We start from the raw sequence: 288358 nt of genomic DNA on the forward strand, positions 1-288358 counted from the left end.
TGTATAGTGCACCCTAAGGTTTGTGGCAATCACACTGCACAAGAACAGTAAAATTAGCTTTATAAACAGCTTTATTAGATGATGGACAGTGAGAGGACATGGTCCTGACATTGCTACTGGCTTGCTGAGTGATCCTGAACTTAATTACTTTATTTCTCTGTGGCAGTTTCCCCCTCACTCTCTACATTTTGTGAATCTTTACAGGAAGGATGACCTCTTGCTGTGTATCGGCATCGTGTTGGTCTTAACTGCTCTCTTACCTGTGGTCTCCCAGTGCTGCTATAGTCTCTTAATTCCTCATATTCACAGCAATCCTGCTACCGTGGAGTGCAAAACTGTATCATTATGTTACTGCTAATAGATCATTCACACCATTGTTTTTCTGGGTTCCTGAAAATTTTTGTGTGAAGCAGTAAATAGGAGCAGGGAGCTACTGAAACTTCTCTAGATCATCTGGAGATGTGAAGGAAGTAAACATAAATCATGGAACAATAAAATCTTAATTTTTAATGCTTTTCCTTTTCCTGCTTTAGTGATGGATTTTATTCCTTCTCCTTAAAGTTCTAGTGGCAGTCGGCTATTACACACAGCCTCCATTAGGAGAACATACTTTGTTGCTATAGCAATTCTTCTCACAGATATTTTATTGCACTTAGATGCTGCTGGGAAAAAAAAAAGGCAGCAAAAAGTAAAAAGGCGAAAAGGCAAAACCAAGGCACAACAAAAAAAAGCACCACTGACCTCACAAATGGTCAGCCTACTTGATCTCTTATTTCTGAGCAACTTTTAACTGTATCTCACAGCAATCTATATTCTGGTAAACACTTTGTGTGAGGCACTATCTGGGAAGGTTGATCGTTGTTTTATAAGTGGCATACGGCACACAGCAGGACACACTGCAGCACGGTGTCTGACACAGCAGCTGTAGATTACTGGGAAGATAAATTCATCCTTTCTGGTGTGAGCATTTCACCAGCTCCAATTTGAAGTCTTGATATCACCCTGTCAACCAAAGGGGATGTTTTTAAGGGAAGAGTTATCAAAGGTTTGCTCAAAGTTCCTTTTAGAATGGCTTCTCCAGGAGTACAGATATATATTCATTCTGGGTGAATGTAGGGCTCATCAAAATTGCTGGACTAAAATCCCTATAGACATAAGGCCTCTGTTCAGCACCAGATACTGAACAGCAGCTTCAAGTATTTTCTCTTCTGTCAAAACCAGATGCCTAACCGTTCAACTAATGAGGTAACAAAGGTCATTAATTCTGTCTTCTGCTGACTGCAGGTGGCTGCGCTCTCCACCCAGAACGCCGCCATCCTCCTCCTGGGAATAGCCATTCGTATGTAGCCAGTGCTGCCTGCAGTCCCCTGGCCATGTAATCCAGACTGGGAGCCAGGGAGAGGGAAACTCAGTGGGAGTGAAATGGAGAGCACCTAAAGTCAGCATTCTTCTTCCATCCCCCCCAGCTCTGAAGGGAACATCGTTCTGATGGATAAGGCACTGCCTAGAGATAGTTGTGGCCAGCATCTTGGGTTGTGTGGCCAGCACATCCCCTCTGCCAAAGGAAGGACAGAGTACAAGGTGAGTGGAGGTGGAAGATGCTGCTCCCCTTCCCTTAGCTGCCTGGGTGGGCAAAGGAAATAGGATGGGAGGGAGCAGGAGTAGTGACTCCACAGGTAGAGCACTGTCCTCACCAGGGCCTTGAGACTTCTGCCTCCAGCTAGCAGCATTCAGAACATCAAAAAGAGGTGGCTGCACCCGGTGTGAACCATCTCCTGGTTTTCTCCTTCTTTCATGGGTCCTTGTGTTACTCTGAGGTTTGAGTGGGACTGGACATGGCCTCCTCTGCATTGCTGCTGGGAAACATTTCCCTCAGAATGGACAGGACAGCAAGCACAGCTCTCACCAACACTGGCACAGCCTCTTGTCTCCTTCTCTTCACCTGCATCTCAGCTCATCAAGGAGGCAAAAACGAAAAAAGAGCTATTTCACAGTCCAGCGGCCGTGAGACTCTGTGTTGCCAGAGGGCGAGGCGGGAGGGTGTGATGGGGGAGGGCAGCATGCAAGGTCGGCTGCTGCGAGTCTGAAAGGCAAGGAGGAAAGCCCGGAGGGGCAGTCAGTGCCGCCCGTGCCTTGCACCGTGCTCTCACTGCACGCAGCTCTGTCTCGCCAGGCACCTGCTGTGCATCCCCGAGCAGAGCCCAGGCGCGGGATAACGCGTTTGGAGGGAATCGGGGGCAAAAGTGGTGGGATTGCACAACAGCACTGTGGAGGGTATTCCAGAGGAGCTCTGCAGGCTTTCAAATGGAGCCCTTGGTGCTGGCACAGCCACCTCTGTGCTGGGCATCACTGTGCTTTTGGAAATAGACTAGGGCTTACTGTTTCATTGCATGAGGAGCAACTCGGAAGCATTCAACAGCAAACCAAAGGTAAGACAAGGTTTGCAGCTTGTCTAGATTTGAGTCATGCATCTGCATGTGGCGAGTTCTCGTCACCCAGGTCCATTAAATCAAAGTGTTCGAATTCTACCTTCTATTTTCAGCCTGAGGTTTTAGTTGTCTTCATTTTGTCAGTGTACATATATTTACAAAAGCAGAATTTGTGAATACTCCTAACTCCGTTTACTTGATGTTCATAGCGCAGGCAGGTGTAGGTTGCATCATTGCCACAACAAAGCCCTTATCATTAAGGTGATTACAATTTTGGCAAATACATGCAGGCTGAAATTTTGCATGCTTGGGCTCAGTCCACAGGCAGAGCTTCTGGAAGCTGGAAGTAAATGATCTTTGAATTGTATGTGCTTCAATGACATACATCCCCCTCAAAACACAGCATGTTGTTGTTCTTGAAGTAACATGAGAATGGGTGAGCTGAGTCACTTAAACGGTCTTGTTTCATAAATCTTATATTTACAAATAGAACTAAAAGTGGTGCAATTTCGAAATAAACTGCTTGCCACGCTAAAACAACACATCTATTCCCAGATTTTTCCCTCACACATACATAGGAGAGTAAGGTGCTTGACTCAGTGCCTTAAAATATCTGGACTTTGGTGATGTGATGTCCTATTATTTGTTTGAAATTGCAAAAATTATTGGCGTTACCTTGCTAGCAGCCATACAGCTCCTTAGGAGACTTTTTCCCAAAGAAAACAAGCATCTGTGTTGTTGGGTTCCCTGTTTTAGGAGCTCTTCCTTCCCAGCAGGTTTGTCTGGCACTTGCCATTCAAGACGATGCTGGGTGTTAAAGCTTTGAGGGGAGGGGGTTCTAACGAAGCTGCAGCTTGTTCAATCTTTTCCAGCTGGTAAAAAGAGTTGAACTCCTGCTACTTTTTATTATTCATAAGGGTGGATCACAGTCTCCCATCGAACAAGCCCTACAGGAGCTCAGAAGGCACCAGCCAAGTTGTGCTTTTGGCTCACCAGCACAATTGAAGGGAAGAACAAGCAACCATGGCCCCAGAGCAGAGGTCTGCTCCCATCTCCCACTCTGGTTGGCTTCCACAAACATTTCTTCTTGCCTAGGATGGTGCATCTCAAGTTTTATCCACTTCCTCATGCAAAGTAAGTAAATAGAATTATTTCTGCTTTACAGAGGGCAATTGCAGCTTGCCCAAGACCCCCTTGCCAAAAGGGAAGGGAGAGTGGGAAGGACTAGGGCTGAGCTTTCAGCCCTCATTCAGGTTATTTGATTTCACAGCATTAGTGTTGGCTTTTTGCTTCACTCTGCAAAGAATTGCAGCTATTTTTTTTTTTTTTCAGGTAAATTCTAACTGAAATCTGTAGGGAAAGTTAACTCCCCACCAAGATTTTAGATGGCTGCTATGTTAAACAACAATACTGCCTGCCAGGAAAGGATGTCTCCTATAATCTGCTGGGTAAGGATTGTGAGAGTTGTATTTCTTTGAGCAGCTCAAAATATGGACTTTTAAATTCAATTTTTTTCGTTTACGAGTTTATTTACATACCTTCTTAGAATTGCCAGAAAACGTATTGTTGTGAATTGTCATGGGGGATTTCACTAAAAAACCCAAACAAATGAGTTTGTTTAAAACAATCTGTGATACCAAACCAAAAGCTCTGCAGTTTTAATTTCATACGTTTCTTGTCCAGCAGGGGCATACCAATTAGTGAATACTAATGACTGCCCACCTCCAGCTGTGTTACCATCTATGATGTTAAAGTTCTCTGGACATACACATTGCTCACCTGTGGTCAGTATCTAACTGGGTTTCTTCACTGCTACACTCAGAGCAAGGCACCTCTCTAAAGCACATCACCGTCCCCAGGCCTTTCCAGTCTGATTCCGTGTCACGTGCCAGGATTTGTTAACGGTCAGGGGTGTTATCCTACATGCAAGTCCTCTGGCTTTGTTCACACCAAAAGAACATACCATCCTTGGAACCTTTCTGCTTGCAATCTTCCATCAGGTGTGCTCTAGGAGGAAACAGAACGAGGTCCAGGGAGGTCCATTTGTACGAAAAATAAAAATAAAATAAAATAAAATCAGCCATTAGATAAATTAATTAATTAGCCATTACATTGGATAAAAGGGGGAAAAAGTTCAAGGGGGTAACATAAATTGCAACAAACACTAAGACAATGCTCCTTAATAAATGACATGCCGTAACTGCAAAACAGCAAGTGCCCAGCTGCCAATGGGTTTCATGCTAGATAATGTAGAGTTGATAAACTGATCTTAATGCCTAAGTGATTAACAGTCAATTATTTTAATATGACAACTAAAGCTGAGCCATGCCTACTGCTGCAGCACGAACAGCTGAGGAGCTGCATCATTATCTGTGTCTTTGCCTTTGTAATCTTTTAAGTGGGAAATGTCTTTAGTTTGTTGAAATGGCTCTGAAGGGGCAAAGGAGTCAGAAGATATAAAATTTCCACAAGCTTACGGAATGTGGGCTTCCTTTCATCCGTGGTGGGGCAGGATGAACAATGGCCCGTTATCAATTGCTTGAGGTAAGTTATGTGCTGCAGTTTTTCACAGTCTGTTCCAGAAACAACAACTGTATCTATGTCCAAACCCTAGAATATCGCTCTGCAGGAAAAGCAGGAAGAAATAACAGGGAGTGTTTAATCTTTTGGCATAGAGCAGCCTGATATAATGGGTATATGGAGAGTGCTTTGAAATGATGCTTTCTTGATATGAGGCTGTGTTTACATCGGAGTACAGTCCCGTTAAAAAGCTGTGTCTCTGTTCAGGAAACATGATTTTAGCTGAGTATTTAGAAGATAGCTCCTTAAGACTACATTTATGTTCTTAAATCTTGTGAAGAAAAGGCAAGTGAAAGGCATAGTTTCAAGTTTTGAAAGGATATATTAATTTAATATATCCTGCACTCAAATCATTACATGTTAAACTTTCAGGGGCATCAATATGCAGAAATTCAGGGAATATCACGCAGTAACACACAATGATGTAGTTGCTCTGGACTACCATTCATGCTGCTGAGTTGTTATCTATGATGTTACAAACCATCAGTTTCCATCAGAACACAAATACCTGGTGCTGCAGCAACAAAGGAGCCAAGTGGATTATGTTCCTCTGTTGCAATGTTTTTCTTGTTTTCTGGGGATTTGGAGCACAGTTTGTCTTGGTTTAATTTTTATGAGGGCTTTGGGGCTTTTGTCTCACTTGGCACAGTGAGGTATAGCAAGATTTCATTTATGATTGTATACCCTATGTTTTTAGAGAAAATATAGCAGAAATAAAAATACTATTTTATGATGGGCTCCCTTTCTGCATGTGCAGCACATAAACTGAGGTTCCCTGAACACTGCACTCAGAGGCTTGGCTCAAACCCTGTTTAATTTCTGGGAGCTGCAAAAACTGATGGCTAGAAGATCTGTGGTTTGACCTCCTCAGGGCCATGAATTACTTACCTGTGTAGTCATAAGTTTGTAAGGAGTAAATATAGGTGTTGGAGGTGTCAAATTTTCCATATGCATCAAGCAGAAGGCAGTAGGATTTGGATGAGACTCCGCTTAGCTGTAGTAGCTGGGTAGCTGCATAGGTCCAACACAGGAGATTGTAGAGGTACTAATGCAGGACTGTAGGAACTTCATATGCCCATCCTCTGTTTATCTGGCACAGATGCCTGACCCCTCATTTGTTAAACAAAAATGTTCTACTTCCATTCTGGTGTTGAAAACTACTTTTCCAGTGATGCTCATATGTCCAGTCACTGCAATCTGCCCTAGCTCTTGGACTAAAGAATGTACAAAAGGTGGAAGCCAAAGAGGCTCTTCTTCCCTTTACAACTTTTCATCCACGGGATTGAGATGGGCATAAAATATATTGTGAATTGACTCTCATATCTGCTGTGATCTTGTCTCCCATAGTAAACTTTGCAGAATTCCTTGTTCAAAACATGTTCGTTCATTGTATAAATACATCTTCAAATATAGATGATAAAAACTAGGAGCAATACTAAAGTTATTGAGATTCCTGAAGGCAAAAATAGCAGACAGGGAGAGAAGTGAGAAAGAAAATTGAGAGACGTTGGAGTGATGCCTGTGAACATTTAGCTGATCTGTAGCTGGGCCATGTATTGGAAAATACATGGTTTGAGCAATCAGTATTCTACTTCAGGGGATGAAATGAAGCCTTTGCTCTGAAACTAACGTGTGAAATTGTTTTCTTATGTCAAATCCTGTTTAGTATGTAAATTTTGAAAAATTAGCTCTGTTTGTAGTGGTTTTCCTAGGCTCTTCCTGTGATTGCCCTTCATTGCTACCACCAAAGGAGAATCATTGTTGTGTCTCTGCTGGCCCTTTCATTGGAGATTACAGGCATACCTGCAGTAGTCACCTGTTTTCTCATCCAAGACAAGAGACAGAATGTGGCCTTTGAGATATCAAAAGCTTTGTTTCAGTGGGCAGCTCCCGATTGCTGTGGTCATGCTGGAGGTGATCAGTGCTTATGAATAGCAGGGCCAAGCTGTCTGAGATGTGACACCAAAGAGCTGAGGCAACAGAAATGAAAAGCAATACTGGAAATCTGTGCCTAATTAATTTTCATGAAAGCAAAGCTCATTGTAGAGGTATGATATACTCTGCATGCTCCTGATAATATTTTTGAACGTGACCTACATTTTCTGTTACATTCCTGTACCTAGTGCTTCCTCTTTGTTTTGTGTTATGAATGTGTGCCTGAGAAAATGTTCCTTACCTTTGCAATTCCTACAGCAGCATGATATGTAAAGAGACAGAAAATGGCTTGAAAAAAGCTGAATTCACAGTTAGTCAATGAGAAACAAATCCTGTCTGGAGTTGCTGTCTCATAGGCTTTTTGTCCCATTTGCAATCTGCATGTCATTTCTGTGAAAGGAAATCCTACAACAGAGGATGGCTCTGACAGGTCTCCTGTCCTGGTAATTTGTTGTCTTGATGCCCTGCATGACCATCTGGAGACCATATCCAATATCCAGTGCTGAGATGGGCTCTCACTGAGCTTATTGCAAACTGCGGGAGCCTGAGTGGGAGCTCACCAGGATCACTTAGCCCTTTGCTGGTTTGAAATTTGGGTGGTTTTAAGCTTAAAAGCAAACAAAAAAGGCAGGAATCCCAAGGACAAGTGTTTCCCTGGAATCAGAAAGTTTTCCAGTGCGATGAGCTTAATTAAAACTAACAGAACATTTTAGTTGTGTTGTAGTCTTTTTCTCTAATGTGTTGCCCTTGTAACCTGCCTCAAAGAAAGCCATGTGGTGCATTTTGGAGTCCAATTTGAGCTGGCCTGCAGGCAGTGGTGCATGACTATCAAATGGATGTTTGACACACTGCTGCAAGCCAGAGAAGAGAGAACAGCTATTGCCTGCTGTTGCTGCCCCTGTATGGGGTAATCCATTTCTTAGGAGCAGTATGATACACCTCTGCATGGGCTCAGCAGAAAGCTACAGGTGCTATTGGACCTCCTCACCTTGCCCAGGCCAGTGAAGGGCCCCAAACTTCCCTCATCCATCACTGTGATCTCCAGGAAGGAACTGCTTCGGTCTTCAGGGGGCATGGGCTATTTCCCTTGCTCACAGGTGCTCTGTGTAATGCTGGCTCTGTGATGTTTACACCTCTGAGCACTTTGCTCAGCAAATGACAGAGCTCTGTGTGTTTCCTGCTGGCAGCCAGGACTTGCCACCATGGATAGAGTATTTGATAAGCAGTGTGCCCAGATGCCTTTCACCCAGAGCTGCTGCACAGACTTTGAACTGAATGTGCTCACTCTAATCTTCTCAGAGAGGTACATGGTACATAACTGGATTTAGACCAACAGCATGCCATTTTTAGTGAGTCATTTACTCTGCAAGCAAGCCAATTAAAACATAAAGTATTTACAGCTTCCACCATGTCAGTGCTGAACCTGATATCCTGGGATGCACTCTTCCTACTTCATCTCATGCTCTTGAGCATCCCAGCAGGCTCAGTGTTCCATCCGTTCTTTTTCTTGCCTATAGCTCAGCACATGCCTCGAAGTCGGGCTGACTCTGCTGATTGACAAAGAGCGTCAGATGTTTTTTTGACATTAGATGTCACACTGTGAGTGGAGCTATGCAAAACAGGTCCTTCTACAGTTGTCTGACAGCCACTGTGAATGCTGCTGTCAGCTTGCTGGGCCGGGTGCTGTGTCCTAGCACAGGTCTTGGCACCGAGAATTTTCCCCTTGCTCTTGATAGTCCTGTCACCAGATTTGCAGAATGCATGGGTAGAAGCCATTAGTGCTATTATTCAGCTCCTTGGTGAACTAGGGGGTTAATCTGAGTTTTATGAGGGCAGACTCTTCCTCCCAAGTGGAGGAAGAGATAGATAGGGGACTTATCTCTGTGTCACCTGATCTTAGCACTAAATTGAGAAATAGAGGTGAAAGGGCTTGGCAGATTATCCTTCTCCTGTATTTTGCTTTCAGTATAAGTTCTGGGTTTTATTCTGTTGACAAGATAAAAAGCAAATGATTTGAAATAACTTCTTGAATCTGCCTTTCACTGTCTTCTTTGGATGCACTGAGAGGTGAACGATACCATCGCCAAGGGCTGGAAATCCTGCCTGGATAACTGCAGTCCTGTGCATAGCTCCTGGCAGAGCAGGCTGTAGCTTTTCCACAGGGAGAGGGATAACAAACCAGTCAGAGGGAAGTGGTTGTAATGAACCTAATCCCATTAAGCAAAGTATTAGCGGGACTGGAGATGCTGTTGATTGCTAGCACCTGCCTGGTGGCCTTCCCAGGAGACACCCCTGGGCTCTTTAAATTCCCTGGGAAAGGGTAGGGGCCTTTCTGCTGCTTGTCTCCTCTGAGGTAGGTGCAAAGTCATGAGTACTCTCCTCTTATTAAAATGCAGAGTATGTTTTTGTGTCCTGGTACTTGCTCTCTGACAGGTTCTCAGCAGACCTCAAGCTTGCTTCTGTAGGAGTTGTTGTGATTTGTAAGTTTACTTCCATAGTGTGATTTCTTTTGTTGTGTTTGGTCCCCAGGTGCGGGTTTTCAGTGAAAAGATTTAATTGTGTGTCTGGAGACTGTCCTCTTGCTCTAACAAAAATGCACAATTGTAACTTTCTGCTGGTCCAACCTTAAGTAGCTCAGATTTGTCAGATACTGCTGCTCTTGTTCCAGCATTTTTTCATGCTTTACCTGCCCTATTACACTTGGTTTGTGCCTATGGTGAGTGATTGCATCGTAGAAACCATAAACTCTGGAGGGAAGGTGTGGTCCCTGTAAAGACTCTCTGTACAGAGCCTTGGTTGTTTGCCCCAAAGCCCCCAAAGAGATTGTCTCCCCTAATGATAAAAATGAGGTCAAATATGCATTTCACTTGTGAATGGACTATTGGAAAATGCTTAAATACCTGCTTGGTAGCAATCTGTGATGAATGCGTGGCAGAGAGCATGGCAGGCTAGGTATGGAAAAGGTGCAGTGTTTTGTGATGGCTTTTCCTGGCAGGAGGTGGGAGTCCTGCCTGCCTCCTTTAGTCCTTGCACCCGTCCTCCTATGCCCTGACCTGAGATAGCAGGGAGGGAGTTTGTCCTGGATTAAAAAGTGATTAAGTTTTTACTTCTCCAAAGCCCTATACCCAACACACAGCTCTCCAGTGTGATTTGGGCAGTAAGGCGTTTCCATGTGCATTATTTTGGCTGGCAGGTACCTGGTTTGAATTGTTTTTTATACAGGCTTGTCAGTATAGTTTTTTTCTAGCAAGCTCTCACCCAGTGGAAAAATCTTGTAATAAAATAATATTTATTTAGTTGAAAAAATTTGAAAATGCTGTTGCTGAAATAAATGTCCCCTGTTGCTTTTCCATATATGTATATATTCAAATGGAGATGTGACCTTGGAGTTTCAAAGCTGATGCATCTCTGTGCAGCTAATAGAGCACACTTTTCTTCCACTGGGCAGGTATCTGTAAAAGAAGAGTTTTATGACAGTGTTTGAGCTTTGGGCACTAAACCCTTTTCCCTGTGTGTTAGTGAGCAGCTGCTGGTAAGTCGGCCAGCAGATGTGAGTCAAACCTGGAAGGTTCTCTGTGGGGTACAGGGCCTTCACTGCAAAATTCCACTTCTGTTACTGTCTGGGATAAGCTGCTCCTGCTGTGTCCCCCAGGTGATACTGAAATGGGTCTGCAACAAGCAGAGATGAGGAAGAGAAGGCAGACTCTGGCACCAAAGGTGGTTTCACAGCAGTTATTTGGTCTTGGGAAATTTTTCGGGGGGCCATTGGGGTTTTATATCTTGAGCTAAGGGGCCCTGCTATAAAAAAAGGAAGCTCTTTGTAATGTGGGCAGAGGGCAGAAGTAAAATCCCCTGCTTGGGTTTACTCTGTGTGGCAAACCTAGTCTTATTTTTCTTTTATCCACTCTGATCCCTGCCAGCTAGCCAGGAAGCTACCTGCTGCTGCTTCTAGTCAGCTCATGCTGGGATGATTGTTGGCTTAGCAGGATGCACATTAAGTGGCACTAAAAATAAATAGAAAATTGGGTTTTCTGGCTCTCTTTTTTGATTTTCCTCCTTTAAATGAAAGAAATTGTTAAGCTCTCAGGATTGTTAGAACAGAAACAAAACAAAGAAGCCCCTGCATTGCGAACACCTTCTGAAAGCAGGGCTACATGAGGAGGAGATGCCATCCCTGGTGGGTGCTGCAGTACAGGCATCTCCCAGATGAGCCATTACACTCCCACAAGGAGCTTGACAAAGTGCTGCCTCTTCCCCATGCAGAGACCATGAAGCTGCTCTTACAAGCACCTTCAGAAATAACATCTTTCCACTGAGGCTTCCCAAAGCCTAGGGTGGAACACACGAGTCAATTCTGAATGATCTATTGGAAGGAGACAAATGAGACCATCCTGAGTCCCTCTTTTCTTCCCCCAAATGTTGTAGCAGTATAGCAGTTGTGCCAGACTAAATGCTGACAGTCTTTAACATAATTTGTCTGTACTAAAGTTAATGCTGCACTTCATGTACTATATTTATACCCATCTATTCCCTTTCATGTCAGATAAGTTCTAGTGTGTGGGATGCATAAAGAGATTGACTGAAAAATAATTTTTAACCCTGTGAGTTCTACAGCTTCCTGCAAGTAGGGACGGTTGAGGTTATTTTCCTATCAGATGGTTATGGTGTGCTTTACTCTTTTTTACTTGACTCTTTATTGTGTTGTGCTATTATAAAACTATGGTGTGGAAGTTGCAAAAACCTTGGTTGTGAGGTTTATATGCCACGCAGCAATGCAAAACTTAGAATATTGTGAGGGCTGCCTGGAACTTCGCTTAAGAAGTGACTTGGGAAACCCTCCCAGCTGTGAAGGAGGTTTACCCCTAGGCTGTAGCACTTAACTGCTGTGTCCCTCTTACTAAAAGGAGGCTCCTACTAAACCTTCCCTGAGAGGAAGCCTGGAGTCTTGGTGTGATTGAAGTCCAGGAGACATTCCTATCCATCCTTGGGAGGTAGGAGCTGGATGAAGTTTTTCTTCTCTGGTGGGTGAATTATAGTGTGGAGGTGCCTCTTCAAGAGTTCCCTTTCCTGCCTGTATAGAGAAGCTGGTGTGAAGACTCAGCATTGTCCTAGCTTCTCCTATGAAAGGTGTTTGTCATCGTCTCTTTTCAGAGGGTGAGACAAATGCTAAACACCTCTACAATTTTATTTATATGTGTATGTATTCATGTTGTTGTCAGGTGTTTCTTTAGCTTTATGCTATATACAGTAAAGGGCAGCAGGAGAGTCAGGATTGACAGGGTTTATATCTATAGATCTGCTCTCAAGCAGACAAGGACCAGATTTGAGTCATTGCCTGGCTTTAATTTCTCCAGACCAAGTTCTACTTTAACGTCCCCCTGAACCTAAAGCAAATCCCTTCTCATTTGCCTGCCTTGGTAAGTGCTGAGCACAGACGCTCAGCTGCTGTAAATAATGTTGGCTCTGACGTCAGGGCTGTTACAACAATTGACATCAGCTGAAGACATGTCTGTGCCTAAGCATAACCTACAGGTATTACAGCATGATTTACAGAGGCTCTTAGCAGTGTAAACCATATGTTTTATAGCTGCTGAGAAGGAGAAGAAAGTATTTGACAACAAGCAAAGGCATATTTAGTAGCATTTTTATTTAGATGAAATTGCCCAGTTAGGGGTTTTTAGGAAATACATTTGCTGTGCTACACAGCACCACATAGTTCAAGCACATAGTACCCCAGGCATTCAATTTATCGTAATCTATCATGTTAACTTGGCTAATTTGACACTGAGTCCTGCAGAAATGCTCTCAGACAGTTCTGCATTGTCTGCTAATCTCCATGACATGCGAGCCTGTGGGAAGGACCCTAAAGAAAAGCAGACTTTGGTGCTTTGGATTTGAGGGAAGGGAAAAGAATAGATCTCAGTCATTCATAGAATCATAGAATATTCGGAGTTGAAAGGGACCCACAAGGATCATCAAGGTCCAGCTCCTGGCCCTTCACACGACAGCCCCAAGAGTACTGTCCAAACACTTTTTGAGTTCTGTCAGGCTTGGTGCTGTGACCACTGCTGTGGGGAACCTGTTCCAGTGCCCATCCACCCTCTGGGTGAAGAACCTTTTCCTGATATCCAACCTAAACCTCCCCTGCCACAGCTTCATACCATTCTCTCAGGTCCTGTCACTGGCCACCAGAGAGAAGAGTATTCATTATATTCATTATGCTGTAATATGATATAAATAATAAGTACAATATAGCGTATTATTATTATATTAATTCATTAGTATTTCTTGTAATTCACTTAATCTTTGGAAACAGCTGTACTGAAATACTGTTCCTCCCATGGTGTGAGTAAATGACAGCAAATTTCAACTAAATGTGCCTTGAAGGAGGGGTGACTCTCTGAAGTCTTGCTGTGGAAGAGCTGGATAATGAACTGAAATGTGACTGAGAGGCACCAAGGACAGAGAAGGGGGTATCTCCTGGAGAGAAAGGATTCTGCTTAAAGGTCTGAAGCCCCTCTCTGTGCAGCTCCTTGCTGAGCAGAAACAGGCAACTGAAGCAATGCTGTTGAGTCTCTTGCAGCCCCCAGCAGTGACTTCAACATTTCCCAGTACTTGAGAACTGATCTGGAGACTGTGTTAGTGCTAGGAAGCCAGGGGAAATGCTGCCTGCCCAAACTGCTAATCCTGCACATGCAACCAGGCTGACCTTGGCTTGTGTCAGCAGGGTTCCTGCATCCTCTTGAGTTGCAATTCCTCATAGTTTGTTTAAAAGAGAGTGCTAACCCAGCCTGGACTGTGCAGGGGCAGATCTGGGAAAGAGAAAATGAGAAAATAGAGAGGTGCCATCAGAATGGGTGTCTTTCCTGTGGTACAGCAGCCACGAGTCGAGGTATAGATGCTGATCAAGAAGGAATATCATCTCCAGCACAGCGAGGGCTGTGTGTCCTGGTCTCTCCCTGAACTGGAGTTGCTTTTGTCATTAGGTAACCCCTGACAATATATTGTGACAGTGCAGAAGTGAAAGGGGATGTGTAGTTAGGCTTTACCTTTGTAAGTCTCAATTGTTGATCTCTATGAGCTAAACATTCAAGGACAGAAAGGTACGTAAGGAAAAGAATCCTCTTTAATTAGACTGCTCGAGCTTGGATATCTTCATTGTTAAACATTTGCTAAGACAGCTGAGGAGCCAAAGGGGATTATTTTGTCTATTATTAACTAGCTGCTGAACATTTCCTAATTGATACTATATTGTCTCTTTCGTTAATAAACATTACCAGAGTTTATGCAAAATTAGCACTTGCAAGTATTGCCTGTTTAAATGGACTCCTAAGTACAGATTATTGCCAATTTGCTTTTGGAAGTTTAAGTAGTAAACCTGGAGTGTCTTACAGCCACTGACTTCTGGCAAACAAATTGATGTCACCTTGTTTCTCTTGGATGGTCTATCCACAACAAAATCCAATATGTAGTCATGTCCATTTGGTATATTAAAACACAAATGGTTTTACAGTGACATGGAAAACTTCTGACAAAACCCAGGGTTGTAACATCCAGATCTGTACTTAGAAGGGTGTCTTTGAGGCAGAATTTGTGGGACCTTTTATTTCTAAAATTTCACTTGTGAATATGCACAAAAATCCAAAAAACCCACTTTTTATTTGTAAAAGAGCCAGTGTTTCATGACTGGATGTGAGATCTAAGCAGAAAAGTGAATGGAGCCAGGGATAAATACTGAAGCAATGATACTGGAGGCATGTGTCCCTGTAAGAAATCCCTCTCTGCGCTGGATGTACGTGCAGAAGCTGTGCAATGCCCTGGTTTTACATTGCCTGTGATAACAGAGCAAACAAAATTTGTCATAATCAGCAGGTGACTCGTACCTGGCAACTTCACATCAGGGCTTGCTCACAATTTACCTCGTCAGAAGCACAGGTCTGCTGATGCATCCCTGCTCTCCTGCCTGGAGGTCAGGCTAAAGGATCCAGGGACCATAGCCTGCTTTTGGGGCAGTTTCTGTCCCTGTTTCAGGTGATGTTGGCAAGGAAAGCAGAACAATTACTTGGAGCACAGCAGAATTACTCCTTGGTTGACAATAGAGTGAGTTATTTGGCTGGGGGTCCATTTATAGAGCTGGATTGAGGGGCAGTGCCAAGGAAATTGGAGCGTGCCTTCTGGGGTGTGTTTTCAGCCTGTAAACTAATGGGTTTGTTTATATGGTTGAAATACAAGGTTCCCAGGTAAGCATCTTCGGGGACAGAGGTGTGCAATTTGAATCATGTAGACATAGCAGAAAGGTTGTGTGACACTGTGTGTTTGAAAAACAACCAAACACCCAAATTCACCCACACAGGTTCCAGGTGTATGTCATAATTCTAGGTATTTTATTAAAAGTGTCTAATATTTTCTCCTGCATTTAAGACAGTGTATATATAAACAGACAAAAAGAAACAAAACTAAGGTTGCACTGATGAAGCCAATTCTGGAATTTCCTTGCTTTTGAGACCTCAGCTACCTGAACACTAGGTGTGTTGCTTTGGGTTTGGTTTTATTGTGAAGTTTTAGAGGCTTCTGGAAACACAAACACAATATATCTTGTAGAAACTGTTCTGTTTCTTGTGATGTTCCTAAGTGTGGAAGATATACTGCGGGAGGCTGTCATGTGAGCCACCTGTGGCAGGGTGCCATAGATGTCAGCCAGCCACCAGATCAGAATGAAACATTGATTTACTATTTCTCTCCTGCCAGAAAATAATAGTCCCCGTTGTGACCTCAGGCGCCTGTTGCACTGAAGTTGTAGACTTTTACGCTCTCACCTTCCTGCTTATTCTTGCTCTTTCTGCAGTCAGCTCCTGGTTCCAGCTGATATTCCCACAGACACTCAGCTCTTGTTTCTAACATCCCCACATCTGCATAGGGACCTGCGTTGAGGAGAATGTGCAGAATATTCTCCCTGTTCTGAATCAAGTCCCCCTCCAGCACACAGGAGCAGTGCTTGCAGGATAAATCGTGCTCGTCCCTGGAATCTTGTCTTGGGGAAGGTTGTTTGTGTGCAGCAGGGGTGGCACAGAGGAGTGATGTGCAAGGGGAGCAGGGTCAGCCCGGCTGGCAGATCCCTGCCACCACTGAGCTCCACCAGGCTTTCAGCTTTCTCTCAAAGTCTACTGGTTTCTCAGTGGATGACTAAAATGCGCTTTGGTTTTCTTCATGTGGGCATCAGATTCTTTCTGTAAACTCACACTGAGGAATCTCTGTGATTTCTGCTGCTGTCTTCAAAAATAGAAATTCAGAGCAAGCCAGAATAGCTGACAATATTCTTTCATGCTGCTAGATGGTCTGGCCAGACCCGACTCGAATCCTGTATCCTGTTGTCTCACCACACACTCCGCTGTCTCTCACCCTTGAAATAACTTCAAATTCGGAAGTGGCACCTGAGTTCCCACTTCAGAGAGTGGGCAGTGACTAGTTTTGAAGCAAAACAGGTGAGAGGTGCTGCATGGTCTGTCAGGGTGAAACCAGTCAAGAAGAAAAAATAGTGGATAAAAAAAGTGGGAAGAGGTGTGCAGGCTTTCAGAAAGATCAGCAGATAACTTGAGTATGTTTTGCATTATTTAAGATATCATCTGGCAATTGTAGTTTGCCCTTAGAACAGCCCATTAAACAAGAGGTTTTTATTTTTGTAGTATACCACAAAGGTAAAACTTGTGTGGAAACCTTGTTGACATATATTTAGAATAAAGAACTTCTGTCTTAGTGCCAAATGAAATCATTGGGAGATTAAATTTCTTCTTTACTGTAGAGAAATACATCTTGCATACACCTGTTAGTGGCAAATTTTGGCAGCTGTTGTCTAATAAGTAAATTTATCTGCTGCTGTTCTATTTTGAGACTTGTTAATTTAGAAAAATGTTGAAAAGGAAGGTGTGAGGAATGCTGCCTTCCTCTGAGACACAAATATGCATGGCTAAATTGAAGACAAGTTCATGTAAAATGCCTCTGTTATCCAAATGCCACATTTAGGTTATTATACTTTTACAAATATTGCAGTGGCAGAACAGCTGTAAGAAAGTGATACAGGGAGAATGCTAAACAAGAGAAATGATGTCTGTACCCTGCAGTTGCTGTGCATTGGGAAAACAGATGTATGTGCCAGGGGAGCACCCAGGAGCTGGAGGCAGCTCCAAGGAAAGGCTGCCCTGAGAGAAACCAAAGCTACTGCTGGGCCCCTGTGAGGACTTTGAAGATGGAATATATTTATATTGTAGGTAGAGGTGAAATCTGCATTCCACAGAGTTCAGCCGTGAAACTTATGCTAGATCAGTGGCACCAAAAAGGGGAGGAAGTAAGTTCTTCCACAACTTGAATCTCCCAACAGTGGCCTGGCAGGATTTTAAAATAGAAATAAAGGAATTAAAGGCAGACTTGCAAGGATCAAGGAAACTCTCTGCTTTGCAAATAGTACCTGGTGGTGGAACAGGAGCAGGAACCAAGGCAGGGAAAGAGCAGAGCAACTTTGTTAACATCAGAAAGAAAATAATGGCTTCTGAATGCAAATCCTAAGGACCAAAGTTCTGTGGTCCACCCCCTTGACCAGATGATGTATTGTAATAAAATAATGGCTCTGCCAGCAGATGATGCAAGTTAAGCAACATTTCCAATGCCAGCAATCTATGTAAAGAGAAATTATTCAAATGCAGGAGAAGAGTGAAAATTAAATAGCTGGAGATGGAGCAGTCAGAGTGCACCAAGGATGGAGAACAGCTAAAGATAATTAAATTACATAGAAATAAATTAGTTACCATAATGGTCAGATTAGGAAATAAAACACAGAAGGATAATCCTGCCAAGCTTTTGAGTAGAGCAGCAGAACTGGAACTTAACTGAACTGACAAATGAGATTTATAGCTCTTGCCTAAATTTACAAACAGCTATGAGTATTCAAATTTTGCTGTCACATCTGAAAGCAATCAAAACTCATCCTGCCTGGACCTTGTTAAAATCCTAAATTTAGTTATTTTCTATAAGGTTTTGAGGCAATCTTAGTTGATGACTTTGACTGAAATTGTTGGACCTGATGGATTTTGGAATCCACTTTGCATCTCAGGCAAATTTACACTCAAAAGTTAGTGCTATGAATATGAGAAATAAAAACTTACTTATCACAACACCTGTGAGCCAGATTGGTGTTACTTGCATGGCTTCAGTAACAAGGTCTTATACAGTGCCATGGCTGTGACCTAATTTGGCTACTTTGTGCCTGTAAACAAACCACAAACAAAGCAGCAGCGAGATAAACAGCAGAGAGATTATCTTCTTTTAGCACTTGCTGAAATCACCTGAATGAATGAACTGCTGCAATTCATCTTCCAGTGGTCATTTGTCCGTGCCCCTTCCCTTGGAGGCGTTTTTGCCGTGGCCAGAGGGGATGGCTGTGCCTGCTGAAGGGCAGCTAGGCTGAAGCAGCTCAGCAGGTGTCTGGTGTGCCCTGTGAATGTCGTGCAGTGCTGCTACCAGGGCGTGGACTGGCACCCAAGGGTGCCTGTTCCATCGTGGTTCCTGCAGCCACGCGGCTCACAGTGGGGAGGAGGGGCAGGGTGCTCCCTTTTTGTGGAGCTGGAGGGATCCCTGTTTCCCGGGCACAGAGGAGGGCTGGGACTGTCCTGCCTGCTTGGGGCAGAGGATAAGCTGTGGTCACCCCAGGCTTTGCTCAGCCTGTAGCCCTGCTCTAGACCATCCCATGGGAGTGGGTGGCTCTGGGAGAGCTCCCATGGGGTGATCTGTAGTGGATCATTGTCATCTCCAGCTTTTCATAGGTGGCAGTGCTGAATTGCTTGCCAGATAAATGTGGGGGAGGCTGAATTAGCAGGGCGATGAGGGGATAGACAGGGTCCTCAGAGCATGCAGGACTAGGGTACCTGCACCCCTCCGGCAGCAGCACCCCCAGCTGGGATGTGCAATGTGGCACAGGAGCCTGCTGAGTTATAGTTCAGCTCCTCAGATGGACATGAACACCTAAGAAAGCATAGAGCAGGTTCTTTCTCTTTTACTAATTTAATTTCAGAACTGTATTGACCTTTCAGTGTGGTTCTATTAGCATCCCTGCTCCTACAGTTTGAAGCTCCTTTCTAGGCTGCTCCATGTGCTGATCAGTCTGTCTTTCATGGTGACTTTGAGCTGACTGGAAGCAAATCATTCTTTTCTTTTTTTTCTTATTTTATTTTTAATAGTAAGACTCTGTGAGCTACATTTTGACCTTGCAGGGGAGAAAGTACGAAGCAGTAGTAGCAACTGATGTATGGGAAAAATCTGGATATTAATAAATACATCAGTCCCAATGAGGCTAGAGCAACACAAAGAGATTGATGTTTTTTCTCAGGTCACAGTTTTGCCTCTGGCAGTATTAGCATGGATGCCATTTATTCATCAGTGTGATTTTGTTTACAAAGGCAGATGTATTCCTACCTTCTTTATTATGTTTTGAGCTTTTTTTTTTTTTTTTCTCTCAGCTTAGAACTTGAGGGCTGATAATTGTACAGTGAGGCTGCTGGTACTTGTTCATTTTCCAGGGGGGATCAAGAAATGAAGACCCTTTGATTTTCACAGTAATGAAGTAGGATGGCCCAAAATGGTACAAGTATAGAAAGGATTAGCTTGGCCTTTTCGGCCATTCATGCTTGGCATCATAGAAACACTGCACAACTATTCATGATTTTCTGTATGCTTTCTATTTTCCTTGTTGTCATGAATCAAGTGAGAATGAATGCCCTGCATTCATTATGAAAATCATTTTGATGGTTAGGGTAATGGGGATGCTCAATGTTATGAGGTAACAGTCTTTTTAGAATACTTTAAATAACATATTTAAGCAAACAGTTGGGCAGTCAGCACCTCCCACAGATATGAAATTATTTCTGGCTTCCAAGAGGGGAGAAAGTTTAATAATTTTACTTCTTTCATGATTTGTATTTATTGAAGTAGTTAACATTTGTCTTCTCATTGAAATTACTGACTTTTTTAAGACTCTGGCTTTAAAAAAAAATGACAAAAAGAACAAAACCAACCAAGGCTCAGAATATGTTCTGCTGACAGAAAAAAGAATGGTGTGAAAGAAAGTCTTTTAAATCACTTTTCAATAAATGCAAAATAAAGGCCAATTTTACCGAGCTAGGACATAAATGACAGTTGAAGCAAGCCAAGACATTGGCTGTAATGACATCTCCACTGCAGCTGGCCCATCATCACAAATGGTTTTAGTGGGCTGTGTTTCCAGCTTTGGAGCTCTCAATTCACCCGAGCTGATGCTGCCTGTGCATATGTTAAGGAAACAGTGTTGATGTTTCAGCATTCACCCTCCAGATAGGCTTCCCATGATCCATCTTCGCGAGGGCTTGGTCCTTCCTAGGCAGCTTCTGGATCCTCCTCACCGTTGGTGGGTGCACACCACTTCCAGGTTAATTTTGCAGCCTTTGTGATGCATTCTCCTTTCCCAGCCATGCAATCCTCAGGTAACAAGAGGTTGGATGCACCTGCAGCCCCTCCATGTGCTGCACCGGAGCCGCTGCTGTGCCAGGAGCAGCATGCATCGTGGCAGATGGGTTGCAGCAAGTGAGTCAGAGCTGTTGCATAAGCTGCAAGGGGGTAAACTTGGCCTACCAGGAACATTCCCAAATCAGAAGTGTTTCCCCCCCCCGGCTCCAAAAATCCTAAGCAGAAAAGATCCAAAGATTGCACACGTCTCGGGTTGGTTTTGGTATTTTGGGATGCACATAGTTTGCAGTTCCAGGATGATCCATAATCTCCAGGGCCAGGAATGCAATTAAAAGGAAAGATGTGTTTGTATGTGTGGGTGGGCGTGTAATATTCTCAGGCTTGTGGCCTTGAGAGGAAACAGTAAATAGCATATGAAACTCCATAAAATGGTAAGCGTTGGCAGCTTTGTTCCTCAAGGATTATGCACCAGCCTAAAGTAAAACTGTGTTACCTAATAGGATAGACAGGATCTTGGCAAAGATGAGACTGGCAGGTATTATGCATGGGCAGAGCGTGGTCAACCTCATGTTTGGTATGATTAAAGCTTTTTGCTAGAAAATGTGTGATGAGACGTTTTCAGCAGGGAATTCTCTTTGTTATTTGCAGGGATTATAAAAAAATGGAAGCTGTTTTCCAAAACCACTAAGGAGCAAATACTACTTTTCTTCAACTGCACAAGCTCTGCCCTCCCACAAGGTAGTAGATAAACTGGAGTTGAATATATAAATCTACTCTACTCAGGAACCAGCTACACCAATAAATCAGTATTTTCTTGCTACGCATGTAATATATAAATGGCACATTCACAGATGTCAAATAAGTTTCCCTAACTAAGGAAACTGTTCAACGCACTTCAGATCTTCGTAGCAACGCTTAAAGTACCACCCTAATAGCATCAGTGGAGTAGAAACTGTTTAGCAGAATAGCACAGACTTTATATAGGGTCTTCCGTAGGCTGATATTTTTAGTCTTCAGACTTCAGTTATTCTAGCTGAATTAGTAGAGCCTTTCAGAATATCTGTTTTATTTGAAACCTGCAATCTTGATAGCAGCTTTTCAGCTAGTTCTTTGTCTTATTGTAAACCTTACCTGTTTCCTTCATACAGCAAATACAGAGGGAAGATAAAACATACAGGTTTTGGCCACGCTCTCATAAATTCACGAAACATGGGATTTCTTGCTGTGAGAAAAACAGCTAAATGATTGCTGCTTTATCTAGTAAAAAGAATGTGTCCTTCCCAACAGAGATGATAATTCTTACTGACCTGAATGCTTATAGATTTTACCCCTAAATATCTGACTTTCAGTAAAGCTCAGATCATACTTCAGCATTTAAATGAAACTCTCATGGCTTCCAGCTGCTCTTTCCAAGGACTAGATGCCCAGATGACTATACCACACACACATACCTTGGTGTCTAAATTGGGATATTTAGGTGCTGGGCTCATTCAAAGATGAAGATCTTTGAAAGAATAGTGCTAAGTTGCACTTGGAGAGTTGCTGGAAAGCCTGATGCTAACTATAAAATGAAGTGGCAGCTTTTTAATGCTGCCATTTTAGAGAGTGAGTATCTACAATTAGCCCCTGAAATTCTTATTTGGATACTCTGCTTTAAATCACATGCATATAGCTGCAGATGGAGATACCACACTCTCACATGCCCATTTTAGATTAACATGGTATAAAAGCCAGCATGGCTAATACCAGCTATCACTAAGTAATAAGCTATTTCCTCTAAATTGCTGCAGAACTGCTGCATTGAGAGGTGGATATGAGCACTGGGAGAGAATGCACTGATTCTTTTGCGCTATTAAGTGAATGATAAAAAAATTATTTGAAAAACCAAATCCTGGTGCACCAGGTTTTTGGTGTAAAAACTCTCCTTTTGATGGAAATGACAAGATCTTGAGCGGTAAAGGCACAGCTGGTGCTCACATCTGGGCTAGGAAAAAATGGCCAGTGATGAAGGGTTGCAACAGAAATTGAGGGTCTTCCAAGGAGAAAAGGTAGAATATTTAGTGTTGTGGAAAGCCTCTTGTATGTATAATTGGGCCTCTTCACTGTGGAGGAAGAGTAGAAAATAAGGGGACATTAGGATGGTACGCAGCAGCTCTGTTGTTCTGTAAGCATCGAGGACAGGGATATAAACCTTTTAGCATGGGACCTCCTGGCTTAAATGGAGAGCTTTTTAACAGACTCCGTGCTCTTGTGTAACTGCCTGTGAGGATTTTTGCCTAAAGGGGCTGGTTTTGGTCAGTGCTGAGGACAAGGTAGCTGACTGCATGACTCCTGCTCCCAGACATGTTAGCAGCTTGTGTGGTCACTCTGTGGCCCTGACTGTCAAATAATCAAGTAGGGACTCAGTGTGAGATCTCTTCAGCTTAGCCCTTCACTTCTGCTTCTGAAAAGAGCTGAGCTCCAGGTCAGCACTGAAAAAATCTGGAGTAGATAAAAGTCAGTGAGTAAGAGTGAAAAGAAAGAGAAAATGGCTATTTATAATAGTCTAATAGCTTTGTTGATTTTTTGGGGTATGTCTAAAGACCTATTTGGATCTTTTGTGATGAGACATGTGCTTAGCTTGGAGAAGGAGGCAATTATACTGTGAGAAAACTCAGCAGAGCATATATGTTTGATGTGATCTGCATAATAACATAAATCTAGTGTCTATGTGAAGATGATTTCAGCTGTCTCATACAGAAAGGCAGCTGGATTTTGGGACGAGGCTACCCACTGCCAGGAGAAAAATGCTTGAATGTTCAATACCTTTGATTCACGGGCTTTAGGAGGTGAGAATCATACTGTCACAGCATGTGCCTGGGAAGCATGTTAAATTTCCTACGCCTTGTCCTCTCCCCCTCTCTCACAGTCTGCTTCTAAATTGAACTTTCTGCAGATGAAACTTTAACTTTGTTTCTGATACATCTACATAAATCCCGTTTTCCATTTTGACAGGAATTTTACTGAAGAAAGGAGGAAAAAAAAAAAAGGGGGGGGTTTTTTCCCCCCTTGTCTCTGCAGCGCTGACGGTTTTGTGCTTGTCCTTTCTTGAAATATCTAAGTTAATTTTATAGCTATTGAGGAGCACAGTGTAAACGCAGCTTTATAACCCTTAACCACAACACAACACCCTCCTCCCTGGAATCTCCGCCTCCTGTACCTATTCTTGCAAACCGCCTGGAGCAACGTTTCTGCCTCGTAAATCTGAGCCTTTAAGAGGGGCAGCATTGCATGCACTGCTCTTGCTGAAGTAGTCTATCTGGCTGATTTTTCTGATAATGCCTTTTTGATGTGTTGCTGGTAAATGGCTTTATTTGTAAGAGATTACGATCACGGCAAAAAACCCTGATAGTAACAAAAATAACCAATACGGGCAATGCTGGATTTTCCACTCATTTGTAGTTTACCTTTAGCCTCCAGTTAAGCTTGTTGCCAATTATTTTTTTGGCACCTTCTATACACAGACCACAGAGGGTTTTGTTCTTCCTCTGTCTAAAGTCCCACACCATCAATTAGTACAGGAATACGAGTTCCTCCATGGCATTTGAATCCAAGCAAACCTAAACCAAGCAATGTTTTGCTAATCTTTACATGCACCTGCAGAGGAACAGAGGCTGCACCTGTGGGGGAAAAAAGTTACCAGTAGCTTTTCATGTGCAAAGCTCTTAAATGTAGCAATTACACAAGGCAAATTATGAGGGGGTGTGGTTTATTGGTGACTGCTTTTATTGTACCTTATCATATGCAGAAAATGAATCATCTGATACAGAAATGGCTCTTTAGGGATCCACATATGCACCTGAGCCTAGATCTGCATTTAAAAGACAGGAAAGAGATCTCTTGGAATGTAGCTGGAGGAATAATATTGCAAATCTATGCAGTTTTGACAGGTAATTAATTAAAAAAAAAAAATCCATATTTAGGTACTTAGGTGCTAGGCACCAAGAAAGAATTCTGCCTTTTCTGTATAGTAACTCTTAGAGCTGTACATTTTTAACACATCTAAAAATCAGGCTGCTGATGTTGATGCCTGTGTTTATTTCCAGAGTCTGTGTAGTTGGACGTGCTGTAGCATAATGGTGGAAGCCCTTTCCCTTCAGAGAAAGAAACAGCAGTTGTGCAGTGGCAACAGCAATGGGCAGGTCTGTGCTGGCACATGGATTCACGTTGTCACGTGTGTGTGGCAAAAATGCTGTCAGAACCTTTGAGAAGTCCTGATCCAGCTGAAAACTGGAGGCCCAGCTGTGTCCCTGTGTGTTTAATGCACAATTTCAGAGTTTTCTGGCACAGAGAAGCTTGCTTTTCAAAGTAGGCTAATTAATCACAGCCACAAGAGAGCAGAAATGGCCATTTGGGGTTAATGAGAGTGTGACAGCAGTGAAGTTGTGCAAGTGTGTTGGTGCAAACTGGCCCTAGGAGGGGTGCTGTGATTGTAAAAATCCCTCACTATGCATATTGCATAATTGTATGAACAGAATATTGCCTGGTGTGTCCCTTTAATTTCACACTGGGGAAAAACAGGGTTTTTTAATCAGTACTTTTGGAATATTAGTATCATCAACAGTTTATTTTTCCCTTTCAATCATGGTACCAGTTATTCATGACTCTGTCCTTTAGCTCGTCATTCTCCTGTATAACCTGTTGCTCAGGATTATAGCATTTTTTTCGCTGCCCATGAGATGCTCTCTCGTGTCAGTGTGTGCACAGCGCCAGCGTAGCTGTGCTCATCAGTCAGCTCGGAAGTTTTGGCAGCAGAGTTTAATGACAAGCACGATGCTCACATCTAAAGGGATGGTGGTTGTCTTAGAGATAGCTGCAGCTCATTTTGAAACAGGAACAGTGGCTTCTGTCTGCCTGCATAGGAGATCCTGGAATTCCAGGCATGAGAAGACACCGTTTGGAGAACACTTTCCTCTGCTTGCCTCCACATTTTCCTGAATTATTTTCACCCAGTTCAGGGGAGGTTCTCATTTAGAAAGTTTTGTGGCATTGATCTGTGGCTGCTCTGTTGTCTTCTATACAGTCTGCCTTTGCCACACTGACAGTGTACTCACACATTGACTTTCATCTCCAGCCAAGCCAAACTGAAAGATTAGGACTTGAAAATGCTTTGTGCCATGTCGCTGGGCTTTATTAAGAGCATGAATGAGGTTAGGATAAGGTTCTGCTCCACTCTTGCTGACTTGTCTCCTTAAGATATATCCAGACTTCCAACTGAGCTGTGTGTTTTCACGTCTCCTTGCTCTGTGCTGTGCTCTATCTCTGTCATTAACAGCTCCATTTCTGCTGCATTTCACAATGTTTGAACAGAGGTGACATCCAAACCTCTTACTCCCATCCTTGCTAGAAGATGACAGGAGACCAGAAAGAAAAACAGTTGAGAGGGAAAATATCCCAAATTATACTCCTGTTCATAGTGTTGGAGTGTGAGAAGGAAAGGCAGAGAATGCAGCACAGTCATCTACAAATCATTTTGTCACTCAGAGATTGAATAACTTAATGACAAAGTTATTCCTGCCAAGTTCTGATGGCTTCTTACCTTCATAACATCTGCACTAATTAGTAACTTCACTTGGAAGCTGCTTGTGCAGGGTATTGTTCTGCCGTCAGTCATCAGACGGTGATACCTTGCTGGATGAGAGAAGGAGCCTCCTGCTCTGCAGTTTGTTCAGTGATCGAGTTAAATGTGTGTCTGTGGTGCTTGGTACACAGATCAGGCACATCAGTTATGAGTCCTTTGGGTGGCCACGGGATTGTCATGCACTCATAGCACTGAGCAAGTGCCATAAAGACAAATGTGACTGGAAGATGTGTCAGGAGAAGCATTTCCAACCCGCAGTATCTGGAGTATCATGTGAAGCTTGTTAGGAGTGTTCGTTAAAAATGCATTCATGATGCAAAAGATAAGAAGAGCTTGTGGGAATGGAGAACCTTTAGTAGGAGAGTAAAAATGCTTTCCCTGTTTCACACAGCAAAGCAAGACCTGAGGAGCAGCATGAGTGGGAGAAGGAACACTTATTTAAGGAAAATTCTGTCTCAAACCCTGTGGGACAGCCTGCAGCTGGATTAGTAAAGGGGGGGAAAAAAGCTGAAGTCTCTGTAAGAAAACTGATGGATTCATTCAAGTGTTTGCATGACGTGGTGCCTGCAATGATATAACTTTGATCTCAGTAACCTGGGAGGTTGTTTCTAGTCCCATCTTGTTCTGACTGCCCACAAAGCAGTGCAGGGGTCACCAGTATGGTGGTATTACGCAGTTCTTTTTTCCAGCTAACATCTAGATGAAAAAGAGAGTTGTTACTTTAGTGTTTTGTTTGGCATCATTTTTCTTTTTTTTTTTTTTTTTTTTTCCCCTCCTTCTGTCATTCATAACTTTCCTGTTCACTGCTGGTTTTTGTCCCCACTTCCCCTTTATTATCCAGTGTAGCCATAGAACCTCACTGGGCTACTTTGTCTGGTAATTCCAAATTTTTAACAGCAATTTTAACATATTATAGTTAGTCTTAGATTGACACTTGCTACCCGATTTGAAAATTTTGTTTAGTTAATTTCTGTTGGGTTTTTTTACTCATGACTTCTTCTACAGTTTTTTGGGATATTTAAGACTAACAAACAACATAACACCAAGACCACCCAGGTCCAGATGCCCAAAAAGAATGCCACCAACCCTTTCCCCCTTTAAGTACAGATCTTAAAACCCCAAACAAGATAACCATTCTTCATTGTTTCCTTCTTTGCATTATTTTATTATTCTGCTTTAGAAAACATTTATGCTAAAGAAAAATGTGAGAGAGCAAATGGGATTATGGACCTCTTTTAAAAGTTTTTGCATTTTTTCATAAGAAATTAAGTTTATAGCAGCCTTCTTCCCCTTGGTATTGTAGAATTTGGACAGCCCACAGGAGTGTTCCAGGGAAATCGGACACTTTCACAGAGCTGCTAAATACAAAAGGAACCTTCCTGTGAATGAAGTTCCCTGAGTAGCATTGTCGTAGTCTTTTCCTTATGCATCTTCCTTTTCTGAATGTTACTAGTTTGTATATCCTTCTTATAGTTTCCACAAACCCCTCCTTTCTGTCAATAGCGGTGATAACAGATCTCATGACAACTTGCTTAACCTATTGAAGGTACAGAGTTTGTAGGAAATTCACCAGCAATTCACCAGAGGGGAGCAGGGATTTAGGAAGAATAAAATCTGGCGAAGGAGGTAAATTGAACGGGTCTGGGAAGCAGGGGCATTCCATAGTGGTTTTATTGTGTTCCTTGTGTGTTATTTGGCCAGCTTAGGGAAACTGAGAAGTGATTTGGAGAGCACCGTGTGTCTGAGGTAAGGCACAGCTGAAGGTTATCAGTACATCACTGCAGACAGGGTTTGGGTGGAAGAAGACAAATCTCTCTAGTTTCACACTAACTGGTAAAGACTTTGTGGCTGACAATGAGCCCAGTGCTGTCTCTGTTAATATTGACAGTGTCCTGAATGATCACTTTCTCAGGATGCTTTCCTTCTTATTGAATGTATTTGTAAATTCTAGAATATTTGCTCAAGACTGAATGCTGTCATATATTTAGATAACCAAATGATCTAAAGCAAGTCATGTCACTGACTAATCCAGATGTTCCGTGTGCAGGATTTTTTGCAGCCATTAGCTCAGACTATATTCTCTTTTTCTCTTTTAATTTTATGCTCTCTGAAGCCATACTTTTTTACTGTTTTGTCATCTGAGTCACTACTACCAGCACACAATTCACAAATCTTCTTTTAAATAATTGAATACTGATGATCAACTAATACATCAAAGAATGCTGATGTAAAGTTTTTTCTGTAATTTCCGCTATGCCAGCGGCAAGTGTGGTGAATCAACTGTTTTATCCATCTTCCTCTTTACTATCAGGCATATTGAATTTTATAGACTGAAATAAAAATAAATGACAAGGAAAACCACTTTATGTTGCTGAAAATGTGTACTGAGTGGATTTCAGAACTTTGTGATAATTCATAACTTCGTGTGCAGAACAGCAAAGTATTGACATTACAAGTGAAAAAGGAATGATTTCTATTACATTCAAAAATCATGGTGGATCCAGGTTGATAAATGTAACAGTAATTCCTGTGGACTTCACAATTATGCAACAAAACCTTCATATTCAGGGCTTGGATTCCTTTTTTTTTTTTAATCTCATGCACAGGGAGCTGAGTAATTCAGTGTCGCTGTTGCACCGAGAAATGGCAAGAATCACGACACAAGTCCAAGGGAAAATGGAATGATTTTATTAATTACAAGCTGGGTTATATAACTTGGTCCACAAGAGAGCATGATACAATTGGTCCCTTGACCAACCACCCTCTAGAATGATAGGTGAAGGTTCCACAATGCCCATTCAAAATATTTTCTCCAGCGTACCAAAACAGTAGTTGGAAGACAAGTTTGCACCTGTGAGATAAAGCCTTGGTTTACAAAAACCTCAAACTCCTTCTCAGCTAGCTGCACGAGAGAGGAAAAACTTCCCAGGATGCTGCAGCAGCTGGAAAATTCCTCTGCTCCTAGCTTTTTAGTATCCACAATTCAGAGTATAATTAAGAAGAAATTCAGTTTTTGCATGAAATATGTACAATATTGTCAACATGTCTGTATAGGTTTTTCCATATGTGAAGACAAAACACAGAAAAGTTTACCATATATCAGTATTGTATCAGGCATCTCTTGTGCTCCTTGAAATAAGTTGCCTTTTGATGTTCTAATTATATACATTTGAACTAAATTTACCTCCTGAAGTATTTTCCTTAAAGAGAAGTTGCCCGATGAGGTGTTCACACATCAGTTGCCTCACACACAGGGTTTACAGTTCAATAGCTTTGAAAACAGTGACAGTGAAATTGCATTAGTGGACCTTTTTCCTTTGTAAGTGCTTAAAGATCAGTCAGACAACTTAAGAAGGGCATTTCTGGAGAAGGAAGAAATGTTGCATACGCTAACAAAAGAACTACTGTCAAGGTATTTTTAATGTGTTGATAAGCCATCAAGTGCTCTGATGATCGAGCATCAGTGATGAGCAAGGCTCAGTTATTCCAGCAAAACCTACCCAGACCCTTTCAATCACAGTTGCTTCTTCTTCTTTTATACTTTATTTTTAAGTATCCCAGATTGACAGAAGAGAGGAAAATTAGTGCTCAAAAATGTCCATTGAAAATATTTGCACTGAGCAAAAAAAAAGGATCTAAAACATTAGGACTTGGAGTGCCACCAGTATTCTGATTATTCTGGAACACATTCACAAGCTCTGGCTACTAATTTTCCACCCCTCAAAGTGAGGGTGAACACAATAATAATAAATATTAAAATATTAATAATATTAAAATTTAATATTAAAATAATAGAGCTGTCCTTTCAAATGATGTTTGTTTTGTTACCCTTCATGCTGTTTATATTCCAGACATCACTATCTTCTTCCTGGTCTAAATTTCCTTCCACAGATTTTAAGCTTTTCAGTTAGGTGGGTCCTCCAGCTGCTCAGCAGAACAGCCTTGCTGGACGCTGGTGAGCTAAACCCAAGTGTTAGTCCTCCTTTAAGATCAAACCCAAATAGTGGTCAGGCCTCCCCTTTTTGTTTGGTAACACTAGCAGAAGAGGTGCCTTTTTCCCCAGAAGAAGGTCAAGCCTTTCTGTGCATGCATCGTGCATGTGCAGGAAGCCCAGAGCTACACACAGAACTAGAAGAACCTCTCCAGAACCACCTCGTCCTTGAGTCCTTTTTGTCTTTCTGCCATTCCTGGTGTTTTCAAATAGTGTTTTGTGAAAACTCAGTATGCCCAAAACAAAATTCAGTGGCTGTACTTAAAGTCACTTAGGCTGCTTGTACTGTGAAAAGATGTCAGTATGAGTGAGGCAGAATGTTGTCAGAAATATTTTTTTTTTTTTTAAATCATCTGTTGCTGAAGTTGGGTCTTAGATTATTAAAGACCCTTGCAGGTGGTATAGGTGAGAGGGTCAGTGCACAGCAGTGCTCACTTCTAGAGAGATATATTAATACATTGAACTTTTCATTCTCTTTAAGCCTAGCTGGTAAACCATACATTGCCTCTTGCTTGTCTATTTTCTAAAAAGACAGGAACAATATGGCTGTCACAATAGGATATTCCACAGCAAGGAAACTAATCTCCTGTGTAGCCAAACTCTCTCAGCAACTTGAGAGATATACAAGGCCACTTTTGAGGGGAAAAAAGGGACATTTTTGTCCTTGGATATGTACAGATGGTATTGAGTGAAGAGCTTGGAAACCAAGGCACTTCTCTGTAGCAGGAATAGTTGAGATTTGTGGAAGATTATGGCTAGAAAAGAAAAAGCAGTTTCTTTTTTCCCACCCCTTTATAATTGGTGCAACTATGGGGCAGTGGGGAAGCATGAGCAAATATACAACAATTTGTACTATGCAGGAGGGTCATAAATGAAAAAAAGAGGAAGAAACGGAGGGAGGAGGAGCTAGCTGTTATTGTTCTCCTTAAACGAGCAGACAAAGTCCTTTCCTTCCCTTTAAAAGTCCTCCTTCTACCAGCACATTGCTGGGCAGCAACATAGGGAGGAGGAGGGAAAAGAGGATTTTTCCTATTATATCCCATTCTGGTTTTTTCTGCCCTGCTGAAGCAATCTATTTTTGTAAGCAAACCCCCCAAAAGATGCAGTTTCCAAGAAAGAGCAGGGCCTCTGGGTCCCCTGTGGAGCAAGCAGCTCTAAGTTAAACCCTGGATGTCTGGAACACCTGCCACCACTGACAGTGGATCTCAGTCCTTAGGAAAGCAGCTTGCACAGACCAAAAATTTGGTCATTGTGAAGTTGACCACTTCCTGTGAATTGGGTAATTACCAACAGAAATATTTAATCTTAACTCTCTAGTGGAAAATGGGATTTATGTGAGATTTAGTATGTATCCTAAATAAGACATCTGTGTGTTTCTAGATGCTTGTCATAAACTGATGTGTAGGACTATTAACAAAAGAAAAATCTTTTCCCTCAACCAAGTAAGAAATAAAACAGCAATAGCTGAAAATGTAAGTGCTATTGGCAGGAATGTGCTTTTTTTAGGAGATGGGTTTGTGTGCATATGTGTATGCCCTGGATAGCCCAAGCTGCAGTTTTCTGAAGAACCTTGAACTCTGATACAGCTGACAGTGATCCTGGTTACCAAGGGTAACACAAAGTGTGGGTTTAAAGACATTTCTGTTGGTATTGCAAACAATTTACATTTTCTCTCCATTGACACTAGATGACATACTGTTTGCACTATCCCCTTTTTTGGGACTCTCTCATTAAAGGAAGTAGGAATTAGTTAACTGGGCATCTTTGAACATCAGGAGCAGCTCATAAGAAATTTATACCACCACATTTCCTGGGGCGTCTCTCCAATGTTAACACAAGTTTAAAATAAACAAAGCAAGCCTGTAATATTATAGCCCATAGCTTCTGATAGCTGGTACCTGGGCTAATATGATAACTGCAGAGCTTGAACTAAGATGTCTCTAAGGACGAGCTGAAAGATTGCCTCATCTTAATATTGCTGAAAGCAAGTGAGTAATGTTTTTAAAGCTTTCTATTGAGAAATTTCTTCACCCCAGTACAGGGCAATATCTTCATTACCGTTTTCGCACATTTGGGCTGAATTTTTGTATAGATGGTGTTTTTTGGTTATTACGTATAAATTACGGTATACAGAACTGGTTATACATATTTCTGCAACACAGGCATCACTGGTGCACACTGGTTTTTGTGGCATGTTACTGTTTTGAATGAATTGAGATTACCTTCTGTGGAAGGTCAGCAATTTCAATGTCTTTCTCATGACAGGAGCTAGACAGTATTATCAGTTGTAATTTTCAGCTCATAAAGTAAACTGCTGCACAACATAACATGCTCCTGTGGGTTCCACCTTAGGTGGCTGAGTAGCTGAGTGTTATTCATTTGTTAAATGATCCTTAGGTGTAGTCTGAGCATTTTCTTCTGACAGCTTCTGATTCACAGAGCACACGTGCACTTGTTTGACTGGAGATGCTGGCAGAGAAGGCTGCTCAGCTCTCTTGGGATCAAGCACTGGAATAGGGACAAAGGTTGTCATTTGGGGTGTCTTGGAAGTGCCTCATCCCTTATTCTTGGCTGAGTCATTCCTACTGGATATTTCTGTGTACTTTCCTGTGTAGTGCAAAAGGTTGTTTGGTTTTTGTTTTGTTTTTTTTAAGTCATCACCTGCCGAGACCTTCACGTTATTTGCCGTGTATGCAGTCACTCAGTATTTGTCTTGGGGTTGCACTCTTGGAACTGAGTGTCATAATAAACCACCCAGGCCTAAGATGCTTCCTTGGAAGAGAAGAAAGATTTTGAGATAAGGAAGCAAAAGTCCTTCTCTATGTACTCTATAAAACTCCAGCTTGGGCATTTGGCTCTGTCTGCCAGTATGCAATCTGGTGAAGGCTGTCATAAGTCCAAAACAGGGATTTTGCTCAGAATGAATGGAAAGATACAGTGCACACATCTTGGGGCACAAGAATAAGAACTCTGTCACTTCCTGTGTAAACCCTAGTGTGCCCAAAATGCAAGAAGCAGGGCATTTGGAGGGTGTCTGTAAGAAAATAGTCCACTGAGCAGGTAGAATAGGTAAACTTCTACTACATTTGCTAAAGCTCCAGCTGGGTACTGTGACTGTTCATAAGCGAGCTTTAATATTCTGCCTTTCTCAGCTGTGTATGACAATCCCTGTTTTATTCCTCAGTAGTTCATAGAAAGCCAATACTCTGTAAGCTTCCAACATATGCAGAGGGTTGGCCCTGTGCGTGACCTCTCTCACCTCTCGAACTATGCTGCAAAACTGCAGACCTGGATCCACAGCCATGTGGGCTTCTGATGCTGTCATCTGTGTTTATTGTCAGGGGAAAAAAAGATAAGAGGGAAATGGATGTTCAGAGAGCAGAGTGTCAGTGTGGGATCAAATGCAAGAAATAATGCATGGGCAGGTTTGTAAAAGAGATGTTTGCTGTGGCTTCTGTAGTAAACAATGTTCTTCTCCAGCCCTAATGAGGTCCACAGACCAGCAAGTAAAGGGCACAACATCAGCGTTAATTTACTTGAATCTCGCAGCAGAGGACCAATATGAAATATTAATCCCTATGAGAGAGAAATTACTAATGTGACCTTTGACCATGTCAGAAGTGTGCCCACATGTAGGACTCCTCTGGTGGTTTGTTGACAATTTGGAGTCCAGGCAGTACAGTCCCTAAAGCTGTGAAGTCAGTCTGCATCTTCATCAGAGAAGCTCTTTTCCTTTTTTTTTTTCTTCCCCAATGGTATTATTGCTATGGGTTTTTTCAGCTTCTCAATGGCAGCTGGTCAGGCAGAGAGCATGGAGACCATGAGCTACATCTTGAACTAGGCAACTTCAGAAGTTTGCTGCAAATGTGATTTGTACCAATGAATACCTGGAGAGAAAGGATGAACAAAGAGAGGATGCTCATGAGCAAGTGGGATGCAGTGTTCCTGACAAAGTCCAGCAGAGGAGCAGTGGGGAAAGTGACACAAAAGGGACAAATGCAATGTTTAGCAACCATCATTTGCCTGCTCAGGGTGCCGTGTGATTTATATGACTAACCAAGTCAGCAAGCGGTGAGTGTGGATAATTAATGGTGTGCCAATGATTTATGGATCAAGGACTACTTGCTCTAAGCATAGCCTCATAATTCTAAATAATAAATAAACTAATAATTTATTCGTTTTGGGAGTAGCTCTTCAGCAGCAAAAGGGACAAGAGTACTTCTTGTTGTTATTTGACGGCTATTCTTTGCTCAGGTGTGTTTAGTTGCTTACACACTATCCTGGCAGGGGGAAGAAGAACCTTGTGTATGGGATAGTGAAAATAACGTTTTTGTTGGTCTGTCTGAATGCTTAAAGATTGATGAAGTCCTTCATCCGTTTTAATGGGGCTATCGGTGTTCCCCTAACTACTGATTTCCTGGCAGGTTTCCAAAACATGGACTTTTAATCTGAGAAAGAAGTAGGAGAAAAATCCTGTCACGTTTTATGCAGATTTCCTGGTCAAAGCAGGTGCAATTGGATGCTGACTGCGCAGCCAATACCAGCCACACTTCAGCATGCCCCAGAAACCTGAGGGAGGAGAAAAAACCCAAAACATAACAGATGCTACCATCATTGTCCTTTTAATCACTGCCAAATTTGCTACCTGTGGGCTTCATTTGTAATGTGGGCTGTATGAATCAGTGTGACTAGAGACTAGAAGATAAAAGATTTCATAAATTGTAGATAACCAGGAAAATGGCAGTGGCTGCTTTTTCCTCACCATCACCTGAACCCTTCTGCAAGCCTGTCAGCCCTGGGAGGGCAGAGGCTATCAAGCACTGCTTTTATTTGTACAGTTCCTGATATAATGAGACTTTAAACCTGACCGAGGTTTCAAAGTGTGACTAAATATTGTATAATAAATAATACAAAGGCTTAAAATATGCAAATTCATGCAGCTACAGCACATGCCTTCATATTACCCCAGTGAATTAGGAGAGGGCAATGTGGTGGGAGTAGAGAGGTGTAGTTCATTCAGCAGTTGCCCAAACAAGGAAGTTTTGCTCTTGTTTTAAAATATTATTATCATTATTACTCTCTGTGGGTTTTCTTTGTTATTCCTTGTCATTCTCTCATTTGTTGCTGAATGTAGGAGGTCCACTTGTCCAGTCTGCTGTCTACCTGCACTTCTCCAGGTAGCACAGACAGTGGTTAGGCTGCACTTTCCTTCTACCCATCACCTGTGGGTATTTTGGCTCGTTGATAAGCGGTGGTTTTACTGTGGTTCATCTGTGACAGACACTAAAAATATTTCAGGATTTATGTTGCTTTAGTGGTGACATTATGCCAGCACTGTCACCTAGGTAATGGAACTAATTGCCATAGCAACAAGGCTTTATCATTCAGCAGCCCCAACATTTTTGACATATGGGAGAAACTAAAGATTTGAAGTAGGACACAAATGAAACGTATCTGATTGGGCTAAGTCACATTAATAGTCATGACCAGGAATCTTCTGTGCAGAGTAAATCAAATCAGAGTAAATGATACATCTTTTAGAGGCCCATTTACTTCAAACTAAATTGTTTAATGTAAAAAAACTTTCTTCCTCCGGGAAAAAATAGAGGCATTTAATTAAGACAAGCAGATAATAAACCTGATTGTTTAAGTGTTATTGTAAAGCCCCTGGGTACTGCTCCCATTCTAGGCATCGTATGAGACCCAGGAAATGACAAAGTACCTCTAAAAAATTTTCAGCTAAGCATTCTCTCACTTCAGGGTTAGTCACATACCTTGCCAAAATGCGATTGCAGTGAGAGTGTTGGAACCGGTGGCAAAGTTCCCTGAGCCGTGCCCTGGGGAGCTCCAATTTGCTTGCCTATTTTCAGCAGTGCTGGCTCTGCCCCAGCCTTTTTTTTGGGAAGGGCAAAACCTCCAGATACACCTGGAACAGTCTAATGCAGCTAGAATTAGGCCCAAAATTATAAAAAGCCAGAGTGAAATTTTCCCTCACTCAAGTCAATGCAACTTTTGCTGTAGAATCAGTAGCCGGAAGACATTTTTGACTGCATGATGGAGAAAGTGGTTGGAAATACCAAGCCTTAGGCCCCATCTAGAGTACTGCACCCAAAGTGGGGACTGCCAGGCATCAGTGAACTGGAGAAGGTTTAGGGGAGGAGATCAATGTGGTTGGGGCAGGATCATTTGCCCTATAAAGGTGGACAAACTCTGCAAGGGGCTGCACAGAGAGGTCACAGTGACTCCATTCTTGGAGGCTTTGAAGCCCTGACTGGACAAAGCCCTGAGAAACCTGTTCTGAATTCAGTGTTGATCCTGCTTTGAGCAAGAGTTTAGGCTAGAGATGTTCCAGCTCTCTTCCAGCTGGAGTTATTCTGTGACTTTGTGGTTTTACCGGAAGATACAATTCCTCTTTATTCCTCCTAATCTTCCTACCTATATCTAATCTCTTAAAGCTGTGTCCCTATGGTGTCCTGTGAAGCAACAACAACAAAGATATTGGAGCATTTCTTTTCTACAAAATAGGGGAATGTATCACATTTAGATTAAAAGTATCTAATCACAGGATATAGTCTTTAATTTAGTGTGTGTTATACTTGCCTGTACTGAGGTAAGCGTTACCATTTTAATCAACACAACTATTTTGGTTCAGGCTGAAGCAGTGAACAAATTCTCAGCTAAAGAACAGTGACTCACTCACTTTCTGCCTCCAACATAAATATTAGCTGCTCTTCAGTAAATGCAACTCATCTGTGCTTAGAAATGCATTACTCTGCTGATAAAATGCTCCTTCTTCCAATTATTTACCCATATTATACAGGCTCAGCATTAACTTAAGCTTTTCCCTCTTGTGGAATTAGACACAATAATTATTTTTAACACATTGTCTGACTGCTTTCTTTATCGGGAGTTCAGGTTTGCGTTCCCACCTTTAGTCTCAAACCCTGTCTAATAAAAGAAGAGAATTTGGGCAGTTAGGCTGTAGGGTCAAAATAATTCTGACAATTACTTTTCATTCTAATCGAGACTGTAAACACTAAGAATTTCTCTCTGCATCTTGTAAGTTTTTCTCATCATCACTCTTCCAGGCACACTTAGAAATAGATGATTTGTGGTTTATGTTCTATAACCTCAACGGCTTTGGGGTCTTGAAAGTCAATGTTAAAGGCTCAGAAAAATCACAGCAAAACAGCTGCTTGGTTTTATGAAATATAAATGGTATCATTGAAAACGCACAGATGGCTTCTTGGTGATGCATTTCACAAGCATGCTTAGATGTTGTTCAAAATATGAATTTGAATAAATCTGTGATTAATAATTTTCTAGTTGGTGACAGCAGATACTGGGGTGAGAGCAGGTAGTCAGATACCATAGGCTTTTTTTTTTTTTTTTTTTTGCATTTGTTGAGATTAAAATCGCTTTCTAGCTTTTAATTAAAATTCAGTTTCAGGCATGATTTTACTTTGGCTTTGAACAGTGTGGAAACATGGGATGGAGGATTACTATTGGTAGAAACAAAAGTGTAGATTCACTGCAGCTTGAACCTCTGCATTCTGTGTATGAAGAGAGTGTGTTTATGTGGGCTTTGTCTTGCTACACTGTGCTGCACTCACATGAAAAGAAAAAAAAGGAAGAGATGTTACCCCCTTCACAATATGTGCAGAATAATTTTGAGTCTGACATATGAGTGAACAATACCCAGTATTTTATAATACACTTGGACAATAATTACCTTAAGAAGTGAAGAAAAGAACCTTCATTGAGTGCTGGTAGGGATTTCTTCTGTGATTTAAGCAGTCACTGAAAGGAGGTTGTTTATTTTGGCTACGCTACATGTCAAGAACGGTTTGAAAGAAGCAATCGAATGCTTTTCCTTGCATACTGATCATTCATTATATAGCTATCAATAACTGCCTAATAAAACTAGTCCAAAATAAATCATGCTTTCTTAACTGTTTGGTAAACGTTGGACAACACTTCAAGGCACTTCTCAGTACAGTAGCACTTTACAAAAGCAATCTATACTCTAAGCACCCATTACTGTTACCAGTTCATTAAAATGTTAAGTTAATGTATTCAGGCCCCTTCATTGGAAAGTGAAAGCCAGTAACAAAGCCAAAAAAGATGCATGTGTCTGATTACACTATGCCAGCAGTAAATAATAGAGCGTTATTCAATTCATAGCACAAGTAATGGATTTTGGATAGCAGCACGCATCCATTTGAAAAATGATGGACATGTCAAAATGAAGTATGCCATAGGCACAAAGTACAAACTCCTAAAATAGATGATGAGTTCAAGACCTGTGCCTGAAATTTTGAGTCTCAAATAATTCTTATTTGCTTCTTTAAAAAAACCCAAACTTTAACTGGCTGGCAATCACATTTTATTTAATTAAAATGTACAGCTTTAGTGAAATGTTCACAGGATTTTTCAGCATTTGCCTTGTATCTGTAAAACTTAGAACAATTGGAGGCATGTACTGGAAGTGAGGCAGTACTGACAGGAAAGCACACATGTTTAAAACACTTTGTATTAATTAGAAGTATTCAACTTGGCACTGAAGCTTCAGGTGTGTTTGGGATAGATTTTACTGAAAATAACACATAATTACTAAAATTCAGTGCTTCTAAACATTCAAGCCTGGCAATCTCAGTATGGGCATCTGAAATCAATGAATGAAAACTCTGTATGGAAGTGTTGGTCCTGAAATCCAGTACAGAAGCCCATATTCACCTAACAGTGTTTTGGCTGTAGTAAAACCTGGACACAAAGGTTTCACTACATTAGCCTAGTAAATTTGCTTGATAAACAAAGTGCATGGAGTTTGTCCTGTTCCTTTGCAGAGATGAGGATGGGATAGCCTGCATTTGAGTATCATGAGTAGGTCTGAGCCTTTGCTCATTGGAGAGCTGCATTTGTCGGGCAGATCCACAGCAGCTTCAGCCAGTGCTGTGGAGTTAAGAGCTTTTGCTGCCCCTTTTATGGGTAGCAGTGGACTTTGCTTTACAAAGAATGACTGTGCATGACTTAGTCAAGGGAGCCCTCTGGGGTCTAAATTATTTGTCTGCTGCCTCACCATCACCTCTTGTGTGTGGAGGGTAAAGAAAGTGGAGCAGGATCCAGTGGAACAGAGCTTCATCTCTGTTAGAGGGCTGCATCTCTGTGTACCTGTGGCATTGAGGGACATGGTTTAGAGGGGGACTCATCAGTGTTAGGTTTGCAGCTGGACTTGATCCTAAAGTTCTTTTCCAGCCACAATGGAGTGAAAGTCAGGAAGTCAAGCAATCCATCTCCTTACCAGCCAGACCCAATCACAGCCCTGTGGCTCAAAGTCTTTAACCCAGCCTGGGGGGAAATTCTGGTGGACTGCTGATGATTTAGAGGTGCCAGGTGTTGCTTGGCATGTCCTAATTGGTCAAACATGTCCCAGGGACTGGATCATCCCTTGTCAATTAGATGGCAAACACAAACAGCTTGTATGGAGGTGAAAAAAGATGTAGAGGCCTGCTAAAGCAAGGGGGTTAACATAGCATGAGGGAAAATGTGGTGCACTTAAAATCTGCTGACAGGGTTACAATAGATGGGTAAAGGAAAGGATGCTGGTGTGAATTGCTGGAGGAAGGAGCTGTGGAAGTGTGGCAGAACTTCCATCAGGGAGAGGAGCTGCACGTGTGGGGAATCTAATGGGCACTGAGGGAAGGAGTCTGGAGTAAGAAAGTATAAGAGAGGAAAAGTAGTTTTTATCTTCTATGGGTAAATTGGAGTTTTTAATGGACAACTTATCTGAATCTGTTACTAAAGATCTTCTGAGATGGAATTTCGAAAAATTCCATAGGCACTTAATTATCTTTACTGCTGAAAGCATTTCCTAATATCTACTCTTTCTGTAGTTGAAGTTCATTAGCTTTTAACTGTCTTCCTTCGTCACGGGTAAGAGCTTTTTACAGTGTTCTTTTGCATAGATGAACACTGTTATATGCAGCCTCTTAGCATTTTCCCTAAATCAAACTAGCCCAAAATTTTGCAGAAAACTGGGATCTTTTTGTCACTCTGTACTTCTCCCCAGGTGTTCCACACCTGCCTAGAAACATGCTGGCCAAACCTGAATACACTGTTGTCGCAGAGGCCTTGTGAGCCCCAAGGGAAAGGGAAGGATTATCTTATGCAATGACTTTGCTAACGTAAAACTTTGCATTTTTCTCTTATCTAATATGTTTGCAGACCTGTCAGTTTAACACACATCCTATATTTTGTCATCTGGGTCAGCAACGAATCATGAAGAGACTACGTACCTCCACAGAGAGGTGTTGCATGGAACTGTACTCTGGCAGAGTATGCTCTCTGGATATTTTTCAGGACACTTGGTTTTCCATCCTGTAGTTTCATTTATACCATGTTTCTTAGGTTTCTTACAAGGATATTATAGGAGGTAAGTCAGAAACCTTACCCGTGTCAAGATATCTGGTATTTATTGCAACTTCTCTCTAAATACAAGCTGTTTACCCTGCCAAGGAAAGCAACTAAATTGGTCTTCAGCATTTGTTCCTAGTGACTGCTTATTGGCTGTTTCTGGTCTTTCTTATTTTTATTTTAATTGCTTATACGTTCTTCAACTGTTTTGTTTTTTTTTTTTCACTATTTCGCCAAGAGCTAAAATTGTGTGGTCTATAATATTCTCTTTTCTGCCTTATGGTGGAAGTACACTGTTTTTATCCCTCTGCAGCCTTTTGGGTCTCCACTTATTTTCCAGAAATTCTCACAGATAACCACTAGGAAATCTGAGACTACTTCAGCCAGTTCCACAAAAGTATTTTATGAGAAATTTAATCAGACCCAGCCACTTGGAAAACATCTCCTTATCTTTATCTAAGTGTTCATGGCACTGCTCTGAAAGATCATTCATCCTTATCTATAGGTGTTTAAATAAGTAAGCACCTTAATTACAGCTGACCTTTTTAATAAAGAATGAAATGAAAAAGGCATTGATGTTGAGATTAAGTTCACCATCTTAGCTTTCTCTGTTACTTCTTGTTTTAGAGCCTACATTATGCTAACAATTGCCTTGTCCATAAAACAAAGAGGAAGAAAGGACCTCAGAAACTTTCCAGACTCCCTGAAACCATAGCAATTAAAAACCCATCCTATCACAGTTTGGATCAAATTTTACTGGAGGCATAACAAGTATGGCTGGGATGCATTCAAGGACTTTGTATTACTTTGAGTCATCCTAGACAGGAAGGGTAAAAGGGGAGTATGGGATTATTTGCAAAGTGTCAGCTGTGTCCCTAGTGGTTACAGGTAACATGAGATTGGCACCAGACTCCAAAGTCTCAACTGCAAATGGCTCTAAAAAACCTGATAGTCTACCTTGAACAAAAAAAGTAATCTCTTTTTTATGCCATCTTTTTAAAGGTTTTTCATGTCATGCTCTGACATAAGCGAACATTAGCTACAATAAAGAATATCAGTAAGCCTGAGTCATGGATAGGAATATGATAGGAGTGTAAAACAAGACTCCATAAATCTTAAATGTTTTGGCAAATGAAAATCAACACTCACAAACTCTGTAGTTCACTGGATGAACAGCATAATACAAGGGCTTGTTCTCATGCACTTGCAATGCCAAACCCATTATTTTTCTCTCTCACATCCACACTACTCTCCAAACACAGATTTTGATAAAAGACTAGAGGAGTGTGAATTCTACCACTTACAGAAAGGCCAAGAAATGCAACAGTTTTGATCTGACTCATGCATGGATATGCCTTTTATTGCCAAGGGTAAGGTATGTGGTCATCAGGTCAAATGGGAAAAATCTCAAAGGATTTGTGTAATACCAGAGGAAAACAGCACAAAGGACAAGAATTAGCTCTGACATTTCTTTAAAAAAAAAAGCTGCAAAGGCCTTTAATATGACTTTATCATCTTGAATGGCTCCTATGGGAGTCTGGACTTCTTAGGAGGCTGCAAAAAAGCTGCAAGCACTGAAGGAATTGACAGCAATGTAGCAGTTGGGACTTTACTGCATTTGTGCTGAACCAATAATTTTCAAGAGTAATATTTTTGGAATTGCTACTGTGCACAATAAGAAAGATGCTTAAAAAACACATATGTGTATGCATGGGGAGAAATCCTGTTTCTGCTGACCTCCTTAATCTCTTGTCCTTTCTGGAAAAATTATTTTAGGGAAGAAATATTCAAGGGCATCTTCTTGTAGTGATGTCTGTTGTCATCCTGCCAGGGAGAAGGAAAAAGGACAAGATTTCCCTCTCAATCTCATGATGTAGGATGTTGAGAAGGCTGAATTTCAAACCTAGTGGATGCCCTGAATCTCTGGTTGCCCAGAGAACAGTGATGTTTTGGTCTTCTCAGCCTCCTGCTCCCAAGCTGCTGCTTTGTCCTGGTGACATAACTCTGACACTTCCATCGGATTGAAGGCTACTCAGCCCTGGCTCACTTCTCCCCATTTCTAAGGCATGGAATAGGTGAGGGGGAGGGAAGAAAAAGTTCATGTGTAAGCAGTTTTCCAGGCTCCTGTAAAATGCCTAGTGTTGTGTCAGATGGGAAAATATTAGTTAAACTTACAGTAACTTAATTAAATTAAGATGAACTTACGAAAATTATGAAGTAATAGTGAAAGGTGGCCCAGAAGAAACTGGCAAAAGGCCATGCTGAAGGGGGAACTCTTAGAAAGTGTCTAGCAAAGTACAATTATCAGATTATGACATAATAATCCAATAAATAAATAATCATAATAATGATTTAATATTTTCATCAACATCTTCAATACCAAAAAGTAGGAGAGAATTAATGATTTTTTTTTTTTTTTCAGGTGGTGCAGATGTGGGACATAGTAACAATAAAAATGTGAATTACCATGTTATATAGAAATAATTAGATGACCTTGAGATCAGGAACCATTTAAATGTGGTGGAACATTATAGTACAAAATGCAAAGATATGCACTTTGGGACCAGGAACAAGAATTTCAGGCATTAACTGGTGCTTGAGCTGGGAGCAGAGAGGGGAGCTAGGTCACGTGTTTTAGTCAGCTGCAGATGTAGTTATGGAAAAGCTCGTTGGGGTCATCAGTTACTCAATTCTTCCTTTAGTGTAGTGACTTACAAGGCTCCAGCCTGCATCTGAAATACTGTGTGCATCTCTTTGTATAATCTCACAAAAATTAATTTAAGATGGAAGGAGTGAGACATGGTCTTAGCAGGCGATCTTATGAAAGGAAATCAAAAGTGTGGTTTCTTCAGGTGAGAAAAAGCAAAAGCTGAGAGAGGACATGGCTGATATCTACAGATTTACCAGAGGAGGAGACACTAAAGGAGGGAGGAGGAGAGGAAAAAAAGCTCATTGAGCAGAAATGACAGCATTAACACAACACCACTTTCATATGTAAAAACAGGCAGAGCATTTAGGTGTTTTCCCATAGGACAAGTGGCATGATTCCTTCAACTTGTTTTTAGGATAGGAATTGATGAATTTTAATTAAGAGTTTATGACACCCTATTACCTAGGACAGTACAAGGCTGCAGGCAGATGTCCATCTCACTCCTGTGGTCGAAGCTTCATTGTGGAGATCCCCATTCTCTACACTCCTCTGCTCCCCCTCTCTTTTTGCTCCTTCCTGCCTGCTCCAGTCTGCAGAGCTGCCCAGATATATTTTATTTATTTGCATCACTTATTTTGCTCATGGTTTGATGACTTTTTTCTAAGATAAATTTGCACTTCTCTCAGCCCTGTAGAGACATGTAAGAGATGCACTCACTGTGTCTCCTGCTCTTCTGATAGAAAAGAAATTCTCCTTCACACTGGATCTGGCTTTTCAGATCACAGAGAAGAGGAGGGAGATGCACTGAATGTTTGAAGAAGAATTTAGAAATCATACTACTCAATTACTAGGAACTCTGATGTTTCTGCCTAACATCAGAGAAAAGCTCCTTTTTTTAACATTCAGATAGGTCCATAAAGTAGTTATTGTTTTCCTGACCATACAGAGTATGCTGCCATATGTTCACAGTCAGAAATGGCATGAGGTACTAGTCATAATGGCTTTTATTTATGACAGTTTCTGGGATCCAGGGCTCTAGCTATAATGGCTCAGCAGGTTTCCACAGCTCAGCTGTGAGTAGACCTAATTCTGATTCATTCAGACTGTTCCTGCAGTCAAAGGCAGCAGCAAATAGAAAAGATACTGCTGATAAATTGCAGATAGAAAAAATTTAAAATCAATATTACAATTATAGTTGATCCAATCAGAAACAAGTAGAGAAATTAAGAGAAGTTCAAGAAAGAACAAGGGGATAAAATCCACCGTGATTAGTACTAAGTGTGTCATGCTTATCACAAGATTCAGATACTTTGATATTATGCATCAGGTCAAAAGAATACAGAAAAAATGTTTCCAAGGAGGAAACTACATACACTCAAGGATAAGTGTTTTGCAGAGACAGGAGCGGTTTAAAAAAATACCACCCATGGCATCCCATTCAGCTCTGCCTTGCACCACTTTTCCCTTTTCCACTGTTGCTCCTGTGGGATTTTTTTCGGTCAATTGCCAGCTCAGTAGTCAATAAATTGCCAACTCAGTAGTTAAAAAGATAGAGATTACTAAGAGGTCTTGCTCTTCCCAAAAGGAGCATCTCCTGCATGCTTGCCAGGTTACAGAATGCAAGGAAACCCATTCAGTGCTGTGCTGGAATGGCTGTCAGCCCTTGCTGCTTTCACGATCTCTGCATGGGGCAAAAGATTATTTGTTGTTCCAGCCAAGGACTTAGCAAGTCCTGTTTAAGATTTACTGTTACTTTGCAGGAAGACATGCAGCCTCTCAGGAGTTATAGGTAGGGGAAATGAGGAGCTCTGTTGCACCATGTGAAGGCATCCCCATCAGCAGGGCAAAGGCTTGAGAGATGGTGGGAGAAAATTAAGCTAAAAGGGAAGAACATGTTGCCTCTTGAATGCTTGTTCAGCTCTTTGGAAAGATTAAGAACCCAACATGTTGGTAATATGTTTAACATGACCTTACCCATGTTCAACCCTTTTTGACTGTGTAGTTGTGTTTACTTGAAAAATCTTTTACCTAGCAGAGGAGAAATCACAGCTCACCAGCAGCAATCTGCTCAGAAGCCCTGTGAACTTGCTGGGATCCGTAGGAACTAAGAAGTTAAAATGGTTCCCAGGAATATGCTGCCCGCATCTCAGCCCATGTCCTGTCTCTTCTGTTCCTTGTTCCTGGTTGGTTCCTGTCTGTCAGAAGGAAGGATCAGCCCTTGCCTAGCACTAGCCTGAGGCCTCTTGGCAAAATCGCAGGGTACTTCTGGGCTGAACCCCAAGTGCCCAGGGTTGGTGATGAACCAGGGTGTAGCTCCCAGGTGCACTTACCTGTGCAGGTGAAGTCATGAGGTGGGAGCAGCTGAACTCAAATGCTATCTTAGCATTCAGGTGGATGCAGACCTTTGTACTCCCACTCCAGCCTAAATGAAAACACTCAATTTAGGGTGTGTCCTCCAGGACTCTGATCCACGGGAAGCCACAGACCTGATGGAAGTTACAGTAGGTCGCTTGCTCCCTACATTGTGTAAACTGGGATCCAGTCACACACCTTCGATATGGCTTGACTCCTTTCTGGGGCAAGACCTGGGTGTGCGGCATCCCTTTCCCACAGTGACTTCTAAGGTGGGGAAAAAAAAAATCTGTACAAGTGCAGAGAGTCAGAGTGCACTCTACAGGTCCCAAACAGCTCCTCTGAGTTTAGGAGTGGCTGTTGACAGCACTTGACTGCTGGACACTGGCTGTTAATACTGTAATTTGAGTAGAAGTAGTAAGCAGGTAGATATTCATCCCTTCTTCTCTCACTGACGTGTGCTGTAGATGGTTTGACACTGACAGTTTTCCCTGCTGGTCACCCTGGAGGGTAATTAATAGCCAGGATGCCAGTTTGACTCCTGATCTACTGCAGTGCTTGCTTAAGTAATAAATTGTCCCTTCCTTGGATTTTGCAAAAAGGCCAGAATTCAACAATTGCTCTTGAATATGAAATACTGTATCTTTTCAATGGACACTTGAATTTAGCTGAGCTCACCCTGACGTGGCACTTTACTGTAATCCAGTCACGATAGCCCGGATTGAATTTTTTCTGTGCTGCCTGCCATGTAAAAGTAAACTTTGACAAGTCACAGATGCCTCATTCTATAAATTCATCACTGAATTTGTGTGAGACCTGAAGTGATGGAAACAAAACAGAAATATTTATGGCCACCTGAAGTCTGTGTGATGGACTGGGATCTGCAGAGTCATTGCTTCCCTGTAGGAAATGTCCCGTTCCCATTATCAGCAGCTAAGTGTAGTTGAATGTGATTTGTGTAAGAAAGAAAAAAAACCAATCATCTGTAGGACACATGCAGCTGTTTTGGCTGAATTCTGATGGAATATTACTGTGGCTTTTTTTTCTGCAGGCTGCTGTGGAGAGGCTTATACTCTCTAATTTCAAGAGCAGAACTAGGTCTCATGGGAGCCTGCATCTTTATTGCCATGTAACTCATGTTGTGGGCTCTTCTGCCAATCTACCAACACAAACAATAAGATTATTAAATGTAGTGTGTGTTTTGCTGCCTCTTGAAAATAGTTGAAATAAGGATTAGCTTTAGTAGCTAATATAGCAAAATGGAGAAAAAAATCGTCTCACGTCTAAAACTCTAGTAGTTCATAGTTTGTACTTAAATTCACAGAACTAAGTGACACACACCCTGGACTGGGTTATTCCTCACAGGAAGACAGCTGGTGCCATTTCCATGTATTCTTCAGGCACTACTCCTTGAATTTTGGATGAGTGAAATGAGGGATTCCTCTTCATCCGCCTCCGGGTGTCAGCTCCTCCAAGAGGGAAGAGGTAGAAAAGCAGTGGTGGGGACTTGGCTCCCGATGCTTGCCAAGCACGGAGAAAGGAGCGGGATGCTCCCCCTTTGCTCCAGGAAAAACTGGCTGGCAGGGCTGCCTTCAGACAGCAGCTGTACCAGGACTCCCCCAGGACCAAAGAGTTTTTTGGTTTGGTTTTTTTGGTTCTTTTTTTCTTGGTCCCACACTGTGGGCTGCAATGTGAAAGCTATACCCAGGGCTCAATCTGCTTGCTTCAAATATCCAATATCCTCACTTCTTTGCCAGAGAGGATTATACATTTTTCACAAAGTGAGCAAGTATGCTTTCAGAGAAAAAATATTTCCATGGCTACAGATCCTTCTCATGCCATAGAATTGCTTATGCAACTCAGCTAGCACAGAGCTAATGAAATGAGAGGAAGTAATTAAATGAAATGATGGCTGGGTGTTTGATGTCAAATTTCTGTTTTACACCTGAGACCCTTGGGAACTGTCTCAGGTGGCCAGGGATGCTGTCCAAGTTTGTATTTTGCATGAAGATTACACTCCATTTTTGATCCTGTGGGTTTTTGCTGCTGCATTGTGCACAGAAGTGGCCCTTGTGCAGTTTTGTAATTGCAGTTAGTCCATATGCTGTTGTGCACTCATCTCACATGTAAGGAAACATACCTGTTATGCAAACAGAAGTTTGACTCACACTGCTGGTATGGGTATGAAAGTGTAAAATCATAGAGGATCTGAAGAGCACTAAAATATCAAAAGATGTTTATTTCCTTCTGCAATACTTTTGCCATGTGAAGTACTGGAATTAAAATCTCCCTGGCATCAACAGAAGATGATGGTGCAGAGAATATCTGACAGATAGTTTTTGCCTGTAGGGCCCTTCCTCTTGATGCCTAGACTTTCATATTTTCTCTGAGATTTTCTGCAATATGGATCATAAGAGCAACATAAAATTTCCTTTTCTCTTCCTAAGCGAAATTGTAGTTTATTAATAGGTAAAGTATACCAATTCAATATAAAGGACTATGTAAGTAGGCTCTAAGTGTCAAATTCTTGTTGTTCTTCGTTTATCTTTAATCACTTTTTTAATCACTTTCATAGCCATGCAGACTAGGTAAGCAGGAGGAAGTACTCAGAATTTCTGTTCATCTTTAAAGCCCTGTCAAATACTTTTTAAATACCTCTGATGATTTCCCTTAATCCTGCCATTGTAATGAAGCTAAGATGGTTCTCCATTTAATTTAATGAGGTGAAGGCATTTCTTAAGGGTTAGATAGATATTAGTGTCACATATATTTGTAACTTTAAAAATATCTGGCAAGCTAGAAAGAAATTCTGTGTTAACTGAAGGACAGCTTTGGTAAAGATAAAATGAAAGACTCCTCCTAATGGTGTACGTATGCACCAAAACAGACGGAAGAGACATTTCATCAACATCTTCTAAGTACAAGTAAGTAAATGTGACAATATTAATTTGAGGGAAAGGACATGACTAGTACCCTTTGACTTTTTTTTTGTGGCAGCTGAATATAATGTATCCTATTTATACGACTGTGAAGAGCTTCCAGTCACATTGTAAAGATTTCCAGGGGCCAATTTGAAAGAGATTGCACTATGAGTGTCAAGTTGACAGGCTCACATCCTTTCCTTGATGTGAAGTGCTAAGTTCATGAAGATGTCAATGTGTTGCCTTGCCAAGTCTCCCAGCTGGAGAGTAATACTGCATAATAGTCTTGAGATTTCAGATCCAACATTATCAGTTCAACCATTGCAGGGTTTCACAGGGAAAACCATAGCACAAGAAAGTAATTTTCAGATAAGTTACATTCAATGGCATTATCGGAATTGATTTCACATTGCTGGGCAGATGCACAAAATTCACGCTTGCTCTTTCAAGTCAAATAATGTTCCTGGTAACATTCAGTGGAAGCTCTGCCTGGGTTGGCAAAAGAATCATGAACTCAAAGCAATTTCAGGCTGTTTCAGGAGATGTGCATACATTAGCACATATGAGTAGCATACCTATCTACATCGCAGTTCTAACGTTCTCCTGGTTTTCTTGCAATGTTAGTCTGAGCTGTGATCAGCAGGGGTTATCTGAATTGGAACCTCCTTGATTAAAATGAGTGAGGAAATATTGGCCTGGCACTGCTGTAATTCAAAGCTCTTGACACCTGGTCTGAAAGTGCCTCCTCTCTTCTTCGTCTGAGTAAAACATTGTCTGAGCCAGAGCACATTGTGAAGTCAAGGCACACGATGGGATTCAGTCTTTTCCCTCAAAAGAGCCCCTGAAATTAGTAGGACAGTATGGAAGTGACAATTGAAAGGGTATGGAGCATATGTGATTGGATTTAATTGTGATGGGATGTCTTTAATTTGGATGGCTGCTTTCAAGATGTGCTCTGAAGCTGTGTTGAGTGTGCCTATCCTTGTGGATAGAAGCCCTCAACCCTCCTAATAGCACTTCTATACATCTAATGAATCAATCAGTCAATATCAGCTAAAAGAGCTGTGCTTCTGAATGCTAACCTGTTGGGGGGGTTTTTTGCTTCACAGTGAGGGTGTTTTCTGTATGAAACTTTTGCCAGTGTTTTTGATTTGTACTTGCTACAATACATATTCTTTTGAAGTGCATACCTTACAAAAGACAGCTGGAAAGCTGTCACCAGGCTCGCCTCTCTCTGAGACGCTGTCTTGTAAGCAGAGGAAATTGTCCAGCGTGTCAATGCCAAGGTAATGAAACAAAGTAGGTAAAGTCCAGAGTGTGACTTTTGTCTCCCTTGGGTAGTGACCTTAAATTGTTTGATCTGTTTCATGTCATATTCACGTCTAGAAAGGAGGCTTTGACTGCTGCACTGTAGCTCTGTCTTATCCTTTATCCAAAAATGAATATAGGGATGGCTTTTTCCGTGCTGATCAGGCCAACAAGAGTCATTCTCAGATCTTCTGGGGTAACCATTGCAAAGGCTGTGCTAGATGTGGTCCAAAGGCTCTCTCCTTTGCTCTTCTTCAAAGGAGAGAGCCAAGCACCCACCAACACCCTTGTGCTCTGTGAGAACTCATAAAAATCTTCTACCACTTCTCAGTCCTGTCTTTTGGGACATAAAGGGAGAAATATGGGGATTCTTTGAGTAGAGTAGTGTCCTGTTAGCCAATGAATAATCTCATTCTTCTCTTGAATTCTCACATTTCAGCTTCTTGCTTTTGCAATCAGCAGCCCTTGCAAACCATAGCACCTGGTTTCCCCTCAATGTTGGATGTAGACGTCTTTGTAATATGTCTGGGTGGGAAAGAAGTGTTGGCTCCACACAAGGGTCGAAACAGTGATACTCAAGGCTTCAAAGCCTAAATAATTGGTGTCCACAACCTTCCATGCAGCAGTACTCCTTGTGTACTGGCATTCTATCAATGAGAGGTCCTTATGCTAGAAATTATGGGCTAACTAAGAATACCAAAACACCTTAGCAGTCAGATGAAGACTTTCCTGGTTGCCTTGTAGCTCTGAGAGGCCTGAGGCATTGAAACATGTAATGCTTTGTATTTGTACTTTAACCAAGCAACCATCCAGCCTCTCCTGGATACAGCAAGGAATTTACTCTGGTCAAGGCCTTTGAGAAGTTCTGTAGCAGGAATATCCACTCTTAACTTTTCTAATGTACCAGGAGACATCCTTTCATGAGAGTTTCCCCTCACTCTAGTCCAGTTTGTCTCCTGTGTAGCTTTTGGGCTTTTGCTGGAGCATAGAAAGCGGGTAACATGATCTTTGACACAACTCCAATAACACATCAAAGATTCTTGTCTAATTTGCTGGAGACATATTAAAAAACAAGGAATAAGTGTCAGTGATTAAGTAAAATGCATGACTGTCCTCACGCAGACCTCAAATTAAAATACTGAACATTATTTCACTTGAATGTGTTTCCCTTTGTTTATTTGTAAAACATTCCATGCGAATAAATTTGATAAGCTGTACTCAGGGTTGGTGAGTTATGAGAATGAAATTTTCATTGCTGTCCTTGTCCCAAAAGACAGTATCTTTATTACCTTTTTAGTTCAGATTCTGGGCATAATATTATGTTTAAAAACATAGATCAAGCAGAAGGCAATAGTTTTTATGTAAAGCATGCTGCTTTTAAAAGATGTAGGAAACCGAGCTGTTTTTCTTCATATGGATAAGAAAACCCATTAGAAAAATTGGAATGATTCACTTTCTGTGCATTAAACCCTCGCTGCACCTTGTTATGACACTTCATGCTAAAAGACTCATGTTTATGTGACCCATAAGTTTTCTAAACCACCTACATTGGAGTAGTTATTCTCACCAACACCCAGGGTCTCAATTTTTGTGTTCTCATGAGCAGCACCCAGGGTGGCAGGGAGAAGCCCATTAGCCAGCCCCTAAGCAGGCATGATGAATCCCCTCCCTCCTGAAATACCCACAACCCCACCTCAGAGCCATTTGGGAGAGCACCAGATGAATACACGCACGCTAAATCCGTCTGCACCTTATGAGGCATTGACTGCCTAATGGAAACGGTTTTCTAATGTGAGCAAAGGCTAATCCATACCTGACATACTCAGGAAAATCAATCAATAAACACGCCTGTGACAATGGGATTTTTGACAAGAAGCACTGCAAAATCTTATTTACCTCCTCTGCACAGCCAGCAAATATACACCAGGGAAACTGTTACTTTTGATGTAGACATATAACTTAAATAATGCTCAGATGACTGGCGCAGGCATTGGCTACAGAGGACAAAAAAGAAAGCTGGATTAACTAAGAATAGTTGTATTAAAAATCAGTGTATTTTCTTCCTTGAGGAGAAGAGGGAAAAAAAAATCAACCCACAACTCTAATCTTGGACTAGACGACTACAGGTAGAAAAGTTCAGGTCTTGCCCTTCTCATTTTTGAAAGACACTTTTCTAGTTCAAAGGGGCTTTGGTTTAGCTTCAGGGGAAATATCAAGGATTATAATTGGAAGACTTTTCTAGTTTTTCCTAGCTGGATCTCAGAAATACGGTATGTACTTAACAAAGCCACACACAGAAAAAAAGAACAGAGCAACTTTGAAATAAACCTTTCATTCCTCCTGCTGCCGTGCAGTCTATACTGTCACCCTGCATTTTCCCTGAGAGGAAGGAGTATGGAACGAGGGATGAAAGGTATTGGGAAAGGGAGAAGTGCAAGATTAAAAATAAATCAAAAAAGGGAAGGCATGTCAAGAAAGGTGGATTTAAGCCAGCTACTAAATTTTCCTCTTAAATGGGTACCTCTGGAAAGATTTGTCTATATTTAATGGGATGTTTCTGCAATTAATTGCAATACAATTAATTAGGAATCTTTGTGGAGATCATGAGAGGATGGACACCAGAAACAGCTAATTTTAACAGCCTTCCAGCTTTTGCTGTGCTCTGATCCTGTCCTCACTGAAAGCCCTGGGAAATGAAACGCCGGCCCTACTGCAGTCAGGGGAGAGGTGTGGCTGACTTTGGGGATAGCAGTGGCAGAGTTTCACCCTGGGAAACACAGTTTTGACCTTAGTGACTGTCTAAACATTTGTGCCTGTGCTTTCAGTTCGAGGTGGGGAGCTGCTAACTTTTGTCCTTTTCTTTTTTTTTTTTTTTTTTTTTAAGCAAATAATATATTTTCTTGCTCCTGTCTTTTCTTGTTGCATACTTTGCTCATGTTTTGATTAAGTATGGTCTTCTGGGTACAGGAGCATCAAATATTGAGAATTAATCATTTCATCAATTATGTAATTAAGGTATATTAAAACAATAAAGAACACACCTTCTTTATATTACTCCCTAGGCCAGAATCTCTTATTTTGAAAACAGCATTTTGAATGGTGTAGGTTGCAGTAAATTAACCACTTTACATATTAAGAATCAGAAATTTTTGTGCTTAGATAATTTAAGATCTTCTAACAAAGAAGACTCTTAGTATTTTTCTAAATTGTTTCTGGATTGCAACATAGCTGAAGACACACAAATCACTGTAGTCTTAAAAATGTCTGAAAAGGTTAATAACTACTACCAATGATCACCCAGAACCACTTATTCACACTTTACTAGTTGCTAGGAAAATGTTTTCTTAAATATATTTTCATCTGTTTGCTGTTCAGAGTTAAAAAATTAGTCTTTCAAACCCATGATCCAAGACTTGACAGTATTCTTGAGTTGTCAGGAAGGAGGGAAGTGATCAGCTGGTCCATCCATTCAGGTTTGCTGTTAAAGATGTATCAGCCAGAGACCTCAACTATTTCACAGCTGGTCACTTCTGTCTACCCTCCAACTCCAGTGGTGTTTCTTCTGCCGAAAAATTTTAACATTTTAGTGGCACAAACCTTATTTTTGGTGCTAAACCCTGGATCACCTGACAGTTCGATTCCACCTTTATGTTCTTCTGTGAGACCACTTAGTGTCAGAGGTTTGTGAATTGTTGCGATCTTGTCATTCAAAAGGGTTTCGATGATGACATCCAAACAAAAGCAGCTTTAATGTTTGAGAATCAGTTTATCTGATGTTAAGGGTAGTGGGATTTGGGGCTTTGTGGGTTTTATTCCCTGATCTACCACTGATTTTTGTTATTGCTGAAGACACAGAGTACCTTGTTGACAAGGTTCAGGATGTTTCTTGATTTGTTCTGAAAAAGCTGGTTCCCACAGTCACTTTACAGGGTATCTCAGCTTGCCATTGTTAACAAGAGAAGAAGAAAGAAAGGAGCCAATTTCTATTCAGCTTGCTGGGAAGAGTCAGGAAAAGTAACTTATGAAAGTAACTTACTCTTGCTTTAAGGGTGTTTTTAAAATATCAAAATAATTGTTTCTAACTCCAAAACCAATGCTGGATCCAAGCATGACTACTGCATGCTGTCAAATTCTGGATTCTGGCTTAAGCTCAGACCTTTCTGTACTAGCTAAATTCAAAGCAGTGTTTGGTTTTATCTTCCACCGCTTCAGGAAGTGTTCTCTTGTAGACTCCTGGCAATATTCTGGATATTAAAATTTATTAATGATAGAAGTCTTCACACTGACAGTGCTGACAGTGCTTAGAGGAAACTTGTGCTGCCTTCATTCTCCTTTTCCTTTCTTTTGAGATTTGAAAACTATTGTTATACCCAAGAACATAGAAAAAGATCTCATGGTCAGTCTCTGTTACCAGTTTCCCAGCGAGAACTACAAGAAGTCAGTGCTGCTATTCTCCAGAAAACAAGATGCAATGGTCAATTCCACGGTGTGGCCAGTGTCTGTAATTATGCGGCTCTGGTTTGAAGGGAAAAACATGGTTAGAACTGATGGACACAAACTTGTAAAGGCAATAAATGAGAGGATGCTTTATAATATGATTATACTGGAAATCCCTATGGGAATGTGACCAGAGTGGCTTTTCTTCTCTTCTGCCTTTTCTGGACTAAAACCTTTTTTTCATAAGCTCATTCTAAACTGATAGTACAGCCTATAGTGAAATTTCAGACACTGGCCACTTGCTCTTTATGCTCATTCCTATTGTATAAGGAATTCCTGATGTGTGGAGCATGATGAGCAGGTCTTTTCTATTCATGGGCGATGTATCTGTGAGCATCATGGTTATCTCACACTATCTGTAATGAAAGAAATTATACATTTGGAAATAATGTATCATAAATCTAGGTAGAAATTATATAGTTAGAGGTTATAAGATGTAAAAAAGGCAAAACAAACCAGAAAGTAACAAACAAAAGAACACCTACCCACCAGCTGTACATCTACTTTGTGCTTTTCTAACAATGACCAATTTTTAGCTGTATTTCTCTCCCAGAACAACATCCCAAATCCTGAATACATAGGTAAGAGGTGACTGTGAAAAAAAAAGGCTGCTTCCACCCCAAAACAGTGAGAAAAATGTATGTCTGAGGGAGAAAGAAAGCTTTAAATCCCTGTCAGACCAAGGAGATGACTGAGCTGAGGTAGCCACGGGGTGCAGTTCAGCCATTCTGCACAGCCTGGGATGGAGGGAATGTTATCCCCACGGTGGGCTGTATATTTTAAAAGTCCTGTTAGGTCTAGTTTTTACGAAGCCCAGAGAACAGGCACACAGCAAGCCTTGGCTGTTCCTAGGCCTTGGGGGACCAGGGCCATGGCAATATTTTGTGAAGGCCTTCAAAACTGAGAGTGAAGGTGAGCTCCTCAGCTCATATCCAGTCCAAGATTTTCCTGGGTATGTGCCTGGAAATAAAAATTCAAAAACATATAGTGACCAATGGCCTTGGATATTTACAGGTTTGTGCAGGGGCTGGTTCAGGAAATCCTCAAAATTGTCATATTGTGAGAAAAAGTTCAGAGGAATCTGACTGAATTACTTTTAGTTGTTATTATTGATTATGCTGCAGAGCCTGGCTCTCATTCACGCTACACTTTTCCACCTCCCAGGAAAACACAGGCTGTCTGTAGGGCTGGAGCTGTGCAAAGAGGCCTCTGTTGGCTCTTCTAGTTCAGATCCTGATTATAGATAAGTCTGACACCAAGTCTCTGAGTTATTCCTCATCTTAGCTTGACAAAGTAGGGAAGATTGGAGGTGGGGAGTGCATTTGATAGAATTAAGGGGAACAAAAGGGCAGCTTTGATATCATAGCTTTTGACAAGGAGAAGAACTAAAGAGAATTACGGTGACCTCAAGTTGCCACAGAGTCTGCTTTAGCTTGGATTTTGTTTGGCAGGCTGGCTGGGAAAAAAATATATCAATATTCTATTCTAGGTGGCAAATATATGGTTTTTTTCCTTATCTGTGATTTCTAAGGCATGAAATCAGCATCTAATAACACAACCTCTGTATTGAAAACAGAAATTTTTGAAGAAAGTTCATCTCTTGTGAAGGAAAGGGAGAAAAGTCTATTTCCCTTCTAGTTTCCTATTATTGCTCTCCCCTCCCTTCCCTTCCAGGTTTTGAAAGATTCCACCAGACAGGAATGGCTTTTACTATTCAGTTAATTTGCCTGGTGATTGTAATGCTCTCTGACTTTTTCCATAACTGTTCTATTGGAGAGGATGCCTCAGCACCCTCCCAAGGCACTACTGGGGAAGGAAGGTGGGAGGAACAGCAAAGGTTGAGCTGACTTCAGGACTGATGTGATCTTGCAGTTGACGGTGGGAGGCTTTTTTGCTCCTTTGCAATAACATTTGCTGCTATAGGAACTGTCAGTAAAGTGGGAAAAAGCAATTAATATTTTTGCCTCTGTCTCTCACAAAACCCTTACTTTTCTGCAAGCAAAGCTCTTGAAAGAAATCATAGTTCACCTTGAGGAGCGACAGGAGAAAAAAGAACTATAAGAACTCTCTAAGTGTCCTTTGCTCATTAGCAACGACAGACTGTGGAGGAAAGATATCCCACAGCACAAGTTTTGTAAATACAATTCCAATAAAATTTAATTTCAGGACAAATAAAAATCAGAAAAGGAAGTTAATTGGACATTTCTTTCGAAAGCTGCTTTTTCTTCAACTTTTTGTATTAACAAGTTCAGGCAAAATTTTTTGACAGCCTAAAAGAGCAACACACAGAAAAATTATTATACATTTTGCCCATTAGGTGGAATGTTTTTAACTAAATATACCTGCCCCTTTTGTAGAATTTGCTGAGGAAGGTGGAAATCTGCCCCTGTGAGTGACTCACCGAAGTCCCACTAGCAGTGCATTTATTCTGTTGTGTGCATCACTGATAACCCGAGCCAAAAGGGAAGCAGCAGGAAACCATGACCTGTGCTCTGAGCAGTCAGACCGAATCAGGCAGTTTGATTTTCACAAGGTGATGAGCTGCTTTGGCTCCCACTGGAATCCCAAGCTGCCTTTCTCTAGGGCATTGGCGATCCAAGTAGACAGGAGACTGCTGCCCTCAGCAAAATCCCTCTCTGGATGTCCTGGGAACAAACGCTCTCCCAAGAACCTACTGATCCCAAGTCTCACTTGGAGCTGGGGTTGCTTTGCTGGTTGATCCTGAAAAGCTTTTAGAACTCACCAAGATATTTGTAGGGGTTTGCTTTTAATTTTCCTCTTCAGTGGAATTGCAAAGAGTAAAACTCACACTGATGTAACCACATTTAATGTTTCATTCCTGTTCTTGAAACCTTCAATGTCTACTGCATTAAATCTACTTTAAATCTGAAATATTTGTCAATGTAAATAATTAAAGCACATAAAGGGCAGTGCCTGAAAAGCCAAGCTGTGTTCATGATCCGATTTTCCTAAGCATTAAGTAGGTACCTAATGAAAATCCAGCTCTCCTTGGGTGGTGTAGGTGCTCAGTAAGACTCCCTGAATTCATTACAGATGATGCACAATTCTTGATTCATTTACAAGACTGCTAAAGTTTCTATGTAAACATCCTTGAAATGAGAGTGTGCCTTAAAAATTTTTAAGTCCTTGGGATGGTTCATAAGCAGCAAATGTCTTTGAGACGCAAATATTTCCTTTTTTCAGTGAAAGACCAGATGTACCCAAAAAGTCTGTGCGTGGGATGGATAATGGTGCTTAAAAGCTTCAACAGAGTGTTAATAAAAGGAAAGAATTTTCTGGGTCTTGCAGGTTTTGTACAGTATCTGCAACCAAGTCCAGCCTGTGTAAAGCCTGACCTTAGAAATGAATCTTCAGCCACATCAGGCACAAATGGGTGGAACAACCAGGTTTAGGGGAGCCAGAGGGTTTTATCCCAGAAAATATTGGTGTGTAGATGAGTAACAGATATATCTAATTTTTTCCTCAAAACCCTATTTAAAAAAAAAATTAAGGGTTAATAAATTTTTCTGACAAGAATTTTTAGGGCGTTTGATAAAGCAAAAAAAGGATAATTATTTAAAAGTAGGAGAAAATTTCTGAAAACCCAATTGCTTGTCTGTTGCTGAGAAATTCCTTGATAATTTGTAGGGAAATGAGTTATGGCAAGGAACTGAAGAAAGACAGCTTGCCTTTTTTATCTGGCTCTAATCAAAATTCTGCTCAGATGTTTTTCATGAGTTCCTCAGTCTGCCAAACTTGCAGATTTCAAAGAAGAGAGAAGGGCTGTGGGAGGTTTAATCTGGTTTCTGTTTTCCCATTGAATTATTACACTTTAACTACTCCTTGCAGCACCTGCTCTTTGTTTCCTGCTGTTTGATTACAAACCTGTGTGCAGGTGAAGCTCTTCACTCCGTGCTGCCCCTCCAGCACGCCCGGGGCTGGGGGTGCCGGGCAGTGCAGCTCCTGTGGGACAGACTCTGCTCAGCAGTGGGGCTCAGTGGGGCTCCTGCCCCTCCTTCCTGAGCCACCCAGGGGCAGGAGGAAGCTTCCCTGGGCTGCTGGTGAATGCCAGAGCTGTATTGCTGTGCACAAGAGCCTGGAGGAAGCATGGAAGGAATTGTAATTTGGACAGGTTTGCTGGCAGCACAGATTAAACCTCTGCTCTGGGCTATGCCTGAGCAGTAGCTGTCTTTTCTTTCCATCAGAGAGCAAAGCTTTTGTATAATACCTGTTTTAATTGAATTATGGATCTCTTGCTTGCTGCACTCCCTGTTATAAAATCTGTGATCGTGCTGGTATCACACACAAATACTGAAGGAGGGTTGTTTTGCTCAATATTCAGCATTTATGGTTACATATGGGGGTTTTACAGGTATAGCTCAAAAGAAGCTACTGACTTCACTGACTTTTTCTTGCCTAAGTAAGGAAGTCTCTGTGTGAGTTGTGCAGACTGGATGTGAGTTTTCTTCTACTTCTACATTGTGTAAATTTGAACCTGAGACCTACAGACCTGTATTCAATGAGAACCTACCTTATTTGTCACTAGACAACTCAGTTCTGTCATTTTCACCACTAATGGGATTTTGTGACCTTGTTAATATAGCAATATGTTGCCTGTCATATCACCAGTAATGGTGCTCCAAATAATAAAAGAAGGGGTAAAATGCCACCCAAAAAAATGGTGGAGAAAAAAAATTACATTAGTTTCTTTATATTCTTTTCCAGGAAAGAAAAAAAGCCTCCATTATCTTAAAAGAATTATATTGCTTTAGAATCCTACTTAATGTGATGAAATAGTCAAAGCACTGCTCTTCTCTAGTACAATTTGACAAAATAGCTCTTTAAAGATCTTCTTAGGGAAAGGAGGACATAAATATGGAGTGGATCTTTACAGCATAGCAAAGCCCATCATTAGATTGGGAGAATATTATGACACCAGATACCAAGAGAAAAATTTTTGTGAATGGACTTCATGATGTATGACAGCTTTATTTCAAATGTTTATCTTCTAACATTAAATACTTCAGTATATTTTACCATCTTAATGATAAGTATTGTTCTTACTGAAGTAATACCGAGTCTGACTATTTTATATATGTAAAGCTGATACGCATAGTACATAGTTAGGAGTGACCTGATGACTTCATGTACTGAATAAATAATGGAAGGTAGGTATAGGAAAATGAAGTGGCAATCAAGTCTCCTCAGTCCTTGTCCAGTGCTACACTTACCAGACCACACTGCCTCTTGATTTACGACTAAAATCCCTACGGAGAGTTTATATTGCTGCCTGTCAGAAGGATATATGAAATGAGGCTGGAATCGCATTCATCACCACTCCATGCCTGACACAGCAAAGGAGGAAGTGAAGATCTGTGGGTCTGGGCACGATCATATAGGCAGAACTGAAAAGAAGGACTTGAAGATTCTTCTAATTATCACTCCCTTGTAACAAGCCAAGAGCAACACCTTCAAAAAACCAATAGGTTAGTTCAAAGGCAGGCTTTTCAGGAGAGGAGGTGAAAGGGTTTCTGAGATTAGTGGCCTGTGGGGAAATGTCAGGGTCAATGAGCAAGTCTCCACTGCTCAGTGAACCATCATGGTGCTCACTCAAGCTGGAGCTTTCCTCTGCTGAGCCTGCCCGGTGTCACGGTGCAGTGTCCCACTGAGGCCCATCTCTGATCAAAGAGCAGCACAGCAGCACTGCTGTCTGGCAAAGAAGTTACCAGCACAGGAGTCTGCTCTGTGCTGCTTCCTGCACCATGGGCATGTCAGCAAAAAATAAATTTTGTTACTCTCAGAGTAGTACTTTCTGTTGGATTCCAAACCCCTTGTGATGTCAGAGCCTTTTTCTGGCCTATGGAGGTGTAGTGTATCTTATCAGACCCAAAGGTGATGTCCTGAGGATTTTTACATTATTGGGCATTTTCTAAAGTGATGAAGTTTGAATCCTAGCTAAGTTCCTCTCTGATATGAGAATATCCTGCCCAGTTGGTTCACCTTGAATTTTCTGCTGGATGTAATACTTAAAGCTGTTTACACATAATTAGCAACAAGTCAAGGAAGGACTAAGTTTTGATAGCATTTATTACTGTACCACCTTTTACATGGGCTGGAAATTCTTCTGCAGGAATTCATAACACGCTATATTCTACTCATCAATATCCATGAAACTCTGGGACAAGCATTAAAAATAATAGCCAAACAAGTAGCAGGCACTGAGCTTTTGATGAATCCTTGTTGCATCACATATTAATTGTCTTGAAGAGCAAATAGTCTTTAAAGACGCACTGGAGCACATGCCTAGGGAGTCTGTGGAGCCTCCATCCTTGGAGGTGTTCAAAACCTGACAGCTGTAGCTGGCTTTGCTATGAGCAGGAGGGGTGGAACAGATGATTTCCAGAGGTGGAAATTTCTCAGCCATTCTATGACTCTAAGCATATTCAAGATTTCATCCTCCATGGAAAAGGGCAGATGTGAAATAAGGAAACAAAAAATAGCTCAGTATATTGACTCCTTCTCTGGGCAAGACACAGTCCAATCAAATATGCTTAAATTTAGGCAGGCATGTTGTGTAGCCCATCAAGCAGGCTTGCCATTTTGCCTTTAAGTAAATGGGGTATTCTTATGCTTGAGTCTATCATCCTTAATTGCTTTGTTGAAATCCAAGAAAGAAAATAAGAAATCCTTTTTAGAAAACATACAAGTCTTAGACTAAATTTATGCAGAAGCTACTATTACATTACTAATTTGGGGGGTTTTTACTAAAAAGAAAATTGAGGAAGGAAAATCTAGTCTGCCTTTATCTTTCAGCTTTTACTAGCCTGAACTCCTGGATTTCCATAAACAAGATTTAAAAATTAGTCTTTACAGGCTAAGTCTTAATAAAATCTGGAGCTTCTAAAGGTTTTGTTGGGGGTGGGGGGTATGTGGAAGGGAGGTTATTTCTTTATCTTTTTTCTTAAATCAAAATAGTTCATGATAAACAACTTCTACTGTCAGCCATCCTTTGAGCCAGGGATTGGTGTCAAACGGGGTTGTTTAATGCACAGGGCCTGCCAAGTATGCATCTTTCATAGTAGACAGCTCTAATTCTTCATGGTCCACCAACTCTACCTTTATGAGTTCTTTTGATTGGTAATTGAGAGAATAAATCTTTGAAGAACTTACATAAATGCAAAAAAGAAACCCCATTAAGATTCGAGCAGTAAAATGCCTACTGGCATATTTTATATGGTACTTTCTCAGTCTTCTGCCATTTAAATTCATTTTGCCAGACAAGCAGTTGAGATTGGCATCCAGTTATGGATTTTGTTTTCTTATGCATTGTCATCTGCACCCTCTATATTTTAACTTTTAATACAAGCACAGGGAGTGAACTGTTCTGAGAGCTGCATTGTTCTGAAGCATTTTGCAGTACTGAAGACACAGCAGAATAAAGAATTCAGTGTGTTGAGGCACTTTATCCTCCCTGTCCCTATTTAAGATAGGGACATTAAGACATTTTCAACTTTTCAGTCAAGTGACCACAAGATCCTGGGCAAAAGGTGACTCAACAAAGGGGAAATCGCAACTGAAAGCCCTTGAAGTTATATTGACTGTTTTCAAAGACAAGCATTTCTCTGAAGTCTGTAGTGCACAGCTCAGCCCCTATAGGTTTGCTTACTTGCCCTGTGGGTAGGAAGAATTATTTCAACATGGCTTGTGAGGTTAAATGTGACCTCATACAGAGCATAATAAAGGTTAAATTTAAAGACCTCTTGCCTTTGTGCTGCTTTAGTTACCAATTTATAACTCCTCCTCCTCTGTGTTTCTGTTATAAGAGGAGCACGATCACATACCAAAGAGGAAAATTGAGAATTCTTAGTGGAGAAATGTAAGGGATTCATCAAAAAACTGGACCATTTGTATTGTTTATATATTTGGGTAGCAGTTCTAAAAGCAGTACTGTAGCAATGTGCCCGTGATATTGCATATTTAAAAGGCTGTATCACAAGAGATACCCCAAATACAGACAAAGATTATCATTTCATAGCAGATACGCTGCTCCTCCTGTGGGATCATGGCTGTAGAACTTGGACAAACTCTGTATTGGCTTTGCAAAGAGATACATTTCATTTTTATAGGCTAATTGACTCAGTCTTCTTCCAAGGTTAGCTACAACTTCTATGGAAACAGGTGTGCTTGTTTGTGATGTACAGTCCATTGTGTATTGTCTTTAATATTGAATAGGTTATAACCTGTTTGTAGGGTGAGTGAAACAGGAGTAGAAAGCCTTGTTTTTATCTGCTGGTCCTGTCGGTAGTGTTGAACAATATGCAGATGCAGCCCCTGTGACAAGACTGTCATGTTCCAAACCTAAGCTCCTTAAAAAAATAAAATAAAATTTCAAAGCTGAAACTTAGAAGGGGAAATACTTGTTCCTAATTCTCTGCGTGAAAGTCCAGGCATGGACCAGGAAGAAAAATTTGTGATAAATACTTCAGAAATTAGATAAGCAATCATTGCTAGCTTAAACTCTTTTGTCAAAAACCCATGATGAGTTCACAGAACTTGGGTGTTCAGTGCTTCATAAATCAAAATCCAAAAAAGAAAGTCTTGCTTTAAACTTTCATTCATAGAAAACCATGCTGCCAAACCAAATATGTCTTTCTATTGATACAGTTTGGGAAGAAGGGAGGACAGAGAAGTACTTTTATTTCTCTTTCTCGTGGAATTTAATACTCATGAAGTTGTCACATTGGTATTCTCAAAGACCAAAAGTTTCTGTCCAGCCAAATTCAGCTTATGCAGCACTAGTTCAAATATTGCTGTGCTGCCACATCCACGCCTGCTTCTCTGCACAGAGAGGGAGAGCATCAGGGGGTGTTTGCAGGATGTGACCTGGCCATCAGGCTGACATGGCATGTTCTCTCTCATGGACAAAAGCTGCAGCCAGGAGGGATTTGGGGAGATGGAATTGGCTTTAAGGAGAGGGCCTTCCCAAATCCTAAATATTACAAAAACAAGATGACAGCCAAAGCCTTTACTCAATCCTCTGTGTTAGTAAAAATTTTCTTCTAAATGAATGTTGTTTGACCATATTTGACTTACGTAAACTTTTCTATTATTTCTCATGCTGGAATACCGTTCTACTCCCTGCCTCGTTATTTTTCTATGCAATATCAGATGTTTAAGTAAACTTCCAAGTAAGGAAAAATCATGCAAGGCCTGGGGTATAACCCCTCTGTACATTGCTTCATCTGCCCACACTGACAGTAGTCATAAGATGACTGTTCTTCTTCCAGTAGTCTTAACTCACCTCCAGTGCTTTGTAGAGCACCTCTGAATCCAAAATTGACCTGCAGACCCTACTAAAAACCTCACACATGTCATCAAAGCCTACTTCCTTCTGTCCATACCAAGATTTTGTAGACAATAAGGACACCGTGAGATGAAATTAATCAGAAAACTGTGGTGGTATTCTGAATAGGAGCTGTAGTGGGCTTTTGAATATCTTTATGTCTAGCTTCCCAGTGCTCTATAAAAATTTGCCTGAAGATGATCTTTTTGGAAAGCACCAGTGTTAGCTATATTTAACAGTACAATTAGAATTTTTTTTAATAATTAATATTGTTATTTCACTTTGCTTAATCTCCATGTCTGCCCTGATTTCACATTCCTATCCCCTTTCACTTTTTCTTCCCCTTCAGCCTGGATGTTTCCTTGCTTTTCTGTCTCAACCATGACTCCTTCTCTTCCCTGCCATTCCTGTTTCCCCTGGAAATGTGCAGCTACACTGTTTTTTCCTTCTCCATTAGCCTGCTGCTGTCTAGATGTGACATGGGTGATTCCAATTCTTGTTTCCTTAACTTGTGGCAGCCTTCCCTAACAGAGGCAGCTGTAATGGCTCTTCCATTTTGTATTAAATTCTCTTTTAATGAGGGCAGTTTTGCTGGTAAGCTTTGTTCTGCACAGGAATGTATGCACAGTTAACACAATATATTTCAGATAAATCTTCAGATTGTCATTAGAGACATGACAGACTCACAGTAGCTGTCCCTACTGTCCCTAAACAGGGACTGAAAAGATGAGCAGCTTTTTAAGAAATTCCTTTCTACTGCAGGGCAATATTCCTCAGATTGCTATGTATTTAAAATTTATACATTTTGTATTAGAAGTTAAATTATAGATAAGTGCAGCAGCATCAGCACTGCATTTATTTCTGGGTATATCTAAGATAAAGGGGGGTAGATGCTGTCAGCTTTAGGTACCTTTGCCATCTAAGCTGTAAGGGTAAAACTAGTCAGAGTAAACTTAAATTTCAACATTCCTTCAGCCCACCCTTTCTTAAACTCTTAAATCCTACAATATTGGCCAAGTTTGCACTGTAGCTTGCTTTGAATTTGGTAATTTGGATGATTCTGGGATGGAACTGAGGAAGAGGCAGATTAGGTCTTTTGGGTAGCACTCATGTCCCTACCCCACTGAAGAGATGGTGGTGGCTGGAGCAAAGCTCCTGCTGGGATTTATCTGGGCAGAGAAGCAGTTATGTCTGAGGGCTGGAGATCCAGACTGGATGTGCTCTTCCCCGCCTGCTGCACGCAGTCTGTCACAGGGACCCCACCTGCCTGCCAGCCTAATTCAGCTTGGAATTAATGTCCCCCATGCTGTCCCAGGAGCACTTTGGGCACTGTGGCTTCAGGCACATGCACATTTGGACAGGCATCGCCACAAAGATTATACTTGGGCAACCTGTTGAGCTTTCTTTAATTTAATTTAATTTTTAATAGAGCTTGACATATTTCCAAAGTATAATCAATGAAGTGACATCTGCTTGAGTTCTGGCTCCACAGGTCCTGTCTAGCTCTAGGTCTTATTCCCAACCTTCATTTAGCTAACTAATATGCATATTTAATGATGTGCACACAGTTTCCTGATCTTGGAATGCGGTATCATGTCTGGCTGGAGTGATTTCAAGTCGTTATTGTCTTGTTTCTGTCTTGGGCATGGTCCAAGCCTCTCTACTGCTGCCTGTTAACTTTCCACTGGCCCTAAACTCTGAGCAAAACCATGAATATTTTTATTTACAAGTGTAAATGAAACATTTCTGGGAGAAATAAAATAACAGATTAAAGCTGTCATAATCTATAACCTTCTCCACGTCAGGTACATATTTTCCCTTTCCTTTAAGATCACCAATTATGCTGACTGGAAGGTGAGAATGGATTTTGTCTTGTTGCTAGCGTTATTTTTTTTTCTCTTTCACATTAAATCAGATATTAGATCCAACAGCTATATATTAAGTGTTGTGGGGAATTTTCCAGACCTCTTTCCCCTCGTCTCCTGATAATTACTCTAAAGATGAGTCCATGGGAACAATTTCCCTGAAGTGCATTTAACAATGCTAGCAGACACTGCCTGTTTGGTTTGCTGACAATTCCCTTTATTCTTTAATAATGATTTCATTTAACACCTTAATGAAAATAATGTAGGAGATAAAACTTTAAGTTATAGTTGAAGCGTTCCTGTACTATAATTGGCATTGACCTTACCAATTAAATGTAACAAGAATTAAAAATTTATGTATTTTAATTGTACATTTAGTGGGTGAAGAATATAGCTTGTCTGATAAACATACAAAGATTTGTTTAGTTATTGGATTGAGTCCTTAATTTTGTGGAATTCAATTACAAGCATGGGGAGAGAGACGATATTATGGTAAAAAAGGAAAATTACAAATACTATTTCATAACCATTCTCCTTTTAATAATGAAAACTGCAATCATAGAAGTATTTGCCAGCTCAAAGCTTTTATTTATCCCATTCCATTAAAAGCATATGGAGGAATTGTATATCTATGCTTAGGTAAACTATTAGAATTCTCTCTGGCATTCAGCATAAACCCATTGCAGGTAACCGGAAATAATTAATTTTGATGCTCCTGATGGAGGATGAACACAAGGTTTGAATAATGTTTTGTATCAGAAGCTCCATTTTTCTTTGGATAGATGAGTCTTTTCCCTTTTTGGTATTCCCAAATCTCACTGCCAATTCAATGCAGTCTAAAAAAGGAAGTGTTCATGTGGAACACCAGTCAACTTTTTGACAAGAAGCATTGTACACTCAGCTTGATGGTAACCTGAACCACGATCCTTTTCCAAAGGGAGAAGGCTGTTTTTATGCATTTAGGAAAACCATTGCATTTGAGGTGCTCCCTCTCCTCCTGTTCAGGCAGCTGCAAGTGCCAGATGAGCATAGCACCCATCTTCTCTGTCTTGGAGCTTTTACATTTCTTGTGGGACTGCTGAGACACTCTGGTGCCCTTGTCACTCTGTGGTCCCAAAATACAGGAACAAGTAGCATTGGGACTGTATGATCCAATGTTCTGTAGGAAGGAACTCAAGAAGCCAGCAAGCTAGAGCAGCTTTTTTAAAAGGGAAGAATTGTTACGTGAGGCTTGTCCCTTTTCAATTTCATGTTGCCTGCCAGTCTGCCTAGAGGGAAAAACAGACTGTGGCCTTGCTCCAAATAGCAATTCCCACAGCAATTTTTGACCTGACGTAAATAACGTGGCACAATATGCAATCCATGTCAGGTAACTTCATTTACAAACAGATTCTAGGATACTGAATGATGATTCATTATCAGGACACTGGGGGAAATCTCTGTCAAATGCAATATGGCAAGTCTGAGGGATTGCAGATGGCAAGTTTGGAGCATGAAACATCTGGAAAAACACAGGGGAAACCTTGGCCATGGTGACATCAGTAGGAATTCTGCCATTGCCTTCCATGGGACCAGGGTTTTACTCTGACTTTTACAGGCAAGAGATAGAAATAATAATAATAATAATAATAATCAGATAATTCTTTCATGGAAAAGGGAATTTGGCTTTTTCATAGACCAGAAGACACACATTGTTTCTCCTCTCTAAATCTGCACTTAGATGGGCCAGAAGAATCCTGCCAAAATGATGTTGTGAAAGCAAGCCAAGCACAGCTCCAGCAAGGGCAACACAGTGTCGCTTCTGCCTAATGGCTGTCTCTACTCATGGCAGTCAGAGAGATGAACCAGAAATGTGCCTGTGTGAGTTAAGGACTCACAGGTAAGTGTTTCCATGGCACCGTGTGCTCTCCAAGCCATTCTGAGTTAGTCTCAGCAGCTGTGCCAAGTGCAGGATGCAAGTGGACTTGCCATAAAAAGCTCTGTGAATTGTGTTGGAATATTTCAGTCTTTGGAGTGGAGGCTGGGTTCTAGGGGGGTTAAAAACTGCCAAAAGGACCAGGTTAGTTGTGTCCAGAGAGCCCTGGTGGTGTAATGCCTAAGAGCAGTTTAACATCTCTAGGGACTGCATCCTTCCCAGGAAATGTTTGAGCTTAGGAATCCGCTGGAAAATTTATCCTTCTGGAAGACTCCTTAGTTCCACAGGGGTTGTCTTCCACATCTCCCTGATGCCATGAAGATTTTTGCCTTTTCCTTTATACCCCTGTTATACCTTTTACAACTTCTGTATTCCTAGTGCTTTTTGCCTACATTCTTGGACTTGTTTGTCAAGCTAAGAGACTAAACATTTTAGAAACTTCGTAGCTAGGGATCAGTGTGCCCCAGACCCCAAGGCCCTCTCCAGAACACATTCTGTAAACCAAGATAGAACCACCCAGGGGAAGGTTCCTTGGGGAGGGGGGGCTCACTTGAGCTTCTCATTGGGGAATCTTTGATAGATATGCTAATTAGTAAAACCTATAATGTTATACCCAATGTTGGGGGGAGAAGAAGAAGAAGAGAGACACAGAGACACAGGGAAAGACTCGGTGGGGTGCATCTCGATGCATGTGACCTGGACGTGTACACCTAAGGATCCTTAAAAATAAATACCAAGGTAAAATCCCCTTTCCCCTTCTAACCGTGTATGCCTCTTGATTTCAAGACCAGGAAAAGGCATCATCCCCAACTTTGAACCAAAGCCAGTGCTGTCCTGATGCTCCTCCTAGGTAGCAATGCAGTTGCTTTTGTCTGATGCAGCTAAAACAATTTTAGTATCGTACTTCCTGCCCTTTCATTATCAGTGTCTTTTATGATTGCACAATGTTCTTTATCTCAGCCTTGAGCAGAGCCACGCAAGTCCCAAGAATCACTGTTCTCTGGCTGTGGCCAACCCAAAAGGCAGGCCTGCTGCACAGCACACAGTGCAGTCCTGCCATCCCTGTTGTTTAGGGAATTTCTGGAATGCTTCATCTCCGGTGCTTGGTGCTGCTCACTTTCCCATCCAGTGTATGGAAAGGGTATGCACTATCCCCACATCTGGGCGTTGGAAAATACTTCCAAACCTGTTTAAGTGGACACAGTTCCCTGATTTCCATCATGCTCACTCTTGGCCTTGATTTCACCTGTGTTCGCAGGAAGTAAAAGCCTCATTCAATGAAAAGACTTCATGCTCCCCCTCTCTTGCCCATAGGTGCAGTGACCTTCAGGACTGTGTTTAGTGGACTTCTCATCTGAGACCCTCAGGGATCATAATGTACTTAACCCTCCTGGGGTTAAGATGTGAGGGCTGAGTATTATTCATCCTTCCTAACATCTGAGACCTAATCATCCCAGGGAAATCCATTGTTTCTTTTGCCTCTTGCAGCCTCCAGCTTCAGCTGGACAATTGTGCAGTGCCACTTTGAATTTCGAGGGCCATTGAAATTCAATGGCTCCCAAAGTGTTACAGACACAGCCTGAAAAGACAAAGGGTGAGGGGAAGACTCTGGAATCAGTGTGGTTTGGTAATCCTTATAAAATTAGGTTGGATATTAAGACTCTTTTATCGCAGGGTTTCTGCACTGCTAAATCAATCCCCTCAATAACAATAGATCCTTGTCATACTCCTTGGGATATTTTTATTATTTAGGTTGGGAGCTGTGCAATGACTTCTCTAAGGATTTAAAAGACAATTGGCATTTTGGCCAATAACTAGATAATATCTTGCAAGGTGGAAAAACACATGCATGGGTCTTGAAATGAGGAAAAGGGCGGCAATCTGCCCTCAGCATTTGCTTTCTGCTGACAGGTTGGCAATCTACCTCCATACCTTAGTCATTATAACATTCACCTGGTTTTGGAAAGGAGAGGCTATCTCATCTTTTATTTTTAGTCTCCTTGTGCTGACTACGTGACAGTGGAAAGATGGCAGATGAGACAAGGAGAACAGGTATATTTTTATTTTTTTCCTGTGACAAGGTTTTTCTATAAAAAATTAGGAAAACAGCTGATGATGGCTGCTGGTATATATCAGTGTGTAGTTAGAAAATGCTTCAGTTGGAGACATTGCAGTATATTATAAACTAATTTTCATCTACTTGCTTATATTCTTGAGATTGATGGCCTCATCTTTTTCCTACATCCCCTTTCCTAGAGGTTTAAAAATTAAGAAACCTCAAAAAGGCATCTTTATAATTTTTTTTCCCCCACTATTAATTCCCATCTTGAGCTACCACAGGTGAAGTGCTGTTCTCCCTCGCTTCTCCAAAGCTCAGGTGGGGCTGGCTGGGCAAGTGCAATTGACCCCTGCATCTTTCAGGGACAGTCCCCACCCTCGCTTTTTCCCTGGTGGGTGATTACATAAAGGAGAGCTTGGAGCGGGTCTTCTTGGTGTAATGGGAACTCTTGAGGGTCAGAAGGGCTGGAATGGAGGTCCAAGCTGCTGGAGAGTGGGCTTTGAGGGCTTGCAGGTGGGGTGAGGGCATCAGATGGGCAGTGCCAGGAGCTTGGTGGCTTCTTGCAGGGACAATAAAGAGTTTTTTCAAATATATTAATGGCAATAGGTATTGTAAAAATAACATCAGCCCATTACGGGATGAGGATGGTCACCTCACAAACAGGAGCAGGGACAATGCAGAGGTGTTTAATGCATTCTTTGCCTCTGTCTTCAACGTGGATGGGAGACCAAGGGGGTCTCAATGCCCTGAGGTGGAGGACCATGACTGCAAGAATGATCAACTCCCAGTCAATGCTGAAATTGTGCTGCATCTGTTGCTCTAGCTGGATCCTTACAAACCTATGGGGCCTGGTGGGATTCATCCAAGAACCCAAAAAAGAGCTGCTGATGTCATCGCAGTCTACAACTTCCTCTTGAGGGGAAGAGGAGGGGCAGGCACTGATCTCTTCTCTGGTGACCAGTGACAGGAGCTGAAGGAATGGCCTGAATTGTGTCAGGGGAGGTTTAGGTTGGATATCAGGGAAAGGTTCTGCACCCAGATGGTGGCTGGGCACTGGAACAGTAAGACCAAGGTGGCCCAGGGATGATTTCCTTCTGAGCATATGAAAAGAATGCCTGTGTGTATTTATCACAATGAGCCTTGCCTCCTCTCTGGCTGAAGATTGGTATTCACTCTGCATTTTGGCTTTTGATCAAAATCACCATTGGCACCAAATTGCTTAATAGGTGGAGTGTGCTTAACCCATGGTTTATTTGGCAGCCATTTGCCTATGCGGTTTTATTTATAGTGTTTATTTCAAAGATTGATGGCAGCTGACAGGAGGTACTGAAACAATTGATAAAGGCAACTGACATTTTGTCAGCTGTCTGGGTGACAGGAATATATTACTTGCATTTAAACTGTTTTGTGTGAATAAGTCATCATTCATGCCAAAATTCACCTTTGGCCCTTTCCAATTGGTTCTTGAAAAGTGGCTGGGAAATGTGTTTCCTTAAGCAGTGAGCAACTTGCTGCAAGGAGCAGATGCTCACCCTCAGTAAAATTCTTCATAGCGATACTATTTAAGTATTTAAAGCATTATTGAAGTAGCTGATTGAATTCTGTTCATGGCAAAGTTAAGGACAACATATTATTCTCCTCTTTGAATGCTCTGTGAAAAAAACCAATTATTTGGTGAAACCCAGTCAGGCAACTTAATATGGATGAGAAGGAAACCTCTGTTCAGTGTATTTTAGCTATCATTTTCTCTTTGAAATGGTGCTAACAGTCTTTGAAAGGACTGAAATCTTGTACCTGCCTGTCCATGATTCTCCAAGTGATGCATATTCCAATCCCACAGTGTCGTGGAAGTGCTCTGTTTGATGAGCCTTGATCTCTGTTTCTTCACTGCACCTCTAAGTCATCATGAAACACCTAAATGGCAAAGTTCTCATGTATAAATATTGCACTGCAAATGGCATAAGGGGCTTGCCTTATGTGGATATGCAGCAACTGAGGTGAGGGGAGCCATTTTGAATGACAGAGGTTCTGTACTACCCATCAGAAAATGCCTTCTGCTGTTACAAATGTCCTGTCTGCAGGGGTACTAATTGCCAACGTTTCCCAAAGGAGGGTAGTAGCCGAGCCAAGGACAGATGTGATGGAGTACTCCTGCCCTGTCCCTGCACAGCTGCTTGTCTCCATAAGACACTAAGGACATGATTGAAAGCGATGGGACACAGCCAAGTCCTTTATCAAACTCTTCCAATGAGGAAGGGGGGAAGTCTTTTCCAAGACTTCACAATTTAGTTGCATGTGTTGGAGTTTTTAGCGTGATGAGAAGAACATCAATGTTACTCTAATTGCCTGTGCATGCGCTGACAGGGCCAGTGAACCCAGATGCTTTCCAGGTTGATCTGTTCATCTGCCTTCTTCCCTTGGCATAGTTTTCATTTCTTGGTACTCTTCTTTCCACCTGAACCTGATGCTGTCATGGAGCAACAAGAAGGCAGCTCTTAGAAATGCGAATGCAGAAAGAGACTGAATCAGTTCAGGTCCTCAGGCTAGATTTTGGGTAGGCTGCACAAAGGTAGATGAAGCTGAAAAGTCATACCCAAACACAGTCTATATCACTGAAGATTGTCACTAGGATGTACCCAAACAAATCCTTGGTGCTAATGGAGCAGCAGCAATGAGTAACCGAAACTGAGGAGGAGGAGAAGAGAAAGTTCATTTTGAGCTGTTTCCATTGTCAAATTTATTGCAGAGATGCATGGGATTGTTTTAACAGTCTTGGAAATAAATTCAGCCAAGATAATTAAGTTTTCCTAATTCATAGAGTCTCTACATCATGCTTAATAGCTCTGGACATGAATGCCAATAGATGTCTGCTTCTGCAGAATGAGCTCCATGAATTTTTTTCCCCATTTCTCTCTGAAACGCCACAACATTTCACGACTGGTATTTTTGCAGAGCTGCAGGATAAATCCCCATCTGGGTCTTGCTGTGCACCAGCACACAGAGTGTATTTATTGGAAATGGCTTGGCATTTAGACTTTTTCCATTGGCACTAATATGCACCATGTCAGGCTACATCAGGCTGTTTTACAACATAGGTCTTGATGGGACTTGACATGACCTGACATAGCACAATGTATGTGTCTCCTTACATCAGAGACTAGCAGAAATACAGCCTAATAAAGAGTAATAATGCACAAAATACAAAGACTTTATTGCTGCCTTCCATCAGAGGCAGGTAACACGTTTGGTTTCTGGCACACATTTAATTGTGAGTTTTTTGCAATAAACCCCCATCCTACTATTTGTAGCCTTATGTAACTACAGATCTGCTGCTGGGTTAAAGACAATGTTTTATCATTCCCTTTTGCAAATGTATTGAGAATGCAATTATGTAATAGTCCAGGCATTTTGCTATCCTAAGTGATTCAGTTTATCATTCTGGCCCATAATGTTCTCACTTGCCCTTTCCCTGATATCTTAATTTGTAGTATTGCTAAAAGTGTTGTATTTAATATGGTTTGCAGCTTCTACTTTCAAATTTTCTCTTTGCATCTCTAATGCCATGCTCTATCTGCTCAGCCATCTTCTTGTAATCTACTCACTTCTCAATACTTCACTAGAAAAGCTACTTAGGTATGGTTGAGTGACCTCTTTTGAAACTATCAGTAACTCGTTTTGATTTCTGTATTTTTAGTGAAGGCTTGCACAAGCATTGCTTTGAAAAGTGAAATTCTGAAAGAAAGCTATGCTGATGACTCACAGGGAAACTTTCCATTGCTTTTGTGGAAGAAAATACTACCAAGATGTCATTTCCTAGAGGAATTTGGGGGACAAAGAAAGGGAAGTCCTTCAGCTCTGTAAATTATGCAGGAGTGAGTAGTTTTTTGTCTCTGGGGGTGCAGCTGCTTTTGATGCTGAAGGCCTGTTTGTCTTCTTCAACTGCAGTTGTCTGTTGGTGTTAAACATTTGCACCACCACCAGGCAGGCACACACCAGAGACAGGGGTACATACAACATAAAGAAATGGACATTAAATAGACAGCCACAAATCACAGATGAGGCTGATTCAAAGTTTTTGTGCATTTGGTGGTGTTTGTTTCTTTATTGGGTTTTACTGTTTTAAAACATATATGTGCAATTTCTTAAGAAAGTTTTAGCTGGATCTGCTCTTCTAACCTGAAGCTTTTGAAACTCCTGCTTCGTGTTGCAACTCTTTTGGCAACGAGCTCATCACTTCAAATCTACATCGAAGGGTAAATGTGTCCTCCATTTAAATTCAGTTCAAACCACATAATTTGAAGAACAAATATATGACAGCAAATATATTTCAAGAAATGCTAATAAAAAGCACAAAACCATCATTTCCACCTAGTATTAGGGGGGAAATATAACCACAAAGTGTTGAGTGATGACTGTAGGTGTGGCAGTGGCAGATTAAGTGTAGTGTCTACTAGTACTGATGTGTGAATGAATGAATAAAAATTCTAGCTGCATCTCATGAATAAACTCTGAACTGCTCAAAAATGTTCTTCATGTGAGTATAAAATGCCCCAAATATTACCATTTTCAGTTTATGAATTTTAAATGAACCCTAAAATTAACACTTGTATCATGGGAAAAAAAAATCCATATTTCAAAGAATCAAAGGAAGAAAACATGAAGCTGATCTTATTGACTGCTTCATAAAGAAATTGAGAAACTCACTTTACATCACTCCTTGACATCTTTAAATGGTAATTTCATTTTTCAAATGTCTTTTCATTCTGTGTCTTCATCTCCCTTCTTCAAAACCCCCTTTCAAGCTTCTGAAGGTATGAGATTTTTCTTTATTATCAGGGAAAAGAGTTTGGAGAATTATCAGTTAATATATGGAAGTCAGGCTTCCTCTCTTGAGCTAGAGGCATGTGAGCAGGGAAAAGCATTCAAAGTCAACTACAGCAAGATGATTTTAATCTGACAGTTTGGCTGTCTAAAATTCTGTAATTTTACCCATGTGATTCTTTTATTCCTCTTGTGCCATTCCTTATAAATATGGCGTAGCATAATGGGGACTTCTGAGCTATTCTTCATTTTAAGGAAATTAACTGTTTCTGCCTGCTGACTGTTTAAGGCTGCATCTTCTAAAATTAATTTCAAAGGGGAATTATAATCTGCCTTTTCACTCCAAATAAAGTGTGACACTCCTGACAATAGCCCTTTCCCTCCAGAAGGACTGGTGTCCAAAATGGCAGCAACCAGTTCTGGGAAATAGCTGAGTGCTGAAGCCTACAGTAATTATGCAAAAGGATTTCCATTCTTCCAAATACATCTGTTGGATTTCAGATTATACTCGTTTGAACGGCCTGTAACCTTCTGCATTAGAATATGGTTGCTTCCTCATACTCTGCTCTTAAAACCTGAGCCCAGAAAAGCCAAGTATGGAGTGGAGCAGGTAACTCACCACCCTCCGCACTCCAAAGGTCTGCTCTGGGTATTGCCCCTCCTCACCTGCTTCCTTAAGGTTGTCCTTCTGTGTTGAATCATGTAGCATAAAATGACAGTTTTTCTCTGATGTGACAGGGCAAAGGGCACCTGTGAAAATCAGGTCTGAGCTATTTGGTGGCAATGGAGGATTTTGGGTAATTGCGGTACCAGCCACTAGAATGTACCGTACCAGCTGTGTGGGATATGGACTTTGGAAATTTCGAGGCAGGTATTGTTGTCATCTGAAATCAGAACAGCTGAAATTATGTTGTGACAAGTGATAAGAATTTTCTATTTCAGAAAACATTTGCTTACACTTGGGATGTGTTGATCAAAAGCTCTGGGGTGAATCACAGTCTTCCTTCAGGAAAAATTTTTGTCTAGACAGCAGGGTATTATTTCTTGCTCCCCTAGAAAGTACTGCAACTTTAATATTACCAATTTTGAATTAAAATGAATGGTTCAAGTTATAATTATTGATGCACTGTTCTTCCCTATTTGAATAAACATTATGCTATTGCCTGTCTAGAGTATATCTTAATTGTAGAAACTCTTCATTCTATTAATCTTAATTATCTCTGCTTCAATACTTGAAGGCTGGGGATGGAGTCAAAATAAAAGCCGACAAGAAAACATTTGTTTCTAATTGTCAAATGGCCAGTGGCTTCAATGGAGGTACACAGCTACCCTGTGGAGTGTATAGAATTGGAGATTAAAGAGTTTATGGAGGTGTTAATGTGGTTTTTCCTTAGAATTAGCTAAAATTTTGCCCTGCCTTTTCCCACTGTTGATGAAATGGGCTGTTCAGATCCTATGTGCTTGGTCAGGATGTATGTGTGAGAAAGATAAATCATAATTATTTTCTTGGAGTAACTGTTCTTTAAAAATCCTCAATTATCATTAAGAGTAACAAGTTATTTTAAAGGGAACCTTACACTGGCTGCCAGCATCCAATAAGAAATTATTCCCCCTATCCAAACAGGTATCTCGCTCTTGACTCTGACTTGACCCAACCCAAATTGTATTTCTGTCAGTCAGCACATGTTCTCTCCATTGCCAGCATTCCTGTGACCCTGGTGCCAGCAGGCACCAGGTGTCCTAACTTGTCATGGGTTGTGAACACCTGTACCATTCAGTCTGTGCAATACTCACCTGTGAAACAGAAATTATATGATGGGGTTAAGTTCACCTTTCCATTGGCTTTCATCAGTTGCAAGGAGTCATCTCCTTGTTGCTTTAAAACTTCTCCACATTAACCCTCTTCCTCCCTGCTCTGCCTGGATCTGTAAAGTGGTACAGTGATAAACATTATTAATATTCAGGATAAGTTGCACTATATCCTTGAGTGACAATTTAATTTCAAGAAAGGGCTTTACAGAGTTGTGGTGTAAAGAGTGCCATCATTTATCCCAGTCATATTAAACTGTTTTGTTCAAACTTTTCTTTTTTTTTTTTTTTAATCCTCTGCTTTTGGGGGAAAAAAACCAAAACACCTGGTGTTGTAGTTAGAAGTTTCATCTACCTGAAGTAAAAAGCTACTGCGTTTCATAGATTATGATATCTCCTATTTCTGTTAGCATCACATTAACATAGCACTATTGTGCTAAGAAAAACGTCCTGCATATGATTGAAGAGCACTGAGATATGTCATTCCAGCTAGGAATGAATGTCTATTTGCACTGGTGATAACAAACGTAAAGTCTGCTCAGTCTGCATCCCAGGATTGTAGTTGTGAAGGAACAAGCAACTTTGTAAAGCTGTGAAATGGTTTCTGATTCTTTCCAGTGACTTGCACTGGAAATAAAGGCACAGGTTTGTGACTCTGCTCTTCTGAGGACATCCCACAGGAAAGCATGAAGCAAAATTCTAGTAAATTTACCAGGAGTTTTTTTTATGGGTTTCATCAGTGGTCATTGGGCCAGCCCTTAAAACTGAGTTTTGTTTTCCTGGGGAAAACCAATTTTTGAACAACACAATGTGGCTCTGTCAGATTTTCTCTTGCATTGTTTATTTTAGTTTTAAAGTTTAAGGTAATAAAGTAGATTGGGGGTTATCTGTGTATCTGCCCAATCTATTTCATAATGAATATTAAAATAATTTGGAGTGCTACAATGACAAATACTTTACCCCTTCAGAGAGACCTAGCCTAATGTACTTTTCAGGATTGATAAATAGAGCTTGCACTTTTTGACATCAGCCTAGTCCCTTGAGTGAAGTTGCATTGTATTCACTATGGGGCCATCTTCTGGTCAGTTTGCTGCTATAAATAAGCACACTATTTATAACTGTACAGAAGAGAAAATGTGCATTAGAAACGTTTATGGTATCTACTGAAAGTGCTAATTAAATTAGATGGTGAATACGTGCCTCACTGACTTAACTATGTTGAACACTTCACAGTATTATTTTAAATAAATGAACATATGCTCTTTTCTCCCTTGCTACCACTCTTTCTCATTATCCTGTTAAACACCTTAATTTTAATTGACTCCTCTGCAAAGGCAAACAAAAATATCAAAACTCAAAGCAATACAGAATCTGTGGCATTCTGGAAACAAATATCATCTTCTGTAGACTTTTCTTTTTTCTTGATCAGTTTCTCCTATTGCAAAAAAATCCGTGGTGTATACAAAGCAAACAGTGACAGATCATGTATACAGACATTTTATTGAGACCTTGCTATTAAATCACTGATTTTTCTCCCCTTATCTACCTAGCTTTTCTTTTAGTTTTCATGAATGGAAAGCTAGTTAACAAAATGAAGCTGTTTCTCTGATGTACTGTACAAGGAATTCACCCTTGGTCTTAAGAGCTACTTGCAAACTTTTAGAAGTCACAAACATGTCAGTCACGATCCATTACCTGTCTTTATTATCCGTGGAAAATACCTAAGTGCAAAGCTATTTTCATTCTTGTAGTATGTCCTATGTTATTTTCAGTCTGATTTCTACCCTACCACAACAGTTTTCTGTTTGTAAAACCAGCAGTGAATGATCTTGCAAACCTCTGAAGCCAGGGTCTAGACTGAGATATTGATATTTGTTGAAGGCATATTTTTTTATCCAAGCATGTGCAATAATTACAGCCTATTCTTTACTCCTATGTGTGTTCATCTGTGCAGTTTCAGCAGAATAATCATTTTTTCTGTGTGACAACTGTCTACAGTTTAAGATGGTAATTTAACAGCATTCTCCAAAACTTGCACTGGAATCAAAGCATAAAACACTGGATAGAGTGATTCCTGCCCACTCTGCTTTGGGTTCAGCCAACAATAACTGAAAGAAGTTTAAGACTGAGGGTAGTTACATAGGCAAATGCCCTCAAACTGATGATGATTATTATTATTACCTGTAATTACAAGTGTTAAATCAGAGATATTACAGGTGACATGCCCTGCCCTTGGCCTGAGATAACACTGATAGAGCACAAATAGTGAAGTCCTATCAGTCATTGCTTGGAGAAAGGCATCAAAATAAAATGGATTCTAAACTTTCAGCCCTGCTCACAGGGGAGGTGCTGCTGTTAAAGCCTAAAAGGAAATCACTATGGATTGGGGTTTGTATCTTGACTGAAGAATCTTTTAGCTACAGGCTTGCTGCTGGAGACAGAAGGTGGCAAAATCCTAAACAGCTGGGAAAGGACCACCTAGATTTGAACTTTCTGTCCCTCTTACCATCTGTTTTCCTTGGCAGTCCTGAAGTATGTAATCCTGAAGTGTGTAATCTCTTGGTTGCTCCTTTTTTTGTTTGGTTGAGGGTTTTTTGTGTTTTTTGCAGCTTATAGCAATCATTTTGCAGGGATAAAAAAAAAAATTATACCTGCTTTCATTTCCTCATGCTGTTCTGTAGGTTATGTCTGAGAAGTACCAGTGATGACACTATCTGCTAGGATAAATTAGCACAACAGCTGTGTTACAAAGTAAACAAGAAAAAACTGCTGTACTTGATAATGCATTAGTGGAAGAAGACTTTGGAGGTGCAGATTATAATAATCAGGATGATTGGAAAATTAGAGGGATCATAGTTGATTTTCAGTGTCTGTATAATTTTGCCTGTTCACAATGTCACTTTTTTTTGTGCTCCATCCTTATTTTGGGTGAGCTTGAGATTTACCACTGAATGAAGCTCTGCATTTAGGATTTCTTTCAGACTTCAAGTCCTTTGTTCTTTCTTGTTATCTCTTGATTTTTCAATGTTGCTGCTGAATTGTTGTTTCTAGAAAGGCTTTTTTACCTGTTGCAAGGCAGATCTTTTCAAGGAAACTGTTGCCAACACAAGCATGAAGTGAGGTTTTGGGCATTTACTGAACAAAACCTGGAGGGTTTTTTTAATCCCACAAAGCAGAGGAGAGCACAAATTTGTGTACAGGTAAAATACTTGCAGTATATCTGAGGGATAGATGAAGTTCTAAAGACATTTGTTAGAGAGTGCCTGGAGGCAAATGCAGAGATGAGGAAAGAAAAGAGAATTGAAGCTCCCAAAGCAGTGGCAGTATGTTTTTAGCTACCACACATCACCGTAAAAACTTAGTGGTGTGTTTGTGTGCATGCATGGAGGTACTGCAGTGGTGGTTTAAGCAAACAGTATTGTACCAAACACTAGTATAGGTTATTCATTGCTGGATAATACTAAAGAGGAGAAACATCTTTATTTATTAAGTGTTGAAAAAAAAAAAGCAAAAAGGGCCTTTACTTAGTAAAGGAAGTTGTAATTCTCTCTTTTCATGTACAGCTACATGTCCTTCCCTGAAATTTTGGGGATAGCCTGGGATAATCTCTATGGTGGACAGTTGTTCAGGTGCAGTAAACTTTCTCCTTTGGTGTCTTGTGGCAGGTGCCAGGACTGTCACTGTTAGCACAAGAAGGGGAAAATTGTTATAAAGTGGGGTAGATGGACCCAAAATCTTGTAGACTTAGTGTCGCCTTGGTTGTAGCCACCCATCTCTGAGAAGAAAGTAATGTTGGCAGTGTGAACAATGTCTGCATGGACATAAAAGCAGTAAGGAGGAATGATGCCAACCTATTATTCTGTGGGGTTTTTTGGTTGGTTGGTTTTGGGTTTTTTTTCTGGCTAGAATCACACAATGGTAGGAAAGGCATTTAAAAAAATTATTTTTATTAATTTCATGCTTTTACATCAAGAGTGCCCTAAACTATGATACTTGTAGGTTGCAGCAGGTCCCTCTCAAACACTGTGTTTGAATTGCTCTCTTCTGATAACCAGAGGCTGAGATCCAGGGGCCCCTTAATATCATTCTATAAATCATTGTCCATGACCCAGTGGAAAATTCCTGGTTTACACCAATTCATCCCTGATAAATGCCATTTAGGGACACTTGCTCATGAGTGCTCAGGGGCCATATCTGCTAATAGAAGTAGACAAGTGTGGATCATAAAGAAGTCAGATATTCAGCTGAACCAAAACCCTGTGGAGTTCCAAAAGTAGAAAAAAATATGAGATTACAGTGTTCAATATTTAATTTACAGTCCTTTTTAACAGGATAATGTTGTCTTTGTCCTTTATACCTGTGTGGAAGCCGCAAAAGGTTGAAAATCATAGAAAAAAATTTTTGCAGAATGATTTCCATGCCGATATCTCCATTTTCCTCCAAACCTGGCTGAAAAGATATGGGCGAGTGTTGCTGTGTTTTTAATTTCAACCACAGAAGTGAAATTCTGGGGTCCCCTCTTGTCTCTGACTTCTGACTGACTCAGTGTCTGCCACTGCAGTGCCAGAGCCTTTTGGCAGCATATTGAGAGATGTTGCTGATGCCTCGTATGGGTATTTCATGCTCTCCTCTCTTCACTGCTTGGCTGGGTTTTATTAGATTTCTGTGTGGTATACATATGTCCAATTCATTAAGACAGGTTGAAATACAGTTTTCTCTTGGAAATCTGCTGAAAATGTTGAAGCTTGTGATAGAGTTGAAAGTGTTGATGCTGCAGGGTTGTACTTCACAGCCTTATAAAGCCCCTCAAGGAAGTCTGTCTCCTGCACAAATGAGATTTACCCTTTGCAAAGACAGTTCCTCTGTGCTTGAGGAGTAGCAATGCCTGTGATCCTCCTCTCAAGTTTTACATGCTACCACCACTCCTGGATATCTTTCTACATGAGCCCCTGTTTGCATCCATAGCCTAATGAATCTCAAACCTTCATATTGTACCTTGCTGGTGCTCAGACGGTGGAGGATGACTGCTGCAGGGTATAATTTCCTCTGCGTATGTAAAACAGGTGAGCAGCCTCCAGCCAAGCTGAAAATTTACTGCAAAAAATCTTCAGCAGTGAGAACACTTTCTCCTTCCTAGTGCCAGAGACATTGAAGCCATGATCAGTTACTTCTTGTTTCCAGAAATTACACACTTTTTTTTGGTAAAAACTAGGGAAAGTGGACTTTTTAAATGTGTTGTATGTAGGAACAAAAGAAAACACAAAATTGAGCATTCTTTCTGGTTTCTTCATGAAGAGCACTGTTTTCATGTTTTATAGTCTATATAAACTCAGTATAGCCCTAGAATTCCTGCTTACCATATAAAAATTATAGCTATAACATACATGGAAACATTTATTCCCCTGCAACCCCGGGGCTATGTGCTTTCCTGCCTATGGAAAAGAGCAGTCGTTCTCTTCCAGGAGCCCATTGCCAAAACTTGGATTCCACCTCCAAAATTTAATACATTTTTTTTTCTCACAGACAAATGTGCCAGCATAGAAAACTCTTGGTAGTTATTACATCCCCTAGGCAGCCTCTCATCTGCACCTGAAACACTGGAACTGCCTGCTAGAGTTAGAGATAGGGTTAGTGTTAGGTTTAGGGCTAGGATTAGGGGTTAGGGTTAGTGTGACATTAGGGGTTAGGGTTAGTGTGACATTAGATCAGGGTTAACATTTGTGTTAGGGTTAGGGGTTTAAGTTTGTTTCCTAAGAGAATGTATTTCAGAGCAGGCTTCATAGGTCACCTTGGTTCAGCCCTAGCTATAGTCATTTAAAAATATTTGCTGTACTGGCCATTTCAGCTTCTTACAATCTGAGCTTGCTTGCTGTGGATATTGCTCTGGTTGCATGGATCATTGAAGAGAGAACAGATCTTTGTTGCTCTCCTCTAATAATCAGTAAGGAAGTTGTAACTTATGTTTCCCTGTAATGAAGTTCTCAAAAAATCAAACAGGTGAACGTGCAAACAAAAAAACTTCTCTGTAGCTCATGGGAAGATATGCTCTCTCAATTATCTTGCTGACCCATTCTCATTGTAAGTGCTTATGATTTGAGTCCCATGGTATTAAATCATGGAATGGATTCACATTTAAAATTTGGATCTCTGCTGTTTTCACTTGCTTATCACTGTGTGTTTACCTTCATCCACTTGAAATCTGCAGACTCCTAAGAAAAGACTCTGCCTCAGAAAAGACGTGGAAAAGTAAGTTCTCATGCACACCTAAACTTATCAATGTCAAAACCCCCTTATGCTTCTTTTTACTATCAGAATTGATTGTTTCCTTCAAGATCTTCATATAGCAATGGTGGCTCTGATGATACTATCTTAAACAGCAAATAATACTTAATAGCTCTAATGAAATCTCATCAAGGAACTTATCCCTAAAAGGTACTTTCCTTGGTGTGTGCATGTAAAAATAATCCAGTTTCAAATCAAACCAATTAGTTGCTATCAATTCCTTTGATGTTACTCTGTTACTGAGAAATATAAAATCCTCAAGAACTGGCACATCATTCCAAGTCTATGTTTCCCACTCAAAAGAGGGTCACTCCTGTCTAATTTCAAATACTGAAAAAGTTTCTGTATATGGGCATCTCTGTGGTGTTCTGCACCACTGTGTGGGAGACATAAGGCACCACGTTGCTCATTCAGATCCCTGGCCTCTCCTCTAATGTCTTGGTGACACTAAAGGTGTCTGCTGGAAAAACTAACTCAGATATGACAAATAAAACCATATTAAGAGATTGCATAAGAAATCAGTGATACAGCCATCAACAGGCAGACTGTGTTTCTACCCCTTGTGTCCCTTTCCTATCCAGCAAATAGGACAGTTCAGGTTTCCACAGAAATTTGCAGCAGACTCTGATAATATTTCTGTAGCTTCAGAGTGAGGTATTTTCAGTAGCTTTGGGAACAGGAGATCTAATATTGAGTTAGTATTGCTCTGGATGGACAAGTGCAGAATTCGCCTGCCGGCACTGAATTTAGGCTGATGGCAGCTTTCACTTTCGAGGTCACTCTCAAAGCTCTCTCTTCTTCAGGAATAGATGACTTTGTCCAGCTTGGCTTCAGCAACAGTCTCTAAAACCACATCAGTCTGAGCTATACAGACCACTTCTTACAGCAGCAACCTCAGCCTTTTCCTCATGCTCTGTCACTTCGTTTCTTCTGGAATAAGTGGGAGTAATTGAGGTGGAGTGATCTTTTTTGTTACAGAATGAATCCACTACGCAGGCTTATTTCTGTAGAGGAAAAAAATTTTGTGTAAGGGCCACTTTGTCTGTGCCATAGCATGTAGAGGTGTTCAAACAAACCTCAGCCTTCTGCTTAGTCCTGCTGCCTGCCCAGGCAGAGCTGCAGTGATGAGGGGCCACCTTGGGAAGTAGGGTTGCCACTCGGAGCTCCATGTGTCCTTGGATGAACTAGCTCCTTTCCCATCCTGCCCCTTGCAGCAGTGAAGCACAAATAGTAAATGTCATGCTGGCTGTCACTGCAGCTCTTCCATAGCCAGCAAGCCTTGTGACAGCAAGCTGTTAACCAGGATGGTTGGCTACTAGAGGAGAGGGAGCCAGCAAAAGCAGCTTTCCCTTGATGCTGTATCTGAGTGGGAATACGCTGTTTGTAAGGCAGTCTTCTGGGTTGGAAACAAAGGGGGAAGAAAAGTGGGGAGACTGAAGGCTGACTACTGTAAGAGGGTGAATATTGCAGTCAAAGGTTCCCTACAGGGCTTTGGCTTTATGCTGGCTCACAAGCTAAGACAGAGGGGTTTTTCCCAGTTTGGAAAGCCAAGACTGTGGTAGAACCCCCAGAGCCCAGACCCACACAGGATTTCAGGAGTACCTGTTGATATTTACTCACAGTTTTCTTTCCAGGACAGGGTTGGTTTTGATCTTGTGCTCCTTCCACTCCCCTTGCCAATGCAAAGTCTTGTTCTTTGCTTTAGGGCTTCAACTCATGCACAGGTGGTGCAAGGGGAAGTGCTCAGAGTGCCTCGTGTAGAGATGTGGAAAAACACATCCTCCCTCCACAGCTACTCCCTTCCTTCTCACAGCATCTGAAATCTGGCCAGGATTACACATGGATTAGTGTCATGGTTAAGCTCCAGCCAGCAATTCAGCCCCGTACACTCAGTTCCCCCTGGAGGAACAGGGGAGAGAATCGGAAGAGTAAAAGTAAGCAAATGGGCAGGTTGAGATAGAAACAGTGCAATAATTGAAATCAAATTAAAATCATGAATTTTTTAAAAAAGCAAAGTCACAAAAAGAGAGTGAAATGAAGCTCAAGGAAAACAAGTGATGCGAATGAAAGACAATTTCTCCCCACCAGCTGACCAATGGCCAATCTGTTCCCAAGCAGCAGCTTCTCCCCAGTTTATAGGCTGAGTATGACATCAGATGGTATGGAATATCCTTTGGCCAGCTGGGTCAGCTGCCCCCTCCCATAATCTTGTGAATCCCCAGCCTGCTCACTGGTGGGGCAGCAGGACAAGATGAAAAGTCCTTGACTTAGTTTAGGCACTGCTCAGCAACAATTAAAACACATTATGAACACATTATTGGCATCCAAAAGCCAAATCACAGTACTATGCAGCTACTAGGGAGAAAATTAACTCTGTTCCAGCAGAAACCAGGACAGTATGCTGTAAACAACACCAAGAGTAGGGACAAGAAAATCGTAGCACATTTCAATCATGGAAGGCTTGATAAGGAGCCTCATTTTTGGATCCATTGTGGCTTTTGCTACGCTGAATGCTCTGGGGTCAGGGACGAATTGGGCTGGTTTTGCCCTGAAAATATTATGGCTAATGACATAATGACTGAACCTTCCTGGGAGAAAGCTTGATTTTTCTTTTAAACTTTAGTTTTTTCTCCTCTCTCCGAGCCTGCTGCACATTCTTCACCAATAGTTCAACTGGAAGACAGAACAAACAAAGCAAAACCCAAAAGGGCTAAGCTTTTATGGTTCTTTTACTGTAGCAATTAAATTACTGCAGCACTGTATTGCACCAAATGATGTCAACATTGAGACTGTGGTGTGAACCTTTCTTTTGGGAGTGAAACTAGAAATATAAATCTTGATGAGGGAAGAGTTCAAGTCATCATTATCCATCCATTTTCACTGAGAAAATGGACAAATATTGTTATACGTTTCATCTCAAGGTCTTCCTAGTTTAAGGGATCCTGGCTTTCCTAACATAAAATGTTCTCTGAAAACAGTAAAAAAAACCAATAATAAAAAGAAAAAAACTCTCTAAGCAAACAACAGGCTGTTATGAAAGGATTTTTTTTTCCATTTAGACACTATTTTTCACTGCTATTACTTTTTATATTAAAATTTTTCAAAGCAAGAAAGGATTCCCCACTGCAGCTCTTCTCTTGAAAAAGCAGCAGTCAGACCCTAATGTGAGGTGGAATTTTTGGGCACTTATTCAATATAAATAAAAAACGAAGACAAGGAATGCTGGGTTTACCACCTGCCTATCAGTTTTTCCATCAATCAACAAATTCTTGTTTGTGTTCTGAATTAGAGCCCAGAGGTAGGGAACTGACTTAAGCATGACCTGTGATGCAAAATAAGAGAAATTCAGCTAAAATCACCATGTGCCAAATATACCTTCCAGGCTGAGGGCACAGCCTAAACCAATTAGTCCCTGGTTTCTGCAGCTCTGGCATCTATCACACCAGTTTGTATTCTAACAGTTATGATTGCCCAAAGCTGCAAAATCTAAGGTCTCTTCACCCTTAAACATTCCTCTCTCAAGTCATGCCCTTCTGACATCAGGACGGCTTGAATTGGAATGCACTATATCAAAAATATGTGTCTTGTCATTTTCAGGTTTGGGAATTGTCTAAGCATTTACTAGATCTTAATGTTTTGTAAGAAAATTCTGGGTGAGAAGAGGTGTTTTCCTGCCTCTTTGCTTTTTTTCAACGTGTTTCATTTCACAATTTGCTTTTCATCTGGGAAAATTGCACTGTTTTAAGTTTATTTTCATTTCTGAGGCAGTTTACTGAGTGACAGTGAGTTTTTGTTTTGTTGTCTTTCTTCCTTCATCTTAAAATATTTATGTTACAAGCATTGTTGGACATATGCCTTAATTGTATTGTATAAATAACAAGACTTCTCCCATAGAGGAAAACTTAATGCAGAGTTAATGTACTCGCATATTTTCACCCCAGGGCTACATTTGATCCACACAGTTGTGACAACCACACTGGCCTTACCAGCTAAATGAATCTCTTCCTCCTAAAATGTAAAATCCTTGCTAGTCATTTCAAGATATAGCAAATACCAGCCGTGATTGTGCAAAAATATGTATTGCTTCCAGATTATTGGTGTGTGATGCCTGGGCACCAATCTCAGCCTTTGAGGAGAGTAATGTTGAGGAAGCATTGAGAGCAGAGAATCAGGGAAGGAGTGAGCAATAGCCAAGGGCACTCAGTTTCCACCAAGAGACTGCTCAGTGATGAGCTGTGCTTGGGGAGAGGGGGAAAGCAGCACACAAGATCATGGCTGGGGAGAGCAGACGTGTACCTGTGATTATCCTGCATCTTTTTTTTCCCCACTCCCATAACAGATATGCTTCCTGTATAGTTCTTTTGGTAAAGTATTTGATATAAGTTTGGGGGTTCTTTTTATGAAGTCTCTGAAGGCACAGGTAAAGGCTTCAGCCCTTTCCAGTTCACATTTTCAAGCTTAGTTGCAGTGATGACAAGAAAAACCTTTAGGAACAATATTTTTTTGAAGTGCTCTAGTGGTGCTGTTGGGTCAGCAGACACCTGCAGAGCTGATGCCCATCTGCCATCACACAGAGATGTTTCTCTGCAACCAGGAGGAGCCTGGAGCACATAAAGCCCTCAGAAGATTTTCAGGCAATCTCACCAGGGTGGTTTCCTCACCACTGCACACCTGTTCCTAGTCCAGAAAATGCTCAACATCAGTAGAGACTCGCTGGTGTTCACAGGATTTCTTCAGAAAGCAGGGAAGAAAAACATTCCTATCAAATGTGCCACTCCTTTAGGTTTGAAACCATGTTCAGCTGCTGTAGCTTTCCCCATCTCCTGCTTGTTTGATGTCAGATATTTTACCTGCACTTTCTGATCTGCGAGAAATGTTGTATTAAACTGAGGTTTTGAAGAGCATCCTTTTTCAGATTCCCCTCAAGAGGTCTCATCTCAGCCTGGTTCTCTCTGCACTTTTGAAAGCACGAGTGTTCTTAAAAGCCCCACTAATGTGAGGTTCATTGGTGCACTCTATGTTTCAAGTAATTTTTTATGGTAAATTAGACTTCCTCTGTAATCATAGTGAAACAGGGAAGGAATGAACTGTAACATGGGGAAGGTTTTCTGTGCCAGCTTGTATGTCTGGATAGGTTTGCAGATGGCACAGAGTTTAAAAAGATCAAGAACATTGATCCTCATTCTAAGCCCCTGAAAAAAAAGGACTCTGATTTATGTCTTGTGGAAATCTCCCAAGTCAAATGACACCGAAATAAAGGGACAACTGATGCATTTTCTGCAACCTTATTTTGCCGAAAGAAAGCACAGAAAGCATTTTTGGAGGGTTATTTCTTGGTTGGTTTGTTTTTCTTAGCTTTGTCTTGCATTTACAAAGCTGTTGGGATGGATTGGGACGGATTGTTGGCTCTAATGTGTTTTATCTTCTCATCTACATGGGAAATTTCATGCAAGCCAAACTCAGATAACAGAAGAGTGATAGCCAATTAGACCTGCTTCTTAGGTTCTGTTTGATTCTAGTAACTGAGATATGCTTGGGACAAATTGTGTTAAGATTTCTTGCCTTTGCATTTAAAATTAATATATTATCCATACTGGAAATGTTAGCATCCTCTAGCAATGCTGGGAAGGGCAGTGTCAGCATTACAGGTAGTTCTAAACAGAAAGGGACTCAAACACCTTTACTCCTTAACCCTGCTGCCTCATTTCTCAAGGATGGTCTTCTGTGATTTGTCACGGAAATCAGGTTTCTCCGAGGTGCAATTAAAGAAATTCTTCTGCACTCAGGCATGGCATTACAGCACATGTTTGCTTGGTTGCCAGACTTAGGTTTTGCTGCTGGTAGACCATTGCTTTCTGTGCCTGTGCACCTACACGGCTGCAGGAAAAAGCCTGCTCTGTGGTTGTGCAAGGGCCCTCCTGTTTCAGTGCCACTGAACTCCAAGCACGGCATTGACAACTTTAACACAAGCAAAAAAAAAAAAAAAAAATCTGTATTTCAAACTATGAAAAAGATGCAATCTATCTCAGAGCCAGGAACTGAATGCTTTCTAATTAATGTCCATCTTTCCTGGGGTTAGTTTGGGGCATTATTTTGTTATTTAAATGAAATTAAATTTTATTGTTGAGAGGAATCTGGTGGGAAAAAAAACCAACATGTTAAAATGGGTTGAAGAAAGCAGTGCTGAACATAACAATTTATTTCTGCATAGCTAGGGGGGGAATTAATGTATTTGCCTTGAGCTCTTGCATTAGTATTCCCAGCTACTGAAAAACAAAAATCATAGGGTTTCAGTTTGGTTTGGGTTCTTTTTTTCTTTTGAGCAGTTTGCCTAGCCCTGGGTGATATGCTTACTAGTTAGAATTAAAAAAGCCATTAATTTTTACCTAATTTATTTCTACCCCTGTAGGCTCTTACTTTCTTGAAGGAAATAAGGAGGGCTCTTAGCAGCCTTTATTTGGATGTATTATTTATTTTTTTCTTTTTTTTGTTCCCCAAGCATGCTGAAGCTGTAGTGGCTGGGCACAGATCCTGACTCTGAACCCAGACTGACCCATTTATTTCTACAGACTCATGTAGGTCTCAAAAGCCTTTTCTTTGTTCTGATACATGTATCAGTAATGCAGAGATTTTGGCATTATTACAGGGTGAAACCAGGTGAAAAAATACTTTTTTTCTTCCAAGTAAACCATGTGACCAAAAAAAAGAGATTCAGGTATCTTCTGAGCACTTTTTTTTCCCCCCTCTGCATTAAAATAGCAGCATTTCCTCCCTGAATTACTTGGGGGGATGTTTTATCACAAACTGATGCTGCTTCCCAATGGCAAAATGTGAGTAACTCAGAGAATGCTGAAGACAAAATATTTCACACACAATACACAAAATTTTGGGCTAGCCCAGTATTTGGATGCCCATTTGAGACAAAGTACAGAGGCTCTTAATTAACAGGAAAAAAAGTGATTATTATGTCTCCCTGCATGCTTGTGTTTGTCAATGATATACATAATTCCTACTAGGTTTTTCCTTTCTTTCCTGTTCTTTTGGCTAGGAAAACATGACAGTATAGTATTTGTGAAGGCCTGCACAAAGATGATGGTCTGTGGCTGGTGCAGTGATCTGGTATCTGCTGGTACCCTCTCGTGATCACAGTGGGTGTGCTTGTCAGAGTCCTGCTCCCATCCAGGCATGAGAGCCTAAAGAGAAGAAGGCAAGAAAGGACCAGACCTTGCTTAGTACTGATCTTTGCAGGTGGCAGAGAAACAGGCTGAAACACCCACTGCCTGCTCCTCTGGGGAGGATTAAAATAAGTCTGGTCACAAATAGTTCAGGTGAACAAGGACGGAGCTGGAGAACAGTTTTTCTGCTTCAGCACAGAAAGGAGGTGTGAAAACAAGGGCACTGCTTACCCCAGACAGCTCAGCAATGCCGGGATAACCCGTTGCAGGAGTTGTAAGGCCAGTGTCAGGTTGCTTGTGGGCTGGGCTTGCTGTTGGGAGTGTGCTGATGTTGCTGGTGGTGCAGCTGTACCCTTGGGGAGCACCTCGCCAGGTGATCCTGCTACAAACTGCATTTTCCACAGATTTGCATCAGCATCTGGTCTTTGGTTAGAGACACTGATCTGTGTTTTATTCCTCTCTTGGAAATTGAGAGGTAGTTTTCCTGGAGAAATTTGTAAAAATGCGTGACACAAATTCATAGGGCCAGCTCCCTTCCTTCTTCTTTGCCTGACTCCAGCAGCATTCCCAAATTGGTTGCCTTTGGAGAGACCTTTTTGGGACTATGCATTACCAGAAGCTCTTGCTTGTACTGGGTAAAATTCATCCAAGGTGCTTTGAAAGCATGGATTCGATGGCTGTCCAAGTCTGGAATGCTCAGGAAGGTGGATATTGGCAAATGTGCTGGGCAGTTGATTGCTGCTTGGCAGCCACAGTGTGTCCACACTCTGCACTACATGAGGAACAGCTGTCAAAGACAAAATGGTGTCCTGCTGTAGAGTCTTACATTTGTGACATCAAGCTCTTGGCCACTGGGCATTACAGTTTCTTCTCGAGTCCTAGCAGAGAGGTATTGTGCAAGAATTGTACATCTGGAAGGATGCTGATCTGCTAAGGAAAGTATTGCCTTTAAATATAAGGGTTTAAGTGAAAGATGTGAATCCTAAATTCTCATAACATAGTTAATAAGATCATTGTGGCTGTTTATTTTTATTTTTAAGAGGCAGCAGGTACCTTGGATGCATTTTATTTCAGGACATGGTGCATATAAACTGAACACATTTGCGCTATCAAATCTAGTTCTCATTATATTTATTTTGCTTTCAACAAACAACTCAACTAATAAAGATGCCAACAAGCTAAACAATTAGAAATATTTATGCATTTATTCTACCTCATTTACTCAGACCTACTCTGGTTCCTTTATGTGCTGCCCCAAGCTTCACCTACCTTCACCAAAAACCCACCAGAAGAAAACTTTAGCCAGGATCTGACCTTGAGCATTATTGTTTAATTCCATGGAGAAGAAGCCTCTGTTATCAGGAAGGGAAAGGAGCCCATCTGGAGAGTTCTGTGTGTGAGGCAGCCAATGACAATGGCATACACCCGGTGGCTTCTCAGGTATGTCACTGCTTCACCAAACTAACTCACTGTACTAAATCCAAGCCAAAGAATTACCACTCACTTTCCTTCCTAGACAGCCATATACAAATAATGCTACAGTTCAGCACATTGCTTTCATCAAAACTCAGTTGTACTTATTTTCTAGAAGCTGAGCTTCCACTTGCTGTCAGATTGACTCTCACTAAATTGTCTCAGCTGCCTCTGAGTAGCCAGCAAGCAAAAATGTCTCTCCTACCAAATGAAGGGCTTTGCTTGAGAAACTACTCGTTGAGAACTAGGTCAAAAAGTGCTGATGTTTGACACTCTTGCAGCATATTGCCTTTTTCTTTTTTTTTTTCTTTGTTATTGTAACTGTTGTAACTGTTCCATTTTCCTGGTAAATGATTAAGCATGTACTTGTTCTAATTTTCAATGCCTGCAGGTGGTAGTGAGCAGAGCTGTCTCCAGCCCTGCTCTGTAAACAATACAGGTATTATTCTTCATGAAAATCACAGTGTAGCTTTCTATAGCACAGAAAGTAGCTCTAGGCACTAAGCTTTGAATTGTGAAATAACTTTATAATTTAAATGAGGGCTCATGTTAACAAAAAGAAATACCACAGTCAAAGTGGCTACTATGGCACAAATTGTTCATTCTGGCCAACAAGTCATCTGTAACTTGTATTGGGCTGAATAATTCAGACTACAGGTGGTTAATAGCTGAAAAATGTACTTGAACCAGCAGCTCTTTTCCTGCACGTCTACTATGAACCCCTGTTTCTGGGGTTGCAGAGGATGGCCTTTTGTTGCTGAGTGGGTTCTGCTCACCAGCTTTCATCCAAAGAAAAAGGCTTCACAGCTGTACCATGGTGTACACCTCGGGATTGCACTGCTGTACTTTGCGTTGGGGACAAAGGAGGAAAACCTATTTGAACCTGAGACTACCTTTTAAATACTTTATAGGCTTTCATCGTTGGTTGTAGTTAAATTGTCCCATCATTTCAGTAATTAAATACAGTGTTGGTAAAAATAACTTAATCCAAGAAGTGTTTGTTGTCTTCACAAATGGTTTTGAAAATGGCAGCTCCAGAGTTGGCACAAGAGCCTGTCAGCAGTTAAAGAGGAGTATAAAACACACCCCCTAGACTATGAATTAAATTTAACAGAGGTAGTTCACTGGGCAACAAGCAGATGAGGAGATAAGTGTAATCTTGCCTGTAACAGCCCTTCTGTATTTTCTAGCAAAGGACTGATAAGTGCTTAAAGGTGAGATTTGTTTTGATGAGATGGATGCTATTACAATTTTGTCTGTAGATAAGTAACAGTAAGGAAGGAAATTCAGCAGCTACATGCATCAGTTCTGCCCAAACTGAGACCTGTGTGGTCAGAATTCTGTTTTTGTTGACATACTTCTGATCAAGGCTTGCAACCACAGTGTCACTATCACATAGGAGTGGACGTCTGAGTGACAGGACAGTGTAGAGACTCAGTGCTGCTGCTTTGTGCTCACAAGATGGGGTATCCCATGGTTGTTCATCTGGCAATGCACATGGATAGTCATTCCTCAAGGTTAAGGCATTTCTGCTCCATGACTTGGAAACGTGTGTTTCTTTATAAAAATGATGCCTATTCCATGAAAAAAACAAACAGTGCTTAAGTCAGTGATAACTGTCCCTTCTCTACAACGAAATATTAGGCATCACTAAAGAAATCCTCCTGTTGTAAAAACATTAAATATTAATTTCTTTTTTACCTTTCAAGGGACTGTGGGAGGCAGAAAAATGAAAAACAAAACTTCAAGATGCCTGTGCAAACAACTTGTTAATAGAATGGGATCTTGTCTTTGTATTCAGTGTAGTAACTTCAGACTCTCAGCCCTTGCTTTGGTTAAGGTTCATTAATCCATACACTAATTACTGAGTCTGACAGTGGAGATGTATTAATAGTGGATGCAAAGTGTGGAGAGATGAAAGAGGAGTTATCAGTGGTGTATTTTCAGATGAGTAATAATTGATTATGAGATTAACAGGTTTAGCTTTCCACAAGGTGTCAAAAATGGGGCAAAAGTGCTTCTTATCACGGGGCGTTAGAGACAACGCGGTGTAGAGTAAATTTCCCCTTTCAAGAGGAATTTGCTCTGAAATTGAGACAACAGATCAGCAAATTATTAGAGGCAAACAATGCAAAGTCATTGACATATTTGCAATTCGTTGCAAATTCAGCAGTATCTTTAGAGCACAAAGTTATCTCCACACATCTCTTCAGCATTGTTAAATATCTCTAATGACAAACATAAAGAAAACATGCTCTGTTAAGTCAATTTTTTGTGCCTTAATGCAGACCAGTGCAATGAATTTTCTACCCAGTTAATCACTTTTTTGTGCTACATATATTCATAGTATAATTGTTACAAATGGTAGAGGTTTTTCTTATGGTTGCTAGTCTGAGCATTCCACTTTGATATGCTTTGTTCCTTTATTCAACTGGAAAAAAAGAGATGGAAATTAAGAAGGGTACATTTTGATCATTTGCACATGCACACTCACTCTGCAGGAGCACTGCCTCTCCCATCCAGGGCTGGCAGCAGAAAATAGCTCAGATGTCCTCTCTGTCGCTTCAGCATCTTTATGACAGAAAGCCATAACATATCTAATTTTAAAAGCCATAACATATCTAATAACTAATGCAAGTCAGGTATATTTTGTGATCAAGAAAGTAAGAAATGCCCTATATCCAAAAGGATAAGAATTGTGAGGAAGTCAAAGTTTGTAAATTGCCCTTCTCACCAAACTGCTTGCTTGGGATGGGATAAAGTGTTAAATTTCTCTAGGAGTGAATAAGACTTTTCTCTGTTAATCCCAAAATGCATAAAAAGCTTAAATCCTTTTGGTTGGGGGAAGGGTAGGAGAGGCTTGACACTATTAGAAAATGGTGAGCAACATAAAATGAGGTTAGAACAGAAGATCTGAAAGCACTCTGAAACCCAAACAAGGCATATAATTCATCTAATAAGTCTGAATAGTTCTTTTTTTCTAAATATGATGGTGTTTTCCTTTTCAGTGCCCTCTAGTTACCTGGAATGGCAATACCTTACTCCTATCCACAGCCCAGGAGGCAGCTCCCAAAATGCAGCCTGTTCTGAGATATGTTGCAGTCACTCTTTTGAGAAATTAAATGTTACTTAAGAAACTCTGAGTAAAGATAAGGGCTTTCAGCAGGCTTCAGGAACCTTTTGAATATCTTTATTTGACAGAACACCCAACTACACAGAAAACATGATCAAGCTTACAAGGCACAGGAATGAGGATTAAAAATGACGAGAGGGATTAGCCCACTGAGACAACAGATGAAAGTCACTACTTGTAACATGGGACTTCAAGTAATGATTTTTCAAAATCTACTGCTACTAATGGACTGTTGATGTATGGCTTCTAAAAGTCCTGGCAGTTCAGCAGAGGTATTGACAGTGTTTGGTTTGCATTGAAGTCATTACACTCAATTTCACTTTTTTCGCCCTTATCTGTTTCTTTTTTTTTTTTTTCTTTTCTTTTTGCCTTATCAAGTGGCAGTTTATTGAGCTCTTTTTTTCTTTAGACACTCACTAGACCTAGGAATACTGATAGAAGAAAGAGCCATAGTTTCACAGTGGTGAGCCATCTCCAGCTGCTGCACCTTTAGTAACTTGCCTCTACCTAGCCTTGGCAGGCAGCACGATTGGGGTTGTGCTGCGCTTTACTGGACTATATCAGAACTCAGCGCCTTTTTCTTTAAGGCTCAAGCATGCCAAACAGATGACAATGTTAGTGTTCCTGAAGCTGACAAAGGAAAATAGTGGTAAATATCCTGTTCTGTGTAGGCTGGGTGTCATTTGTTATCAGGCATGGGCACTTATTGCTGTATTTAAATAGAGAATATGTGGTGTAGCTATATGACCAGACTCCTTGCTTTGTTTCATTGTGAGGACAGACACCAGTTACACTCCAGTTCTTATCAGAAAGGTGTCACCTGGGTCAAGACTGGGTTCCTGTGGAGTGACCCTTGAACAACAGTACTGACCTGCAGCAGGCGTTTCAATCACGAAAACACAAGAGCTTGTGCCTCTCTGTAATGACAATATTTATGACTAAATATCTGTGTGAAGGCTCTGTTTGCCCTGTAAATCCCTGGGCTGGTGGCTCACACCCCTGTGTGAGTGTAACACTGCCTCACTTGTAAGAGAGGCACTGAAGATTAAAGAGAACCTTTACAGAGCTGAGTGTTGCCCATTCCCTGGGATGAGGAATCTGCAGTGAAATAAAAGCCCATCTCTGTACAAACCACTCATGCACCTACACCGCCATGGTAGCCCCCAGTGTATACTTTTTGTATTAATACAGCATTTTTAAAGGTCTGCTTTCTATGAAGCAACCTTTCTTTATCCCAGACGTGCTATTTTTTTTTTTTTTTTCTTTTTGGATGTCAATCTCTCACTCCCCAGAGTGCAAGCTCTTCAATCCAGCAATGCATATGTTACAGTAGCTGAAATCTTCTGACCTCTGAAAGGCCCACGTGTGAAATATAATACCATGAACCTGCCATGATATTTTCATTATTTGGATAAAAATCCCACTGGCCCAGGGAGAGTTATGCTTCAATAAGAACCAGAGAAGTTCCCGTCAGCTCCCACCAGCACACAGTATATCTGAAAGAGGAGTAAAGGCACAGTCTGTGTCTGTACTATCTCTATAACTTCTTGTAAACAGCAGAACACCTCCTGGGCTGCAGCTGGGCTCACCTCTCCTTCATCTAGACCAGCATTAAAAGGGAATACATTAATAGGAAAACTGAAAAAAAACCCCCAAAACTAAGGGGTAAGGAGAGGGGATCAGATGAGAGGCAGCTTCATGGATCACATCTTTATGGCAAAACTGAGCCCTCTCAAGATTAGCAGCTGGTGCCTGGGATCAGATGTAGCCTTAGTGCTCATCACACCTACCTGCTTTTTACAAGGTGTGTATTGGAAGGTCTACATTGGTTGCTATCTTAAAAGGTAGGAGACAAAGTAGATTCCTGGGCCAGTCAGCTCCTCCATTTTCTGTGGCACAAGACATACCAAGCCTCACTTAATTGACTGAATCTAGAATTTCCAGAGTCACTGAGGTCTCATGCCACCACAACATATGTGACAAAAGAACATCAGATTTTTGGTAAGCCAGTACTTACCTCTATTCCTAAAATATTCTCAGAAGTGGATAATTCAGGAACAGCTGCTTTGTTTGATGTAAAAGCAGAAATGTAAATGTCTTTTGAATGATGTTCTTGCAGTTTTAGTAATAGAGAAACTGGCCTAGGAGAGAGGATGGAAAAGAAGGAATGCTGCTGAGGTTTATATGCGGACCTCTAGGTTTCATTAGCAGCATCAATTTAATGCAAAGCTTGTCAACCATCCTGAAAATTCACCAACACTGTAGGAACAGTTTCACTGAAACCTAAGCTGTAGGTGCAGTTTTGAAGTTTTTTTCAGTTATGCACACTTCAGACAGATGAAAACTCACCCATGTCAAACAAACATCAACAGGCTATGACAACAAAAGCCCGCATTTTTTAGAAATAGAGACAGTTTTCTTTCAGCTATACTTTGAACCTCTCAGTATAAATGTGGAAGAGTGGTGAAAACATCCTAACAGACCTGGCTCACAAGGACAGGATTTAGCACCCTAGATGCTGTTTTTAAAAGGTGTTCATCTCAAGTTGCATGGCTTAAGGAGGAAAATGTAATGATATGTGGAAAAAACAATTTAGAAAAAGCTTTTGTTAGGGCTCTGTGTAATATGCATTTCTTTGTTATCTGTCTGCTCTCGGCTGTTAAGACAAATGAGTAGTTAAATCACTCTCTGGGTCCAGTCATCTGGTGAAAGCTATTCCTCTAGGAGAAAACTGCATATGTTGGTTTGGTCAGGTCAAAACACCAGACAAACAATCAAGAAAAGGGGATAAAGAGCCTGTCCTGGTGTGTGATGAGTGAAGGCTAACAAGGAGAGGCAGGCTGGAATGCAGGGAGTGAGCTGAATTTGTGTCTCTGTATATCAGGATAACTAATGGAAGATGGATGATGAGCTGATAAGTGCAGCATATAGGTGGATTTGTTGGGCACTTATGATACAGTTTTTCTTTTAATTCTTTGTCTGTATTACACAGAACGACACAGAGCTTTCTGGAAGCTAATGGGGGTCCAGCTTCCCATACCTATTGCCTCTTGAAAGAACACAAAGGCAAGTACTTCTGCCAAAGTCAGTTCTGTGGGGGCAATCCCAGTGAGTCACCATGGACTAGGAAGGCAAAATCACAGTCCTGGGGGAAAGGAAAGAGGTGATCCTGGAAAGAGAGGGGTGGGTTTATACATGGAGGCACTAGTAGGAGGCAGGCAAAGATTTTAACCCTAAATTATGGCACTTGGGTTTTCTTTTAAAACCATAGTGAGCTGTAGTTTTACACTGAATTCAAAGATTACGAAAGGAAGCCTATAATAATAATTTGTTTGACTCAAAGCATGGTAATTTATGTGAAGTGAGCATAAAATTTCGACAGTGAATCACACCTACAATTCAGTAGCGGAGGATGGTTCATTAAGTCAGGGCAACCCCATACATAAGTTGATAGGGCCCAAAATATTCCATTTGAAGAGGAGATCTCGTTCTTTTCCGTGGCACAGCAGTGCGCATTTGTCAAAGAGCAAACGCTGGTCTCAAGAAGGGGGACATCTCCACCTGATACTTCAGCCCTTAGAGGCTACTGGTTCTCAACTTATAATTAACACTTCTCTGGTGTATAAAATACAGCAACACAAGTGTGGGGTCAAGAATTCAGCTTCTTGCAGCTCATCTTCTTATCACCCATATGGAACATCTTAAGCCATGTAAAAAAAGCAAGAAGGCCACATGGCCTGTGGCAGAGTGCTTTGCTGCAGATGGACTTCACAGCCTCTGGACTTGTGCTGGCAGAAACAAAGCAGCATGAAATACCCTTAACCTCTTCTCCTCTGAAACTCAAGGGATGAATGAAACAGCTCTCACTAGTTTGGTAAGACCAATTCTTATATATAAATAGGCCTCTAAGCCAAATGTTTCACATTTGGGTGTCTGATACATTGAGTGTGATTCTTCACTGAAAGCTGTGTCTGTATCAGAACAAACCCCAACAAATCACCAGACAACATTTACAATTAAAATGCAAATGTCTCACATTCAGACTCTCTTTTATGTCAAGATTTTTTTTTAAATCATGTGATCAGCTGCAACTTTAATTATTATTGGCTGAGGATTACTATAAAAATGCTCTTATTCTCTCTTCAGCATCCTTGTTTTGAATCAGCTGCAAGGACACAAAAACTGAAGAACAAAACATGAATAGAAATTTAATGTCCTCAAGTAGGGAACATGCAGTACAAAACTGAAACAGAACAAAGAAGAGAATAAACATTGGAAAGCAAATTATTTTCTGCACCTTAATAATGCAAAAAAGATACATAAATATATATACATATATAAATATAGAATCTTTTTGGACTAAATGCAAATATACGTCAAGACAAATTTTGCTTATCTACTAAAAAGCATGTGTTTAAGTGAAAGGTATGCTAGATTGTTTCTACACCATTTCTCCTGTGAAGTGTCTTGGGTTTTACTTGGCCAATTTATAGCCTTCCTGACTTCCAGTGCTTTCCAGCAGATGAGGTTCTGACATGTATAATTCTCTATTAATTCCTCGAAGGAATTAGTCTCTTCTTAAAGTAAAATGCAATAAAACTAATCAAGAAAATGTGTGAAAGCAACCAAATTTATTTAGACAAAATGTGTCAGCAGGAGGACACAGTCTCATCTGTCACCAGAAACACAGCTGATGTTTTTTTGTTGTTGTGTGCTTGAAATTAGAAAAATGTTGCAGTGGAAAAAAATGTCCTAGTCTGAAATCAAAGCAATTAGGAAAATTGCAGATTTTGTCCTTACACCTGGTAAAGTACTGCATTTAAGTATGTGAAACACCCGGAAGAGTAAAAAATTAACAGTTTCAGGACTTCAGGATTAATGCTATCATTTTATCATTTCTCTTCAGCTAGAACATCATGGTTGTCATCTTAGTGGGCCTCAAAGTTTCTATTTGAACCGAACTGGAATCTGATTCTCTTCTCTCCTGCTAATGGGCTCTGGCTGACAATCTCTTATAAAAATGATTGGTCTAGGTTGAGTTTTGCAAACTTGTCTGGTCTAATTAGCCCTCTCTGAACGCCTAATCAAGAAAAGGCATGTGCCTTTTAGTGTGTTGAACTGGTTGATTTAAATCCTTTTAAGAAGGGCATAGTTGTCTTCAACTCTGCTATATGGTAAATTCATACATTTTCCTTAGTGGAAGAACTTTTCAGTGGGCAGACAAGTTAACAGCTCTCTGTTCAGATGACCTGTGTTGGATGGAGTGTGTTTGTCTTGGGCCATGGGGTGTTGTGACATAGCCAATAAGTCTCATGTGACTCACTGCCAAGTCGTAGAACAAGTTGTTCTCATTTTTAGCAAGGAGACAGTGGGATAAGGAGAGCCACGAGTACTCTGCCCTTGATCACTCTGTCTCCAGGTAAGTTCCACAAGGCACTCCTTTGCCATTAGGATTTCATGGAGGTGGCTAAGATACACTAGTGTTAGCAAGAGCAAGCTGCCCTTTTGCAGTGAAGCCGAAAGCATGGCTGTGTCTCTCTGCTGAGGGAGGATCGCATGTAACTAAGACCCTTCAGATCTGGTCTCTCACATCCAAGAGCAGATGGCTGCTCCTGCTCTCCCTATAAAATGGGACTGTCTCCTTGTGATACTATGACAGGGCAGCACAAACATGCTGTTACACTTCCAAAGGGAAAGAGGAGAAGTACAACACTCACACTGCCGCACCAGTTCTGCTAAATGCGGGGACAAAGTGTCTTTCTATCTTGCTTATTCTGGGCTAGTGACCCCAACACAGTGAGCACCACAAGTCTCTTTGCATGAAGGGACTTGCCAGACCGTGACAAGGAGAGCTGTGAGAGTCTGACCTCCCTTTGCATGTCTGAGCTCCCTCTCCCAGTGTTACCCACTGTTAGCCCCCCAGTTCACAAGTTCCCCACCTCGGGAGGATTTCTGTGTCTATCTCTGCCTACTGATATCAAGTTAAAACTCAAAGGGACAGACACCCAGGAAAGGTATGTCCGATGGCTTGGTTGCAACTTAGCAAACTGCCAAGTTTGCCTGCCCATACGAGCAGGACAGAGTCATTTAAGTGGTTAAAGACCTCAGTCTCAAGGTGTTCTTCCTCTTCAAGAGCATCTGAATTTCTCTGAGAACAGGCTGAATTTCACCAGCAGTAAAGAGCTGACACAGATGTGAGTTGGTTCTTGTTTCTTCTGTTTCTCAGCTTTTTCACTGACCTTCCTTGAAGAGCTACCACAACACTAGTGTTCCTTGTCTTTCAGTTCCCCACCCCAACTTTTCCTGATATTCCCTCACCTCCTTCCACTGGTGGCATATTTGGAAAGATCTTCCAGTCCTGACTGTGCACTGGCTGATTCAGCTACCACATCTAGCAAGCTTCCTACCTGTAGCTGCTTCCACTTAGTGGAGCCTCCTGTGAGCCAGAGTTGTCCTGGAGATTAGTGAAGTCACAGGTTTTGTCTTCTCTTGGCCAGGAATGTTCTCTCTCTCTGTTTGCTGAATGTCAGTACTGGGTGATGCCCAGCATGCATGGGTTTGTACCTTGAGTGTACTTACATGTGCTGTGGCTTTTGTGCCCCAGGGAATTTGGGAGACAACTTCTACCAGTGCTGAAACGTTTCATTCACATGAGGATAGAAGCCAGCCAGATGTTGTCCACAAAAGTTCTTCCCCAAGAGCCAGCTAGCGCTGATCCCAAATGCAAATCTGATGCTTCAAAGCAAAGACTGGGAAAGGATGGATTTTTTTTTGCTTGCTTTTGTGACAAAATTGTGTATACCCACCTAGTGAACTGAATTTTGCTCTACCAACACACATCACACTCTTCTCGGGAGAGAGGTACATGCCTTTAACCAGCTCGAGTGTCAGTTCAGGGCTATGAAAGCCAAGGTACTCTGACTGTAAGGCCAAAGATTTCTGCCCAGTAATACTACACCAAGCCATTGTTTTTCCAGTATTTTGGCTTTTTCTCCTGAGGTCTCTGTTGAGTGGTACAGGAAGGATATGCACTGTTTCTGCTGCTGATGCCAAGTAAAGCACTGAATAAATGTCAAAATATTTGCATCCCAAATAAGCTGCCCATTCTTATTTTTCCTGTAGAGCATAATCATCTTTATTCCAGACAGGTTCTCTCACTCCATCAAGATCAACCTGGCCTACTTTATACGTAAACTTAAGTTGCCCTAGCTAGATGCTAATATATTTTTATTTTAAAACCAAATTGGAAAATCTGTGAACATCCAGGAGGAGTGAATATTGCAGAATCTGATTCTCCTCTTCTCCTTTGCACAGTTCCTCAGTCCTGTACAAGGTAGGCTTGAGTTTTGCCAATCTGGTCTTCTCTGAGAGAATTTACAGCCACACAGGGAAACAATCACAGGAGTTACAGGCAAAACAAGCTGTCGTTTTTATCAAGAAATTGCCAGTGTGCTTTCATCCCCAAAGAATGTTGCCTTCCTCACTAGATATGATCAATTCACTCTCTTGTAATTGTTAAATGCAACCATGGCTGTTATTGTGCTCTGAATGATTTCTGTATTTTCATTATTTTCCTGCTATTACTAATGCAGATTCACTTGTTCCTGTGGAATTGCTCTTGGCTTCTATGCAAATACCTGTCATCTTTATGTCTCAATCAATCTCATTAGAAAGAGAAGGTAAAAAAACAATAAAATAAAAAAATTGCTGCTTTTTTTTTTTTTTTTTTTTTTTTTTGAGAAGCAGATGCTACATTTCAGCTAATGTTCTTTGGTTACTAAATGTTATAAAAATGATCAAAGAGATGGTGAAATATTAAGTAGTTACTTTCATTGCCTCAAGGACAAACCCAATGAAGCTTTAGTGAGCTTCTGGAGTGAGTTATGCTACTTGATATGCAGTTTAGTGTTTACCAGTTACTATTCAATCAGATATCTTTATGAGAGGTAGCCTGCAACCCCTAAAAATATCACTGGGTCGAAATGAATTCCTGCATGACATCATGCAATAATTTTCATTGGACTCGTTGCCAGATGAGGAGAAAAATGAAATAAGACCAAGTGATGAAATAAGCTAAGAGTGGGGATTTAGATTAATGGCAAAAAAAAAAACCAGACGCAGGTGGGATATGATGAATCCTGCAATCTTTCAGCATTAAGACAAGGAATAAGAAGAATCCTTCGAGAGGATGCACATGATGTTTATTTGTGCAAAGTGACCTTGTGAGCCAAAAGCCATTAATTTGATAGCACAGAACACGATCGCCACCCTGTGGTTGCTGGGAGAATTAGGCAGATGGAATTCATTCCCTAATTAAAAAGCAATTAATCCTGCCTGCTGTCTAAACCAAAGGGATTTGCATGCGCTTTTTGGAAGCTTGGAGGGGATGGAACAATTCTTCCCGCTCCCTTGGGAATGGAGGCTGAGGGGTGAGGCTCTAACATGGCTGGGAAGGGAGGATTTATTTCGAAGGTGGAAGAGTCTTACCTCTGTGTGTGAGCTATATATTTTACCAGGTCCTGAGTTGACAGAATTTGGCTTGATTTTCACAAGAAGATGAAAGGCACGTCCCAGACAAAAGCCATGTGGGAAAAGTGTATTTTTTCTGTAAGTCTACATCAAAAATTGCCCAAACATTTTTTCTTAAAATTTCCCATGAACATATCAGCATGCTATAAATGCCTAGAAGGACTATTCACAGTGTTAGTCATAATTTAATAAGAAAGTAGCCTTACGCTCCTTTAGTTTTTTGCGAGAAAGCCCTGCCTCCCAAAGGCAATTTTATTCAGGAGGCTCTCTGTATTGTAAGCTGCTTTACCTGAGAAGTCTTTCTCCTTCTGTAGAGAAAGACTGAGGAGATTATGCTCCCACCCTGGAAGTGCTCCTGGCCAGATTGGATGAGTCTCTGAGCAACCTGTCTAGTGGAGGGTGTTCCTGCCCATGGCAGGGGGCTGGGACTGGATGATCTTTAAGGTGCCTTCCAAACCATCCTGTGATACCCATCTAAACATTCAATGATAAACATGTTATCTTAAAGCATCTGCTCAGTTTAACAAAATTATAAGGAACATGAAAGAAAAGTCTCCAGTGGGAAGTGTCAGGTGATGTTTTGAATGAACCTGGCTTCCAATACTATCTGTATTTTTGTGAATGCTTGGTGTTCATGTGATATACCCACTATTATAGGCCAATAAAGCCAGGTACAGGGCAGACAGGTGGGGAATTAATTTTCCACAGAGCAGCAGTTTCAGCAGCATGGGGGACAGTTGGGCTCTCTGAAGCTGGGGGCAATCTCCATGTCTTGTGATCCTAATGTGCAGGAAATTTCTGCAGTGTGGACTGCAGCTTCAAAGAAGGAGAAGGTTTTGTAGAGCATAAAGCAAGACCTGGCTGGTGCTGCTGGATTGGCTTTCTCCATCTTTGTGCTGGATGATAAAAGTCTCATCTCTCAGAAGAGCTGGAGCTGGTCTCTTCTCAGAGCACCTCTCTAGGGCCATACTGTTCCTAAGCTATTCAGAGAGGCAACTCAAGGGTGACCAGCACAAACTTTACTCACCTGTAATTTAATTTAATTTAGAACTGAAAGACCTTAAAAGTTAAGTGAATGCATTTAGCCCACAGCACACTTGACCTTCAGCACAAATTAGCCACTGTGGACTCCCCACCTTACGGTGTGAGCTTATGCTAACATTTTTCTTCTACCAAATGCTTTTCCATCACACTGAGATCCTGTAAAGGACAGGAATAAATATAACCACTCACCTCAAAATCAAGATTGGAGGTGAAGAAATATAACAGCAGTGCAGTGTTACCATAGTAACAAAAGCTCTAAAGTGATCTAATCTACTGTTAAATTCCAGCTCAGAGATGAACAAAAATCAACATAACAGAATAAATTTTATATTAAAAAGGGAATGAGGATATTTTGAGACCGATATTACATTTGTGTCCCAAAATATAACACGAAAAACATATTTGAAAAGAGAGGAAATTTTTAGCCGTTGAAGTTGCACATTTACCGTATTTGTTTCTAATTTGGACTCTAATTAATCTCTGGTGATGTTGGCTGTCAGATGACTTTTTGCCATAGTGCCCAAGTTTACTCACTCAGATGTATTGCTGTTCAGAATATTCCCCTCCTGTCACTCTGGTAACGCAGATGGTGAACGGTGGCCCATACACTTTATGTCCCAGCTTTTTCCAGCCATTAAAGCCTCACACCCAACAATGCTGCAGGATCTAAGTGAGTTCAGACACTGAATCTCTTCAAAAATTGGGTTAGACCACCAGGAGCCTCTGAAGGGTCTTGCATTGCAAGGCAGAGCTGTTTTCTCTGTGTGTTTCTCTTTCTGGTGAATGTCAATATGTCAATAAGTATTTTCATTCTGTTTAAAAAAAAATTATTAAAATTTCTCTTGAGGTTGATTCCTGCTCTCCCCCAAAAAAAATCAGTTAAAAAAAATTAGAAGTTTTAAAATACGGAAATTTCCTGCACCATTTCATGGCGTACCACTCTGAGTATGAACACCATGAACAGGGCAAAAGTAACAATTTTCTTTCAAGTTTTGTTTTAATGTCATTAAGAACACTGTAGCTTTAACTGTTATGAAGATTCAGTCATTTTTGTCTGGGGAAATGGAAGGTGGGGTTTTCTATGTTAAGCTGTCTCTATTTGTGCTGTATGTTTGAGATTTTAAATACCTGTTCTTTAAACATTTCCAGAGTAAATGAGATAAGAAATTCATATTAGTAGTCTAGCTGAGTTTGATACAATTTTGACATATGCATAATAATGGAAAAGTAAAAAGAAAATGTCTGGACCAGCACCGGTACATTTGAAATAATTTCTGAAGGAATTTGATAACAGATGTTTTAAAATGTTCAAGGTAAAGAAAATATATTCTAATGACAGAGTTTGACCAAAAAACCCAGTCCCTCTGAATCTAAGCATCTGGCATATATTTCATAACTAGGTATGTCTTCATGATCAAAGACACCCCAGAATCTCTCTCTGCTTCATACTGAAGAATAAATTAACTTTGTGTATCTTTTAAAAGTAGGTCTTTGAGTGTATTTCATCAGCAAGAAACTGATGAAAATGGAGTTTGCAGAGCATCTCTTTCAGTCTACCTTAATAGCTTACAAACAGCATGTGAACAGCATGCTTTTGAGTTAAGTTTTCCTTTTCTAATGGGAGGAGATGTGCTCCTACAAAATGACAACTCATTTGCATGCAATTTGCACACTGCTTTTTTGCAGGAATACATTTGACTTTTTGCACTTTTCTCTGGTGGTTGCATTTAATTTTCTCGGTGCAGAATAGGAATGTTAAGATCAGATTTTAACTTAAGAGCATTATTCGCAAAGATGAGAGGCTGCTCTTTCCAGCTCTCTCTTCCAAGCTGTGTAAAATCCAGTAATTTTTTTCCTGGTTTCAAATCATGTATGTGTTTCTTTCTCCTTTATACCATGCACCAGACACTATCAAATCTTCCATAAAGTTCTTGCCTCGTTATTGAGAGATAGGGAAAGTAGAGCTATTTCTGAGGCAATAATCTTTGCTTTTATGGTCTATTCTCCTTCACATTGATTGCTTGAATTTGAAGCTCTCATGGCATTTTACAGGCAATAAAAACCAGAGAAAAGAACATGTTTCTTTTTGCCAGTATATTATTATTAAGCCACGCAGAGCTGCTTACAAACTTGGTGCAGTCACTGCCACCAAATTCAGGAAAATGAGGAAAAAGAGCAATTTCCATGGAGGATGGAGCTGGAGCTTCCTTCAGCTGATTCACAGGCACCCTTTGCTTTTTTTTCAGCTCAATTTGCCCTCATTCTGTTTGAGTGAACTTGAACGGATGAAATTCACTGGGAAGTAAAAATACAATCATTCTCCTCTCTCAAGCCAGCCACTAAACCAATATTCTAAAGTTCAGTGCAGTTTCCAAAGGGACTGGGAAGACTAGAGAGCCTCTGCCCCTCTATGTGCATCAGGATATGTTACAGTCTAATGCACATTTTTGAAGTCCTGCTGTATTCTTCACTCTAATGCAGTCAAGTAAAGAGTGCAAGAGGATCTATATTGATCAGAGGAGCAGAGTCAAATTTATGATTCCATTTTCAGGCATATTTCCTCAACAGGGTTAAGATCCTTATTGCATGTGGGAGCCACAAAAGGATGCAAAAAAAAAAAAATTATCCTGTTTCTTTATATGTGTGTGTGTATATATATATATATATATCTGAATCTACACTATATATATATGTGTGTGTATACACTGATATAGTGTAGATTCAGGTAAATACAGCAACATGGAGAGAATCTTCTGAGTGAGCACCACTTTGACATCTTCTTTTCATCAAACCTGAATCATTATTTTAGTTACATTTAGGGGTTCCATCTAGCATTTCAACCCCTATGCTCCTGTGTTGTGAAATCATATTTTAAATAGACTAGTCAACTTAAAATTTATTGGGAAAGGGAAGATGTCAATGAGAGCAAAGAGATCTGGGCTTCTTACAGAAGAAGCAAGTGGGTTTATGATGCCATGACAGGCTACAGATCAAGCCTGCTCTTTTAGTCCCATCTTTCAGGCTCTCACAGGTAATTCCTTTCATTAATTTATGTATTGTTGAGGTGGTGGGGAGTAGTTTGGGGTTTTTTTCCTAGACCTGTTTAGATGCTGGTTCCCACACTTTCCTTGGCAATTAATTTTGACATTTTAGTTATAGATTGTGGTCAAAAAGATAAATCTGCTTTCTTTTCCTAGTTTTAATCTGCTGCCCGATAATGCTTAAATTAAGCAGCATCAAATCAAACTGGGGCATAATGAATAACTTGTTCTCTAAACTCCTTTGCAATAACATTCCTTATTTTTACGTAAATCCATCCTATCTTTCCAAGTTTAAAAAAACTTAGTCTGTGTGATCCTTCTTTGTATGGATACTGTATTTTTGGGGGGGATCATTTGATTGTCTTTATCAGTTTTCTACTGCTGCTCTATCCTTTTAGAGGTGGGGTGCCTAGAAAGACATGCAGAATTCAAGCTGTGGGAACACCATGGGTTTATGAAGTGGCATTACGATGGTTTCGCTCTTGTTTTTCGTCCTTCATTAATGATTCTTGCCATTCTGTTTTCCTTGCTCACTGCCCCTGATCCATGAACTAAAATTTTCAAAGAACTATCAGTAATGACTCCAAGATCTTTCCTGAATGCTGGGGGGTAATTTAGAGTACATTAATATATATATTTAGACTATTTTTCCCTCAAATGCTATGCTTTAAACTTCACCTGACATTGATTGATTGTCCCATCATTCAGCATTGTGAGATCATTCTGCTGCTTCTCGTAATCAGTTTTCATTTTCAGTGCCCTGAATAATTTTGAATCATGAAGAAACTCTTCCACTTCATTATTTATTCCTTTCCTGAGCTTTAAATGCATTGGGGATGATTCACATGGGCTCACAGTTTAACTTCCCTACCCTATGAAAATTACTATTTATTTTTATCCTTTACATTCTGCCTTTTAATAAGTCAGTTATCCTGGAAAAGACCTTCCTTTTATTTCCATATAGTTTAATTTTTTAAAAACCCTTTCTTGGGAAAACCTGTCAAAACCTCATTGGAAATCCAAGTATAGAAGATCAATTGAAATGGCCTCATCCTCATTTATCATCTCTTTCAGAGAGCCTGAATACCCTCGTGGGACGTGGCTTTGTGTCCTGGCTTTCCTATGTTGTATTTATTTGTCTGTGTGCTGCTTCTTTCTTTATTACCATTTCTATTAATTCATTTGGTGTAAAAAGTCAGATTTTCTGGTCTAGCTTTCCAGTGATCTGTTAAAGAAATACTCTGGATTCTGTATGTATGGAGCCTGTTTAAGCTAGGAGTACTTCCATGTGTGATTTCTTTCAGGACTCTTACTGAAATACTAATAACTTACTCTTTTCTGATCTAAAACCTTGCTTGTTTACATCTTGGTTTGAGGCAGTTGCTCTGACTTCTCTCCTGCAGAGAAACTATATGTCATCTCTCAATTATTTCCTAACAGCCACTGACTGCATTGATTTCACTCCTCTAATAAAGCACAATCCTTTTGACTAATTGTTACTTCTAGAAACTCTTTGGCGGACACACTATTATTGATACATCATTTTGGAAGAAAATCTTTGCTTTTTGTTAATTGATCCTTGACATTTCTTTTGCCTGTCCCTGCTGTGATTTTCCGATTTGACTCCATAACATGTCCTTTACCATTTTCTTCAGCTCAGTATAGCTTCCAGTTCTTGATTTGTTGAGTTTGCTGGAAGCTTGAAACTAGATTCCAATGTGATTTGTTATCCTCCTTCCCTTCCTTCATAAGAAAAAATGAAATGGTTAACAGTATTGACATGTGAATTATCTCTGCAAGACACTCAAATCAATCCTGTGCTGAGGGATTTCACATCCCCCACCACTCTCTGAAGACTTGGTGAAACATGAGGATAAATGAAGACAGAGAGGCGTGGGTTTCAGTCTGTTGCTAATGCATTGCTGGCTGAAGCCAGTGCTGCTGTATCTTCAGTGCTGGCACTGCTGGAGATGTGTAGATTAAAGCTCAGCAGCTCTGCTGCCTCCTCTTCTGCCTGCAGTGCAGGCATTACTCAAGCATTGCCTACAACAGCGCTTCTTGCCACCCCAGTTGTCAGAGACATGTCAGCTTAGAGGGACACTGACTCCAAACCCAGACAGTTCACTTTGTGTGTGTGGTTTCTGCCAAATATCTGAGTATGTTCTGGAGTCAGGGTCATGAAAGCAGCTCCATGAAGGCACTTTTTATTAATGTGTCTCATTTTTTTTTCCTATTAATATGCCCAGTGCTGCTACTGACATCAGTAAAACATCTTACAAAGAAAATGTCTCTTTAAAAGGGGGCTCTGCATGCTGGCTCAGCATCTCAGAAATACCAAGGGGGAAAGCTTTAGGTACACACTCTCTAAATGTGCAGATCTCTTGTTCCTCAGTTTTGAGAAGGGGAGACTTTATGAATATTTGGTCAGACCATGCAAGGGCAATGACAGGTGCTGGAAGTAAGGGAATGTTTCTACAAAAAAGGTTTCCCTGGCAGGAATCAAATTTGAGTTTTCACCTTCAGCCAGTTCATGAAAAAACCAACCCCAAACCAAAGAGAAGCTCAAAAACACTCTTCCCCAAACCAGGCTTCATCAAGAAAATATTGAATATTATTAATATTATTAGCAAATATCAAGCTTCTCTGACTAAGATACTCTCTTTGCATGTATTTAAGGTTTGCTTCATCTCCTGAAAGACCTAGCAACTGCCTTTTAGATAGAATATTCTGCTCAGTGTCATAACATCTTTGTGATGAGGTACCCTGCTGCCTGCCAAGTCAGCAAACCTGGACCTTAGAGCATTTAAGCTTCAGTTTTATATCCTAAATACAGGGACTATGTACACATAGCTAAATTTGCCTGAGTTCAGAAGACACAAGAGTTGCTAAGTTCGTGAATAAACATCCAGCATGTTATTCATGCAAACTGAACTTTGTGAAAAAGCCTTTCCATGAAGACATCTAGTTCAAGAATCTTGCAATGTTGAATAAGGTATTTAGGCAACAGAATTGCAAAATTTTAAGACTGTAATGTCTCACTGTATTAGGAGTTTCTGCTTAAAGAAATTATATATAACTGCCAGGATGCTAATAAATGCAGTATTTTAGTTTTCAGGGTCATGTTCTGTGAAAATACTCAATATTTAGTGACTGTAAGTTTGGAGTTTTCCAAAGCTTTTTAGGTGTTTTTTCTTGTACTTTCTGTTTGGCACTAATATCAGTTGCTTTTAAAATGATCAAACAATCCTCACCAAATGAGTACAATTTCTATAGTCTTGGGCTTGCACCAGCATTGGTACCTTTCCATTTTATAGTAATGACATTTGTTGGCTACATGTCATTCTTTATCAGTTCTTCCTATTCACTTCAGCTTCCCTGCATGTGGAAGACTATTAGGGTTGGAAGAAATCTCTAATAACTCATTTAATCTCCTCTTAACTCTAATAAAAGTAACTTCCCTACTGCAGACCATCTCTAATCCATGGATATCCCAGTCTAGGATATTGCCAGGATATTACTAATTTACATGATAACTTATTCCTAATGCTATGTGTTGCTGTCTTTATTTCACTTCTATCTCTTCACAGTTTGGATGACAAAGTGGGTATCAGTGCTTATACAGCTGGTCATACATTTTCTCCTGAGCAATCAGACCATAATTTAGTATTTTCCATAGTGCTTTAGGCACCTTTTTTTTTTTTTTTTTTTTTTTTGGGCACATCAGACAGCTCTAGTCTAGTCTACTCTTTGCACTGGAACTCTGATTTCTGTTTGCTGTTGGCCTTGAAGGTAATTTTTAATCCTTATCCTACTTGTACCCTCAAAAGCTGATCGACCTATTCACAAAATGCATTCATTTCTCATAGTTTTAAGATTTGTAAGCCAAACCTTCAGTATGAAGTAAGAAAGAGAGGATTATTCTTACTTTAAATATTCTTTTCAAATCTATTTTCTTTAAACTCCATTTCTGCTGGTCTCTTACATATTTATACACAATAATCAAATATGTTTTTGAAATGTAAAATATTTTCCCATAACTTTGAAATTATTTCCTTTTCCATTAAGGTGTCTGGAACAGCTGCCACTTGTCTTTTACTCAGCCAGGGTCTTTCTCACGTCTGAAAGGCAGAACTTTGATACTGTACTTTTGCTACATCTAAAGTAGCTCTCTGTCCATGCACCAGTAGATAAGTAGAATATAAATGTTGAGATCTGTGAGGCAAATGTCAGAGAAAAGTTTGAACTAAAAGTAGTAGGGAAGCTACTGGAGCTCTAGAAAGTTTCCAGTAATTTGTATTAACGATCTAACTTTGTAGGTAATTGGGTAATTACCCTGTCAGCTCAATATGAAACATTTTTAGCAATCTGCATGTTGACCCTTACCCATAAAAGTCATAATACAAATAATGACCTAAAGGCCTGTCTTAAGAAGATAATGTTTCGACTACTGCACCCTTTTCCACAAAGTTAGCAGGAACTTTTATGAATCTGGAGTTCCCCACAAGTAACTCAATCATAATACAAATAACTGTGTGATTCAATCCTATTCAGGGACAGAAAACAGACAGGTTATGCTTGTACTTTTTCCTCTGTTGGGAATACAGAGCAGGTTGGTTGCACTTCTCTTTTTCTAAGATAAGCCCAAATTTCTGTGTAATGCAGAATTCAATTCAGAGCATTCACATACAACAGAACAAGCGCTGTGTGTTTCAGAAAGCTGTAAATCCTGGTGCTGGGCTGAAACACAGCCCAGGGGAATGCAGCCTCATCTGGCAGTGCCTCTTCAGGCTGACAGTTCCTCTTCTCAGAGGGGAGCAAGCACCTTCCTGTGTTTCTCCTCTGGTTGTAAACTGGGGTTAGTTAGTATGCTGCAGCCGTGCAGATTTTCATTTCTGATAAAACTTAGCCTGAGAGGTATTTGTTGATGATTGTCAACAATCAGATGAATTATAGATGATGTTGGTAAACAAAGTGCTGCCTTGATGAATGATGACTTGGCTATACTATGACACGACTGCTAAGTCATTCAAAGCACTGATTAAACCCATTACAGTAAAATAATCACCATCCATTACCTTTAATGTCGTGAACTGACAACCTAGTTAAGGCAGCTGATGGTGTCAGCAAAATGATTTGTTGGTCCTCATGTCCGATGACAATAAATCACTTCGATAAATCAATGAACAGTAGCAATAAAACAATATATTTTCATTTTTTCTTGACATTCAATTACAGACTGTGTATACAGACTTATTCTTAAACATTCACTGATATGGCAGGATTCAGCATCCACCAGTAACTAACACATACAGTTGCTGAGATCTTGTTTTGTCCAGCCATGTTATACCCTTGATTTTGTTTTCTGCTGCATCTGCTGTTGTGATACATTACTTGTCTTACAAAGCCAGATTCATTCTCAGGTATAAAGGCAGAATTTTTATATTCCTTTTCACTTTGTCTGAAGAAGTTTCATCTTCTAAATAGGTCTCTGTAAGTATTGCATTTTCTGCAGAACTTCAAGGATAATGATCACATTCCTCTTTTTTCACCTTTCTGGTATCACCTCCAGGCTAATAAAGTTTATAATTTGGCTTTCAGATTAAACAAAAAGTGAACTTAATCATTTGATCAGCAAGACCTGAGCTGAGGCTCCCATACTGCTCATGAGTAAGCAGTGGATGACACTGCTAAAACCCAACTCAGCCAACAGCCATCATCTCCTCTCTGTTCTGCTGTCATTGGGGCTGTGCTAAACACCAGTCCTGGCACACAGACAAACAGGTTTGGGAGCACTGGATTTTATTTTAGAAGTATACATCTGTATCTACCTATTTCTCTTCCTCGTCATGGATATATTCATGTCAGGATAAGTTGTTAGCAAATTTTGGGCATGCATAGAAGTACTAATCCCTAGAAATCAATCATACTCTCCCTGGAAATTATGAAAGGCAAGACGCCTCCCAGATACTTGAAATTATAATATATTTTTATTAGGTAAGCTCACATGCTTTATATCTCAAGATTGACAAGCTCAAAATCTTTTTTTATTTTTTTTTTGGCTAAAGGAAATGAAAAAGAAATTTTTCTCTGGATTCCTTCCTCTTCCCCACCCATGTGCACACACTCCCCCAGACTCTAAAAATATCCTGAGGAATTCACAGGGCATAATTTTTCAACATAATCCAGGTAGCCTATTACCCAGGTGGGTAATAAGAAGGCAGAGATGGAAAACAAGATGGCTCTAGATTCTGTGGATTGTCTTTTCTGAGCCATCCTACTATTCATGTGCCCTGAGTCTCTGCTTGGTTGGACTTAATTTGTTTGTGTCATGCTTGCATTGTAGGAGGTTTGCTGTTCATCAGCAGCAGGTATTTTCCACATTTGTACAAAGAGAAGATTCAGTTTTGGTTTTTTCTGGTAGTGGCTTAACATGGGATCCATTTCCTCAAGCACTTGCCTGCTGCAGACTGAAAGAGCATCAAGATGAAACTTTTCCATGGGGCTACATTGCAAGGCATATGAAAGATTTTCCTCATTTCTTTCTAAAAATGGATCTGTCAGTAGAGAATGATTGGTCCCGATGGACATATGGGCAGTTAGAACTAGGAAAGCTGAATGTCACTACGGGATGGTAAAAATGAAATGTTTGACTGTAAATTATTTTTTATGTCATATTTAGATTACAATATAAAAAATGCAGGTAGTCAATATGAGTTATGTAGCAGAGATGAGAACATGTCAAGAAATGCTCCATTTTTGATGAAAGTGAACTATAATGGAGACTTGCGGTGACTTTGCGAGAGACATAAGTTGATCCTTATTCCAAAAGTAATATGTGCAGCAAACACTTGTGAAATGATGATTTCAGAACTTTGTGGGCTCTGTGCTGTGTAAGAGTTATTAAGAGGTCATTTGAGATAACAATGATCACTTTGGCTCTTCAAAACCTCAGCAGTTGCTCAGAAGAGAGGCGGTAAAACAGACTGCTCTCCTGTATTGAATCATCTGCCTGTGAGGTCTGTACAAGCAGTTAAAGTTTGTAAAAGGAGGAATGCACAGAGATTTTGTGAGAAAATTGAGTATTTTCAAAGCTTGTATTAAATGCAAGAGATTATATCTGTGCTACCATCGGTGAGAACTGCATTCTTTCCTGTAACAGTGATTCATTCAGCTGATCGTGTCCCACCCTCCAAACCCTGCACATCTGTCTGTTCAACCTCACGGCCTTTTCCAGGAATTTCTTGACACTGGTGCCTGCCTTGCAAAGCAGAGCCTGTGTCTTTAATCACTGGGTGTGCTTTCACCTAGAATTTCGTGCTTTTGGGGACTCTTTTGCTGATTCATTCTTTCACACTTCATCTTAGTTTATCGAGTCAGCTTCAAAATGGTCAGAACAGGGCTGGGAGCATGGCCTAGAGACTGAGGTTCCTCCCCTGCTGTCAGAGGACCACTTGGCCATTGTGGATCAGTCAGTGCTCCCTCTCCATGTCATGATGCTGTCACTCCTGCTGTTGAAAGGAGAGGAAGGGATCAGGCTCTCCACAGAGCCTCTCTTCTCTTGACTGAAGTTTGGATCAAAACCTGCAGGACAGCAGGCTCAGGCATTCCCTCATCCCAGCTTTACCTGAAGTATGATGCCAATGGCTTCTGGCCAGGTAGTTCCTATTCAAGTCAGGGCTGAAATCAAATGATCCCACAAACACTGAGATGAGCATGGTGCTTTAGAGTCCTCACCAGAGACTGACAGCTCTGGAGGAAAGTTAAGATGGAATTTCATTTTAACCTGGGTCAGCCTAGCCATCTCTTTGACTAGGCTGGGTGGTATTTCTGCTGGTGTAGACACAGACTCTTTATTAGACAGTCTGCCCCTGGGGAACGAGAGGACCTAGAGAGCAATTTTCAGGTTGGGCTGTTCTGTACCTCACCAAAACTGCAAAGGACAACAAGAAAATGTGTGATGCACAGTAGATGAACTTTGAAAATAACATTCAGCTGATAATTCTTTATAGGGTCCTAACCTGTCTGAGGAGTTGTGTAATGGGTTTTTTTTAAAGTGAAGTCATCATTTTTTGTACTGCCAGTAGCTAAATTATGAGATTCTTGTACTAGGGTGGTACTTACCGTACCTTTGGAAAGCATTCAGCACTGTGTACTGGCTCTGTCTGAGAACATATACTCCAAAGAGTTGTTTGGATGAGGCAAAGAGGCAAGTTGTTATGAAATTCGCTCTCCTACATTCATTTTAAATTTTCAAGAGATCACACTTCAATATTCCAGTTATCATCACCCTGAGATTAACTAGACTATAACAAAAAATATTGATTTAAAATGTGTATTTTTACTTAGGTATTAACATTTGATATAGTTTTAAAGTTTTCTATAAAACTACTGTCATTCAGTATATATATGACAACACTCTGTTGCATGGTAGTCTGTGGTCCCCCTTAGCTCAGAATAAGATGAATGCATTAACCTTTTTCAAATGTCACCTATAAAATCCATGCAGTGAAATAGTTAAGCACATAAGCTCCAACACAATCAATATTTCTTGGTGAAACTGGCTCTGCAGCATATCTTTGCCATCTTTATAAACATTTGTATAGCAACTTTAACATTTGTGTCTGTTTCCTTTCAAAGCTGATGTAGAATTTCTGAAGGTGTCCTAGCTTGTTAATAGCATCAAATATTGAAAGCTGACCCTGAAGTTTCCTTCCCAAAGTCCTTCTGGTCTTGCTCATGGCTGCAAGAAATGAAAAATTAAAGACTGAGAACACACAGATCCTGTTATTCAGCTTGAAATCTCTAACAAACCCTGGTGATCCCTGTAGTGTATCATTCAGTATTGCTGCATGTGGCACATGAAAGACTGGGCAGATTTGGCTCATTATGGCAAGTAAAATTAAAAGACATGTCCCAAAATGGGGTGGGGGGGGGGGGGCGGGGGGGAAGGAAGAAAAATAATGCAACCACCATTAGCAGATGGAGAGGGGATTTAAAAAGAAAAAGAGCAGTGGGACAGCATCTGAAATGTAGCTGGTATTAGATTTTTGGTCACATTTCATCTCTCCATGGGCCACTGTCACCATCAGAGCAGCAGTGTGTGGAGTGACTTGTGCCACAGCTGGCAGTCAGCAGTGCCTCGGGGCTCAGGCCAGCAGGGACCCTGGCCACTGAGGCATCCTCAGAGAACGAGCATCTCCACAGACTGGGACAAACACCAGGATAAGGGCAGAGAGGGGAGAGGAAGGTGGGAGAGCTGGAGTGCGAGCAAACGCAACTTTTATACCTCTCCCAGCACTTTTCCTTTGACACCTGCCCTGGAGTATACCCAGCACACTGCTAAATCACATCTTGTCACCAAAACCAAAGCAATGATTGCACTCTGATGAAGTCAATAAGGCAATTTTATTTCACTCTTGCTTAGTAAGTTACAGCAAGTAACTGCACGGCAAAGATGATCTTCTGGGGAGAGAATGAGAGGTTCTTTAAATTGCCATTGAATCCACCAGATTGCCATACTATTGTTCTATAATAATACATTAAAAAAACCCAGTAAAACAATAAAAAGCCCCCCACCTTTTTCTTTTCCTCTTTGTCAGCTCAGGATGTTCAAAGGATTTTAGGATGTTCAAAACCAGATTTTTTTTGTTTGTTAATTCTGGTAGGGGCTGGGGTAGAAGGATGTAAACAGCTGCTAAAAGCATGCTTCCCATGACTCACTGGGAAAAAGAAGTGAAACTTACATTTCATCATTAAGTTTGCTGTTTTGACTGAAATGTTAAAGTTGTTTATTACCTTGTAAAGCTCTCCCACTTGCCAATGATCTCAATTTATTCATTTCTCCCATAAGAAGAACGTATTCAGGACTGGAAAGCTGGTATATAATGAGACTATATTTGTATTTGAATTCTGAATTGGTAAATTGCAAATATTTCCCAAAATATTGGCAAGATTCAGAGCAGTTTAATGACCAACTGGAAACACAGGGTTAAGCAAATATCTGCTTATATACAACCTACCTTGCAGAATGTCTTCCAGAATAGCTTTTCTATTAGATCTGTATTGGAATATCTCTGGTAATGGAGTTTAAAAGCACATTTACCTTTCTCACAGCTGTAGCCAATTGGTGACCCATAGTCCCTGTGAAGTAAATTATGTTCTCGTTATTTGCACTACTTCTGGCAGCAAGATATCATTTACTTTAAAGGCAGGAGGGGGTAGGAGGAGAGGAGAGTTTCAGAGTAAATGGTGAGTGAGCTCTCTGAAAAACATCCTCCAGCAGATCCACCTGTACCTGGGTAAGATGCTCCTGGCTGATTCTGGGTACATGGGGCACTTGGGCAATGGGACTTGGACATCTCAAACTTGCATTTCTTGACCCTCTTGACCTTTGTTGTTGCTGGGAATTTAAACTCATCAGCAAGTTAATAAAGCAGTGTTGCTGTGGCACAGACACATGTCGCACCGAGCCATCCTTGGTTCTGGCTGGTCGTCTTGGTAGGAGGGGCGCTTGTGAGAAATCTTTTTAGCAGAGTCTGGAGCCTCTCTTCACTCTGGCTCAGTCCTCAGAACATTATTTCTCTGAACAGCTGTTAGCAGTGTGGCTGCACCATGAGGCTCTCCTTATAACCTGTGGGTACAGAAAACTTTTTGCTGGCATTAAAAAAATTGACGAAAGGAACAGACTGACAACAGTTTTGTTGGCTCCAGGAAGGGATCCAGTTCCCCTTGTCTGAAAAAGGTTTTTGATTGGTAGAAGCTTTTATCAATATGAGGAAGTCCGTCACTAAATTCTCTATTTTTACATTATCCAGAAAACAAAAATATTTGTTCTTTGTTTGGGTTTTTTCCTGCTATCTGATTTTCCAGTGGTGCCTAAATAATCAGCACGAGTCACAGTATTTGTGTCATCACACCATTCCCTGCACAGCCTTGTCCAGTAGAAAGATTTATAAATGTTATAAAACACAGGGGCTCTCAAGCCAAATGTTTGTTTACACATGGAGCCACATTATCTGTCTCAATTCACACAGGTTGTTTTCCTTTTCCTGGTGCCCATTCTGTCACGCCACTGCCACAGCAGGAAGTAGCCAACAGTCAAAGCAAACAGCTCACAGATCAAGCATGGGTCCTTTAATAATATATTCTCTTCCAGGTTACCTGAAAAATATTTGCAAACACACTCAAGGACAGTCAGGCTTGATTAGGAAAACTATTTGTATCCAGACTCGTGACATGCCATGATTGAGGGCTGGCAAATGCAATACAGATGTGGCCCAGGTATCCAGCATGTATTTGATGATCAAAACCTTTAGGTTTTGGTTTCTTTTCTTGTTTTTCTTTAATAATTATGAACTGCATTAGCACAAAGAGAAGTTAATTGTAATCCCTTCACTCTACCCAACCTGTTTCTGTAATAATCGAAATTTCAGATAAGCAATTAAGTGCATTCCTGGCAGAAAAGAAGCATAGTGGTTGAGGAAAGTCAAAGAGTTTGATTTTGTTTGTTTGTTTGTTTTAATGGATAATGTGGATTATTCATTACATGCTTTGCTTTGGTGGTTAATGAGACACATTGAGCTCCAAGGAACAGCATGGGATTAAACGGCTTTGTCAGTGGCATCCTTAGTTCTCATGAGCCAGGAGAAGTCCAAAGGTCTCCATGCAGAACACCTCCCCAGCACTAGAATTTAATTTTTTCATATATATTTGTTTCATATTGTTGTGCCATACATATTTTAATTCCTTGTTGTGCTAGTGCTCAGTTACTGAGGGTTGCTGTGTTGAGCAAGGATGGAGAGCTCTTGGGAATTGAATTTTAAAGATGTTTCTGCTGCAACTACCAGGAACAAGTTCCTGCATGGTAATGAGAATGGCAGGTTACACCATGAGGAGGAGTTCAAAGTCAGTGCAGAGTGAAGCAGGTTTCTGCAAGGCTGCCAGCTTCACATTGTCCTCTGATGTCCCTCCTGCCACACAAAAGGGATGGTGTGACACCCAGGCAGCACTGCTGCATTGTGCTGATGCAGTCATTTAAAACAGGAGTCTGAGATTTGGTAAGCTGGTTAAAACCAATCTGTAGCATGCAAGCATAAAATGTGATGTAAAGCCAACGTAAAATGGATTTTAATTCAAAAACATACTCTCAAAGCAAGACCATGAATATTCTGATTGAAGGTACTTATCCAGCTGTCTTGAAAAACACCTGAGAGTTTATGAACTATTCCAACAGTGACACCAGAATGGGCTGAATCCTACAAATCCTACTTCAGAAATTGCAGACGCTGTAGCAAACTGGTAGCATTATTTGTGCTTGGGCTTTTGATACTATGCTTACACATCCTGTCTTTATCATTGCTTTTAAGTTTTGTAATCTCTTTAATCTATCAGTGAAGTACTTTCACCATCCTCCTTCTATGCCTCCACACTAGGTCCCACATGGATTTGAAACTTAATGAATGGTTCCCTTAGTTAATCATTCGGTGAAAGGCCTGTGGTTTGTTTGTTTTTTAAGTATGCAGATCCTGTGGTTCTTAATCAACAAAGAGATAAATCTGAAAAAAAAAATAAATGAAAAAGAGAAAAAAATCCTGCAGTTATAAAGTATAAGTGAGGCAGTCAAAAAGCCAATGAACGCTGGAAGAAACTTTATTATGTATTGTCAATAAATATAACAATAAAACTTTTTAAATCTCTGGAATCGTACTATTACACCCTCTTCCATAATAAAAGGGATTTAGTACCAGTGTAAGATGCACTGCAAAATGATGCTGCCTTCATGCAAGATGGATGTGCAGTGTCAGCAGTGAGCACTCCTGCACTATTTAGGTGTCACATGGTCCCTAGTCTTGTAAAACTAAATGGGTTGTTTGTGAAGAAATCTGTTTGTAAAGGTGCCACAACTGTAGTAAGTCAGCCTGGGAATGGCTCTGATGCTTCTCCTGGCACCTCCAGGAAACTTCTGCAGAGAGCAGTTGTACCACCCTCCTCACTGTGGTACATCTATTTTTCCCCATGGGAATCTTTGTAAATTTGGGGCTAGTCTTTCCCTGCCTTTTCCTAGTTGCTGATGTGAGCGCAACTAATTCCTGCACTGTGGACACGGCCTTTCTTGGCACACCTTCACATCCCAGTGTCTCTTAATCCTGTGATGGCAGCAGGCACTCCTGTACAGCAGGTGGGTAGGAACACTGCCTTGTCCTCTGGACTGTTCACATCCTTTCATAGTAATTCCTCTATCCAAGTTCAAGCTCTTCCGTGTTTTCTTGCCACTGATGACATTCACTTAAAATTTTAGCTAAGGAGTACTAGGGTTTTAAAGCCTCCACTGCTGCTCAAAATCCACACCTGCCTCATATAGACCACTCCCACTGTAGTTTTTCTTTTTCCTTTGTTTTGAGCAGCTATTATGACCTGAGCTCTGCCCACAGTGTCCCCAGTCACTGACACCTCTGCAGAAAGATGCTTGCTTTATACAATACTTCTGTAGACAAGTGTTTACCCTAAACATGATCAGATTTCATTTTGTGGAGCTTTTAGCCACTGCCTGCTGCTGCCAGCTGGCCTCAGAAGACTTATTTTCCATCACCTGCAGTTGGTCACGCTTGCCTAGCCTAAGATTGCTGCTTATCACTGTTGTTTTAACAATATTGCATCTGGTACCACAGCCCAGCTGGAATCAAAACATTCATTTAATAGTACAGCTGCAAATATGGCAGCTGAGTGACAGGTGCCTGGCTTTGCACACACTCTGAGTCCTTGCTTTTCCTGGAATTGCACTGCAGACATCATCCTCTGAACTAAAGCCCTCTGCATCCTTGGGCTGTGCACGCACTGCTCACTGCTTTCTTCCTGAAATAGCTGCAGCACTGGGGATTACAGATGGCTCTATTTCACATTCTCCTTGCACCTCTCCCTTTCTCACTCCTCATGGCTGTCTTTAACTTAAACCTATTTGTTTGTGTGTGTCTGTGTGTGTCTCTATGTGTGTGATTTTTTTGGTGGGGTTTTATTCAGTGTGGTTTTTTTTTTTTTCTTTGCCCCCAGACTGTGATTTTGCTGTTTTTTCTAATCACTTGAGTGGTCCAAGTGGGGTGGTAATATTTGGAGGTGCCTCTCTGGAGAGAAGGCATTGCTGTCTCAGCAAACTCTCCTGTGGCTGGGATCCTAGGTTGGTAGGGAGTCACCTTGAAAATTACAGGTAAATGAGAAAGTTTTAAAATTCTTGCTACTTATTTTTGGGTAAGTACACGATAGGTCCCTTCTGGCTTGCTTTTTGGGGGGCATCATAATGCTTGTGCAGCATTTCTATCAGATATCTGGTGTTTCTGTTATTGTTCTTAGCAATGTTTTTTATCTTAGTTCTCTTTTTTTTTCCCGATGTAATGGCTAATACACATGTCCCTTCTGGCTTTCAGTTCTTTATCTTTTAGCAGCTATCACTAGGTCTGTACACAGACTTCGTTTTCCCTGTATGTTTGTGCCAGATTCTTTGTTAGAAATTCAGCATGGCCAATGCTCTGAGTCACTCTATGCTAATCACCTTCCCTGCCTTCCTGTGCATCTCCCTGGACTGTCTTCACCACATTTCACACACCACACGTTGGCTCATAAAACAAGAGGGCTTCATGCTGGCAAATCTAAGTGGCTCTTTATTTAGCAGCTTATTTCAGAGGTGCTGCAAATGCAGCGTGGACTCCTCCTACAATAAATAGGTGGATACCATGGTTCTTCCCTCAGATTCTTCCCCCTTTATTGTACTTCAGGTCTGAACAGGGAGACTATCTCTAGGGCACAGACAGTAGCTCTGATTTCCATGAGTGTTTAGTACTTTTGCAAGCAGCATGCTTACTCTTTCTAGAAAAGGCAGCTTGCTATGCACCCAGACAGGAGTCTGTGCCAGACAGGCAGTCATATGGAGTTGTGTGTGCATCATTTTCCTGTTCTGGGAAAAAATTCCCCCTTTTTTCCCACCCACCGGAAAAACTCCACCTTTTTAACAGGAATAGGATTTTTAAATCTGTTTGGTTTGTTGGCTTTTTTTCAAGTAAATGGTGAATTTAGTTACACTGCATGCACATTTTTTTAATTGTAATTGTAGAGTTTATGTATATCTTAAAATGAGACGTTTAAAAGAGGATCAAGAAAAATGGCAGAGTTGTTGACTTTCTGACTATTCTTATATATATTCTGTGTTCAGTGAAATTATTTGTGTTTACTTATTTGCATCTTTTCTTTGATTTCCTGGAGAATTCTCATATCTTATTCAACCTTTTCTGCTGGGTTGTTTTTCTTTTTTTTTCTTTTTTTTGACTATTAAAAAAACTTTTGATACTACCATCACAGAAATGGATGTAATATAGCAATCTATAAAATTATAAACTGTTGTGCCAAAGAAGCACAAGCTGTCAGACCTGGGAACAGGTCTCACAAAAACGGGGGAGTTGGTTTAGCCATACATAGAGAGCTGCCTGGGATTCATCATTTTTTCAACAATTCAAGTCATTATTCCTCATTGTGGATAATCAAGGGGGGGGGAATTAAGTATGCAGTTTTATTTAACAGAAATGTTTTGAAGATGTATGGAATTCTTTGTGAATAATTCATGTTCTTTAAGATCAGAAGCACTGAAACAAAAAAAAAAAAAGGTGGGCAATTCTGCTGGGATGTGCCAGTTTAGAAACAAAGCAGCACTCTTGCCACATGTAAATGCAGCTGAAACAGGATGGCTGTAACATCAGGGAAAAAGTTCTTTACTAGAAAGTCTGTAGCAATATAGATGATCTCTTCTTCAGAAAGTGAATTATTCATTTTGTCCTTGATCAATTGCAGTTAACATGTATTTGTGGCTCACAACTCTTTCTCCATAACATAAAAGTGGCTCACAGGGGAAAAGGAAAGTCATGCTTGGGGAAAAGAGCATCAAGAAAACCCTGCCACAATGAAACCTTCTCCATCTTATGCCCCTACCAGGCATCTCTGATTAATCAACCCTTTCAATGACTTTGGCACAAACAAGTTATTTAAATTTTCTTTGCCTCTCCCAGGACATCGCTCTACTTATTTTTCTACAAGATTAGATACAGAATGCAAATCAAAAAGGAAGAGAAATATTGGAATATGCTTTTGATTTGGGACAGTTGGAGAGCAGCAGGTGTAGTGTGGGCTGTTAGGGTGAAGCCTGTGAGGGACAGGAGACAGCTCTGCCACCTCATGTAAAATTTCTTATGCTCCCTTCTGTGAGCTTTCACAAGCAGAGTAATATAGGTAATTAATTTTTTTTATATCTCCACAGTGAGTCCCTGGCTTTGCAGTCCAAACTGAAGTCAATAGGTATCTGATGGTGCCTAAAATACATTGCTTCTTGTTTGAAGAACTGTGACTTTGTGGCACAGGCAAATTATTCCCTCGTTGGTCACTGCAGGGTTTGCTGGGCACTGCTGGGGAGCCCCTGTCACAGGACGGCCTTGGAGCTTTCTTCCATTTGTGACATTCCAGCAACACGTTCTGTCCTTCCCATTACAGGGAACGCATGAAGCGAAACATTCTGCAGGACTGATATTTCTGTCTGGTTTTTCTGCTGCTTTGATGGCTTCTGGATGATCTGTAGATCCACTTTATCTAACATTTTATACCTCTTGGGATGCTGGATGCAAACTGTTCAGCATTCAAAAGCTGTAACACTTCCATAAATATTCCTATATAGAAGCAGAATCCTTCTTTCCACGTGTATGCTGGCTATCATCTCCTCTTCTTCTCAGGGATGAGCACCTTTGGATAGCAGGAGAGGACACCTTTGGCTACATGGGCATGGGTTAGGTAGAAGCCCAATGTGTCCAGTTGCACCCTAATGTCAGGACATTTTCACTGCTTAGGTAACAAAATGATACTTCTCTGGAGAAGCCAGGCAGAACAGAATGCAGCAGTCTTTTAAAATACTTCTCTTCCACCTCTTTGCTACTTTCTCCAAGCATAGATAAATAAAACTAAAGTTTGGTGGTAAGGTTCACCCAAATCAAACTGTCTGAACACCGAGCCATTTTTGGAACTGCCGCAGTGTGCCCTGCACCACTTCTTTTCCATTTTACATGCATGCAGAGAAGGTCAAGCAGTGAATTAGCAGACACCTTTGATGGTGCCAAAGACAACAACCTGCTTCAATACATTATCAAATAATAGACTATAAATTATGTAAGCACTGAAATGCCAAGCAGCAAACAGCATTTTCAGTGCTAAGCAGAATCACCAAATTCACTGGAAACTGCTAACCCCGATGATGCAATTTTTTTGAGGTATCTAAATGTTAACTCTTTGTCACCATCCTTCCTTTTCTTTCTTCCTCTCTATCAAATGTGGTCTTTTTTTGATCACATTCCCTTATTATGTGATTCTGTGACGCTGTGTTTCAACTCATGTTCAGACCAGCTACATAAGCTGACAGATTTCCAAGGCAGCTCAGGAGGGGCACCCCATAGGAATAAAATGTTGAGTATGCAAAGCTAGGGAGTAAAATGCCTGAAAATGGAGCTGACAACATGGAGTTCTGATCCTTTGTGTGCTGCTCAGCTCCACACTTTCCATAAGCAGGTGATGGAGAGGTGAAAAATCCAGAGGCTGTGCATGTGTCAGTGTGGTACCTCCTGAGATAGTTCCTGCAGCCTCTGGGAGATGGGAATCCCAGCTGGCCAGGGCTTTCAGCATCCATGGTAGTGAGAAATCAGAAAAAAATTGAAGATGTAAAAGACCAATTTTAATAGAAATTAAATTATGATTTGGGGGTTGTTGGTTTTTTGGTGTTTAGTTGGTTGGTTTTTTAATACACAAACATCAAAATAAATAGGATAGACAGAAAAGTATTGAGCACCTAGATTTCAGGGAACACAACAACCTTGTTGATAAGAGCTTGATGTGTCCAAGACAAGGGAGTCCTCTAAAAGTTGAAGAATCCTTGGGAAGGGAAGTATTTTATCTGCAGGCTTGTTTTTACAGTTTCCCAGAGGCTGGGGACAGAGAGTGCTCTGCTAATGCAGTTTGTTAGAGACACAAGGGCAAGGAGTGCCACATGTGCAAAATACCATCATCATTTATTGACAAAATGTCTCATAGACTCAAAGGACTATGTAAAAATTAGGCTAAACCAAACCAAATCCAAAACCTAAGGTAAACATTAATGAACAAAAAGTCCATAGTCTAGCGTGGTGCTTGGTCCTTATTTAAGCACAGCAAATATCATGATCACCGGGTACATAGCACCAGTGTACCCAATGCTGAGATCTGTAGAGAAATGTAGCAGTTCACAAACTCTTTCTATACAGGCTGCTATCAACACATTATTTTGGAAATCCACTTAAATTCATGGAATCGTTATCAAAGGATGAAGAACATTAAGTTAAAATACATCAGAAATACCAAATCAAGGCATTTGCCTCAGAATATTTTACTTGCTAAGGTTTTTTCTTTCAGAGAACTCTGCAATTCCTAAAAACAACTCTTTCCTTTTCGTGATCACATACAGCTTTTAGGACCAAAAAAAAGAAAAGGCATCTTTCCTTGTATTTTATCTCAATATCTCACTGAACAGTGAAATTTTTTTAAAGCCTCCAAAGCAAAGACAATTTGCAAATTAATTTCTCTACCACTCTGAAAAAAGAAACCATGAAAAGATCATGTCATGTCCTGTGTTTCTGTGAGAGAACCCAGGCTAGGGAACACATATAATTAGGTGTTTCACAGCTGAATTTTGCTCTGATGATTTCTATACCTGTGATAATTTGCTAGTAGTGCTACTTAAGACAGGGCTGCAGTTATTCTACATCTTAGTTCAGGTGGTCTTGCTTCCTTCTTCTGCAAGCAGACTTGAAGCAAATGATTGGAGAAACATTTTTTCCCTTTGTTTACTCCATGCACCAAAAGACGAGAGGTCTGTGTGCTGTAAGTGCTCGGAAGTATTTTAGTTTAACAGAAAAGGAAAAAGGAAATACTTTGATGCATCTCTTCAGAACAGGGCAAGCCGTCCCTTGCCAGTGGGAGTCCCTAACCCAGGAATATTCTCCAAGTTTAAGCATGAGTTGTGCTTTTGGTATACATAAAACAATTCAAATTCATAAAATTAGACATCTACTTGGCAAGCAATGATTTCAGCTCTTAGTAAAGTACCACTGTCCTTACATGCATCTGGAGGCAGTAGGGATATATGACTCAAGAGCTCTCTGCTAGAAAGTGTCTCCCATTTCCAGAATTGTCAGTACCAGTATATTTCACTGTTATAGCTTCTATACAAAACAGTGAGAATGTTGAAGAGAAAACTTTGGAGATTAACATAAATGAAGTATTTCAATTAATATAGTGGAAGGTCTTCAGCTACTGTAGAAAGCTAATTTTGTTTAAGCCAGGACTGGCCATTGTGTGGTCTTAAAGCTGGGGACAACATTGACACCAAGGATTTGCTATTCTGTCTCCAGAAGTGCTCATAAATGGACACCTAAAGCAGGCAAACTTATGTAATATCTTCCCTAATATTCTCTCAGCCTCCTTCTTGACTTCATGACTCTCTGGTGATTTCCTAAGTCTCTTGTGGCTTGTTCATTTAGAACCCTAAATCATCTCTTTTTTCAGGTAATCATAGAATTTTTCCTTGAATCAGTGTCCACTCTTGCACCCACAATAACAAGGAATTACACAGATCTGTTATCTGCTGGGTTCAAAACCAGCTCAGGCTTCATTTGATAACCCATAGCTCTTGGAATGAAGGGGATAGTAAAAAACCTGTTCCAATCCTTTACTTCCATGCCAACCCTTATTTTGCAGACTTGTACCAAATTCTTTCAGATCAGCTCTTCCTTTCAGCCTCTTCATTTTGACCCTAGCTATTTATTTTTATTTCTTTTTTAACCAGGTCAGAACTCCTTCTTTTGTCCTTTAGCTATTTGACTTTGGTGAAGAATTTTGTCAAAAACCTTTTGGAAATACAAATAGATCTCCCTTTTCTGCAAGGATCTGCAAGGCAGGATTTCCCTCAGCACTTTCTCTCAGCTCTGGCAGTTTTCCACGCTCTGTAGATGCATCCTTTATTACAGTTTCTGCTAATTTGCCCAGTGTTGTCATGATTACAGGCCTGTGATTCCTCAGATCTCTCTGGAACCTTATTTTAAGGATTGATATTGCACCCATTCTTTAGATTGGAGGATATTTTAAGGGGTTGGTACTCTTGCAAATTGCCATTAGTAACTCAGCTACTTGATCTCTTACACCCCTTGGGTGACTGCCATTGGTTTATGCAAAGGTTATTGGTCATCTGGAGCTGAAGTTAACCCCTGTAATTGTATTATCTGCCCTCACTGGCTATCTGATTCCTCTCAGAGCAATCACTGTCACCAGCTTCCTAAGGGACATCCTTACCACTACCTAGACGTGGTTCAGTGTGATCATGTGCCCCTCTTCCTCTTCTAATGGTTTTTCTGGAGCTAATCCTCCTCTACAAGCCTCTCGCCATCCTCTTCCTGGGAAAATGCACTTAAAAATAAATGGAAGAAAAGTTGATTACTGGACCTTTCTCTGCATGCAGCCCGCACCTGCCCCATGCTGTGCCATAGTCAGTTCCCTTTGCAGGTGGCATCTGGCTTCAGCATTAGGTTGAGCTGAGAAGTACAGCTGGGACTGTGGGATCTATTGTTTCAAGCTTTTTGCTGAAGGGGGTGGATTCAGAGTTTTGTGTCTGATAATGTTTGATTTTTCTTTAATGAATCTGGAGCTCTAATCTCACCATGGGATCTGATGACTAAGTAGGATCAAATAGTATTTACTCTTCTGCCTTGGCCTGCTGTCAGAAATATGGCACATTACACTCTGACAGACCAGTTGAAGACAAAGAAGAAAAGAGGTGAAGTAGGAGCTATTTACAGATGCTTAACTTTGGTGCTGTCACCTTCATACGTGGCAGAAATGTCACCTTCTCCTACACACATCAGAGAATGCTCCCTACAACAGCTGTGGTCTGTCAGTGACGAAAGCCAGAGTTTGTGGTAGGATGTGAAAGTGTGAATATTGGCCATGATCAGCCTTGGGAACATTTTCCTGCTGCTGGCAAGCTTTCTGCCCAGAAGCTGGATGACTTTCTGGTGTGCTATCACTGATGTAGCTTTAGATTTGGACAAATATCCTATCTGAAGGGCATATTTGGTCTGGGTTTCTGTTTTCCCAAAAGCTTTATAGACCTTTATAGTGGCTTGTGTACCTTGACTGTTACTCATTCTGTTTTTCTTTATGCATAGGTTAGGTGCATACTGTTAATGCCAGGATGGCAAGGTTGCATAACAACATGCAGAGGCTAAATATTCTGTTTTCTTAAACCTTTTTTTCTCCAAAGAGAGTCTTTGTAAGTCATTTCATTCCTCATTCAAAAATTCAATCCTCTTCCCACAGTTCAGCGTCACTGCTAGAATTTGGTAAAATCACTCCTATAATGAATTTGAATTGAGATGTATGAGGGTGACCAGTGGCTTAATGGCAGAACTGTAACTACTCCTTGAATCAGCTCCTGGGTAATAAGTGAGGTAAGAATAGCTCCTCATCTTGTGTGCTGTACTACTGGAGATTCCTGCAGGCAATCATTATTACCTGCTACTTCATACTCTGTTTGGCCAGATAATGTCTTGCAATTAGGGCTTAAGAGCAAGCGATGGAAAGCTCTCCATAAAAGCTGATTATATTTGGGCCCAGCAGCACATCCCTACCACCATTCTCTGAGATTTATGACCTTTGTGATGTCTCTCTGCTGCTGCTCTGGTACAGAGGCAAGCTGTTTATCCAGGCTGCTGCAGTCCAAAGCTTCAGCAGTGGTGCTCTGGCATAGCTGCACTGAAGTCAAGGACAATATGGCCTGGCTCCTTCTCTCTCACATCCCTTCATATTCTGTAATGTTAGCTGTATCCTGCTGGCACTTTTCCATTTCTTTTATTGTCACATTCATTTTCAGCATCTACAAATACCATGTCGACATTTACTCAATGGATCCACCATTGGAATGAGGCTTGTTGTGGTTTTTTCATGATGATGCTGAAATGGTTTTGGGGGCTGTGGGAGAGATCACAAACATAGAAAACCTTGAAAGTTTGGTGAATGTCAATAGAGTTTGGAAATGAATCTTCACTGACATTTACGTTTACACTGCCACATGTGGAAGGGGTGGACAGCTTAAACTGGCCCTGAGAGTAGCCCCACATCCCGAGGGGATACAAACTCCTTTGCTCCTGCAGAGCAGCAAGCAAGGACAACTGGCTGCCAAGGACAGGCAGCACTGCAAGCCCAGGCTTAACAGATAATTCAGCTGGGAATGTGTAAGGAAATGTTCAGCTTTTCTGCGTTCCGAAGAGGGCATCCACATGTGGCCAAGGTGCCTTCTTTCCCCTTCCCAGAGCTGCTGTGGTTTGGGTGTACAATAAAATTATCTCGCTTTGCATTTGGACAAGCAATGGTGATGTTGCCAAGGCTGGCAACGCAGCCTCCAAGGGCACACCACATGTTACTCTGCAAGCAAAGGCCACATCACTTTAGCCACAGGCCAGGCCAGTCAGGAATTGTATCAGGAGAAATACTGGTTAGCACTGAGCATGAGCTAATGAGCCCTAATGAGATTTCTGTTCAGCTTGGAGCACATGCAGAACAGACTTGTAAAATATAATCATACCGCTTTTGAAGAGACAGTACAAAAACCTCACCTGAGAGCTTTTGGGTCTCCAAGAATTTTGAATTTCATCTGGGCAAGAAAAAATTAGTCAGTGTCTGCTCTTAATTACCTAGTTTGGAGGTGTTTAACAGACTGTGTTTCCCCTTTGTGGTCCATCTTAAAAACAGCAAAGGAAGGTGGCCATGAAAGGTAAAACAGTCTTGCAGTTTGGTTTGGGTTGTCATGCCTAACCTGTGGTCAGCTTAGTCCCAAAGGTATTTGTTGTTTTCATCTCAGGTAGATGTAATACAACAGGATGTGTCATTTGTTGATAAATTATATCATGCTAAACCATGTCATGTGAGTGAAAGGGTAAGGAAAATTGTAGTAGAGGTAAGAAAAATGAAATATGTGGTGGAGTGTGACTTTTCTTTCTGCTTTTAGCTTACAGCATTCAACAGATTTAAATGTCTTTTCAATATCTAGAACTTTTCTTCTCTAACCCGTCAGTGAACCATATCCCAGCATTGTCACAAGGGCGGTAGCAGCCACAGGAGCCCTTCTAAGTGAAAGACATGCAATCTGTCAGGGTGGGCAGGCTAACACAAATCTGTTAGCACTTGCTTTTCCCACACAGGTCAGAGTCTTCTGGAACACTGGCCAGATTTCAATTTGGGTAGCTATACGTCTGTTAGGACTTCAACTGTGGCTTGCAAAGTTTGTTTGACTCCTTTGAAGAGCAAGTATGTAAAGAGCTATGTAAATGGTCAGGTTTCAGTATGTAAAAAGCTATGCAAATGGGAAATTTGAGATCTTGGCTGGGATGTGAGGAAGAACACAGTGCATCTCTGTCCTTCCCCAGCTTCCCGTGGTGGATGCCAGTGAATTCGTGCAGGCAGCAGGGATGTTTCTCCATTGCCAGGTCACAGCTGGATGTGCAGAGAAGCCAAAAGTGGCTTCAGGTGGGCCAGGGGAAGTTCAGAAGCCCCGTGTGTGTGAGACAGGGGCAGGGCTCCAAAGCACAGCTTCCTGGCTTGGGCACGTCTCTGTGGGGTTATACTTTGTTGTGCACAAACCTGCAACTCTCTGGGGTCTCTGGCTGGACCCCAGGGGATCTACCCACCACCAGGCAGTAGATGTCGTTTCCCATTAGTTTCCTTGATATCATCTGTAAAATTATGCTGGAGGTCTTTCTGTGGTACAGAAGCGGGGACAAAAACGGGCATTAGACTGCGGAGCACTTTGATAACATGGTAATGAGCGCTATAAAGCACCTCAGAGAGATGGACAAGCTCCTTTTTCATCATCTGCAGAATCTCATTAGCCTACCTTCCATTCCATTCTGTGCCTTAAGAGCGATGTCAGGACCTTTTTCCTCTCCTCCTGCACAGAGCTGTGCCTGACCTGCTCCCTCCGCACTGAGAGCAATTGCAGGCAGATCAAGAATCGGAGGCTCCTCTTTGTCACCTTCCATGCAATAACCTGCTTCCTGACAGAAAAAGTGTCAAAGGACAACTATTCCGAGGATGAATATATCATTGGACAGTCTTACAGCACTAATTTGAGCTTGCTGAAGCAACTTGGAGCTGTTCTTTTTCATTTTTTCCAGGGCTACAGCTGCATAAAGACTTAGACATGCCCAGCTTTCCTTTCAATGCTCATTTGCTTGCTTTTAAGTGCATATGTCATTTTTCATTATTTTGTATGCTAAGGGACAGATCCTGAATTTTTTAGCCATGTTTGGCAGAAGCTTGTTCCATAAATAATCTTATTAACTCCAATGGATTCTTTTGTGGAAAACAGTACTGTTCAGCAGCAGCTGAGGAGTCCCAGCAGGAAGCTCAGGGAAGAGTGGAAGAGGAAAATGGCTGCCAGAGATCGGAACAATATTTAGGTTTTAATGTCTTTCCACAGCAGCCACTGAATGAAGTAAAATCATTTTTTTATTTGCTGTAAAAGCTCCAGCAAAAGTAGGAAAAACCTCAGATGCCCTTCAAGGATGCTTTAAAACAAATGTGCAGTATTCATTCTCACTGTATAGTGCTAAAAAAAGACTCAGTGATTCTTTGGCTCCTAATTGTCACCTCAGGCAGCTTATTTAGCCTACCTGTCATGAAGGTAAAAGTATACAAAACCCTGTAACTCCTGCAAAGTAATTGAGCCACTTTTTTAACCTCCTTCTATCAATATTAATAACCTACTCTAATTGCACAATGCTTCTTTTTTTCTTTTCTCCTTTTTCTTCAATCTGCTATAGGGATTAGTTAGTCATCTGCATCTTCTTTAGAGGCCTTAACAAATGTTAATTTTTCATTCTTGCCTCTTTTTTTTTCTTCTATTAAGTGTCAGAATGAAATTAATTTCCCGGAAGGATATTAAGTGTCTTTCATGTATCAATCACAGCTGAGTTCTTCCTTTTCTCATGCAGAGATGGTTTCTCTTAGGCTGTACGAGGTCAAAAAAATAGAAGATAGGTATATTGTAAAGATATTTCCATTTCAGACCTCTTTAATATATTTTAATGCTGGAAATGCTCACCCAACCTGAGAAAATTTCAGGTAATTTGGTTGCTCTGGCCAAACAACAGGATGTTAGCACTGTCCATGGGCCAATTTTAAGCACCAGAGGGATTAAGCAAGTTTCCTCCTTAGAGATATCTCTGTACTTAAATCTTTGAAATTTCTCACGTATGCTTTGCCAGGCAGCTCTCGTTCTTTAATATGAGATGATAATTATGGCATGTTGTGGAGGCATCATTAAAGTTTCTTTAATTCATTTTATGTCATAATAAATTGTACTTGAAAAAATTAATAGCCTCTTGAATTTTAATGAGTAAGAACTTCAGGTTTGTCGCTAAACCATCCCTGAATGTTCATGAACTTTGAAACACTGGACAGAAAGCATTGCCAGCCTATTTTGTTCATGCTGACGAACATTTCTCCTTTCTTTAGGGATTAAAGACAAATAGCTGAGTGGTATATCGTAACCATGCTCAAAAGCAAGCAGCAGTGTAGGTTTGAGGAAAAGCATGAACACTCAGCCTCTCTTTTGATCATCCTAGGGAGATTTTTTTCTCCCTGTGCCACAAGTAGAATCACAAAAGAGTTCAGGTGAAGGAGGGACATGGGGAGGTCCCACGTGTTGCTCAATGTGAGGTCAAACTGGGTTGCTCAGGGACTTAGTCAGTCTGGTCTTTTAAGCTTCTATGGAAGGAGAGAGCATGACCTCTCTAGCAGCCTGTGCTGCTGCTTGACTCTCCTCAACGTGAAAAATCTCCTTGTAGCCACTCTGAATGCCACTTATTTCAACCCAAGTCTGTTGCTTTCTGCTCTCCCACCCTCCATCTCTGCAATGAGCCTGGGTCCACTTCTTGATCACCGTCCTGTATGCTCTGGGGACTGCTCTTCTGTATCCACAGGTCACCCCTTCATAGGCACTGGGGGCCACTGTTAGGTGCCCACAGACCATTCCTCGTCTCAGCTGAACAAACCCTGGTCTCACAGCTTCAGCTCACAGAGCAAGCACTCCTGCCCTGACCATCTTGGTTCTTCCCTGCACTCCCTCAGTTAAATGATGTCTGTCTTCTACTGGGCACCCCAGAATGGATGTAGTGCTGTCCACGTGGTCCTGAGGAAAGGGGAATAATCAATTCTCTCAATTTACCAGCAGATCTGCTGCCTGAACAGGCAGTGCCCAGCCTGCATCCCTGCAGAGAGTTTGTCCTCCACAGGTTTGGGGCCTTGCATTTGTCCCCGTTGGATTCCATGGGTTTCCCGTGGTGCTGACGCCAGCAGTGCATGGTTACTGATGTCTGTGGGCAGGGCTCCTTGACACCACAGTCAGGCAAGGTTTCTCTTGCCTCACATCTCTGACCTTCAGGTACCTTTTGCTGGCTGGGAAAGGCGTCAGAGGAGAATATATGATGCAAAGTGTGATTCTAGGCAGGCTTTGGTGTCTCTTGTGCATTATTTTGGTCTAGTCAAACCCACTCATGGACAGTGCAAAGAAAAAGTACTTCTATAACTGTTCTTCTACAGACATGTGATAGAAACCTAGCAGATGGGCTGCGTCTTTTATTATCGACTGGGGATGAACAGACCTGAACCCGAGGAGCAGCACTAGATGGAGTGACAAAGATTATCTCTGACTTCACTCTTGTCTCTTGCATATGTCTCCTGTGGTCTGAAAATACATGAGGTGCTTATATCCTCAGATTGCCTCAGAAAAATCACACAGATAAAGGGCTGAGTGGGAGCTTGTCAGCCATCAAAACCATAAAAGTATTGGGGCAGAGTGAAATAAAGAAAGTCAAAACTCCCCGGTTCCCCCAGTTCGTAGCACAAGAACAAGATCACTGCTGAGAAGTGTCAGCAGAAACATTGGAAGTTTCTGAGAGCCTTCCATGCTGGGTAATGTCCTTCCTGAGCTAAACAGATAGGTAGGGCTGTTTACACAAGATCCTAATTCGTCTTCGAGGAGGAGGGAAGCAAGAGCCACGGCACAGCCGCTTATTGCTGCGTTGGACACAGCCCCGTGTGATGTGCAGCTCTGGTTCCTGCAGGGGTGCAGCTTAATAAGGGAGCAACTCATCACAGCCAGGTTGTGAAGTCAAGAGTCAGAGGGTCACATGAAGTCCTCATGAGCATAATTCCATGCAGTTTCTAATCCTTTCCCTTACACGTGTGTGTTCAATTCCCGAGTCAATGCACTCCCTCTGGTGGCTGATTTACTGTCTCAGGTTCACTCCTTTTTGGAGCTGAAGTTTCCTGCGAGCAGGTGGCTAAAGGAACTGAGAGAGCAATAATACTGCTTTTATTAGGCTACTTTATCGTTTTATGTTCTCGACTCCGAGGGCACAGATAAAGTCTGTCCATTCAAATGTATTTAAAAATAATCCCCGTTCGTGGAAAAAGGTGAAGCTAAAAATACTCTGTTCAGAAAGACTATTTCTGGAAAGAGCCTAAAACATTATATTTTTATCAGGTCAATGATCTGTTTGCCTCAATGATCTGCTGTTTTAAGACCCATGTTGGTCATTCACAAAAGGTAAATCGGTGATGTGTCAAAGTCCCTTTTAGTAATTTCCTCTGATTTCCTCTTAGGATCTGCTCCCTCTCACATTGCCAGCTTTTATGGAGAGAAAATACCTTTTTCTTCTCATAGCATAGCAGTCAGGACAAGAGAGGCTATTGCTGCTTCTAAAGCCACAGGGAGAAACTATGTGCTGGAAATCATCAAAAGAGAAAGAAATATCCACTCTGAAGGATAAACTCCTTTTGGATGTGTTTTTTATGTCATCTGTTCATGCAGGTGATTGATTTGCCTTACACATTTTTAGAGAATGCATGTTGTTAAGCAAAGCCACTGATAAAGAGGCAGTCAGTAATTAAACACTATTCTGAGGCTGGGAAACAACAATTTCTGTATGTAGAAACAGTATTTACTTAATTAGCTGTCATGCTGTGTTTCAGAGGAGGCAAACACAAGCAGATGCTGCTGTGAACTTGCTTGCCTGTAGGTTGATGCACTCCAGCACCTGGTGACCTTCCTGCCTTAAGGAAAAGAGCTGCTCCCACACCTTCAACAGCTGGATTTAGCTGTTGACCTGACCATATCCACACTGAGGTGAAAGGGCTCAGAGCTGTCTTTGGAGCAAGTTTATTGAGGGCAGGAGAGAGAGTTGAGGTGGCTCATTTTATTTCCAACTGTAACCTCATTGATCCAGGTGACAGCATGACCCAGGACAGGCACTGCTGCTTGGTCAGAGGATGGAGTCTGCAGATCCCCTTGGTTCCTCTGGCTCAGTGCTTGCAAAATTCAACCAGAGCTAATTTTAGAGGCCAGTCCTATCAACCAGGATCCCTTACTACTGTCTTTAAAAAGATCCCTTGATGGCTATATAGCTTTGAATTAACTGTTTGTCCTAGACACCATCTAATTTCATAATCTGTAACATCATCATTGAATATCTTTCATAATTCACTTAATTGCATGTCTGTTGCTACAGTGCTTCAATTTGGGGAAATTTCTGTTTTCCTACTCAGGAAAACAGTTTACACTCTCAAGACCAATTTGCCAGCTGGAGCATAGTTCTTCTGCAAATGGATGCAAAGATAAGGCTCTCATAAATATCTGAAAGCACCATCATCTCTGCATTTGCACATTCAACAGCTTGAATCTCAATGACAGTGCATCCTTGCTCCTAGTACATGATGCTCTGAAGGTGGTCCCCTGCAACAGGTCCTGTGGGTTTTCAGGCATGGTTGTACCTCCAGTCTGGCACTCAGGAAGGACTTAGGAGTGCGAACTCCACAGAAAGATACCAGGAAGTGGGTTTTTTCCCCTCTTTTACACGGATTTTCTTCCCAAGAGGAGACAACTGTGCTCCTGAGCTGGTAGTGAGAGGATCACCCGCCGATCAGTCCATGCAGGGGACTGTGCTCATTTGGCTATGTGACATTTGACAGTCATGTGCAGAAATAGGACACAGTCTCCTGGTTCAAAACATTGATAGACACCAGAATTTATTCTTTAAGGCCTTGGATCGTATGTTTAAAACAACTGAGAGACCCTTCTGAATCTTCATGTATCCTCAGGGAGTTTTATTGTGGTCCTGATTTAGTGCTTGTTCCAATATGAATGAGATGTCAGTTCTGTTTAGCACGCTAGCCTGATTTTAGTGAATGCAATGATACTTGCATATTTCCATCAAAGTCTTATCTCCACGGTATTACAAGAGAAGCCTGCAGTCTGGATAAGGGGTTTATATTATTTAATAATTGTCATCTCATTCTTAACTGATGTAAGCGAAAGTGGAGCAATGTGTACTGCACCGATAAAATGGCCTCACCAAACTAAAATGGAAGAGAGAAAACCTCCCTCAATTTTTTCTTCATTATGTTCATGATTTGCTACTGAGCCTGACCTGATGTTTTAAAACATCTCTGTTTTACTAGTTGTATTAAAATAAAACATTCTTACTGTATTTTGGAAGTCACTAATAACTGGAAAAATGCCTTATAACCCTAGGGATACTTTTTGATCTCCTGACCTTTGCATAGCGAAGAATTATTGCTATCATCTGAAACAACTTTCGTGGTTTGATTTATGAAATCCAAAATTAATCAAATTGCGATGTCTTCATATCAGTGAAAATTGTTTGGACATTCAGAGAATGTTGCCACTTTTTCAACTATGTCACAAATACTACTATCCATTTCATCAGTATAACATGACCATCTATATTCATGTATTTCAGGATAAAGAGATACAGCTTAAATTCCTCTGCATCCACATATTCCTGTGCTCTTTATATTCCTCAAACTTCACATTTCCTATTTTGGAGTTTTTTCAGCCTGCTTTTAGTCTACTACTGCAGGAGCTAGAGTCTGTATTGAAATGACAAAACCCCAAAAGCCTCAAATGATTTGTCATCCTGCCCTTTGTTTAAATCCTGAAGTCTACCATTATTCCAACTTTCAGTGGGCTATGGAAAAAATTTAAATAAATAGGAATTTGTTTGATCATAGGGTGCAATTCTGCAGTTTTCATCCCATTGAGGATGAAGGTAACTGAAGGTTTTTACTCATTTCAGAAGATCTTGTAGGTCTAAGATCTTTCAAAGGAAAAGGAAGAGAGAAAAATGAGGAAAAAGTCACTAAGGTTTTAGAAATTCTTTTTTTCTGGCAGCCACTGTCATTCTCATGAAACTTAGAAAAATGGACTCTGTTTTACACATACAACTGAAAGAATACTCTTACAATTCATTATAAGCCTACCATTGTTAGAAAAAGATTGCCATGATTTTTTCTTACTTTTTTTTTCTATGTGAATATAAATTCTCATCTTGAGTAGGCTGAAATGACTGAGGGAAAAATAACCAATATTTGGTATAATTGGGATAACTCTTAAGAATTATTTTAATGAGTTTAAAAATCTTAATTAGTTCTATTAAGAAACATCTATATTATGAGGCTTGTTTTAAAGGTGAGAATGATGGAATCTTGGTCAACACAGTCCAGGGGAAAGATGCTGTCTTTTGTCTCATTACATTTGTTAATGCTTTTTGATTATGGAAGAAAAAAAAATAGCAATTAAAAAACCCATGAAAAACAAGCTAACAGCAGCTTTTAACAAGATTAAGTAATCCTTCCAAGCAATGGGAAGGATTAAATGTGAGTCAAGTTTAGCAGAATCACCCATGGCTCTTCCCTTACTTACTTAAAAAGCACATGATTTATAAGCCCTGTGTGTCTAAAACAGCCATTTACCGTTTAAAAGAAAAACAAAGAACCGCAAAGCAACAACAAAAAAAAAACCACAAACACCTTTATCCCAAAATGTTCATTTCAGGTGTCTTGTAGAGAAGCACTGGTTCCACACAATGGCCTGGTGCATGTTGACTCAATGACAGCAAAGAGTTCACAGAGACCCTTCTTCAAGGATTAATATTTGTAGCAAGATATTTTAGCTCAGTCAAAACAAAACGAATAGGGACTCAAAGACAAGATTCAACATTGACAAGATTCAACATCCAAGCCTCCTGGTGATATTCTTGAAGCTATTTTCCTCCTGTTGTGTCACAAATAGTCATTTGGCAATATTTCTGGGATTTCTGTTCCAGATGATGAAATTAATTTACCAGTCCATGGGGACAATTTGGTTTGTAGAGTTTTCTTCTGTTTGGGTTCCAATAAAGGTGCTGAAGGAAAAAGGAGAGGAATCAGCAACTGCATGAAAAATAATCACAGTTGTGAAAAAACAGGCATGTTATTTATCTCTGGCTTTAGGTGTATAGAGCTTTTACCCTATGAAGTATACTATACGCCATATAAAATAATAACACCTTACTTTTGCCTAGGAGCAATACAAAAGCAGGGGCTCTTGGATCCATGAATGGGAGCATAAATACTGCCATAAATAGGGTGCTTCTCCTTCAGGGACAAAAGTGTCTGAGCTGTAGAAAGCAAAAATGCTTTGTTGTCTCTTGGTCACACCAAGCAAGACATGAAAAATTGCATAGCTGAGAAGAAAGAACCTTTTCCCAGCACATTAAAAGAGCCCTGGTTAGTACAGCTGGGCCCCCTGATTTCAACACCACTTGAAATACAAAATACTTGTGTCATGAAAAATCAGCATTGCTCGTCTCTGTCCCCACTCCAAGGCCATACGGAATCTGGGGTCATGAAGTGAAACTTGCTGAGAAGTCATCCCCTAAGAGCCACATGGTTTGTCCCAGCTTTCGGGGCGGATCTTCCATCCAGGGTGTTGGCCTGGGAGGTCTCTGCGTTCTTCTCTTTGAGCTAAAGGAGACAGGCACAGATGTGGAGGCAGAGATGTCTCCAGCCCTTGCCTGCTTGCTGCTGTTCCTGGGGGGCTGCCTGGGATGCCAGCACCGCGCCTGCCGCTGCCTGGGCAGGGTGTTCATCTGCCAGGAGAGCCAGGTGCTCCAGGTTCCCCGGGACATCCCTGCCAACACCACCGAACTGTAAGTAGGGAAAGGGAGCGGTTGGGAGCAGCAGCCTTGGGGCTGGCTCTCCAAACAAGCTGCTGCTTGGCAAGCCACAGGTCAGGTTTGCAGGGAGTCGCTTGGGAGACTTCATGCCAGCTGTTTGCAGAGCACAGCCCTTCCTCCGATGCTCACTTAATTACACTTGAAACTCCTCTCCGTTTCTCTGATCATGGTCAATGTAAAATCTCTGTTAAGAAAGGAGTTTGCACGTTATAATGCAAAGTGCAGACTAAATTTGAAACAAGCATCCTTGGTGCTGTGACTAATTTGAAGCACAAAGTCTGAGCTTTCTTTACAGCTTTGCTTTAGCGTTGTTGGAGGGCGCAGAGCAACTTGTCTGCCCCAAACAACTTCATGATGAGCGTTTGTTTGTACTGCAGGAGCTTTCCAAAGGTTTGCACTTGTTTGCCAAGAAGGAACTTAATGTTTTCCCCTTGAAATCTCAAAGGCATTGCAGAAAGGACTCTGACAAACATTCAGGGAGGGATCCTCCTCCACCAGAGCAGCAGCGTGGCTGCGGTTGGAGACAGTGAGCAACATGAAGATACTGTACTGAGTTACAAGAGGATGGGTTTTGTCTGTCTTAAAGCTTCTCATTATTTTTCATAAAAGTAATGTGAGCAATAGTGTGTGGCAGCTGTTTTGTGTGTCAGTAGCACAGGCAAGCAAATGAGCTTGTGCAATGGCAAGTATGTAACTGCAAGTTACTGTTTTCATTTTAATAGTTTTAAAGCAAATTAGATCACCCTTTGCCAACACCCCCGCAGGCATCTGGCATTGTTACAACCAAGAGCAAAACCAAGAGGAGTAGCCCTGGATAAAGCTTTTGATTAATAAGTGGAGTGGCAAGTTTGAAGGGAGGATACAATGAAGAATGATGTGTCACTAGTTAGAAAAATATAGCCCTATCCCAATTTTACACACCACAGTATATCCATGGTTATTATGCCAGTGTTTTCCTAGGGCAGAAGTTTTGTTTTGTTCAGAAGGAGGAGTTGTTATGCTCACTGACTAAGCAGATTGCAGAGAAAACTTGAGAGAAATGTCTGAATTAACCACAAAAGGTCATTAAAAGTTTAAATCATTCTCATAACTAGAGGAGAAACTAATCCATCTGTGATTTAGGCCATCTAAATCCTGAGTGAACTGTGCTCCAGGCGTATACGGCTAATTTTGTTTAATTTTGCTTTGATTGTTTCTTTAGGTTACACAGTTAAGGTCTGCCTTCTAGGGATTAAGCAAAAGCATTTTTTAATTATTTCTGCAAAGAAGTAGAGTATCGCTGAAAAGCACCTGTTAGTAAAATGGGATTTGTCCTCTCCTTGTTAACTTCTCAAGAGTTTGTTGAGGATGCTAATTTGTGGGCTCTTAGCATGAGTGTTATTCTCTGAAACAGGCAGAATACAACAATAGTGTGACTGAAAACAACAAACAAATCCTTTCTTCTGCCAATGCTGGGCAAATACTGGAGTTAGAATCTCTCAACTTGACTCTCTTCTCACTTTCTCTCAAAATAAACCAGCTTTTGGTTTCTCGGGGAGTCATCCAGGTCCCCTTCCATTAGTATAGCCCTGGGACTGATTTCAGCATGGCTTAAAATTTTGAAGAGTACCTAGAGTAGCGTTGAATATACCAAACCTTAGGATTACTAAAGCTAGATACGTTAGGTGAAGAGCTATCAAGTGACAGATAAACTTTAGATTTTTCCTTCAGGATCAAAGGGGAACTCTGGAAAAGTCCTTTTCTCTGTGTCTCTCCACTGAGTGCCCAGTGGGGTGATTCAGGTGGCTAAAATAGGTTTTACTTCTCCAGATGACACTGCAGGTGCACCCCTGGTAACAGAAAAAGCTTGCTTTATGTTTCCTCAGAAAGTCTCAGTGAGTGAAAAGGATTTTTAAATCAGCATACCAACTGGAGCACAGAAGGCCATGGTGTCTAAGAACCCTGTACAGGCCACAAGCAGAGACTTCTTCCTAAGTACAGCTCCTGCAAGGTACTTTTTTCTCTTAAGAGCTCATTCTGGGAGTCTGGATGCAGTCTGGTTTTGTTTGATGGAGAGGAGTTTCTTCAGTACACTTCAAGCTCTTCACCTTGCCTTATATGATCTTGATAGTTTTCCTAAATTATCCTAGAGTCCTTCCCTAGTGCCTTGAAAATGTTGAATAACATGCTGGTGAATGCTTTAGAGTGAGAACAGGAGCCTAATAAGCCTCAAGCACTTCCTTTGCTATGCGATTCTATTTCACTACAGCTGTGTCTGAAGTTGGGACACTGGCATGTGGCAGCCAGCTGGGACACTCAGTAGGAAAACTCATGATAAAGGTAAAAATAGGGCCCTCACTCACCATTATCTCTTTGCCATTGCTGATATTTTCAATTCTTATTGTTATTTTTTAGTGTTTGAGGGTTGGTCCTGAGCACGTGCTGCCGTGAGAGATTTCCTTGTGATTGGCTTCCCAACAGGGAGAGCTTAGGCTCCACAGCAAACATGAGCTCTGCAGTGTGGTGCATGAGACAGGGGTTTGGTCCTGGCTGGATTAGCACCTGCTTCAGCAAGGGTGTTGCAAAGGGAAGGCTGGTAGCCTCTTACAGTGAGCGATTTCATTTTGTACTTACCATGTGGAAACAGAGCAGGGATCAGAATCCATGGGCTTTCATCACTCTCCTTTCTGCCACATTTTCAATTACAGGCCAAAATTTCATGAGAGGATGGTTACAGCTTGGTTAGTACATTGCTTTTTGCAGATTTGCAAGCAGTCTGCATCTGGCATGTTCTGAGTGTTCGCAAGGGAGGCTGTGGTTATTAGCTGTTTTTCTTTATAATCATTGCCTGGATAGAAGAATTTTTGGTATTTTCTAATAGATACCAAAATGCCGAAGAGATGGCTCTGACTTACAACTTTGGAGTCAATCCATTAGAAACCAGAGGCCAAAAGTCCAGATGGGAAATGTAGGCTCACCTGTGTCAAAGTATTAACTCTTAATTGCCTCAGGGGAAGAGGGGAGGGAGTGACTCAGTAGCAGCTGGAGGCAGTTTGCTCCTTGAAGATCTATTCCAATCTTAAAAATCCAGTGTCAAGTTTTGTAATCCATCATCAGTATTCAGCAGGATTTCATTTATTCATTAGAGGTCTTGCTTTGAGATAGGAATGCAGACAAAAATGACATTCTCAGAAGGGATCCTTCTTAAGATTTAACAAACTACTTTAAGCAGAAACATTTGAATAGCACCAAGTAAAAGGATAACAGGAAATGGCCTCAAGTTGTGCCAGGGGCAGTTGAGATTCAATATTAGGAAAACTTTCTTCCCTGAAAGGGTCATTAGGCACTGGAATAGGCTGCCCAGGGAAGCAGTGGAATCATGATCCCTATAAGTGTTGTGGATGTGGCACTTGGGGATGTGGTTTAGTGGCAAACAAGGTGGTGTGGGCTTAATGGCCAGACTCAATTATCTGAGAGCTCTTTTCCAGCCATAATGACTCCATGCTTCTAGGAGGCAGTTTAGCCACTGTCAGAGCAGTTTAGAGGTATGTTATATAGAATGTTTTCTCCCAAGCATCTGCAAACTGTAAACAGCAGGGTTTTTCACTTGCTCACTGCATAGGTGTTTTGTACGATCGCTCAAGGATATTTACTTTAGACTATCAAGTCAAGGCTGAGTAGATGTCTGAGCACTAAAACATCAGCTGCCTAGAAATAGCAAGTCCTGTGTTACGTACTGAGTGAGTCAGATGTGCTTCCCAGTGACAGAAGCTGAAAATGATGTGAATTGTAGCTGCAACTCTGTTATTGACAGCTGCAATTAGGATTTTTTTTATTCTTTCACACTTAGGGCTGAAATTACACTGAAACCTGCAAACAGCTACACCTCTTGCTTGGGTGTTTATACTGATGGACTGACCTTAACCTAAGAAAGGCAAGGTGTGAGAGGATAAAGTAAACTAACAAAATGAAGACCCACGAAGCTTTGAACTCCCTGTGTTGTGGTGGTTAATCATACAGTTAATCAATAAACCCACATTTTTTTCAGGATGAGATGAGAATATTTTCACAGCAGAGCATATTGAGAGCAAATTATATGCTGGCTAAAGCCCTTTTAATTATTTTAGTTTTTAATTCAAACCAGTTTTGCATCTGTTAGGGTTACATTCTTCTCTTCCTGAATTTATGATCAGCTCCTACTTTGAAAGAGAAGGCTACAGAGTTGCTGTAAGATTGCTGTTTGTATATCAGTGCAGTGGTCCTATGCTTAAGGCTGGATTCTGTATTTGACATTTTAATTGGGAGGATAAAAAGAAATAGGCAGATCATAAGAGAGGAAGAAAAAGAAACATAAGAAAATTACACAAAAGGATAATAAACTCAGCAGGACAGATCCTCACCTGGTATAAATGACCAAATATATATCTCTACAGAAACATTCAGTTTCTAAAGCTTCAGGAGCTTTTGAACATGAGGAGGTATGCTGCATGCAATGGGAGCTGCTTTGCAGCGCAGTACTCTGCTGGCTTACTCCTGATGCTGTAAATAAATACATGCACGTGGCTTTCACCTTACTTATATGGTCTGCAGTTTGATGTATGTGCGAGAGAGGTATGGCCAAGTCTGAAGATTTATAGTTGTCTGTACATTTTTTATATATATATATATATATATATATATAAAATGTATCTTGGAAATGAAAGTGCATTCACTTAAAATTTGATGACTTACTAAATCACTGAGTTTTTTGCAGGGAAACAGTGAAATCCAAGACTTGATTTTGTTTGCATGCAGCGTTGGGAGGGTACCAAGCTGACTCCTTCCACTGGGGTCAGCTACAGAGATATTCTCTCAATGTATAAATTCAGTTTTTTCCAGCAGTCTCTGTCACACGCACACACACACACACAAACCAGCCTGTGTCACATCCCCACACATCTGAAACCAGGCAAAATGGGCTCCTGGGCTGATGAGCTCCGTGTCCTGAAATAAAGCCTCTCTCTTAGACATTTTAGGTATGTTCTGGTTCACTTCCTACAAAGAATCCAAACGTGCCTACTGAATGAGATGATAATAAATATTTTTCTAAAGTGTTTGGAAGATTAAACCAGTCACTTGTAGGTGTTACATTTTCTTGTCTCAAATATGGTGTCTTCATCTTGTGTGTCTCCCCATTCAAGTCATGAATATAGTTAAAAACCCAGGAGAGTTTGACAGTAATGTTATTCATGAGATGCGATCTGGTAAATACCAGAGTTAGTGATGAGGCACAGCAGGAAAGAAAAGCCCTAGTAAGATCCGAAATTAGTAGTTTTAAACTAAAATGTGGTAAAGTGGAGAAACTGGTAAGCCTAGAGGACGTTGCAAAGTAGGATGGAGGTCTATCTTTTACTTCTCCAACAAGAGCATGAATCACTAAGCAGATTTGAGGACTCATGAATTCACTGGTGCCACGCAGCAGTTAATTTCCTTTGCTCTGAATGGTATGCTAGGCTAAACACTTCAACAGTATGGATGATTTCCTAGCTTCATTTACTCCCCTTACAACAGTTTCTCACAGCTCATCAGTTTTCACTCTGCAGAAGTAAAACACTGTATTTCAGACTTTGTTGCCTTCTTGCATCTGATACTAAAATGTATTGACTCCATCTCTCATCCCGTGCAGGGACACTTTGGCACAGGGAATCCTACTGAGTATCACTCAAAGATGACTGCTGCTAGCTGGGAAAGCAGAGCATAGTCGGAGCTCCAGGGAAATGCTTTCACGAGTTTGAGTGACATTAAAGTGCTTATGTGGTTCTGTCTCAGCTTCAATGAGCTGCCTTCCCGTCCCTTACATAGGGAGCTCAGGGTGTTTATGAAGAGAAAGGGGTATGTGTGTGTGTGCCTCTCATGCTCTGACCCAGCAGGGTACCAGTTGCTGTCCTGTAAGAGCTACCAAGCCAAGACAGTTCATCAGTTATCCCTGTATTTCTCCCTGCAATTGTGCTTTCAACTCCTCACTCAGTTTTATAAATGGCATCTTGGGAATTTGAGTTAATCATTTTCTGGATCAGACATTTAGCAGATTCATATCAGCACTGCAGTCTTGAAGAATAATGCTTATTATCTCCCTCAATATCCCAGGCCATGCCACTTAAGTGAAAAATAAAATTTAAAAAAGCTTCTCAAATACTTGATGATAATCCCAGCTACATTTCTGAGATGATTTCTGGAGAAGAGATCCCCAGTGGGAGGTATCTTTACAAGCTGCAAATCACATTCCTGTGGAAGAGTATCACACATAAAATGTGTCACCTGATAAGCCAGCAAGAGAAAGTCTACTGTGAGCCTCCAGGGTTTTCTTTGCAGATGCTGAGGGGGTCTCATCAGGCTGACATGTCACTGGAAGTACTGCTTGTGCGAGAGTTTAATGAGGGTGGCAGAAGAGAGTGGATGTGGAATGCCACAAAAACAGGGAAAGAGTATCCCAGAGAAGAGATGCTGAGTAAGAATATCCATCCGAAAGGGAGAGCTGCTCCAACTGCCAGCAGTTTGTGTGCAGGAGAGGGTCCTGCAGAGCCAAGCAGTTATCTGCCAAAGAAAAATAAACAAACCTGTGAGACACCCAACTGAGGAGCCAAAGAAACCCATGCACAGTTCAACATGCCTCACTCTCTCCTCTCTTTTTGGCATCTTAGTTAGTTCTGCTTAACTTTCCTGAGTCCTTGTGCAGGCAAGTTAAAAGATAATTGGGGTAGGCTCACAGTTAATTTAAATTGTCATAGCTTCATTAACTTCAGTGGAAAGAACTCAGTTCATTTTCACTGTCTGGCAATGGAGACCTCTCTCAGCCATGTGTTGTTCATTTTGGCAGCAGCTGATTGGGAATGAGTGTGTGTGTGTGTGTTCAGTAAACAAGACAGTTTGGGCACAAAAGACAGGTATTATTTTTCATAGCAGTCTTAGTTTTACACAGCGAGGGGCAAACACTCTGGTAGGAAAAGTCACTTTTCTTTGTTTAAGACCTTGACCTTTTCAGACAAAATCTGTAAATTATTTCACACACTTTGCCTGTAGTTTGATTGGGCTGCTCTTATTAGCAGTGAAATTTAAGTCATTAAAATGAAGCTTATTTCAAATTATAGGTCAGACTCAAGCATGGATTTCATGTAAGAGTATAGAAAATTATTTCTTCTAATCATCTTGCATACACCATAATAAGGAGCCCAATTTCTGCCTTTTACTCAGAAGTAATTTCTTTGATCTTGAGGGTCTAGGATCACAAAAGCTTGTGATTTGTTTACTTTTGCTCAGTGTTTTCCTCCAACTATCCTTAAGTCTTTCAGGAGCTCAGCCTGGAAGGTAGGGATGGTTCTTATCTCCCATTACCTTATCAAGCCACTTAGAATCACTTGCTCCTCGGTAGCTAGAGGAGAATTTACAGACTGTTATTCTGGGCAGAGGGAGATATGTGTCTGAGTGAAACGAAAACAGCCTCCAGCCCAACTCAGCTGAATGAATCCTTGTTTTTCATAAATATATTGAGCTTGCTGGGCCTCCCTCTTTGCCTGGACTAACTAAATAGTGCTGTATTCTTAAATGTAACTTACTCAGAGCTTCCTATAGACAGGTCAGCCCCTATTTTAAGCATATACCCACTGGGTGAGCTGCAGGCTGAAGCTTTCAGCTCTGCTCCCTCTCTTTTCTACTCAAGGATGCTATTACTAGTCAGCATTTTAACATATTTGCCTGGAAATTCTGTTTTGTGAATGTCTGTGGAGCATGATTCTGAGAATGGTCCCATTGACATAAAGTTTCCCCACATCCAGATGCATGAGGATGCACCTTCTGATATGAACCTTTGTCCAAATACATCCAGTTAATTGGAATTAATTTTTAAATATTTGGTAGTCAGGAATCTGTGAATCTTCAGTGGTTTTCCAAAAACACTATGTGCATAAACATGCAGTGGGGAAAATTTCCAAGTTTTCAGTGTTTGATTCATCTTTTGTTTGAGAGTGGAGCAAGGAGGGAATATGCTTTCAAATGAAGATCAGAAGTTTGGGGTTTTTTATTTGAAACAGTAGCATGCAATGAAGAACCGGATGGACTGTGTGAACACTGGAAAAGAAAGTGGTTCTTGTTTTCTCAGGAGAGTTTCTGGTGTCCTCTATTTATGTTCTAAACATAAAACTTTGGGGTATAATGGGGTACTTATAAAGACACTTTCCCTCCCCCTTGCCCCAAAACCAGGTCCTACCCCAAGAAGTGTGTGTACACACCTATGCATATGCTCAGGGTGTCTGTGTTTAACTTCTTCCTCTGCCGGTTTGGTCCTGGGCGGAGAGGATGAGATTGGAAAACAATGGCATGGATATACAGCCGTAACTCCTAAAATGGCTCAGGCTGAGGTGTGAGAGAGTAATAATGGAAGGAGGTACTGTCTGCCTGCCCTTTTTCCCTAAACCAGGAGCATGGGATGGGAAGAAGTGATATGTAGTTATGTGAGGTTGGTTTTCTTCACTGAAAAGGATTGTCACATAGGCAGGCTAAGAATTATAGTGGTTTTCTTTACACACCTTTGAAAGCCTTTTAATGGTGTCATATTCTGTGCTTAGAAACAATCCCTGGTGTAACACTCCTGCCTACCCTTGGCTTTGAGAGGTTGGGATTTCAGTGCTTACCTTCAGGTTAAGCTTTGATTTCTTTTATCACTTGTACCATCACATGGTATAAGCACATTAGGCTGTTGCCTTTAGTAGCCCAATAGGCATTTTTGAGGGCTAGACCCTTTGTAAAAGGGTATCCTATTCAGTGGGAAACATCATGCCTGTGAGAGCCACAGACATTCACCGAGGTAAGAAAGCACATCTGTCTCCAGTGGTGGAAGTGCCACCTGTGCTGCTTTCTCTGGCATCTCCAGCCTCTCCACAGCTTTAAAAAAAGGAACACAGATCAGCCAAACCCATTTTTTCCTTCTTGATAACTGGTGGAAAGCAGTCAATTCTGAAGAGTCTTTCCTTGGAGTCCAGTTTCCCAGCAAGAATTTTTATAGACACACATAAATTTCTGAACAAGCAACGTGTAAGTAGAGGGGCTGTAAACCCATGGAAAGACAGCAGGTTGATGCTAAAAACCTTCTCTTGTCCCCAAAGTTTTCTTTGGCCAACAGAGCCGCTATGGAAATTTTTGCTTTCCATTTTTGGCAAGAGAAGAGTCATAAAAGAAGTACAGGCTGTGTTAGAAAATGACAGCAAACCAAGAAGTGCCTTGGCAGTACAGCTCTCTCTAGGTGGAATTACTGGTTGGGGAAATACTCGCTGCATCCGAATCCCACGAGCTGTAATTTCCTATCTGCAGTATATTGTTGCCATGGCAGATGAAGCCCAGACCTCATTCTCCAGTCCTTTGAAATCAGCATTAGTGGGCCCTGTGAGGGAATACCCTACAAGAAAATCCGGGGTCTGATTCTGCAGGCATTCGTACACTTCCTAATTGCTTGCCCAAGCAGCTCCACTGCTTCCCGGTGGGACGAATCGCAGGTGCAAAAGTACCTGTCTACATGTATTTGCAGATTCAGGACTTTGTGCTATTGCAGTAGACAGGAAACCACTGTGGGGAAAAATAAAATGGGCATTGAAAGCGCAAATCAAATAGGTAAAAAAAGTTTACATTTATTTTAAATTATTAGGGGAGATTTTAATTGTTTTAATGGGTCACAGGGAATTGACAAGGTGTCTTAGGGCTCACAAGGTTTTCTATAAATATTAACAGATTTCACAACATTGATGTTAAGTATGTAAGTGTAATTTTATCCATTACAGTAACAGGAAAGCTATGAGTTGCAAAAGGCAAGCAATTTCCCAAGAGTACAGGGTTTAACCCAGTGGCTTAGTCCCACCTTATTCACCAGACTGTTCTCCTATGGCAATGCGTTTCCTTTTTCCAAATAGCAAACAAACAAAAAAAATACCACTTGCATATTTCTATTTCTTTCTAATAACTCTTTCTTGGCAGAGAAAGTCATAACTCCACTATTTTTTAATGTCAAGCGAGGCATAAAGTTTCAGGGTTTTTTCCCTCAAATGCATTTTTATTGACTTGGTACATCTGCATCATCACCTTTTCCACTTTCTTCATTTCTGTACTTTTCTTGTATCAGTTTCTGTCACTGTATTAGAAGAGCAGCATTTCACAGTAGTGTTTCAGTCAGTAATTCAAAGACAGCTGAGGTGGAGATTTTTGTGAGTATTTCAATTATGGCTAACTGTTGTCTCTGTTATTGTCAGTAGGGCTGCCTAAGGAGCACTAATTGGAAGGTTTTCACCCGTTTATGAACTTAATTGCTTTCTGTATATTTCTCCTGAGTCAAAGACCTTCACAAATGCATGAACATTGGATCTACAGGAATTTTTTAATATATATTGTAGCGGGTTGAGTTTGAAACCGGGCAGAAACACCAATTAAATGCAGTGGTTTTGATTCAAAATATTCATTATTTACTTATTTTCCTTCTGTGAGATAAGAATTAGGAGAAAAGCAAAGCAGGCACAAACCTTAAACAGTTGCAGTACAATGAAAGAGCTTTATTACTAACAGAATTAAAAGTAAAGAGAAAAACAACAAAACAAAATTAAAGTAAATTCCCCCCCCCCCCCCCCCCCTTCTTTCCAGCACTTCTCTCCTTTTATCCAGCTCACACAAGGGATAGCAGAACATGGGATGTTAGTCAGTGTTGCAGTTCTTGAAAAGTCTCTCTCTTATGCTTAAGGAAAAAAGGGTTTTCCTTCAGTTGCACGTGGTTCCCAAACTGCCACCAATAGCAGACCCGCCCGGAAACAGTCTGCTATGTGTAGAACATCTCTCCCATGAAGAATTTCACAGTTCTTTCACACTACAGAACATGGGCCATCACATGGGGTTATTCATCTTTTTAAGGATAAGTTATTTTGGCCTGCACACAGAGGCTTTTCTTCGCTACAAGTCTCTAACAGCCTCTCACTGCTTCTATATAGCCTGGCATAGGCACTCTTCACAAACTTCATAGGCACACGTTGATTCTCCACCCCCCCCCCCCCATGTTCTTCAAATGGATTAAAGAGACAAACAGTTTGTGGTATTACAGTTTCTTACCACGGCATGCAAGAAGGTTTCTTTTAAGCTGCGCGCCAGAATCGCGGCACCGCCCTCTTTTCTCCTGTCGCCATGCTCAGCTCCGTCCCACGGGACTCACTTCTCTTTCTCTCTGACTCTGAAGCCGCCATGTTGAAGGGTGTTCTTGTTCAGGCTTTACGGTGGGGAAAGCCTCGCTCCCTCTGTGCTGCTGGCTGCGTGGTGTCCTCTTCAGTTCAGCACGGAGTGTGCTGGCTGCAGACAGGAGGCTCTGCCGGCTCCCGCTGGCTCCGCCGGCTCCGCATGGAGGGGAGAGGGACCCGCCTGTCCCCAGAAGCCGCGCTGGATGGGTTTAGCTGTGAGCAGTCCATGGCTGGTTTGAGCTGCCTGCGGCTCTGGGACAGTCCCCCTCAGTGACCCAGGGTCCGTGCCGCAGCGATGGGAAAGGGGGAAAGGGGCAGTGGCCCCGGCCCGGCCCAGCGGGGCCGGGAGGCTCGGAGCCCCCCCACCTTCCAGCAGGCGAGCTCCGACCAAAAAGGGGAAGTCCCGCCTTTCCGTGCGGTTTAAATATGTAAATTGTGAGAAGCGTAATTGGTCTTAAAGACTGTCCATCAACTCAGGGTCAACCCAACACAATATTTACAATATTTGTTTGACCTCCATTTCTCTACATGTTATTGCTGTGTTATGGCACTGTGGCTGAGCACACTGCCTGGGCCCACACCCCAGAAATCACATTGGGTTTTGAACACTTTACCGTAGAAATTGGAGCATGTCCATCCAGAGCTTTACAGAGCACTGTACGGGCTGGATATCGAGACATGAGTGTCCATGAAGTTCCCACTGAGGAGTGCTTGCCCTTGGATATACTGATGCCCTGGTCTGGTGGGGACAGCTTTGTAGCCTCAGGGCCGTGGACCAGCACCAGCTCAGGCTTCACCGTTTTGTTTGTCTGTCAGAGGTGTGGACACTGTCTGGAAGAGACACTCTGGCGGCACTGGAAATCAGGGAGACTGGGTCTTTGTTCAAGGCTTTGAAAGACTGCGGTTTTTTCACCCTCTGTGTCAGGCTGCCAGGAGCCGGCCTTGGTTCTAGGTGTGGATTCATCTCTTCAGTGTCCTCCAGGCTGAGTGCACACAGGGGTGGTTATCAGCTAAAATAGGCAATGAGGCAAAGGGTGCCTCAGAAGTTCCTGCTTGCGTCTCCTTGAAGATTTCCTGCATTCCAGAGAAAGCTTGTTAACCTCTGCTTTGGTGGGGTGGCAGACTGCTGTTTTTATTAGCCTGACTAGCTAGCTAGAGTGCATCTTTACAATGTCCACTGTATAAAGGAGTTTATAGATTCCTGTAAAATACCACATGCTGCTATCCTACTTTTATGAATAGCTTTGGGCTTCAGCCTATGTTGCATAGCAACACTCAGGGTTTTGTTAATCTGAACTCAAGTGATTCAGATTGTCTCTCAATCCTAGAAGCCCAAAAGTCCCAGAACCCTTGAGGTGAAAGATTATTGAAATAAGATGCCAACTGCTTTTCTAAAAATAGCCCAGAGATGGAAAAAGATGCACCCAGACTACGTGGAGGTCGAAATTTCACCTTCAACATCAAGTATAGCAGCAGTGGAGGAGTTTCCATGGGTTTGAGTTCCTCCTACTGGAAGGTCTTTTTCCAACATCAGTATCGTATTTCAGCAGCTGCCTAATAGAAGCTACTGCCCATGCTTCCTCTGTCAGCTAGCCTAAGAGCATGCTTCCAAGCTATGCTTAGCTTGTGTGGTCATCTGAATGGTCTTCACCCTTGTTGATCTTATTGAAGAAGTGGTGGTGGAAAATACTTCCCAGAAAGAAAACGGTGTCAAACCAATCACTAATCATTCCCTGCTATCTCAATGCTGAAATAGCAATACTCACTGAGAGGCTACTTCTGCCAGATAAAGGATAATCAGCTAAAACATCTGTGTGCCTTGGAAGATTACCCTTGAGTGAAGGAGATGGGAAAATCAAAAAGTATACACAAAGGCAGAAAATATTTTGGCTGTGATTTTGTATCTTTTCAATGCTTCAATAGGATGAAAAAGAGGCTGAAATACTTAATTTCTTTTTTGCCTCTTTGACAATAAGACCAGTTTTCCTCAGGGTAACCAGCCCCCTGAGCTGGTAGACAGGAGTGGAAAGAAAATAGACCCTCTGTAATCCAGGAGAAAGTAATTCGTGACATACTGTGCCACCTAGAAACTCACAAGTCTATGGCACCAGATGTGATTCACCCAAAGGCACTGAGGGAGCTGCTGGAAGGGCTCACCAAGCCTCTCCCTATCATTTCCCATCAGTCCTGGTTAACCAGGGAAGTTCCAGACAGCTGGAGGTTGGATGATGTGACACCCATCCACAAGAAGGTCTGGAAGGAGGATCCAGGGAACTACAGGCCTGTCAGCCTGACCTCCGTGCCAGGGAAGGTCATGGAACAGATTATCCTGAGTGTGATCACAAATGCTCACAGTGTGAGCACATTCAGGGTAACTAAGGGATCAGGCCTAGTCAGCAGAGATTTAGGAAAGGCAGGTCCTGCCTGACCAGCCTGATCCTTTATGACCAGGTGACCCACCTAATGGATGAGGGAAAGCCTGTGCATATAGTCTGCGTGGACTTCAGTACAGTCTTTAATGCTGTCTCCCACAGCATTCTTCTGGAAAAGCCATCAGACCACGCCTTGGACGGGTGCACTCTTGTCTGGGTTAAGAACTGGCTGAATGGCTGGACCCAGACAGTGGTGGTGAATGGTGCCACATCCAGGAGGTGTCCAGTCACTAGTGGTGTCCCCCAGGGCTCAGTATTGGGGCCAGTCCTGTTCAATATCTTTATTGATGACCTGGATGAGGGGATCAAGGGCACCCTCGATCACAGATGGCACCAAGCTGGGTGGGAGTGTTGATCTGCTGGAGGGCAGAGGGATCTGGACAGGCAGGATAGATGGGCCAAGACCAACAGTATGAGGTTCAACAAGACCAAATGCTGAGTCCTGCTCTTAGACCACAACAACCCCCTGCAGTGCCACAAGCTGGGCAGAGTGGCTGGAAAACTGCCCAGCAGAAAGGACCTGGGGCTGCTGGTTGGCAGCGCTGAGCATGAGCCAGCTGTGCCCAGGTGGCCAAGAAAGCCAGTGGCATCCTGGCCTGGATCAGCAAGAGTGTGGCCAGCAGGACCAGGGCAGTGATTGTCCCCCTGTACTCAACACTGGTGAGGCCACACCTTGAATGCTGTATCCAGTTCTGGGCCCCTCACTACAAGAAAGACCTGGAGGGGCTGAAGAGACTCCAGAGAAGGGGAGTGGAGCTGGGGAAGGGTCTGGAGAGGGAGTCCAAAAGCAGGAGAGAATATTCTTTTAAACACTGCAGTCTTAGAAACAAAGCCCTAGGAAATAAACATCCTTTACAACTGTCAAACTCAGAGCAAATGTTCATTTTCTCATTGCCAAAAGCATTCCTTAATCTGAGAAAGTGAGAGAGAATGGCTGCTATGATACCTACTCTTTGAACAATCTATTTGCAAGAATAGATATGAATGTCACATTAAAAAAAAAAAAAAAGTGGTTGGCTATTGAGGTGACATAATCAAAAGGGCTGAAATAACAAGCACTGAATCTAACCCAACAGGTTAAGGGGTATAAATTAGTGGCACGTTTTCTCGACAAAGTACTCAGCTACAAAATTCATGCATCCCCTCATTTTTTTGCCAGGCCAACTTGTCTTTGAAGCTTAAAATACTTTTTGCCATGTAAAACAGAGCAAAAAGATAGGAGATTCCACAAGGAAGCTGCAATTAGAATAAAATAATGATGCAGACCTTTGAAAGAAATCTGTGGGAAGACATAATGATTCTGGAAGGACAAGTGTGAAACTTTGCAGGGATGTTTCAGGTTCAGTGGCTAATGCTGACTGTCATATTTGCTTGCCCTTAAGCTACTAAACATGGTTAACCAAGCCTCTGCAGCAAATTCTATCAGCTAGATAAGATGTGCAGCACTTAATGTACGCTACGTTAGCTGATTGTGGATGTCGCCGCAGAAGAATGTGAGGCCAACTCATTTTTTTGTTACAAACTCTGATTGGGACAATTCCATCTCAGCATGAAGAGATTATCACTGCACCACTGATTGGTTAACCTGTGTTCCCGTTATTCAGGTTTCTGTGTGCAATAAAAGATCTGTCCGATACATATTGAAAAACCAGTGGAAGAATTCCTACTGATTTCCATTAGATGGTGTGGTAATATTGGGCCCAGTCTTTTACTGAATTGCTTTAGCACTTGGTCATCAGCACTGAAGTGTCAGCTAGCAGAAGCCAAGGAGTCATGGCAACCATTTTCTCACGTGACTCATGAATGAATTTTTACAATAGAATTAGAGCATTTTATGTTTACAGTACAATGAGAGAAAAAGCCAAGTTCTTAGACAATTTATACCCCTTTAATTGCCTTCTGTCACAGCAAGTTGTCATTGTTTTTAATTTAGTAGACGTCCGCAGACTGGCAAGATGTGCTGTTTCATCCTTGCTGGAAATGTTGGTATGGTTCTTTTTGAAATTTCAATATGAAACATCAAAGAGGTGGAAGGAGAGCAGGGGTTTCAAGCACCCTGACATCCAGTACTGTATCTTATGTTTCCCTAACTCTCTCTGCAAGGTGAGCAGTTAAGACAAGCCAATGATCTGCAGCCCACCTAATTTGTTTTTCCATCATTTTCTTAAGTTGTCTTATGTGCAATAATCATTACAGTGTAAGTGACACTGCTGGGAAAATCAATTCTTCCTCACTGAATAGAAAATAAATTACACTACACTTGAATCATAATTGGTATTTTGTTTGTTTTGTTGGACTTGAAGTTAACCATTGAATACTTTGCCCAGGAAAGTTCTGTGTATTCTGGCAAAGGCACTGCTTGATATAAACATTAAGGAAACTACTTCTGATCGAAATGTAGTAAAAAATGCGTATGGATCTACACTGAATTTTCTGTCAGATGTTCAATATTATGTCCTTGAAGACTATAAAGTCTCTGAATATTTATTAGCAAGATGGAAGTCTGTTCCAGATAGGCTTTGAACCATGCTCACCACTGGAGCATGTGAATGACTTTCAGTAGTACATCTGTCATATATTCTATTATTACAAGATTACTATTCCTCTTCTGCTGTTTATCTATAATTCAACCACAACAATGAAAAAGACTCTCATGTGCTCTACGTGAGCACAAAGCCCACATAACTGATGCCAGCTTTTCAACCTGAGGATGAATGGGAGTTAGCAGAGGTTATCAGCACCTTGTGTTGTTCTCACACCTCTAGGGTGTTGTCCCATAGTGTGCCAAAAACCTCTTCAGTTTTACTGTATTTGATAAAATAAAGGTGGGACTGGTAGTTTGTACTTGCCTTAAATTTAACAAAAAGTTTTATTGGAGGGAGGAAAAAAACTAGCTGAGAGGGTGTTTAAGTGCTTTAATTTTCTATGTAGCACTTGTTCTTCAGAGCTGGTGCTCGGGGTGTTTAGGATATAACCCCTGTGATGAAATGGGAGCTCCTCAGTGACCTGGCCCCCTGTTAGTAAGACACTGCAGCTTCCCTGAAGCAAAGTCCCTTGGGGAAAAAAGAATCCAACAAAACAAACACAAAGCCTAAAGGGGTAAACAAGGTGCCTGTGTGCACCTATCCCATCCCATTGCCCAAAGCCTGATTGAAGTTAATGACACCTCCCTTGTTCCCCTCCCGTGGATAGTCCTTGGCTGAGCACTGGGGTTAGAGAGAACTTCTGAGTGTTCTCCAACACCCTTTCCTAACCTCCTGTGTGGAAAGACACTTTTCCAGCGATCTGACCAAGAATCTCTCCATCTGAGCATTAAGTCCCATATATAATGCAGGATGCTTGGTGCTTGTTTATCTATTTAGTTCTGTCTTTCCTGTAAATTCCTGCATTAACCTTCAGGGAAAAAAAAGGATTATTTTGGGGTTCTATTTATTATTTTGGAGTGTTTTTTTTTCCTTCTAGGGAAAAGAAAAGGGAGTATGTGTTTGTGTTTGGATAACCAGGAGTATTTTTGGTATCCAGCTCTGTGTGCAGCTGTTCTGGGAGAGATACTGAAAAGCTGCAAGTGGATTCTTTTGCCATCTTATCACATTCAGACAAGAGAAGACACCCCTTGGCTTATAACGTTAAGCTGCAGCCTTGATCGAATTGATCTGTGCTTTTGTTCTTCTTCATAATTTGAGCTATTGATTCTATTTATTAAAACTAATTTAAAAAACACAAGCCCTGAGTGCTCTGCTGTTCCAGATCAGGCTGCTCCGGGCAGTCTGATCTGAAGCTAATCCATTCACTGCTGATTTATTTTCACTCTGTTTTCAAGCAGAGTTCTGTTCTGTGTTTCATTTTTTTTTGTCCTCTGCTTCTCTCTGAGAAAAAAGGCATTTTGTTTCACACCTCCAGTGCAAGCAGGGGGGTTTAGATTCCTTTTTCTGATATATGAAGTGAACTCAGGAAAGTTTACCTGGCTCTTTTTCATGCAGGTTTTGTTCAGAAGGTAGCCCACTGTGTATTGTTCTCTGTTGTCTTAAAACAAAGCACTACCCTTATGCTAGAAAAAAAAGTATTTGCTTAAATGCACTCATCTTGCCATCTTGGAGTTCATGGGACTCACCATGTTCCTAAACTAAGGGCCAGCAGAGGACATCTTTTCCCTGTACTTCCCGGGAAGCACAGGTTTGTCTAAGGTCTGGCTGATAGTTCCTAAAAATAAATAGCTTTATTCAGCCTTCGAGAAATTGAATGAAGCCCTTATTATTACAAATAGATTAAAAGAAGAGCCTTAAGGAGATAGACACTTTTCAGCACCAAGCTGGCTTTGAGTTTCTAGGCAAAGATCAGGATTTAGTGATTTTGTGGTATTTTATTTATTGTCGATGCATTTTGTTAGTGATACTATTGGACCTTCTTTTCCCCAGTTTACCACAATTATTTAAATATTGAACCTCCAAATTCTTCAGCTGGTTCAAAGCTCTCTGAGTGTCCTGCTTGTGCAGGGACTGCACATTTTTCCTACTGCATCTTTCAGTGTTTGCTGCTGTAAGGTATTCTTTCCACAGTAAAAAAAAAACCTCATAGTCAGTTCCTAATTTATCCTGAGGTCTACTTGGTCATTCTCACAGTCTAAAGCCTGCAATTTCTTTTGCAGTATGCCAGAACTATCAGCTGGAATCAATCAGGCAAAACATAAGCCTTGATATTGTCATGAAGCAAACAGGAACAAGGTAATATAGAGTAATATCCTCTGAAGCCTTGGTCTGGTTTTGAAAACACGGCGCTTCACTTCAGAATCAATATGGGCACAGAAAGATGAAGTCAGTGTTGCTGAATATTTCTTTGTAGGTTAGAAATGCCCTATGAAGTGCATTAGGAAGGCATCTTTGTTTTGACTTGAGAGCCACAGGTAGATTATTGATGGGATAATTTAAGCAAAACCACAGTTGTTCAGGTACAGCAAGAAAGAAACTCCCCACAGCTTGTTTACCATGTGATCTTGCCCCAAACCGTCACAGAGATATTGTATAGCCCAGAAAGCGTCTTCTGCAAGGGGTCAGCAACCCAAATTTGACCCATCAGCTCCAGCTAAGACCATGCTATTCCCAGTTTCCACTTCCTTGCCCCCAGGTCTCCAGGCAGGGTTACCGCCCAGCAAAGGCAGATCATGGTAAGTTTTTCCTTCTGTAGGAAGGGCCCCCTCCTTTGCCTGCTCTGTCCCTGCAATATCAGCTATGGCTGTGACTTAAGTACCCTGTGCACAACAGGGATTCTTAGGAGCTGCTAAGGGTAGCTTAAGAATTGGGTACATTTTTAAGATACATTATCACAATACTTCTCCTCCAAATAATTCCAGCCCAGGGGGTTGCCTGGAATTTGCATTGGAATCAGTCCTTGCCCACCCTCTCCAGGACTTCTGTGGACCTCTAGCATCCCTTTAAGCTTTCCATGCCAAACAGTCCCAGCCAAATTGGTCATTCCTCTTACAAAAGCCATATCATGTCTTTGGTCAGCATTAGTGCCCTCCTCTTTACTTTTCCCAGTACTCAAATACCCTTTTTGAGATGGAAGGGGTCAGAACTGCACCCTCTGTTTTTACAGTAGAGAAGGGAGAGGAAGGTTTTGGAAAACGAGTGCAGCAAACAAGTGACACAAAACCCTTAAGCCTTTAGAATATTAAGAGGCTCAATTTGCCTTCTAGTCCGCCTCCCAAAAAGGGCCTGGGAGAAGAGTAAGGGACAACCTGAGACTTTGCAGTGGCAGTTCAACATGCCTGATTTTAGAAAGATTATCAAAATGACCTAGGAAAAAAGTTTGTGGTGAGCTGAAACATTCTTTTAATACTTTCATTATTAAAGAATGCTGAAGTGTTCTTGTCACATTTATTTTTGGTAGTGTCTTGTGGAGCCAATTGCACGCAATGTAACAGGAGTCTGAATGACGTGCTGAAAACACTAAATTGTATCAGTGCCACATCCACATGCCTTTTTTTACCCAGTCTTATGCAAGGAGATGCATATCACAGTCATTTAGAGACAGTCAACTGAAGAAAGATGATGGAAGGGTGTGTAGGAAGGGGGCAGAAGTCTCATCCACTGAGGTTGGATGTTGCAAAGAATATATTTTCCCAGGCATAACTGCTAAGCTCTTTCTTAGAGGTCTTCCAGCTGTGCCATGAGCAGGTCAAGTTTCTCCCATCTGTATTTCACTCTTCTATCACCCTTTTTAGGAGGACCATGTATGTTTATTATTTTTAAGTGCTCCACAGAGGGTTCAGGTTTGAGAAGCACTCTAAAGGTGAGAGCACGAAGCACGTCTTTATTCTGAACACAACCTAGCATTTCAGTTGCCAGTGTGGTCAAGGTGGCCTCTTTCTGAAACAGTAATACTCACTTTCAAATGCAGTAAAGATCCATGCTTGACACCAGTGCAGGCTCTATCCTGTGTATTACTGAGAAGAGATCTTTCAGTCTTAAAGGAAATAGTACAGTTAGTATTTTTAAGGATAGTGCTATGCTAGTCAGGAGCATCATTTTAATATGTGAAAATAAATCCATGGCTAATGGAAGGTAGATAGATACATTCAGCTTTTTGCAGTGGCAAGGTAATTCTTCCTAAAACAATAGGAAAATGTAATTATTTATTTGGTTTTGTACAAGGAGAAGTAGGGAGAATTCCTTGCTTTTTCATTCCCTATCAAATTGGTGATGTCTGTGGGGAAGAGACCTCAATAACAGAGAAGGACTGTGAGGGAGAAGAGATACTCTCAGGAGAGTGCAGGACAATATTGGAAGAGTCCAGGCACCTGCAATTGATATCCCTGTGATTGTTTCCCTCAGCAATGTCCAAGAGATGAGCTGAGAAGAATTCTTGATGTGGGAGCTCTGTGACTAGGAAGAGGACCAGTGATATGGGAATGTGTGGTGAGCAGGGGCAGTGAACAGGAATGTTTACAGGACTTGAATAAAATGTGCAAAGTGCCTTAAAGTGTGAGGACTCTGAGCTCTTTTACATTTACAGGAACCTGTTGCTCACGTTAATCTCATGGGTACTTCCATTCTCAATGTGCTTTGTGGTTCACCCCCTTGCACATGCAGCAGCAATTCCAGAAGCCAGCTTTTGTTCCCCTGAAAGAGTCAGCAGAGGAAGGCATGACCAGAGATTTCCTTTTTTGCATGTTGCTGGAGTGACTGAAGTTGGGGATTTTTCCCCTTTGTCACTCTTAGTGTTACTTCAAAACGTGAGTATTTAAAATTTAAATGTGTACTTCAGTATGTAAAAAGAAGTGAATTCTCCACTTGCCACCATGGGGGAGAAGCAGGAATGTGTGGCACATTTCTGTATTTCAGGACAGCTGTGTTAGCACAAGTCTAGCCGGTGCCCTGGGACGAGCAGCATAGGTGCTGTTTGCCTCTGGGACCCCTCCTTCCAGAGAGGCTGTTTTCCAAGAATTCCAGCTGAATTAGTTGTGTTTGACACTCTCGCTGCTCTTTGGAAAATACAGCACGTATTAGATAGCAGAGAGAATATTTACTTTTGCTAAGCTTGTATTCAGATACAGAGGAAAGAGGAGTACAATCAAGTCTCTAAATGCTGTTTCTTAAATAGTTTCTGACTGCTCTGGCATTGGGAGTATCTGATATCTCATTACAACTTCAAACAAGCCTTTGCATGTATCCAAATTAATCCAAATATTTGTTGGGGACTCTGTTACTTATTAGACTGTGTGCAAATTAGGGAATGTAACAGTGAGTGTCTTTCTTTTTATTTTGTTAATATTCTGGGATATTTCAGCTGTGTCTCATTAAGCAGGATAGGTATAGTGCCTATGATGATATGGATGAGAAAGGAGATAAAAAGCACTCTAGCTGTTTCTAATGAATTTGTCAAGATAAAGTGACACAGATGAGTTATTTGGTGTTTTGCTATCCAGTGATGGTTCAGCAAGAAGTTTTGCAGAAAAGCTTACTTTTTCTCTTACCTTTCCTAAGGCATCCAACACAGAACTTAAGGGATTTTGTCCCTAGAGAATTTGTCTCAGTCAATAAAAATAGCACCATGCCAACATGGAAAGTCCCAAAGTCTTAGAGTTTGAAACACTACACACAAAGGACACTTATCACCTTTCTTGTACGACCTCAGACGATGAACAAACCACTGTTCTCTCCCTGCTGATCTTTTATGACACATTCTTGGGACAGGAAAAGAGTCTAAGTGACTGGCCGTGTGTGAGCAGGATGGCTATTCCTGCACTGAATCAAAAGCGGGGGAAGAAAGTTTTGAAGACAATACCTAAAAAAGCCTCCCATCTGGTTAGACTGTGGACATTTTCCAGAACCCTATTTGCCTTGACAAGTTGCCTGTGGGAAAGAACACAAAGTAAAACATTCTTTTTGCAAGAACAAAATACCCAGTACTTGTACAATGCTCCTTTTGTTAGGAAAATATGCAGAGATATTAATATAAATAGATGTAACGCCAAGAGTGTGCTCAGAGTGAATGAATTTTTAATGGCTCCTCCTCACCATAAAGATGGTTCCAGATATCAAGGTCAGATTTTAAGGAAGTTGTACATTCATCACATGCTGTACATTTCTCAAAGGCCCCTGTGAGTAAGCTGTGAGTAACGAGGACATGCTCTTCTAAAAGTAGCATAGTATCTTACAGGATAATCAATACTAATAAAAGTATAGCTATTTGTAAAAATAAAGCAATCACTATTTCCTGGCTCTCTGTAACCAAGATGGGATAACTTCTTTCACTTGTGTTATTTATCTTGCACAGAACACTTTTCACAGCATGCCTTTGACATTAATAGAAGCAATATTAACTGTGCTTTCAAGCTTACTGCTGGCCTTTTTTGTGGGTAACTCATTCCAAGCAGTTAAACTCTTCCCAGGTGCGAACATGATAACTGTGATTCTGCTCAGAGGCCTAAAGAGGACTTGTTTGTTGCCATTTGTGCTCTGCAGCAAACCCCTTGTCTCTGTGCATGCATACTGTAGAGGAATCCAGAGCTCCAGCTTTGCTTTGCTAGAGCTCTGGGTAAGCTTAAAGAAGGGAGGAGATCCTTCCTGCCAAGAGAGCATTGCTTTGCCTGCTTCACCTAATGTCATTTGTGTTTGTGACGTATCTTGTGCGCTACTGCTACTTGCACATAAATCTGCAACAAAATTGTTTGTCAGGGACTTTACAAAATGCCTTAACACACACAGGCAGCTGGTCTGACTAGTCACTACTCTAGTGACTATTGACCTCTCCAGCTTTGCCTCAGTGTAAGGTCAACCCAACCTAAATACACTGAAATAACTTCAATAAGTGTAGACCATTAAATATCTCAGAACAGGTAAAAGTCTGTTTCCTGACTGGGAGCTTTGCCATCTTCTATTTTTTTCTGTTCTTCCATATCCAGATTCCTCCCACCCTATTCGAATAGAGCTATTTAAAAGCATCTTGGAGCTTTATTTTTAGCTGGCTGCACGTGTGACCTCAGAAGGAAGCTATCTGCTGCACCATGGGGAGATGTAGCAGTGCTACTGAGGACAGCGTGTGCTTTGTCCAGGAGTGAAAAGGGTATCAGTGCTGAGACTAAACATGCCATGGCTTTGGAAAACTAAGTCAGGGAGGAGGGAGAGTAAGTTTTACAAGCCCTTTGCTTGACCACTTTTACAGTCTTTTAGATGCTCGGTTGTTTTTTTATTCTCACAACAGTTTTCTGTCCTTCCTCATCTCTCCTTATCAGCTGCTAGCTGCCTAGGGGCACTGTGTGCGATTAATTAGCTGACCTAAGCAAGGTCCCCAGGGAAAAACAAATCCCACAGCAAATGTGCTGTGTGCCTGTGGGAGCAGCATCACAGCTCTACTGGGGAAACAGGCATGTTGTTATCCATGCTATGGTGTTGTGGGCACTCTGCAAGTGCAATGCCAACAGGACATTGGGGGTGCGATCTTGAAATGTTTCCCTGCAGCTTTTTGTGGCTGGGGGGCATTATTATATTGGGTAAGTGTTAACTAAATTTAGAATAGGAATGCAATCAGTACTGTTAATTATCCTTTTAATCTAATTCCAAAAAGAAAAGGAAATTGATTTTTATGGGAGGCCACTGATAAATATTAAGAAGTGATTCTTCATCAGCTGCTGCGCTTACTGCGTTTTAGATTCAGACCTGCAAAGCAGACAGACATCACTAATAACTTTATCATCACAGTGCTAATTGTATTTACTTTGTCTGTACAATACCTTAATAGCTCACAAACCAAAATATTTTCTTTCTCATAGGTTCCCTTTACATCACTCCCAGACCTGAAGAGATTCCCAAGTAGCAAGAAAGGGAGGACACGTTCCCTCCCAGATTAACCCTACATTTTTCAGTCAGATAAAAGAACGGTTTTCCCTTGTGTTGCTGAGCATGATGTTCTTATAGGATATGGAATATCATATAACCCTGGTTATCATATCATAACCCTGGTTAGTTTGGGTCACCTGCCCAATGCCCACACCCCAGATCCCTGGCTCTTCATTGCAGGGGGCAAAGTGAGAAACAGGCGGCCTCGATTCTGTACATGGGTCAGCAAAAGCTGCAAGATCAGTGTGTTACTAGTTTGGGCCAAAGTCTAAACCACAGCACCATATGAGCTGTCATGAAGAAAATTAACTCTCTCCTAGTCACACCCAGTCCAGCCTGAAAGACAGGGGGGATCTCTATTTTCTGTCTTCTTCATTCTGCATTCTTCAAATGCGCATTGCCTAGATTTTCCTTGGAATACTGACCTTTACCAGCTTTTATCATCCTACAACAGGAATAAACCAGCTGCATGGCCTAGATAACTCCTTTCTCAAGCATTTAAAAGGGATGAGCAGCTGACTTAAGCACATTAGGTGGATGCAGCGATCAGACGCTTCAATCCAGATTGTGCATGTTAGCAAGGGATTACGGTCTTTCTCTCAGAAATCCATTTACATGTGTGGGAAGTTGGGCCTCTCAGACTCTCAAACCTGTGGATCATGTTTCAGTTGAACAAATGAATTGCAAAGCTCTTCCTCCATTATTCAAGTGTGCCTGTGCTATCAGGGTCCACTCTTTGAAATGAATCTGTAGTTAGATGAATAGTCATTATTAGAAAAAGACTCTGCTTGGCTTTGGTTTTCTCTTAAGATAATGCCATATCTCTCTGAAAAGACGAGCCAGCAGGATGGTGGGAGATGGTTTTTTTGTTGCTGCCTGTGCCATTCCTCATGATCCTGCTTTACTCAGCTTTATGAAGTCCCTGCTTCAGGATCCCACGGAATCGAGGTGACTAATACAAATCTTTCCCCATTCTTAAATTAAAGTCTCATGAGTGTTGAAAATAGCTTAGCAGCATGATATGAGTGCTCTCTAAAGACTTTAAATCCAAAAAGCAAATAAACCCAAGCTTTTTGAATTTAGATTGATGGTTTTTGAAGCCTAGTATTTTAGCATCCAATTTGTGAGTCTTGTACTCCTCTCTGCATGCTGTTAGGAAAGGGACAACACAGCTTTGTCTGAAAGCACCTACAACCTACTTAATAGATTCCAGAGATTTTCCACTTAGGCAACTGATTAGGAAAAACACTTTAGTGTTCACAAATATCTACGTATGCCCCTTCCCAGTGAGATGCTCACTAGATCCAGACCCTAGTCACAGTGAAGTCATATGACAGTGTGAACCCATTTCAGTGAGCTGGAGGCTTACAAATGTTCTTCATAAATTTAAATTAAATCGCGTTTAGCTCTAAGGAATCTCGTGATTCATTCTAGTGAGAATTAGGGCAGAAGTTTCAGGCCAAAGTGACACAGATCAATTGATTTACACCATCTGGGATGTGGTCTGCAGTATCTGTCTCCCATTACTGCATTAAAAGAAAAATAGTCCTTCACTGTTGTATTGACTAATCAAGCAAAAACAGGGGGGGAAAAAACCCACCAGGGTGCAGGATCTTGTTGATTTGTGCATTTAATCAAGAGCACATTAAATAGGTCATAGAATCATTTTGTCTTCCCCTCATGTAAAGCAAAAATTCATTTGTTGCTTGTGCTGGAACCTCCAGCACATCTCCAAAGCAAGAAGCAAAAACAAAGGAACAACAAAGAAACAATCAAAAAGAATTACAGAGAGTAAATTAAATTTCACTGTAAATCTTTTTTTGACAAAATGCACATTGCTGCAGAGGATTAGAAGGTGATAGCATCAGTCTATTAGCTCAGAGATTAAAGTAAAAATGTTCTTCAAAATCCTATCACATTTATTTCTTTGGAACCAAAGCTGGTGATTTAGCATTATGGTCACTGAATATTTTTGGCTTTTTATTTTATTTTCCTTTGGTCTTTAAGTTGTAAAGTTTATAGTGTCTGCTTGATATAGTTCATTTTAACGTCAAGAATTTGCAATTTACATGAGGCAGGGAAGATAATTCTACAATGCACACACTTTTCTGATTAACTGTGTGTGACTTAAGTAGATCTGAGAAATGAGTTTCAAAGAGTGTTTTGAAAGACCTAAATTCAGCCAGGCTTTATGATGCAGACCTTTTTTTTTTTTTTTTTTTTTTAAAGCAGTCTGATTTCTGATAATCAGTGCAGTTCTTTGTTGTGGAAGGTTATTAGGTTATTGCCAGTGGCAAGGGGAGGCCTTTGCCAAGGAAGGGGGCTGGGAGGAGGGGACACCAAAGCAATGTGGGAGCAAGTTCTGGCGGAAAATTTATGCCAAAGAGCACCTTAATAATCGTTCAAGAAAAACTTGTGGAACCAGGGTCTGAGAATTCATTTGATGAATATGTAAAACACACCATTCTGCACATAAATGGCTTACTTCCCAAACACAGTGTAGTTACATTGGTTTCACTTCACAGGTTTCCCTTGCACTTTTTTTCAGAGACAATTAGGAGAAATGACCTGTATAGGTCCACTTTTTTCATCTTCTAATTTAACAAGTCTTTTTAATCACCCATACCTTGAGCACCAGATATTTGAATAATGACATCCAGTCCTCCATCCTTTCATGATGAGGTCGATCTCCTTTCTGTCACTGGAATCGTGTGGGGCTGGATGAAAGAACATTAATTTTTCTGGAGATTTTTTCCCTTCATGTCTTATACTCTGCCTGTCTGAACTACTTCAGCTGAAGAAGACTCTATTTTAAGAAAAGATCAATAAATCTCTTCGTAACTGGAAATGTTAGAGGGTTATTCAAGAACATTTTAGCAGTGCCTGCTAATTTCTGTTCTTTGTGTCATGTCCTCTATAGGCTTTGAGATTAATTTGGCACTGTGATATTTCTCTTATACTGGACACAGCCATACAGAAACAAGATGTATTTTTATTTTTTGTTCTTCATAGTGATATCAAGTGCAAGTCATCTGTGTCAGTGGCTTCATATCAAATGAGACCCCAGTCTTTTAAATAACCAGGTTGAGATGTCTCTGTATAAATAAACAGGTCTATATGAGATAGTTCTGCCCTAGTCCTGACTGGTCTAGCTTCAAGCAGAAACACTTTTTTAGTAGCTTCATAATAGAGGAGTTTACTCACACTCATTCATGAGATAAACAAAAATGATATAATAAAGAGACATATAAAACAATTAAAAGTGAAAAATGGAAAAAAGCTGTGGGAATTTTGCATGCTCAGTCCAGAGAAATATAGAGAGTGTGGTTGTAAAACTGGAGCAGACAGCTTCAGTTCCTACCAATAAACTCCTCAGCAATCTCTTTCAACAGATATTTAAGTCAGGATTTAGAAACTTCTCCTGGATATCAGGGCATGTATTGAAGCTATGTATTGACTTGAATCTATCCTTTTACATGGTGAGTAACAACAATAGTTAATATTGCCATTTTTCTATTCCCAGCTGTTCACACAATGCAGGATAACCATGTGATTACCTGGGGCTTGTTACCTTTTCCCATGCTTCCTGCTCTGTCATTTGTTAAGTTTTTGGTGGTTCCAACACTGGAGTCCTTTCTAGGACTTTCTCATGCCTTGTGTTGGGCATCTGGCTCTAGGTTTTCAATTCCACACCATTCACTGAATGTTTAGGCCTTTCAGTGCTTTCCTTGCTGTTACCTAAGTGCCAACATAAATTTTTAGGACCAAATGCTGCATCTCGCTCTTAAGTACACATTTTTTAAAGGAAGCTTTTGTTTACTTGCTTCTCTTGACATGAAACATGCTTTAGCAAAGGTGGGCTGTATTCATTTATTTGGCCCTAAAATAGTGCCAGAAACAAAACCAAGGAAATGCTTTCCATTTATTTTCTCCATGTACCTCAGAAAGAATGGGTACTGCACAGCCAGTATCTCAAGTTAAGCACACATTGATTCTTGGAGACTAATTGGTGAGATTTATTGACAGTAGAGAATTTGGCTAGTTATAATAGATTCCTATTCATTATACAGTTGATAATTCAAGGAGTAGCTCATTCTAATTTTCACTGTTAGTTATGCCTTTAAGTCTGACTTTATACAGCTCACACAGAGATGTTTAAAAACAATTAACCTTAATTTTTTTAAGTGGAATATGAGATTTCAGCTATTAAACTTCAATTCTGTTTTAATTGCTCCAGGGCATTAGACACATGGATCCTGAATTCCGGCACCTTATTAACACAGGACCCAAGGTCTGATTTTTAGTTCTATGCAGATGTGGCTTTTCTCATATCGCTAACCCCATCTATGAATGAAGTTCCCTTCTTTTCATTAGTTTCTGTATCAGACTGTAATTTCTTGTTGTGGTGAAGCATGGCGTAGGCCAGCATTTAATTAAAAATTGCAAATGTCCCTGTGACCTGCGCCTGCAGAGAGAGGATTCATTTTAGCACACTGCCATAAAAAAATGATAGGTGGCTTTTCAGACAAAGCCCTTTTTCTAGGGCCCAGAAATTAGGCGTGCATTTCTACAAAGCAGAGTTTGAGAGAGATTTCAAAGCAGATGAAAGTTAAAGGGTTTCCTGATGGTTCAGCTTTGTAGCACTAAGCCTGCTGGGTGTTCTGCAAGGATCCATTGTGCCCATCCACTCTGAAAGCACAGCCACAGCTTTGCATGCATTACACCAGCCCTGTTTTCAGTCGGGTTTCACAAATTGCCTAATCCAGGTTAGGCCTTTTCTGGAAGCTCTTTTATCCTTCTAACATTTGCATAATGATCTCAATACTGTAATTCTTGTGTGACAGTGTGTTGAAGCTCTTTCTGATTTACATTAATGATAGCATAAAAATAATGAAATACCAAATTGACTTCATCGTCTTTCAGGACTGAGAATACCATAAATTTCAGTGTTTAAAAAGGTGTGGGACCAAGTTCAGTCCTGGCATAATCACAGTAACATCTCTAGAACTAGGTGAGGTGTGCATTGACTTCGTCCTGCTTAAGTAAATATTAACTCATGAGGGGGTAGATTCTAGTAAAGACCTACAATTAAAAAATGGGAACATGTCACATTGGTACTCTGACAGAATAATAGGTTTTCCTCCTAAAACTTTGATTAAAGCATTACAATCTTGCATGAAAATTCTCAGCTAATCATCTGAAATAAAACATAGATGAGGATTGAATGAACACTTTATGTGAATGCTAAGAAAGTCAGTCTCTAGTTTTGAGGTGTTGTGTTAAAATTTTCAGGACTGCACAGCAGGCTCTGTTCCCATTCCTGTTCTCCTGCAGACCTTACAATGAGACAGCTTTTGAGCTGAAAGGTGATCCCAGCCATGCAAAACCAGTTCTGAGATGATGAAAATTTGGAGTGGTCTGGCAGATATGTTCATTGAAAAAAAGACTTACATGGTAATTCAGAAAAAATTCATTCCCATTTCCATGGAAATATAGACTAAGAAACTGAATCACAGGATGTGATCTTTGTATGTAATGCATTCATGTATGTAACTTGGGTGGGGTTTTTTTCTTTGAAAAAGAACAAAACATTTTTAACAACTGTCTCTCAATCCAACCAATATTATCTGATGTCTTGTGATGAGCATGTCATGTTAATATATGCACTTGTTTGTGCTCACTTCTTATCAATGATTAAATGTGTGAAAGAAAACAATTATGCAGATAACGCCTTATTTCTCCAAGGAGTAGTAGAAACCCTATGTATCATTTGCTGAGTGCCATCAGAAGTTTTCTAGTCCTCTTTGTTTATTGTGATTAAAGGAGATGACTCCAGGTTAACAAAAAGGCTTATGTGGTATTTCAAATGGGCTTTCTTCATAAAGCATTTTCTGTGACCTTTAAAAATGATAAAAATGTTGTCCTCGTGCACGTGTGATCGAGTATTCCAAAGTCCCAATTGTGTGGCACATTATGAACTAATTAGAAGAGAGACTGTGAGAAGCCAAAAGGTTATTAAAGTTGCAATGATGGGAGACAGTAGCTGACTCCTTAAACTATCTGTGTATCCTGCATGAGCATGGATGGACCACTTTACAGCCTTGACTAAGCACCTCATCCCCGTCTGGCTCCACAGGGCTACTTCATCCTGTTCTTGAGCATCACTCAAAAGAGCTGTAGAGATGAGAAAGATGCTGTTCCCTCCCAGCAAACAGAGAAGTTGCAATTCTGGATTTCTTCCTGAAGCAAATAAGGAAATGGCAACCACTAATGGATGCTTTTTCCCCTGAGGAGCCCCAGTGCTGTGCTGTAATTTTGGATGTTACAGCTGCATTTAGATGCCAAAGCCTTCAGCCCACAGACCATCCTTGTGCCTGTGAGAAAGGCCTCTCCTGTGCTGGCAAAGTTACTGTGTAGTCCTGTGCTGTGAATAGTAACTAATCACCCCATTTTCTCTATTTTCAGGAGGTTTTTCCTCACCAAGATGAGAGTCATTCCCAAAGGAGCTTTCGCAGGACTTGTTGACCTAGAGAAAATGTACGTATTGTGTCAATATTTACTAGGAAACAACTATTTTACTCCAAGCAGCACTTTCTGATTGCAGCTCCTCTTACAGCCTGTGAGCAAGCCCCTATCGCTGAGCTTCATATAGTTTTCTTTCTGTTTAAAGAAAAAATGGAATGTTTTTTTATTGACACCATGTTCCAGAACAATGTTGTCATAAATACATTTTCATATCAGCAATCGGGCAGTCTTCAGTCAAAGGGCTGGTTGAGCATGGAGTGTCATTGCAGTTAATAAATACACTGCCATAGCAGAAGATCATAGGAAACTGGTTATTTTGAGAGTTTTAGAATGAAGCTGTGGAAAGAGCTCCTGTTGTTAATAGGTCAGCCAATTCTCTTTTGACTAATGAATAAATAGGATTGTTTTGTGCATGTTCAGAGGCAGCTGGCAGGATGTGTGAGAAAAGTTTCTTACAGGTGATAGATCCAAAAGTCTTAGTACACAAAGAGTGTAAGCAGCTCGTTTCTGTGAATTTTAGTGATCAGCCTGGAGATACTATTATGAGCACCTTTGATGAACAGATGTATCTTACATTCATTAGTATGTTATTGTGGAGGTATTGCAGCTCCACCACTAGAAGGGAAAACCCGTAGTAACACGTCTCCTCTTTAACAACAGAAAATCTATGGCTTAGCTGGTGCCAGCACCAGAAATTATAACGCTCACTGTCCAACCTGAACTATTCTGCCTCGTGTATGATTTTTCTGAAATATTTCATGTATGGGCAAATCACAACATTTTGCTTAGAAACAGAACAGCACTTGCACCCTGACAGGAGACGATCACAAACAGGCTGTTCACTCAAGAGGAGTCTGAGTGGGAGTGGGGAAATGTGTTTAAAATGCAGTACCTTTTTCAGTGCTGTGTGTGTAATGGCAAAACTCCAAAGGACATTTCTCTGCATTATTTCTACCCTTCTCCCTTGTACTCTTGCATGAATAAGAGATTTAGCAACAAGGTGGTGAGTTCTGCAGGGTTCATTTTAGCCTAGTCCTTAGGGAAAATCATTGAGCACTTTGGACTGTGAAGTGGGTTGCAAAGTGCATTGTGAACTGCTTCTGTTATCTTTAATTACTCAGAAACCATATGTTAGATGTGTATGAAGACATTGCATAGGATGTCTCTAAGTGGTGATTTATTGTTAACCAAAAAACTTATATATGGAGATGGGCTCAATTTGAAAATACATCCAAGTAGTACATGGAGGAGAAATGGGGACAGTCAGTTTATAGCAAAACATCCTTGAAAATAAAAGTGTGATCAATATGTAAATGAGACCAATCAACATCAACAAAACTGTGGTATTTGCAGATGATATAGCAAACAGATAAAAATTGACATAGCTCACAAATCCTAAACCTAACCCATAAAACATTAATCAGAAATATTCTTGATAATGTAGGGACAAAAAAGGTGGGTAATCAAATAATAGATTTGCATATAAAAACACAGTCTTGGTATGAAAGCCTTTTTACTCTTGCAAGATCATGCACAGGAAGAAAGATTAAGCAAACTGTAGCCTATTTAAGGAAAACAGCTATTAATAATGTGATACCTCAATATGGTAAAATGTGGATGGCCTGATGTATACAAATGAGACACTCGGATGTAGTGTATGTGTGTGCTCCCCTAGAACTGAGTAGACTAAAAATGAAGAGTGACAATATTTCCCAAATGTGTTACTGAAGAAAAACTGTATTCTCTGCAGTCCAGCATGGCTGTACTCATGATTTTTATCACTAGCACATCATTCCTAAGTGTGTTTCTGAGAACAGGGTAGGTGTTAAAGCCCAGAGTTTGGAGAGAAATGATGGAATCATCCAAAGGGGATGAGACAGTTGATGACAAGTTAGAAATGCGATGGTCAGAGGCCATCTTGGGCATAGCAGAATTTGGCCTGTTTAGGACACTGGTTCAGAGAGTCCTTTGGGAAAGGGTCCTTAATAACAAAGAGGTTCAGAAAGGCTGAACATACTTCAAGAAGGAGATCTTAAAGGCACAGAAGTAGTGTCCTTATGTGCTGAAAGATGAGCTGTCGGGGAAGAAGACCAACCTGGCTGAACACAGAGCTTTCACGGGAACCCAGTGAAAAAATAGTTTATGACCTTTGGAAAGGTCAGGCAACTCAGGAAGAATACAAGGATGTCGTTAGGTCATGTAGAGAGAAAATTAGAAAGAGAAAAGCTCCGTTAGAACTCACACTGGCCCCACTGTGAAAGGCAATAAAAAGTGTTTTCATAAATATATTAACTGCAAAAGAAGGGCCAAGGAAAATCTCATTCCTTTAGTGTACCCAGGGGGAAACATTGTCACCAAGGAGGAGGAAAACACTGAGGTACTTAATGCTTTCTTTCAGCCTTTAGCAGAAAGAGTGGTTATCCTCAGAACATCTCCTGAATGGAGGTTGTAGCCAGGTAGGGGTTGGCCTCTTCTCCCAGGCAAATAGGACAAGAGGAAATGGCCTGAGCTGTACCAGGGGAGGCCAAGGTTGAGCCAGGGAGAACTTCTTCACTGAAAGGGTTTTCAAGCATTGGAACGAGCAGCCCATGGAAGTGATGGAGTCGCCATCCCTGAAAGTGTTCAGGAAAGGACTGGATATGACACTTAGTGCTTATGGTTTAGTTGACATGGTGGTGCTTGGTCAAAGGTTGGACTTGATGAATTTGGTGGTGTCAGTGACCCTTGAGGGACCCTTCCAACTCAGAATATTCTGTGAAATACCTGTCTTTTCCAACCTTAATAATTCTATGATTCTAAGTTAAATCAGAGATGAGTCCTCCATAAGAATCCTAACTCTACTTCCCTTCAAAGCAAATGAAGGCTTTTGAATACAGTGACAAAAAATTTCAGGTTTTCAAAGAAAAATAATTCCTTGATATTTTCCCGCTTTCTCTATGTATTTTAGTCTCTTCCCAAACACTCAAACTGCTGAGGCCTTTAAATAGATACATTTTGCCAGATGTACTATTTTGAAAACAAACCAGTGGGAGACACCAAGTCAGAATAACAATTTAATGGAAATTAAAGAAAAGGGAAAAAAAAAGTAAAAGAAAACACTGTCAAACTGACAGAGTCAAGATACAACCTGACACCCTGTTAGGCAGGGTGGTGGTAGCAGTCTGGTAGAATGGTGGCTGCAGTCTTCTGAAGCAGTGATCCTGTAGTAAAAGAGTCTGCTCTTCCTCAGGAAGTCCAATGGTGGCTGTGTAGCTCCTGTCCTCTGGAAATCCAGTGGGAAGCGTGCCTCTGGTGGTCAGAGTCTCAGATTATATCCACGATGGGATGCTTGGTTCCTCCCTCTGCGTGGAGCATCTCACAATGGGGTAATGAGTCATGAGGCCAAGTGTTGATTAGGCTCATTAACAGAAGATAGTCCAGAGGGAGTTATCTCTGAGTCATGCGGCAGGACAATGATGGGCCATTAACAGAAAGATAGTCTGGGGGGAGGAGGCAAGGAAACACTGCCCCACCTGGTTTCAACAGCTGATGGGAAGGGTAATAGAATACACTGCAACCCAGGACACCAGAAAATGTCAAAAACTTTTCAGTCAGAGTACCCAGGCAAGGTCTCATTTGTTTTCTATTTGGACCATCTAAGGACTTTCTCAAATGGACACTAACGACCATGATTCATAATGGAAAAAATAGTGTGACTTGGAAATGTTGGCATGGAGCTGTTGATCTGACCTCCCTGGTGAAGCTCCAGTTTTAGTTACCAAGGCAAAATCTTTTGGGTTTCATCTGATTTTTTTTTAATTTGGCGATATTGTCATTGGAATATTTTTGCCATTTTTTAATTTTTTGGAAGAATGAGAGCCCACTTGAACCATTTTCTAGTTTTTCATTATCTTCTCACCCATCTAAATTCCTTCAGTTGCTGACAAAATATGAAACAATCGTTCCGCAGACGGTCATATGGTGCAACAACTTTCTTCAATTATGTTCTGGGAGAAGGATCTTTTCTTCTTAAATAAAATGTTTAAAGCTATGAAATAAACTGACAGGCTCTAATTATCAGAGACTTCTCTTACTAAACATGCAACTTGAATTTGCCTACAGAAAACTCTTTCAGAAACCCCCAGGTGTGAGGAACAGGCTTGTCATCTTGTTGCCAGCAGCTCTCTGACCTCAGCAGACTCTGGATTCATGTTAGTTTATCAAATAAGTGTTCAGGAAAGCAGACTGGTTATTCTTGCTACATGTTTTGTCTACTCCTAGATCTTAGCCAACTGGAACATGGCAGTTCTTCTGGACTCCTGCTTAACCAACTTGTTTACACTCCAGGAATTAATTAACCCTCCAGTTACTAAATTAAAAAGCAGTCCCATGCAGGCACATACCTGGCAAAATCAATCTGACATGCTCTGCAGCAGCTGTGTCATCCTCAACCTGCACAGAAAGTGCTTAATGTGGAGTAGAGACAGTCAGAAGCAGCACTAAATCTCTCTTTTTCTGTTGCTGAGTTTCCTCCTGTTACTACAAGGTGGCAAAGTAGATTTGTGCATGTTGATCTAACAAGGCCTGACTTGGGCATCATATTTATAGGAAGTTTGGTCTGATTGCGTTACCCTGTGCAAGCCAAAGAGGCTTCATGTCTGTACCCTGAGGCACAATCCCCTTGAAAATTCATCATCAGTTATTTGTTCTTTTTGAAGGGTTTAAGCTAAAACATGCTTTGGTTCATCATTTGCTCTCAAACCCAACCTGTGTGCAGCCTCAGGAAACTCAGCTGTGAGGATGAAGTACTTCTTGAACTAGAAGATGTCACAGAGGAAAAAACCCCAGCATTACTGGCCCTGTTTTTATTTTGGAGTAATTGGAGAGAGGCATTTCTTTAACAGATGCTGGCAAAGACACATTTTAAGAGCATGAACCATGGTATAGATAACAGAGCTTAATGAGCTGAAGCTTTAATGAGCTCTGGAGATCATGGAAAGCTAAAGCTTTTAGGGTTGAGGGAATCCACCAGAGCTGACACTCCTGGAAACAAAAGTTTTATGTCCATGGAAAATAGCAGATATCTACTGCTTCCTCATGAATTTGTAGAGAAAAATAGCCCTGTAAATCATGTATTTATTCAATTACTTAGTGCATTCAAGATTTTCAGGTTTTCTCTCTGTTGAGACTGTGGATCCAGTGAGAGTTCCTAAGGACAAAAGCTGCTGCTCTGTGACCTATATACATAAGCACTAGATTATTTCATAGACAACAACCAACCTGATGGATGATGCTAAAATCTCTCCTGTTTGCCCCTGTAGGCTAAAAGGCAAGTCACACTTTGTTTTGACTCAATTAGATCATACTGAGTTACCTTTTATGTTTTATCTAAACTCAAAGGAGTTACTTGAGAGCAGTGGACACCAGAAGACAAAATTTTGAATCAAGGGGTGTCTCTCTTTCTGTGGCTGAGGAAGGACCAGAGTTCTTGGCTTGACTGTAAAAGTCTTACCTAGAAAATCTGGCAGAATGGGAAGACTTCACTTTCTTTAGCAAGTTTTAACAAGCTGGCAAATCGGTGCATTCACATCCAGACCTTCTTCAGCAGTAGCCACCAAGCTGCCTGGGCTAGCAAGTGGCTAACCCATCCCATGTGCTCCTGAAAGGAGCTTCATTAAGCTCCTGCACATGACTCTGTGACACTTGTCAGCATAGAGCCCAAAGACGTGGGAGGAGGGGAGACAGGAACCACAGGATCACCTAAGGATGAGCAGTCTGTGTCTTCTGCTAGCAAGAAAGCTGTTCAGCATTTCACAGCTTCTCCAGTTCCTCTTGCACAGTGTATTGTGTGCTGCCTCATTTGATATGCAAAATAAGCTTAAGTAAGTTCATTAAAGCTATTTTGATAAAATGGTTATGATTCAGTGTATACAAGACATTCGGAAATTTTATCTAGGCTGGAGTTGCTTTCTACCTTTTGTTGCATTGTTTAGATAAACCTGCTATTTATTTTTTTGCAAGCGGAAAAATATGGATTTTTAGGATCTGCTGTGATGTATAAGTTAAATAGTGCATACTTATAAAAGTATTTATTTACATCCCTAAGGTGAAAGTGGTACACAGACCATTCTGTGTACAAAAATACATACTGACTAAGCTAAAAGTCATCCTTTGGTAGCAAATACTCCAGGGTACATTCTCAAGGTGCAACTTGAGATGGATACTAAATTCTAATTTACATTATAGGAACTTCTGCGTAACATTCTGCATCTTAAGGGCAGGCCATGAAAATAAGAATGCTACTTAATGCATTTAAATTAGTCTATGCATTTTCTCTCAGGGAATAGAGGACTACTGTTCAAAAACATTAAGGCAAGTAACCAGCACAGGCAAACAAATTCAAAATCCAGGCTGTTATCCCAAAGAATAAATGTTTGAATGGGGCCATTACTGTGATGTGGGGCTTTCTCTGCAGCCCTGGACAAGTCAGCAGGCTGGTGGTCACGCAGGGAGCAATCCCAGGAGGCTTCCTGGCTCCTGCAGCTGGACTTGCAAGTCCCAGATGCCCCCACCCCATCTGACTGACTGTGTCTGATGGTGACCAGTGGGTTGGAACAGGGCTTTTCCTCAGTGGAGGGATTGATGGCTCTTCAGGCCTCTGATTCAGCAGCAAAATCACGTAAGAAAGCTTGTCCTCTGCCAGACGTGCATTTCACAGCCCGACAGCAGCCAGGGTGTGTCAGTCTTCATTTGCCCCCTCTGCCCTTTGAGATGGGTTCCCAGAAATGGGATGAGAAAGGCAAACAGCCACGGGAGCTCCTCTCAGGGGTCCTGTGTCCCATGGTGGTGGAGGAGCTGTCCTTGTGCCGCTGTGACATCTTGTGCCGCTGTCTCTCTGTACGGCCGTGAGCTGCTGAGGTGCTTCTCCTTCTCCAATGCTTCAGATGACCCTCCTGCAGCCTTTGGAAATACTATCCTCTGGATAGCAACCTTTTGTGTTTGGTGTGAATATATAGGAAGTCTGGTGTTCTCAGTTCAGATTATTTCACGCCAGTAGAAGCTATAACTTTCGTTCTAAACATAATAAGCAATGAGCGAAGACTAGGTGGCCTTATTATAATCTATAAACATTTTGCTGCATCATCACTTGGTATTCTGCTTTTCCCTGCCAAAGCTTGTCTGTGGAAGAGATCTTCCACTTGCAGTTACTGTTGTCATCCCTTGCACAATTACAAAAACTGAAGGAGAAATTTATTATCCATGTCAGTTACTCACTGCCAATGTCAAAGAGCAGAGATTTAATTACAGTTTTGCTACATCTCAGGGAAAGATAATCTGATCTCAGTTGTTTGCTAATGCTTGGGTGGAACAAAATTACAAATAAAATAAAAACCCTTAGAAGAAGCTAAGAAATGTAAAATCAATTAATAGTGTCCATATCAACATTTTCTAAATTTTGTATTCAAAAAGTCCCAGAAAAACATGTTAATATTTACATACTTTAATTGAAACACATTAGAGCACAAGAAATAAGTATTCCATAATTCTTTCTATGTGGTTTAGGATCTTGATGCTCGCTTTCTTTGATAAAATAAATTTAGAAAGGAAAAAAAAGAAAATACATTTTGTGGTAATGAACTGTTAGCAGAATCTTTATTTGTTAACTGCATTGGTGTGAAGCCAGCATTAAAGACTGAAGTATTTGATGGGAGAATCATCTTGCACATCATTTCAGGTCCCTGTTTTACAGCTGTCTAGACAGAGAGAGAGAAAGAAAAAGGGAACCAACTCGTCTTAATGTATGCTAAATGCTTTAATGCCTCTCCCCAGTGACGTACTGTTCAGATTACCTGAATTCATAAAACATGAAACATGGGCAAATGCTTGTGTGAGCTCCCACTCTTTTTTAGGAGGAAACTTTGATCCAGTGTTCTTCTGCCTTCCTCCAATGCAAACAGAACGAATAAAACTAAGTGCATGCTAAATTAAGATTTTTTGCATATATAAATGTAGGCTCTCAAGTAGCCTCATTCATCCAATATGAGATTTGAGGGTGAAATGCACAGTTCTTAAAGAAGGTCTCAGCCCGGTGGTCAAAAAAAAAAAGAAAACCAGAAAACAAACCAAAAAAAAAACCCAAGACCAAACACTTCTGCAACTGAAAATGTTGTGAATTATCAAGACTTTTTTCTCAATTTGTAAGATTATTTCTCAGTTGGCTTGCCCTGCTCTTAGACAGTTTGCTGGGCTTCCCCTGCCACCAGGAGAGTGAAAAGCTGTCCCAGATGGGCTGGAGGCTCAGTATTGCACAGAGATATTTCCTTCCTCTGCATCATTAAGTTTTGCCAGGCAGCCCCACTGCAGGTCCCGGCATTAGAGGCATGGAGCTGATTATTGTGACTGGCAAACCTAGCGAGGAGCCTCAGAATTGATGATCATCCTGTGGTGCAGAATTAATCCCATAATCTTTCTTCCTTTCTCCTGTGGGTATGTTCACTGCATGCTGAGGAGGCTGCTATGTCTGCTTTCTGGCCAGCTTTTTGACATTCATCTCAGGTGCTTTCGGGTGGGTTTTTTGCTTCAAGAGGGAAGGATGGAAGCTTTCAAGAGGGAAGGATGGAATCAAAAGTTTTTCCCCAAAATCTGTCACCTCTTCAGTTTTTATCTCTTTCCTCCAGAAGATTCACTCTATTTTGAAATAAAGGAAGTTTCAGGTTGTATTTTATGATGAGATTCGTGTGCTTTCAAGGTAGAATAAATGACCATCGAAGTGACTTCATAAATATAAAAATATATATTTACTAATTAGCATTAAATAGTTCTTAAGGTAGGTGAGTGGTACATTTATTAAATTTATGTGCATATACAACAAAACTAAGAACTCAGAACTGCTGGTTCAATATACATTTTACATTTTCAAATATAATTCATTGCTCATACATGGCAAAATATGTTTTTTCTCATGTGATGTGTCAGAATACTGTCCTGAATTAAACAATTATCTTTTTCTTGATAAAATCATTATATTCATTCTAATATCCCTAAATAATTTGCCAAAAAAGTTCCCTCTTGTGGGTTAATTATTAATTATTAACTCCCAAATTTCTTGATAAAATTCAGAATTAAAATGTCCTAACTTAAAAACAGAACTGTAAACACCAAACTAAGTTTAAAAAAATTTTAAAAAGGAAAGAAAGAAATTTTTAACTATAAAAAAGGTTTTTGTAAGTTTTTTCTATTAATCACGTTGCGTGTATTGTAACTGTACCAGTGAGTGGGTGCAAAAGCTGTGACCTCCTTGAAATTGCACCCAATTTTCTCTAAATGGGATTTTCCTCAATATTTATTGTTGCCACTACTAAGTATTGTTTGTAGAAAGAAGAAGTCTGGCACCAGATCGGAAATGGCAGTTCAATTTCAGGAGGATTTCAGGAACACCTTCCCATATTAATTTTATCCAGCTTTTCCGTTTATTTTAGGAATAATGCTAGTGGAATTGGCACGTTGCAATGAAGGAGTGTTTCCCATTGCTATACAAATGCTGACATAACCCTCAGCATTTGTGGAAAACAAATGTTGAGATGAAGTCAAGACATTTATTTTCTAAGCAGGAGATGTTGATTCTCTGACAACATTATATTGCACAGCCTTTATTTTTATTGTGCCCGATGATTGATGTGGATTTAATCATTAGTTTGATGGCTGCTTTGCTCAGTGGAGAGGCAACTGAGCATTTTATCATTATTAGTGAGCTGCATTTTGATTTTTCTATCAAAGGCTCTGCTGGCCCTAATTCATCCCAGGTGTAAAACCAGAGATTCATTTTGCCCATTGTTTGTTTTGTGACCAAGCCAAGAACAATTTGCTCTCAAAACACTGTGAATATTTGTTTTGATTCCTAGAGCAGGAACCTGGTTTTGATGAAGACTTCCATATATGTGTGTGATTCTTTAAAAACAAGTAAGAGTGGTGTACCTTTTGTGACTAAACTACTCACCACATGGCAGAATAGATATAGACTTAAAAACATGCATATGTGTGGGTATATAGAGAGAGAGTAGTCTGGGAAAGATTTAAATTTCTAGAATTTAGAATGGTAGACAGATACTAAGCCAGAAAATATTTTGAATGCTTCGGGAGCCAACACCACAGATGGAAATTACAAATGATTGTGAGAGAAATGCAGAAAGCTGGAGAACTCTTCGTGTCTGTAAGTTTTCCAGTGTAGTCAGCAGAAGACTGGGAGCTGGGGACAGGGACTTTGACTTTCCCAGAACCTCACCTCTGAGAGCTGCTGATGCCACTTGCTGAAGGAGGAGGTCCAAGATGACATTTCTGGAACAACTGTGGGATAGTTCATCCACATGGAGAATATACTTTGTCCACCTCGTAGGGTGCTTTCTCCTCTGAGGAGAAGAAATGCACATAATAAATAGGGGGCTTCTCAGCACAAACGCCAGGAATGGTCTTCCCATGTTTTCTCACTCTTAGAAGTTTCTTCACTAAAAACAGGAATAATGCAGAATTTCATGTGGGGACAGAATTAAATCAGTGTTTGTTATTTGGAAGCATTGTTTACTTCTGTCTTGCTTTTCTGCTCAAGAGCACAAAGATTTACATCTTTATCTGGAAATGTTTATCCTTTCTAGTGTAATTATGAAATGAAGGTGCTCATTAGACATGTCTAATCCCTTTGTCAATCTTATCTTTTATTTGGAATGAGGTTTTTATGGTGATCTGTTTTTCATCTATATTCCCCACATTTTTAAGGCTTCTCGTGCTGGATTTTTAAGATTTATGCTTTTCCCATCTGTGCCGTGAGAAGGGGTGAGCACGATACAGTGAAAAGAACGTGCTTATTTATTATTTCTGTTTCCAGTTAGATGAGGCTCTTTAGGAGAGCTGGCAGCAGCAGAGCTCCCTGGAGAAAGGGGTGTTGGGTTTATCCTTTGCAGGATAAAGGGCCCATTTGGAGGGGAGGAGCTTTGAGGGGCTGCAAATGGCCGGAGCTTTACAGGTCAGAGATGGATATGTGTCACTCCAGGACTGCCTTGGAGAGCAGGGAGCAGCCTCAGGGGTGATGAAGAGGATTTACAGGAGGCCTGGACAGAGCTTACTGCCATTAGGAATAGACCACTGAGGAACTTGGCCATTCAGTGTTTAGAGATGGGCTGTACAAAAGATGAGGACAAATTTTCCAGCAGGGCCAGTTGCAACAGGGCAAGGAGTAGTGGTTTTAAACTAAAAGAGGGTCGATTTAGATTACATACAAGGAAGAAGCTGTTTATTGTTTGCATGCTGAACCACTGGAATGTGTTGCCCAGAGAAGTGGTGGATGACCCAACCCTGGCAACATTCAAGGTCAGGTTGGACTGGACTCTGAGCAACCTGGTCTAGCAGATGTCCCTCAGGGAAGGTGGACTGGATGACCTTGAAAAGTGCCTTCCAACCCATACCATTCTATGATTCTATGAACTCCAAACCTCCAAAGGCACTGCATGTCAGGGTAGGGAGGATATAAAATCCTCCCAGTTCCCTTCCAATATCCTATAAGGTTTTTCTGCTTTAATTATCCTAGTTGATATTCTAATAAAAGCTGCCTATTTTGAGCTTAAAATCCTTTCATCCTTCTTTGGGACATCCTGTGCAGAGGAAGGTCAAGACATATTGCCTCAAAACTCATGACTTGAAGTGCCCTCACATGGCACTGTCCAGACTGTTTTGTCATTACATTGTCACCACATGCTATGTCCTGGCTCCTCCATTCCTTGATCCTGACCCTCTGTTTGGGGACCCAGTGCTATAAGCTGGGGCTGGAGGCACATTTGCAGCAGAGCAGTAACCTCCAGGGAGGAACAGAGGACAGAGCCAAGTGGCAATGAATTTATACAGAGGAAAGTAAATGGATTACAGTTCATCTGTGACAGCCATGTGCCCAGCCATAATTGACAACACAAACTGTTTATTTAAAAATAAGCTCGGCTTTGCCTGTATTTCTTGGTAGCAGACTTAAACACGCTAACAAGTAAAGTGGCTTTTCACAAGCCTTCATCTGTCAGTATCAAGGATCCTGTTTTGTATTCCCAGGACCCAGAGTAGCTCTGAATAGCACATTATATTTCCATCCTACTGTGCTGCCAGGCACTGTGCTTTCAGGGTAACAGATAACATGTTAACGACTGAAACAGGCTGTAAAAATGAGGGGGGGATTGTGTCAGCAGTGGGCAATCACTCAGGTCTCCAGAGGGAGGGCTTCCTAATGGGATCTCAGCTAAGCACTGCACAGGCTTAACTCCCAGGGAGCACCTTCCTGTGAACTGGACAGTCTCCAGGTTTCAGGAACCTTTCCCACACAGGGAGATTGATCTCATATTGATAAAAATCTAGGACGTATTTGTTCTTGATTTTGGTGATATGCAGTCAGCATCAGTCCCGGCAATGTGGCAGTAAGGTGTCTTTTTATCTGCAGCTATAAGGATGCTTCTGTTCCCCATACTTTGTGGATCTGTTGTCAGGCTGAAAGCTCTCTGCACTCAAGTGGCAAAGCTCTCATTTGCCACAGCTCCTTCGGTTCACAGGAGAGTGAGTAGTGGCAGAACAATGACCATTCTTTGGGGAAGACCATCCAGGAGCCCTCTCTTCCTCTTCTTGCTCTTATTCACTCTCAGTAGCCTTTTTTAAAATCTGTAGAGCTTACTCCAGCTCTTACTCCAGTGCTGACCTTGTCTAATCGTATTGATTGTTCATAACTGAAGGCTAATTAGGAAGCGAGTTGCTATGGCAATACTTGAGTCATACATATAAAGAGAAAATACTGCTAAAACCACTAGTGCATGGTGACTATTAACATAGTTAAACAAATTAAAAAGTATAATTCATTCAGATATATGCTGGAATTCAAATGAAGACCTAATATTCAGCAAGGAAGTTTTTCCCTTGCTACCATGTTTTCCTCTTTCATGTTAGTTTTTTTCTTTTATTTGCCAGTTGAATGAGTTATACATAATTTTAGGACTAAAAGACAAAGTAGGCTTTGGGTTGTTCTCCACCCCTACCCGGCAGCCCACACAAAATATGTCACAACAAGTTTCAAGTGACAGGAGAATGACTCAGGCAGAGGGTAATAGGACTTGGAACCCCCCAGATTTCTGGGTCATTTGTTCATATCCAGTCCACATGTGTGTGATGAATGTTTTATTTTCACATGGGTAGGCTGATGGCTGGCATACCATGAGAGGGTGATTTCAGCCTGTGCCCTCAGGAGATGGTGATTCATTGCAAGCTAAGGCTGCTACAGCTGGTTGTCAGCAGCAGCAGCCTCTTTTGGCCAGACTTTGAAATGGCTCTGCAGCAGAGCCAGGCTCTCAGTGGGTATCCACACTCCTTTGTGGGGCACTGTGGGAAGGTTTGATTGCCTTGGCTGCGCTGTGCCTCATCTGTGGATAAATGGAAGATTTTTCCAGCCACATCAATAAAGTCTTTTTACCTTATTTTTAACTAAATGTGACCTAAAAGCAAATCAAGTGCATTCTCCCCTCTTTAATGGGGGCCTTCCTTCTTCTCCTTTGGCACCTTCATAAGTAATCATGTCCCTGACAAATCTGAGCTCTCCTAACAGGTCTCCATCTGCACATCTTTAAGGAGCAGGATATAAGAGCAAGCATCCTGGTGCTACCCTTCTGGACACTTTGAATGATGAGGCAAAATGTATCTGGGAGAGTCACAGGTCTAGATGGGAGATAGGCATGCCCTGAGTTCAGGTCATAACCTGAACTCCAGGGGAGTTCCTCTGTCCCTCTCAGTCTTCAGTGGATGAATGTCCTTAAATTGACTTCAGCAGCACACAAAGAAAAAAGTGAGCAGAAATAGAGTCATTTTGTAGCATTAATATCTTTTAACTGGTCTCATAGATAAGTATTCTCTGTATGGCTTCTTGGGACTTGCATGCTCACAAAGGTTCATTAATTTAACTGAAAATAAGTTATAAAATTGATTAGAAGTCTATGTCAGTTGAAAGACAAAAACAAGAACAAAAAACCAAGCAAACCTCCCCCCAAAAAAGCACACCAGAAAAAAAAATCATCAAAATGTAGAAGTATATTTGAATCCATTAGGATCAACTAAATCCAAAACATCTGATCTGGGGCTTTGTGCGGTCCTGAAGCTAAATAGGTGCCACTGTCCTGACCCTGCTATTTTGAAGTACCAATTATATGATTCTACTAATTCAGCCCCCATGGCAAAGACAAAAATTAAAACCCCACGTACTCAAGCTGCTGCATAATCTGTCCTCACCAAAGGCATTCACATGGGACACAAGGGATTCATTTGGGGAATCTCTTAGCCAGAGCCACACTGCAGAGCCATCTTGGAACTGATGGAAAGATTATAATGCAACCCTATTACCTTTGTGTAGAAGAATGTGCTGGTGCTGCTGGTTGCTTTCTCTTTGCTGTAACTTCCTGCATGTAAGAAAAATGCACTCCTGTCCAGGGATCTGGTCCAAATTTGAGTAATTTCAAGATAGAGCATCTTTCAGAGGGAATTCTGATCATGTTCCATAATATCATGTTATATTTGTTTCTTCGTTTTCCTGTTAAAACAATTAAAAAATACTTTTTTTTTCATCTGATGGGAAAAGAAACAGTATAGCATTTTTCTTTTAATTTTAAGTCAGTATTTAACATGCAAAAAAAAAATTCCCCTAAATCTGAGCTAATTTGCTCTCACAGGACTGCCATTAAGTTTGTGTACTGCTGTGTCCTGTGTATTGAACCATGTCCTTTCTAGAGAAAACACTTACTCAAAATTCCAGGAATATATGCACTCATCTAAAATGTAGAATGTTCATGTAAATACAGATCCTCTATTAAAACCAATGGGTTTCCATTCCTTCTGGTGCAGACTCTGAAATCTCCTTCAGTCACAACTAAATAAATGAGTCAGAAATGATGGATTTAATTTTCTTTATTTATTTTTTAAGTGTATTCCATCAGCATGACTTTTCCAAATGGTAATTTTTGTGGTTTGGGATCTCTTCAGGAATTGTTTTTTCCCCCTTATCAGTTGTATTTTCCCAAAGGGTTCTACTGGAAATGCAAAAAAGGTTTTGCCAGGCTTGAGTGCTGTGAAAACACTGTAAGCTCAATTTTATTTACATCAATATGGGAAGTCAGACAGAAAAGCTATCACAAGTATAGGCAATACAGTTCAGCAAAGGAATAGACACAGCAACTTCTAAGGAAAACATGATTTTTTTTTTATTCAAACCACATTTCTTTTCAGCCTCCTTCTTTAGTGCTGAGGCCAGGGAGGAAGATTCCTCTTTTCTCTTGATGAAGAAAGAAGAGCTAATTCCAAAAAAGCTTTTTGCACCATCTCTAGCTCAAACTTCCTTCTATGCCCCCATCTAGAAATGACCCAGGACAGGGGGGAGGAGAAGGGTTCCCAGGTAGATCAAAGTACTCTGACATAGGAGGAACAGGTTGTTCTCACATGGCCAAGAATTGCCTCTGGGTTCTCAAGGGTTCTGCCTCATTCCTATGGAATGGTTCTTCCTGAGGGCTCCCCATCAAAAGTCTGGGTCCAGCCTGAGGATTTCCTTGAGAAAGCCCCACAAGAGCAGAAAGCCTTTGTTTTTCTGGTGCTTCTCCAGCCGGGGTTACAGCACAGAGGTGGCAGCGGCCCTTCACGGCTGAGCAGCCTCCTTGTAAATGGGATGAGATGTGCAGAAAGGCAGCTGCTGCCTCCTTTCAGTGACTGAGAACCATCCTCTGGCCATGGGTTTATCATTTTTATTGCTTTTATTGGAATATTGTGTGTATACCCACACAAACACAGAAACATATTATTATATTGAATTTTGGCCCAAGTTTTATGACATCTTCCCTTCCCCCTGTTAAGACTTTCTTATCTATGTGCAGCCTTGCAGTGTTCGCTGATAAAGGAGGGTTATTTCTGTCAGAGAAGCTCAAGTGGAAGCATATGATTTTTCAAGGTTTCATAGTGGACAGCTGTTAGGTTATTTGTAAAATAAGACTCAAGGTATTTTGATTCAGGCTCCTCTTTGCTGCCACTTGGCAAAACGGTTAGGGACTGTGTGTAATTCCCATGTTTGCATGTCTTCTCTTCATCCTCCAGTATAGAACCTATAGAACCTGCAGATTTGGGGTTAATGGTAATTTTTCTGCTCGTGATTGTAACATAACTAGATAGAAAAGTCTCATTGCACACTTGTTTTGTAAAGCTTTTGACTTAGTAACTTCTTGATGGTGCTCGTGTTTTGTCTGGCAGTCTGTTGCAAGGCAGAGGTTTGGATTTAACTTTGGAAGCGTAAAAGAATATTCTTTTTCCTGGTTAGGTTATATGTAATCATACAAACATTTATGCAGTATCATCTTAGCTGCCAAAGCTTAAGGATAAGAGTCTGCAGGGTCAAGGCTTCAGTTAGACACAAAACAAAAGAATAGTAAGTGGTTTTTATGGAAGGGAAGAATGAATGCAAATAGAAAAGAGTAGACAAGGAAATCTCTGTCCTGGAAGAGGATATTTCACAGGGAGACTCTAACACTAAATAAAAGAAACCTAAATCCTTTCAGGAGGACATTTGAAAGATGTAGTGCATGGTGCTGGCAGCTGTTGGATGATGTCTATGTTCATAATTGGGTTTAACATTAGGCAGTGCTAATATTTTTCTCATGATGGGTCAAGTCATGGAGATTTATTTTCACTGAAGTGGGTGTATGTACTATATTTTTTGCTCTGATGAATAATACTCAGTGTTCTGGGAAGATTTTTAATGCCAGAATTGAGGAGGAAGAGGGATTTTTTTTTTTTAGAATTTCCTCTCTTAGCTAAAATGTTTAATTGTGCCAATCTGAGGCACTTGCTTATTCTGGATTTTCCTGTTTCTGCAATGTATAGGAATTAGTAATGAACTGTCCTCCAGAGGCCTCTTGTGAATGTGTGCTTCCTTAAAGCATTTCAAAACTGTCTGCTGAAGTATCTGGGAGCATCTGCTACAGGATGATCCGTGTGGAAAGGCTGTCACTAGACTTTGGTTCTGGAAGCCACATGTTCTCCCAGTCCAAGACAGTTTGCCTATTGATTTTCCCCAGAAATTTTTTGCCCCACTTCCTCGTTCAGCTGCTCTTCCAAATGATTGTCAAATGTAATTTCTTCATCTGCCCAGGCCATCTTAATAAACTATTCATCATTAGATGGCTACTAAAGCCAAGAGAGGAGTAATAAAAGATAAGGGGCAATAAATGCTGCTTGCCCATTTCCATGGAAGGAGTTACAGGTTAGGAATATCAGCATCTCTGAAAGAGAAGGTCCCTTCCTCAGCTGAACACCCATCTTTGTCTGATAGCATGGTCTCAACGTCCTCTGGAGCCCATCATGCCTGAGGGGAAAAAGTGCCATTGACAAAGTAAGTGTTTTTATTTTACACACATTTTTCTGTCTTCCCTGCAAGCTTTCATGGTCAAAGATAAAATTTAGTGATACCTGAAGCTGGGGGCAGCAGATATGTCTGTCCCAGGGGCTGGAGGGCACTGAGTTTTAAGCCCCATCTCTCTGGGCTGCCTGTGTGGAGCCAGATTTCTGGGGAAAGGTGCCATTTCCTCCGAAGACCCTTTTTCTTGTTTGGCCCTACAAAGTTTCGTGCATTTTCAGCTTCGCTGGCAATAAACTGAAATAGGTGTAATACACTCCCTAGTGCTGGAGTATGAGGAGGTATCTATCCCCCCAAACTGTACTGATTATAAAATCAATTCTTCTAATGATGTAGCTTCGTCTGTTGGATCTGGTTGTTATCAGTCCCAATTCTGTAGAGTAATCATGTGCTTTTTCAGATTAGAGAGACCGATTTAAAACCATTACACGGACAATTAATTTGATGCAACCAAACTCTCCACAGACTTTCATCTGGATTGCTGGCTTTATGGTACTAAAGCACCGATAGAAATAAAATCCCCTTTGCTTCTGTCTGCCTTGAGGAAATTTGCATTTTATTTTTTCCCAAGCCTGCACGGATTTATTTGAGAACATGGTTTCATGCCCTTTGGAGAAGACAGGAAGGCACAGCATTGGCACCTCCTGATAATCTCCCTCAAAGACTGATGTAGATACACTACCTGGCTCTAAGTGTGGAGTCGCTATCAGTGTTCAGTTGGTTAAATGGGTATTCCACTTATTTAGTAAGGCCAGCACAACATGTGTGTGTATCTTCAGCAAAGTAAAGAGATGATGAGAAGAGTCAGTCCTTGATTTCATTTCTGAAACGTCAATATCTGCTAAGAGATATTACCCTGTAACTCCCCAGTGTTCAATAAATCATGGTAGGGAGACAAGTTTTTCATGTTCACAAGGAAAGGTGACAGGAGAAAGTGTCAACTATCTATTTTTAAAAGGTCAAAAGTCTCTAATATTTTTAAGAAAAATGGCTTTTCCTTTGTAACCTGTTTAAATCAATGTAGTAGCATTTTGCTGTCACTTTAGAGGGAAGTTTTCAGAAGTAGATTTCAGACCGTCTTGTTTCTGATCAGGCTGAAGAAATAAGAGCCACTCCATCCATGACAGAGAGACAGAGGAGACGGAGGTAGCCAGGTGTTTAATTTTTCAGTTCAGACACTTCTCAGGCTGGTCCTGTGGGGGCTCACCCAGTGAATGCTGGGCAGGATTGCCTGGGCGACACCACATTGCTGCTGTTTATTTCTGAAGCTTGACATAAATTGTGGCATCAGTCAAACCACTAACTGACCTGGAAAATTGCTCTAAAGGGTATTTATATTTAGAGAAAGGGGGGGAAATAAGCATTGTTGGCCTTTTTTTCCCTTCTCTTTTCCCTTAAATGAACACAATGCTGTTGATTTGTCGCAGTACAGAGAGCACAGTGAGGCCAGCCGCTCTGGGAATCAGTACCTTAAACTTCCAGTATCACTGCTGATTGCAGGTACCTATAGAGTGAAAGAGAAGCATTCATAGCAATCCACAGGATAGCTGTGCCACAAAAAAGCTGTACCAAAGGCTAAGGATAATGGGCCAAAAGATCCAATTATAATGTATCACAGGAAATATAAGGTGAACAGATCAAGTGTATAGCTGTTACAGTGGGGATACTGTAACACGATGTATCAAACAAGGAGGCTGTGGAAAAGAAATCTATATGGACTGATTCTTGATAGATGTTTCAGAGATGTTTGTTTCTCCAGCCGCATGGCCGGGGCTCTGCCGAGGGCCTGCGGCAATCACGGGACCCGAGGGTCCTTGCCCACGCAGGGGAACACAAACCAACCAATGGGAACGAGGCTGAGCAGGAGCAGGGAAAGCCCGTGCCTCCCCCCCAGGGCCCCTCTCCCAGGACCACATGGTGGGGGGGAGGGACCCCGACATTTCACCTGTTTATTTTTAACAAAAGGAGATGTAAAACTTAACATTGAAAACAGCAAGGACAGTTTCAAAACAAAACAAGCTACCCTCCTGAGTCTTTGAATGTCCAAACACGTTCTCCGGAACATCTTAAGGCTGACAGGAGGGAGACAGGACTCTCCAGGCATGCTTTGTGGGGAAACTGAGGCAGGAGAGGGTTTAATTTCTTCTCTCCCCCTTTTCATCCCCCACTCCGCATTGGAAAGGGATTTTTGGGGAAACAATTGGCAAAGGCATGGTTTTGTGAGGGAAACCATGGATGAAAAAAATGGATTGGGAATACACTGGAGGTAATAGGATATAGGATAAAAGGGAAAGGTGGGATTAGGAAAGGGAGACTGTAGGGGGGCTTATAATGGAGATACTGTCTAACATGACTACGATTTTTAGCATATATACTGCCTTTTACAGAAACACCATCAGGCCCAGTGACCTCCGCTGCCTGCAACCCCTTTCTACCTTGTACAATTTTGAATTCCACCACCTCTCCACCTCCCAAGCTTGGGATACATTTTTCAGGGTTATTCTTTTTAATAGCAGTTCTATGAACGAATATGTCTTCTTGGTTGTCACATCTCATTATAAATCCATAATTTTGTTTAAAAGTATACCATTTTACTATTCCTAAAACCTTAGCTACAGTGATCTTTTCCTTTTTCCAAGTGGCTGCTGTTTTCTGTCTCCCTGCATTCTTGCTTTCTCTTTCGCTTGCTCCCATGTTGGAATTGCCAGGGCTGCTAGTGCTGCCAGGGCCGCTGGAGCTGCTGGTGCCTGCGCGCTCTCGCCACGGGGTTGCGTTCGGGGCCGTGTGGGCCGGGCCGGGCCGCGCCGCTCAGTTCTCCATGCGTCGCCTCCTCTGGTCGCAGCTTCGCTGCCACTTCCAGGCGCTGCACCCATGTCTCGGCCGGGCCCCCGAGCGATGACCCCCCCGTGCCCTGCTCCAGCGCGCGTCTCGGCTGGGCACGGCTCCGTTCCATCGCCATCGCCGCCAGCCGCCGCCCGCGCGCCGCCCCTTTCGGTCGGGCGTTCACGGGGCTCGCTCCACCACGCGCTGCGCGCGGCCGGGCAGGCACCGCCGGGTCCCGCTGCTCCCGCCGCGCCTCGCTCCGCCACCGACACTGCGGCTCGCGTGGCTCCGCCCGCGCGCGGGAACTGCCTCGCTGCTGCTCGCAGAGCGCTCGGTGCACGTGGCCAAGGTCGCATGGTCCCTGAGCCAGGTTTCCCTTTGCCAGGACACAGGTGACATTGCTCAACAGTCTCGGTAATTAATAATATTCACGAAAATATTCTTCCATCGGCATATATTTTGACTCAAAAATCAACTGTGTCCAAACTGTGTTCCAAAAGTCTTTGGTAAGAGTTAAATCCCAAGAAACATAGAAAAAGTTCTTAAACAACCATGCCAGGAAGTGTTTCAGTTCCTTTTGAGCTTGAATCAAGCTAAAATTTACAAATTGTTGTTCAAGAATCATTTTAAGTTTAAGATAAATGTCCATATGCGGCTCTGAGAGCCAAGGGTCTTCCCACGGTTCCTCCATAGTTTAGAGATGGAACAGCAAAACAGAAACAAGAAGAGGAATCCAAAGTTTCTAGGGTTTACTCGCACACATCAGTCGCTTAGGGATCGGGGATGGTTCTGCCTGCATTCTCCACTATTGTTACAGTGGGGATACTGTAACACGATGTATCAAACAAGGAGGCTGTGGAAAAGAAATATATATGGACCGATTCTTGATAGATGTTTCAGAGATGTTTATTTCTCCAGCCGCATGGCCGGGATCTGCCGAGGAACTGTTCCAGTCACGGGACCCGAGGGTCCTTCTGCCCGCACAGGGAACACAAACCAACCAATGGGAACGAGGCTGAGCAGGGGCAGGGAAACCCCGTGTCTGTGCCCTCAGGGCCCCTCTCCCAGGGCTACACGGCGGGGGGGAGGTACCCCGACATATAGCCTGTGTAGGTACCTGCTCTGGAAGGGAATTTAAGGAAGGCTGCAGGAATTTACAGGGATTAATTCACCACCAGGACCAGAGAGTAGGGCCGTGTGACTGGAGAGGCGGAAATCCCTCCTTCACACCATCTGTGGGCAAGGTGCACACACCAAGCAAGGACCAGAGAAGCCTTTACAGACAGGGCAGTCCCCTCTGCTAGTCCACCACAGGGAGAAGAAATGCAGAAATCCATAAATCCCACATTTACTGTGGCTGTCAAACAGCCAAGCTCACCAGGTGGGCAGCAGTTTCTCTATGTCATTCCCGCTGCTGGAATTACAAGATCTTCGTGCTCAAAATCACACAACCCTGGGCATTGTGTGAGGGGCTAATGCTGGTCTAAGCTGCTCTTCTGCCTTGTGCATGCTCTGCTCTTCTTTTGACACAAGTTACCACTTACTGGTCTGTGTTAACCTTCTGTGTCTGTATAAAGGCACACATACATAAACACACTTTTTTTTAAAAAAACAGACATATTTCCAAGCAAGGAAAGAAATTACCCTATACCTTACGCCTGTGTGCTCTGCTCTGATCCTGAAAGGAATTGCTATCATAAAAGATATAAATTTCCTGTATATTATTATTTTGAAATATGACACCACTTGGCTCCAAGATTATTAGTTTGTGAGTTTAATAGAGTCTTGTTTTTTCTGTAAGACTTTGGTTAGTCTAAGAGACTTTTCCTTTAGTGGACTACAAAGAAACTGCCAGGAACTCTAAGTCCCTTGCTAACAGAATTGTTTAAAAGGCCATTTCAATGTATCTTGATTTTTACGGGTCATGCTCTGAGTACAGCTGGTTTGAAGAGGAATCCTTCCCAAGCATCACACTGGGCTCTGCCACAGATGTCATGACGATGCATCCCCGGCCGTGCCTGAGGGCAGATTTGCAGGCAGATTAAACAATTTTCCATCTCTCTCCCTTCTAACACAAGCTCTGACTGTCACATGTGGAAGTGATACACTGCAGTCAGTTGCTGGGGAATGGGTAATAACGATTCCAGTTTGCTACTTTAGTGGCAAATTAGAGGAAATCCCTTAATCATGTGATGTCGCATCTTAGCATCCTACATTCTCTTTGCAGAAAAATAAAAACAGTTGTCCTTTGTAAAATGTGTTTACTGAATGCTTTTTCATCTTTTAGTCTGTATTTGAGTAAACAATTTATGCTTTCAAGGATCACTGTTGATTTCAGTACAACTCTGCATGCAGTGAACACTAAGCTCAGGCAGATGCCTAAGCACTTTGCAACCACTGGGTGGTTTGGATATTTGGGGTTTTTTAAGAAATTGCCCCTGACTGTTCAGCACACCATCTATTTAAAGGCTTGCCTGTTTCGGAAGTGATGATGGGATTGCCGGCTGGGTTTCCTGCCATAGCTACCAGTAGCACTAATAGTGTCATTCATTCCAAACAAACAACATAATAAGATTCTCATCTTCTCTCTTGATGACATATAATCAGATATGCATTATGAGCAATCATCTGTTTGTGTGTATTTATACTGTAAGACAAATCACTCGCACAAACACTAGCCAGCAATGCCTTTTTCTCTTTGTAGCTTCTGCCTCAGGTATTATTTGCTCTCCTCTACAGAGGATCTGAGTCTGCTGAGTTGATTGTTTGATGTGAGCAGCAGTGGTTTGCACTTTTAATGTCATGGATACCTGTATCCAAGATAGTGTTGTTTGGGATTTCCAGGAGCAGGTGTGCACTTTTTGCCAGGTATGAATAAATAGTTCACACTAATTAGGCAGCCAAACCCCAGATTAGTACTGTCTATTGTTCACAGTGTGTGACTGATCTCCTAAACAGAATGGTTTTATTTTATTTATCCTTCTTGCTTGAATGACAGCCCTGCCAGGTTTATGTGCAGCCCAAAACTGGGATTCATCTGCAGAGAACAATGGTGGGTAAGGTGATGCCTTGAGAGGCCACCTAAAAACAGAGAGTAGACAAAGTAAGGGAATAAAAGTAGGTGTTTATTTGAAGGGCCTTCAAAGGTACACCCTGGGGAGCCAGAGGCTACTCTCAAAATGCACCCAAGATGGACGACAGGTCATGAGTTCTTCACACTTTTATAAGTTTGGTTCATTTGCATATCAGGGTTAATTCTCCAATTAAAGCTTCAGTTAATGATGTCATTTCCCTAAGCTTGCTTCCCCCTTTAGAGGCTTTTGGTTTATACTTTTGGGCCTAGGACAGTCTGAGTGTCCCTGGAGAGCAGGCCTGGAGAGGCTTTGCTATGTCTACCTAGCATGAGAGAGCAGCAGTTAACAGGCTACAGGAAACTTCAGAGTTACACACTAGGCAGTACAGGGTTTGAAAAATATGCAAGTTAAAACCTAAGGCATCTAGGTCATCACAGGTTTTCCTGGAGAGAGTATAGCAGAGGATGTAGTTCATTGCAGGGGACAGAGGGTCTTTTCCCTTACCGCTGCAATCCCCTGAACCCAGAGGATGAAGCCCAGCACCAGAAGGGTTACTGCCTTCTGCCACTGAGAAGTTTCCTTTCTGTTGCTTTTACTGATCTTGAGATGTTCATAACCTCAACAGCTGCAGCAGTGGTTTGCTTCAACTGGAAGACAAAAAGTCATTGTAAATGGACATATTTTTATATGCCCATATTTTCATTACCTGTTTAAAAAAAAGACTGTGGCCTTTGTACCTGTGAATGGGAACGTTAGAATGAAAGCCAAGTCATTTCCCACGTCTCTGAAAGGCCCCTCACACAAGCGTTAATTCTGTTTAAAACATAATCTCTAAAAAACTTACTATTTTAAAAACCTAATCTTGCAAAAACAGTTTAGAGATTTCTATCTTCCTCTCTTCATTCCTTTCCTTCACCATGCATTCTCCAAGCCTTCCAGAGTGCCATGGCCTCCTTGTGCCCTACCTTAATCAGATCTGTATCTTCCATTTCTTGAATCGAAACAAAGCCAATAACCCACCACACTCTTAGGAAGCCAAAACAGTCTTCTGATGCAGAAACATTCATTTTTAAGCAATCCATTTAAAAAGCTGTGTCATCCAAGTTGTTCCAAAGTTAGATAGCAGATTGGGTCATAAAAAATTATTACCCTCAGCAGCACTATCTGCTGGGTGAGGTCACTACTGTATTACAGTTTCTTAATAACCTTTTTTTCCCTGTATAAGGCCAACAAATCTATGACATTTTTTCCCTGAACTTCTTGGTGGCATGAAGTGTCTTCTGGATAAATGTATTTGTTGGTATTAAATGTGCCACTTTTTCTGAAGATTTTCTTTCTTCTAGACTACTGATTTTTAGATTGTGGGGAGTGGCAAATATGCATCTGACCACCAAAACAAGAACAAGGAAAACCAAACCAAGCCTTAAGAGTGTGGGACGCCTCCCATGTTGTTAAATCATCGAGACTGTAGATAGGGAAGTGAATTTTATACTGTCAAATAAATACCTCATAGTAGAGAATGTTTGCTTCTATTCTATTCTATTCTATTCTATTCTATTCTATTCTATTCTTCTGGATATTTCTACTTACAATTATTTTTAAAGAAAATAGGACGTTAATATAAAGTCTTTGAAGCACCCCTTGCAAGGGCTGTATCTCCCACGGCATGAAGGAATCCCTGCCTCAGTTGAAACATTTTGCTGCCACTGAAAATTAATAAAGAGGAACACACTCACATGTGAGCTGGTGGTTCAGCGCTGCTAAACAAACCCAGTTCTCAGTGCACCCTGCCAAGCACCTATTGTCAGTCCTCATGTACTTTTATTTTCTTATTCTCCAGTCAGTTTAGAGCTCCTGGAGCAGAGCAGAGCTGGATTTCTTCCATAAAAAAAAATTGAGGAAACAGGAGGGAAAACTTCTTATTAAACTGAAAAATATTAAACCACTAAGGCATTTTTTTTAAAACTGAAAAGGTCAGCTGAAAAACATATCTTCTTTTGCAAGGTTTTTGTTTGTCTTAAATGGGCAGCTAATCTGTCAGGTATGGTTCATCTCTCACGGAAGAGAATGGAATACATTTATATTCCTCAGATTAATTTTTGTGATTATTTTTTGACTGTGCACCTGACATTATAATCTCTTGTTTTACCTCAGGCCTGTTTGAATCTATTTGCAGCCATCATCATTTCAAAAGAACAAGATATCCAGGAACAAGTGTCATCCAGTTTGCAATCTATTTCTCCAAGGTTTCATTCCAACTATGTGCACAGTTACCTGATGACTAAAATGCAATAGACCATAACACTATCACTGAATTACAGCTGTATTACAAATTTTACTTCCTACAGCTGACCTCAGCCTGGGAAAATAACATTTTGGCACCATTTCCAAAAAAAATGACAGCAGGGAACCTTTTGGCATGGCTGTCTTTACCTCGACCTTCCTGGTCAGTGCCAGCATCAGGGATGTGATTGGGACAGGTGATACTGCAGTAATGCCCGCTTGATTCACCAGGAGAACTCCTGAGCTCTAAATTACACCAGAGCCTGAGCCCTGTCTTTGCCATCCCACAGATTATGGAACCAAAGAAATATGTGCTCTGGACATATTTCCAGTGATCCTGGTGATTCTGGTGAGATGCAATCTGGTGTGGTGATAGCAGTAAACTGGGCTTTTATATTCTGTAGCTCTCTGGCTGTAAGTGGGCATTAACTGTTTACAGACCATGTCGAAATAGGGTTTGCTCCAAGGTGTGGAAGACTTCTTCATTCCTATGGTCTCCAGCTGCTGTTAACAAGGGTGCATCTTCTGGTGGCTTAATTTTAATCTCTGTACTTCCCATTAGGTCAAGACAGCAGTGTCCTGTTGCTGAAGTTGTGTCATGTTTCTTGGGAACTTTTTAGCTGTCTTTGTTTTCAGTCACCTTCACCCCCTCTTTTCTTCACTGAGTTAAAAGGTTTCATTAAATTTCTATCAGCAATTAGTAATGTCAGAGGTCCAGAAGCCCATGATGGATAGATCCTGACTTCTAATGCACAGGGAATGGTGACAGCAGGATGTGCAGGGCTGCTGCTGCAGATGCAAACTCCAGCCTCAGATGTCTGTTCCTGACTCTTGTTGTTGCTTGACACAGCAGTACTCATCAGTGTTTCTGTTTTCTTATCTGATACCCAACTTGTTTTTAAAACTCATCAGTAATTGGAGAAGTTCCTTGTGAATTTTTCACTTGTCCATTTTCTGCTTCACCATGACTTGAAATATCTTGACTTCTAAATTATTTTTCAGAGAGATCTCACAGAATGATGCCTTGGAGGTCATAGAAGCAAATGTGTTTTCCAACCTTCCCAAACTACATGAAATGTAAGTAATGAGCAATCTAAATGCAAAGGAGACAATTATAAAGATTCATTATAGGCAAGTATCAAAGGTTTTGCAGGTTGGTTCAGGTAAGCACTGAAGAATTGTAGCAATATAGGAGCATTTGAAATCTCCCTTTGCCTTTTCCATCTTCTTATCTAGCTTCCCATTTCTTTACTTGCTCAGCCTAAAATTAATCCTCAGATCACTGCCAGGATCAAAAGGTGGTAGGGTCTGCCAGTCTATGGCAGGCTGCTCCCTGAAATCATGCAGATCATCTGCTGTCAAAAAGAAAATCTCAGCATATTGTTCCACGACGTCATGGGACAAACACAATTTTAAGATCAATGTACTGACATTTTTTTTTCCTGATGTTTCATTTCCTCTTTGCAGAAGAATTGAGAAAGCCAACAACCTCGTGTACATTGATAAAGATGCCTTCCAACACCTTCCAAGCCTCAGATATTTGTAAGATCTTTTGTTCTTTACAAGTCCTAGAGTCATTTTGAATTACACGCTTCTGTATCTGTCCAGCTGGTGCTGAGCACTTTTGGTGATAAAACAGGATAATGGCCTCTCCTCACTACCAGTTGCACATTGTCAATCCACATCTTCATGCCTGCACAGTCCTCAGAAAAGCTGAAGATAAGAACTTCCACGGAGGACTCCCACACACGTTTCTTGAGCCTTTCTAAGCAACAGGTTGAAATGAGTGATGAGGAGCTGGACCTTCCTTATGTGTCTAGAAACAAGTTTAGGCTGAAATTCCTCCTGGGAGCTTAAGGACAAAAAAAATCTCTCCTCTGTCTTTGCTATGGTGCTGCCTTCTGTTATATGTCACATACATGGTGTTGTTAAGCATTCAAATTACTTTTTCTTTAGCAAAGGTAGTGTTATAGGCATGGTCTTCACAAATGTTTGATGTGAGATGATTAGATCCCCAAAATACAAACATATTGATGTATGGTACAGCTTTATTTCCTCAGCCAGAGGAAATGTCATATGCACCATAATGGTCATAGCTTATACAGCTCAAATGGTGCCCTTTGATGAGCAGGATGCCAATTGATTCACCCAGCAGGATCCCAACTTAACTTTTGTATGTCTGCCCACCTGAGCACATAACCCCCATCTGATTTTCCTGACTGACACAAGAAACCTTATTCATGCAAGACGTCTTTTCCTTACTCATCCAAGAAGCCTGGTCATGATTTCTACATTTCAGTACATAAAAGTAAGCATTTCATTGTCTAGTTAGATATTTCTTAAATACATGATGAAATCAGGTCAGTGGTTTGATAAGTAGCTCCCAGTAAGCCAAGGAGTGTTTAAAGTCTCTGAAAATCATTAGTATCTGACAGTTTCTGGGCTCAAAAATGCCAAGGGGCATTGCTTTGAATTTTTACTTTAAGATTTGAGATTTAAGACTTGGACTTTAGGAGATAAGGTGTAGTTAGCACTGCAGAAGACATTACAGTTTAAGCCCTCATTGAACTGGAATATGTGGCTAGATTTGGAGTAGGGTTTTTGCTCTTGCCAGTATTTTGACTGATTCCCACTTTATCAAATTCATCAGGCACCTTAGTAAACTTTAACTTTTGTGTTTGCATAACTAGAACAGGTTTTCTCTTGACAGTAGGGAAATAAAGCTTCAAGTTTGCATTGCCATGAGGAGAAATCACGTGCCTTTTTCAGCCCATTTCAAGCCTGAGTCATTCAGCAGTGGTTGAATGGGCTTTGAATAGCTCTGGCCACCTAAGAACAAAACCACAGCATTTATTTATCCCATGTAAAATCCCCAGAACAAGCTACCATGGGGAGTACAGTTGTCAGATGTACAGATGGGTAGAAAGAATGAGAGCACATTTATCTCACATGAAATTTAAGAAGAAATGTGAACACACTAAAGAACACACTAATTTCAGTGGTTGTTTAGATATGGGACACAGAAATCATTGGTAAAGGTAAATTCACACTTTAAATATCTGAAATAGTGAAAGCTTTTCTGTTGGCACTAGTTGATGTTGCCTCTTCTGAACATTTGTCATTCCACACTCCCATACATGTTGACTCTAACATTTGGGGTTTCTACCTGTATAAAAATTCAGCAGCAATACCATGACCTATAGAAGCAACAGATTAAAAATACAGATGATTGCTTGTCTACCTGACCATTCCCTTCTCCTCTTCAGCTAGTTTTTCTTGCTAGCTGATATCAGAGGAAAATGCGTTTTGGAGCTTTTTTAAGGTTTTTTCTCTTGTGAGCAAGGAGGGCTAGAAGAGACTCTCCAGCTACTGCATCCTATTTCTTTCTGGATCCACTTCATATATCCCATTAATTAAGTGCTTTATTGACATTCTTGCTTCTCTTCACTGTTCCCTGCTTTCTTGTTTTTTTCCAGGAGAGGCTTTTCCAGAAACTCAATGCTTTGGTGACTAGAAGATTTCTTCTAGTTTTATTCACGGCCACTTAATCCACATTCATTCTTGTGCCAAAGCTTTTCTCTGAGTTATGTTCATAAAATCCACCTGTGGTGTTTACCACTAATGGATTTATGCTGCATCCCCTCTGTGCCTTCATTTTAGGAGATAAAACCCCCCAGTCTTGCATGACTATAGACCATACAAAAGGTGCAGGTTTCGTGGCTCAGAGCTTATGAACAGATTGATGTGGGGTTTGTGCTGCTGACAAGGGTTGAGGAAGATGTGCTGGGGGTAAAAATCAGCGCCATATTGTTGGCTTCAGTGGAGCTACATCATTTCCCAACACAGGGAGCAGGAGCAGGACACAAAGTTATTGTTGGGGACTTCCTACGTCCAATGAGCCGGGCGTGATGCTGAGTTACATCATGCTCAGATCATCTCTCTACATACAGCCACACCTTCGTGTTCTGTTCTGGCACATTGCTGTAGGAAAGATGCCATTTTCTCTATCTCCTGGTTTCACTGAGTGGTGCTTGCCCTTTTGGAAGCTGAAAAGGCAGAAAGCTTTGCTATTTGAAAGGGTACAGTAGTTAATTTAATGAGAAAGCAGAAACCTTGATGGAAAGCTGTAAAACAGCATCTGGTGAAGGTAACCCAGTTCTCATATTCACCTTCCTCTTGATGCCTGACACAAGGAAGAGGCAATATTGAAAATATAAGGCGAGATGTCGAGGAGGTTAATAGATTGATAGTTTTTCAGTTCAGTTAGGGGGGGGTCTTGTGGTGGTTGTTCAGGGTTTTTTATACAATACAGAGGCAAAAAGTTGTAAACATGTGGGACTATAGTTTAAAATAATTCATAAAAGGGTAAAGCATCTGTGTGGAGCAGCTATTGCAGAAATGATAAAAATTTTAAGGCCAGGAAAGGAAACTTGTAAAACCTGGAAACTTGTAAACCTGTACATCACTGCCTAATTTTCACATTAATTGCTGTAAGTTAGGAAGGAATAGCACATGATTTCATCAATATCTTGTCACATAACAGGTTAGGTGGTTCTGTCTGACTGTGTGAGGAGGTACAGAGAGACCAAGCTGCAACCAGCATCTCAAAGCATGAGGACTTGGGTACCTGCCCCTTCCTGGAACATTGTGGTTCTTCTGAAGTTCCCAGCTCTGGGGACAGTCTGGCAGGGTACAAGACACATGCTCTGATTCCTTGCACAGTTTTGTGGCTGTAGCAGAACTGTAAAAACACAATTCAGAAAATCTTTCAGAAAAACATATATTTGCTGGTGGTTTTCATTTAGAAAACACAGAGAAAAAAAATTAATCAGTCTCAATGTCCAAAATTGAGCCCAGCTACTACAGCCCACTACTTTAATGACTTTTGCAACACATTGTTGGCAAGGCTTTCTCTCTGTTCCTACAAAAACAGCTGTATAGCCACTCGGTCTTGTTTATGGGCAGGCAAGAAGCTCTAGCTAGACTTGTCAGTCCCCTCATCAGCTTCATGGGTTCATTACAGCCACCAGCTCTTGAATATTAATATGCTTTTTTTATTATCTCTGTCAACTTGGGTACAAACACATTTCTTGCTCAGCCCACTCCCTTCGTCTCCTGCATCATCGTTACCAGTATGGCAAAAAAACAAAGGAGAGGAAAATGCTGAGAAAATGCAGTGCTGAATAGCCTAAACCTTCTAGAAACAGGCAACCTTAACTTTCTCACCAGTCTTTTAGAAGTACTGAAGAGAATTGCTAATTGGTCTTCTTGGGTATATGCCAGAGAGACAGACTGCTTTAAAATGGTGACTTACTGACCTTTTCATGGGTACAAGATTATTTATCTGGCTCTCATTAGGAAGACCTGTGCCATAGTCTGTTTAATATTGTAGTGATGGCTTTTCAAACCCATTTTCTTTCCAAAATTAGTTCTTATATGCAATCTATGTCCTTTGGTTCATTTTTGGAGGGGTGTTGATGTCCTGCATTAAGCAATCTCAGTTTACAATACAACGATTTAAATGTAACACTCCTTCCAGGTCAACTTTTAGGGCATACAGCTGAATTGTTGGATGGGAGGGGAAATATAGGCGCCAAAACCATGTGTTTTGCTTGCAAAAGGAACAGAGCCCAACTCCAAAGTCTTAGACCTGCCTGGTCCTTCCTAAACCTAAATCTGTATTTGCTGCAGGTGCAGCAAAGTCCACAGAATTACTGACCCTTTGCTTGGAGAAGACTCTTCAATAAAAAGAAGTGATGCTCCACTCTTTCCTTTGGCATGGCAGCCTCATGGTTAAAGACCTTTCCCCAGGAGTGGGGGGACTGCAGATTTAAGAAGCCTGGGATACGTGAATCAGAGGAATGTCTCGCTGGAATCAGGCTCACTCTCACCATAAAGTAACCAGTGTGATTAAGGGACACAAAGATAATGCTTCCTGAGTGGTGTTGTATTTATCTCTGCCTACCTTGAGTTTGCAATTTAGCAAATACCCACAGTAAATTGATGAGGTAAACTGCGTTTCCAGATTTGTCAGAAGAGCTCCTACAATTTGGCACAAAAAAAGAGCAGATGTGTTGCTATATCTGCAGATAAGCAGCCAGAATCTTCCAGGAATTAGTTTCTGAATGATCTTTTTTTTTTTTTTTTTCTCTGCTGATTGTAGTGCTCTGTTTTCTTAAGTGTTGACTCCAGTAAGCCTTTTCAGAAAGACAATTAATGTCTTGGAAAGCAGCCATCAGCCATCTGAAAAAAAACAGGTTCTCACCAAGCTGTTTAAGCATGGCAAGGGGGGACTCAGTTATAACACAGATTAAAGAGGACATTTGTTTAAAGTGAGGGTACTAAGGATGTATACATTGTATGGTAAATATATTGACAAAGCTGTCCTGCAGGAAAGATATTCAGTAAATTGGATTATCTACATTCTAAAAAGATTATCCACTTAAAGGCCTCTGGAGATTTGCTGGTTGAATAAAAAGAGAGGGAAGATCTAGGCTGCAGTCTAGCTAAATATTTTTTCAGTTCTTTTTCTGCATTTAATTAAAAGAACATCCTCTCCTGCTCCTAATCACCATTCTGTGCCTCTGTGCAATCGGTGCCTTGTGCCACCTGTAGATTTACTTCAGTATGTAATGATTTGTCAAAGATGCTTTCCTCTTCATCTCATGCTGCTCAGTTGACACCAGTGAAAATTGAGCCCTGAACACTTCGGAATTACTGGAAAGATCAGAACTAACCCAAGGCATTGGGGAAGTTTTTTCTCACATGTACAGTGAAAGCCCTGATAACCAATGTGGAATTTTGATATGCTGGGAGTAAGCTGCCCTTGGGAGCAGTGTTTGAATAGCATGCATTAGAGTCCTCTCACCTCTCATTGCTGCACCATGAGGACTGAGATTTTCTCAGGAAAGGACTGGGGAAGGAAAAGCTTCTTATGTTTTCTCTGCCCTGCAGTAGCCACGCACTACTTGGCAGCAGTCTCCTCCTTCATTTTCCTACTAAGGGAAATGTATGCCATAATTTGTGTTTAAAAGGGGCTTTGTAAAAAAGGATTGCGTGAATTTTTAGTTTATGACTCATTTAAAATTAAAGGCAGCTTTCAACTAAAACCCTGTACATCTCCAGTAATTTAGAGAGTGTATTTTAAAATATTGTAAGGGGGAGTTATAGGTTCTTCTCTCATTGCTTCTAATTTTTTTTCAGCAAACTCCTTTTACAAAGTGTAAGTGCAGAAATATTTTAAGTAACAAGGGCCTTGTAGTAATCCACCTGCTTCATTAATCATGCCTTCTATTTAACTATCTGTAATAGTTTTTCAAAGGCATATTTGTGGAGCTTTCATGGTGACAGCTGTTATTTTTAAGTTAATGCAAAGTCAGACCACTCTGACTCTTGAGACGAAACAGTCATGACATTTCAGCAGCTTTCTTTTCAACAAATTGGCTTCTTGAATATTCACTAATACTACTTTAATTTTTCCCTGCATATGAAGTATTGCTTTCTGTTATAAGATGAGACAGATCAAAGTTGGCCTTTCAGCATCTGAGGATACCCAGATACCATCTCAGGGAGCTCAGAGCAGTACTTATGCAAGTGAATGACTATTTTATGGACTTATGTGTCACCCTGAGTTCTCAAATATAGGATTTGGTTGTCACATGGAGGCGTTCAGTTTCAGTTCAAATTATGAAACCTGAAAGACTGCAACTCTCCTGAAATAATCTAGGTTCATAAAAAAACATCATATGAACAATGTTACCTTTTTCCAGTCTCAACCAGTCCTTTGATCACAATTCAACTCTTCAGGAATGATTCAGTTAAAAAAAAATAAATAAAGTTGCATCTAATAATAAAAGAATATTGTTCTGTCTAAGTGCCATGATAAAAAATAATGTCCATATCCTATGTTCCTTAAGAAACCAACAGTCTCAGTGAAAGGTTACTTTCTCTACCATCTCATATATTAAAAACACAAAGATATAATCAAACTTTCAAGAATCCAAATTTTCTCTTTGTTTGGTGGGGTAAACATGAGACTTTTTGGTGTCTGGGAAAAACTCCCAAATGGTCAGAGCCCAGTCCAGTCCAGCTCCTCCCTCCAGCACTCAGCCCTCCTTCCAGCCATCAGCAGCCACCAGTCATCTCCTGCTGCATGGCAACATCATATTTGTCCTGTCCTTGCTACTGCTCTGGGTAACAAATTTTGACAAAATTAGACATGGTCCATCTCTGTGGATACCTGTGACCTCACTGGCTGTGAGTACAGGGTTGTCCTTCAGAGTCAGCAGGTCCAGCCATGTGTTCCATGGACAGGAACCACAGTGCAGAGGCCAGTGGTGGTCGGTGCAGTGGGAGGGTGGAGGCAATCTAAGGATAGAGGCTCAGGTCCATTTCCAGTTGCAGAGACTGCTGAAATGTTCCCGTGGTTTTGGCTCCTCTCTATCAAAGGTGCTAGGGAGTAAAATGTCCTAATTCTCTGCTAATTTCATCAATGAATGTTAATTTTCCATAGAATTAATGTATCCTGTATTAGAGCAAAAGGGTAAAATTGTGGTGAGATTATACTTTTGTCTTAAAACAGCTGTTATGAAAATAATTATCCCATGTCAGTGCAGCTGATTTCTTAGAATGCTGTTGGGAAATTAATATGGACAATTTCCTGAGATCATCAGGTAGGACTGTGTAATCATCCAAGGTAGGGTTTCTCTCTTTACCTCTGTGGGGCAGAATTCAGCTTGTACTTTGGACAAAAACCTTTTTAAATTACAAGGTCAAGTTTTTTACTGGCAAGCCCCACTTCTGTGGCTAAACTGCCTTTTGTGACAACCATTTTAAGTCCAATGTTCTTTCTTCTTTGTTAATTACTGCTTTCTTTCCCAGGGCAGAGTAAATAATCTTCATCTTCTCTTCCCCTTAGGTTAATATCAAACACTGGCCTTCGGTTTTTACCCACTGTCCACAAGATTCACTCTTTCCAGAAAGTTTTGCTGTAAGTTTGAACGTTTGCTTGTCACTTTTTGGAAGTTCCCTTTGAGTGTTCTGCTCCAGCAAAACCTTTCAAGACATGATTCCCCTTGTGTTCATTAATTAGCTCCACAGTGGCATGTTGATTGCAATTTTGCAGTCATTGATGCTAATGTGGCTCAGAAGGTCTCAGTTGTCTCCAGGTTTCCCTTGTACAAAACGTTGGAACTTCACTTTACAGACCACTCTTCCTTTAACTGCACTGTCAGCACATGTCTGGGTGGCACAGGGGACAGATAACAGCCTTTGACTCCTCTTTCAGAAGCTGAAATCCAAACCAGGAAGGTGGCAGTGGAAATTTGTTGCCACCTGGCGACACTTTTCTGGCCTGCATGGGAAGAGTCACTGATCTCAGAGCTGTGTTCCATCTGAAGTGGCCACATCATAGAGGAAAGAAGAAAAAAGACAAAAAAAACCCAGACTCAGGGAATTATCTACCATAACCTCTTTTGTTTTCCCCTGGCAGTAAAACTATCCAGAGAATGAAAATGTTTTCCTATGGAAAATTCCAGTGCCAGCAAGGAAAAAAATATTTGTGCAAAATTTTGTGTGAAAATAGGCTGTTAATTTCCTAAAGCACTTCTTCTGTAGAAAAAATGCATATCAGAAAAACTTGATTTCTTTTTCACTTAAAAATATTTTGACATACATTTCTCAATCAGTTCTTAGAATAACTGAAAGCGTTCTTTCGGACAAGATTTATTGTTAATTAACGCACAAAATTCTGCATCTTCAGATCTTTGGAAGATTTCAACCTGCAGAAACCTTAGTCGTGCAATTATCTTAGTAATAGACATTAATATGAATAAAAATGCATATAAAGCACAGAGAGGGATGCCTGAATATGGTATGCACACATGTAAGAAAAGAACTAAATTTCAGGAATACATTTGACATATGTAATTCTGAGAACTTCACTTCGCTGCTCCTCGAAACCACCATGGAAATGCAACACCTGTGTCACTACAGAGACTTTCACCTGTACACCTTTGTGTTTATCACCAGTCTTAACTAGACTGGAATTACTGTGTCCTGTACCGGCAGGAGGTTGTTAATTTTTTAGGTGCAACTCCTCACTTCCCTGTAAGAATAAATAGACCTTGATACTGACCGAGTCCCAAACTAGACCTCACTTCAAACCTTGGTTCCTCTGAGGTCAATAATAAAATTCCCTTTGGCTTCAGTTGTGCCAATATTTGAGTGCCAAAGACAGGTCTTGATGTTTATAAAGGGCGGATCTGTAGCAGAGGGATACAGTTCACTTGCATGGGTGCCATGTTCCGACCCTATTTCTGTCTCTGCTGACCTCAGTTTGCTGAATGAAGCCTCTGTGTAAGTGTCACTCGGTGCAGAGTTGTGGCTGTACGGAGCTGTCAGCAAGAGATAATTTTGGAACCGCGCCTAATTTCAAGCTTTGCAGATAATTAATTTTGTTCCATGCTTTCCAACAGAAACAGCATGGAGACAGCCATATCCCCAGTCTAAATTATGAGTAACACTATTTAACTTCTTTGAGGCCTATTTTGAGCCAGCAACAGAACATTCGGGTTTTTTTTATATCAGTCACAACTGAGGAAAGACGGAAATTCCTATTTGTCCATTCAACAAACTGCACTGACAGGGGTTCTGCATTTAAGTTCTTAAGCACATACAGAGCTTATAACATCAGCTGTTGACATCAGCTGGGGAATGATTCATGGGCTGGTAGGTGCCCTGCTGAATCAGGCCAAAAAGGCTAATGGCTTTCCTCCTTCTAGTTGGGAGGCTGGGAGAAAGGGTGGCCTCACAGCCACTCCAATTGCGTTTTCTGGGGAGTTTGTTTGCTGGAGGAGCTGTTTCATCCACCTCAGGGTTATAGACCTGAGCTTTTATGCATTTTAATGTCTTCAGCCTATTTGGGAGGAAAGTATGGGTGGGGGGGCAGGTGGGAAATGTTTTGCTCCAGCCTTTTTTATCAGGAAGGTTTGTGCTCTGCGGGAAAAAAATGTCTTGGAAACGTACGTTATTACCCTCTATAGTCTATAGTATTTCCTCAGATTGTATATAAGGGAAAAATACTGTGTTTGAAGCAGCATATTGTATTGAAAGGCTCACAGAAGTACAAAAAGGTGTAGTTTCTATTGTATTTTATTTTTCAGAGATATTCAAGACAATATCAATATACGTACAATTGAAAGAAATTCATTCATGGGCCTGAGTTCTGAAAGTGTGATTCTGTGAGTAGACATAGGAAATTCATTATTCTCCTTGTTAGCTCATTTCTTTTCCAGAACAGGGTCAAGGATACCAGGGGTTGGGCACTTTTTCATACACTTCCAAAATCAATTTGAGATTTTACATTTCTCCTTGCCCCTGAGATCTCTGTATTCTGTTTTCCTGCCATGAAACAAATGAATGTTTTTGGGGCTTTTTGTTGTGTTCTAGTCCTGCTCTTTATTTTAGAAGCACATCAGGGAGCAAATTTAGTAATTACCGATGCCAAGGTTAAACACCTACAGCTACACAGTTCCCTGTGAGAAAAATTGTGTTCACAGGGATGGCATGACTCATAAATATTTACAGTCAGACACATCACTCAAAGACATTTATTACTTGGGCAGAATGTATGTAGATGTTGTGGAAATGTGGTTTATTTGTACACAGTGTTAATGCATTGGTACGGGCGGGTTCACAGCGCAGTTTGGAGCTGCATGGTTAGACGGCTCCACATCTGATTTGAACAGTCGTGTATTTTAATGAACTAGCTGGCGTCTTTGATCCCTTCTCTCTGCATACCAAAACATACTGTTTGCTTGCTAACAAGCTGCCTTCCTTTCACTTAGCCAGTGGCCAGACTGAAAAAAATTCCCACTGTGTTTGTGTGCTTTAGCTGGCACACTGAGAGAGAAAAGCAAGGTTTGAATTGACTGACTGGGCTCATGTCGATTCTGGGGGGAGCAAGGTCGGACCATCAGCAATGAAGAGAGGCCAGTAGCAAGTCATTTAGCTTTATCTCTTCCTTTTCCCTATCAGTTATGCATAACCTCTCTCTATTTCAAGTTCTGAAGTTTTAAACACACACACACACATAGACACAGACTTTTCTCAAATATATATTCAAGTAATTATATCACAAGTCCACTGCTTTATCTTTTCTCCTGTGATGATAATATTTGCTGCTCAGGTAGGACTTTGCATTTTCAAAGCACTGCACAACAAATACTGTGTTTGTTTTCATAATTCCACCAGAGGGTGATATTAATATCCCAGATTTTTACTGTATTTTGACCTCTCTGTGCCATTTGAGCAGCTCTAAGTTGGCTTCCCCCTCCCACCCCAGAATGTTTCATTCCTTATATCAGGAAGAAATTCTTAACTGCGATGGGGGTGAGGCAGTGGAACAGGTTGCCCAGAGAAGCTGTGGATGCCCCATCCCTGGAAGTGCTCAAGGTCAGGTTGGATGGGGCTTTGGACAAGCTGGTCTAGTGGAAGGTGTTGCTGTCCACAGCTGTCTGGAACCAGGTGATCTTTAAGGTCCCTTCCAGCACAAACCTTCCTATGATTATATGATGCAATTATTGCCTGGATATTGAAGGATACCTCTCTGGGGACTTCAGGCTGCTGGTTTGCTAGCAAAATTGTCCTGGTGGGGGGATCATGTCGACTTCCAGCTCCTTTGCCCTGCCTCCTGCAGCTCCCCATTGTCATGGGCTTCCTGCATCCACCAGTGTGTGCAGGAGCTGGTAGAGCTGTGTGAGCAGACCTGGCCTCCACCACCCCAGTCAGACAATGTCCTGGCTTTGCTCGAGTTCTCCCTAGAGCAGTTCAGGACAGAGGCCCTGTATGTGCCCTATGAGAGTCCCTGTTTAGGCTTTCTTTCTGCTGTGGTGAACTTAGTTCATTTTAGACACAAATTTGCCATTTTTCTGTACAAAACAGAAGTCACAGCAACTCAACAGAAAGTTATGGTTATGGCAACATCACTTAGTGAAAGCAGGCGTATCAAGATGATTAAAATCACCCAGGGCCCACTGAACCCCCACATTCTAGGGAGAAACCGTTTTAATGGGCTTAGCTGTGGCAGGCACCGAGCATATTTACACCAGTAATTTGGATTGCATCTGATTTATGCTGTGCATGGGATCAGCACAGGTGGGAACTGAGGAGACACTTGGTAATGAAGTGCTAGAAAATTATGGAAGAAATTCACCTTGGTTCCAGGTCTGAGTGCAACTTAGGCTCTAAAATAGATCTTTCCAGTCCTGAAAGAGGGTGTAAATGGTACCTCAGGGGCAGTGACCTCTTTCACTGGGTGAATTTTAAAGTGTGTTTTAAAAATCTGCTCCAGACATGAAATGCTAAAGAAAAGCCCCCATGTCCAAGCTCTGGATCTCCGCCTCCACTGTCGCCTTGTAATGTAAGAGTTAATGGAGTCAGTAAGGATGCTGGTTGAAGTGAGGGGAGAATTTGCCTCAACAGGAATGTATTGATGTGTACTATAATGAGGTCTTGGGATTTAGGTAATTTTTTTTGCTCTTTTTACCACTCACATGCTATTAGCCAGGTGACAGGAGTGTGCAGTCCACACTGCGTGGCTACAGCGACTCTGTTTTACAACCTTAGTATCTCATTGCATTACCATCATGTTCAGTGAGAGAATGCAGTAAGTGCTAATAGTGTGATTAAAAACATATCTATCAGCCTGGCAGCTACAAATTTATAAGATCATTGTAATATAATAAATGTTTCAAATGCTGTAAGCAGGGACCTGTCTCTCCTCCGTGCCCGCTCACTCATGTCTAATAGTGCTGGCAAGTGAAGGGGACGGTGACAGTTCTCCTGATCCAGCCTGACAGACATTACAGACACAGAGCCATGCGCATCTGCCTCAAAAGAGCAATCCTTTCAGCCAGACCCATGACTGATTTCCATGCTGACCTTAGCTCACCACCTCAGACCTCAGATAAGTGGGTCACTTGCATGCTCAGCTTTTCAAAGTGAATTAGAAAAGAGTCCAGGTTTGCTGACAGTTTAATTAAATCGGGCCATTTCTGCCATCAATCAGACCTGTCGCTGCCTGTTGGAGAGGGCGTGAGCTGCAAAGTGACGTTTAAGGCGAGATGAAAGATTGCACTGTAAAGATGATAAATATAACTGACCTAAATGTAAATTTTTAGGACCGCGAAGGGACAGAGGGAAGGACGTTAAACGTTAATTAGGTAATGCACCACAGTAAAAACTTGGCAGAGAGCCCCAGGAGCTTCAATTGCAAGGTTCAGTACCTGTGTCTCCTCCTGGGGAAAGGAGCCTGGGGAGGTAGGACTGGGCAGCAGAGCAGAGAGGGAGTGTAATTTGTCAAGGCAGCAGCACAGGAGGAGTCACCTGCTTTCTGGGCAGTTTGGCTGCCCCTTCATGCCCTCCTGCCTGGCTCAGTGACCACCAGCCTCCCTCCTCCACCTGCCTGGCTGCGGCTGTGAGCCCATGGCACACAGCAGGCTTTTTTCTCTGATAACTGGCAGAGATGAAGCCATGGCCCAGCATTTCAAAAGCATCTTGCTGAGAGTAAAACTGAGTGGCACTGACAGCACCAACAGGAAAGACCCTGATCTGCCTGGCTCCTCTGCTGCCTTCCCAGTGGAGCCATGAGCAGTGCCAGCATCTTCACCAGCTCTGCCCTTCAGGAACTTACTCAGCTGCCATCTCTGATGGTAGCACTTACCCACCCTATTCATGTCTGCCCTCTCCAAAGACTTCCTCCAGCTGTTGGGATCTTACAGGCTGGGATTTGTAGAAATTTCACTATTTCAATGTTCATTTAACAATTTTATTTGTTTGAGATTCCCTATTTTGAATTGCATTCATTTTAGTCATGAAGCATAAATAAGAACACAACTCCTTTTTCCTTTTTCTTTATTGCAGATGGCTGAATAAAAATGGAATTCAGGACATTGAGAATCATGCATTTAATGGAACATACCTGGATGAGCTGTAACTATTTCTGTTGTTTGTAATTCTGAAAAAAGGAAGATAGTAACTTCTGCAAGATTTTTTTTGGTTTTTTATCTCAGATTGTTTCAGCATAAATGTTATGTTTTTCAGAAATCTAAGTGATAATCACAACCTAGAAAAATTACCAAATGAGGTCTTCCAGGGAGCCAATGGACCCGCTGTTTTGTAAGTAATATTTGGATCACATTTTTCTCCTTCTTGACTCCTTAGAAAAGATCAGAGAAGAACATATGAATGCCAGTCTGGATTTCAACATCTTGCAAACCTTGGAGTTCAAGACCAGAGGTCTAGTTCTGAATAAAAAAAGGAATCCATAATAGAAATTTCAGTCTAGAACTTTATTTTCACTTTGTCCTCAAGTTTTTGAGAGTGTTGAGAGTGAGAGATTTAGATCCAGGTTCCTCTCCATGGTTTATTAAACTGAGCAAGAGACGAGTTGTTCTGCTTTGTTTTTTTCCTCTAGAAAAAAATGCTTTTGGTTTTCTGTTTAAGCAAAATCGAGACTGGGTGAGTGGTTCTCACTGCTTAAATCTGAATTACTTGCCACTGAAGATCTGCCCCGGCATCTTTGTAGCTTAATTCTGACAAAAAATTCCTATCCTGAGGGGATGGGGATTGGGATAGGTATGAGATACATTCTACTCAGTTATAGCAGGATGTCCTTGGTGGGTGATGAGCTGGGAATCGAGAACTCAGTGGTAGAAAATTCAGCAGTAGGATGCTCATGGGTCTCAGCCACCATTACCTCAAGCCACTGTTTGCCATGGGGTCCGAAAAATGTATGAGTGAGTGTGCACAGCTGCTTGTGTTTCTGAGCACAAGCCACCACACATAAGAGCTGCAAGAGAGACATGGGATTCTTTTTTGTCTCACCGACTCATCGGAACCTTTCTCTCTTTGCATCTACCCTGGTTGTTCAGAGAGGACTAAAAGTCACCCAGAATGAGTGAGAGGGGTCATTGGAGCTGTTGGAAGATTTTACACAGATGCTGGAGTGGTTACAAACCTGAAAAGGAGGGAGAAAAAATGTCTGATTAACCTTGAGTTCAGTCCAGAGCTCTTCGGAAAGCTTCATTTTCCACTTCATGATGGTCGGTGCACATATGACATAAAGACCTATGGTCTGGGTTACTGCATTCTGCTCCACTTCCATTGTTTCTTCAAAGCATCTTCTTTTTTCTGGAAAAGACTGACACTGGAGCATCTTTTCATCAGTAATGTCATAGGTGTTTCTTTGGGAAATCATTGTTTCCTGTAGCAAAAAGTAAATGCATTTTCTTTGCAAGCTGTACTTGATACAATCATATTCAGGAAGTTTATCAAATCGATTTGCCTGTAGTTGAGATTCATTTGATAGTTCAATTTCTAACAGTGAGTTATTTGTGTAAAAAGTTTTCTGTTCCATTACCAATACATCCACTATTCCGTGGATGGGAAATTACCTTTTTATCCTGGATGGGATCATGAAAGAAGAGCCTTCTTACTCATCCATCACTGTAGTGTACACCGGGGATGCACTTTCACTTGTGGAAATGATTGACCCATAATCATATCTTTGCTGGGACAAATCATATTTTTGCTGTTGCTGCAATCAAATCCATGTTGCAGACTGCAGTGTTTTAATAGAATGAACATCAGGATGGTTTAACTCTTGACCTTCTTGAACCGGTGTTATAGAGTCAATTAATGCCAACTTCTATTTTGTAATTCGTCATATTAAAGTAATGTGAAAGAAACACAAACACAAATAGACAGCACCAATCATAGGCCTTGTGCAGGCTACAGAGTTTCACAAATCAATTCCTCCCTCAGACTTACAGCTCTTGGCTGAATTAGAGTCTCTCTTTGGGAAAGACATTAAATTTTGAGTTAAAGGATTTCAGCACTGACAGTAGGCCAGTAAATCAAATAGCTAATAAATCCCACAACTATACATATTCCTTCTATTCAGAAATACACCGTTTCCAGCTTGGAGTTTCATAGCTTCAATTTTCAGCTGCATTGTTTCATTTAATTGTCTGCTGCTGCTCTCAGAGCTATCATGGCTTGCACCAGCTTTTGCTGGTGTCCTTAGTTCTCTGGCTGTGTCCTGATTTGATGCAGGGCAAGGTATGGCTGTGGTTCACCCCACCCTTGCAATTTGTCTTCTTTGGGAATCCCAGACATGGAAGGTACAGGAGAGCTCTGGTAGATCCCCAGCTCTACAGCTGAGTCCCTGAAGTGCAGCCAGAGATCACTTTAGATACAAGCACGGAGGAAATTGTTCTCCCCAGTCTGCCTACCCTGCTCTGATTTCTGATCCAGGAGCTATTTTTTGCCATTTCTGTAGGTGCCTTTCAGACCTCATCAGCTGGTCAGTACTTTTGCTAGTCCAACAGAGACTCCCAGTGGGAAAGGGAAGTGATTGGAAGAGAAGGCAGATTCATTTTGCTGCTCCTGTACTGGCTGCTGTCAAGGCTGATGACTCACAGCCAAGCAATTATAAGAACACGTATTTCACTCACTGATGCTTTCTGGTTTGATTTCCTAATGCCACTTTATAATCTTGTTAATCAGGCTTATTTAATTTATCAACCCTCTAACTAGAGAACACCATCTCAAAGAACCTCTGCACTGAGGTGTGCGTGTGGTAACTCAGTGGAGTAATTTACTAAACCACCTGCACAGTGTCTGTGTTTGCTATTTGGGGGCTTGGTGGTGGTGTATCCATAGCTATCCCTCACAGACATACCAAAAAAACCCACAGGGTTTTAGGCAAAGCACTTTCCCTAACTCACTTCTGTTTATGTGGGATAACGAGCATAAAAAGTTTCTTAAATAAGAAGAAAAAGTTTTTGTGGAAAAAATATTTAATATCTATGAAACTATTTAGAGATGACAAGAGATTCAGTAAACTCTTAGATATTTTTAAGTCTAAGTGCTATTCCTATTCAGATTTGCTTATTTGCACACAGTGTAACACCAATTTGGACTCAGTAATGATTTTTAGCTAACAAGCCAAAGAAAACATTTTCTGTGCTCTTGTTCAGAATTGTGAAGTTACACATTCTCTTAATGATGCCATGAGTGATTCTGTCTGTGGATTTAAGCAGAAACCTGCTGTTTAGTTTTTGACTCATGAGCATATACTCTGGGTGACAGTTTTCATTAGGCAGAGCACTGAGGGCAGTAGTCAGCACATGTGAAAATTGAGGCTGCTCACTGCAACCTAATTACCTCTTCAAGCGTCCAAGGCAGAAATCGATAGCCTACAATTTCTCATTGGCTGCCGGTTTTAGCTCCTGTAGAAACACGCCAAGGACCTCGGGACCTCTTCTATGAGGGCTGTGGCTTCTCTCAGCCTGCCCTGCAGAAGTTCATAGCACTTTTTAATACCCCAGTCTGTCTTCCAGTAAAAGTCACAGGGCCCAGGTCGGGGCAGTGGAGTAGAGTTTGTGTCTGATCCTCTGCTGCCACAGTCCCTTGTCCAGTTGTTGAAGGTGGTGCATTCCTTCAGAGCCTGGATGTAAAACCTCAACTGTGGGCACAGCATGGACACAAAGATCATCTTTACTCACCACCAATTTTACAAAATGCTTCATCAGCTGCCTATGAACTTCTTAGGCCTGGCTGGCATTCAAACAGAGCCCTTTCCTGGTATTAATTTTGCTTCCTAGACCAGACAACAGCGGTGCAAATGTGTGTGTGGTCCGCACATACATTTGCACACAACTGTCCAAACTTTATTACATGCTGCTAAAACCTGGTCTCCCCCTCACATGGCACCACTCTCCTGTATTAATATGATAATAAAAACGATTTGTGGATGTTGGGTGATAGAGATCAAATAACATGTCCTGGCATTACACTGTCACAGATGAATTGGAAACTGTACCTTTGGGGGGACATGGAGAAAAGTACAAATATTGTCAGTCCAATTCCTTGATTAGGGAGAAATCTTTTCTTTTCTTGGAGAATAAAGAGCAGAGCAACCTCAACAAACTCTATCATCCTGGATCAGTCTCAAGCTGTGAGAGGAAGGAAGGAGGGCTTAAAGGAGGAAGGGTGCTTTTGTGCAGTTCATCTTTACCTTTGCTCTTCAGAGAAAGGAGTGGATCTCAGGCTGTCATGATCTGAGGGACATGGTTTGTGTTCTAGTGAGGGAAATATGGAGATGTTTTGCCCCAAGTGTTGCAGTCTGGAGCTATGGGGATGGATTCCCAAGAATCTCTTAGCCTGGAGATGGTGCACCCTTGGTCCTTCTTCCCTTTCTTCACTCGCATGGCACAAGTCAAGATTAAGTGTTTGCAGAACATGTTTCCTCTCAAAAGCCCCTCTAATGCTCTCTTTAGTACATTCATGGCTGTTGATTCCATAGCTGCCTCTGATAGCCTGTCCCACAGTAATTGCTTTCCACATAAGTACATCTCCCCTAACCTGCTGCAGTACTGCCCCTTTCTTTGCTTCTGTCTGTGCTATATTTGTTTTCTAAACCTCTGAGAAGGTTTTGTTGGGATTTTTTTTGTTCCTAACAGCCTGAACAATGCCACCCCTGTCTCTCTTTAATCTGTTTTTCTTCATAATGAGTACAAAACCTGATATCTCCAACCTGTCCTCACATCCGTACTCACGTGAGCTTCTCTCTTTGTGTTCATTGCCTTTTCTACAGCAGCCTTCCCATGATGTGATGTTCATAAAGCAAACTTCCATTGTGATTTCATCAGCCTTTTTTTATCCTTTAACAGTATTCTGGGATGACTGTTGCATTTACTGGGTATTTACTAAACCCAGCATCATACGGCAGTAATAGTTTATATGTCTGCTAATTTTTACCCAGAACATTATTGGATTATTTTCTTTTGTTCTCACAGACTAACATCACTTGATTGTTGTTTGCAATGGATATTAGCTCAGTTTGCTGGAGGAACACCTAATTTAGCACTGGATCCTCTTTTCAGTTTGGATTTCCAGCTGATCTGTTTCCAGTCACTACTCTGAGAATGAGTAGGACTGTCTTAAACACATATCCATTGTTGAGCAGAAGTAAATTTGCTTTTTACCAAGATTCTCATATGTTTTCTTAAAGGGATATTTCCAGCACGAAAATCAGTTTCCTGCCAAGTCATGGATTAGAACTCATTAAGAAGCTAAGAGCAAGGTCTACCTACAATTTAAAAAAGCTTCCTGATTTAAGCAAATTTAGATCTTTGATTGAGGCAAACTTCACCTATCCTAGCCATTGCTGTGCATTTACAAACTGGAAAAGACAAAAGTAAGTGATTTAATTTGTTTTTTTCTTTTTGGTGCTTTTCAGCAGTTGATAGTGAATTAAATAAAATTCCTCAAAAAGTGGATAGCAAAGGTCTCTCCAGTGCAGGTAAGTAAATGGATGGAAATAAACAAATGCAAAATAGATACAGGTTTATGCATGCTACACAGTGCACTGCCCCTCCATTACAGAGAATTATTAAATTTTTGGTAGCATCAGCACTTCCCTAGGCACAGATCTGCCCCCACCTGTCATAAGTCCATCTTTCACTGGGACCAGCCTGGAGCCACACTGAAGACATTAAACAGAAAACGTTTGATAACTTTTTCAGGAAGTAACTGGAAGGAAAGCTGTGTGTGTAGAGAAGCTGGTCAACATTTATTCATCAATCCAGGAGGCCAACAGGACCACTGAGTGATCCCAAACTCTTCTCCCAGAAGGCCTCATTGATGCTGGAGCACTGTCTGGCCAAACATCACAGATACATTATCTGTTGAGTTCATATTCACAGCATTTTGGGACATGATTTCTGAGCAGATCCATTTCACACAAATCAACAGAGCAGGGTGGGAGGCTAAGGTGTCTTTTTAGACTCCAAAGGTAATCTTCCATGCTTTTTAAAATTTTCCATTAGCAAGTTGCAGTGAGACTTCAGGTATCAGTGGTTCTCACTGAGTATTTTCACCACAGTCATGCAGTCTTGAAATGTACACATTCAGTACTTAATGAACCTCCTGAATTTGTGCCACTGGAAAACATAAGGAACTGGTACTTACAGAAACCCTTGTTATTGTTTGAAATTATTCCTTTACTGGGTGTCCTGAAAGACTTGGACTTTTCCATGGGAGAAAAAAAAATATGAGTCATTGTTAGACTTCAAGATGTCATCTTCAGAAGTGGCATAAAACTTCAAAGAAAAGTGAAACCATGCAGAGAAAGAATGAACTGTTAGTAGCTTCTATTTCAGTACCCTTAATAGCCATTTATTTTATTTTAACATTCTGTTGTCACCAGACAAGGGAAGATAACTGAGTTTGCTGATAGCTAATAAATATCACTTACACGTGTTTGCAAAACTGTGTAAAGAGTGCAATTGTGATGGCAGAGATGGCAGTGATAACAGAAGTATCTGACAGAATCCCTCCCCAGTCACCCATTCTTCATCCAAAATGCTAACTTTTCACTAAAACAGTTTATCAGCAGATGTTTTCACACACATGTGCAGTCTTATGCAGACACAGTGCCTGGTAGCTTCTAAGCAGAAATGGGTCCAGCCCTTCCAGAACTGGTAGCAAAGTGTTATTTCCCAATGAGTCCAGTGAAAGCATGTTTAGTCCCGGATCTGCAAAGGAACACTGACATCATTGTGATTCATATTTTTGAAGGTACTTGGCTTCTGAGCTGCTTGGGCCTAATCAGGACCCAAATCCCAGAACCCACCCCTTAAATTAGGCAACTGGACTTTTCAAAAAGTAAGAGCTGCTATTGAAGGAAAGCTACAGGAGGAAGTAGTCCTGACCCTGTGGTAAGCTCTCAGCATCCAGTCCCCTCACTTGCTTTGAAAAACCTCCATGCCACACACTTGCTCCAGGGAACTGAAGTCCCCAGCACTTGGCAAGAAGCCAAGGAGAACATAGCACAGCCCTTTCCACAGCCTGGGTAAGTGTAAGTTTGCAAAGAAATGCCAACAAAACTGTGCAGAGCTCACATAGCCCCAGTGCAGATGTTCCAGGCTGTGGTGGTGGGGCTGCTTCTGGAACACCATGCCATGGTGGGGCTGCTTCTGGAGCAAGTCTGGTCACAACTGTACCACCCTGGTCAACAGAACAAAATTGGACATATTTATCCATGCCTTTAATGTATTTATGTATATAAACCAGATGTATTTTTTACCAAATATTAAGCATATATGCAAAATTATGAGAACCTATTATTTAGACGAACCCTTCCTGTCAGCTGCTTTTCAACATAATTAAAAATTGTCATTTCTTTCATACAGTCTTGTCTCTTGTACTGAATTGGTGGGAAACGGAGATCCTCCCTCCAGATTAAAGAGAGAAAGTGGATGCATGTGTTTGGTTTGAAGACTGAAAGTATTACCATACACTTCTGCAGAGATTAGTCACACATAGAGTAGCTACACCCTCTTTCATATCAAAGCCGTTTTTGTGACAGCTGGCACAAGCTGCATGTGCACTGAAGGCTGCTCAGGCTGTTTAGAAGTTATTAATAGTTTGCATAGTGCCTGATCACACAACGTGTAATATTCCTTTGGTAAGAGCTGTGCTTGGCTCAGAGCAGCAGGCATTGCTTGTGGTGCTGGGAACCCTGGTGTGACCTGGCTTGTCATGTACCTTCACAGGAGATGGTCATTCTTTGTGGCCATCTGGCTCTCAGAATACTGCCAGGTAGTCCAGGTAGTATAAAAATGATGCCACATCACTCCCAGAAGTGCATTTCTAAGGATCACACCAGCAGCTGGTGTTCACCTGGGAACTCTGTGGGAAGGAGTTAAGGCTGGGATGTGTGGCCGCTTTCTGGTTGCCCATTCATGTTTGATTCCCCCTTTTGAGGCACTTGCAGCACTCAAAGCCCTAGATAAAATAAGTTACCATAGTGGATCATGCTCAATCACCTCTCCAAAAACCATCTGCAGCAGCGAACAGGTGGTGGTGTGATAAAGGAAAGCTTAAACCTTTTAGAGCAACAGTGCTTTCTGAATTTTGGAGGATGCCACATCGAGCACAGCTCTGCCAGTCTGAGGCACAAAACAGAAAGTTTTGAATGTTTTTCGCATTCCATTAAGGATTGTATGCTAAATATTGACCTGTAGTTTGATCACACTGGACTCTTGTGGTGCTGGCTTAAGAGAAGGTAAGTTGCATTCTTAAGTCTAGTATAGTATGTTGAACTCCCCTCATATTTTTCTGTGACTGGAAAATAATATCCTTGAAGTGTGGAGAGGGCAGAGGCCTGATGTTAAAACCCTCAACTTGACATAGACCATGATGAACTTCAGCAAGATTTTGGCTTTCTTTGACATAAAGATCACCTTCTGCCCAAAAGAATGGCATTGATATGACTCTGTCCTTACACTTGATTGTTATTCTTTGAAGGAGCTGTCACTTGAAATCCTACTTTTTCAAAAAATGTGGCAGCATCAGGAATAGTGTCTGGGCCTTGTCTCACAAGAGCATACTATCAGTTGCTCACAACTCACTTAATGGCACTTTTTGGTGAGGATGATTAGTTTGAGATAGGACTTATTACAGAACAGAGGTCACGACTATTTATTCTGCTGAGCATGTTTCTCAGCACACAAGAGCCTGCTGTCATCAGATCCAGACGAGGCGCATAAAATAACAACTTGTACAAAGGTAGTAATTTTTGTTTATTTTTGTCAGAGCACTCTACCAATTTCAATTTTGTTCTCTAAGTTGCCCTTTCTCCAGTTTATTTTTCTAGTTTACTTGAGCAAAATAATGTTAAACAGTAAGAAAATTTTACAAAGAGAGGGAATAATTTAACTGTATTGTGACACCCACAGGCTCAGCAGGAAGCAAGGACCCACACATCCCTTGGCCAATAATGTTTTAACTTGCTGCTCTGAGTGCACTTCAGAGCCCAAAGGGTGAGAAACACGGGGCAAAGATATGGCAAGGAGTCAGTATCAGAGGATGGCTCTTCCTTCCCTTGGGAGTTTCATTTTACCTGCTCCCAATACAGGGAACCAGCAGGACACTCCTCGTTACCCTTCCTTGGAGCAAACAGCTTACTCCTTGGAACCCTGGTTTTATGTGGGACCACTGGCTGTAAAATAAGGCAAGAATTAATGAATTGTAACAATCAGAAATATTTAATTGTCCTTACATAGCACTCTTGCCTGGGGATATATTTAGGTTCAGGCAGTGCCTCCATAATTTTGGAAAAAGTTTATTTTTATCTCATGCTGAGAAATTATTGGCTACAAACATTTCCCTCAGTTCATTTTCAAAGAACCACCAATTGCAGTAGCTTTCAGTGCCCCCAAGTGCCTGTTGCACTAAAAAATGAGGGACTTTTTCTCCTTTTATTGCTCCTTGGAAGCCTGTATTCCCTTTCAGCCAGAGAATTGTTGATATATTGATCAATACTCTGGACCCTTCACTCATCCTTATGCGAGTAGAACACAGGAGAGCAAAATGTAATGCCTTGTTATTGCTACTGTGACCTTCATAGTGCATATTTGACCTCACAGAAAATCAGTTTTCTGACTCAGTTGACAGGCAAGATAAAAAATATTGATAATAGTAGAGGATGTTCAGAATCTCATAGGAAATGTCCCTCACCTTCTGGTGCTGGACCTTCATTAGTTTTCCTTTCTTGCAGACCCTTTAAACTCAATTTTCAGGAGATGTAGTGAGTGCAGAAAGTCAAAGGGTAAAATTAGGTTACAAAGAAGAATTCTCCCTTTTAGGCTGCTACCAGTTGGTCAAAATTTTAACTTTGCTTGCCTAGAGAGTTCTTCCCTCAACTGTACTCAGGGTGGAAGATAAGCTGGGCTCCTGTCCTAGAAATGACACACCTGAATTGCAGTCTGGGTTGTAGCTGATTGTAGGCAGAGCTGAACTTGGGTTCGTTTTACAACACAGTGTCATCTGTTTTATTCCGTAACTCAGATTAGATCTGCATCCAAAACTGTGGATGCAAGTTTATGGGACAGCCAAACTCTAAGGCAGCCTAGAAGCTGTTGTAGAAACTGACCCTTCTTTTCATGTTTATACTTGATATTTCTTGATATTTACAGTCTTGTTGAAGCTGATGATCTTTCTATCATGTCAGCCAAAATATTTCTTTCTTCTGTAGGTCTATGCATGGAGAAGGGCATAGAGCTGATACTCTACAAAATAAAGCCGAACACAAAATTATCAAAAATACTAGTATTTACCTGTGCTACTAAAATTTCTTAAAATCTTTTAAAAATACTTTCTGACAGAAACAAAAGCAACTACTGTTTCCATTAAAATGTTTGTTTTGGTTTGGTTTGGTTTGGTTTGGTATGGTGTGGTGTGTGGTGTGGTGTGTGGTTTGGTTTGGTTTGGTCTTGCTTCACTTCACTTGACTTCTAATCCACTTCTTTTGGAAAACAGTTTTTAAGCAAAATGCTCTGTTGTGCCTTGTGTTTCTGTCAGCATCTGTCATTTAAAGATTATCTGGAATCCTGCATGAACTTATTTGTGCTATTTACTTGTGTTACTGGCTAGTCACTAATATGATATGAGGTACTAAAAATGAACAGCACAAAATGGATTTATGTGCCCTGACAGAGTTACAAGACAGTGATGGTCAAAACCTTTAGGAAGAAGGGAGTTTGAGAATAACTTTAAGGGATGGTAGCATTATTGTGGTTATACAGACTCCTTATGAGCACAGCTGACTTCAGTCATTCCTCAAAGCTCAACCTTATATTGGTGTTCATCATCATGCATTTCCCCATGCACAAATCAGCTTGTCAGTGACAGGCTAGGTGAGAAATTGGCTTCACATCAGGGAGGCTTTTTACAGAGTTTGTTATCCAGGTGAATAACTGCATCATGAGTGTTAGGCAAACATTAGGTTTTCCTTTCCCTTGCAGTTTATGATGTTTCCAAGCCGTTTACATGTCCCTGTTATATTTTATAAATCGGGACCAGCCAGACTATTAATTTCAAGCTCCAGGGTAATCCATATAATCAGCTAACCAGAAAAACTGAGCTGATAATGGAAACTGGATGATTTTGTGTTTGTTGTTTGCATCATACTGTGTCTGTCAACTTCCAACTCTACTCTTTTTACAATTTCAGGACTGAATTACATCCGATATGTAGCATATCTCAGGTGAAGCAAGACTTTGAGGAGAAGTCTGGCAAGAAACTACAGAGAAGATCTGCAGTTGAAGATTATATTTCCAACTATGGTGCCAGATTTGACCTAGCAGAGAATGAATTTGACTATGGTTTATGCAATGAAGTAATTAATGTAGCCTGCTCACCTAAGCCTGATGCTTTCAACCCATGTGAAGATATCATGGGATACAACATTCTCAGAGTCTTGATATGGTTCATCAGCATTTTGGCTATTACCGGCAACACTGTTGTCCTCATTATTTTAATAAGCAGTCAATCCAAACTCACTGTTCCTCGCTTTCTAATGTGCAACCTTGCCTTTGCAGACCTCTGCATAGGGATCTATCTGCTGTTTATTGCCTCCGTAGACATCCAGACCAAAAGCCAGTACTACAACTACGCCATAGACTGGCAGACTGGGGCAGGATGCAACGCTGCAGGATTTTTCACAGTGTTTGCAAGTGAGCTCTCAGTCTACACGCTGACGGTGATCACCCTGGAGCGCTGGCACACCATCACCTACGCCATGCAGCTGCACCGCAAGGTGCGGTTGCGCCATGCCGTGATTATCATGATTTTTGGCTGGATGTTTGCTTTCACAGTAGCACTCCTTCCCATATTTGGGGTCAGCAGCTACATGAAGGTCAGCATCTGTCTGCCCATGGATATAGAAACACCGTTTGCCCAGGCTTACGTTATATTTCTCTTAGTGCTGAATGTCGTCACGTTTGTCATTATTTGCGTCTGCTACATCTGCATCTACTTCACTGTGCGAAACCACAGCGTCGTCTCTTCCAGCAGCGACACCAACATCGCCAAGCGCATGGCCATACTGATCTTCACAGACTTCCTCTGCATGGCACCAATATCTTTCTTTGCCATATCAGCCTCACTCAAGGTTCCTCTCATCACAGTGTCTAATTCCAAGATCCTTCTGGTTTTGTTTTACCCCATCAACTCCTGCGCTAACCCTTTTCTCTACGCCATTTTCACGAAGACTTTCCGCAGGGATTTCTTCATTCTCTTGAGCAAGTTTGGTTGCTGTGAAATGCAAGCTCAGATTTACAGAACAGAGATCTCCTCATCTGCTCATACTTTCCACACAAGAAATGGCCATTGCCCTCCTGCATCTAAAAACAATGATGACGCTATTTATTCATCAGTGCCCCTGAATCACTTGAACTGAAATGCTTGCATAAATTTGTGTCTGAGGCAGTGGGCTAATCACTTGCAAATATGTGAATTTGAATAATGACTTCAGCATAACATGCAAACTTATGTTTTATGAGAAAAAAAAATTATTTCCACTTTTCTATTTTTGTTCAATGAACAACCATCAGAGATGACATATCATCTTCATCAGTTCTTGAAGAACAAAGTGCCAAAGTGTTCATGTAGAACTGTCTCAAGAAATAAATGAGACTATAAGATGGTATCTCCCACCATGCAGGCAGAGATTCCCTTCATTCTAGGGAGATGTTAGATGTTTATTGAGAATTAAGTAATGGTTATATGCAGTTGAAAAAATATGTAGGATTAATTTCTTTTCCTGTGAATTGTGTTATAACAATACAGATAATTAGCTTTTTTCATTAATCATATCTCCTGGGGTTACAGGAGACAGAAGGCAAATTTAAGCCCTCCTCCAGCACAGACTTGCTGGGAATGAGAATATCTCATGTTGTTTCCATTTCTGGTGAGTACAGCAGGGAGGCAGGAGGCATCTCCACCTGTGCTGGATCTTTGCTGTTCCACACTGTGTGGACCTGCCTTACTCTGCACAAAAGTGTCACTTTGGGTGGTATTTGTGTTGGTTTAAATTGGCAGGCTCAGAGAAACCTGTTTCATCTGAGTTTGTATCGAGGAGCTGGTTTGGTTTGGGTTTTGTTTTCAAGGTAAGAAAGAGCAAGAATGAGGGCAAGAGAAATGCCTCATAGTAAAAAGGGAGCTCTCTAAAGTTGTTTTCACAAAGTTGAATTCACTTGTGTGTCTGGGAGCCTTGGATATGCCAGCATGAGCCAATGGGCTGCTCCATGAGGATATGTGAGGCAGGTTTGCCATACAACAGCATTTGTATACAATACTGTCTGGGCTGCACAAAGGACAATGGATCTAGACATGGCTTTTGAATCCCTGAACAAAAGTTCATGTGAAATTTTTTGTATAATCCTTTTAGGATTTCTCCTCTCCTTTAAAAAAAAAACCTTCATGCACATATTATCACGTGCTGGTCCAGATAGGAAGACCTGAAATAAATAATAAGCTGCATATGTTGAAATAACAACAACAACAAGACAAAAAGAAGAAAAAAATTTTAATCAAGATTTCCTGATTTTTACAAGGGGTTTTAATAACGTCCCAATGAATGTGCAGACTTTTTGCATGATTTGAATATCTAATTTTTGCATGGTTCATCATTCCAAGTTGCAACAAAGATTCAGGGATGGGTAGGGTTTTCTCATGCTGATTATGTGTCTGTGTATGGATATGTGGGCATAAAGAAAACACCAGGAGAGCAGTCTGGGCTTCATTCCCATCTCACAAACAACTCACAGTTCTGCCCAATGAGATTATAAAAGCTTGGAGACTTCATGGTTAAATGTGATGTGCTTTGAATATTTCCTACCTACAACTCATAAAATTCAGTGGCAAATCTTGATGCTTCTATCCATAATTTCCCCTGTCACCAGCTTCACATTTCAGCATCTGAATCTTATGTGAATAACAACAGGAGGTGATTATTCATTCAGTCCTAGCCCAGGAAGGAACTATCCGCTCCCTAGTGCATAAAACAGGGGAGATCAAAGACAGTGTGTTTTGGCGGGGGAAATTTCATTACTCAACACAAGTAACACTCCCTCCAAGATCCAAGAAAAGGAAGAATGAAAGAGAAGAGTGGGAAAGACAGTTAATCTCTGGGAAGATCATCTGACTACTCAGAGGAATCTTTTTTTTTTTCACAAATGATTTATGTCATATACAGTGTGCTGGCATGCAGCCATTAAAACCCATCCCAATGGAAGTGACTGAAGAATGGTGTTCTAAAATGACAGATAATCTAGTTATATTTTAAAAATGCTCCTGAATCTATTATTTGGCTAAAAATGAGGGATGTTCATTGGTAAATACTACCCCACTTTTGATGATAAATAGGGAAAATTCTTGCAGTGCATCATGTCACGCTTTTTTGCCTGAGCTCTGTCCATTTACCAAGAATGAGACCTGGCAGCTCAGGAAAGCACAGGCATAGTAATCTAGAAGCCAGTCTAGTAAGTCCTCTCCCAGGTACCTCAGGCACATGAGCACGATACAGACCATGTACTTCATGCAAACCCATTGCCCAGAGATTTGCAGAATCAGGACACAGTTAAATGTGTTTTTCCACCTAACATCCCTGAAAAGAGACCTTGCAGGATCATGTCTTGTAGCTGGAGTCAGACCAGGGCCCAAGGGATTGAGGCACCTAGCCCATGGCTCTTCCTCCAAAGGAGACATGAGTTGATACTTGAGGAGCAAGGATAACGTGCACAGTTGGACACCTTACCTCATCCCTAACAGGAGGACATGTCATCCTGCCCACACATGCTGCTCAGGAGCTCTGATGGCAGCTCCAAAGCTGAGAGACTGTGCAGTTACCAAGTCAAAAATCTCCTATTCCTTAGACGTCCTTGGCCTTAGCTATTTGATTTTAATTTCAATAATCTTAAAGACTGTGAGGGACATTATGGGACCTGTGTCTTTCCCTGTGTGAGATATTGGTCTTTTTGTATCATTTTTTTAAGCAGTGTTTTTATTTGAAGAAAACAGTATAACGAAGAAAGCCCTCAAGATACATTTTGTTCATGCTTGTAATGTGCAAAAAGCCTGCTGGTGTTTGGTGTGGATTTCCTCAGCTCTGAACAACATGTTTATATTGCAATCTTTAAACTATTTTACATTTCCCTTTCTCAAATCTATTTTAATAAAACCAATATCAGAATAGAGTGCCTTGAGAACAAGTGTGCAGCCAGAGATACGTTGGCAAAGTGTGCAATAAATGTTGCTGCTTATCTGGAGAGCTCCATTTATGCAGCGGAGCCCCCACAGTCGGGTCACTGTGACCTCCAGAAGAGAGATTCCACAGAGAAAACCCTCCTGTAGTCTTCTGGAGAGTTAACAAAGCACAGAAAGGTGTGCTTGAAACCTCTTCAACAAATAACACAGAAAGACTGACATACCTTTGTTTTAACAAATCTCTTGTATTAACTCACATTTATCATGAAATAAGATATTAACCATTGACAGAACTCAGACAGGCATATTTTTCCTCTTTAATTCATATGAATGGCTCTTCTTTTGTGATGCATTCTAATTTCTTTTTCCCTCATTTTTATAGCCAGGGCTTATAATTCTCTTTTCCCTTGTGCTCAGACAAATAAGTGTGTGTCTGTGTGTGAACATATGCCCATGTGAGTAGGAGAGACAGGCCACCGGTAACAAGGAAACTGAATCAAAGCCTAGCTCTGATTCACAGGAAAAATCTTGAAGTTGCTCTATCTTGGATAGACTTGCCATTCATTGTGGCCATTCATTGCATTTTAGTCTTCACCAAGCCCCCAAAAATGCTGAGTTAAAGAGTTATGACTGTCTTGGCCCTTATGGTGCAATCACCGGAGTGACACAAAGAGACTGTGCTGGCAGTGAGGACACAAAAAACAACTTCTTGATCTTTTTGATAGAAGCATCATTCCTTCAGGCATGTACCTTGTGGAGAATCCAAACCTGACCTCCCCAAGAAGCATTCATCAGGTGTTGTGATAGGAAATGAGAAATGGGGCCACTTCAGCTTGGCAGACTAAAGGCAGCATCACGAAAATTGCCACCATGGGTAAAGGTAATAGGAGCACCAGAAGCACCTGGTCAAAAGTGCCAATAAAAGCAAAAGCCTGACTCAGTAGAGAAAATGAACCATGATTCATTTTCTTTACAACTTTGCTCTTGGGGTTGCACAGATATGCCAAGCAGAGTTTGCTCATTAGGAGGCAGGTCTGTGTCTGAGCTTGTTAAGAATGCAAGACGAGATTTGCATTCCATTTAGCAAGCCTTCAAATCATTTGACCACATTTCTTTCCTTTAGATTCCCTCCTAATCATTCCACTGAGGACACAGCAGATAATCTTACATTTAATTTATGCAGTTTTGTTGTTAAGAAGAGTTAATAATGCAAAATGATTTATCCTCAAGGAATAATTTAACCATCCCTCCCCTCCCTGAATGAAAGAACAGAAAAGAAAGGTGGGTCTGGTTCAAATGGTCAAGTAAGCACTTACAAACCTCCTCACAGATTTGCATCTTTAATGTGGGCATATGCAATCTCCAATTTTGTTTGCAAATGTGAATTGCACATACACACTCTTCTTCCATGAGAGCTTTTGTCTAACTACTTGGCTACAAGCACGTATTTGAAAATCTGGGCCTTGTTGCTTTAAAATATTCAAGCACGGGAGCAGGATTTTATAGCTGTCATCTGGATAATTAAACTCTTCATTAACAGTTGTTCACGAACCAGTAGGTGACCTTTAATTAGGGATGAAAGTACTCAGGAATGGATTTCAAACATTAAGAAACTGCGGAGGAGCCCTTTTCCCTCCACTTCCCCAAGTCCATTAAAAATCTTTTGTAAAGCATTGGTTTTCCAACAGAAATGGTGCTGGATGAGATAAAAATGTGTTTCCAGGCCCAACTCATCAGATCTACACTTTGTTTAACCTTGCTGTAACTAAAATATTTTATTTTCTGTTTTCTGTCTCATGCAGAGTTTGCCATGTGTTACCTGGGTCTTTGTTAACCCCAGCCTGGACACCTGCACCAGGTCAAACCCCCACCAAAAAAAGAACAGGAAAAATCAACAAGTTCACGATGAGAGCAGTGCACAAATGGGAATGTGGCGTATTCATGAGTGGGTGGAAGATTGCAGGGCAGAATTGAGCAATATGGACATTTCTATTGAGTCATTTGAATATCCAGTGCCAAAATTCTGCATCAAAGGGGCGGTTTTGGCTGAAGTATAGTTCCCAGGAATCAAGTAATAGAAATTTGCATGGAAAAATCCTATGGAGAGATAAAATTTAAAAGAAGTTCGAGTCAGTGGGGTTTAAAAGCAAAAGATTGGTTTAAAGACAGATATGTCTCAGGAAAGAGAGATAGAAGCTCCTTTAGGGGCCATCTAGGCACCACACTGCACCATCACCAGTCACCTTTGCATTGCAATTCTGTGTATTCATTGTGAGCTACAAGTTCCTGACTAGCTCGAAATGCTCACTGTTTCTATGTTTCTTGGATATGTTGTGTGGATAGGCACGTACACCTTGGATATTTGTACTCTTGCCTCCTCATTGCCTCAGTTTTACTGCATCTTGTCCCTTTCCACAATGATGGTTTGTGCTGTCTGTGCTTGGAAGTGCTCTGCTCTTACCTGCAGTCATGTAAGGAACAAAATCCACATCCCTTAGAAACATTTCTTCAGAAATCAGCAGCTGGAAGGCCAGAACACTGCTCGTAGCTATCTGTTCTGGGGTGCACAAGTCTTCTTATGCTGCCTTCCAGCTTCTCTCTCTCTCGTTTTTGGTTATTAATTGAGTGACTGTTGTGAGGATAACTGGCCCTTTGCCAAGCTTAAGACATTCTGCTTTGAAATAGTCATTGTTTGAGCCAGACGATTTCCATAAATCAGGGTGATGTGAATAGATCCCCCTCTCTGACTCTACACATTCCCTGGACTTTATTGGGGGAAAAAAAACCTTAATTTTTACATAGCTTATTCACAATTTTCCTCTCCCACATTGCCAGCTGCATATTTGCCTTGTCCCACAGATGTCATGGTGGCATGAGGCAACCCTAAGTGCCCTGGGGAGGCTGGGGAAGGAGGAGAGAAGAAACACGGACTGGATAAAGTGGGGACATCAGAAGTTAGAAAAGCACAGCCAAATTAGGGCAGTTTTTAAATGACCCCCAAATGCTCCAAGAACTACCAGAACCGACATCAAAGAAAAGCCCAAAGCCATTCTAATTTTTCATTCCTGCACCAAGGCCTGCAGTCAGACAGGATTCACTCTGCTATGAGGTCTCTGTGTATGCCATGGGATCTGTCTGGCGGGAGGCTGAGACAAATACTAACTTTAATAATGGCACCAGAAACAGTGGTTTTGCTCAGTGCTGTTTCTCAGCAGAGCTAAGAGCCTGGACTGGGCAAAAAATTGAGTTGAGCCACAATTTTTTCTAGAGGTGGCATATCCATGGCGCATCAATTTAACCAAGGTTTGGGGTTTTTTCCCAGCAAATTCAACTTCTCCTTCTAGCCAACATTACCTTTCTCTTGGACTGCTTGTTCTTCGTTCCTTCAGTAAGCACTGCTACCCACAATCACCACTTTTAGTATCAGTTTTCCTTCCTTCTGTGATTACGTTGTGTGTGTGATTACGTGTGATTACGTTGGAGTCACAACCAAAACACTCATTAGTCACTGAAAAAGCTTTCAAGGCGTCAGTACTCTATTTTTTCCCATAAAGATATTGTTTTTCTTCATGGCAACACTCAGAATTTTTTCCACACACTTAATACCATAACTAGTGCTCAGCTTCGGCATCTGCCCTACAGCACACCATTAATGCAGGCACGAGCTTGGTGGTGCCTTTTCAGTTTCACTGTCCCTTCTGCACCTGTGTAAACCAGACAAGGGTCATCATTGTCATCAGACCCTCAGAAGAGACCTCCCAGTGCAACTGCCCTGACTGTAGGTGCTAGTCCTGTTTTGTTGTTCACCAGTGCCAGCAGAAGAGACCTGCTTTCGTCCCTGAGGAGAGCCAGCTGGGAAGTCATGAGAAATTGAGGCGACCCGTGTTCAGAACAGCCTCACCATTGCTCAAATACCTCAAAGGGCACTTTGAGTCTCAGGACTCTCAGTGCTGGAGCTGCAGTTTATAAAGCACAGTGGAACCTCTCCTGTAAAACATACATGCATGCATTTGTCACCACGAGTCAATAAAGGTCACTAAGAGTTAACTAGTTAGACAATCAGACAATTAATTATGCAACTAGTTAGGTCTGACCTAATTTCTGGAAAATAACCAACCAGGAATCTTTTGGTTTGTCTCTTCTCTTGGAATAATTAATCAGCAAATTTCCTGATTTCACATTTATTTCCTTTCTGCTGGAGAGTCCCATGTGAGTTGTAGCCCAAGTGGCTTCTGGTTACTTCTATCATAATTAAAGACCCTTTGTCACTTTTTTCAAAAGGTGAGAAACACCACCAGTGCTGTGTCTGGCGTCCCCTTGCCAACCAGGCACAGATGGCGATGCCTGAGGCTGCGAGCAAGGAGCTGAGGCTGTTTGCATAATGCAATCTCCACGCTTCCCTCACTTTTGCAGACCTCCAGTTAACACTTTCGTGTAGACAACAGTGAACAAGGTAGGCAGAGAGCTCCAGAGGGACTCGGGTGTCCAGGATTCATGGACATTCATGGGGAGAGCTCCTTTGAAGGCTGGGGGTTTTAGCATCCCTTTAGCTTCGTAAAACTCTTTGAGGGAAGGGCTTATGGTTTTACATGAGACAAGATGATGATGTGCCCTGTTTTAATTAATGCTTGCTGACACAAAGGCTGGTCCCCAGCAGTGCCCTTCTTGCCCTCATGGTTTTCTTCCCCTCCCAAAAGACAAAAATAAAAAGGCTTTTGAAGGGTAAGACTGGAGAAGCACTCACTGCTACTAGAGTGAGGAGAATTGCAGATAAGGGAGGGAGGGAGGGAGGGAGATGGATGGATGGATGGATGGATGGTTGGATGGATGGATGGATGGATAGTATCCAGGAAAAAAGGTGCAGTTTGGATAGTATCCAGGAAAAAAGATGCACTTAACAGGAGCTTTTGCCATATTTCAGAAGTAGAATGATTTTCTTAAGGCTGCAACCAAAAACCAGGTGGTATTGAAGCAAAATCTTCCGTGTCCTGCACTCTTCAGGCAGCAAAGAGAACATAGCTGTCTGAGGAGAGAGTCTTAGTGGGGCTTTCAAAGGCTTTATACTTCTTTTAATGCTGGCAAACTCTGAGGAAAAAGTGTTGGGGAAGGAGGGAAGAGGATGACAAGGAGAATGAAATTTCTCTTACTTGAAATAAAACTACAAGTAATTCGTGTGAGGGGAGTGAAAAGATTTGCACTGAGATGGCTCATAAAAAAAAAAGTTTAAGTTTTTAAGCTGGGCCTCCTAGTAGAGTGAGCAAAGCTCTGCACAGAGACCAATATTCATCCCTGTTCAGAGAACCAGCACAAGGACTATTTCCACAATAAATGACCTTTTAAAGTGGGGCTGACATGACATGTAAGTTTTGTGCTGGCCCTCTGCACTGCAGCAAATTGCATGTTGAGGAGGGAACGCTTGTCTTTCACCCATGAAAAATGGCCCACGCCTGCCCTGCCGCCTCCAGCCACTCCTAACGCACATTTGTTTATGTGCACTTTGGGCTTCAAGGCTCTGCATCATGGAATGGCACCAGAGCAACACGCTATTTTAAAGTAAAATGCGTGGTAAAATTCTCCCCCAAAAGACAGGTGACTCCTACCTATTGCCTAGGATCAGAACAGTCTTTTTTGAACTGAAAAATCACAGAAAGGAGGCAGACAGGCTACGGTAGCACCTGAGCTCCTGTCTGTTCTAGCTGTATGAGAAGAAAACCAAACAGAGGGAAGAAAGCCTAGGCAAAGGGAAGGAACACTGGATTTGGGTGTCTCAGCTGTCAGCCTCTTCAAGCCAACACCCTTTTGTCTTCAAGAGGGTGGTTAAAGGGCTGGAAGATCATGACACCCCACCAAATCCTCTGTCTTGTGGGCTGGTCATTGCTTCTGACAGGGATTTGATTCTGTTCTTACTTCGAAACAAACCAAATGAACTCCTCTGTTGAATTACAGCTGAATTCACACGCATACACAAAAAATACCCTCATGTTTCATCACCAAGCACCACTTTCACCAGTACTGAATGCAATTCTTTCACTGCCTCATCACCTGTAGGCTTTATCTCTATATTTCCTTACAGTTTTCTTGAAAAAAAAATTTCCTAATCAAGCCCTTCCCAGTGCCAGAAAACCTGTCTGCAGTAAAGCACTCCTGCAATCCTCCCATGTCTGCTCAGTGTACTGATATCTCCACTAGTGGCAGAGTAAACTCTCTTCCTGCCTCATGTCTGCACAGGACAAGCATTCCAGGACCTCATCCCTCCCTGCTTCCTGGGCAATAATGTCAAAAATCAGCAATCACAGCAGGGTCTGCAGACTGACTGAAGCCTCTACTTCACCCCTCAGAGGTCACCAGAGCTGTGCAGCCTGTCAAACCCAAAAATGTATATGCAAGGCATGTTCCCCCCAGACAGCGTGGTAGGTGCTGCAAAATGAGAGCAAGACCTTGGTGCTTTTGCAGAATTGCTTTTGTTCACACGCTGCATCAGAGCATCTTGGAGAGAAAAGCGTGTGAAATAAGTGAGCACATATTGTCCCACCTGCTGTGTGGGCATTAAAGCCAAACAGACAGTGGGGGCTGCACGGAGGAGAGCAGGCAGCAGGCTGGAGCGTGCCTGCCCTCCCCTCTGTTTCACACAGGTCCTTTGTTTCAGTGCAGAATTTTTTTATACAGGTGCGTATGATGAAAAAGGGAGCAGGATTAGAGCTTGGGAAATGAGCATGTTGTGCTTTGCTAGTGCACTCTTCTTGCTCCTTGCTCCTTGCTAAGAGCCAGGACACCAAAATAAGGTGGTGCTTGAACACCATTAACTACTCAAGGGCGTGATGTGCAGGGTCCACGAGAGCAAGCTGAGCTTGACAGCTACTCAAGGGCCCTGGCTTTAAGTGGGGGGAGAGTTTGCCCCCAGGTCTACATATTCTCTGTGCATAGCCTTTCAAAAGCTGAAGTATCCACTTGTGCAGAGCAGGAGAAAGCACACAGTCAGTCTGGTTACAAGGAGCAGGAGGCACTTGCAGCTCTGCTACAATTACAGCTCCTTCTTGTCTCCTTCATTATTCACCAAGTTGCAGCACATTTCTCTCCTATGATCCCATTCTGTGTTTTCCTCCACCACCTCCCAAGGCATACGTGTCCTCTTTCCCTCTTTTCTGCTCAAGTGCCTTCTGTTTCTGCCCTTTCCCTCTCTGTTACGTTTCTTTGAACCAACCTGGATGTTTCACTTCTGGTGGGAATAGTCTGTGCTCCTCAAGCACACAAGCAGCTGAGAGGGGAGACTAGAGAGGGTCAAGGCAGAAAGCCTGAGCTTGATCAAGAGACTGATGGGTGGGACAATTTTTTCTGAGAGCTTTAGAAGAGGAAGGATAAACCTTGGCCTAGCCCAAAGGATCTGTCCTGATTCGTGGTAGACTTTTGAAATCAAAGACTGAACCCCTCAGAAGGATTAGGTTTATGTACATTATGGAGAGGTAGAGATGCTAGCAGTTATGAAAACATTGTCACATTATTTACAGGACATTGGCTGGCATTTTCCAGCTAATAAGAGCAGTATCAAAGAAAGCTGCTGTGCTCTAAAAGCACTGCCAGATTAAAAAAAAAAAGCACTGCTAAGCAGCCTCCAGCCACAAAATCAGGCTGACTGGATGTATAAACCCCACACTCCACAGGTGGCCCAGCCAAGCTCCTAGGATTGAGAAGCTGCTCCAGCAAGCAGAAACGCCAATTGCTGGGAAATTGCTGTGAACATGCAATTTTCCCCTCTTCACATCCCTATCTCTCAGCACATTTTCTTTCTGCCTGGTGAGCCCTGTGGGCAGACAGCAAGGGCACAGCATCTGCAGATGGGGACCTGGTGATGGGCTGTCCCCACCAGCTGGGTGAGGTGGGGCCAGAGGACAGGGCGAGCTTGTGCAATGCACCTGAGCCCTCCCAGCACCGGGGCTTTGTGACCACCTGCTATTTTCCTGCTTGGGAAGTTTCGTCATGGTTTCTTATCCATTCCCTTAATGGGATTAACTCACAGTTGCATAGAATACCCAGTCTCAATCCATCCATATTAATAAGTGAGAAGCTTCCATTTCCTCTTAAAGTGGAAGGCAGCTGCCCTGGATTTCTACAGGATCCAGTGTTTAGCTTATTAATGGGATGATATTAGCTGCCCTGCTGCTCAAGAGCTGCTTGCCCATCTAGACTCCACCCATACATCTGCCAGGACTGGACTTCAGGCTTTCCAGCAGCAGTGAGTATTTCCTTCTCCTTTCTCATGCCTCAGCCCCACCAATTTTTTCTAGACAGCTGATTTAACCTTTTTTTCTTCCCATGACTGAGGGAGAAGAAGCTGCTACACTCTTCCTCCAAACTTCTCTTAGACCAAAATTATTCCTCCCAGAGCTTCTTCTCTTTTATCTAGATGAAGGATGTGATGTTTTAGTGTAGCCTAATGAAAATGTGCACATGGTACTAAAAGAAAAACCAGGCCTGGCTTGTTGCTTTGAGGTTAGAGACCAACAACCTTCACATTGCAACATACACTCTATAAATTTGGTCAAGCTTCCATTGACCTCTGAGCCATTTTGGACAAATGGTATAAATTTTTCTGCAGAGACTTAAGGTCCTGACACTGTCGAGATTGTTGCAAAGTTAAATGGAGTGAATTGTACAGCTGCTCAGGTCAGAGGTCTGTTTTGACCTCTGATTTACTTTTCCATCTTAGGAAGTGAGGTTCCATAGAGTTGCTGAGAGGTTTTTGTTTACTAACCAGTTCAAGTGGTAAAAATATTGTGGATTAGCAAATCCCATGATTTCACACCCCAGGAAAATGTGCTCATTATATCCGAGAACTTCTGGCCTTGCAAGGCTTTTAGGTGAGGCATTTAAAAAAACAAACCACCATCCCTTTTTCATAGTAATGCCCATGTGCTGGCTGCCATCAGGACACTGCCAGGCACCTCTCATTCTCCTCTGCTGCAGCTCTCAGAGACTCCAGCATTCCTGGCACACGTGCAGCAGCTGGAAATGCTCACTCACCACTCTGCTTCCTGAACATCTTTGATCAGTTTCAGGCCATTTGCCTCCCAGAGGAGTTTATCGTGATGGACTTTCACAGCAGTCACTTTGTGCTAGTGAAACAGTAAAAATACTAATAAATTCTGGGCTTGCTTTGTGGCAATACAATAGGCTTTTATGCCCAAGGCTCAGGCTCAGAGAAGGACATGAAAACCAAGGCTGAGCAGCAGGAGCTGACAGAACTTTCTGAGTAACAGAAAACTTTTGAACAGCATAAAAATCAGACATTTTGCCTGTGGGAATACAGAAGAGCTTGCAGCCAGGAAAGTTGGTGTACAAATGATGGGCATGGCCCATGGCAACATCAGGCTCCTGGTGCAATCCAGGCATAAACAGAGGAGGCACATAATCCCAAAGAGGTGTGTGAGCAGCACTCCAAAGGGCATGTCCAACTTGCTTGGAATCATCAGGGTGCTTGGGTAGCTCACCCTTGTGCTGGTCTATGGAAAATATGCCACTGATGCCAGTGAGAGTGTTTCAAGCTGCTGAGCATTGAGGGAAATTTTTCCCATTGCCCAGAGAGACACTGACATTTTCATTCCATGCCTCATGTATCTCAGGCTTGCAAGGTGGTGGAAAGGACTGGCTTTCATTTCTAGGAAACGTCTGAAATCTCCCAAAGAGGGCACAAACTGGAGGTACAGCAGCTCCCTCCTGCTGCAGTTTCTGGCTCAGGAGAGAGCCATGGAACCAGAGGTGAGGTGAATGAGCCATGTGGGACAGGTCCATCACAGGGAGCCAATTCCACAGCGCTCACTCTGCCTCATTCACAGTACTCCTTGTAGGGAAGATTTGCCTGGATCCACCCGTGCTCCCAGATGGCAAACAGCAGGCAAAGCAGCCTCTGGCATGCCACTGTCTCCTGGCTGCTCCCCCCATCCAGGTCAGCCCTGTGCCAGGGAGTTTCCTGCTCGGCGCTGCTGTGCCTGGAAAATGAGTTACTCTGAGACTGTCACTGTGGTGTGCTCCCACACGCAGCTGCAGTGAGCTATTTAACTGCACAGACATTTTTGAGGCACAGACTGCAACGCCTGTCTTCTTTCTGAAGTGAAAAAAGGAGCATTACATCATGCCTATACTCAGAAACACTCCTCCCTTAAGGACAACAGCACAAAGTTTATCGCAAAATGTGTGATTAAAATGCAAGAGTGCTCGCAGGTAGGGAAGGGAGAGGCTGGCTTCTTCCACCCTTGCTTGTGACCTTGCCCTCATTATTCCTCTGCTTCCCACCTGTGGGAGACAACTGTTTGGAGTTAGGATGGGGTGTGCAAGGGAATTTTTGTGGTCCCAACTATGGAAAAGCAGCGAGGCACCCAGCATCTCCTGAGGGTCTGAGGAGGGCAAAGGACTCCGAGAATCCCTGAAGTGCACATGCTGCTTTGGCATGGGAGGGTGAGAGAGAACTTCAGGGGATGTTCACATGGTTGGGCTTGACCCACAGCCAACCCTGTAAAGCTGTCCCTGGAGGGACCTCAGCACAGGCAGGTGATGAGGATTTAACCCCTCTTCAACCACTCTGCAAGTGCTCAGCACTTTGTTGCCTTCTGCAGTCAGCTGAAATGTGCACAGGAAAACAAAAATCTGCAACAGGGCTGAGACAGATCATTGACGCCACGGCTGTAGTTTCTCCTGTGCTGTGTAGAAGACCCCCACATTTTAATTCCACTGCCCCTGCTGTTGAAGCTGACAGGATGCATTTAATACCAGGTGAGGAGCTGGGGACAGTGCTGCACACGTGAATGAACCCTTCTAGGAGTCTGACAGAAGAGATTTGCTCACAGCAAAAAGGCAGATTTCATCTTGATGTATCTTTGGTCATGTACTGCTGCAAATATGTCATTTTGTTGCGCTCTCTCCTCCCTCTCAAATAAATATTACGCCTAGAAGGAAATTCAGGAGAACAGATTATTTCCAGCCCTGTAGGAGATGCAGATTTACTTCAGGATTTCTCTCTCTGCACTGGTAAAGACTTACACTGTGCTTTCAAGGACTTTTTTTAATGCATTTCTGGGTTTTTCCACTTACGGGACAAAAGATTAATTGTATCAATAAAAAGACAATGTGCTCTGTGAGTCAGTTCTGCTGTACTGAGGTTACAACTCCTGTATAAAGGTCTGCTCTCTGAGGTCCCCAGTAACTCCTACTGAGCTCCACATGCTCAGGAGAAAGAAGATCCTCTGAGTTTCCTTGGGAAGACTGTGGAAATAAGTATTTCCCATATGTCCTTGGACAAGAGTTGATGTCCAGGTTACATTTGAGCTGTAACCTGTGCTGCAGTGCTGGTTCTCCCCCTTAGTTTGTTTAATGATATCAGATACTCTTTGGTGATTACACTTAGAAACTGGTCTTAAATCTTCTTTCATCAGACAACTTATTTTGATTTTTCTGCATTGCTACCTATACCACCATAATCTATTGATACAATTCCAAGAATATAAGTATCATATATTGGCCTAGTATGTTCACACTTTACTTATTAATTAAAACTATGTAAGAGATGCTTTCTTTGAAAAATTTGAGAAGAGTCTGAAAATTAAAACAGCAGCGGCAAAACCCCCACAAAATGAAACTTGAAACACCACCATGTTCCTGGAGCTATTCCTGGAAAGGTTGTCATGTTTGTGTGAAATCCTGGGGAGGGAATGTATGCAAGCATTCTGCTCTTCATGAATCCCAAACACCCACAACACTGCTACATTCAGTGTAATAATATGTTCTGAAAGAAGAAACACTGTAAAGCAAACTAAACAACCCTTCAGTGCATTTCGACACCCAGAAGGGAAAGGTGCCCGGGGAATGTCAGTTTTCCACCCAACACACCAGACCCACAACAATGAACCACAAGACTCCAAGAAAAAAGCACAGCCAGGTTGCCAACAGCAGTAAAACCTCACCACAGAAGGGAGAACTCAGTGTCTGAGGAAGAAGGTGTCCTCTGTGGGATGGTTGCTCCCATTAAAGCTGTAGCTGTGGTCTCCAGGACCAGAGACAGAGGCTCTGCCCTGGAAAATATTTATTTCTTCTTAGAAGCAGTGTTAGTGAGCATACATGTCTGCTGAGGAATGAACTTGGGGGTTTGTGAAACAGGATAATCAGAACATGAAATACAATTCCTACAGTTTGCTGCCTTTCTTGCTGCAGACTGGAGACTCATTCCAATGGGAGTGCCTGAACTGTATTAATTAGTAATTAGTAAAGTAATTAGTAAAGGAATATCTGCAACAGTGTGCTTTGTTCATATGCTCATAACATATGTGGTTTTGTACCCCAGAGGATGGCTGGGCACTGGAACAGGCTCCCCAGGGCAGTGGTCACAGCACCAGCCTGACAGAGTTCGAGAAGGGTTTAGACAATGCTCTCAGGCACATGGTGTGACCCTTGGGGTGTTCTGTGCAAGGCCAAGACCGGGGCTCAATGATCCAGATGGGTCCCTTCCAACTCAGCGTATTCTGTGTTTCTGGGGTTCCTTAATATTTCCTTCCTTGTCACTGATCTTGTAAGAGTGCTGAAGTCTTGAAGACAAAGGACATTCTACCCCACATCACATAAATATGATTTACCCTATGAACATACAGAGTGCCACCCTAACAACACAATCAGAGTGCGGGGTTAACCTTAAACACATGAAGGGACAAAACTGGGCAACTCATTACCTAAATCATGGTGTAAACCCAGACTGAAACATCCAGTTCTCCATCAGGTATGCACAGAGGGCTTTTCAGACTGCTGGCAGACTACATTCTTCTTAGGGCTAGCTCAAGGCTCCTCAGCTGTTTTGCCGCCTCAAGGATGAGGACAGGAATAACAAGTGCAGACACAAAACAGAATCACAGTGAGAGCCCTCGAGATGCACTCAGCACTGTTCCCCCTGGCTAAACCAAACCTGACTGATTTTGAAAAAAACCTCTTGCTACTTTATCATCTGCTTGATTGGAGGGTCGTGGGCAAAAATAGGGTTTTTTAGAAATATTGCTACACGTTACATTATTGTTTTTCTTCTAGAATCTGAAGTGACTGGCCTGTCTTTATTGGAACAGATGCCCTATGGCATTGAAATCTTGTATTAATTAATTGTGGCCCTGTAATTAATCAGTGTGTCCATTCCTATAGGCAGGTTGGAGAATTGTGGTTTACAGACCTGGGCAGCCTTCCACATTCAGCTCACCAGGGGTATGAAAAACACAAGGAGATAAATAATCTGGTACATAACAAATATCTAACAGGGACTGGCATGGAGTCTATTCTATCAGCTCCTGCATGTGAGCTCTGAAGAATGAAGGCCCAGAATACTTGCCACGTGGATTTTATTAATGATCATGAAACAAATCAATGGAGGTTCTGACACAAGAAATTTGTGCTGCTCTGGAGGCACCTAAATTATTCCACTTCCAATTTATGCTGAAGATTTGCAGTCTATGAGAGATCTCAAAGAAAGCCCTGCTGGAGCTAGAACCAGAAACCAGCTGAGTATCACATGACTTTGGGGTATGATGGAAAATCTTTCTCGCTGCTGGGTAGAAGAGAGTTACTGAGTTTAAATATTTCAAGCTGCAACCATAAGAAGGAAGAAATTCAGACATATTTGTCTTTGCTTCACAACACGGGGAGAGAGAGAGAAGGAAAAAAAAAAAGGAAGAAAACTATTGGAACTATTGTCAAATTGTGCTAAAGGGGTTTGTTCCTGTTGTTAGCGGAGTCTGACTCAGTGCAAAGAGAATGCTTTAAATGTGTGAATGTATTCAACACATCTGCATATGAGCCGCAGTTGTTTACGGTGGCTGCCCCCTGAGGACAGACACTCACTGGAGCCAGGGCTCCATGAAGCTGTAAACCCTTCTTCCCAGAGGGAACACATCTCCTTGTCTCCAGCAGAGACATTCTGCAGAGCTGCTCTGCCAGCTCAGAGGCAAAGGCAGACACATTAATGATGTATTAGTGCACCAAAGACTGTTCTAGGATTCAAAGCCGCACTCCAGTGATGTAGTTTAACCACAGGAGGCTTGTGCTGAGTGTTGAGGTTACGCAAGGATTTTTCTTTCAGAAGTAATCTCACTCTCAGTTTATTTTGCTTGGTTTCAGTGTTTTGTTGGATAACTTGGGAAATTGGGAATTTGTATTTTTTTTTCTCAATTTTGTGATTGGTCTGAAAACTTATAAGAAATTTGTTTCAGGTCAGATCAGAATATTTACATTTACCTGAAAAATGTCACAGGAAAAACTCTAGAAAACATATATTTTCTGGAAGAAGAAAGAAAAAGTCATGTTCGATCTAAAACTCACATGCTTTGGATACAGTTTTCTGTAGGATATAGTTTTCTGTTATATAATCAGGCTTTATATTTTAAACAAAATTTGTATTAAGTTTAAATGGAAAACATATTTTGTGGAAATTTAAAGAAGTAATGTAAGGCATTGAAACAAACCCTTTAGTTTCAAAAATAAAAAATAAATTAAAACAAATTCTTCAAAAACCATGGGGGTTTTTCAGTAACTTAATTGTCAGTGATCTTTTTTTTTTTTCCCCTTTGCTCAGTTGGTTGCTAATTAGCAGCAATGAGAAATTTCTGGTGCCACAAAGAGGAAGAGGTCATAAAAATTGCTGTGATCACTGTTGTAAGCACTCAGCATAAGTTACCAATAATTGTAACAAAAACCACAAGTTAGTCCTGCTTTACAGATGGAAAACACGGGGCACAGATCCTGAAATCACCTTGCTGTGGTCATTCAGGACATCTAAAATTGACCAAGTTGCACAGCCCAGGAGAAGTGGAGCTGTGGGCAGAAAAATCTGAAGAGGTCTACGATATTTGTGTTGGGTTCACAGCACTCACATGGATAGTCCTTGCTGTGTATTTATTTCTAGTCTGGGCCCATAAAGCTGGACCCACATCCACAGGCAGAGTGCATTGGGTGCATGCTCTGAAAATGCCATGTGGTCCAAAACTACTTCACAGTGGGAACCAAAAGCAGAGTGAGGACGGATGGTCAGGAAATTAGTTTCAAAGCACACTCCAGTTCCACTTGAAGATGTTATTGCAGATATTGCATTGAGTGTCCTAAGAGAGCCCAGGTCTCTGAAATGCTAATTCTGGACTCACTTATATAATTTTCTCACTTCTAACTTGCAAGAGGTCTATTGTGAAATGGTTTGAGTGTTTCAGCCGCACTAGCCAAAAAATGTAAACTTCAGGAGTAGTCACAGTCTCAATCAGTCAACAGTTACTGCTCATTGCCAGAAGAAGTGGCCTGTCCCAATTCTGTTTTTCAAACACAGTTTTCCAGGTGACATCACCATCATCAAAATTATTTTTAAATGGGTTTGAAACGACATACCAAGAAAATAATAATTGTTTAAAAACAATACTGATACAAAATCAAATAGCCATGAGTGAATAAAGAATGAGTTCAGACTGGAAATCAAAAAAACTGGTTCTGATTAATAAAAAAAATGAAACTGAAATAGCCTACATAGAAGATAGTGAGAACTGGGACCTCCCACTGTTTTAAAATGAGGATGATATATTAATGGGATTGTACAAAGAAGGGATTAAGGCATAGGATTGCTGCATCAATCCTAAAACTTCCAAATTCTCCATATCTGCAGAGCAGGGACAGGATCAGATCTCACCTGTTAATAGTGCTTGTTCACACTCTATTTATTCTGCACCTATACATGCCTCAAATGTCTGAGACTACTGACACAGGGGCTGCGGGAGCTTCTTTTGCTTTTTAGTTCCTCTTTATACACACACAACATGGGTTCTGAAGGGCTGGTCTTTGTCCACCTTCTTCCAAACCAAAAGAGCTTGTCCACAGGAGAGAGTGCAACGTGTGCTCAGTGATATTAAACCCCTCCAGGTGGCCATCTGTCATTTTCCCCCCATTTGTTCAGGGTTAAACTCATTATCTGGTTTGGACTCAAACCTGTTTTTCTAGAGATCACTTTTCAACAATCATTGTTTCCTGGCTTACTGCTTTTAGTTCTTTGCTTTTCATCTTTTTCTATTGCTTGGTATGGACTTTTAAGGGCAATCTGGGAGTTTTCTCCAGCTAAAACCTCACTTTTGTGACTCTTGGGACTCTAGAAATGCCCTCAGGTGTCCTGTGACACACTGCATTTGGAGATTTTTGTCTTTCACAAAGTTTCTTCGGTTTATTTTGTAACAAGCTAAGCAAGCAGTAAATGTAAGAGCCAAAGGGATGCTGGGACAACTTCTTAGAGTTTTGACCATGTCTCCATGTCTGCAGTGAATGGAGATGAAACCCAAGACCCAAATAGGCCAAACGCAGGGTCTGACAGCAGGTTTGTGACACAGTGTAGGTTATTTAATTTCTAGTTACACCTATAATTTATTCTTTGAGCACCACTGTGTGACACATTTCTCCTGCAAGATACAATCTGAAGGAGAAGCCAGTGAGGAATACAGACCATGGCTGATGTTACAGGGTTATGGTACTAGGGAGAAAGAGACCATCTCTTCTTTACCTTTCTCATGGGTTTTACCAGTGATGGGTAACGTTGAAGTATCACTGAGCACTTGGTGCACATGCATTATTCAAGACATGCACTTTTTTGTAGTAACTATCACAAGGAGGAAGCAGGGATGGGTAAAACGTGTTATGTGAACAATATGTGGAGAAATTATCTGTATGTACACAATGATAATATTAGGCAGTGAAGGTGCTACCAAAATTGATTGATATGCCTTAATAATGTCTTTCCACTTTCCTAAGGGAGCCAGAAAAAAGTGGAGCTGAGACTTTTCTGTGCTGGAGATGATATTTTGTAAGCTCATATTTCTTTTCAATCACTTTCTAGGAAAGGATTTTGTACCGAGACTACAATCTTCTCTTAAAGAGCACTCCTAGTGTGCTTCCCTTTATGAACCAACATTAGCTGTTATTAAAATACATATTTATTTACATGGAATTGAAAACACTTGTTTCATTTGGCTTCTACCAGTATATGGTAATGGTAAATGTATCAGGTCACTGCGCTTTTTGCATGAGATTATCTCTTTTTAGATTCTGCTCACAAACATAAGAATAGATTAGAGCAAAATGTACTTTAATACATAGCAAAATGCAGAGTACTTCAAAATAAAATCATTCTTTTCCAACTGTTGGGTTTTTTTTTTTTTCATGAGTTTTGCCTAAGGGTTTGATTTCATAAAAGTTAGATGGGTATTCTGCAGTTTTTGCCATCCAGAGAGTTTTATTGCAGGGATGGAGATTGTAAAGGTGGCTTGAGATCTCCAAGCTGAGCACTTGTGTTCTTAAGAAAGAACCAGCTTCTCATAATGGCAAAGTTACATCTGTACAGGATCATTAAAATTCTAGAGGAGAAAAAATACAATGTAATTCTGTTGGTGTAAACAGCAATCCTAATGAATGCTTTGTACAAAGAGCCCAACCCTTCACCGTATTTAACTGCCCTTAAACCCAAACCTGACGGCAGATTCCCAGCTTTTTGCCAGCTGAGCTTACTCACCCCTTCAGACTGATGGCCCTGCTGATTTAAACCAGTGAGACATTCCTCATCTCTAAGATTTTAAGGCCAGGAAGGCAGTACTGACAGTGGTACCTGCTTGGCACAGACAACCTCACCCAGCACTACCTGCAGCAAACTCAGCTTGGGCTGATTCTCCTGGAAAGGTAACTAAGTATGGGGAGAAGTCTAAGTGGCACAGTGACCCCAACATAAGATGGGTGACTCTATCACTGTTTGAAGAGAAAAGAAGAAAAGCATGCTTTAATATATTTATGTCCATCCTGAGTAATATCTCTTCCATCTCTGTTCTTACTCTTTTTTTCTGCTGCACTGCAGAGCTGGCTTTTACCAGCACCTTCTCCTCTAGCTAGGGTAGGATCTATGCAGTGAACAGCTTGCCTCTCTGCCTTGGATAAATGAGGCACACCCTCGTAATAAAAACAACTTTAACCTCTCTTTTTAAAAAAGGGCCCACTGTGGTATCTCCAGACTACTAATGTTTCCATCAAGATGGCAAGTTCCAATTGTTTTTCAGAAATCAAAATGCACCATGTTAACATCATTAAGATGAGCAAACTGATGTTTCACAAACTTAAAGCAATATTTCTGCTATTATTTTTCATTCATTGCTTATGGATCCTCTTCTATTTTTACATGAGATTTGCTAGATTAATTGGTCTGTAATTTGCTGGGTCATTCGATTTACCCTTTTAAATTGTGACATAATATTAGCTCTGGCATCCCTCAGCCCTCTTGCTCCAAGACTTGCTAGAAATCAGTACAAGCAGTTCATAAATCTCCTCAGGCAACACTTTCAATGCTTCTGGATACAAGCAGTGTAGTCCTGAGATTTCAAAATGTGTAACTTCAGTAGTTGCTGTTTAACATCCTCCCTAATTAAGAACAGAAGCGTTACCACATGTGTTCTTAACATGAAACCATCATTCTCCTTCTTTCTGGGCAAAGAAAAAACAATTATTGAACAGTCCTGAGGCAAAGCTTTTGGGGAGAGGCAATATCTTTGTTAGACTAATGAATAGTTTTGATCATACTGATAGCAGGTATAATAAAAGATTTTATCACTGCCAGAAAAATCTGCTTTACCTAAATCTTTAAGCTACCATTGTTCCAACAGCACCCTTATGATAAAGATTTCCCTTTTTTAGTATCAAGAGAATTTTATCATCCTTCTCTATGACTCTCCATGTACCAATGCTAAGGTTTCATCTGTTCCTCAGGCTGTTTGGCACTGTCTTTTGCCTCTTTAATCAATAGCCTGAATTTTATGTTAAATTTAAGAGCCTCACGTTCCAATTTCCTATCTGGAAATGTGTATGAATGTGCATACACCAATTTGGTTTCACACACAATCACTGCCTCACACACGATCCTTCTAATCAGCAGGAGGTTGTGGCCTGTTTTTCCCCCACTGCTGAATTGCAGAGGCTTGAAATTTAATAAACCTTTCCTGAAGAGTTTTCTATTGCTGTGCTTACTCTGGTGTTTCAATTTTTCTCATTATGATTTTGTCTTTTGAGAATTATCCCTTTTAAAAGCAGAGAGGAAGCAAGAGAGGAAATTGCTGGATATGTCTGCCTTCCAGTTAGGATCAGCAAATGCAATTGGGGTTTCTTAATGATATTTAAAATATGTTTGGGGGTTTTTGTCTTTAGAAACTACCTGTCATATTCAGAAACTCTAAGGTTATGGTGCAAATGGAAGAATGTACATGTGCTTCAAAATTTTACCTCCTTTTCTTATTCCCTCTGCTTAATTCACTTAGCTTATAAGGGGATGATGACCTCTTGGTGACTTACAAAGGTCTTCAATCTTTCTTCTCAATTCAGCCACCACCACTCTGTCCTTCTGTATCTATCCTGTGACCACCAGCATGTAAGGACTCTTAGCCTTTTGGAAATAGATCACTCTGGGGTACAAATAGCATCTTTGATACAGGGGGCTGATTCCAGCCTACCACAAGCACCCAAAGCACACACCTCTGCTGCTCAATTCAGTGTTTCTACAGAGGTTATGGCCAGTATTTGGGCACTTCAGATATTTTGGGCTTCCAACCAGCTCTTAATACTCCTGAGGGCATCCAATTTCTTTTCATGCGTAATTCCTCTTATTTATTGCCCAATCTTCTTGTGTTGGTGGAAAGGCTGCTACAGATCATCTTTTCTTTAAATGCCTCAGTGCTCCGGTCTTTACACTGCTGCAACCTTGAGTTTAAGTAACATAACCAGAGTGAATGTGCCGTGTTAGTGTTTCTTAATCCCCTCTCATTTGTATGCTGCTTTAAAATCTTTGGAGTAACTCTGGTCAGGCATCTCCCCAGAAGATGGACATCTGCCTCAGTCCCATGGCACACATCTTCCAGCCACTGCCCTGCCACCCCTCCAGGGTGCTGCCACCCACAGCTCTGCAGTCCCAACACACAGAGGGATGAAACTCTCCCTTTCTCACTTCAAAGGCAGTTAAAAGTAATAGTGTAGGGAATCATGCCCAAACCCCTTCTTAAATATGCTTCCTCCTGTATCTTCGTGCCTCCAATATACATTTCATGATGCTTAAGTCCAGCTGTCCCCTCCTCCTCTCAAGTACATTCACTGCAGAAATCTTCTGGATGCCCATATAGCACAGTGACATGTACCTATTACACTGAAATTATTAACAGTGCTGGTTTTGCTGACGACTATTTGTGCAATTCACTGCTCTAGCACATAAGAAGTGCCTCCAGCCCCATTAATCACATCATTTCCCTAGGATGTTAGGCATTATGACCACCAGGATCCGACCTGCTTCTCCTCTAATATCTGCAGGTTATGGGCAAGCCACCTTATCACGATGCAAGCTCGCAGCATCAAGAGGGGCCTGAAAGACTAAATATTCATTCTGTATTATAGGAAACCCACATGAAGAGCTCTACCCTCCCCCAAGCACTGTTCCTCCTGGTCTCACTGCTGTTATAAATAAACTGCATGCTGGCTATTCTGCCTTCACAAACTGGTGTTCCTCAGGCGGCTCTTCACAGCCTTGGGATGAGCTGCAGAGATTAGCTGCGGGTGTGCAGCCCTCAGGGATGTACTGTTGTCAGCTTTTCTCTCTCTTTGTCTTCAGGGAAGAGGAAATTTGGCAAGTCCATCTAGTCCTGATAACAAAGCCATTATGGGAAATCAAGTGAGAGTGGTGCCAGTTGCTATGTTGTGTCTCCCTCTGTTCCCTCGCTGCTTATGAACATATCTAAATTCTTTCTTGTGTCCACAGACCAAGTGTGGCACACAGCACCCTTGCAAAACATCAGCCTCCTCGTGTTCACATGGTAAAACATGAACAAGGTAGTGCAGAATATTGGCTGGGCTAGGGAGCTTGGTTCACGGACTAAGGCATCTTGCATGTTTTAGCAAAGCCAGATAGAAAAAGTATTTGTGTTTTGAGGCAGCATCGGGACAAACATTCCCCTGGCTCTCTGCAGTAAACAAACATTATCTTCAGCAGGACAGATTCACAGATAATCATCGCAGTGTAAATTCTTAGTACAACACAGTGGCCCTGGACAAATGCAGTCATTAGGTGCACAATCAAAGAGTATTGATAGAAGCAGGGAGCTTAGATTTTCTCTGCATATGAGACTTACCCATCTGTGATGGAAATGCAGCATCTGTCACTCAAAAAACACTGAAAAGTTAGAAAAGAGTCCAAGAAATTTCCTGATAATTACTGAGGGATTTGAAAGGATGCTTATGAACAGCCAATTCCAGGGCCCCAAGACATTTATCCCATCAGGTCTGGGGGTTACTTTGATAGGTCCTAAAAATTCCTGTCTAGCAGTCAAATGCATCAAATACCAAAAGGCTAGAACCTGAAGCTAGAAAAAAATGGTGTTCAAAACCCAGTGCAATTTTTAAGCAATATTTGTATTTAATCACCAGATCAATTTCCCAAGGGTAAATTTGATTCGCCACCACATTGTTGCATTAAATTCGCAACCAAATTGTTGCATTAAAGGGGGAGGAGTTAGTTTGGGTTCACTAATTATTCAAATAAGAATTAACTCAGGACAGTCTTGTGGCCTTGATGGTTGCTTTGGGCTTTCTGCTCTGTGGAATTTCCAGTCCTGACCTGCAGAAGAGGCAGAGAGCTGTCGTGCCTTCTGCCTCTCAGCCCTCCTGCCACAGCCAGTGCAGATCCCTCCATGGGAAACCTCAGCAGGCACAGAAAGAGAACACAGACACAGCAACCCCTTCTGCTGCTGCTGCAGGCAGGGGAGCCACTCGAGATCAGGTACGAGTCTATTCATGCCCTCACTCCCTTTTATTTCCTTCCCTTCCATACACGGTGCTCTGACACTTCCAAACTTACACCCCCATGGGGCTCAGCTCCTTCTACACCTACCACACACTGGCACATTTTTTTCTTGAAGTGGGTAATACAGATATTTTGTCACTCAGCATCCCTGCCTGTAGCAACAGGCTTAGGCTTATGGCTTCAGTAAGAAAACCAGACAACATAAAAAGGCAAATAGCAAAATTGTCTTTTCATTCCCACATGACTATTTCAGGGGTGACAGGTGGCAGGAATGCTCAGATGTCCTCCCTCTGCTGTTTGCCTGGGTAGGGCAGAGCCCCCCCCCTTTTTAGGGTCCTGTTTACACACACACTCAGGAAGGTCAGAGCAAACCTACTGCAGGCAGGAGACGATGCACATAATTCAAAGCACATTCAATCTGCAGGAAGATGCTAAGGTGGCTCCAGGATCCTAATACACTAGCTCTGCAAGATTTAGCTGGTGTGACAGAGGACACTGCCTTTTCCACCTGCTTGTCCTCTCTGTTTATTCCCAGCACTGAAGCAAAAGTGCAGGTGATGGGGAAGTTCTAATTCCTGGTGCCACAGTTCATTGCCTCGAGAGTTAATCCAAACTGCAATTGATTGTGTAAGCAATTAATAAGACAGAGTGATAACTGCAGCACTCACTGCAGAGAGGATGGAGGCAGGCCAAGTTATGAGCCTGCTGGAAGAAGTCTCCAGCTAGAGGAGGGAGCAGCCTGATAATCAGTTAAATCTTCCCCACATGAATCACTGGAGTTTGTGCAGCAGAGTCTTTAATTCACTATAATTTAATTGTCTGAGGCATAAACCACAGAGATCTACAGCCACTTAAAACTCCTGAGTGAGAGCACCCAGGCATGCTATGAATTTTCCCGTGTCTTCACACCTCCAGTTCAATTTCTACCTCTCACACAGACAGAGACCGAGAGCCATATAACAGCTTTGCAGGCTCAGATTCATGCAAACTCCCCAAAGAGAGGTCTGACCACACAATGTGTCATCACTTTGACCAGAAATGGGGTTTTTTAAAACCTGTACGTGTGACTCCTGCCCTGCATAGCTGATTACATCTTTTACCAGTGCTGCTGGGAGAGGTGCATTTTACCCTGTTTCTCTGATTAGGTAGGAAGTTCTTACCTTTCTCGTTCAGACTTGATATTGTCTTCTGCAGAGATTTTTTTACTTGATGTAGGTATACAGCAGAGTTCCAGTTGATATAAAATTATATATTTTGAATGCATATGTTCTTAAAAATTGAGTATCCTTAAGAAGGTATGGATCATCAGCACTTCAGCTGGATCATCAGCACTTCTTCTGTTTCTCCATATCACTTAAAACTCCTGTGAGGACTAAGGCAACAAGGTTTGGAATATTATTTTAATCATTATGGGTAGTTTATGTAAGAATTGTTATTTTAGATGAGTGTTGCTGACTACATACCTAAACCTAGCTGAGTTTTAAGGATAACATCTTTTAATTTGTCCTTTATTCAAAGCCAATTCATATTTATATTTTTATAGAATGCTAAAGCTAGGCATTAAGATGAATGAATTCTTCATATTTAAAACTATAACTTCCAAAATTATCCTTATCTTGTCACAGAAAGTGCTTCTTTTAAACTGTAAGTGTTGTGCTTCCCTTATACACATATATATTCTCTTATATTCCCTTATCCCTTATATGTATACTCCTTTATAGGGAAAATACAGAGGTGGGGAGGGAATGTTTAACTCCAGTAGAATTTCATCAGTCTTATGAAAGTTACTAGGCTTTTATGTTTACTTCAGAAATTTGGGTTAGATATTAGGCTGTTTATTTTTAGGAAAATTTTTTTTCATACATCAGCAGCATATCACTCTGAGCCTGTAGAAATTACCACAATGTAAAAGTGGCTGATCTGTACCAGTCAGGAATTTACAGTCATATATGTAAATCCTGCATTAATGCAATGAGTAATTCTGTCTGTTCTTATCTGATCCTTTACAGAAGAGGAAATGTTGAAACTAAACCTGGAATATCCCGTTAGAAATGTCAGCTGCAACTCAAAGGCAATCAGCAAACCAGGTTAATCAACTATTTCCAAATTCCCTCAACTGACACCTTTCCTCTGAAAATTTAGTGTTGGCCTACAAGAAGAGGAAAAATAAAGTGGCCCATGATTCCCACAGCAGCTGATGAAGCTCAGACACTTTGCAGTAGAGCTTTGTTGGCTCATCAGCTTCCACCTCTGCCACAGTGAACCTGCAACACAGATGCCCAAGCAGTGCTGGAGAGCAGATTGCTACCACACCAGCATTCTGCAGCCTTCACCCCTGCCCCTGCTTTTGCCTCTTGCCTCTCTACAGCTGAGGACCCCCAGCCTCACATTTTCTGTAGGGTGAGAGCAGGGATGCAGCTGTTACTAAGGGCAAGCTCAGGCAGTGTAGGCTCGCCCTTCCTCTCCTGGCAGTTATCTGGTCCTGCTGTTTAATAAGCCTTCAGAGCCCAAGAACCAAACCTCTCTGGAAACAAAGACTTCGATTTTGTCCTGATTTCACTGCAGCTCCCTGCTGACAGATACTGTGAACAAGCTCTTACAGTTTGTCTCCCTTTCTGATTAAAAGCATTATCTTTATGTGAGGCTAGTATTTAAGGCATCAGATTGGAGCCCAGCCATGGCTAAGTGACAGTGCTTGTTAGATAAGTATCCTGAAAGTTTTGCAGAGGGTTTGCTCTTCTGAAACAAACTGTAATGATACCATAAATAAAGAGCACCACACGGGAGGGCTCAAATTGGATTTCAGCCTTAGCTGGGCAATAAAAGGGTATCACCTTTTAACTAGGATACGAAAAACCTTTCTGTAAGGAGTCCTCCAGAAATGAAATCCAATAAACACACACAGTTAAAATAGAGGGAGAAAAGCAGAAGGCTGTGCAATGATTGTCAGTTTTCTTAAGGAGAGTGGAGATAACAAGAGAATATGTAAAGTACCCAGTTACAAGAAAATATATGTGAGCAAAACAATCACTTTAAACCATAACCCTCAAATAAATGCTAGTCTTTTTCTTACTCCTAAAACTAGAAGCAGGTCTTTAATCATGTCAGAGGAGTAGATTATAACCACCAGGAACCCACAGAAACCGGACTACCAACATTAAAACTGTCCTCTCTATAAGAAACAGCACAATTTTAGCTTTCCAAACATAAATAGGGAATGGCATGGGAGAAATCATAATTTGCCTGAGGGGAGTATTTTTTTGGGGTGGGGTAGTAATAGCTTTTTCAGCCCATACCACACAATTAATTGGTTCTCTTCTTTCATTAAGGAATTTCTATCTCTGGCTTTACACTGAACTAGACCTCATGAAGAAAGGTGTTCTAACAAAAAATAATATACTTTACACTCATAAAATCAAACATTTGAACTGTTGTGTGGGAGTGGAGAGGCAGATCTGTGGAAAAAAGGGCTCCTCTCCCATACATCCATATAAATGAATGATTTTACTAATGTAAATAGAGGTCTACCACTGTTAAGCCTTGTCAATGAGATCAGAGACAGGGCCCTGCTGTCTGCTCTTTAAAGTATATTATTTTTTGTTAGATCACCTTTGCTCATAACATGGCCATTGAGAATTTAATATTCTTACATATTTCACTGTCAGACTTTATTGCACATTCACGAAGGAAAGTAATTTCATCAAGTGATAGACTATGAACGATACTAAATATAGATTTATTGGAAATTCTGGTGGAAGGTAAGTGAATTCTTTCTGCCAGCTGGAATAGAGAGCTACAGCCAAGTTATTTTCTTACCTGTCTATCATTCTCAATGTAAAGAAAATGATGAGTTCTAGTTCTAAAATCAGATTATCACAGCCATGCCTAAAAGCTTATTTTTCAGTACCCAGTGTTTGCCTTACTTCTGGAAGAAAGTCAGTTTTAGTCTGTAGGCTAAATATTTGGTCAGAATTTACTAATTACAGCAAATTGCTGCTGGAAAAGAAAAAAATGCCCTTTGCAATGTAGTCTAGTTTCTACATCTTTTATACAGAATATAGTATTATATTTGCTAAGATGATAAAGTAGTAATGCATTAAAAGGTTGGTAACATGAGGATGACCACGGCTCTGAACTATCAGTTTGTGGTTGTCTCTTTTGCAGATAGTTCAGCATTCACTGAAGATTGCTTTGGGCAGCATTTAAAATGAACACAGGACTGACTTTAGTAGGTTAGAACCAAAATTTGATAAATGTAACGTTTTCCTTCCAATACACCATGGGCTTCTTTTAAAATAACCTCCAGAATATTTTATTTCCTAATTTTTCTGCTGCTGCTTTCTTTTTACATGCCCTGGTCCACCAGCTGATGCCTTACATGTTGGCATCCCTGCCCTGCAGGTTCACTCTCCATGGGCTACTCCTAAAACAAGACACAGTTCCACACACTGCACTGTATCCAGTGGCACATCTCTGATTCCCAAGGCCAGGAGAAGATGGCATGAACAAAGACACCAAGTGTTTCCCAGTGCTCTGCCTTTTCTATCGTTTCTTCATGGCCAGGCAGAAACATCTCTCTGATCTGAGAAGAGCGGCAAGACTCAGCCAACCATGTGAAACTTTGCCTGGATGAGGCTGAAAATTCTTGTGCAAACGCTCAGGAGGTCAGAAATTGACTTGAGAGCCCCTTTCTGCCTCTGAGGAAGAAATATTGTGGTTCACAAAGAGTCTGGGTCCCCTCCAGTGCCTGAGTGATCCAGACAGGGGTGCCTTGCTCACTGGCAGGCAGGCAGCCTTGGGGCTGGCCTTGCTGGGCCAACCAGGGGGCTCTTCAGCTCACTGCCTCTGACAGTGACCTAGAGCAAAGGCTTCCAGGAGAACACAGAAACTGAGGGAAGCAGACAGCACTGCTTCCCAGTCCCCAGGGATGCCTCAAGGAGAGATCTTTGAGCTGCCTCCCTCCCGGTCACTCTGCCTGCCCATCTCCATCCCACCAGAGGAGCTCGTGGACTGACCACCAAAAAGAGGAGGATCCCAGGCTCTTTGGATGCCCCTTTTTCTTCTTATACATTTCCCTGAGACACTCATGTGCAGAAGGACAGGAAGCTGATTGCTAATGTCCATTGCTGCTCTGTGGAGGAGAAGGTGGAGAATCACAAGGGAACAGATGTGCAGTGGAAAGGAGTAGGTGACCCAGAATTAAGCCCCAGGGGGACAAAGGTGATAGCCAGAGTAGAACTGTGAAATTAGGGGGGTGAACAAAAAAAAAAGTGAAAGAAAATAGTGAAGAACAAGAACACGAGGTGACATTGCTTAATCCAAAGCCGAGTGCTCCAGGCAGCTGTAGAAGGAAGAGTGACCTCACTGGCAGCAACACCCCACTCACAGATTTTGATCTGTAAAGTGACCATCAACTATTTTATTGATACTCAGATTAAGACTACGGAACTGAGGGTATAAACTGATACAGATATATAGGGAATTAATTTTGGAGCATTTTAAGGAATCGGGATATGATTCTTTGTCTCCCCTACCTTGCACCTCAGTTATGCAGAGGCCTTGCACACAAATAGTTTTGAGAAAGGAACTTACTACTTTTGACATGCAGAAAAGGAGATTTGGGGCTACTATTTTGGGTGTTATTGATTACATTCATTATCAAGTCCACTGTCCCATCATTCTTATTTTCTACTATCATCTAGTTTGAAAAACCTGTAAAGTAGGATTTATTTCATTTAACTTCTAAGAGCTAGAATAATTAAGGTTTTTATTCCATTCCATTTTCATGAACAGTCAGGAATATACCTGAGTGCATCTACCTCAGATTTTATCACTTGAGTTAATTAACTTAATTTGAACTAAGTTACCACATTGGTAAAGGGCTGGATGTAGACTCCTAATATTATTTCCAGACTAGTAAAGTTGGTGGTTTATCCTAAGTCTCTGCCTTGGGCACCAGATGTGCCCACCCCAACACTCCATTTAAAGAAGGAGCTCTATCACCATCCTAGATGTCTCCAGAGACCCTTTGATGGGTGAATGCTACCTGCCCATTTCCCTCTACTCCACTGATTTTACCTTTATCATCAGATACACTCTTTCCATAGGGACGGTAAATCTATCCCAAAGTCAGCATCTTCATTTGAACCACAGCCAGAACTGTAAGGAGATCTCCAGAAGTTCACAATTCCTAACAAAGGTCCCCAACTAAGCCTGACTGATACCACTAAAGGAAAACACCAGTTACAAGAGTGAGGCAAAGATGCATTAACCAAGTTAAGAGGAACAACCTCTTCTGTTTACAAGTCAGTATTCAATGTACTCAGGTGCTAATTTAGTTTTCCTGGGGTCTATACGAGAAAGGGGTTGAGCTCCACCTGGAGACATTAGAGCGCAGCTGAAAGGAGTGACACGTTGACAGAGCACCACGCTGTCCTTCTCATATCGACCCAAGGATCAGGCAGTCAGATCTCACCCTTTCCATCTGTCACCGTGACAGCCCAGTCATCCTCAGAGGCTTCCTTGAACTCTCACACTTCCCACACAGTGGGGTCAAATAACAATTACTCCAGTTAATGGCACCTACAACACACCTGATGACAGCACCATTTCCAACAGCACCTAGTGAAGAGAGAAATTCTGTGGAGAGATAAAGACAGAGGCTCTCATAAACCAAACCAATTGCATAATGAAAGGCTGTCTAGCTGCCAGATTTCACACCCACTGGGTAGCCTGGGGCAACATACAGTAGCCAACCAAATCTGACCCACACCCATATAGGAGAGCTGGCAGGAGCCTGGGAAAGAAAAATGAAGGTTGCTGCTGCCTGACTCTGTCAAAAGGGGTTCTATTACAGAATTTTGTCTGGGGGGGATGTGATCTAAGAACAGAAGATGCTTAGAAGTATTTTCAAAGAGAAAGTGACAAACAAATTCCTCCAGGGAGGGATTAGGGAAAGGGAAGCAAATAGGGGATAGGCACAAGGAGAAAATGGGATGTGTGACAGGTTCAAAAATTCAGAGCGCTCACATAAAGAACAGAGGGGCACGTAAGGGTGAGAAGAGCTTAAAAATAATGTGAGGGTAGGGAGCCAAGAAAGGTAGGAAGTTTAACAGCATAGAAACTTCCAGGCTCTACTTTCCTCTAACTAACAAACAAACAAAAGCATAGGGGCTTCTTGTAAGATTTTGGACCTAAGTGTCCTTGAATCCCAGGAGGTTTCTGTTCCCTTTTGTGAGCTGGACTTGGGAAAGCACATCCACGTGACATTATACTCATCTTCTGCATGTGCTGTATGTGGTTTGTCCCTGCCCCTGGAAGGCCCCTGAGCCCCATTCTTGCAGCCCCATAGACTTAGATCTGGAAAATCCCTTCCCACGTGTGCCACACTGAGTTGCACACTGAAACCGTGTTTCTAATTAGAGATTTAATCACCCAGAATTCACCCCGGTCATGCCACATCCCTGCCAGGAAGGAAAAGGGAGAGCTGCTCTCAGCATCAGCTGAACCCCACTAGCCAGGGTTCAGCTCTTGGGGTCAGGGCAGGAGGTGCGGGAAGGGGCTGCAAGAGGCAGGCAGGGAGGGACCTGCATCAAGTACTCAAAGAGTTATCACCACCTCCACAGAGTAAAACAGGCAGGACTTTTCAACTGGAGAAACTTGTCTGTGGGAGGTTTTGGCACATGTTTCACTACCAGGAGAGTATAAACAGAAGAGAGTGGAGAATACTCGAAAATTACATGGACCCTCCACCCCTGCTGTAGCATGAACCTAAAATGTGGATGGTAGTTACAGCTCCTTGTATAATCCTGACTCTTACAAATAATGATTTCATTCCCACTGGAGAGAAGGAGGGATTGATTTGCAAAGTGAAGAGCTAAGGTTGGTTGATGGAACTTTTCAATTCAGGAAAAGACACGTCTTGGAAATCAGAAATTGGTAAATGAATGTAAATCCACACAAGACCAAAATTCCACTCTGTCAGAATGATGCCTCTGGATTCCCTGATCAGTTTACTGTGACTCTGCTTTTGAACTGAACCGAGCATGAGCCAACATCCCCAGACCTGTAGGCTGCCACTTTCTGCACAGACAGAGCAGCACAGCGGCTGAATGTAGAGCACTCTGTCCCTCCTACAGCCCTGCAGCCTTTTGCATGCAGGGCCACTGAGGCTGCACTTTCCTTGCTCTAATCACACCAGCAGCCCCTGATCACCCCCCACCGAACAGCTGGCTCTTCCTTGGCCAAAAAAGTACTGTGCCTTTCTATTTCCACAGCTGTGGTGAAATTGGAAAAGGCACACTGGTTCTTTCCAGGGACTCACCAACATCTTTACTGCCACAGTGGTCAGGCAGTGGCTTTCCCATTCCATCTCAAATGGAGCTGCTCCAAAGTGCCTACTCACTATGCAATGCAACTGCCTGCAAATGCAGCTGGTGTGCTTGCCACTGCCAGGTTCAGGGAGGCCAGCTCACATTTGCATGTCTATGCTTTGCCACTGAGCTTGCAGAAATGTGGTATTTATAGGTACAGACCTTCTGGAAGGACCCAAGCTCGCTGAGATATAGGGCAGAGTCAGCTGAGTTTCTTATTTGATCTAATCTGAAACTCGCTGTAAAAGAATGTTGCAAAAAGTTTTATTCACATATTAAGCTGTGTGAGTTTGCAGGCTTTTTAGGGCCTAATATATGGGGGGGAAAGAAGCAGAGAGGGGAAGAGCAAGATAAGTTATAATGAAGTCTGAAATGCAGTTAGATATTTCATACACAAAGGAGACAGTTGTGCCGAACTACCCTTCTGGGCACGGTCTTTTCCTGACGCAGCACATGCAGCCCTGACCTGGAGAGAAAGTTGAGATTTATATTATTTCCTAATTAAATTAGGAAGAAGAGTTTAAATGGAATTTACATTTGTATTGCAGAAGAAGGGGCTGGAGGCATGTTTCCATTTGAGAGCCATATGAGCCCGGGTTGGGAATTGCTGCTCTGGGGGCATGCCTGGTGTGTAATGCACCAGGAGCTATCACCCAGGCCGAGGGTGTCACTGTGCTGCCACAAGGCAAGCAATTTATTTGGTCATTGAATATCCCACTGTCCCAAGCATCATCCATGGTACAGGATGGTACTGGTGGTAATTTTTGCATTAGAAGCACATCACCAGTTTCCTGAGGGTATAGAGGGGAATTAAAGCCAAGTGCCTCCATCCTGAGCATTTGTGAATAAAGACTCCGCTTTCCCTATAAAACCTTTAAAAAGCATTTCTACCCCCAGGACTGCCCCCTTCCCTCTTCAGAGGCACTGTGTGATGTTTTTTGTCGTGACACACGGCGCTGGGTACTGTCTGTCAGGTCATGTTAAGCTAAAGGAGTGGCCTGCAGCAGAGACTCAGAGCGATTCCCAACAAATTGTCAGCAGACTGGAAAGCAATAGTTGCCCATAATTTGAATTTCATGCCAACTCATCACGGAAATCCTATGTGACAGTTTGATGTGCCCAAGAGTTTGCTCAAATAGATGCCTCCATCCTCAGGAGCTCTGTATAAGCTGCATCGTGTTGCCCTCACGGCTTGCTGGACACTAGATGCACAGCTTAACATTGCTCTCCCAGCATCATGAACATTTAAAATTAAAGCCTCATCAGTAGTTTAGAGGGCCCAGCTCCTAACTGTAACAGCTGTGTAGAAGTGCAAAGCTGGAACTGAGCTCTAACTTGGCAACAGCAAAAAACAAATTGAGATGGTTTTGTCCTGGCTCAAACAAGGTGTACACGTGCCATCCCTCTGGGCTGCCACTCTGGTTTAGGCTCTGGTGCTGCCCAGGAGAGCTTCTTCTGGCTTCTCCAGAAGGCAAATACTTCTGCAGCATCTGCTCTAAGTCTGCGGAATATTTATCCAGACAGGGTCATATCGAAATTCCACCGTTCACACCGGAGAAGGAATGAAGGCAAAACAGGACTGTGTCACCTGCTGGGAGAAAACACCGAGGTCATTGCAAGGAGACATGGTCTCTACACCCAGGGGTCTCTTGGTACTCCTGTTCCTTATGGGTAACATGGCCTAGGCGAGTTTTTAAAGGGGATTTAAAGAAAAATAAGGAGGGGGTTTATGAATTTTTACAGGAAGTGTATTCAAGAATGAAAGGCAGCATGGGAGAAGACAGGGAAGTGTTTGCAGCACCAGCAAGGCAAAAATATTGGAGGCTGCTGCCTTGGGCAGGAGAGGCAGGAGTGACATCTTAATGAGAGATAATACTTAAGGGTAAGATCTGTCATTCACTGAAGTGAGGACACATAACAAGTATATTTACTGCTTGACAGCAAAGGGAGAGCTGTGGAGAAGGACAAAATGAAATACATAGCCTAAGGGATTGGTTAAGGAAATTCTCTCTGCCACAGCATCAGGGACTGATACCTGCAAGACGTAAATAAAGGGCAGTGCTTGCCCATTTTGCATCCTTTACATGGATGAGAATGAAACCAAGGATCTTCCACTCGGAAAAATCCCTGATGAATTCTATCCTTCTCACATCATTTCACAGGACAGCTAGAACACCGCCAGGACACTCTGGTTTGTTCTCCAGACTTTTAGGGTTGTATCTGTTCAAGCTTTTAATTCCAGCATGACCAAATTCTCCAGCTTTCTTTTGCTGCAAAAGAATGCAAAGGAATGAGCTGGAATGCTCATTCCAGCCAACTTTTGTAACATTGGGGTGTCCACTGCAGCCTGAACTCCTTTTTTGGCTACCAGTTGATCAGCTATTTGAGGGAGAAAGCAAATCTCAAAACCGTCAAGAACCCCTGATTAAAGCACTCAGTGATCCTTCAAGCTTTGTACAACACCACCATAAATTCAATTCACAAGCCAAGTTAAATGATGACAAACTACTTAACCTCAGCTGGCACTTTTCCTGAAGTTTTCCTTATGGAAAAATCCAGCAGCCTCATGAACAGATCTGAGACTGGGCTTCCAGGCACAAATACAGCACGGCTGTTATTGCTGGGATGATTTTTTCTACAATTGTTCTTTAAAAATGAGACATCGCGTGCACCTAAAGGTGAGAGCACATCTGAGATAAATGGCAATCGCTGATCTCTCCTGCTGACACAAGGCAGAAGGTCTGTGCCAGCTCTTTGCTCAGGATAACAAGCAGAGGGCAAGTGGCACCTCCTCATTTTTCCAGGGAATACAGAAGGTGTTTTTCTCTCACATTGCCAATGAACAGGTTGAACCTGTTTATGATGCCTTGTAGAAGGCAGGTTGTACCTGCTCAGGGTGACAAGGAACAGGTAAATGGCATCTGCTCATCATTCTACCCAACTGTGGGTCCATTAACATTAGGGTGGATGTTTAAAATGCTTAAAATATTGAAACTAGAAGTCAAGTATATATCAAAAAAGAAAAAAAAGAAAAAAAATTTTACCCTACTTTTATCCTGTGTTTATCCCTAATTGTTTAACTCTGACAGTTTGGAGACCATCTCACTCACATCCCTCAACTTACTGCAGGTTACTGTCAAAATCAAACTCCTTTAGGGACACCTCCTGCAAAGTTTTGTCACACAGCTGCATTGATGAACCCAAGAAACTGAGCAATGGAGCAGTGTCTGTGGAGGCAAAATACTGCAGGACTCACAGAGGGTAAGGCAGCACTGAAGGAAGGAAAGTCAGTGTGGTCTGGTCCCTCTCTGTATCCCTTTTTTTCATAGTTCTGACATACGAAAACCCCAAATGCTAAACATAGCTCACAGTTTTCCTCCTTGGTATGAAAAGGCAGAAGGCCATAAAGAGGGAACCCAGTGCTTTCTTAGTGATGTACACTCTTATAAATGGCCTTCAGACAAACTTATATCCTTGGACAGAACCTAATTTTCCCACATACCCTCTTCCAAGAGAAGAAACAGTGTGAGAAAACTTCAGGCAAAATTATACTGAGTAACAATTTTTTTTTAAAAAAAATCAAAATTGAATATTTCCCTTGGTAGCCAAAGCTACATTTCTAGGTTATTTAATTATTTTCTAGCACAACCGGTTCCTTTCACCAGCTTCCCAGACTGTTTCCAAAAGGATGGATACACTTATTCAGCTTGTCTCCTGGAAAATGATAGCTGTTCCAGCACCTTGCAGTGCCTACCAGACCTCCCCTCTGTGTGTTTCAGCTCTGGCTGGGGCTCACCCAAACACCTCCCAGGGCTCATTTGGGAACGGGCAGTTTGTTCCAGCCCCACTACCCACTGGCTTACACTGGGAGAAGGCATTTCATCAGACATGGTATTTAAATACAGGCCAAAAAGGAGTGGAACAAATGCTACACCAGTAATTCAGGTAGTCAAACGCTGCCTCTTCGTGGGCAATAGTCCCTTGGGAGGCTGCAGGAGGCTTCAGCCAAAGCAGGAGGTTACTGGTGGGGAACAAAACTTGAACCCAGTTATTAATCCCATTGATCTTATAAGATCACACAGACTCTGTGTCAAGACCCTAGAGAAGCCCACTCAATTTCTGAGCCCCTAGAACAACCACCCAGGAGAAATATTTATTACAGTGAAAATAAACTCCCACAGACTCTTCCATTTCTACTTCAAAAATGTGATTAAAAACTGGAAGCAGTCTCCCGATTTGAGGGTTGTATAAACCTTCAACCTTTTAATTAAATGCTTTTTGTGTTAGCAAAGCCACAATTATTGCAGGGGATGGCCAAGGCCCTGACTTGCATTGTTAGCTCATCTCAGCACCTTTTCAGGACTATAATAACAGACCAAAAGGATAGACTGCTTAATTTTTTGGTAAAACATATAAAAAAGTGAAATTAGCCTAAGCCTTCAGGTTCTGAGACAGCTTCCTGCCTGACCTGTTCTTACACCTCTGCCACAAGCCAGACCGAATCTACATTTAATAAGACAAATTATACAGGTGCAGTCCACTATTAGATAGACATCCAATATAAGGCTAAATACAGCTGACAAAATCAAGCAGAAGCAGCATTAGCTCATCTTTTTCATGAACCATCAGTATGCACAAGCTCTGGTAGTCTGTGATTTACAGCACAACTGAACATTACCTGTATTTGACAAACACACATTTGAGGACATCAGCTCAAATGAATTTCAATGCCTTCAGAGAAATAACTCCATTTATTGTTCTTTTAGTCTTTGAATACACGTCCTCATCAAGTGAACTACACCAAGCATTCTTGAATGTGATGTTTCCTCATGATTGTGCAGCAATAATTATTGCTATGGAGGGGAAGCAATTCTGAAAGATGCTTTGAAATTTTTAAGGTGCCGATTATAATTTTGTGTTCCCAGCAGTTTAGGAAGAAAACAGGTACTTCAGCCTGACATTGGCTCCCTTTGCCCCTGCTCCCAGCCTCAATGCTCTAAACACACACAGACACACTCGAATAAACAGGAAACAAATCTTATTATGCTGGCAGGAGGTCTAGGGGGCTCTGATTTTCAGATCTCTAAGATGCTATTTGGGGACTGAAGCAGTATGTGAAGAGAATAGCAAGTTGGAGTACCAGTGAAAACTCCCAAAGGTATTTAAAATCCCTTTTATGAGCTGATAGGATCTTTGAGGAAGGGCAGCATATTGCTTCCCTTTTTGAGGTTTGTCTGTCTGCTGCACTGTGAGATGTGCCACACATGTTGGAGGGGGAGAGGAGTGTAACCTGAGCTCTTGCCCAGAGCTGTTTAGAACCATGGCTGCCACCCTTCAGCAGCATCACAGGGTACAAAAAAGTCCTTGGCCTCCCTTCCCTGTTCATAAAATACTCTTCCTGCTTTCTGCCTTTTTCAGGGGTGAGTGGAGAGAATAGGAGACCAAAAGCTGTCATGGTTCAAGCTCTCTGGAAGAAATCATGGCATGAGTCAAGCTCTCCCACCACTCTCAGAATTACATCTCTGCTTGCAAAGATAGGGCCAATATTATCCTTCCACATCTCCCAAATACCAGAAAAATAAACTCAAGCAATCCAAAGCTAAATAGAAATAAAATGCAGGCTTTGTGCACACAGTGAATTATTTATATTAAAAAAAAAAATTAATTCTTTGAGGGTTACTGCTGCATTCAGCTTGGATTTCAGATAACCCAAAAAAAAAATTAAGCACCCTCATTTATATTCTTAACAGCTATTCATTGCAGCCATGTTGATTTCCCATGATGTTTGATATTGGCTACAACAAAGTTTTGTCTGGACAGATTAGTGCAAAAGGATTGCTCTTCATGTAAGCATACGTTTATCCCCACAAGAAAAAAATTCAGCCTGCAAAGAAGATCATATGTGATTAATTATTTAGCAAATGCTATCTCCCAGTCTTCCCATTTGAGAATTTTAAATTACCCAGCCAGAAGCCAGAAACAACTCCATTTAAGGTAGCTGTTCTGTTACATAAAGGTAACAGGAGACAGTGAGACTGAACTGTCTGAAATCAACACAAAACCTACAGACACTCAGCTCAGACTGGGAAAAAAACATTTAAGAATACACTGACAGAAAAACCCTCTCATTTCAGCAATGCCATGGCTGCAAAAATCCAGGAATGCTGATGCCATATAAGTCATTACAGCAATACAGGCACAAGACACTTTCCTGCAGTCCTGATGGCACAACAGTATTGTCACCCAGATATTTCTCCACCTATCATTGCCAAAGGTACCATGTTCTGTGTTTCCACATGCATATTCCCTGACATGGTGACTTGAAGAGTACATGGAAGCACTTGACAAGCCCAGCTGGAGGGAAGCCACTTCTTTACTCGCCATACAAGTGGGCTGAAACAACACAAGAACCACCACACATCAGCTCCCATCTCCATGAGCTGCCAGATGGGTACATTTCCAGGCACTGCCTGCACTCCTCACCCTGGGAGTTGGGTTGTTCTCACAGCCTGTATTACATCTGTACTAACATCTCTACTGCAGGATGAACCCACTTTACCACATCTTGCAGAAGATCTTGCTGCCCCAAGGCTGAAACTCAAGGGATTCTTCATGGTGATGGGCTGACCCTCAAATTCATCCCAGACTGAACCACCCAGCTGAGTTATCTGCATTAGTACTTCTGCCTTTTCCTTAATCTGATCAATTTTTGTGGTTTGTAACTCACCATATAAATCATTAAAGATGAAAGTCCTCCACAGTGAAAACATATCATCACTGTGTAACTCTGTGATAGCAACCTTTGTGATAGTAACCACCTTTGTGGTAGAAACTACCTCTCACCCTGAAAAATGAAATCAAGGAATTATTTGTAGAATGGTTTTATAGTCAGGCAAAAGGCTGACAGTCTCAGGACCTCAAATTTGAGTGTTGATGTTTATTATTTCTGTCTTAGCAATAACTGCCTTTTGTTAGAAGTACTGGTTGGTTGCCATCCCAGTGTCTGTTTCCCCTATCCTTTTAACTTAGCAGATAATTATGTGGGTTTTCAAAGCTGTGTCTGTTCACAAGTTCAGTCCAAATTCTCATTGATAACTATGAAAATTAAATGTTTCTTGAGTGACCACTGATGCTTTACAGGGGCTTCTCCAGAAGGCAACTAGCCAAACATTTGACAAATTTCTCTGTCACCAGTATAAACAGTTGTTGCTTTGACTGGTTTGGACGAAAGGTTAGAAAAAGCCCATTCTTGGGGGGAAAAAAGTGCTTACCTTTTGAATAGATGGCATCAGAGACAGAGGTTTTCATAATATCTTCAGAACCACCAGTCAATTTCCTAAAGTACCTTAATCCTGCTTCCATCTTATTTCTTTGGGGGAGTGATGGTCACAGAATTTTGTGGAGGGTTTTAATCCCTTTAGCAAGTCTTCTTGCTGCCCTGTGCAAATGTTGCCACTATTGAGGTAGTTTCCCCCCATCCAAGCCAAGAAAATGATTTTCCTGTGTAGGAGCAAGAAGGAAAGTTCAGCTGATGTCTGAGACCCATCGGCCTTGATAAAACTGATCCCCTCCTCTGGTTCAATTCAGGACACCAGCGCACTCCTTAGACATTTGAATATTACTTCTGCAGGTCTCAGAATAATTCAGTCTTTTGCCTTTCTTCCCCTAAGGCATATTTAATATATCCTCTGTGTAAGTTATTCAAAGGCTCCCAAAAATTACTTCAGAGCCTGTGTGAGGCTCACTGGGCTGCAGAAACTGGCCCGAGGCCATTCCACCTGGCGCTGCAATTCTGCCTGACTTTGCAGTCCAAAATCCACTTTGGGTTGGGAACTGATGGGAATATGTGTCAGTGGGGATGCACAACAGCTGTTGAGGAAACTCCTGTGAGCAGAAGGGATCTTATGCATTACAAATTTTGTTTGCTAAGTTTTAATCCACAGCTCTGATGGAGAGGTTTCTTCCAGAGGGATATCAACTCTGAACAGTCCTGTCTCTGGCTTTTCTGCAGCCCATAGTCATGTAAAAGCCATGTCAGTCTGCAGATTTCTTTATGGTTTCAGCAGCATCTCCAGGCTGTTTATTTGGACATGGATTTCACAGTGGTTTTGAGGGAGCCAGCCATCTGGACACCCTCACTGAGCACTGGACACTGTATTACAAGAAGAGACATAGCAAGAGGCATTCCTGAACTTCCAACATGCTGCTTGACAAGAGCTGATCTGCAAGATGTGCCTATAGAAATTATTTTCACCATCTCCAAGGTCACATACAGGTGCCTTGATCCATGCCAAATGAAGGCACTCCATTAGCTGCATATATTAATTGTAATTCCTCTCAAATGTTCCTAGATTTTCCGAGTTTTTTCTGGAGCTGCACCACTAAACAGATGAAAACTGAGCAGCCACTACTGCAGTGTCAAGGAAAAGCAACGAGGGTCCCCACAGACTGTTAAACCCTCATTCTCCTGCAGAAAGGAGCAGGGATTCATGAAGCTGAGAGATGATCTCCACCTACATGAGGAAGATCAGATCGTGGCTGGAGGATACCACCTCAAGGCATCTCAACACCCAACTTTCAGACCCCAGAAGGGCTAAAGCCTCCCTGTCCCCTTGAAAAGCTGTACCTCCTCCCCACCTTTGCCAAGAAGAATTCCAGTAGCACTGGCAATGAGGGCACCATGAGGTGCCTAGAAAGGCACAGGAGCTGTGTTGACAGAAGGCTGGGGCTTGTGCAGCTCCAGCTGAGAGCAGTAGTCTGGATGTGCTGAAAACCAAACTCCCATGCCTCCATCTGGGTATGCAGATGGCAATATTTTTAACCTCTTTCCCTGCATTGTATTTTATGATCAGTAAAGTGGAGTTATTGCATGTCCAGGTGAATGGCATAAAAATAAGTACCTTAATATTTGTGAAGCATTTAGGTACTGTAGCAATGAACATTAAAGGAGAGCCCAAGAGGAAAATAACAATTGTTTGCTGAGTAGGGTTTGAATGGTGTGTGCAAAAGTAATTCATGGGGCTGCTCAGGGAACAATGAGAAAAACACGACTAGCAAACATCCACTCCTTCTTTGAGCACCCTTCTGTGTACTGAAGATATGGAGAACCTGTGGAAAAATAGTGTGCAGGCATGTACATATTGCACAGAAACTCAATATTTGGATTTGAACAGGGACTCTAATTCTCTAACTTCTCCTTTTACAGGAAGGGGACTTAAAATAGTAGGGTAAGCAGGTGAAATGAAAGAAATTATACAAGATGCATGTTTCCATCACGCCTAAAACTGTTTGTGCACATCCATCCCACAAATATGGCTTTGCAGCACTTCAGTCCACAATAGTATAGAACTACGTTTGATTCAGGTTCAGTTTTCTGGTGCAACTTGATTTTATTTAGTCCTCAAGACAGCAAAAACATGGAAGGAAAGAGACTTGATTCTAAAAAGACATGTGCCAGGTCCTTAGCTGCTGAAGGAGGTTAGACAGTGTTCAAGGACTTTTGGTAGAGTAATTCTGTACAGAGAATGCTCCAACATACATCAAGATTTTTTCTTTGCCTTCCTAACTGAGTACAGCATGTATTTGTACAAAATATTTCATGCTTTGAAGTGCCAACTTTTTGTATTTGCTGATGAAATAATATCATTCTGTTGATCTATGCATCATTAATTTACGCAATTCCATTGAAAAAATGTTGGATTTGTTCAAATATTTTATCATCAAGCATTTAACATATGCTGCAGAAGGAAATCCAAACTAGATATTAATGCAGGAGACAGACCTGAAAGAGCAGGTGCTCATGGTCTGTTCTGAGTCATTAAAATCAGTGGAATTGCTGGGATTTATTTCAACAGGACCAGGCCAGCACATTCATAGAGGAAGGATGGCTCTATGCAAAAGGGACCCATAGGCCTGTTCTCTATTTTTAGTCCTGACACAGAGCCTCATTGCAATCCTGATTTAAGTCACCTAATCTGTGGTGCAGCAATATTAATCTTGTGCTTTATATGTTCACCTGGCTCCTCCACAAAATGCTGTAAGTGCTTTTAGAAGGCTTAACATGTTTCTGGCTTTCAGTGATCACACTCAAATCCACAGGCCAGGAACAAAACACATCACAAAAGTTCAAAATCCAAGGAAACAAGGATAGTGCAGGAAGAAACACCAGCTGCAAATGTTTGCCAAGAGATGCCCACAATTTTCCTTCTTTGGGACCTCTCTGCCGCCCAATTTTGCCATCTTCCCCACAGGACACATCATTTCCCTTGAAGTTCCTGTTGGCCCCAGTCAGACACAGCATTCACTAAGCTTCTCAAAAGTCATCATTAAAAGCCACAACATCTGCCCATTTTGATTTTCTAATTTTTCTTAATTTTTTTTAATACTGCTTGATTTTACTGCATTTGTTTGCTGTTCCTCTTGCATACAAGGTCCTGATCATGTAAGTCATACGTGACTCAATCCACCTTGAGTCATAGTATTTCCACAAAAGTCAGTGCTGAAAAATGAGCCCTCTCTTAGTTCCCCCTGGCATCAGAAGCTGTGGAGTTGTTCTGGCATGACCCTTGGTCTGTATTTTCTTTACAGATGTAAAGGAAACTGCTCCTTCCAGGACACTCCAGATTCTCCCATATGCCAGTACTCTCCTAACTTCCAGATCTGAATTACTGCAATACAACTTTATGAGGAATTTAAACCAGTTTGCTGGTTGTTATTCATTGCACAGCACACTCTTGGAGTTTACTGGCAGGTTCACAGAGGACTCTCCATCCTGCATGCTCTCAGACACACTGCTGGATTTGATGAGGCTCATCCAATTTCCTTCAAAAGAGGTGGTTCCTAAACAGTGTTTATTTGTTTTTCTGCTTATGAGCAGTTTGAATTCAAATATTTTCCTAGTGAGGCAGTAGATATAGACTCTATTGGGCTTTGTGTAGTAAAATTAAAAAGAGCTTATTTTAAACTTATAATGGTGGTGGTTGTGCTAAAGAGAAGTAAATTATTAAATGAAGGTAACCATAAATCTGTCAGAGTAAACTGTAGAAACCATTGCCAGAGGGTGGTAAAATGGCTTTGCACTGACTATTGTTTTATTATAACAGCTACCATTAAACTGCAGTTTTATCACCACCATTATTGATTTATTTTCCTGAACTTCCAGAATACAGCCCTGTTAAAATCTTAATTCAGAGTGTATTTCTTTTTTGTTGGCACTGAAGGGAGAGTATCAGGATTTTCCCCTTAGGTCAGAGGTAACTGTGTCACTCACACTGGGCTGCAAAGAGCCCAACAAAATATTTGATCTTTCACCTGGAGCTGAAGCTCTGAATTACCCCCTCAGTGGACACAGAAAATGAGAGGAATGTGTTGGGTGTTTTTGCCATGAAGCAGGGACTGGGCTGTGACTCCAAAGAAGCTCAGTCATCACAGATGACCAGCTGAGGAGCTCAACCTGGACACCTGCTGGCCAGGCTGACGGGAAACCTGATAATACCAGCCATAATTATCCCTATTCACAACACCTGAACTTAACCAAAAAGTGTGGTGAGAATACCCAGTCACCCTGCCAGCAAAGCCTTGTAACAGACTTGCCACCTTGAGGGACATTCTTGGATGTTTTCTAGATTTAACTAGCCAGGCTGGAAACAAATGCTGAGTTCCCAAGGTCAGCTTCTGGAGAAACTCAGAGCATCAAGAAAATGCTTAATTTTGGCCTATCACACTTAAGCTTTGCAGAGCTGTAGACTAAGCAATTAAATCAATGCAGAAAAACCAGATAATTACCCAACTCTGTCATAAGTCCTTCTTTTATATAAGCACTGATGGGTATGGGAGGAGTCTTCCTCTATTCATCCATGAGCATATTACAAAAAACTGCCATTTAAACCACCCTAAATTTTCTATTAACAATGGCAAGGCCAGCAGTGTACCTACACAAACAGAAAAACTAATGAGAAAAAGCCGAGTGCAGGGTCATCGGATGATAGATCTCTGCTACTGCTGTAAAAGCAAAAAAAGGGTAGCTGGCTAGGTAGGAGAGAAAACTGCTTTGCCTTTGCTACTCTTTCTATTGCAGTGCCCTTTATATATGCAGGCTGAGAGGAATGCATCATAAAAGGTGACATTTTATAACAGCAGTTTGTAAATTTTACAGAAGCTTACTGCCTGTAAATCACACAGCTTATACCCTCACTGACTTTATTACTGCAAACCCAACCATGGATAAACTCCATGCCAGTTTACTTTAAATTTATCTTTTTTATTCAGCCCTAACTGAGGTCTTTTAATATTCCTTTTCTTCTAATGATAAAGCCATCCTGATAATCTTATTTTCTTGACAGACATTTTGAAGGACTCTATTGTGTCTTGAAAAAGCAATTCCTGGTTCTGGTAGTTCCTATCTTAGCATGTACTCCTGCTGTGCTTTTCCCCTTTATTTCAATTACGTGTATTTATTTGTATTCCAAATCCTCTCATCACCTAACCCTTTGATTTGCTTCTCAGCCAGACATCACAGACTGGTTTTTACAGGATCTGTGCACAAACCTGTCCTTTATTTGGTAACATCCACGTTTATTTCATAACAGAGCTACACAATTTACTCTCCCATCTGTGCAGTTTATATTTTCATGGGTAATCTTCACAGGCATTAATGGAAACCAATGGCACAAATTCCTTGTGCATCAGTGAGAGTTTTGTGAATTATCTTGTTTTTCCAAAGAGCTTCATGCAGCAGAGTGCCCCAGCTGATGAGTTTCCCTCCCTTTGCAGCAGTTCTTACTCTCTGCTTACGGTCCTGCTCATATTTCCCTTTCACCCCTAATAGAAGGCAAGACTAGATTCTGCTCAAACCCCTCTTTCATGGGTAGAGAAGACCACACTGTTTGGAAACCAGTGGAGAAAGGTATTTCCTCAGAGTAGTTCACAATGCAGTTGCTGGTGACTTCAGACTTCTTTTCCTTGGCAAGTCGAGCAGGATTTGTAGTCAGGTTAGATGTAGTGCTCTCATCTGGAGCTCGGGAAGGTGTCGGCTGTGCCAAGGTGTTGATTGCAGTGGAAATCTGTCAACATGGAGCAGCAAATGACATGGCCCCTCTTCAGGCTCAGCTGCTGGCTTCTTGCCCACTTGGAATCACATCATGTTTTAACAAGGATGCAGTGAAGTTTCCCCAATATACCCTGGATTACACTGAGAGCTAGGCACCAGAAGCTGCGCGGTGTCCAAAGTCCCTCAAGACTGTGAACAGCACCTCATAGCCCCTTTTGGGCTCATGAAACCCTTTGCTCCTTCCCTACAGGACCTCTGCAGTGTTGGGGAAGATGTTTCATTGCATGGATGAAACCATGTCCCCTTGTGCCTGTTCTAGCCAGCAACATCAGACTTAAAATTAAATTCTGTAGTGCCTGATTGTCTTTTCAATTATTTACCATGAATAGGGGGGTAACTTGACCAAAATAAACACTGAGTCGTATTTTCTCCAAGAGAACAAGCAACCTCAGCATGATGAGCTTTGTAGTTTCATGGCTCCATAGAAATGGGGCTCTGACACTGCCCAAGCAATACTAATTTTTTAAGATGATTGAGATTTCTGCTACAACTTTGGAGTATAATGGCTTAAAGATGCCTCAATGTGAGATTGAGATGTTTTTAAAGGGCCTTTTGGTCCTACAGATGGAGGGAAATGCCTACTGGGATATTGCCAAATCCCAGGAGTTGGGTTTTTCACATGCTGAGGTTGAGACATGCAGATAGTTTGCTAGGTTAGGGTGAGAATGACTTTCCTTTCTATCATCACATCCATTGACCAATAACCTCAATATCTTGAAAAGATGTGTGTCAAACACAACAGGAATTCCTTTAGTCCTCATCCACAGGGATGAACAGTCTCTCTGAACACACCACAGAGGACTATGAAGGTGTTCAGTTAATATTTACTGCTGATGCTGAGATGGAGATTTCATTTCCCAGAAGACATCCTCAAAGTATCCACATGCAGAATCCATTTACTTCATCTTTAGTCCTCAGAGATGCATCAACATATAAAGGCATTTAATTGCTGCATTTTAAATGCCCTGCTTGGAGATTAAATATTACATAGAAAAATGGATTCAATAAAATGGAGCACAAATCATTACAATTCCAAAACATAAATCTCTTTGTTACTGCTCTTTTGCTGCTGCTGCAAATTGTTGGCATGTTTTATTAGAGCTCTTTTTATCTGTTTTCTTTTAAAGTCTGTACGTAGAAAAGAGGGTGGAAAATGTAGGTGGAGGGTGAGGGCATTTTCTTCAGCTGGCTACAGTGAGATGAGAAAATATGTTTGCTTTATAAAATCAGATTTTTGCAGGGTTCTTGTTCCATATGGGAAATAGAAGGGGCTGGATAATTTGGAAAGGACTTCCTAAAGATATTCCAAAAGAATGAACTTTTGAGATTATCCATTCCATGTGCCAGGACATCTTTTTTTTTAATATGAAATTTAATCAGCATCGTGTTATGACATTACATTTTATATCACAAATTACATATTGTAATTACCTAATTACACATTGTAAATATATGATTACATTAATTTCTACCAAAATTCATAATTACACTTAATTACACTAATTGCATCAATCTAAACTAATCAACTACAAAATACAAGGAAAACTCATGCAAACAAAGCTAAAAAAAGGAACATTTTGAGAGTGAGCCCACACTCCCAGAATACCCAGAGACACAACACTATCTTATGTCTGGAAATAAATTCATAAATAGAGCTATGTGGGAAACAATTTCTCTGACCTAAAGGTGTTTTTATGCTCTCAAAGAAAGAACTCCTGTTCTGAATTAGGGCAAACACACCTCCATATCTTACAAAAATTTGGGAAGGTTGGACTATTGGGGGCTTTTTTCCCTTTCTGCATAAAATTACAGGAGACTTCTCATCTACTCCAGATGGAAGGGATTTGGCTTCAGCAAACTGCCAGTTTCCACCAGAAAAGCAGATAAATTTGGATGCCAGCTTCACCGGGAGCAGCAAGCTCTTCACATTCCTTAAAACCTAGTCCTAACTCTCCTACTACAGCAACAGGGCAGGATTTACCTTCTTTGTGCTGAGAACAATGGTCAGCAGGGAGGATTTAGTTCTGGAGCACAGCCTTGTTCATTTGAGGTTCATGTGGCAGCCCAAGTCCTAAAATGCCCTTTCTCACAAAATTAACACCAGCACGTTCCAACTCCATTAGCGTGGATATTGCCATGCATGATTATCATTTACTTTCTTTACTAATTAGTGGCCCATTTTTCTGTGGGATGCTTATTGTGACTCCAGGAAAGGTTTTAGTCATGGAAACATATACTGCTTTTGATGAATTTTCAGTAATTAAAACTCTTCTTACATATTTATGTACGTTTCATTCCTTTGGGGAACAATTTTGAGGAAGCTGATGGAATTCCTGCTGATCAGAGACAAAAATAGGCAATTACGGATCATCCCTTTCTTTCCTTCCCTTTTATCCCTGCTGTATCGGTAATCAAAACTGTTGTACTGCAAATATAGCACTACACATCTCAAATGAAGAGGAGGTGTTGCCAATAAAGCCCACAGTGTGCCCAGGCAGTGTCATGGTGAAGGAAACAAACAGAGAGATGCAGTGCATTTCCCCGTGGATGTACTCTTGAAAGCCCCATTAATACTCATAATTAAATGATGGGGTGGGTGAGAGAATGCTATTTCAAGGCGTTTAGAAGTGACATAACTCAGCTCAGGTGTAGTAGATGTGCTTTAAAACATTGCATCCCTTCTCCAGCACTCTGTTTCCCAGAAAAATTATCTCTCTGGCAGTTTGTCTTATTTGGCTAATAGATTTAAAAAAGGAAAGAGCCTTTTCTCTGCAAGCAGCAAGAGGTGAATATTTACTCTTTGTCATAAGTGCACTCTTTCAGAACCCAGATGGCATTCTGCAGTAGATGTGTTGTGACCCTGCTGGCAAGTGGGGCACTGGGAAGTGTTGGAAAGCAGCCTCTCAGTCCAAAGCAAAGAAAACCTCACGTTCCCACACCTGCTGCGCACTGCTATCTTTAAAGCCTTTTGTAAGACTCTTAACTTGGCGAGTTGTGCAGTGTTATCCTTATTCTCAGTGATATAATCATGCTCTCACATCTAATGAAAACATGAGGGAACATGATGTTTGCTGTTTAACCAGAAGATCCTATCCTGAAATCACTTGACTCATAGAAAGCCACTACAATAAATATTGCTTATGTTCAAAACCAGCAACACTTCTTTATCTACTGCCTCTAAACCAGCATCAATCACACAAAATATTTTCAATAGAGCTAAATTTATGATGTTTCTATTCAAAGATAGGCAGACCTGAACTTAAATTTATCCATGTAATCCCAGACCTTGCTGTGTGACATAGTCTTTAAGCACCCAGTTACACATCATATTTTCTAAGGGATTTAAACTCCTTGGAGGTCTTCTGCAGGGCATCCCTGCTTGCATGTTAGGCCTGATCTGCAAAGGGACTTAGGCTCACAGAGCACAAAACCAGGATGTCTTCAAAATCCCCTCACTTGTTCCACCTCGCCTGGGAGACGTCCCAGGTTCCCAGAACTTAATTATTCCACATCTGTCAGTAAATATCCTTAGGCCTCAAGGCATCCCCTGAGGGATGTATGTCCTGACAACTTTGAGAATCTTTGCATTTCCATTCCCAAACCCCGTTAGGATCCCACTGGGATCTGGGAGCAAACTCATAATTACCCTCCCTGCTTTCCCCGAAGATAGCCAAAGCACATTTATGGGGTCAATCTCCTAAAAAAAGAGAAGCAGAAGAGAAGAGCATTTCCCCATTTATGCAAGAGCTCAGGACTCAGAGGTCTCACACAAGGAACACAAGATTCACATGCAGCTTTTCTCTCAGTCCAAAAACGTTTGACCTTCTCTCTCCCCTCACACTAATGCTCGAAGCCGGTAACAAAGGGAACCTGCTGCTTCTGTGTTTGCCTGGTTTGTTCCATTAAAGCAATTTCACTGTAGTGGCGTCTAAATCAACACATATTGAGGCAGAAAATAAGCAACACCAAGTTTCAGCCTGTCTTGCTGTGATATCTCCAACAGGAGTGGCAGTGCCAGGCACTGAAACCTTCAAGCCCTTCCCTGGATCTAGATCTGACACTTCTCTCCAGCTGAATTTTCTCACTGACTGAGTGGGGTGAAAGAACATTATTTCGCTTGGCAAAGATGGGCAGCGAGTCGTGGATGTGAAATTATCCAAAGTATCAATCAAATTCAGGTGCCTGTTTGCTCCTCGAAGTGTTGCCTTGTTAAGTTCAACCTGGGTTAGTTATTTTAGGTTGCTCAAACCAGTCCAAGCTGGAATTATCCACAAGTTACCAGGGGAGAAGAAGGAAACACTTCTAAAGGCGATTTCCCACACTTACCCTGGATGTATTCTGCCTGTTCCACACACAACATACCAGAGCAGACTTACAGATATTGCTGGCTGTGGATTTGCACAGAAGTGAAAACGTGGTCTTTGCCTTTCCTTCACCTGACACTTTGTACAATGTCAGTTTAAAGGCCTCCTTAGTTCTGCCCCACAGATCAAGCTACTTTGCGAGTAGCAGGAGTGAAGCTGATGACTACAGTGCTGGAGAAATGGTTTCTGCAGTATTCTGCTCTCTCAGCATCACATTTAAAGCTGGGTGAATACAAATTGATTTTCATTTTAATGTCTGTTCCAGAAGGAAACGTACTTAAATAGTCAAATGAAACCTCTCATTGTGATTTTAAACTAGCATAAACACTTTAACACAAAATTAAAGGATTTTTTTCTAAACAGATAGCTATTTTTCCACTGTTTTCTCAGGTTGCTTTAAAAAAATGAACAAAAGGTAAACTTATTTCTCAAAAAATTTAAAAATCCATATAAAAATATCTTTAACCATTCTGCTAATTGTGGTGAGCTTTCAGACAGGTTTACAGTGCCTGTCACCCTCAGGTCTGGGAGTGATGGTATCAGATGCCTTTGCTTGTTCACTTCCTCCTCTGTCCAGTCTGTGTGCTTCAGACTTCCTGACAAAATCCCTGAGAGAAAACTGCTCACAAAACCTCAGCCATTTCTGAGTCCAATGCTGTACCAGGCGGATAATATTGTCATGAGATGTATGAAGCTACAGACATTGAGAAAACAACTCCAGGGATGAATGTAAAACAACAGGATATTGGCTAATTCTACGTAAGGCTGTTCTGCATTGTTCTCCGAAAACATCAACTCAGTTATCATCAGGAATCTAAAAGGCAGGTGTAATATTTGGAAAGGCAATGAGAGGACTAATATCCCAGCATTTTTCCAAACCATATTCCTTCATACCAGGTCATATCTTGGATATCATGCAGTCCTGCTACCCTCTTTTCTCCCCAAAGGAGGAAGCACTGGGACCACTAAAGCTCATGGCTGTGCCCAAGTAGGGAATGGCCCCACAAAGGAGCTGTGAAACAGGTCAGACTTCTGCCTGGATGAAGGATGGCAGAGGGGGCATGTATGGCAGGTTAAGCTTGGCAATCATGTTCGACCACTGTAAAGCCAATCTGGAAAGATTAACGACTACTGCTCATAACCCAGAGACTAGAGAGCACCTAATAAAATTATTAGGCAGAGGGTTTAAAACACAAAGAAATAAGAATTGTCTTCACATAGTATAGAATTAGAGCACAGACCTCATCACCATAGCATGTTGAAAGAGCTGAAGGTACAAATACCCATGGTAGAAAGTTTAGCTGAGGGTATTAAACTGGAGGTTTGAGAGGCATATCTCTGCCTCACTGATGGCTGAAATTTGGGTAGGCGATTGATTTATATATTTTACCTCAGAATGCTTTCTTAAGTATCTGCCATAGTCGCTGGCAGAGGAAGAGCACTGGACTGAAAGGGTCAGAACACGTCCTAAAGGGCAGATGTGGAGTGAAAGGAGGTGATGGAGACAGGGTGCACCCTGCACAGCGAGGGTCATGTTAGTGGAGATGGTATTTGTTTATTGATGGAAGAGCATTCCACAGCAGCGGTGAGCTATGGCATGCTTAAAGGGGGTCTGAGAGCCCTGTGGTCTATGAGAAGGCAGCCTGCTTTCACCCACTCACACCCCCAGCCCCCTGCACATATATCCAGAGCCAGTCCTTCCAACCTCAGGGAGCTTTTGCTCCTACAGTGAAGCTCACTCTCGTTTTCTTCGTCTCAACAAAGGCAGACGGCTTCATTTGCATCCAGGTGTAATAACCAATCTGCCTTTCGGGAGAGCCAGAAAAGGAAGCACCTTAATTCTTCCTACTGAGGGCTGAAAACCCTGGCACCAAGGATGAAAGCCACAGGAACCAAAAAGCACTTTCAGAATTTCATCCGATTAAGCAGAGCCATCCGTGTGCGTTTCTCTCCGTAACAAGCAGCAAAGAATGATTAGCCTGCTAGTTAATGGGAGCGCTCATGGCTCACTCCTCTGGCTCAGCCACGAACGAGGCGACAGCGACTGCGGCGTTTGAGTCGTTTCCTTACAATCACAGCTGGGCAATTAGACTCCTGCCTTCCTTTGATGGCTAAGCTGGGAAACCGGGGAAGGAGGCAAAAGGATCATTCGGGGGAAGGGGATCATTTGCTACAGTGTGTTTGTGTCAAGCCAATGTTGCTTTACTATTTTTAAATTGCATCCTGCAACATTTCTAAATGAAACGCTATTTTTCTAACAAGTTTCTGTGGATAAATGCCCCCCCCCCCCCCCCCCACTACTCCTTTGCCCAGCCCTTTTTTCAAATTCGCCACACACTCATAAATAGTTTCAGTCACCCTAAAACTGTGGATTTTGATGAGTAAATTATTTTACCACGTCTTCATCTGAATTTTCCCTAAACTTCTCCGCTCTCATTATTTCAGCATAGCTGGGTTAGAAATAGCATGTCCATGCTCTAATTCTTTGTATTTAAAATAAAAAGAAAAAAAAGAAAAAAGTATTTTCTTTTTAACCTACAGAAAAATTGTGCCTTTGCATAGTGGCTTTGATCCAAAGCTGTGTGAAACAACAGGAATCCTTCCCTTGACTTCAATGGTTTGGGGACTTGCCCCTTATGCTTTCGCTGAGGAATAAGCAAAAGCCATTATTTTGGCAGTGTGAGATAATTGTTTCTTTCTTCTGTCGCCGTGCCCCAGCACACCAAGCCAACAAAGCCGAGCTCACATCTCGCTCAGCACAGCCTGAGATGCATTTCAGAGAGGCCTTTGCCAGGGCTTTATCCAATCAAAGCGACAAACATGAGACAAATGTCACTGCTATATTCAGCAGCACCAAACTCGGCTTTATTAATACGTATTTGTAGCTGACAAAAAAACCCCATGGGCTTGCAAGTCAGTGCCTGTTTGAATATACAAGGCAGTGCAGAAATCATGGAGCTGCTGTCAGCCATACAATAGAAGCAGAGCTGGGGTTTGGGGCTGCTGTGCAGAGGAGCACAGGAGGTTCATCGTGGCTCGGGACTGGGAGGATGATTCCACAGAAGCCAAACGCCTGCAATGTGTGGGAACGCAATAAAAAACTTGCATTGGAGCAGACAGCAGGTGCTGATACAGCGACTGGCACTTGCCAGCCAGACATGGACTCCATTTTATGACTTCAATTTGTTTTACTTGCTCATGCAGCTCATGGTTTTAAAAAGCCTATCTGAGCAAGGCAGGGAGACCAAGGTGAGTATTTGTAGCAAAGCATTCCCATAGCAAGGGTGAAGCAAAAAATAACATCTCAGTGAAAACAGTTGCTTCCCAGGGGAAAAAAAACCAGCAGTAATTGAATCCTCATTTTAGAAAGAGTAAAAACCACAAACAAATGTTTTCTGCAACAAACCCCTCATTATGAATATGAAGGTTTTTGTGTGAGGCAACGTGCTGCTGTGTGATTGCATGTTTGTGCTGCTCGCTGCTCACATTGGGGTCTGGGGAGGTTTGGTCTCTGCTGTTGGGAAATGCTGGTTGTAGGTACCATACAGAAACCAGGAGTATAATGTCAGTGAGTCATATCCCTCCCTCAGTCTCCCACTAGACCCAGGCATGGTATGAATTGCCAACAGAAATCGAAATCTCTAATGTTGTTTTTAGGAAAATGAATTGAAAGGAAACTTGGAAATATGTTGATAAGGACCTGTGAAAGGTCTGATCTGGCTCCAGTGATGATTTCACTTCTCCCCAGGAAAATAACAGGAATTTTTACTGCACATCTGGGGAAAGGTAGGGAAGCTGGGCATCCAGGATATGGTTTTTAATAAAGGAATCAAACAGAAATGAAACCATGTTTAGGCTTTTCAGTTGAGCTTTCTATGAGTTCTTTGACTCAGAAATTCCCCACAGATAGGTTTCTCAGTGTTGGCCATAGCACAGCAGGTTAGTTGGGAAACTCTGGACAAAGCAGCTCTCTAAGAAATCAGTGCTTTGGTACATTAGAGGCACTTTCATGTAATTTCTTACACAAAAGAATAGATAAAAACCTCAAGTATGAGCACAAAAATTATATATAAGCACATTTTCTTCAACAAAAACATTTCCATGTGCTTGATACAAAAATTGAGATATTCCAATATTTTCCACCAGACATCGTGAGCTGGTGGACTTTTCAAGGTTGCAAGCACTGCTTTTCTGTATTTTCCTATCTCTTGGGATCAAGCTTCAACAGGGTGTTTTTCAGTTTCAGAATGTCCTGTCCCCCTTTCCACTTCCTCCTTCAGACAGATCCTGCCTTGATGTAAAATAATTGCAGCATCTTGGGTTCGTGTACCAGGAAGAGGTCGTTAGCATGCAGAATTTATGCACACAGACAGGTTTCATGCATCACCTTCTGAAACATCAGTGACTGATCAGCATCTGAGACACTATTTTGGAGCACAACCTGGTGATGACCTCATCATCAAGCTTCAATACTACCAAGTCTCAAGCTCCCACTGGAAGTCTTTGAAAGGGAGAACAAGTACATGGACAGGAGTGATATGATCTACCTTCTTAATGACTGTTAAGAAAGTCCCACTCCACAGGCATTTCTGGAAACTAAGTTGTGGTTGCACAAGAAAAAACGCCCCTGTTTGACTTATTAATTGATTAAGGGACAGGAAACAGGCAGCAGTAAAAGGGCAGCTCATGCATGGGGGAGAAGTCACTAGGAGATCTCTCCAGGGAGCTGGGCTGTGCTGGGTCTGTGCTGTCCAACACATTCATAAGTGCTCTGGGAAAGGGGTGAGGGAAGGAGAAATGGAGTGGAGGTAGAAGGCAAAGGAAAGCAATGGATTGGCAAAGTTTTCTGATGAAATTCAGTAATAAGTTATGAAAGAAAATTACTCAGTGTAGTAAGGGTCAATTGTCTATGAAGAGCATCTCCTGAAGGCCTTGCCAGACTGAGTGACCAAGCAATAACAGATGAAATGCAGTGCAGATACATGTGGAGCAAAATATACGGCTAAAAGAGCCCCCCTAATCTCACTTATCAAATGATGGCTTCTGAGCTGAACTTACCCCCCACTACTACAGAGAGTAAGATCTTCGGTTCATGGCAGATTGTAGAATGGTTTGGGTTGGAAGGGACCTGTCAGAGACTGAAATATTGTCATTTATGGCTTAAACTTCTTGAAGGACTTTTAAAACTGTATTACAAAAGCTGCAGAGAAGACTACTGCACCCTGAATGGGGCCCTGACTGAGGCCTGACACCGCTCACTGATGAAGATGAGATAAAGTAACAACTCAGGGCTGGGGACATTCACAAAGCACAGGCTTAACACCTCCAAGGTGGAGACCACAGCCCCAGGGCTATCAGCTGCCAGGCTCACACAGACCCGCTGCACCAAAGGGTGGGGGGAGGAGAGGCTCTGGGTATCTTGGAAAAGCCTGTGGTCAGAAGCTTATCCACATCAGAAGGGGGTGACATGGCCCATCCCAAGGGCCCCCCTCAAAGGGGTCCCCAGACCCTGCACCAGAGCACCAGAGATGGTGCAACAGACCCTCAGTGTTGCAAGGGACAGTGTCAAGCTGGCCCCTGCAAGAGAGGCACGTGGGCATTCCCACTTGGCCCAAAGTGTGCATTAATCCATGGAATTCTTCTGCACTTTTTGGCGCGTGGCGGCGTGACATGGCGTGAGGCAGCGTGTAGCGGTGTGGCCACGGCGGTGACGGGGGACCCTCACCCCAGCAGAGCAGATGGAGGGGAGCAACGAGATGTCATTGGGACCCTCAGATGGGTGATCTGCTTCCACTTAACCCCTGTCACCTTTCCCTGTCCCCCACCCCCCACGCACACTTCTTTTTTCCATTTCTTTCTCTCTTTCTTTTCTCTTCCCTTCTCTTTGCCTCTTTTGCTATTAAATAAAATACATCAAATTTTTGGCATCAACATTTAACCTCATTTGGTTTTAATCTCGTTTCTGGGAATATTTTGAACCTTCTAAGTTCTTTCTGGTTTATGCACAGAGACTTAGGTTGCTTTGCTTTTCTGAGTTTAAACCAGATCATAACAGGACCTTTAAAGTCCAACCCTCCTGTAACAAGCAGAGACATCTTCAACTAGATCAGGTTGCTCAGAGCCTTGTCCAACCCTGAGTGCCAGACATGGGGCATCTGCCACCCCTGTTCCAGTGGTTCATCAAAACTTTCTTCCTTATATCTAGTCTGAATACACCCTCTTTTGGTTTAAAACCATCTCCTTGTCCTATCACAGCAGGCCCTACCAAAATGTTTGCCCCCATCTTTCTTATAAGCCCCTTTTAAGTACTAACAGGCTGCAATAAAGTCTCCCTGGAGCCTTCTCTCCTCCAGGCTAAACAATCCCAATTTTCTCAGCCTTTCCTTACACTAGAGGTGCTCCATCCCTCTGACCCTGTTCATGACCCTCCTCTGGATTAACCCCAACTGGCCCATGCCCTGTGTATGTTGGGATCCTAGAGCTGGATGCAGCACAGCAGGTGAGGTCTCAGCAGGATGGAGCAGAGGGGCCAAATCCCCTCCCTTCCCCTGCTAGCCATGCTGCTGTTGATGCAGCACAGGATGCAGTGGTTTTTCTGGGCTGTGAGCACAGCACACATTGCCAGATCATGACCAGCTTTTAATCCACCAGTACCCCTAGTCCTTCTTGGCAGGGCTGCTCTCAATCCCCTTGTCCCCCAGCCTGTGTTGGTACCAGGGTTTGCCCCAGCCCAGGTGCAGCACCTTGCACTTTGCCTTGTTGAACCTCATGATATTCCCACTGATCCACTTCTCAACCTTGTCCAGGTGCCTCTGGATGGCATCCCACCCTTCACATGTGCCAACCACACCACTCAGCTTGGTGTCATCAGCAAATTCTGGAGGATGCACTCACAGATGACTGATAAAAATGTAGTTCAATGTTCGTAAGAAGCAGATAAGTAATTCAGAATATATAAATTATTAGGAAAGAATACAATCAAAACCATATCTTGAACACTACTAACATTTCTAGGCCATCTGGTAGGAAAACTCCATAGCCAGAGGGAAGAAGGACAGAAAAAAGGAAGACTTCTGGTGAGTCTACTGAAAAAGAATATCATGTTAACACCAAGGTATATTCCATCCACGTCTAAATCTGCTCAGCCCCAGGTACCTTCGTGACAGGTTTTGTAGTCACCACTTTACAGAAGGAAAAACTGAGACACAGATATTCTGTTATTGGCCCAAGGTTACATGGGAAGTCTGAGGCAGAAACAGGTCTGTGCTCAGATCTTCAACTTTTGTCTACAAAACCCAATGTGAAGTGCTGAGACAAGGGAAATATTCCCTGAGTGGTACAAATTAGGGGATGGCACATACAGTGTGTCTCGCTGTAAGCCTGTAAATGAATGTTAAACACGGATTTTGAATGCAATTATTCTGCCCTAGTCACAGAATATATTTTAAAAGGCTAACTGGCCCGTGTCAGCTCTCATCACTGAGGACCTCTTAACCAGCTCACAAATCCAGGGCTACACTTAGGTGATTAAAACTGATCAGAAAGCAGGAAGGAAGGGAGGAAGGGAGAGAGAAAGAGAGAAAGGGAGAGAGAAAGAGAGAAAGAAAGGGAGAGAGAAAGGGAGAGAAGGAGAGAAAGAGGGAAAGAGAGAAAGAGAGAAAGAAAGAAAGAGAGAAATAGAGAGAAAGAGAGAGAGAAAGAACAAACTTACAAATTCTACTCTTGGTCTTTTGTAGGGTTCACCACTAAACAAAGCACTTTCTAGTTTGAGGAATGTGGGACAGAAAGAATAAGCAAAAAAAGATTGCAGATTGCAGGACGAATCCTGCACTGTCACATGCAAGAGGGACTGCATTGAAATTGATGGGACTGTACTGATGAAGTCACAGGGAAAAAAACCAACCTGACATCTGCTAAAAATACTCCTTTTGTTGCAAAATATCAAGATATCCATGTAGCTAAGGGATGAGGAATAAACAAACAAAATAATGCAATCAGTTTTTACTTTTAAACCATAAACATTTAATCTATCTATCCCTGGTATTCAATGTCCTCTTGTGCAGCAATTTCAAAGTGGGAAGTGGGTACTCAAGTTGAAAAAAAATAATGCAGTTATCATTATTGTTCATTTCAATTAGGCTGAAAGATCAGCTGTAACGTCTGCAAAAAGGCTGCTGTGGAATATCCTGATCCTTACTCCACCCAGCAAATGCCCTGCAGAGATTGCTCTGAAGTGCTTCCTGTGGAGATGGTGAGGTTTTGCAGAGGATAAACACAGTTTGGCAAATAGATTTGAAATGACTGATTTACTCAGATTTCCATGTTTACTGGTTTGCCACTGCTATAATTTGTACTTGTTGTCATATCTCATCTGGCCACATTCTGCACATTTTGTCAGAGTGTGTCTGCGAGGATTCTTCTTTTGTAACTTTAGCACCACCACATGGTTGGCAGTGTTTAAAACTCCTGTCAAGAAATGGTGAATTTTTGTTTCCTTTCCTTTTTTCTCTCTCTCTCTTTTTTTTTTTTTTTTTTTTTTTTTTTTTTTTTTTTTTTGGTGATGGTGGGAGGATTTTTCACAGACATGAAATAAATATTTGAAACCATTTCCTTTGTGGAGCATGTGCAAGATGAAATACCTCACTCCTGAGCAATCAAAATCTGAATTCTCTCTTCGGGTTGTATGGTTTCCACTATTTCCTTCAAAGCTCCTGAAACAAATGCCACTCTGTGCTTAAATGGACTGGCCAAAAACGTTTGTAATCCGACATCAAGAACACTCAGTTCCCTTCTGCTTTCCATATTTCTCACAGAACGTTTTCCAAAAAAAAATTGGCGAACACTGCAGTAAATAACATGTCTTGTCTTACAAAGAAAAGGAGAAAGAAGGTGCCCGTGCTGATGGCAGCAGTGGATGCCAAAAGGAAGAGATACAGAAATCGTGTCTCTAAACACGCTGAGGAATGACCTTCCCTCCCGTCCCCCTTGCCAGGTAGGTGTGTGCAGGCTGAGACACTGAGCACCCACTTCTTCCCAACATGAATAAACATGATGGAGTTTTTCCAGTGTTCATGTTGACAAAGCTATTTCACTGCTACATTGTTTTTCTAGATTTGTGCCTGTCTCACTGGAAAGTGTTTATGTTCCTCTCCTTGTTCACTACATGAATAGACTTGATCAATCTGCTCTGAGTTAGGTGATAAGAAAAAACTCAGTGTAGCTGAATTCTGTTGCATCTCAAACATCTAACAAAAAAATTCAAAGGAAAGGAAAAAAAACGAGGTGAAAGTCAGAGGAGCTGTAGCAGGGAAATATTGGTATAGTGGTCACAGGAAAATTTGCAGAGTGGGTTTGCTTTAGGGGAGGAACAAAGATAGATGTGACTAACATTCTGCCTCTTTTGAATAATTAAAAGTCATCTCAGGCTGCACAATAAATGCAAATGGCAAAGTCAATGTACCATTTATCTCCAGAGTTTGCTCCTCTCTGGAGTTATCATTCCCAAGGACTTTCTGTCATTCTTTGAAGGCAAAACGTGTGATTGTGCTACAGAACCGACCCTCCATTGCACCTTGGGTATTTCCAGGTGCTAAGTGCCATGGGACACGCTATACCTGGCCAAGCTGTCATCCTCTACAGACACAAAATGAGATGACCTCATGGGTCAAGTGGAGCTATACCCTCAAAAGAAAAGGTGCTGACTGGAGTCTCCAGTCTGAAATTACCTGTGAAGTTTAATTCACCACCCTGCTGTATTTATCTCCGTTACATGATCCAAAAATAAAATGTCAGTGGTTGCAATCACCTGAGAAAGACAAGAAAGACTGGGACCGAGGACTACACAAAGGAGTGGACTATGGACAAAAAAACCAAAACAAAACCAAGAACCCATACCATTTGAGGTTAAGAGTTTCAGGGGTTTTAATCAAAATGTATGAAAAGCTACTGTACCAGTGTGTAGTAGGAATCTAAACCCCCAGCTGGACTGGTGTGTCCAGGACCACAAAGGGCTATTGAAAACAAAGGGGTTCAGGCTGACAGAAAGGTCTGCCCAGAGGGATTTGAAATAAAGATTAAGACCTTATATTTTAAGCTCACATCTCTCAGGAGAAAGCTCCTTTTACTGAGGACCATAACAGTGGTGTTTAGACCATATTTCAGCATCGGAGGTCATGTTCACTGTTTCACCTATACTTCTTCCACTGGAGTATTTTTCCCTCAGTTCCTGGCAGAGCAGAGATGAGAGGCAACTTACATTTTATTCTACACTGTAACATTACAAGACTTAGCAAAATCCTCTTATCTCTACTCTTTCTGCCAGCACAATTTGGACAACTAAGACAGTCAACTAAGACTGACCCCCTACTACACATTCCTTCCCTACACAGCCCCCTACACAACATTCCTTCAGGTTTCACGTTCTTTCTTTCTCCTCCACATTTAATTTCGCACAGATCCCTCTGGCTCTGCTAAGGCAGCCAGGGAGAGGCACTGTGGTCCAGCAGATGCAGGACCAGCTCCCACAAGAAGCTGTGCCCTTGGCTGAGACAGAGGTCTGCAAAAAAGCCAGTGCCCCCAGGACAACCAACTGCTGGTAGCTTGAAGCCCATTTTTAGTCTTTCTGATTTCAGACTCTTTGAAACACTACAGGCCCAGCTGTCTTACTTATGGTAAGCCACTTTTATGTTTCTACATCCAGTTCTCAACACAGTGTTGCATTGATTTATGAAAAGACAGTAACAAAGACATCATCTCAAGCATTTATTTAAATGGCATAATGGGCATACCCATTATCTGTCCTCCAGCTCACCCTGAATCAGTACCATGCTGGAGTAAACACACCTTTCCTTCTCGTTTTTCGACTTGAACAAAAAAAATATTGCCTGTTTTAAATGTGTCATCATTTTCTGCTGAAAACAGAAATTAGAGCATCTGGACAATTACATCCAGTATTTATCCCAAAGATTTCACCAATATCTAATGAAGAGTGCACCAATATCTAATGACGACTGAGTGCATGTTTCAAAGAGGAAAGTGTCATCCCCAGGAAAATGAGCATTCCTACAAGTCCAGCAGTTTTTTGGCTTAGATGTTCAGAAGCAACTAAGGATCTTTGACTTTTGATTTCTGGAATGTTCAGTTGGAAACAGGTTAAAGGCCTTTGCTCCTTAGAGTCTGGGTGATAAAATACACGTCAAAAATACAGCTCCTCTAATACATCTCTTCATCTGCTCTGCATAAAGCAGCTCCTGCCCTTCCAAAAGCTGGGCTCTTGTGTCTCATACAACAACCACAGATTCCCAGTCACACCACAGCTGCACCCCTGCCTACAGATCTGAACCATGGGGTTGATATTTATGCCTACAGAGCAATGCTGGGCACCTTGGTGCTCTGCAGAAGGGAGCCCTGCAGTTCCCTGCCCTTCCAGCACACACACAGAGGACCTGCCCATCCCAGCTGCATCAGCCTAATCACTCTGGAGGCCAAAGGAGCCGGTTAGAAACACTTATTCCAACTTCCCTACAGTTTTCCACAAAGCCTCCCAGAAGCTGTAATTCACCCTATAAACCCACTATGATAGAGGAGATTTCTAGCTGCAGGCAGCAGGTTGAGGCACATAAATCTTGCCCCTGCAACACACACAGTAAATGAATCCATCAGGAAGCAGGCTGTGGAAAGTCAGTGGATATCACCCATAAAAAATCAGAGACAGCAGCAGAAAACCGATAGACCAATTACAAAAAGTGAAGAAAGAATAACTTCACAGCATGTCAAAGTGGGCTTCAGTTCATTTCAAGGAGAGAAATGTGAAAAAACAGAAGGGAAGAAAAAAACACCCCCAAAAAAGCCTAAATGATTCACCCCTCTCCACTAAGTAGTATAGTGATTTAAATAAAGCTCTATAACCCATTACTGAAACTATTATTTCCCTGCAAAGTTGCATCGTGAGATGGGCCTAAAAGCCATCTGCTTGATTTTCCCTTCAGATCGTTTATCAAAAGACATTTTTAATGTTTTAGCCTAACTAGTAAAGACTTTTGAGTTTCAGCCAATCGGTGAGCCCAGCTGAGTAATAAGGTGTCAGAGCTGTGCATAATCCTTCCTCATGCAAAAAAAAATGCTTTTAAAGTTAATAGCAGCTGAAAATAGAGGAAGGAAATGAAAGTTTGGGAATTAAACCCTCGGGGCATCCCTACCTCTCTACCTACAGAGGAGGCACAGGCTGGATAACGATCATCTTATTGCCATCAACATATGTATGCTGAGGTCCGTCCCCGACAGGCTGCGCAAATCAGGCAAAACCCATTCCTCCCATTTAAGACTTCCACAGAAGTACACAGGCAAGCTTTATATGCCTTCTGTTCAAATCAGGGAAGACGTAATTAAATTGAAGTAGCATGCAGAATATCTGGGAAATATTTTCTTGCTCTCCATTACTCTGGAAAAGCGGATGGAGGGAAAGCGTTGGGTAACTACAGTATTGTATTTTGCAGCCCACGGAGGCCCAGGTTGCTGGACATTACACTTGGGTGCTGTTTAGCCATCTGACAAGCAGCAGTACTTTCTTTCACTTCAATGGAACAGACCTTGAGCCCCCAAATGACCAAACTCATCACACCAGGGCACAGCAGTGTGAATCAATAGAAGGATTAACATGTAGCTGTTTTGCATTGCTTTCCACACGAGCCTCTCAAAGCATATACATAAACGTTTAATTAAGCCTTGCAGTGCCCACACAAAGTAAATAGGTATAATTAAACCAATGCAAGGCTCCATTACTGAACTCAGATGCAAAGGGCAAAGCAAAATGCTTTCTCCTGCAGAGTGAAAGGGGAGCACTGAAGATATTGCCACTCCTCCACTGATGAGCACCCTGCCCCAGCCAAAACATCAAGCTGGTGTTGTGAGTGCAACGAGTGAGACCTCTCACCACTCATGCTGTCCAAAGACCATGCCTCTCCACATCCTTGCTCAGCACACAACAGCAACCACATGGTTAATAGCCAGCAGAAAGAGGAAGCCATTTTATATCAGCATCAAAAGTCCCACCAGCTGCTTCCCTAGGATCACAAGTGAAGTGCCTGTGACCAGGCTAACACTGCACATTCGTCAACTAAATTGAAAGAAAGGTGTATCAGCCAGATAAAATGTCACTTCACTGTAGCTAATCACATTTTACATTCAAACAGGGCCTTAAATCCCATGCAATTCTGAAGAATTCAGCAAAACTCACAAATAGCACAGAGGTCCAAAGTGACAGCGTTTGTAACTTGGCAAAGCAAGAGTGACCCCAGGAGACCCAGAACAGTTTGTGCCGAGCCTGTGTACATATATATAGGTACAGGTGCATGCACAGACATGGACAACTGGGGCTAAGCAAGTCACTGCAAGATGCAGCCACAATTTAAAACAAAAAGAGTAGAAAAAAACCCCATCCCCACACCAGGATTTAGAGACACAACACAAGAAGGAACCTGGCCACCGTGCCTGGCTCTCCGCTGCTCCGCAGAGCAGACACACTCAAAACCTCAGCTCCTTCCATCACCAGTGTTTTTGAAGAACCACTTCCATGCAACTATTCAGTTCCCACCTTGGAAAAAAGATTTTTAGCTGGAATATTTTCCTAAAAAAACCACATTTTCTTCAGTGCCTGGGAAAGAACTGGCAAAAATGCCCTGTGATACTCTTTTTTAGCATGCGATTACTAGATTTCTCACTGGGTAGAGGCTCGCTAGGGTCTTGACCCTATGAAGTGGTTCAACCATCCAAGGACTTTGGCACCATGACTTTTTTCATCTGGCTGATTACCACTTAACATAAATGCTGGAGACTGTGGAGATTGTGGAGACTGTGTCATGTTTAGTTAAAGCAAAAAGATAAGTCATTGTTTGAAGCTGTAATTTCAGCCTTTAAGGATGCCCTTTGGTATCCCTGCAGCATTGCAGGGATCCTAGTGTTCAAGGAAGATATTTCACTCCCTCTGACCTGGCAGTTAATTAATCTTTGAAGAAATCTACCCCCTCACACACTGAGGAAAAGCCAAGAACTGATGAGGACAAAGCTTTGAAATCAGGGTCCTCCTGCTGGGTAAGGAAATGCAAATTATTCCCAGGTGATGGGTATAGGAACGAGGCACAGGTTTTATATGATGCCTGAGTCAAGGTAATGCTTTTTTATTATTGGACAAAATATAAACCATTTATTTCATTCATCACTTACTTTTAGAGAGGAGGAGATTTGTGCCTGTTCGATTAAAAAGAAGCAAAAAACCATAGTTTGATAAGAGCATGTGCAGCTCCACCACAGCAAGTCTTGCAGGTTTTTTTGTACATTGAATAAAACATTGGCCTTTTATTAAGTCTATTACATTTCTTAATTTGTTTTAGACTGCGTTCACTCCCTTGTTATTGTTTTAAATTCACAAGGGATAATTTTAAACTAATCTTCTCATCTTTTGCAGCAAACCCTCATCAATAAGCACTGAAAGGATGATTAAAATATCACTCCATGTAGAACAAACTAAGTCAAAATTACTGTGGGGAGTAAATTACCCTAACAGAGATGTAATGTCAATGCCTTAATTTTATGAAAGATTTATTATTGGAAAGGAAAAAGAAAATGTACTCTTAGTGCTGTAAGCAGGTCTTTGTCAAAACAGCTTTTTTAAACAGATAAATAGCATGGTTTGCTTTAATACTTCTTCAACCACAGTGAAAGAAAACCTCAATGGAGAAAAATGATAACAGCCTTATCAACATGCCAGAGATGTAATGTCCAGGTGTCCACAGCACCTGAATTTGTCTCTCCAGCCTGCAGGGATGTGGTTGTACCAGCTCACTTCATCCTTTTACCTCACATCGAGTGCTTTGCCCTCTCTGGAGCTGATGTGTCTGTCCAGGAGTGTCCCCATCCTTGCAATCAGCCGAGCTCTCCCAGGGGCTCAAACCCACCCTGTCCAGCAGGAGCTGCAGCATCCCGGGCTCGTCACACTCACCCCCTGTTCTTTCCCTGGCATGAGCCAGGACTGCCCCTGGTCAGCCACAGTCAGACAGGGTTGTCTTGTACATCAAGATTCTCACATTATTTTACCACTGGTTAAAAAGAGAGGGTAATGAGGTCCTAAAATATTCTGGCAACAAGGCTCTAAAGCTGAACCATTCCTGGGCTCACCTTCCATTATAATCCTTGCATTGTGTTCTTACTCCAGCTACAAGCAACAGCCTGTAGAGCTTGGATTTTTGCTTCTTTGTTTCTTTTGTTGTTGTTGCTTTTCTTGTTGTCTATACCTTTCCATTCCCTCCCAGAAAATGTTCATTTATTCTCTTGAAACCTTTCCAGGATTGCCTGCTTAGTTATTTATCTTTGATTTATATGGAATCAGAGATTCTCAATTAGTATGCTCATCAAACTAATTTTTGGAACTTGCTAAATTAACCTATAATCCTTAAGGATATTTTCATTTCTTTAGATATGAATATTTGGATTCTGCAGCTATTACATCATTTTGTTCTCAGGTAAATTCCTTAAGGATACCTCCTCCTGTTTTTACATTTCTTCCTGGTTCTA

At 41.5% G+C, this 288358-nt stretch overlaps 1 protein-coding gene across 6 annotated transcripts; it reads left to right on the top strand.

Annotated features, from left to right (window-relative positions):
* The first annotated feature begins 8953 nt into the window (after window positions 1-8953).
* FSHR (follicle stimulating hormone receptor) lies at window positions 8954-225147 on the top strand. Of its 6 annotated transcripts, none has more exons than XM_048298952.1 (10): window positions 8954-9297; window positions 169301-169372; window positions 195977-196051; window positions 196442-196516; window positions 203892-203963; window positions 206137-206214; window positions 209897-209965; window positions 210077-210151; window positions 215052-215237; window positions 221057-225147. In XM_048298952.1, exons 2-10 carry the CDS (start codon window positions 169320-169322, stop codon window positions 222282-222284), a joined length of 1911 nt encoding a protein of 636 aa, XP_048154909.1. In that variant the 5' UTR covers window positions 8954-9297; window positions 169301-169319; the 3' UTR covers window positions 222285-225147. The 6 variants fall into 6 exon arrangements, with proteins under 6 accessions (XP_048154909.1, XP_048154904.1, XP_048154910.1 ...); XM_048298947.1 differs by lacking the exon at window positions 8954-9297 and adding an exon at window positions 138613-138823; XM_048298953.1 differs by lacking the exons at window positions 8954-9297; window positions 215052-215237 and adding an exon at window positions 138613-138823.
* Window positions 225148-288358: the final 63211 nt, after the last annotated feature.

This window comes from Corvus hawaiiensis, chromosome 3, assembly GCF_020740725.1.
Source record: "Corvus hawaiiensis isolate bCorHaw1 chromosome 3, bCorHaw1.pri.cur, whole genome shotgun sequence".
NCBI lineage: Eukaryota > Metazoa > Chordata > Aves > Passeriformes > Corvidae > Corvus > Corvus hawaiiensis.

Excerpts from the sequence above, each read along its gene's own strand:
- FSHR (XM_048298947.1), top strand. The coding sequence starts at position 138,672 with ATGTCTCCAGCCCTTGCCTGCTTGCTGCTGTTCCTGGGGGGCTGCCTG. Across the intron at positions 169,373-195,976 it reads CTTGTTGACCTAGAGAAAAT|AGAGATCTCACAGAATGATG; the intron begins GTACGTATTGTG and ends ATTATTTTTCAG. Across the intron at positions 196,052-196,441 it reads CTTCCCAAACTACATGAAAT|AAGAATTGAGAAAGCCAACA; the intron begins GTAAGTAATGAG and ends TCCTCTTTGCAG.